This window comes from Tenrec ecaudatus, chromosome 1 (genome assembly GCF_050624435.1).
Source record: "Tenrec ecaudatus isolate mTenEca1 chromosome 1, mTenEca1.hap1, whole genome shotgun sequence".
Lineage (NCBI taxonomy): Eukaryota > Metazoa > Chordata > Mammalia > Afrosoricida > Tenrecidae > Tenrec > Tenrec ecaudatus.
The window spans coordinates 17,854,285-18,137,912 of record NC_134530.1 but is presented as its reverse complement, the minus strand read 5'-3'; the positions used below and the strand labels follow the sequence as shown (position 1 = coordinate 18,137,912).

General features: G+C 43.9%; 10 protein-coding genes and 1 pseudogene across 10 annotated transcripts; 6 read left to right on the top strand and 5 right to left on the bottom strand.

Moving 5' to 3' along the window:
- Window positions 1–14,222: 14,222 nt before the first annotated feature.
- LOC142431932 (olfactory receptor 7A17-like) lies at window positions 14,223–15,176 on the top strand. The gene has a single exon (XM_075536941.1). The coding sequence runs from the start codon at window positions 14,256–14,258 to the stop codon at window positions 15,174–15,176; it is 921 nt and encodes a 306-aa protein (XP_075393056.1). The 5' UTR covers window positions 14,223–14,255.
- A 10,872-nt stretch (window positions 15,177–26,048) lies between these two features.
- On the bottom strand, window positions 26,049–26,987 carry LOC142445921 (olfactory receptor 7A17-like). Its single transcript, XM_075547804.1, has one exon. The coding sequence runs from the start codon at window positions 26,967–26,969 to the stop codon at window positions 26,049–26,051; it is 921 nt and encodes a 306-aa protein (XP_075403919.1). The 5' UTR covers window positions 26,970–26,987.
- A 29,447-nt stretch (window positions 26,988–56,434) lies between these two features.
- LOC142445812 (olfactory receptor 7C1-like) lies at window positions 56,435–57,355 on the bottom strand. Its single transcript, XM_075547726.1, has one exon. The coding sequence runs from the start codon at window positions 57,353–57,355 to the stop codon at window positions 56,435–56,437; it is 921 nt and encodes a 306-aa protein (XP_075403841.1).
- Window positions 57,356–57,785: 430 nt separating this feature from the next.
- On the top strand, window positions 57,786–58,204 carry LOC142431924 (large ribosomal subunit protein eL27-like; annotated as a pseudogene).
- Window positions 58,205–78,273: 20,069 nt separating this feature from the next.
- LOC142445703 (adhesion G protein-coupled receptor E2-like) lies at window positions 78,274–113,795 on the top strand. The gene is made up of 18 exons (XM_075547664.1): window positions 78,274–78,304; window positions 79,252–79,302; window positions 79,579–79,701; window positions 85,130–85,276; window positions 85,430–85,476; window positions 85,600–85,677; window positions 86,031–86,208; window positions 86,566–86,673; window positions 86,881–87,074; window positions 87,290–87,469; window positions 88,761–88,958; window positions 89,212–89,447; window positions 90,953–91,019; window positions 91,406–91,497; window positions 97,410–97,578; window positions 97,663–97,814; window positions 113,136–113,409; window positions 113,556–113,795. Exons 1-18 carry the CDS (start codon window positions 78,274–78,276, stop codon window positions 113,793–113,795), a joined length of 2,565 nt encoding a protein of 854 aa, XP_075403779.1.
- Window positions 113,796–130,840: 17,045 nt separating this feature from the next.
- ZNF333 (zinc finger protein 333) lies at window positions 130,841–157,592 on the bottom strand. The gene is given in 8 exon segments (XM_075548268.1): window positions 130,841–134,263; window positions 135,283–135,359; window positions 135,762–135,872; window positions 136,294–136,420; window positions 136,995–137,083; window positions 144,090–144,171; window positions 146,758–146,799; window positions 157,427–157,592. Coding segments are annotated over 7 exon segments (1,587 nt in total). The 5' UTR covers window positions 146,761–146,799; window positions 157,427–157,592; the 3' UTR covers window positions 130,841–133,165.
- ADGRE3 (adhesion G protein-coupled receptor E3) lies at window positions 157,400–226,680 on the top strand. Its single transcript, XM_075547582.1, has 16 exons — window positions 157,400–157,778; window positions 171,419–171,565; window positions 173,146–173,268; window positions 182,921–183,076; window positions 190,056–190,099; window positions 201,001–201,184; window positions 202,105–202,224; window positions 208,574–208,758; window positions 210,167–210,334; window positions 212,285–212,482; window positions 212,764–212,999; window positions 214,099–214,165; window positions 215,480–215,571; window positions 216,333–216,501; window positions 220,503–220,610; window positions 225,052–226,680. The coding sequence occupies exons 1-16, from the start codon at window positions 157,400–157,402 to the stop codon at window positions 225,064–225,066; spliced, it is 2,391 nt and encodes a 796-aa protein (XP_075403697.1). The 3' UTR covers window positions 225,067–226,680.
- On the top strand, window positions 178,427–178,839 carry LOC142431915 (small ribosomal subunit protein eS17-like). Its single transcript, XM_075536918.1, has one exon. It carries the CDS (start codon window positions 178,432–178,434, stop codon window positions 178,837–178,839), a length of 408 nt encoding a protein of 135 aa, XP_075393033.1. The 5' UTR covers window positions 178,427–178,431.
- Window positions 226,681–230,558: 3,878 nt separating the features above from the next.
- Window positions 230,559–251,975, bottom strand: CLEC17A (C-type lectin domain containing 17A). Its single transcript, XM_075536908.1, is given in 13 exon segments — window positions 230,559–232,673; window positions 237,669–237,778; window positions 244,765–244,916; window positions 245,116–245,211; window positions 246,765–246,827; window positions 246,907–247,047; window positions 247,779–247,811; window positions 247,814–247,894; window positions 248,188–248,229; window positions 248,313–248,363; window positions 248,449–248,481; window positions 251,723–251,794; window positions 251,933–251,975. Coding segments are annotated over 13 exon segments (1,053 nt in total). The 3' UTR covers window positions 230,559–232,537.
- Window positions 251,976–253,880: 1,905 nt separating this feature from the next.
- NDUFB7 (NADH:ubiquinone oxidoreductase subunit B7) lies at window positions 253,881–257,364 on the top strand. Its single transcript, XM_075548257.1, has 3 exons — window positions 253,881–254,072; window positions 256,935–257,103; window positions 257,189–257,364. The coding sequence occupies exons 1-3, from the start codon at window positions 253,961–253,963 to the stop codon at window positions 257,319–257,321; spliced, it is 414 nt and encodes a 137-aa protein (XP_075404372.1). The 5' UTR covers window positions 253,881–253,960; the 3' UTR covers window positions 257,322–257,364.
- Window positions 257,365–257,462: 98 nt separating this feature from the next.
- TECR (trans-2,3-enoyl-CoA reductase) lies at window positions 257,463–281,500 on the bottom strand. The gene is made up of 13 exons (XM_075536895.1): window positions 281,365–281,500; window positions 260,135–260,185; window positions 259,547–259,598; window positions 259,156–259,200; window positions 258,973–259,076; window positions 258,768–258,883; window positions 258,578–258,683; window positions 258,416–258,488; window positions 258,287–258,330; window positions 258,138–258,195; window positions 257,976–258,064; window positions 257,799–257,844; window positions 257,463–257,711 (listed from the first exon to the last, which is right to left on the bottom strand). The coding sequence occupies exons 1-13, from the start codon at window positions 281,377–281,379 to the stop codon at window positions 257,584–257,586; spliced, it is 927 nt and encodes a 308-aa protein (XP_075393010.1). The 5' UTR covers window positions 281,380–281,500; the 3' UTR covers window positions 257,463–257,583.
- Between the last annotated feature and the right edge of the window lie 2,128 nt (window positions 281,501–283,628).

Sequence of the window (283,628 nt, the reverse complement as noted above, 5' to 3'; positions counted from 1 at the left end):
CTTTAATTTTTTAATAAATCATTTTATTGGGGCTCATACAACTCTTATCACAATCCATACATACATCAATTGAGTAAAGCACCCTTATACATTCGTTGCCCTCATCATTCTCAAAATCCGCCTTCCACTTGGGTTCATGGAATCAGCTCATTTTCATTTTTTAAAAATAAACAAATATCTAAGTGGAATCCTGATAGAAAAGATATTTCTCTTTGGGGTTTGAAATTTATCACAAGAGCTGTTTTAGAACAATTGAAGTTGAATTATAATCCCTGCACAGTCTATAAAAGGGACATGCACATATTTATAAATTCAATCATCAACCAATATGTGATGGTAGAATATTTTATTTCTGAAAACCAAGAATAAGAATTCAAATGTCCAGGCAAAGTCTCTGTTTCTCAGTGATAATGCTTCATGTCCTGTCATGAGTTTTGCAGATTGTGTTCATGACAAGTGTCTGAGAAGTTCAGGTTGTTTCAAGTTAAAGGAAGTAGTCGTCATCTGTGTCCTATTCTAGTTTGTGCTCACATTTCATTACTGAGATGACGCTTAATTCTAGGCTATATCAAATAGTGCGTTAAAGCTTATATCACACACCTACTAACTGTCTAGAAATATTTTTACAAACATTTTGTGATATTAAGAATCCTTGGTGGTGCAGTGTATTAAGTGTTAGGAACTTAGTCCTAAGGAAAGCAGTTCAAACCTTCCAGGAGAAAGATGAGGCAGTCTGCTCAGATAAACATTTACCATCTCAGCAGCCCTCAGAATTCACCCTATGACCGTGGATTTGGTCTCCCTTTTCTAGCACTTTAATCAACCACATAGAAAAAATAATTCAAAAACCCCACAGATGTCAGATTTTATCCTCATTGGCTCCCAGAGTGGGTTAGTCTGGATTAACTAGAGAAACAAATTCTTAAGACATTTATCTGTGTGTAAGAGAGAACTTTATATCAGGGAGCAATTGTACATTAAAAAAATCCCAGCCCAGTCCCAATCAAGTCCATCAGTGTAATATTACCCCTCCACACAAACACATGTTGATCCCAGTCCATAAATTCCTCTAAAGACAAAAGCATTCATGCAATGATGCTCAATGTAAGAAGATCACACACCCATGGATAGAAAGTCTTGTGCATCCTGTGGCAGTGGAAGCATCTTTGTGCTGGTGTGGGTCTCCACGCAGTTCCTCCAGCTCCAGGGCTCTGGTTCCATCAGAGTAGCTCCATGTGGCTAGTATTCACGAATATGAAGCAGAGAGAGTGTCCCACCTCCAGTAAACTATTTATCTTCTTCATGTCTCCAAACAAGGTTATCAAGCTGCGGCCTGATTGGCAGGCTAAAGTCCATCCCTTCATTGTTAATAGTCTCAAGTTGACATCAGAGTATGTAACTAGCACACAGAGGAACCCCTTTGAGGAACACTTTACTGTTCTTCTCTCTGTCTGGTCACCTTCACAGGGAATCTTTCATTGTCTTGTTCTTTATTACTGACTCCCACCTTCACATGCTCCTGCCCTTTGTTTTCCCATCTCTTTTATGCAGAATGCGGCACTTCCCTACCCTCCTAAGTTTCTGCTGAACATTCATAATAACGTAATTGTCTATGAAGAATATTTTACCTAGAAATGTATTTGTTCATGTTTTTTGAGGATTTAACCTACTTTCCTCTGATTGTTGTGGCCTCTTATTGATTTGTGGTCACTTGTGATCCTCTGCATTACCAGTATTAATTATCCTCAGCAAAATTGTACTTGTTTGTGATATGAATGACAATATTTGATCACTTCCAGATTGTGCTGGGTTCACTTTCCTTTTGACTTGGTACCAGTATCTGCAAGCCCTTTGGTCTGGTACCTGTCGTCCAATATTTTTTAAAATGAGTGAGAGTCATCAGGGCTGCACTGTTTTATTGAAACATTTTAATTAATATTCCATCAATTCTTGGAGTCTTATTTTTCACCAATTCCTTTCTTGGGAGCAGATTCAACTTCTTCCTTCAATCCCAGCGGTTCTTGATCATGTGTTATTCCTGAAATGGCTGAACATTGACTAATTCATTTGGTAATGTGACCCGTTTGTTTTTTATGTGTTTTTTACTGCGCCATGTATTGTTCAATATTTTATTCTTAGAATCCTTCAATAGTACCAGTTAAAGCTTATGATTTTAGTAAGAAATAAAGATCATTTCATACCTCTCCTAGTATTTCTTACTATTAAAGTCCTCTGAATCCCACCTATTCACCATGGATAACATTGCTAGTATTTGAAATTCCAGATGGTAAGCTGCCAGGCACTATAGCAACATGTGAGTAAATAGCTCAACAGCCTGTGTCCTCTGTGAAATATAGTAATTTCCAAAGCTTTCCCAAAGAAAGTTCCTTTTAAAGATGTGTTGTCATGAATAGTTGTAATAGATAGATAGATAGATACATACATACATACATACATAGATAATTACAAGACATATTACAACATAATAGATATATTCCATGTTGTAATATACATCTGTGTGATCACAAATTATAGATAGTATTAGGTATCACAGATCAAAGACCCTGAACAAAATCATATAGTGCCCATAATTAACCTGTTCTTTCCTTCCCTATAACCTGTCTCTTTTGATACCTTTCCTCTCAGAAAAATATCTAATCAAATCAAGTAATGACCAGACTTAACATTCACAGAAAGGACAGTCACAATCTTCAGGTCACCTTGAAATAAAAGTATTTTGGTCAAGGAATAAGGAGTCACCAGAAAGATGTGACCACACTGTTGATGGTGGTATTGGTGTCTCTGAACTAACAATTGCAGGAGAGCCCTTACTTTTTGCTGATCAAGAATGGCCAGGAGAGGTACAGGTGGGTCACTGGAAGTAGCAGTGGGTGGTGCCACTCCCGTTTCCACCCCTTGGTTCCTAGACCTGTGAGTCTTGGCTATTGGAGCATTGGAACCACGTATTGAACATTGGTTATAGCATATACAGCCTCCTGGAGAACTCTGTCCCAATCCTGCAAGGTATTGCCACCTAGCTGGCATTGTGAGTGAGGTTTCAGCAGGCCAGCCCACTGTTGCATAAAGCCAACTACTTCAGGATGTTGGAGAACCTGGTAAGAGCAGTGTATTCCAGGAGCATGTGCTCATCATACTACTTCACTTCCTGGAAAGGGAATATTTTTATTTGAGGCAATGCTCTGTGTGTAAGGCATTCTGTAAGTCTATGAATGACAGCTTTGGCAGAAGCACTGTGCACAGAGAAGGCAAATCAGTGTCAAGAACAAAACCAAATTCATTGTCATTAAACTAAATCTGATTGACAGTGACCCCATTGTACACGTTATATTTGCTTCTGTGGGTTTCTGAGACTGAAGAACAGAACAAATCCTAGGCTAGTGGGTCAGATGACAGGTGCCAATAGCTCTCAGTATTGGCAGGCAATATGGCAGGCCATTGGTTCAAGTCCAAAGAAAAAGAACTCAACAAGACAGATGCAATAACAAGACACATAAAAAGGGAAACAAATTTTCTCACAACAACCACTTGTATGAGAATTGTGCTAGAACTCAAAGAAATGTCCTTGCACATGCATCAGGGCTGTGACCTGAGTGAAGAGGTTACAATCCACCCTCATCTTCACACAGCTAATTGACTGTTAATAGCAGATCCCACGCTGCCATTGATGACACTGAGTTACAGAACATTGTGAGCGGTGACCAGGCCTTAACTACCAAATCACTGAGAATACTGACCATTCAGTTGAGACAAACCAACTCTCAAAGACATGCTTATATAGTTCCAAATCAAACTTCTCAATGAGATTTCAATTTAAAGAAAATAATGCAGGAGGTCAAATATTTCATACCAGAACTGATCATAAGAAACCGGCTATCATAACAGGAAATTGAAATTTTATATCTGAACATTTTCAGGTTTGGGAACAATAATTATACTGTTCCCATGGGATAATAGTATGCTGATATGTGATATGATTAAAAGTTGAGGATGTTTCATATTTCAATCTGCAGTTGCCCTAAAAGAAGGATTTTGAGACAAATTAACACCTTTGAAAGACATATACAAGAAACACTTGTGCATTACATAGAAAGAGAAAGCAGATGTAATTGGGATTATAAAGCAGATGTGCGCACGGAGGAAAGGAGGATTTAGATCTTCACGATTTTCAGCTCTCTGTCTCATCAGTAGCTCTCTAGTCTAGAGATTGTTTCTGCTGTGTAGAGAATAATTTTCAACTGCAAAGTTTCCCTAAGGCCTGCTTTATGTCCTTGTTTCTAAGAGTGTAGATAAAGGGGTTCAGCATGGGTGTGGCTACAGTGTACATCACTGAGGCGATTGCACTGGACCTGAAATTTTGAGTAGCAGTAGAACTGAGATAAACCCCCAGAGCTGTACCATAAAACAAGGAAACCACGGAGAGGTGGGACCCACTAGTATTTGCCCCCAGCTGATGAAATATTCAAAACGGAGGACACAAGCTTCATGTAACAGAAAAGGATCCCACTGAGTGGAATGACACCCAGAAGCCCAGCTGCAAAATAAATTACTAAAGTATTGAGGGATGGGTCAGAGCAAGCAAGTTGGACTACCTGGTTATGTTCACAGAAAAAATGGGAGATTTCCAACTCTGTACAAAAGGAGAAACGCAAAACCATTAACCCATGTAACAGAGCATCCAGTACACTCAATACCCAGGAGGCCAGAAGCAGGAGGCCACAGAATCTTGGGTTCATGATGACCGTGTAGTGCAGTGGGTGACATATAGCCACAAACTGGCCATAGGCCATCACTGTCAACAGGAAATTATCTACTTCTAAGAAAAACAGGAAAAAATACATCTGCATGATGCAATGCTCATATGTAATTAATCTGTTCTGCATCTGGACGTTCAGGAGCATCTTTGGGACAGTGGTGGAGGTGAAACAGATGTCTGCAAAGGAGAGGTTGGAGAGGAAGAAGTACATGGGTGTGTGGAGGTGGGAGTCTGTGGTGATGGCCAGGATGATGAGCAGGTTCCCAGTGAAGGTGACCAGGTACATGGAGAGGAACAGTCCAAAGAGGAGGGGCTGCAGCTCTGCCTCCTCAGAAAGCCCCAGAAGGATGAATTCTTGAATCTGAGTATGGTTTCCTTGTTCTATGTAGCTGAAGAAACTACTGGAAAAGAAAAGAGCAATGCAACTTAGTTATAAGAATTTAACCCCGGTCTAACAGATCTGCCGTATATTCTATTTTAGCTCTCTACTCCCGCAATGAGTTAAGCAATCAGAGGCTCATAGGGCTACTTCTACTCCATTTTGAGGGTCCCTCTGACTCAACTTCCACTCAATGTCAGTGAATCGGGGTTTTGGTTTCTAATACATCAATATAAACAAATAGTTACAAATATATGTTGCTAATTAAAGTCAGATTGGCATGCTGATCCCCAGATTTCTATGTTAGGAATGGAGATTACCGAGAATTGTGTATGCATGGTGCAAAGGACGCAGTCTACATGAAGGTATTAGGAGAGGTGAGCACTGTCCTTCTGGGAGGATCCATTGAAGCCAACTGCTAAAAGATGGGGAGTGCCTTGGGTCCAAAGAACAGGCAGGATGTTAGAAAGTAGGAAAAGTGGGAAAAATCTTCATTCCTGAATAAATATATTTTTCACTTTACAAAAAAACAACAAAAAGATTGAAAACCGTCAACATATGACTATATTACAAACTGATGTTAAGCAAATAAGAAGAAATAAGTGTTTATTTTTTCTGAGATAATTGGTTATTATTTGTCTGAGGATTCACATGCATTGACTAATCAATCTCACAAGAAAATGGCCTGTCTTTTTAGAAGCTACATGTATAAATAGTAACAATGATGAGATAATCCCTTCTTAATTTTTCATTTTGAATTATGTAAGGGTTTATGTTTCAGATCATCAGTTTTGTATTCAACACCTTCACTTATCAGACCTCTGAATAGCTGGTCTTGTCATCTTTTCCCTCGCCTAGTTTTTTGTTCTTCTTCCTCCTGTAGGATATTGTCTTCTCCTTCACCCAAGTGAGCATCAGTCTCCCTTACAGCAGCTTGCTTTCCCTTCCTACGTCTCCTTCCTACCCCTGGTGTGGTAGGTTTCTTGTGCCAACACGGCACCTGTAAGAAGACGTGATGGAGTACAGTCTGTCAATCAGGTCGTTTTGATGACCTGCCTTAGAGGCACTATGGAGATAAATAACTCTCTGAAGGCCTCTCTCTATATATCTATCTATCTATCTCTCTATCTCCCTCCTTCTGTTTCTCCCCTTCCCCTCCCCTGTTGGCCTTCCTGCTTGTTGGCCACCCTCAGAACTGCAGGTGACCTGCCATCTTTCATCCGATCTCAGATCCATGCAACTTTGCATCCAGTTTGTGATTGTCCTGCATTCTGCATCAGTGAACGTGGCCGCATGAGTCTGAAAAGGGACTTGTGGACTAGTATGGGACTAATGGATTGAGTTGGACTGGGCGGACGTGTCTCTTTTTTTCTTCTTAAATAATTTTATTGGGGGTTCTTAAATCTCTTATCACAATCCATGCATACACCCATTGTGTCAAGCACATTTGCACGTATATTGCCATGACCATTTTCAAAGCATTTCCTTTCTACTTGAGTCCTTAATATCAGCTCGTTATTTCCCCCTTCCCTACTCTCCCTCTCTCGTGGGCCCTTGATAATTTATAAATTGATATCCCACCCCCATCTTACACCAACGGCTGTGTCCCTTCACCCACTTTTGTGTTTCCATCCCCCGAGGATGGGATCTTATATAGATCATTGAGATCAATTCCCCATTTCTCCCTGCACCTTCCCCTTCCCCTCCTGGTATCTCTATTCTCCTTATTGGTCTGAGGGGGTTAACTGTCCTGGATTCCCTGTCTTGTGAGCTCTAATCTGTAGCAGTGTACATCCTCTGGTCTAGTCAGATTTGTAAGGTAAAAATAAGGTCATGAGGTGGGAGGAGGCAGCACTAAAGAACTAGAGGAAAGTTGTATGTTTCATAGTTGCTATACTGCACACGGAATTGTTCATCTCTTCCTTTTTATTCTTCTGTAAGGGAATGTCCAATTGTCTATAGATGGGCTTTTGGACTCCACTCTACGTGCCCCGCATTCACATTAATATAATTTTTTTTGTTCTGGGTCTTTGATGCCTGATACCAGATCCCATAGAATCCACGTGATCACACAGGCTGGTGTAATTCTTCCATGTGGACTTTGTTGTTCTCGGCTAGATGGCTGCTTGTTTATCTTCAAGCCTTTATGAACCCAGATGCTATATCTTTGGATGGCAGGCACCATCAGCTTTCTTCATCATATTTGCTTTTGCACCCATTTTGTCTTCAGCAATCATGAAGAGAAGGTGAGCATCACAGAATGCCAGATTATCAGAACAAAGTGTTCTTGCATTTAGGGAGTACTTGAGTTGAGGTCCAACGTCCATCTGCTACTTTAGTAAATCTATTTACCAATCATTCTATATAAATATATTTACATATGCACATCCCTATATTTGGGCCTCTATAAATGTCTTTGCCTTCTAGATCTTTCCTATATTTCCTTTTACTTTCCTCTTGTCCCACAATCATATTCAGCCTTCATTCAGTTTTCAGTTATTCCTTGCGATTACATTGCCCTTGTTTAAGCCCCACTAGGCATCCTACACCCTTCGCTCCATTAATTTTTGTTCGCTTGTTATTCCCTTGTACTTGGGTTGGTTGATACCCCCTTCCTATCTCCCACCCACCCCCCTCCTTTGTCCACACAGAACCATCGCTATATGGAAACACCTTTCTGAATGGTGGTGGGGTAGTTAGGTAAAGGTAGCATATTCTTGTTTCTTGTCAATGCTCAACAAACGGTTCCCTCTGGAGAGGAGGATTTTCATAAAACAGTGCATAAGATGACCCCTTCTGGGGAGATAGCCATCTGCTCTGCCCACTGACTCTTATCATTACACAATGGGTTCATGAAAAGGGTGGCTATGGTGATAGCTATGAAGGTTGTTTGGACACTGCCACTGATGCATGCCGAATCTCTCAGCGGCAGAGACTAACACTGAAGCTGAAATGTGAGCCCACACTTCTAGGCTGATTACATAGAACCATCTCCTTATGGAAAGGACACAATTTTGTTCTTACTGGAATATTCATTTATGAGCCCTGGTTATGTAGTGAGTTCCAAGATGGGCTGCTAATTAAAAGGTTAAACCTTTGAAGCCACAATTGACTCTGAAAGATGAAACTTTACTTGTGTAACATGTAACAGTCTCAGAAAGCCACAGAAGCAAAAATAACACCCTTAGTGTTCACCCCATTGCAGTGGGGTCGGATCAGGCATGTCTCCCACAGAATGATATAGTGTTATAGAAAAATCTATTCCTGTCCAGGTAGAAATCTAACTTGTGTTATCTTTTCTCTTCATGTTTTGTGACCTGTAGATGTGTAGAGATTTTTTTTGAGACAATTTGATAGTCCCCTCTACCAATACCTGACTGACAAGGATGACATTCTTTTGATTCAAGGATGATTGTTAATTAATCACAATGAACGATATGGTAAAAATACAGTGGTTAGACTGTGTGGAGTTGTATGTGGTTTGAAATATTTCATCAACCTCTGATGCCTCAGTGAATTAGGTCCCGCTGTGTTCTTTAGCCGTCCAGAGAAGGAAATGCCCCCATAGCACAGCCATTGCGGGTTACCCTGGATGCTAGAGACACCAAAACAGAAAGGACAACCTCTTGGGAAGAAGGAGTTCTATGGGATAAAAGTTGAACCTGGAGCTGCAAGTTGTCTCCCCAGGGTCAAATTGGCACAAGTTTTTCTCTGAGATCGAGAGAAATAAATTTCTGAAGGTGTGTTAGACAAAGGACTATTTCCTTAATGAGGCTCATGGGGATTTCTCTGCTCCAGCCACAGGACTGTAAATACTTCACCTCTCCACACTCATGGAATTGACAGTTTCGGGTGGTGAGGAAACTCAGTTTCATCTTCCAGAGGCCTCACAAGTAAATCCTCATGCCCTTTCTGCAGACACCACTTCTCACTTTAGCAGCAGCACGAGGAATACGCAGCGCTGTTGGACAGAGACTCTTCCACAAAAACACCTGGATGACCTGCAGCAGCCTCACAGGTGCTGGGACGGGGTGTGAGTGCGGGACATCACTATGCTAGCCATGGGGATTTCAACTGCACTAACATATAAAGCAATTTTAATAATACAAAGTCCCACTAAGTTAAAGTCCCAGGTTCTGGAGTACGATTCTCGATACACTCAATGTCTTCTTTCTCTATTCTTTCTTCTTGCTGTTGACACATTCTTACAACTTCTTTCTTTTTTTTAACTTTTTTAAATAGTTCAGTTAGCACTTCATCCACATGTTATACAATTCTATAATTCAATCATATCAAGAAAAGGTGTCAAAGTGTCGCCTTAATTCAATTCTAGAATGTTTTCTTCGTCCCTGTAGTCATTGTTGTTGATGTAACTTTTTCTAATTGTGGCAAAAATATGCACAACAGAAAATTCTCCAAGTCTAAAACTTCCTACAGTTGTGGGGAGTCAGTGCAGAGAATATGGGAGAGGGTGTGTGCAGTCAGGCTCGCCCTGTGGAGAAATCGTCCTGGTCAATGTAAGCAACCCAGTCCTGCTGCTGCCAAATCCATGCAGAGAGAAGAGGTGGAAATAGCACAGGAGAAGTGAGGGATGCATCATGTGTGATGGGTTGCAATATAATTCACCCTGGAACCCACTGAGTAATGGGAAGAATGCTCGACATTCTAAATTAGTTATTTGCTTAATTCCTTAATTCCTCTCTGAAACTGTCGTCACAAGTGTAACTTAAGGGATGATAGAGATGAGAGTTGCCACAGTGACTCTGCTTGTCCAACACGTGTAATGGCGTCTGGGTGAAGCCTGTTTCCAAGGGGTTTTCATTTAACTCATGTCTCTTATTGTACTGAATTTTATTGTTTGAACACATTCATAATTACAGAAAACATGCAACTACCTTAAGACAGTCTCTTTAGCCTCATATGTAGTACCCTATTATTAATATCTTCCATGAAAAGTCCCACATTGCATTTATTGTTCATGATCTGCTTAGACTCCTCTGGCTGACAAGCACTTCTTGATTTTGAGGATCATGTTAGTGTGGAGGCAAACTGCTCAAGCATTTTAGAGACTGTCCTTCAGTTGGCTTTTCCTAATGTTTGTCACATGCTTCAATTTATTACGGGTTTCATTTTTGGTTTTTTGAACCAGGAGTTATGTGTCTGCTCATCTATCTTTTTAGCAATAGCTATAAATTAACTTGTTTTTTTATTGTAATTGTGTTAAACGTGCAGATCAAGTTGAAAAGGATTTATATCTTCACAATAGTTATGATCCTTCCAATTCTTGAACAAAGAATGTCAATTTATTGAATTCTTCTTTTATAATTATTTTCTTCTTTTACAAGTATTTTATCAGTGCTTTGTCGGTTGTCAGACTAACTCCTATGTATTATAATTATTAATGAAATGCTCTCTTTGTTGATATGTGGAGAACAATTCACTATTGTACATTTTTATGGTTGTTTCTCTGGGATTTCTCTCTAGACAATGATGACTTCTGTGAACAGAGAGTGCTTTATTTCTACCTTCCCAATCTGTACACCTTCCTATTTTTAATTTTTTGCTGTTGTGCTTGTTAGGACACCCAGAGCTATATAAAAGTGGTGATCCTTAACTGTTTCCTGAGCTACAGGGAAAATGATCCCTATTTTCACATTTTAATAGATGTTCTTTATAAATGTAAGGTTGTTTGTGGAATAAATAAAAGTACAAATAATTATCCTAATCTTTACCAAATGCTTATTTTGCTTCAGTTGGTATGATATGATTATTTTTATGTAGCTGATGTAAGACATTACATAATCTTATTTTCAAATCTTGACAAAGAACCAGTCTTTAATTCCTGAAACAACCCCTACTAGTTGCACTACACAAATATTTTCATAAAGGGTTTGATTTGACTTGATAGCATTTTGCTGAGGATATTTGCATTTATGTTCATGAGATATTGATCTGTAGTTTTGCTACAATTTCTATATTTGGTTTTGATATGAGACTAATGCTGGTTTCACAGAATGAGTTAGGAAATGTTCCCTATACTTATTTTCTGGATCAGACTGTACGGGATTAATTTCATTATTTTCTTAAAAGTTTATAAAATCCATTAGTTTTTCTCTAATAGGTTAAACTATTATTGTCCTTATACCAAAAATGTTTCCCAAACGCACTGAATTTTGAGAAAAAATAGTTGAAATCTTCTGTTGTATTCTCTTGTATGTTTTCCTATACATATTGCAATCATTTACTGATTTTTAATAGTATCTTTATAATGTGAGTATAGGAATCCTTTTATGTCTTAATGTTTGGAATATTTATATTACTGTTCTGGGTGTTGTGGGATTTAGAAGTAAGGATTGAGATGCTGCTGTCTTCTTTACTGTGATCCTTTCATGTCTTTCAATAATCTCCTGTCTTCTCTTTCGGTCTACATCATTTTCCCTCTCAGGAGACTAGCTTTCTTTCTCTATTACATGGTAGAATATCAATACAAAGGATCTCTCTGATAGGGCTGACTGGTCCTTGATATTCCCACGACCATGACTGTCCCCTCAGAATCCCTGAATTATGCAATTCAGTTCTCAGAGGAGGGCAAAACGGATGGGCTCATTTATAAAGTGTTTTCCTGCTGTATGAGCTCAGACTGAGGTGCATAACTCAACATTAAGTTTGAAAGTGGAGGGGGTAGGAGAAGATATGACTGAAGAGACAACTGTTGATCAAATATCTTAAGCAAACATCATAAGTTGTGTTCTATAATCAGAACATACAAATGTCATGCCAAACAGGAGAGAGAGAGTTCATTTTATGGAAAGATGAATTATGTATCATGTAGGTATCTTTTATAAGTGTATACAAATAACATCAAAAAACATAATGTTGTTAGTTGGCATCAAGTCAGTTCCAGCTCCTGGCAGATGCATGCGTGCAGAGCAGAACTGTTATCTAAGGTTTCAGGGCAGGGACTTTTAGGAAGCTAGCCAGTAGGCTTTTCTCTGAGGCTCCTCTGATGTGGCTGCAACTGGCAACCTTTCTGGTACCAATCAAGTGCTTCACCGTTTGTCCCACCAGGACTCAGAATAATACAATAATGAAATATCAAGTAATCTTAATTTGAGTAGCATCCACTGTATTGTGATGTCATACAATATCCCATCTAAGAATACTCATTGAACTCTAAGGCCCTGTGTCATGGTGTCTTCCGTGGCATCATGATCATCAGACCCCTTGATTTTTCTCTACCCCTAACTGTACACTCAATCCTGCTTCCTTTTTGCATTCATTCATTTTGTCCTCCTTGTTATTATGGACACAACATGTTTGCGATATGTTTGTACCAAGGACTTTGCTCTACTTCTATCTGTGTATAAAATGTTTTCACATTTTTTGTTTGACTAGCATCCTAAATCCCTTCCGATTTTCTATTCAAAGTCTCTTTATTAAAGATGACTGTACAACGAAGCGGAGCCCAGGTGCAGTAGTGCTGATGCGTTGGCCTGACATCTGCAGGGTCAGCAGCTGGAAACCGCCAGCACCTCCGTGGGAGTAAGACAGGGCTTCCCATTCCCTTAAACAGTTTCAGTTTCAGGAACCGGCAGGAGGGGCGCTATGAGTCAGCATTGATTCAAGGCAGTGCGTTTTGTTCTATAACGAAGCATTTCCACTCTCGGTATAGCTTTTTGTTCTTGCTGTGACTCCTAGCTTCATGAATACAACAATAGGAAAGTCCACCCAATCCTGCTCCATGGTCACAATTGTTTTGTTGGAGGACATATTTTTGCAGCCACTGTGTCCATCCATCACATTGAGGGTCTTCAACTTTTGTTGCTACTGCTCTACTTTACTTTATTTTAAAAAGGCAATAATTACAAATCATTTACTTATCATTAATAATCTGCTAAACCCCTGGTGGCAAGGTGGTTACCCTTTGGGCTGCTGACAGCAAGGTCAAAACCACCAGTCTCTGATCAGGAGAAAGACTGGGCTTTCTACTCATGTAAACAGATAGAGTCTTTGAAACACGCAGGGGCAGTTGTACCTTGTCCTATAGGGTCAATATGAATGGGCATCAACTGGATGTGAGAGTGACAATGAGGGATTCACCCTCCACCTTCGATACATATATGTCCTAGAATAACATTTGAGGGCAGAGATATATCATTTTTTATGAATCAGATGAAGGTTTATAGAACAGATCATAGTTATACCTCCAGCAATTCATAAACATTCTGATTCAACTCATCTCTTATAATCCCACTTCCTCCCTATATTTCCTGTGTCCATTTCCTCTTTCCTATACCTCTGAACTTTGCTCTTGAGGAAATGCTGCCCTTTTGATCTTAAATATTTATTTACTATAGCTGGATTTGGGTTTAGTTCTAGACTAAAAAGGCACAGGCTATATAGTCTTTAACAGTCTCTCTTGGCCAGTAAGCCTGGTGCCTTGTGTGATTTTGAGTTTGATTCCACAATCTCTCCTCCTCACCCACCCATTCTATCTTGGACCTTCTGATGTGAACTTTTTCAGAGAAGGTGGTATTTATAGACCAGCACCATGTAGTTCTTTGGACCCAGAGTTGTGGTGACTGATGTCAGCAGGCTCCATCAGTCTCCAGGCTCATTCTTTTCCTGTGTCTTTCAGTGTTCATCATTCCTCTTTCTTCTGGATGAAGAGATGTCAATAGGTTCAACTTAGATGGCTTCTCATTAGCTTTGAAATACTACAGTTACTACTCATCAAATAAAGGCAACGGTTTAAAACTTTTATTACTGTTTGCAGTGACTTCGAGAATATTTGGTGTACAATAATTAGTCAAACATATTTTGAATGAACAAAACAATGTTTCATGGAAGTTGTAGAATTTATATTGCTTTCTATAAAAAGATGTGATTAAAAATAAGGGAGGCTAGTTAGTTGTGCTATAAAAAGATTGAGCAGTGAGGACTTATGAAATTCTCAACTAAAAGTGTATAGATCTAGAGATATTATATAGGAATTAATTTACATGTTAAAATAGAATATACAGCATATCTGTTAAACAGGTGTTAAATTCTTATACCTAAGTTAGCATTGCTCTTTTCTTTTCCAGTAGTTTCTTCAGCTACATGGAACCAAGAAACCACACACATTTTCAACATTTCATCCTTTTGGGGCTCTCTGAAGAAGCAGAGCTGCAGCCCCTCCTTTTTGGACTGTTCCTGTCTATGTACTTGGTCACCTTCACTGGGAACCTGCTCATCATCCTGGCCATCATCAAGGACAGCCACCTCCACACACCCATGTACTTCTTCCTCTCCAACCTCTCCTTTGCTGACATCTGTTTCACCTCCACCACTGTCCCAAAGATGCTGCTGAACATCCAGATGCAGAACAGATTCATTACATATGAGCATTGCATCACGCAGATGTATTTTTTCATGGTTTTTGGAGGATTAGATCATTTCCTCTTGATAGTCATGGCCTATGACCGGTTTGTGGCCATCTGTCACCCACTGCACTACACGGTCATCATGAATCCTAGGTTCTGTGGCCTCCTGCTTCTGGCCTCCTGGTTATTGACTGTACTGGATGCTCTGTTACATGGGTTAATGGTTTTGCCACTGTCATTTTGTGCAAAGTTGGAAATCTCCCATTTTTTCTGTGAACTTAACCAGGTAGTCCAACTTGCTTGTTCTGACACATTCCTCAATACCTTAGTAATTTATTTAGCAGCTGGGCTTCTGGGTGTTATTCCACTCAGTGGGATCCTTTACTCTTACATGAAGATTGTGTCCTCCATTTTGAAAATTTCCTCAGCTGGGGGCAAGTACAAAGCCTTTTCCACTTGTGGGTCCCACCTCTCCGTGGTTTCCTTGTTTTATGGTACCGCTCTGGGGGTTTATCTCAGTTCTGCTGCTACTCAAAACTCTAGGTCCAGTGCCATCGCCTCAGTAATGTACACTGTAGCCACACCCATGCTGAACCCCTTTATCTACACTCTTAGAAACAAGGACATAAAGCAGGCCCTAGGGAAACTTTGCAATTGACAGTTATTCTCTACAAACAGAACAATGTCTAGACTAGAGAGCTCCTGATGAGACAGAGAGCTGAAAATCGTGATGATCTAAATCCTACTTTCCTCAGCGCGCTCATCTGCTTTACAATCCCAATTCCATCTGCTTTCTTTTTTATGCATAATACATCAATGTTTCCTGTGTATTTCTTTCAAAAGTGTTCTTTTGTCTCAAATTCCTCTCATAAACAGAAAATTATTTTAGGTCGACTACAGATTGAAACATGAAACATCCTCCACTGCTAGTCACAGAATATACCTGTCTACAACTATCCCATGGAAACAGCATTATTATTGTTCTCAAACCTGAAGATGTTGAGATATAAATTTTCAAATTCCTATTTGGATGGCTTGTTTCTTATGATCAACCCTGGTATGAAATATTTGACCTTCTACATAATTTTCTTTAAAGTGAAGTGTTGTGGAGAATTTTGAGTGGGAACTACATAAGCATGTTTTTGAAAGTTGGTTTGTGTCAATTGAATGGTCAGTATTCTCAGTGAGTTTGGTAGTTAAGGTCTGGTCATCCCTCATGATGTTCTGTAGCTCAGTGTCATCAATGCCAGCGTGGGATTTGCTATTAACAGTCAATTAGCTTTAGGAAGCAACCTCTGCACTCAGGTCACAGCCCTGACACAGTAGCCAGGACCTTTCTTTGAGTGTGTAGCCCAATTCTCATGCAAGCGGATGCTGTGAGAAAATGCGTTCGCTTCTTGATCGGCCTTGTTATTGCATCTGTCTTGTTGAGTTCTTATTCTTTGGACTTGAACCAATGGTCTACCTTATTGCCTGCCATTACTGAGAGCTGTTTTCAGCCTGTCAGCTGACCCACTAGCCTGGGATTTGTTCTCTTCTTCAGTCTCAAACACCCACAGAAGCAAATATAACCTATACAATAGGGTCATTATGAGTCAGATTTAGTTTACTGACAATGAGTTTGGTTTTGTTCTTGATATTGACTTACCTTATCTGTACACAGTGTTTCTGCCAGAGCTGTCATTCATGGACTTACAGAATGCCTTGCACACAGACCATTGCTTCAAATCAATATATTCACTTTCCAGGAAGTGAAGTAGTATCATGAGCGCATGCTCCTGGAATACACTGGTCTTCCCAGGTTCTTCAACATCCTGAAGCAGTTGGCTTTATGAAACAGTTCTTTGGCCTTCTGAAAACTCAATCGCAATGCCAGCTAGGTAGTAATACTTGCAGGATTTGAACAGTGTTCTCAAGGATGCTGTATCTGCTATAACCAATATTCAATATGTGGTTCCAATGCTTCAGTAGCCAAGGTTCACAGGTGTAGGAACCAAGGGGTGGAAATGGGAGTGGCACCACTAACTCCTACTTCAAGTGACCCACCTGTACCTCTCCTGGCCGTTCCTGCTCTGTAAAACTGTAAGAACTCTGCTTATATGGCTATATCACAGACAATGGCACCATCATCAAGTATGTGGTTATATCTTTCTGGTGACTTTTGGATCCTTGGCCAAAATGTTTTTATTCTAATGTTATTTAAGGCTGTGACTGACCTTCCTGTGCATGTTTGATTTGGTCATAATTGATTTGATAAGATATTTTTCTGAGACGAAAGGCATAAAAAGAGACAGGTTAAGGAAGATGAAGTGGTGCAAAATCGGCAGTGAGGAGGGTTTAGGAGGTCTGGTAGGGCTTGAGCAAGGGTAATGTAACCAAGAGAAAATGCTGAAACCCAAAGGAAGACTAAGCATGATAGTGGGACAAGAGGAAAGTAAAAGGAAATAGAGGAAAGACCTAGGTGGTGAAGGGCATTTGTAGAGGTCTAAATACAGGTGGAAATAATGTGCATATGTAAATATATTTATTTATGAGGATGAGGAAACAAATTTATGTACATATATTTATAGGTTTAGTACTAAGGTACCAGATGGACATTGGGCCTCCACTCAAGTACTCCCTCAATGCAAGAACACTTTGTTCTAGTAAACTGGCATTCCATGATGCTCACCTTCCCAATACGATCGCTGAAGACAAATAGGTGCATAAGAAAATGTGGTGAAGAAAGCGGATGGTACCGAGCTATCAAAAGATATAATGTCTTGGGTATTAAAGGCTTGAAGATAGACTGGTGACCACCTTGCTGAGAAGCAACCATGCCCACACAGAAGAAGCACACCAGCCTGTGTAATCACAAGGCATTGAAGGCATCAGGTTTCAGTCATCAAAGAAGGAAAAATCATATCATTGTGAGCTCTCCTTCCTGATATGATTCCTGAGGACTAATGGGAGCATAAGCAAGTGTGAAGAAAGCTGATGGTGCCATCTGGGGTCTTAAAGGCTTGAAGATAAACAAGCTTCTATTTAGCTGAGAAGCAGCCAAGCCCACATGGAAGAAGCACACCAGCCTGTGTGATCACAAGGTGTTGAAGGGATCAGGTTTCGGGCACCAAAGAAGGAATATTCGTATCATTGTGTGCTCGCCTTCCCAATATAATCGCTGAGGACAAATGGTGGCATAGCAATTGTGGTGAAGAAAGCTGGTGCTGCCCAGCTATCAAAAGATACAGCATCTGGCGTCTTAAAAGCTTGAGGGTAAACAAGCAGCCATCTAGCACAGAAGAGAAAAGCCCACATGGAAGAAGCACACCAGCCTGTGTGATCACGAGGTGTCAAAGGGATCAGGTATCAAGCATCAAGGAACAAAAATCACATCATCATGAATGAGGAGTAACTCAAAATGGGGACCCAAAGGCTATGTGTGGGCAACTGGACATCCCCTGGCAGAAGGATCTCGGGGAGGAGACAAGCCTGTCAGGTGACAGTGTAGCAATGATGAAGCATATAACTTTCCACTAGTTCTTAAATGCTTCTTACCCCCAACTATCATGATCCCAATTCTATCTTTCAAATCCAGCTGGACTGGAGGATGTACACTGGTACAGATGGGAACTGGAAACACAGGGAATACAGGATGGATGAAACCTTCAGGTCCAGGGTGGAGGGAAGGTGGGTTAGAAGGTGGGTTAGGAAAGGGGAACTGATTACAAGGATCTACATATAATCTCCTCTCTGGAAGTCGGGCAACAGAAAAGTGGATGAAGCGAGATGTAGGACAGTGTAAAACATGACAAAATAATAATGACTTATAAATTATCAAGGGTTCATGAGGGAGGGGTAAATGGGGAAGGAGGAGAAAAAATGAGGAAGTGATTCCAGGGGCTCCAGTGTAGATGAGATATTTTGAGAATGATGATGGCAACAAATGCACAAAGGTGCATGACACAATGGATTAATGTATAGATTGTGATACTTGTATGAGCCCCCAGTGAAATGATATTTTTTAAAAAGAGACAGGTTATTAAGAAGTAAACTATGGGTTGATTGTGGACACTATATGATTTTATATACATATTTATAATATATTATATTTTGTTCTGGTTTTTGATGCCTGATACCTGAGCCCATATGCATCTTATGATCACATGGATGTATATTGCAACATACAATATATCTATTATGTTGTAATATATGTTGTAATTATATATATATATTACAACAACTCGTGACAACTCATCTCCTAAAGGGAGTTTGGGAAAGTTATGGAAATTACTTAATTTCACAAGGTAACAGGTTATGGAGTGATCTCACCCACATGTTGCTATAATGCTGGACAGTTTGCCAACTGGAATTTCAAATACTAGCAATGTCACTCATGGTGAATAGATAGGATTCAGAGGGCGACGAGGAAAAAGAATAAAATTATCTTTATTTCTGACTAAAAACATAAGCCTTAAGTGGAAATATTGAAAGATTCTAAGAATAAAATGTTGAACAATACAGGAAGCAACAAAAGAAGACAGAAAACAAGCAGGTCACATTACCAAATGAATTAGTCAATGTTCAGCCATTTCAGGGATAACACATGATCAAGAACAGCTGGGATTGAAGGAAGAAGTCAAAACTGCTCCAAAGAAAGGCATTGGTGAAAAATAAGACTCAAAAAAAATGAGACTCCAAGAATTAATGGAATATTAATTAAAATGTTTCAACATCCCAAAGGGATCAGGTAGCAGACACCAAAGAACAAAAACCATCATTGTGTGATCACCTTCCCCACATAAACGCTGAAGACAAATGTGTGTGTAGGTAAGTGTAGTGAAGAAGCCTGATTGTGCCCGACTATTGAGAGATGTAGCATCTGGGGACTTAAGGGCTTGAAAGTAAACAAGTGACCATCTAGCAAAAAGCAACAAAGCCCACATGGAAGCAGCACACCAACATGTGTGATCATGAAGGACTGAGGGGACCAGGTTTCAAGCAACAAAGCGGGGGGAAGGGGGAATCATATCATCATGAATGAGGGGAGTGCATGATGGGGACCCAATGCCCATCTGTAGACAGCTGGACATCCCTTGCGGAGAGGTAGTGGGGAGGAGATGAGTCACTCAGGGTTCAGTGTAGCAATAATGAAACTCACAACCTTCCTCTAGTTTTTAAATGCTTGCTCACCTCCATCTATCATGATCCAGCTATCATGATCCAGCTATCATGATACCAATTCTATCTTGCAAACCTGTTTAAACCAGAGGATGCACAGTGGTACAGTTGGGATCTGGAAAAACGGGGAATCGAGGACAGATGAGCCACTCAGGACCAACGGTGAGAGTGGCAATACTGGGAGAGAAGGGGGGGTGTCGAAAAGGGGAACCGATCTCAGGGATATATATATAACCTCCTCTCTGGGTGATAGGCAACAGGAAAGTGGGTGAGGGGAGACACCGGGCAGTGTAAGATAAGATAAATAATAATTCATGAATTATTAAGGGTTTGTGAAGGAGGGGGGAATGGGGAGGGAGGGGAAGGGAAAAAAGGAAAATGAGCTGATTCCAGGAACCCAAGCGGAAGGCGAATTTTGAGAATGATGAGGGCAACGAATGTATAAGGGTGCTTTACTCAATTGATGTATGGATGGATTGTGATAAGAGTTGTATGAGCCCCAATAAAATGATTTTGAAAACTGTTCAGCAAACCAATGCAGCCCTGCAGACCCTCACACATCTAAAACAAATTGGACGACAGGTACCAGAACAACTGCCTTGCAGCTACTGGTACCAAGTCAAAAGGAAAGTGAACCCAACACAATCTGGAAGTGATCAAATATTGTCATTCATATCACAAACAAGTAAAACTTTCCAGAAGATAATTAAAACGGGTAATGCAGAGGATGACAGGTGACCATAAGCCAATAAGAGGCCACAACAGTCAGAGGAGAGTAGTTCAAATCTTCAAAAAGCATGAACAATACATATCTGAGTAACAGAGTCTGCACAGATAATGACTTTACTGTGAATGTTCAGCAGAAACTTTAGAGAGTAGTGAGGTGAAGCGTTCTGCAAAAGAGAGGTTGGAGAAGATGAAGGACATGCAAATGTGAAGGTGGGAGTCAGTAATAAAGAACCGAATAATGAGAAGATTCCCTTTGAACGTGACCAGACATGGAAACAAACAGCCAAAGTGTTCTTTTGCACATAGAGTTACATAATCTAGTGTCAACGTGAGACTATTAAGAATGAAGGGGTGGAGTTTAGCCTGTCAATCAGGCTGCAGCTTGATGACCGCATTTGGAGGCATGATGAAGCTAAATAGTTCACTGGAGGTGGAACACCTTCTCTGCTTTCTACTCCTGATGGTAAGCCACATGTAGCTACTCTGATGGAGCCAGAGCCCTGGAGTTGGAGGAACTACCTGGAGACCCACACCAGCACTGAGATGCTTCCACTGTCACAGAATGCACAAGACTTTCCATCCATGGGCCCGTGATCTTCCTACATTGGGCATCATTGCATGACTGCATTAGTCTAAAGATGAAGTTATGGACTAGGATCAACATGTAGGGTAATATCATACTTATGGACTTGCTCAGAATTGGGCTGAGATGTTTTCTTAATGTACAATTGCTCTTTGATATAAAATGCTCTCTTACACACATATGAGTGTCTATGAATTTGTTTCCCTAGTCATCTCCGACTAACACTATAGTACCTTGGGAGTGGGGTACTGGAGAAACAAATCATAAAGATGGAGAGTGGATGCTTCTTTGACCTCTGCCTCATGGTAGATTTTCTTTGGCTAGCCAGAGGTCAGATATGGCTATAGTTTACTGGGTTGCTTTCTGGAAAGAATATGGGAATTTAAAGTTTTGCTTTCTAGAAATTGTCTTTGGTTAATCCTGTCTGAAATGGTGCAAATAATTGAGATAAATGCAAATTTTGAAGTCAAGTGGCAAAATCGCCTCTTGAATTTCTCTGAGATCCAGCTGTTTTGTGAAAATAGCTCAGGATGCCAGAAGGTCCTACCCTGGCATGAAGCAATGCAGATAGAGGTTTTAAGACCACATGGGATAAGGTAAGATAAGGACAGGATTTGATTGTTTTAAGATTGAATTTAGGATCTGGCTCTACTAGGTTTATGCTACTTTATTCTGCCTATTGTTATAATGATTGATAGAAATAACTTGGTGGCAGTAACAATAGAGGGTTTGTAAGACTACTTGCCTTCAGCCAGAAATTGAAATTCAAATGGGTTCAGGACAAAACTGCAAAAAAGGTTCTAAAAAGATAAGCTCCACCCAGTGTCTTGAGTGTTCAGAACATTCACAGGAGAAGAGTTTGGCCCAGGGGCCTGTTGAGAAATTGGGGGTGGGGGGCAGAGAGGAGGGAAAAAAGGATCTCTGCCTTTTTGTATTTCAAACTAGTGGTTTGTGTCTAAGGCTGGAATAATGTGGAACATGGAAGGAACTCGCCTCTATAGGACTTAACTGTTAAAGGGAAACTGCGAGCAGGAAGAAATGCTTGCTAGGTGACCAGCTGGATCCACATGCTGAGTGCAAGTGAGCAAAATGCAGCAATCAAGAGATGGGTTCAGCCTGGCCACTGACAACCTTGGACTGAGTTCACAGGGACTAGAGGAGGAAATGAAAGCAAGTTGACTGGTCTAAAGTTCATGTCCTAGCACAAGAAGGATAAGGTTGCTGAGGATTTGTGATGGGGCCCATGGTCTGAAGGCAAAGCAGCCAATGGAACATCCTGGTGAGAGGAAGTGAGGCAGCCCACATTGAGTTGACCAGAAACTCGCTAGATGATGAGAAGATGTTTGGGCCTGTGAACTGGTGCATATTGCGGCTCACTTTATGGATGGCCTGTTCAGATTTGACTTTGCTTATGGATGCAGAGGTCACAAGATTCCAACTTGAATGCAGAGTCTTCACATCAAACATTAGGGTTGTTTCCTCACATCACTGGGTAGATATAAGTGGGTAGTACAGAAATTGGAGAACCAACATGGGGGGATAAAGGTATGAAGTGGTTGGCTTAAAACTTTCTTAGGTGGGGAAGTATGTTCATAGGATTGTGATGTAGGTGACCACATAATTATAAAATATTTTATCTTGTTCACTTATAGAACGTTATGTTTAAGTGAGGGTGGCATGTGTTTTAATTGTATGCATTATAGTTTTATCCTGTTAGGTATAGATATAATTTTATTATTGTTTGAAAATTATATATGGCTAAAGAGTGTGTGAAAGTGTCCAGGTGACAATGGGTGGTCTGTGGTAGTTACATAATCTGGGGTCAACTTGAGACTATTAAGAGTTAGAGGTGGAGTTTAGCATATCAATCAGGTCACAGCTTGATGACCTCGTTTGAGGCATGATGAAGATAAATAATAACTAACTGGAGGTGAGACACTCTCTCCCTCTGCTTCGCCTTGCTTATGACAAACCACATGGAGCTACTCTGGTGCAGCCAGAGCCCTGGAGCTGGAGGAGTCATGTGCAGACCCACAGCAGCACTGAGATGCTTCTGCCGCCACTGGATCCACAAGACTTTCCATCATGGGTCTGTGATCTTCCTGCATTGAGCATCATTGCATGGTTGACTGAAACTAAAGAAGAATTTATGAACTGGGGTCAACATATAGGGTAATAATGGACTTATGGACTTGATAGGGACTGGGCTGGGATATTTTCTTAATGTACAATTGCTCTTTGATATAAAGCTCTCTCTTACACAAAGATGAGTGTCTTATTAATTTGTTTCTCTAGTTTACCCGGACTAGCACACTCTGCGAGCCCCATGAGGATAAATTCTGATATATGTATGGCTTTTTTTCTTCCTGTTATTATGTGGTTGATTAAAGTGCTAGAAAAGGGAGACTTAAATCCACTGTCATAGGGTGAATTCAGAGGGCAGCTGAGATGGTAAATCTTTACATGAGCAGACTGCCTCATCTTTCTCCTGGAAGGTTTGAACTGCTTACCTTGGGACTAATTTCCTAACACTTAACACACTGCACCACCAAGGTTTCTTAATATCACAAAATGTTTGTAAAAATATTTCTAGACATTTAGTGTGTGTGTGATATAAGGTATAATACACTATCTGATATAACCTAGAATCAAGTGTCATTTCTGTAATGAAATGTGAGCAGAAACTAGAATAGGACACAGATGACGACTACTTCCTTTAACTTGAAACAACCTGAACTTCTCAGAGACTTGTCAGGAACACAATCTGCAAAACTCATGACAGCACATGAAGCATTATCACTGGGAAACAGAGCCTTCTCGTGGACATTTGAATTCTTATTCTTGATTTTCAGAAATAAACTGTTCTACCATCACATATTGGTTGATGATTGAATTTGGAAATGTGTGCGTGTCCATTGTATAGACAGTGTAGGGATTATAATGCAACTTAAATTTTTCTAAACAGCTCTTGTTTTATATTTCAAACGCAATAGAAAACTCACTTTTCTAACATAATGCCACTTGGAAATTTGTTTTTAAAAAACTAAAGTAACTGAGAGGGAAAAAACAATGTTTCACATCTAATTCAAGAAATTCTTCTTTCTCAGAAGAGTTAGGATTAAATATAGTTATGAACATATGGAGGGGTAAATCAACAGCAATCTTCAGAAGGAAAACTAGGTATTTGGAATTAAAATTTTTTTCATTCAAATACTTTTGGAATGTGTTTGTATTCTTACTAAAGCTTTTTAAAGTACCATTTTTCTTTAATTTAGACGTGTGTGAGAAATTTTTTTCTAAATAGAGGAAATGACCCATTACACCTAAGCATCTGACTTCTGATAGACAAATATTTTAGATTTAGAAACCATTATTGTTCATCATACAGGCTATGTACAATAAAGTATATGTTCTTCTGATAACTTTTGATTGGACAATTTGATTTCTAATCCATAAAAACTCTTTCTTTCAGAAAAATAACTTTTCCTGACTGCTGATGTTTTGTTTTATGTTATACTATTCCTTGAAATAGGGATTTTTTTATTGTATTGTGACTAGGTCTTTCATGTTGCATTTGAGAAATGATTCCTAAGTCCTGAGCTCAACACTTTCAATTACCACTTTGTCTATTATAAGAAGTAGCAACCAATCAGCTTTCCTATACTTATCATCCTGACAAAATTGTTGAAAATGACCAAACACATGATCATCCAGCACTTCATTCCTCACCAAAAGTTAATCTGTTAGTGGTAATACTTAATAACACTGTCACTTCACTTAAGTTATAGCACCCTCGTTACTAATAATAGTGGCAGATTAATGAAGGCAGAGTTAGTAACACTTGGGGAACTAGTCAGATTTTATAAAAAATTTGGAAAATTCATCCATATGATTTTGTTTTTCTACAACCACTTCCAGACCAAAGGTGTTAGACTTCCTTATCTAGAGAAGCAAAAATCATGGTACTCATAAATATAATAAACAGAAACATTTATATCAAGAAAATAGCTCACACAGCTATAGACGTGAATACGTCTAGTCTGGTTCCAAACATAGAGTGTCCAATGTTAAGGAGTAGACTTCTCCTGACAGGTGTAGATTATTGGGCTCAGCAGTAACACCATGGATTCAAAGGTCGATGAAGTCAATGACATTAGGTCAGGCTTCACACTGGAGAGGAGAGCAAATCCAAGGCTAGCGGGTCAGATGACAGGCTGCCTACAGCTCTCAGTATTGGCATGCAACATGGCAGGCCATTGGTTCAAGTCCAAAGAATAAGAACTCAACAAGACAGACGCAATAACAAGGCCCATCAGGAAGGAAACATATTTTCTCACAGCATCCACTTGTCTGAGGATTGGACTACACACCTGAAGAAATGTCCTTTGCACTGGATCAGGGCTGTGACCTGAGGGAACAAGTTGCAATCTACCCTCGTCTTAGTACAGCTAATTGACTGTTAATAGCAGATCCCACGCTGGCATTGATGACATTGTATTACAGAACATCATGAGGGATGACCAGGACATACCTGCCAACTCACTGAGAATACTCACCATTCAATTGACACAAACCAACTATCAAAGGCATGCTTATAAAGTTACAAATCAAACTTCTCAACAAGACTTCACTTTAAAGAAAATAATGTAGAGGGTCAAACATTTCATACCAGAATTGATCATAGGAAACAAGTTATCCAAACTGGAATTTTAAATTTTATATCTCTACATTTTCAGGTTTGAGAGCAATAGAATGACATTCCCATGGGATTATTGTATGCAGGTATATTTTATGGCTAGCATTTAAAGATGCTTTGTAATTAAATCTGCAGCCACCCTAAAAGAATTGCCTTTTGAGAAGATGGTTTTGTTACAAATAAAACACCTTTGAATGAAATATACAAGAAATAATGGTGCATTATGGATAAAAAGAAAGTAGATTGAATTGGGATTATAATGCAGATGTGTACACTGAGGAAAGTGTGGTTTTGATTTTCATAATTTTTTCACGAGTAGCTCTCTAATCCAGAGATTATTTCTGCTATGTAGAGAATGATTTTCAACCGAAAAGTTTCCCTAGGGCCAGCTTTATGTCCTTGTTTCTCAGACTGTAGATAAAGGGGTTCAGCATGGGTGTGGCTACAGTGTACATCACGGAGGCAATTGCAGTAGCCCTGGAGTTTTCAATAGCAGCAGAACTGAGATAAACACCGAGACCTGTCCCATAGAACAAGGAGACCACAGAGAGGTGAGACCCACAAGTGGAAAAGGCTTTATACTTGCCCGCAACTGATGAAATTTTCATAATGGAGGACACAATCTTCATGTAAGAGAAAAGGATCCCAGTGAGTGGAACAACACCCAGAAGTCCAGTTGCACAATACATCACTAAGTCAATGAGGAAAGTGTCAGAACACGCAAGTTGGATGACCTGATTAAGCTCACAGAAAAAATGGGCGATTTTCAACTCTGTACAAAAGGACAGTTGTGAAACCATTAGCGCATGTAATAGAGCATTCAGCATAGTCAGTAACCAGGAGGCCAGAAGCAGGAGACCACAGAATCTTGGGTTCATGACGACCGTATAGTGCAGTGGGTGACAGATGGCCACAAACCGGTCATAGGCCATCACTGTCAAGATTAAAGTGTCTAATGCCACAAACACCATGAAAAAATACATCTGAGTGATGCAGTGTTCATATGTAATGAATCTGTTCTGCATCTGGATGTTCAGGAGCATCTTTGGGACAGTGGTGGAGGTGAAACAGATGTCAGCAAAGGAGAGGTTGGAGAGGAAGAAGTACATGGGTGTGTGGAGGTGGCTGTCCTTGATGATGGCCAGGATGATGAGCAGGTTCCCAGTGAAGGTGACCAAGTACATTGACAGGAACAGTCCAAAGAGGAGGGGCTGCAGCTCTGCCTCTTCTGAGAGCCCCAACAGGATGAATTCCAGAATGTGTGTTCTGTTTTGTCGTTCCATGTACCTGATAAAAATAGTGGAAAAGAGAAAAGAGCACTGAAAACTTAGCCATAAGAAGTTCACGAGGTGTATGTATGGTTTGTATTTTTAACATATTCTTTAAGTCCTATGTAATATCTGTAGATTGAATGTGCTTGAGTCGGAAATGCCACAGGATGCCAAATGCTCCGTCCTCGCCTTGATGCTTCCTTTGTATTTCATCGCGTCTTTGTTCTAAAGCAATATATTTCCTTACAACGTCTTTGAGATTTTGTTTTGTTCAATCAGCAAACATTCTGATCAATTATTTTATACCAAGTATTCTTGAGGGCAGTACAATTTTAAAGCCTTGACCTCATTCGATGAGTAACTGATGTCATAAGAACTCATCTTCATTGCAGCTATTGAACTTTCTCCAAAAGAGGGGGGAAAACGCAATGAAAATTAAAAGACACATGGAAACAATTATGAGCTAAAGGAGCATACAAAGCACAGTCTCCACATTTCTGGAGGCAAACAACCAGATGGCACCCGTCTATCCATACCAAATCCTCTGAAAAGAAGCCCTTTTGAAGATCCTGGATAGAGTGGGGGGGGGAATGTGAAACAGAAATCATAATCATAAAAGACACTAGGCTTGCTGGAAAAGAGAAACTAGGGGCACTCCAAGGACTATCATCTTTACCCTTACCATCTGGGACGGAGCCCACATCCAGTTAGAAAAATCAACCACTGCGTATAGCCACGGACAAAGTTCATAGGTATAGAAAATAAGGATAAATGGAAGTGGGGGGCATAGTATGAAATGGGGGAAACCATGCCATATTGCTTGGGTTGTAATGGAGGGGTTGGATCAGAATGTTTAAGAACGGTTGAATGTAAAACCATGATCTATTCTGCAAACCTTCCCTTAATTCACAATAGAAACAAAATTCAAAATCTTTGCCCTTGCATGTTATTTTGGGACAAATGTGTAGGAAAGGTGGGGCCAGTGACTTATAAATCAGGGAGATATTTAGAAGGGTTACCGTTATGAGGTAAAATAAAGTCAAAGGGCAGCGACACAAGATCAAGGCCCCCTGAACGAGATGGATTGAGAAGGTGGCTGCAACAATGGGTTCAACCAAAGCAATGACTGTGAGGATGGCAGAGGATGGGAAAATGTTTTGTTCTGTTATACATACAACTGACTCAACAGCACCAAACAGCAACAAGCTTTAAAGTGAACTACAAATGTTTCTTTGTACAATCACCTCTAGTAAGGTGGTTTGGAGTAGCAATGAACCAGAGAACCTGTACTCTTAGCAAACTCTAGTTTATTGCTGGTTTTCAGCTGTTTAAAATGAGAAGGACAGAAATGAGGTGTAACTTCAGAGAATGAGGAGAATGCTCATATTTAAAAGAAGTTGAGTCTGCCTGGTCTAGTAGCCTCTGGAGCGTCTCTCTGAGTATAGATAAATGTCTCAAGTATAAATTTGACCAGCTCGCTATCGGTCTCTGAAAAAGACTCTCTTCTTAGGATAAAAAGAATAATTATAGAAAAAGTAAGCTAAAGATATTTGGGATTCCAGACAAACAGAAATAAGTGAGAATATTTTAGGAAAAGCTATGAGCAGATCAAAATCCCCGAGAAAAGAATATTCCTCGTGTGTTCTCGCAACAGCAAGGAGGATGGTGTGAGCAAAGTGCAAGAAGGAAGCATGGAGGGAAAATAATGAGAGCTGTGATACTAGGAGGGGATAGGGAAGGTGGGAGGACACAGGGGGACCAAGCACAATGATCTACCTGTAGCCCCTCCCTGGGGGACAGACAACAGAAAAGTGGGTGAAGGGAGACATCGATCAGTGTAAGACATGAACAAATAATCATAATTTATAAATTATCAAGGGTTTGGGAGGGAGGGAGGATGGGAGAGGTAGCGGGGGAAAAGAGCAACCAATGTCCAGGGCTCAAGTAGAAAGAAAACGTTTTGAGAGCGATGATGGCAACAAATGTACAAATGTGCTTGACACAATGGATGGATGGATGGATGGATGGATGGATGGATGGATGGATGGATGGATGGATGGATGGATGGATGGTGATAAGAGCTGTACGAGCCCCCAATAAAACGATCTGTTTTTAAAAAGAAGAACAAGAGCTCCAACTATTACAATGCTATGAAAGACTTCATGACCCAGGAGCTTTAGATGTATTAGGAGCTCACACAGCACTGCATTATTATATTGTTCTATTTTATTACATTATATTATATTGTCCCTAGGTTGTGCAAAGGGTTAGTAGCAGAAATATTGCAAGTTGTAACCAACTCAAAGGAACCACTGAAAGTGCCTGGTAAAATGCTCCCTGAAACCATAAGCCTTGAAAACCTTAAGTCTGTACATATGGGTTCATCAGTAGTTTGAATTGACTTGATGACAACTAACCACAACGGGGTCTTTTTGTTCTGTCATGGCCTGGCACAGCATCGTATCTTGTGTTACGTTACATAGTTTGTAGATAATAACATGCATACATGATACATAATTCAGCAATGTACTATCTCCTCAATTTCCATGTGATATAATACTTGCATGGTTTCATTGTAGAAGACAGCTTAAGATCTGCCCAAACACTGTCTCATTCACTGATAGCTTCTCAAGCAAGATGTATTATGCGGGTAATGTTGAGCTGTCCCATAGCAAAAACCCACTACAAAAAAATCCATTTCACCCTCCTCTGAAAACTGAATTTTGTAATTCAGGGATTCCAGTGGGGTAGTCATTATTGTGGGTATTCAAGGACCAGTCAGCCCTGGGGCAGGGATATTTTTTTTCCATTGATCTACTTCCATGTGATAAAGAAGGAAAGAATGCCAGCTGACTGAGTGGGAGAAAGGAATGAAGCAAGCACAAATGGAAGAAAGGAGCTAATCAAGTGCTATGTAAGATTTAGAGAAAGGTAGGTAGATGGCAGGCTTCCCGTCTTTAATTCCAAACCCCACAATACCCAGAAATGTAAGGATAGTGGAATTACCCAAAGAGATAATTATTTTAAAATCTTTATTACATAAAGAATTCCTATACTCTTGGAAGAAGTACAGCCAAGGCTGGAGAATCTTCATCTCATGTCCTTTGGACATGTTATCAGGAGACAAGACCCTGGAAAAAAGACACAATTCTTGGTGAAGTAGGGGGGCAGGGAAAAATAGGGAGACTCTTGATGAGACCGATTGGCACAATGGCTGCAACAATGGACTCGATCATCACAGCAGTTGTGAGGATGACACAGGACCATATGGTGTCTCATTCTGTTGAGCATTGGGTCTTGGTGGGCAAGACTCACCGATAATTTTAGATAATAAAGGTAATTTTCAATAATTTGTAAATAACTGAAAAGCCTATAGAAGAAAACGAAGAGCATTCAAACAAAATTATTCCAACTAATTTTTTTTCCAAAATCCAGTGTGTTTGGTCGGTATTTTTGGTATGAGACAATAATTGTTTACCCTACTAGTGAAATGCTAGTGGATTCTGCCAATTGTTTACAAAGGAAATATCAGTTCTCTACAATCTCTTCCAGAAAATAAACAGGTGGAAATTTTCCTAAGTCATTCCCTGAGGTCAAAACCAGATACCATCAAAACCAGATACAGATATGGTAACACAAGAAAACTACAGATCAATATCATGCATAAACATAAATGCAACAATTCTCATAAAAATACTAGCAAATCTAATACAACACCATGAAAATAATTATACACTGCAACTTAGTTTTTTTTAAAGAATATAGGAAAGCTAAGTAGATTGTGTTAAAATTTTAGATACCTTGATCCTTATTTCTATTAAATTTGGCCTGATAACTTTTTAAAAATAATAAAACAAATTAAATAAATACATAAGGAATTTTTAAAAGCTTACAAACAGGGTCATGGTCATTGCTGAAAATTTAGACACATTCCCTTTTAGATTAAGAACAAGGAAGAGATGATCCCTTGTACTACCCTTATTTAAATTGTATTAAAATTCTGAGCTAGTACAACAACAACATCAACATTTCAAGTATAAAGGTTAGGAATGAAGAAATTAAATTGTCTTTGTTCACAGCACGCATAATTTTATATGAAGTAATGCCAAAGAAGCAACTGAATGGAGAAAAATGCAGGAACTAGTAAGAAGAGTGGAGTGACAACAGACAAAAGAAGTCTACAACAGTGAATAGGTTTCCACATACCAAAAATGAACAAAGAAAAGTGCCCAGGGATTTGTCTAACAAAATGCATACAAAATTAATTGATTGAAAACTACCAAAAATATTTTAAAATCTTAACTAAATAGATATTCTCTGCTCATTAATTGTAAAGATCAATGTTATTGTGATGGTATGCTATATGTTTAATGGAATTCCAATCAAAACCTATCAGTATATCGCTATTGATAAAATGATACATGAAAATGACAGTTAGCTCCTTGATCTTAAAATTAAAACACAAAAAAGGCCATAACTATAATTTAGTCAAAGACCAACATCAGACAAATACCAATTGAAGGACATACTACAAAATGGTTGAACATCAAAATCATCAAAATTATGGTCACCAAAAACAAGGAAAATACCAGAGTGGCTGTCACAGCCAAAGAAGTCTAAGGAGATATGGCGAGTGGCAAATGTCATGTGGCTTCTACTTGACAGATGACAATGACAGGTAGCTGTTTGTTGGGCAATGAAAACTGTACTCTATTGGCAAGTTTTCTATCATTAGAAAACTGTTCAACAAGAAAGTTCAGTAACACTTTTTTAAAACAAATCAACCAAACACAAACGCCTGGGGAAGAAGCTTCACCCAGATTCCCTACATGCTTTGGGCAAGGAAAATCACCGCTGTGATTCCCCGTCATCATCCTTTACATCAGAATCCCTCAAATTCACTCAGTGGATTTCGGCATGCCTTGTAATCAATCGCTCACAGATCCATCCCTCACTTTTATCTGGCTATTCCCACGCCCACGCGGCATCTCTCTATGGTTATGATAGCAGCAACAGTCTATTCTTAGAACAGACCGGAGCAGTCTCCTTATGTAACCAGCCTGACTGTAGCTGCCCTCTACCACGATTACTCTCCGGAATCAACTCTGCATGGACTCTCCGCTAATTCAGAATTATTAATCCTGCAGTAAATATAAGGCTCTCTGTTATCCTGAGGCTGCCTTCTGGGTCGCACTCATGTTTCCCTTTTCATTTGTCTTCTGTTGCTCATTTGATAGTAACTTTTGTTCCACTTTCTAGGCACACATGACAATTTTAATAATACCTACATTACTCCCCTGCTCCCCCCTCCTTCCGAGCTCAGTATGATCATAAGCTTCTCTGTAGTCTTCACTTTGTCCCTAGGTAGAGGACAAAGTAACCACGACTTCAGTGGCATCTCAGGCGATGTCATTTATTTATCTATCTGTCTTTTCCCTAGATAGACTGTAAGATTCTTGAGAGATGGGAAAGTGTCTACTCAGGTCTTTGTTTCCAGAGTATAATTTAGTGCTCAATAAATATTTCTGAGGTACTGGATGAGCAAATAGATGAGTGAAGTTAGGCAGATACTTCCCACAAAGGTGACGAAAGGAGATGTGATGAGTGCTGTTGAGAGAAGAGGGGTGAGTGCTATTGAGAGAAGGAGGCTGCATAAATGAGAGCTGACACCGGAGAAGACAGATTAGAGAAAGAAGAAATCTTCGTGTTCCACAATCACGCTCCAGAATCAAGAATTTTAAGTTACCAGGGTTTCTCATCACTAAACTTGTCTTTCTTTGTTATTCCTGTTGATAGCTCTATGGACAGTACCAATAAGAGAGGTACCTCACTCCTGCCCCAATCCCCAGCACCTGTGACGCTGCTGCAGCTCATGCAGATCCGATCAGGGAAGGGTCTGGCTTCATCAATGCTGTTTCTGCGTTGTGTCACCGCTAAAGTAAGAAGTTGTGCCCCCAGGAAGGGCGCGGAGACGGAACTACTCATGAGGCCTCTGGAAGATATCATTGAGTTTTCTCATCCCCTGAAATTGTCACGTACATTTGAGTGGGGGCAGGTATTTACAATCCTATGGCTTTAGGGGGTGAATTCCCACGTGCCTCATTAAGGAAGCAGACTTTTGTCTTACACTCCTTGAGAAATTTATTTCTCTGAATCTGTGAGAAACAAAAGGCAAAAGTGTGCCAGGTTGACCCCTGGGAGACAACTTCCAGCTCCATGGACAAGTTTATCCCACTGGACTCTTTCCCTGGAGGTGGTCACCGGTATTTTGGCCTGGCTCCAGCATGCAGGGTAACCCATAATGATTACTCTGTAAGTGCATATCCTTCTCTAATGGGCTAAGGAACACAGCTGGACAAAATTCATTGACGCATCCGAGTTTATGAAATAATTCTGACCTCACACAGCCCCACACAAGCGTACCACAGTATTTCTGCCATATCTCCCATTTTGATAAATTGACAGTCTCACTCAATGCCATTTAGTTGATGTCATCGCTCACTCACAGAGGTCCTATGGGAAGAGGTAGAACTTCCTCTGTGTGTTTCTGTAACTCTTTATGGGAGTAGAAATCTTTGTATTTTTCTCTTGGAGCATCTGGTGGTTTCAAACTGCTGACCTTGTGGTTAGCAGCCCAATGAGTAACTACTACTCGATCAGAGCTCCTAGGTAGTATAGAAGAGCCAAGAAATGGAATAATCGGGGTTCATGATGAAACGATACAGTGCTAACAGTTTAGGATTTGACCCAGACTCTCTGTCACTCTGTGCGAGTGATCAGCTCACTGAGGCTAAGCCAAGTGCTTCACCTTTCAATGTCTCAGTGCCACCAGGGTTCCTCAATCCAGAGTAGACCTTGACTGAAAAATAAAGCTAATCCTGTCAGTAGGATTTGGGGAGAAAGGACTTTGGAACGGTCTCAGAACGTCTCTACACATCCGCAGGTCACCGATTAGATGACGTCATTATAGATTTTTATCTACATGGGAATGATTCAGGCATAGTGCTCAAAGTATATGTCATAATATCATCACATAACAGAATGTGTCAGATAGGATAGTATGTGAATCGTATTACCTTTCCATTATCTTAATACATTAAGATATAAAATGATTCCATTTTTATTTATTAGGATATCTTGCTAATTCAAGTCAGTGATCATGTCACATGCTAAGTGTTTGCAGACAAGGAATATGTCCATTTCCAGCTTTCTACACCATGAATGGAAGGTACAAAGAACTGTGTATGCATCTTTCAGAAGGATTAGGAGAGGAGAAACTGTGTATGCATCTTGCAGAAGGATTGGGAGAGGATGCATCTAGTCGAAGAGATTAGGAGAGGAGAAATCCTTCTGAGGAAGAGCCACTTAAGCCAATAGATAAAGGATGGAAAGCTGCTAGTCAAAAGAACAGTGTGGGGGAAGATGTGAAAACTGAGCAAAATCCTCATTCCTGAATATATATATACTTTTTCCCTCAACCGAAACAAACAAAGTTGAAACCTGTTCATCTGTCCTTCTAAATTACAAAACTACCTCTAAACAAGTAAGAAGAAACTGAAGCTTATTTGGACAGAGAAAATTCATCATGATTAGCCTAGATGATTCAGATCCACTGACGAACCAGTCTGCTGGAAAAACGAGCAAGTCCTTTATAAAATTATGTATATGTAATAACGATGCTGAGATATTCTTTTTGAAACTTTTTACTGTGAATTAGGTAGGATTATACTTTTCAGATCATCATTTTTGTATTCAACAACTTAATAATTTATCAAAGCTCTGAATAGTTTCCCCAGTCACCTCACCCTTTTTTCTTCTTCCTGTTGTAGGATATTATTTCCCCTTCCCCCAGGTAAACACCTGTCTACATTCTCGCCCACTGCTTCCCCTTTCCTTGTAAAATAGATTATGGCAGATGTAGTTTGGGTTAAAATGACATACCTTATCCTTTGACCCATATGAAAGTTGTTTCAGTTTTTAATTTTTCCTATCGAGGTATTTTAATGTTTTATCTAGTTGCTGTTGTTGGTTTTTGTTTGTGTATGTTTTCACAACCATTTTATTAGGAGGTACTACAGATATGATACCATTCAATCACATCAAGCAGTACTGTACAATTTCTACCACAATCAATTTCAAAAATATTTTCTTCCTTCTTGAGCTCCTTGTATCAGCTTCTCTTTATGCCCCCCTCCTTCCACCACTGTGCCCCCCAGGAAGTCTTATTCTGCTTGTTATCTCTAGGTTCTCCAACCCTGGGTTTAGTGTATTAAAAAAAAAGAAATACATAACAAAAATTCAAGAGGGTTACCACCAAGGACAAAATACATCCTCTATAAACCCCAATATGAAATAAATAAATAGTCAGAGCATGTTGAAAGCTGGATGAGGCTCAATGTATATCAGAGGGGGGATCAAGTAACAAGGTTTTAATTGTTCCAGTCAGGTTTATCATTTGGATCTCCTAGAGTCACCTCTCCAGTACTTTCTGTTTGGTAACCAGTTTATTCCTAGCCCTCCAATATGGATAGAGGGAGATCACTGGCGGCTTATTTCCTGTGTAGATCTCACAAATCTATCTTGGACTTCCACTGTCATCTACAGCCTTCTGCAAACCAGAATCTCACAATTTAGGCTCTGATACTATTCCCTCCTTCAACTTTGATTAAATGATTTACAATCTTTGGGTCATGGATGTTGGTGTGCTTCTTCCATGTGGACTTGGTTGCCATCTCACAGATGGCTGCTTGTTTGGAAATAGGCCTTTAAGACCTCAGATTCTATTCTATCTGATAGCTAAGCACTATCTAGTTTCTTCACCACAATTTGCTATAGCACCCATATCTTCTGTGTTCCCTTCATGAGGTGAGTGTTGAGCAAGGCCATGATATAAAAACGAGTTGTTTTTAAATTGGAGCTAGGATTTAGTGAGAGCCCAAAATTCATTCCTGGATCTATGTTTTTTTCTGCCTTTGGCTGCCCTTATAGACCACATTGTTAATTTATGTCAGAGAGTCTTATCAATCATCTCCCTGAAGCATAAAGATCTTCTGTTAATATTGTCATTGATTAACACCTGGCACTAAATTTTAAAACACTGTTGAGAGTAGAATATTGGACCAGTATAGGTGAACTATCTATTGAAATACCTGGATGATTCCCTTGTACAGAATAAATCCTTAGGAGGCTGGACACTATTTACACAAACAATGGGAGTTGGTTGTCAGGAAAATTTTACAATAATACTCACTGAGTTTGTCAGTCACAAGTCTGCCAGAAAGGGGGAAAAAAATACACACACACACACACACACACACACACAAGTAAGGCATTGATGTATTTAGTCAATTTTGCCTGCCTACCAACAGTTCAATACTCTTGGTACAAGCTGTCTTTTGCTTCTTCAAACACGAAGGATTTTCAGTCTTAAATCCTCAGGTTATGGGTGTGTTTGAGGTAGAGCTCAGTTCACCTAGTGGAGTTTCCATATCTGATCCCTCTGGTGTAGTCTTTGGAGTGTGTTGTGGACTTTGAAGATCCGAGAGTCAACGTCCAGTGTTCTATGGCACTTGGCCTGGGTCTCCAAGGTGTATCCAGAAACTCAGGGCACTGTGGCTTATTACAGGGATACTCCCCTCTTGGGGTCTCCAAAGGCATTCTTAGCCATTTTTTCCTCCCCCTTCCCCACTTGGAGGTTTATCCTCCCCCTTTTTATTCCAACAGACATTCACTGATCTCTGAGACGTGTTTGCTCTCTTTCCCCTCTCCTGACTTGGCTTTCCCATCGATAACCCTCATCCCTCTTGTCATAACTTTGCATGGAAACTACTAATGGGTCAGGATCTCCTTCCTTCTCCTTAACAATTTGGTCCCAGCTGACATGAAGGACCCTATAGCAAAGTTTCCTTCAAAATATGCATCTAGAGAAGATAGTGCGTGGTTCATTGGCACCTTCCAGTATGTCTGGTTGCCCTGGTCAGCAGACTGAAAGCCCTGAAAGCCTGTGCCTGTGCCCATCTAGTTGCTTGTCCCTACAGCAGTGGACTCATAGTATTTGTCCTTTTATGAGTGACTAACTTAGCCTCGCATAATGTTTCCCAGGCCATGAGGTGTTTCATGATTTCATCTCTGTTGTTTAAGGTCCTGTTTATGTTTTGTATGATTTTCTGCATATGAAATCCAGAATGGGTAAATCTATAGAGACGGTCACTGGATTGATAGGAGCCTAGGTAAATGGCAAGGGAGGATGAAGGGGAAAGGGGAGCTAACAATGAATAAGGGATGAGAATGTTCTGAAATTGACTGTGGTGAGGACTGCACAAATCTTTTTTTTAATTGGGGGCTTTACAGCTCTCTTAACATTCCATACATCAATTGTATCAAGCATATTTGCACATAGGTTTTCATCAGCATTTCCAACACATTTTCTACTTGAGTCCTTGGTATAAGCTCCTCTTTTTCCCCCTCCCTCCCCACCCTCTTACCCTTGTGAATCCTTGATCAATTACATATTGCTAGTATTTCATATCTTTGTCTGTTGTCTCCCTTCACCCACATTTCTGTTATTTGTTCGCTTCAGGGGTGGGGGACTATATATCCAACCTTTTGATGGATTCTCCCTTTCTCCCCCTCCCCACTCCCCGGGCGTTCCTCTACCCTCATGATGTTGCTACTCCCACTACTGTTTATCTGTCCTGAATTCCATGTGTCAAGTGTTCTTATCTGTTACAATGTGTGTTCTCTGGTGTAGCCATATTTGTAAAGTAGAACTGGATCGTGTGCGGGGGAGGAGGGCAATCAGGAAACAGAGGAATGATGTGTGAGTCATTGATGCTATACTACACCTTGGTTGAATCATCCCTTCCTTATAACCCTTCTGTCAGGGGATATTCAATTGCCTACAGATGGGCTTTAGTTCTCCACCCCAACTCCACTCGTTTGCGTTGATATTGTTCTTTGTTTTGGATCTTTTGATACTTGATCTCATCAGTCAACACCTCATGATCACACAGATTGGTATGCTTCTCCCATGTGGGCTTATTTACTTCCCTGATGGATGGCTGCTAGTTTAACTCCAAGCCTTTATGACACCATGTGGTAGCTACATAATCTGGTGTAAACTTGAGACTATTAAGAGTGACTTCCTTTGCAAGTCAAATAGGTTGCAGCTCATTTGGAGGTGTTACAAAGATAAATAGCTCACTGGAGGCCAAACCCACACCCTCTCCCTATGAGACATTCCTGCTGACAAGCCACATGAAGCTATGCTGATGGCAGCCAAAGCCTTGGAGCTGGAGGACCCATGTACAGACCCACACCTGTGCTAAGATGCTTCTACCGCCACTAGATCCACAAGACTCTATCCAAAAAAGATGGATCCACAAAGGCTCTATCTTATACACAAGTGTCTCTGGATTTGTTTCTCTAGTCAAACCAGACTAGCACACTATATCTTTTGATAGCCAGGCACCATCCAATCTCTTCACCACATTTGTTTATGCACCCATTTTGTCTTCACGGATTGTGTCAGGAAGATGAGTTTCAAAGAGTGCCAGATTGTCAGAACAAAGGGAGGCCTTGAATAGAAGCCCAAAGTCTGTCTGCTATCTTAATACTTAACATATAAATATATTTACATTGGCCTCTATCCCTTTCATCATAAATTAATATATTTACATGGATACATGCCTATAGCCTAACCTCCATAAATAGCTTTGCCTCCTATTCTTTCCTCTTTTTCCTTTCACCTTCCTCCTATCCCACTATCTTGTTCACCCTCCATTCACCTCTCAGTAATTACTCTTGGTTACATTGCACTTGATTAAACCCCACCAGACATTATATGCCCTCCTTGCCATCAATTATAGATCTCTTGCTGTTCCCTTATTTCTGAGTTTATTGGCTCCCCTTTCCCACCCCCTACTCTCCCATATGCTTATAAATGAGGGATCAGTGACATTTTTAAAAATGAATTAAAATTTTTATTTACCATGCAAAATACTCATATATTTCTGTTTTGCAACACTGATTATGTTTCTAAATTCATCTCTCAAGAAAGCAACAAAGCTGTTTATCAGGACATTTAATTTACATTCTATTAGCATATTCACATATATTTACATAAAGAAATTAAACAATTATTTGAGGAAAAAAGCTAAATGAATATTTAGGCATTCAAAATGCGTTTTGTTTTAGATTGCCATCCAGACTGATTTTCTTGGAGCGAGTTGATTGATCTTGTGATGACTCACAAAAGAAACATGCTTGTGAAGGAGAAGGCTATTTCAACATCAATTCTGACACATCTAGGGATACATATGGCAGCCAGCTAAAAAGGAGAGGGAAAGAAAGAAAAAAAAGACATGGATAGTAGAGGAACAGGGCATAACCCACCCAAGGAGAGGGTATTGTTTATATCTCCACAGGAGAGGGAGTGAGGGAACAGACTTCAACCTGGTGCCCCAAGATGTGAATGGAGCATGCCAGCATGAAGCAGCAAGCCAATAGAGAGGTCTGTAGGGCTTTCCTCAATTCCAGCTATGTGGACACCCCCTCCCCCAGAAGAATTCACTATAGAAGACAGCAATGAAGCTACAACTCAGGGAGAGGGGTGCACCTGATCAGGGCACACAGGAGCAAACAAAGAGGGAAGGTGAGAGAGTAGAGCACATCCTGGCACACCAAGCCCTGAGGATGATATTCCTGCTCAGAGCAGCCAATGCACACAGAGGACCATAGGGCCAACCCCAACACGAAAGACAACATCCCTCACTGACCAATAGCACTATGGAGGATAACACTGGAGACACAGGGAGGAACCTGTGCCCAATGTGACCCCACTTCACCGGGATGGAACACTAAGGGCCTGCAACAGTGCAGCAAGGTGAGCAAAGCAATGAAGCCCCCGATGTCTACCAAAAATAGACTTTGGGGCCAGGTCATGGCACCCCATCAGCCTCAACCAGAAAACACTCATAAAAGTCAACAAACAGACCTCAAACTATCTATACGTTTTTATTTTTTGGTTGTTGTTTTGGTTTGGTTTGGGTTTGGTTTGGGTTCTGTGTTTATTATTGTTTTTGCGTATCTATCTAGATAAGATAAGCAGGATAAACAGTCAAGAGGAGTAAACAGGGCACTGATGGCTCTAGGGGGGACACAGGAGAGGGGGAGGCAGAGGGAAAGGAAAGGGGGACCCAAAAAACCCAGGGACAAGGGATCAACAAGTGACCTAAAATCAATGGAAAGGAGGGCATAGGATGCCTGGTAGGGCTTGATCAAGTGCAACGTAGCCAGTTACTGAAATCTGAATGAATGTCAAACATGATAGTGGGACAAGAGGAAAATAAAAGGAAATAGAAGAAATAACTAAGAGGCAAAGGACATTTATAGAGGCCTAAATACTGGCATGTACATATGTAAATATATTTATATTTAACCATAGGGAAATAGATCTATGTACATATATTTATATGGTAAATATTAAAGTAGCAGATGGGCATTGTGCCTCTACTCAAGCACTCCCTCAACATAAGAACAGTTTGTTCTAATAACCCAGCATTCTGTGATGCTCCATGTGTTAGTCTGGGATGACTAGAAAATCAAATTCATAGACACTCACATGTGTATAAGAAAGAACTTTATATACAAGAGCAGTTGAATATTGAGAAAACATCCCAGGCCAGTCCAGATCGAGTTAGCTCATATGGCTGATACCAATCTATGAGGTCCTCTTCAACTCACGAAACACATGCAATGACACTGAATGCAAGAAAATCATAGGCCAGTGGGTACAAGTCTTGTGGGTCCAGTGGTGGTAAAAGCATCTCAGCACTGGTGTGGGTCTCCACATGGCTCCTCCAAGTCCAAGTCTCTGACTGCCATCAGCATATCTCCATGTGGCTTATTGTCAGTAATGTGTCGCAGGAAGTGAGCATGAGTCCCCCCTCCAGCAAACTATTTATTTCCATAGCACTTCCAATTGAGGTCATCATGCTGCAACCTGATTGACAGGCGAAATTCCACCCCTTCACTTTTAAGTCTAAAATTGACAACAGATTATGTAACTACCACACTCAATTTCCTGACACAATCACTGAAGACAAAATGGGTGCATAGGAAAATGTGGTGAAGAAAGCTGATGGTGCCCGGCTATCAAAAGATATAGCATCTGTGGCCTTAAAAGTTTGAAGATAAACAAGCAGCCAACTAGTTAAGGAGCAACAAAGTCCACATGGATGAAGCACACCAGCCTGTGTGATCACGAGGTTTTGATGGGACCAGGTATCAGGCATCAAAGTCCCAGAACAAAAACTTATATCTATGTGAACCAGGGGGAGCGCGGAGTGGATACCCAAAGTCCATCTGTAGACAATCGGACATCCTTTACAGAAGGGTCATAAGAATGAGATGAGTCAGTCAGAGTACAGTATAGCACCCATGAACATAGAACTTTCCTCTAGTTCTTTAATGCTTCTTCCCCCCACTATGATGACCCCAATTCTACCTTACAAATCTGGCTAGGCCAGAGCATGTACACTGGTACAGATAAGAGCTCACATCACAGGGATTCCAGGACAGAGAAACCCCTCAGGACCAATAATGAGAGTAGCAATACCAGAAGGCTAAGGAGAAAGTGGGGGAAGAAAGAGGGAACCTATCACAGTGATCAGCATATAACTTCCTCCCAGGGGGACAAACAACAGAAAGGTGAGTGAAGGGAGACAGTGGTCGGTGTAAGACATAAAAAAGTAATAACAATTTATAAATTATCAAGGGTTCATGAAGGAGGGAGGGCGGGGGAGGAAGGGGTAAAATGAGGAGCTGACACCAAGGGCTCAAGTAGAAAGAAAATGTTCTGAAAATGATGATGGCAACATATGTACAGATGTGCTTGACAAATGGATGGATGGATGGATTGTGATAAGAGCTGTAAGAGCCCCCAATAAAATGATTTTTTAAATTGACACATTTCTGAATGTGGCAGTTGAACAATTCCAGGAAGAAATAGAATGTACATTTGAAAAATTGTATATATAACAGTGATTTTGTATATGTGAACAATTATATTTTTCTTTTTATTTTGGACTCATTGGCTATAGCCTCTCATTTAGTTGTTTCTGGAAGACAACATAAAAACTAAGCAAATGTTTATTATTATTTCAAGATGAAAAACACTCATGGAGATCTGCCGTGGCTCACTCTCATATGACAAACAAAGGGACTTATTTCTGCTGCCTTGTAAGCAGATAGTTTCCACCATCTCAGAGCACAAAATCAAAATGACATGCTCCAGATCAGTTTAGTTTTACTTCTTAATTTTCAAATATGCATCTTTTGCTAGTGTCAAAATTCTAATGTAAATTTTATGTTTAAATCTTTATGTATCTTATGAATTTTATGTATTTCCAATTATTCTAATTTTTTACTTTTTTACTTTACTTCTTTTTATTTTTTTACTATTATAATTTATTTTCTATGATAGAACCAAGTCTTAAAAGTGACTTAATTTTATATCCAAGGAAAATGAAACAGCAACAGGGAGCCATTTTGACCTCATGCTAATGGCCTCCCTCAGCCAGATGACGCATCTGTGTCTTTGTCTCTTAAGATGAAATGTTCTCCTTAAATTCTATTTGAGATGGGGTTGATTTTCTACCCTAAAACAAGTGGCACAATCAGAAACCAGAAATCCAAAGTTGTCCCTCTAAGCCTGACTGAAAGTAATCCTGTCCATAAACTCTGCGCTGACTCTCCACTAATTTCAGAATCGTCAGTCCTGCACTAAGTATAAGGCTCTCTGTAATCTGGCTGCCGTCTACATGACCATGTCTACGTGTCACCTTTCATTCCTCGCCTTCATTGTTCACCAACCATTAGCTATTGTGTGCAACTTCCAAGCTACATACTAGAGGTTTAAAAATCCCAACATTACCTCCTGTTGCCTCTCCTTCAAATCTCAGTGCAGTCATAAGCTTCTCTGCGAAGATTTCACAGAACTCCCCAGGAAGAGGTCAATTATATGATCGACTTCATCAGAATATGGCATTCATTAACTAACATGTCTTTGCTCCTTATAGGCTGTAGGATTCTTGAGAGAATTTAAAATGTCTATTTCTTTGGTTTTTGTTTTTATATATAAATAATTTTATTGGGGACACTTAAAAGCTCTTCTAACAATCCATACATCAATTGTATCAAGCACATATGTGGTCATCATCATTTTCAAAACATTTTCTTTCTACTTCTGTCCTTTCTATCAGCTCCTTTTCCCCCCACCCCACTCCCACCCTCATGACCCCTTAATAAATCATAAATTATTACTTTTATGTCTTACACCATCTGCTGTCTCCCTTGACCCATGTTTCTGTTATTCTTCCCTGGAGACAGTGGGCAGGGGAGGGGAGGGTCGATCATTGAGATTGATTCCTACTCCCATTATTGTTCCTGAGGGTTTATCTGTCTTGGATTCCATGCTCCAGTCTAGTCGGATTTGTAAGATAGAACTGGGGTCATGATATTAGGGGGGGAAAGCATTAAAGAACTAGAGGAATTTTGTGTGTTTTGCTGGTGCTTTACTGTACCCTGGCTGCCTCTTCCCTTCCTTGTGACCCTTCGTGAGGGCATGTCCTATTGTCTACAGATGGACTTTGGGGTTCCACTCCAAACCCCCTCATTCGCACTGATATGAGTGTTTGTTTTGGGTCTTCTGATGCCTAATAACTGATCACATCGAAACCTCATGATCCCACAGGCTGGTGTGCTTCTTCCATGTGGACATTGTTGCTTCCCCGCCAGATGTCCGCTTGTTTAGCTTCAAGTCTTTAAAACCCCAGATGCTATATTTTCTAGTAGCCTGGCACCATCAGCTTTCTTCACCACACTTGCTTATTCACCAATTTTGACTTCAGTGATCATGTCAGGAAGGTGAGCATCACAGAATTCCAGGTTATTAGAGCAAAGTGTTCTTGCATTGAGGGAGGGCTTGAGTAGAGGCCCAATATCCATCTGCTGCCTTGATGCTTAACATATAAATATATACATAGACCTATATCCCTATGATTACATATTAATATATTTATAAACATACATGCTTATGTTTATACCTCTATAAATGTCCTTTGACTCCTAGTTCTTTCCTCTATTTCCTTTTATATTCCTATGTCCCACTATCCTGTTCAACCATCATTTGGCTCTCAGTAATTCCTCTCAGCTACATTGCACTTGATCAAACCCCACCAGGCATTTTATACCCTCATTACCATTAATATTATATTTCTTGTTGTTCCCTTGTTCATTTCTTTGTTTCAAGAATATAAACTAGAGTTAAATGAATGTTTGACACTGTGGCTGCAACAATGGGCTCAAGCATGGGAACAGCTGTGAGGATTGGGCAGGACCAGGTAGTGTTTCATTCTGTTGTGCATAGGGTCACTATTGGTTGGAACCAACCCAATGTAGCAACAACCAACGTTTTATGAGTTACTGGATGAGCAGACATTTGAAAGAGGTTATGCACGTACTTCTAACAATGGTGTGGAAAGGAGATTCCAGAAAGCAAAGAGAAATGCTGTTATGAACACAAGGCTGAGTGAATGAGAACCCAAACCAGAGAAGACAGATAAAAGAAAGAAGACATTTTATATGTCCAGAATCATTCTCCAGAATCAGGGACTTTAATTTTGTTATTATGAGATGCCGTCCAGTTGATTTAGACTCATAACAACCCTAAGATAGCAGAAGGAAACACTGCATGGTCCTGTGGCATGCTCACAATTGTTCTTACGTGTCAGGCCATTGATGCAGTGCCTGTGTCCATCCATCTTGTCTATGGTCTTTCTCTGTTTCAGCTGTTCCACAATTTTATGAAGTATGATATCCTTCTCCAGAGACTAGTCTCTCCTAACATGTCCAAAGTATATGAGACAAATTCTTGCATGCTCTAAAGAGCATTCTAGCTGTACTTCTTCCAAGACAGATATGTTTGTTCTCCTGGCAGTCCATGATACTTTCAATATTCTTAGCCAGCACCATAAATCAAATGTACTGAATCTTCCTTGGTCTTTCTCATTCAATATACAGCTTTCAAATGCATATGAGACTATTGAAAATACCATGGCTAATGTCAGGCCCACTTTAGTTCTCAATATAGCATCGTTGTTTTTCAACACTTGAAAGAAATCTTGTGCAGCAGATTTACCCAATGAAGTGCCTTGTTTGATCTCTTGACTCCTGCTTTCATGGGCATTGATTGTGGATCCAACCAAGATAAAATCCTTGGCAACGTCAATATTTTCTCTGCTTAGCACAGTGTTACCTACTGGTTCAGTTACGAGAAATTGGGTGTTTGCTGCTTTTTCTTTTCTTTTTTTGGGGTGTGTGTGTGTGTTTAGTATTAATGTTTTAAAATAATTTTTGGCATATACTTCACATATTATACAATTTAATCATTCAATCATATAATATTTGTGCAATCATCTCCACAATCAATTTCAGAACATTTTCTCATACTCATTGTTATTAGCTCCCCATAACTCCTCATCTCCCACTACCGTTACCCAATTAACTTATTGTCTCAATAGATCTACATATCCTGGATTTCATATACATAAAATCATACAAAACAAAATACGATCATGCAAAATCATACAGAGCAAACAGGTTATGGAATTGGTGGTCATTGGATGTTGGTTCTGCAGCTATCTACTTTCCATCACACTCTTCATGATAACAAGACTATTCACATCCTTGGTCTATGGTCAGAGGTAATTCACCAAAGGCTTAATCCACATATATTTCCCATTTACATTTTTTAATCAAATGACTTTAAAATGGGTCAAAAGGAAAATTAAATGATAAAGTATTACATTTTAACCTAACTACATCTGCCCTAATCAACTTTACAATACTTTATGACACCAAGGACATGCACATCCCTCCCCTATAATCAGAGGAGATTCACGGGAGGCTTAACCCATGCCGGGACTCTGCAAATGTGGTTTTGGCTTCCATTTTCATCCATAGACTTCTGCACACTGGGTGTTCACAATTCAATCTCTGATATCATTCCCTCCTTTGGATTTGGGTTTTATTACTTATAATCCTTGGATCACACAGGCTGGTGTAATTGTTTCATGTGAACTTAGTTTATGTCCCACTTAGATGGTTTCTTGTTCTAAGACAAACCTTTTAGACCCCAGGCTATTATTTTGGGTGGTCAGGCACCATCTAGTTTCTTTGCCACACTTTGCTATAGCATCTGTATCTTCCATGATCTCTTCACAAGGGCAAGCATAGAGCAGGGTCATGTCATAAGAATTAATTGTTCTTAAGTTGGGACAAGAATTAAGTATCAGCTCAAAATTCATCCACACATCTATGGGTTATATATGTCTCTGGTTCACTTTAGAGGCCTCATTATCATTGACATAATAGAATTTTACAAGACCAACAACTTTGTAATGCAAATGTGTTTTTCAATAATTTAAATGGAGACTGTACACTAGATTTTATAATATAGAACACTCCAAGATCAAATTAACTGTGTGAGACCAGGAGAAGCAAGCATTGTCAGCCAAAACCAGGACAGAGGCCAAGAGTGGAACAGACCATATAATTTACTCAAATGTAAGTTCAAGGTAAAACTAAAGAAAATTCAAATAAGTGATTGAGAGCCAAAGCAGAACTTTGAGTATACCCTATGTGAATTTAGAGGCCAGCTCAAGAAGAGCACTAATGACAGAAGACTCCGTGAGTTGTGGGATGATATCAAGAACACCATACATGAGGAAATCAAAAGGTAATTAAAATGACAGGAAAGAGTTTTAAAGGCCCCCTAGTAAGGAGAAGAGTAGTAACTGGAGAGAAAGGCAGTTCAGGCAGTTCAGTGGTGGCTGAGTGCTCCAATTCTCCCTCTGTGCAGGCTTCCCCATGTCGAGCAAAAGGCAACGACCAAGATTACAAAGAAGTACGTGTGCAGCATCCGTGTGTTTGCCATGTTTGACCAATCAGAAACTCAGGAATTCAAAGAGGCCTTCAACATGATCAACCGGGATTGAGATGACTTCATCGACAAGGAAGATTTGCATGATATGCTTGCCTCCCTGGGGAAAAATTCCTACTGATAAATATCTGGGTGCCATGATGAATGAGGGTCCACAGACTTCCAGGAAGATGGGACCAATGTAGAATCACCTGCCTAGAGTTACTGTTGTGTGATAAGGAGATCAACAGCTGAGGAGGCCAACTTTAGCCAATCAGACTCGAGACCTACACTCTCAGCATCCCAGAGTATTTTTGTTGTTTTTTTTCAGACCTCCCTCCCCAATTTTCACCTACAGAGAGCTCAGCAGAACTCACAGCAATGTTCACTTCTCAACACACCCTCCCACAGTCTGTCCTCCCCCCACCATAGTAGGGTCAGTGGGGTGGCAACTTCCAGTCTCCTCCCCTCCCCTCTAGTTCTGAAACCCACCAGCGTGGTGAAATATCCCAAGACAGAGAGTTGTATGAGCCCCAATAAAATTATACATATATATAATTTATATATAAACCTATATATAAATTATATATAATGTGTGTATATATATATATATATATATATATATGTATATATATATATTTCCCAAGACAAACTGCTCCTCAAGTGCAGCCCACAGACCCATGTCATCACAGACCTATGGAAGCCCTGGATGCTAAAACCCAGAGCAGCCACCTGAATAGAGCTTCCATAACAGCAACCCCTTACCAGAGTCCTGCTGCCTCCTTGCAATGGCGCAACTCTCCAGATAGACACCCCCAGCTAACTTGAAGGGATCCAGCACCAGTAAGAAGGTAATACAATTTGAACCCACAACAGACTCAAAGAGATTTGTCCCTGTTTTAGTTTGAGAAAGAAAATCACAAAACTATTTTTCCTGCCAGAAGAATTGGAACCCACCATTCCTAGGTTTTTGATTGCTTCCCCTATCTAGGCAACTGGCAGACACTAGGACTCACTGTCCTTAGCATGACCACCCCCTGATTGGAAGTCCCTTCTCCCCCTCCACCTTAGACCCTCCACTGCAATAACCTATTTCCACTCTGTGATCACACACAAGGTGTGGATAGTACTGAGTTGTGCAGAAATCCACAATAAATGGGTTTTCTGTTATAAACCGCTGACCTACCCACCAGCATTACCTCAAGACCCTGCTTCCTCCACCTCATTAACACATACTCTCTTATAAACTACCAAGTAACATCACATCGCTTATAACCCTCTTCTTTAACTCATCAAAAATTACTATACTTAACAGGAAAGTTTCCTATCATTAAAACCACCACTTAAAATCTACTCCTGAGCACTCATATCTTATTCCTCCTACCCACCCAACTATCACTCCCTCCTCACATACCACACAATCCAATTTCCAGCGTCTATCTAATCCTCCTCTAGCATAAAGAACAAACCCCTCATTCCTACACAACTCAGAAGCCAGTGCATCATCTGCAGCTCAATCACTATTCAGCACAAACAACAGCCATCAGTAGCTACCACAAAAAAGTTGAGAGAAAAAAGTCAACAATTGCATATTATCCAAACAAAGTGGAATACACAGAACAAGAAACCCTTGAATTTCCAAATAGAAAATACAAGAAAATGATGCTTAGGACCTTAAAAGAGATTGGGGGATCAATTTTGAAAACATGAAAAAAAAAAAGTGGAGGTACTAGAAACATCACACCCACAAGAAATTCAGGAGCTAAGGAATGACATAGCAGAAATAAAAAGCAAAGTACAAGAAATGACCAATAAATGACCACTTTCAGGGGACATCGGTGCTCCGACCTCCTCATTCCAGTTCTAAGACCAGAATAGGTGGAGTCTCCATCCAGTGTGACTGATTTCTACGGTGAGGTCATTTCGGGCAGTTGGACTTCCAATGTCCTTCTTTGCAGTAAGCACATTGGTTTTGTCCGGTGGTTTGTGTATAATTTGTCTTTTCTGCCCGCCTGGCCCTGGTCTCTCCACACTTATGGGGAGGATTCTGGCCAGCTGAGGTAGTTAGTTTATTGTGTCAACCTGGCCGATGAACCCATATGGGTTAATTGAAGAAGGGCGAAGGGATAAATGACTCGGTGAGACTTACCTTTCAAGTTCTTGGGTCTCTTGCTGTCTGCTGGTTGAACCAGGGTACAGCTGCCTTAGCCAGTCCCCTGCTTCAGCTGGCAAGGCTCACTTCCTGCAAGACATCCCTGAGGAGAAGCCACATGGACCTACCCCGATGTAGCCCTGGATGCTGGAGCAGCTGTGTGGAGACCACTGCCAATGCTGACATGCTTACACATTCACTGACTCTGCTTTCCTTCTGCAGTCAGCATCATTGCATGTGGTTTGTGAGATGGAGGAGGTCTTTGTGGGTTGGTGTTGGACAAATGGGTTAATGTTGGACTTGTGGGTTTGGGCAGCACTGGATTGGGATTTTTTTTATGTGCACGTAACCTTTATATGAAACTCTCTCTTACACATGATTTTCTGTGGATTTGTTTCTCTAAAGTACCCAGACTAACACATCATCGCTTTGATTTGCTTCTCTTCTGGTGGGTTTCTATTATTATAAGTCCTTTCTACTATTTCTATAATTCGCTAATATTTTCCCTGAAAACCCTTCTAGTTTCTGTAACTTTTTCTTAATGTCTGGTGTGGCTTGGGACACAAAAGCCCATTAATGGTCTTGCAATTATCTGGTGCGTTCAGGTCTCTTGGAGTATACCCCGTAGGCATCCAACAACCTCTCTAAATAGCTGCTGGGCTCTCATCCTTGCCCCTGAATGATATGAGTTACTTTGGACACATTAAGGGGATGGCGTGTTGCCTCCAGGAGACCACTCTTCAGAGTCCAGCAGTAGGTGAAGTGTTCTCTGCCTGCAGGGCATTTTGGGTCCCAATCAAGGCGGTGCAACGGGAAAGCAGATACCAACTCCTTGAGGTCAGCCTCGGGTCGCCCGTCTGCTCCCAGGAGATGTTTCTGGCTCTCCCTGTGAATGCAGTCACACTTCTCTGCTATAAAGAGGGTATGAAGTAGGTGTTGACGAGCGTCCCACGTTGGCCAAGGGGGGAGGGGGGAGTTGACTCCACAGTATTAGAGCACAAGGTGATGTAGATGAGTGGGTCTGAATGTCAGGCTTTTCCATGTATTTGCCCTAAAATGAAAGCTCGGGTTGAGGAACAGAGAGAGAGATTAAAAGTTCCTTCAAAGGGCCATCCCAGGTGAAGAGGTTCTGGGAGGCCTGACTGGGCTTGGATATGGGTGATAAACAGAGGACAGTGACGCTGGCGCAATTAGCGTGAAAGATATGATAATAAACAGAAAATCGGCTTATCTGGGGACCCTTTCAATACAGTGGTACTAAGTCGAGGTACAGCACTAACAACATACAGAGAATCAGATACAATATTTAAAGCAAAAGGATTATTATTTAAAATGGCAATCATGACACATAACTCATTTTGTTGTGTAGAAGCATCCACAAGAATTGCCACCCATCAGCCTGCAATCTTTTTGCCTTTTGCATCGTTGTCTGTGGTTGCTTGAGTCTGAAGAGGGATCTGTGAACTAATATCAGACATAAGGACTTGATCTAGACTGGGCTGGGATGATGTCTTTATATATAATTACTTCTTGATAGGAAGATCTCTCGTACACATAATATGAGTGTCACTAGATTTGTCTCTCTACTCAACTTCTCAGATATATACAGAACATTCCATGCAACAACACAATGTGAATTCTTTGCCAACACTCATGGAACATTCTCCAGAGTAGATCATGTGTTAGGCTACACAGAAAGCATTAATAAAATTTTAAACATAGAGATATTACAAACCATTTTCTTTGGTGGTTTTCTTGAGAACTCAACAAGAGGATGATCAAGAGAAAAATAAAAGATATGGAAATTGAACAACATTCTGCTTAAAAACTACTCAATAATTCAAGAAATAATAAATGAAACATTTAAATTCCATTAGTGAAGATCTAAGGCCCAAGAATTGATGAAATGTCAATTGAAATGTTTCAACAAGCTAATCAAGCACTGGAAGCACTTACTCATCTATGCCAAGAAATTTGGAACACAGCTACTTGGCCAATTGATGGAATAGATCCAAACTTATACCTATTACAAAGAATAAAGACCCAAAAGAATGTGGAAAGTATAAGACAATATAAGTAAAATTATGTGCCAATAAAATATTGCTGAAGATAATTCAACAACTATGCAGCAGGACATTGACAAGGAACTGCCCAAACCTCAAGCCCGAGTCAGTAAAGTATCTGCAATGAAGTATCTCATTGCTGATATCTAGTGAATCTTGACTGAAAGCTTAGAATATCAGAAAAAAACATGTACTTGTGTTTTATTGATTATGTGAAGGTATTCAACTACACGGATCTTATCAAACAAGGGATGGTGTTGAGAGGAACTGGAATTCCAGAACACTTCTTTGTGCTTATGTAGAACCTCACTTGAATCAAGAGGCAGTTATTTTCATAGGACAAGGGAATAAGGCATGGTTCAAAATTAGGAAAGGTGTGCATCAAGGTTGTGCTCTCTCACAATACTTATTCAAACTGCATGCTAGGCAAATAAGCAGAGACACCGGATTATATGAAGAAGAATGCTGCATCGGAATTGGAGGAGAGCTCTTTAGCAATTTGTGATATACAGATGACAGGGCCTTGCTAGCTGCAACTGAAGAAGACTTGAAACATCTGTGATGAAGACCACAGCTTGCAGCCTTCAGTATGGATTACAACTCAAGGTAAAGGGAAAAAATCCTCATACTTTGACTATTAAGTAACATCATAATAAGTTGGAAAAGATTGAAGATGTCAAGGATTTTTTCCTTGCTTGGATCCTCAGTGCTTGTGGAAGCAGCAGTCCAGAGATTAAATGATGCATTGCATTGGGTAAATCTGCTGCACAAGACCTCTTTAAAATGTTGAAAATGAGGAGGTTCCTTTGAGGATTAGCTGTGTCTGCCCCAAACTCTGGCACTTTTAACCACTTCATAAGCATAAAAAGGCACTGAATTGGGAAAACTGAAGAAGAGTCCGTGCATTTGAATTATGGGGCTGGCACAGAATATTGAAAGTGCAATAGAGTGACAAAAGAACCAAAAATTTGTCCTGGAAGACATATAACTAGCATTTCTTGGAAGCAAGGATAATGAGACTTCATTTCACATTCTTTGGACATGTTATCAGGAGAGATCCCTGGAGAAGGACATCCTGCTTGGTAAATGAGATGAGCAGCCAAAAAGAGGAAGGCCCTCAAGTAGATAGACTGACACGGAGGCTGTAACAATGGGCTCAGACGTAGAATAATTGTGAGCATGGTGCAGGACCAGGCAGTGTTTCGTTCTGTTGTACATCGGATCATGATGAATTGGAACTGGCTTGGCAACACCTAACAACAACAACCATAATGATGCTTGTTCCACATGTCGGGGATGACTATAGGTTTCTACCAGCTGCTGAGTATGTCTATTCCAATTATGCATTATGAAATAGGAGAAATCACTACAGGGTAGATGTGAGGATCCATGGGATCCACTGAATCCACTGTCCCATGAACCAAAACTAATACTCTATTAATAATGTGACCTCCATATGATCCCATCCTGAACGGTTGGACTTCAAAATATCTGGAGTGTCTTGGGATTGGGGTCCATTTTCATTACTATTCAGTCAATTCTGGTGCATAGTGATTCCCTGTGGGTGTCTGAGACTATAACTGTTTACGAGCATAGAAAGCTCCCTCAGAGATGCTGATGGGTTTGAACTGCCAACTATGCAGTGTCCATTAGTCTCCCCTAAAAATCTATTTCCTTTTCCCCAATTAACAGTCACTTGTAAACTACCGCAGATCTCTTTGGAGCAGGCAGGGAGAAACCCTAACAGTATAAATCTATGTTGGTGTAAGGAGAGCAAAGGAACCAGGCTACACACACTTCATTCAAGGGGTTATGAGTCTATAAAGTAGCTTTCATCTGGGAATTGATTGAAGGGTCATGAATCTCTATTCTGGTGATTCAAGTTAAAGTAATGTACAGCTGACATAGAATCCTTCCACTTGTACAGACCAAGTAAATATTTAGTATATTTCCCATTTCTTTTCACTCCTAGAGACACTCTAAGTAGCCAGCACCATAAATCCACATGAGTCAAGCTATTCTGATTAGAATTTTTACTTTTCTGTCCATTAAGGCAACTATATCCACCTTTTGTCTGTTGATTTAGGGTTGCCACTTGGCCCTGACCACCATGGGGCCCAATCAGCCCCACTGTAGTTAGGTGTTTTCATTAACTAGGTATGTTCCAACTGTCAAACCTGATTTACATAAAATAGGAATTACAGTAGTCTTCAGAGATTCTGGGGCTACTTTCACAAAGTTGTTCCTCACTGTTGTGTCTAAAGATGTGCTGGTGGGATTCTCCATGTGTGGATCTGAATCTGTACTGATGAAATCACTCTTAGATGCAAATTTCTCTAAAGTTTTCGATACCTTCTTCTACAATATACCTACGTGTGGTAGCTCCATAATCTGGTGTCAATTTAAGAGGATTATGAGTGAAGGGGTGGAGTCTGGCCTGTCAATCAAGATATAACCAATGAGGCCTCTGTGTGATCCTGACCTTCCCCTAAGGAACTAGTTCTCAACCTTCCTAATGCCGCAACACTTTAATACAGTTCCTCATGTTGTGGTGACCCACTGAACCCCCTTTGGGGGTTGAACGACCCTTTCACAGGGGTTACTCAATTCATAACAATAGCAAAATGACACTTATGAAGTAGCAACGAAAATAATTTTATGGTCACTCTCTCAGTTCACTCCCTTAGAGACTCTACTGACAATGCTGATTCCCTGAGAGATATTCCTGAGGAGAAGCCACATGGGCCTACCCTGATGCAGCCCTGGGAGCTGGAGAAGCCACGTGGAGACCCCTGCCAACACTGAGATGCTTACAATGCCACTGGATCTCAAGACTTTCTGCCCACTGCCTGTGATCATCTGATATTCGGCATCATTGCATGTGTTTCATGAGTCTGAAGACTCATGGATTTGATCTGGACTGGGCGGGATGTTTTCTTAATGTTTAGTTGCTCTTGTATATAAACCTCTTTCTTTTACACATATGAGTTTCTATGGATTTATTTCTCTAGTCTGCCCAGACTAACACACTAAGTAAGTCTGGTACTTCATCCTGATTTACTGTCGACCATCATGCAATCCATGCTTCAACGAATCAACCAAATAAACAATTAGATCCTCTCCTAACTTCTAGAGCTGAAACAATGAAGAGTCTGTGTTTACTAAGCCAATATCAACAAATTCAGATATATCCAAGCGTATACTCCCTGAATCATTACCCCTCACCCTTAATAACCATTCCCACACATACTAGGAAATGGCAGCAGCTCTTTGAGAGTCTCGAACACTTCTTCTAGGTTACCAATTGTACTTTACCTTCTGGGACTCACTTGGATTTAATCCTTGTTATAGGTCTAGAAGCAATAAGGGGTGGTGATGATGTTTCCTGGGAAAACTCAGTATTGTCTTATAAGGCATCAGCCACAGGCATTGCTCAGAACTCATCCCCAGATGCCGTATCAGCATGCTCATTTAAGCCAATTTCCCCAATGTGGGTGGAGGAGATGATGGCTCTACTGGTTTTAGCATGCAAAGGTGGAGTAATCTTTTTAGATGGGAGCAGATGTGCAGTTGACTGAAGGGATTCAGTGGAATTTAGAGACCCACTGTTCCCTCTTCCTGATTACCTGCCTAGATGTGCCCATCCCAAGTTTCAGAGTCCAACAGTGTAACATCAGACACCATTTGAGTTTGAGAATTCAGTTGGCTTTGTTATTCAACCACTCTGAGGATAAGACCATAGCTGTGGATTTGTCATATCAGCTTGTTAATACAAGAAATAAGATTTCCTTTCCTGACACAAGTGGAAACTTTGACGTCTTTTATGTGATACTTGAGCTGTGACTCTGTAGCCCTGCACTCATCTCATTCTTTATCCATTTTAAGCATTAGCAACCAATCGGCTTCCCTTGTTCTGATTCTAATAAAATTGCTGAAAATGATCAAACACCTATGACTCAGGGTTTCATTTCTCGCCAAACACTTCATCTGTGTGTGGTGACATTTTGCATATTAAAACGGCCACTTCATGCCACGGATGAATAGCACCCTCTTTAATAACAGTGGCACGCCAAAAGAGGCAGAGTTCTCAGTGTCTGCACAACTATCAGATTTGAAAAACAATTTAGAAACTCATCGCTGAGGTTTTGTTTCACTAGAACCTGTCTTGGTATCAAATGGGTTGGCCTCAATATGCTAGGGAAGTATATACATGATGTAAGGCCAGTTTGGTGTCAAGTTCAAATAGTTGGATGTTAAGCTGAAGGCTCCTCTTCACTGGGGTAGCTCCAGGAGCTGATGAATCCAGTATTCCCAGGAACATCATGGACCAAACGTGTACAAATTCAAGGTCAGTAAGTCAGGCTGAAGGAATCCAAGGGCCGGAACTCAGATGCCGGGCTGCCGTTGGTTCCCAGGGTAAGCAGGCAATATGGTATACTGTTAGCACAAATCAGAATAACCAGAGATTGACAAACCAGATGCAAGCTTTACGTACAGCAAAGATGGAAACAAACTTCTCAGAGTATCCACTTCTATGGGCATTAAGCCATTCCCTCTCTCCCCTCACTGTCCCCACCCACTCCAAGAAAATGTCCTTACAATTGCACCAGGGATGTGCCCTGAGTAACAGTGTTACACTCCACTCTAAACTTCTTGGAAATGACTGGCTGTTCATATGAGATACCCATTATGGAACTGGTTATATTTGGGTACGGAGCATCATGAAGCATTATTAGGCCTAATAATAACTGCCAAAAGATTGAGAATCCTGAGCCAGCCAAGTTGGCACAAACCTAACTATCACATACAGGTTTACAAAGTTTCTGTTCAGATTACTTCAGTTTAAAGAAAACAACCCAGAGGGATCAGATATTTCACACTAGATCTGGTGACAAGAAACAGGCTTTCCAAAATAGGAAGGTGAACATTGAGAGCACAACATGTTCAGGTTTGAGGACAATATTGATGCTGGTCTCACTGGATAATCATATGCTGGTACTCTATAACTAGCAGTGGAAGACCTATTTCATAACAAAATCTACAGTCACCCAAAAGATTGCTAGCGGAAGGAAAAATTGTGGCTAATATAAAAATGCTTTTGAAAGAAATACACAAGAAACAACTTGTTATGTATAAAAATAAAGGCAATTGAATTCTGAAAATAATTCCTATTTATGAACTGGTGACAGCCTGGTTTAGGTGTCAATGATTTTGAGCACTATTTCTCACGAAGAGCTCTCTAATCTTAACGCTAAGTAGTCTGTTACATGGAGAATGTTTCTCAGCTGAAAAGTTTCCCTAGGGCCTGCTTTATATCCTTGTTTCTCAGACTGTAGATAAAGGGGTTCAGCATGGGTGTGGCTACAGTGTACATCACTGAGGCGATCGCACTGGCCCTGGAGTTTTCAATAGCAGCAGAACAGAGATAACTCCCAAGACCTGTGCCATAGAACATGGAAACCACGGAGAGGTGAGACCCACAGGTGGAAAAGGCTTTATATTTGCCCCCTGCTGATGACATTTTCAAAATGGAGGACACAATCTTCATGTAGGAGTAAAGGAGCCCAGTCATTGGAACAACACCCAGAAGTCCAGTTGCAAAATACAGTACCACATCATTGAGGAATGTGTCAGAACAAGCAAGTTCAATTACCAGATTCAATTCACAGAAAAAATGGGAAATTTCCAATCCTGTACAAAAGGACAGCCTCAAAAGCATTAAACTGTGTAACAGAGAGTCCACAAGGGTCAATAACCAAGATGCGAGAAGAAGGAGGCCACAGAATCTTGGGTTCATAATGACCGTGTAGTGCAGTGGGTGACAGATGGCCACATACCGGTCATAGGCCATCACTGTCAAGAGGAAATGATCTAATCCTCCAAAAAGCATGAAAAAAAATATCTGTGTGACGCAGGCTGCATGAGTAATAACTTTCTTCTGCATCTGAAGGTTCATCAGCATCTTGGGGACAGTGGTGGAGGTGAAACAGATGTCAGCAAAGGAGAGGTTGGAGAGGAAGAAGTACATGGGTGTGTGGAGGTGGGAGTCTGTGGTGATGGCCAGGATGATGAGCAGGTTCCCAGTGAAGGTGACCAGGTACATGGAGAGGAACAGTCCAAAGAGGAGGGGCTGAAGCTCTGGCGCTTCTGAAAATCCCAAAAGTATGAATTCTGGAATATGTGTTTGGTTTCCTGGTTCCATGTAGCTGATGAAAATACTGGGAAAGAGAAAAAAATGGCAAATTTAATTATAAGCAATTAACAACTATTTAACATTTATACTGTAGTTTATATTTTTAGTATATTAATGAATTAACTCCTATATACTATCTAGAGCTTTAGTAATGTTAGCTTGAGAACATCAGAGGTTACCAAATGCTCAATCTTCTCCTTGATCTAAAACAGACTGCCCTTTCCTGACTCCAATCCCATCTTTTTCTAAAGCAATGTATTTCTCTACAAATTCCTTTGTGGTGTTCATTCAGCAAATATTTTAACCCATAATTTTGTGACACGTGTCCTTCAAGTCACTGAGAGCATCAGTACAAATTTTTCCCCCATTGGATGAGTAGCAACTGGGTTCTAAAAATCTCCTGAGAGTTCTGTTGTTGGCTTGAGAGCCTGTTGTCAAAATGGGCAAGTTCATGAAATCTGGGAAGGTGGTGCTGGTCCTGGTGGGACGCTATTTGGGATGCAAAGCTGTCTTCATGAAGAACATTGAGACAGCACCTCTGACCGCCCGTACAGCCACGCCCTGGTGGCTGGAATCGACCCATATCCCCGCAAAGTGACAGCTGCCATGGGTATGAAGAAAATTGCCAAGAGGTCAGAGATCAAGTCTTTTGTGAAGGTGTACAACTATAATCACGTCATGCCCACGAGGTACTCCGTAGACATCCCCTTGGACAAAACTATCATCAACAAGGATGTCTTCAGAGATCCTGCTCTTAAACGCAAGGCCAGTAGGGAGACCAAGGTCATATTTGAGAAGAGGTACAAGACAGGCAAAAACAAGTGGTTCTTCCAGAAGCTGAGATTCTAGGTCTTGAGTCAAAATCATTAAAAACACCCCCAAAATTAACAATTTTTAAAAGCTCCTGAGAAGCCACCTAAGGTGCACCTCTTGTTCTCTCCTCATCCGGAGGAAAGAAGAGTGGCAAAAATGGAAAGACAGAAAGTGACCAATTAGTTCAATGGACTAATGGACTGTGCAAACCCCAGTCTCCAGAACTCTGACACCATGAGGGCTAGATGGTGCCAGGCTACCAATACCAGCAGCTCTGAAAAGGATCTCATTAGAAGTTCTTGGGTAGAGTGGGGGGGGGGGGGGGGAATATGGGACAGAACTCAAATCATTAAAAAAAAAAAAAAAAAAGACCAGATTAATTGCCTGAGAGACACTAGAAAAAAACCCAAGACTCAGAAGCAACAAAGCCCGCATGGAAGAACACACCAGGCTGCATGATCACAAGGTGCCAAAGGAATCAGTTATCAGGCATAAAAAAAAAATCATATCATTGTGTGCTCACCTCCCTCATATGATCACTGAAGACAAATGGGTGCATAAGCAAATGTGGAAAAGAAAGCTGATGGTGCCCGGCTATCAAAAGAGATAGTGTCTGGGGTCTTAAAGGCTTGACGGTAAACAAGCGACCATCTAGCTGAGAAGCAACAAAGCCCACATGGAAGAAGCACACCAGCCTGTGCGATCACGAGGTGTCAAAGGGATCAGGTATTAGGCATCATCAGAACAAAAAAATCATATCTTTGTGAATGAGGGAGGAGTGCGGAGTGGAGACTTAAAGCCCATTTGTAGGCCACTGGACACCCCCTTCCAGAAGGGTCTTGGGGAGGAGACGAGCCAGTCACGGTGCGATGTAAAAATGATGAAACATACAACTTTCCTCTAGTTCCTAAATGCTTCCTCCCCCCAACCCCTGCCTGCCCCCCGCCGCCTACTATCATCTGTTCACTGGTACAGATGGGAACTGGAAACATAAAACACAGGGAATCCAGGGGGGGTGGTCCCTCCAGGACCAATGGTGTGAGTGGCGATACTGGGAGGGTAGAGGGAGGGTGGGTTGGAAAGGGGGAACCGATTACAAGGATCTACATATATCATTCTCCCTGGGGGACAGACAACAAAAAAATGGGTGGAGGGAGACGTTGGACAGTTCAAGATATGACAAAATAATAATTTGTAAATGATCAAGGGTTCATGAGGGAAGGTGGAGAGGGGAGGGAGGGGGGGAAATGAGGAGCACATGCTAGAATCTTGAGTGGAGAGGGGATGTTTGAAGAATGATGAGGACAATGAATGATGAGGACAATGCGCTTTTCACAATTGATGCATGTATGGATTGGAATAAGAGTTGAATGAGCCCCTAATAAATCGATTAAAAAGAAGAAGAAGAAGAAGAAACCCCAAGACTATGGTCCTCGCCCTTCTGGTCTAGAACTGAACTCACAACCATTTAAGATCAAAATGGCAGAATTTTCTGAAGGCAAAAACTCAGATGGGATAGGAAAGAAGGAGAAATGGAAACAGGGAACGCAAGAAGAGGTGGTATATTGAGGACACTGTTGTGGATGAGATGAACCTAAACAAGTATGATTTGTTGAATGTAAAACCCTGGTCAGTTCTATCAAACTTCACCTAATTCACACATACCCCAAAAAGGGTTTTTAAAAAATATTTGCCCTTAAATATTATTAGAAGACATATATAGATTGAAGGCAGAGATTAACAGACTGTAAATTAATTAGTAAGTGAGTTATGGTCATTATCAGTATGAAGTAAAATAATGCAGGTAAGTAAGCTATAAAGTGAAATAGAAATGCTTCTTTAGAGAGTCACTCCTAATAAAGAGGCTTTGAGTAGAAAATGTAAGGTTTAGATACTAGCCAAGCAGAAAACCGTGAGAACATTTTAGACAAAGATATGGACAGTACAAAGTCTCTGAGACAATACTTCACACAACTTCAGGAAACAAGAAGGAAGATGGTGCAGGTGAAGTACAAAAACGAGTCTGGAGTGAGGCTGTCATCAAGAAGAGAAGGGAAACATGAGATCAGACTATTCTGAGGTTGTAGACGACTCCATGACATAGGATCCTACAGTTTACCTACTATTCTTTGTAGATGCATTACTATATATATCAAATCACAATTATATAGCATATTAGGTTTCATATGATAATATAAAATTACTTTAAAGTAGCCTGAGTCACTGGGTTGTACAAATGGTTAAGCACTTGACTGTTAGCCTAAAGGTTGGAAGTTGTGATTAACTCATGGAAGCCTCTGATAGCAAGCCTGGTGCTTGCTGCCTAAAGTCACATCGTTGAAAACTCAATAGAGGAGTTCTATTCTGCACATACAGGTTTAACAGGAGTTGGAATTGGCTTGATTGCAACTAACAATAACAACATTATGTTATGCTATGTAATGAAATGTAATGTAATTTTTATATACTACTATAAAGTGTATAGATGAGATGCAATTCAGCCTTCCATAATATGTACTCTCTCTCCTCAGTTTCCATTTGGTATATAAGAGTGCTATATTTTGATTGGACAAGTCAGCTTAAGATATCTGTTCAACCACTGTCTCATTCACTGATAACTTCTCCTACATCCTTCGCACTCAACCACGATGTTGTATTAGGCACCAGAGGCTGAGCCTACCCAACAGCAAAAGTCACCACAAATAAGCAAATTCTTGTTACCCTCTTGTCAGCACTGAGTTTTGTAACTCATGGATGTAGGGTTTCTCAAGGGCCATCCAAACCTGAAGCAAGAATTTTTTTTTTTTTGCATTGACCTGCCTTGTGTTAGAGACTGAAAGAAAGCCAATCTACTGAAAGGTGAAAAAATGAATGAAGTAGACAAAGGGGAAGGAAATAAGATTATTTAAAACTATGTAAGATTCAGAGAAGGGGCCATGACTTGCTTGAGTCCTTAGTTCTAAACCTAAAAATAAAAAACTTTTAAAACCTTACTACCATTAAGTTGATTCCGGCTCATAGCAATCCTACAGGACAGGGTAAAGCAGCCATTATGGGTTTCTGAAATTAAGTCTTCACGGGAGTGGAGAGTTTTCTCTTTTTGCCACTGAGCGTCTGGTGTTTACAAATTTCTAACCTTGTGGTTAGCAGGCCAACTCTTAACACACAATGCCCCCAGGATGCTACCTAAACCGTACAGTACCCAGAAAGGTAACAGTGGTGGAATTTATCAACTAGATAAATATTTTTAATCTTTATGACATCAAAGTATGTCTATACTCAATTTTAAAGATAACTTTCAAATAGCTATAAATAATTGAAAGGGGCATGATCAAGGGTAATGTAACCGAGAGGAATTACTGAAACCCAAATGAAGGCTGAACATGATAGTGGGACAAGAGGAAAGTAAAAGGAAATAGAGGAAATACCTAGGAGGCAAAGGGAATCTATAGAGGTATAAATAATGGCATGTATATATGTAAATACATTTACATATGAGGATAGGGAAATAGATCTATGTGCATATATTTATAGGTTTAGTATTAAGGTAGCAGATGGGCCTCCACTCAAGAACGCCCTCAATGCAAGAATACTTTGTTCTATTAAATTAGCATTCCATGATGCTCACCTTCCTGACACAATCACTGAAGACAAAGTGGGTGCATAAGCAAATGTGGTGAAGAAAGCTGATGGTGCCCGGCTATCAAAAGACATAGCATATGTGGTCTTAAAGGCTTGAAAGTAAACAAGTGGCCATCTAGCTCAGAAGCAACAAAGCCCACATGGAAGAAGCACACCAGTCTGTGTGATCACGAGGTATCAAAGGAATCAGTTATCAGGCACCAAAGAACAAAAATTCATATCATTGTGAATAAGGGGGAGTGCTGAGTGGGACTCAAAGCCCCTCTGTAGGCAACTGGACATCTCCTTATGGAAGGGTCGTGGGGAGGATAGGAGCCAGGCAGGGTACAGTGTAGCAGCGATGAAGCATACAACTTTCCTCTAGTTCCTAAATGCTTCCTCCTCTGCCCACCACTGTCCTGATCCCAATTCTACTTTACAAATCTGGCTAGATCAGAGGATGTACACTGGTACAGATAGGAACTGGAACACAAGGAATCCAAGGCGAATGATCCCTTCAGGACCAGTGGTAAGAGTGGCGATACCAGGAGGATGGAGGGAGGGTGGGGTAGAAAAGGGGAACCGGTTACAGGGATCTATATATAACATCCTCCCTGGGGAACAGACAACAGAAAAGTGGGTGAAGGGAGACATCGGACAGTGTCAGATATGACAAAATAATAATTTATAAATTATCAAAGGTTCATGAGGGAGGGGTAGCAGGAAGGGAGGAAGAAACCTGAGGAGCTGATGCTAGGGACTTAAATGGAGAGCAAATGTTTTGAGAATGATGAGGATAATGAAGGTACAAATGTGCTTTACACAATTGATGTATGTATGGATTGTATGAGCCCCTAATAAAATGATTTGTATGAGCCCCTAATAAAATGATTAAAAATTAAATTTTAAAATAGAAGAGAATTCAAACATAAAGATTCTATTTTTTTAAAAACGATGTGTTTAGATGATATTTTCGTGTAAGAGACAGTAATTGTTTAACTTATCAATGAAATGCTAATGGATTCAACCAACTTTATAAAAAGTAATGATAGCAATTCTCTACAATTTTTCCCAGAAATAAGAAAAGAGGAAACATTTCATATATCATTCTGCAAATTTATCATTACATTAATATCAAAACCAGATGCAAATATTATAGCTAAATAAAAACCCTGATCAAAAAAGGAAAGAAAAGCACTGATCATTAACATTCATGAGCATAAATGCAAAAATACCTAATAGAATATTAACAAATTGAATCCAACAATGTATGAAAGTAATTGTGCACTACAACTAAGTAGAATTTAATCCAAAAATAAAAGACTGGTTAAAAATTTTAAATCAGTTAATGACATTTTGTATATCAACTAACTAAAGAAAACAATTATACAAGCATGTCGATGAAAATACAATAAGCATTGAATAGAATAAAAAACTATTACTTAGATTTTAATTTCACCCAAACTTGCTTGCCTTGATAAATAACATCTATAAACGCTAACATCTGGAGCCATGCTCAATGGTGAAAACGTAAGGCAATTTCCCAACTAGATTAAGAGCAAGGCGAGAATGCTCTCTTTGGTTGATCTTGGTAGCATTGTACTGGAATTGCTAACTAACAGAGTGGCAAAATTTTAAAACTAAATAGGTTTACCTATTAGGAAGGAAGAAAAGAAGGTCTGAGTGGATTAGGAAGGAAAAGTAGAGACACAAAAGACACAAACATTTTTTAATTGTTTGAAGCTGCAATGAATAAAAAGAGAAAGGGGACAGCATGTAAAATAAATAGACTACAGTGAATAGTTTTTTATATATCCACAAGGAATATAAACACCCCCAAAGTAAATGCCTCAATATTAATCTAAGAAAATGCTTGCAAAATTGTTAGGCTGAAAGCTACACACTGATGAGAGGAAGAGAAGAATGAAATACATAGAGACATATTCTCTGCTCATGAGTAGAAATGATCGATAAGGAGAGAAAAATCCTCCCCAACTTGATCTAAACACTAGGGCATTAATTTCAGCATCTATTTTGAGATGATGTTTAAGAAAATTAACATCAAATCCAACTGTGAATCAGTTTAAAAATATTTGCCTTAAGGGCCTACTAAAAAATGTGCCACCAGACTTCAAATGATAGTTGCGATATTCTTGTTTAGAACAACTCAATGATGACTGAATCATTTCCTTGAACAGAGTTGTCTTTTTTTTAATCCCCTTTTCTCTTACTTTTTCTTTGTGAAGTCTTCTACCTTTCCTGTTCACTGAGAAGTATGGCTTCGTGGTACACATTCTAAAACATCTCGTATTTGACTAATTTTTGCATTTTTATCAATTATTAAACCTTCATCTTCTTTGAAAAATGGCACTTCTCTTCTCATTCTCCATTCCTCCATGCAAAAATGCCCATAATGTTAATCAGACACATATCTACGGAAACACATTTTATAAAACCCTGGCCAGGACTCCTCAACACTAACTATCACGTCCATCAAAACGCAGCATGGGAGTGCCTGTCACAACACGGAGATCCAAGGAGATAGGACAAGTAAAGGGATTCTGGGTGCAAGATGGTAATAATAGGGAACTACGTGTGGAGTTTATGAGAACTGTCTGAGTTATATTTACAAGTTTTCTATAACTATAAAAGTGTCCAAAAACTAAAGTGTATTACATTTTAAAATCGTAGGCAAATATAAACACCTTGGAGACCAGTTTCACCCAGACTCCACTACATACAAAACCACTGCTGTACTTCTTAGTCTTCGTCCTACAAATCAAAACTGTGATGTCAATTCCAAAGCGTTAAAGAATTAAATTGATGAACAAAAATGTCAAGCATGCCTTGCTTGTATGACTCAGTAGATTTTTAGATGCATTCCAATTCAACCCCTCCAAGATCCACAGATCCACCCCTTACTGTTACTTTGCTGTTTCCACACCTCCTCTCCCGATGCTTTGACCATGGCAATAGTCTGTTCCTTGGATTGATCTGGGCCATCTCTCCACAAGCAACCCCGGCCACAGATATCCTCTGCCACGAACTCTGGACTGATTCTCCACTCATTTTAGAATTGTCCCTCCTGCACTAAACAGAAGACTCTTGTCATCTGGCTGTTCCTACATGGCCATGCTTAGATTTCACCTTTCATTCCTTGCCTTCATTGTCCATCAGTCTCTTTTGTGCCATTTCCTAAGCACATATTACAGTCTGAACAATTTTGACATTGCCTCCTGCTACCTCTTCCTTCAAGGCTCAGTATGATCATAAATTACATGATACACGTCACGAGATTTTAGTGCCATCTCAGGATATGGCATTTCTTTATGTAGGTCTTCGCCCTATATCGATCGTAAGATTCTTGAGAGAAGAAACCATGTCTACCCATTCCTCTGCTTTCAGAACATAACTTAGAGCTAAATAAGTGTTTTGTAAGTACTGGATGAGCACATATGTGAAAGAGGTAATACACATGCTTCCAACAAGTATCGGAGGGGGAGGGGGCAATGCCAGGAAGCAATACTGTTGTGAACTGGAGACTGCATAAACAAGAGGCAACACCAGAGAAGACAGATTAGAGGAAGAAAATAGGGTGGTGTGTCCCTAATCCAGGGCTTTGATACGTGAAACTTCCTTTATTGGTTATTCCTGTTGATAGAGCCCTCATTCCTGCCCCATCCCCCGCACCTGTGAGGCGGCTGCAGCTCACCCAGATCTGATCAGGGAAGGGTCTGGCTTCATCAGTGCTCTGTCTTCCGTGTGCCACTGCTAAAGCTAGAAGTCGTGCCCCCAGGAAGGGCATAGCGATGGGACTACATATGAGGCCACCGGAAAATAGAAGTGCATCTTCCCATCACGTGAGATTAGTCAAGTAGCCGTGAGTTGGTCTGGGGGAAGTCTATAAAATGGTGTGGCCTTAGTGGATGAATTCCCATGTGCCTCATTAGTGAATAATTCTTTTGTCTGACACTCCTTGAGAAAAGAATCTCTGGATCTAAAAGAGAAATTGATGCAAACTTGTACTCATTTGACCCCTGGGAGACCACTTGCACCTCCAATTACAGCTTTTATCCCATTGGACCACCCAGGAGGTGGTCATCTCTCTTTGGGTGTGTCTCCAGCACACAGGGTAACCCATACTGATTGCCCTAGGGATGCATGTCCTTCTCCAAGAGCTAAAGAACATAGTTGGATATAATTCACTGAGGAACCAACCTTTTATGAAATACCTCTGGTCACACACAACTCTACACAGGATCAATCGTGCATTGTTACATTGCCTTCCATTTCAATCAGTTGACTTAAGGCCCGATTAAAAGGAAATCCATTCATGTCCGTAGGATGTTGGCAGAAAGGATTATAGGGCAGCCTCAACAAGTGTCGACACATCTACAGGTCGCAATTGATGAGGAGTCTAGAAATCACAAGCTCATTTCATAATGACATCATCTACCGTAATAGAGCATGATATGACACATTTCATATACCGTAACATCTCAGTTGTGTTGGGAAAAAGTAAGGCCAGAGTGCTCCCTAGAGGCAAGGATGGCAAGACTTCATCTCACAGTCTTTGGACAGATTGTGAGGAGGAGCCAGCCTCTGGAGAAGGACCCCGTGTTTGGTAAAGTGGAGGGGAAGCAAAAACAGAGGAAAGCCCTCTGCAAGCTGGATGGACACAGTGGCTGCGTCGATGGGCTCAGGCCCAGACCGTGCACGGTCTCCTTCTATTGTGCATAGCATCGCTATGGGTCAGAGCTAACTCTATGATACCTAACAAGGACATGTAAATATATCCAAATGATTATATTGTTCATTATAAGCATGTCTTCGAATGCAAATCAGTGACATGTGTGACATGCGAAAGGTTTGCAGAGAGGCGGTATGCCCACTTGGCAGCTTTCTATATTATGAATGAAGAATACAAAAGCATCCAATTTAAATGAAGATATTGGGAGAAGAGAGGGAAGATCTTTCCGAAGAGGCCACTTTTAGGCAGTAACTAAAGGAGGGGAAGATGCTAGACAACAGAATAAGGGGTGAGAAGTAGAAAACTTCAGCGGGGGCTGGGGAGGGAATCCTCATTTCTAAACATATTTTCTTCCCTTTACCCAAACAGGCAAGGTTGAAACTTGTCCATCTGAGATATAAAGTTATAAAATTTGCTTGAAATAATTTTTTTAACTAAGCTCATTTGGACAGAGATAAGTGGTTATTATTGACATCAGGGATTCGAATCCATTATTTAAAACTGTGTAATATTCTGAGAAATGGAGTTGGCAGCCTTATTTAGAAACAGTCCCTGTGTCTAAAGTGCTCATTACTCAAAACAAATACCCAATTATCTATATATTTTTTTAATATTTATGATCTAAAAGGATTTCTCTACTCAAATTATAAAGATAACTTTTAAAAATCATTAAATAATTGAAACACATTGGGAAAAAATGGAAGAAACTTCAAACAAAAATTCCAACTATTTTTTTGTTGTTGTTTTTCAAAATCCAGTGAGAGGTGAGAGGTATTAGAGGGATAAAAGCAAATAATTGTTTGACATTAGTGAAGTACTACCAAAAATATTTAAATAATTATTTCAATTTTCTACAATCCCTTCCTAATTCACTCTGAAAAGTCAGCATTATCCTAATTTCAAAATAAGGTAGAAATATTGTAGCCAAAGAAAACTAGAGCTAATATCACTCATGAATGTCCATCAAAAAATCCTCAACAAAATATTACTAAATCAAATCGAGCAATGTAGGAAAATAGTTGTGCCCTGCAACTCAGACCGGTGCCGCATAGCAACCCATATTGAACAGTGTCGAACTGGAACTGCAGATCAATGGGATTTAATTCAGGAATGAGAGACCGGTTCGAAATTTGAAGTCAGTTCATGAAATGTCCTACATCAACCAATAAGAGTAAAATAACCATACAATCACATCAACTGAAACACAATAAGCATTTGATAAAATTCGAACCACTACTTACCTTTTAATTTTATCCCCCAACCTTCCTTGCCTTGGTAAAGAACATCTATGAAATCCTACAGCCAGGCTCATGCTCCATAGTGAAATCTTAAGGCCATTTCCCTTTTAGATCATGAACAAGGCACGATTGCTTCCTCTTGCCATTCTTAGTTAACACTGTACTGGAATGTATAATTAGCACAACAGCAGAATCTTTTAAATAAACATCATCTCAAATACCAAAAATATATTGAAAATATAAAATTTGTTTTTTATTGTGTGAGGCAAGCGTGAAAATCACTACACTACGGAAACCATGTTGTTCTTTATTGTTTGCTATGTAAGGCACGGTACTTGAAGTTTCCCTCTATATGCTAATAAGCAAGGTATTGGACACATTCTGAGAATACAAAGTTCATTATTTACTTTGAAAAATATTCCTTTTCGCTTTTGCAATGAGTGTGTTTCTAAATTCATCTCTTAAGAAAGCAATCGAAGGCATTTATCAGGACATTACATTTCTATTTTATTAGTATATTGACCTTATCGCTATGTAAGAAAATGTAACAATTCTTTGAGGAAATAAATGAAACTAATATTTAGATAAAATTATAAACATGTATTTTGCTTTCCATGTCCCTTCAGACTGACTTAAGAATTTAATTGCTCTTGTTATGACTTAGAAACAAACATGATTGTAAGGATAGAGTTGTTAAATCAATAACCGGTGTGTACATATTGCCCAATACAGAAGCTGAGAAGTTCCACAGAGAAATAAAATGTACATTTTTAAAATCATTTTATTGGGGGCTCGTACAACTCTTATCACAATCCATACATACATCCACTGTGTCAAGCACTTTTGTACATTGTTTCCCTCATCATTCTCAAAAAATTTACTTTCTACTTGAGCTGTGGTATCAGCTCATTTTTCCCTCCCTTCCCGCTCCTCCCTCCCCATGAACCCTTGATAATTTATAAATTATTATTATTTTGTCATATCTTTAACCATCCGAAGTCTCCCTTCACCCACTTCTCCGCTGTTCGCCCCCTCTCGCCCCCCAAGGGAGGAGGTTATATCTAGATAAATTTTGTATTTCTTGCTTTTCTTTTTTAATTTTGTATTTCTCCTCACTGTGATAGAGTTGATTCTGACTCATCATGACCTTACAGGACGGGGTAGTGCTGCCCCTGTGGGTTTCTGAGACTGCACCTCTTATGGGAGTAGAAAGCCTTGTCTTTCTACAGCAGAGGGTCTGGTGGTTTCAAACTGCTCACATTCTGGTTAGCAGCCCAATGCATAACCATTGTGCCAACAGGACTTCTCCAAATTTTATAAATGATAATAAAATTGTGTAAACAACAATGACTTTTTCATTTTCTTTTGGATTCGTTGTATCCAACCTCACTCACAGTCAGTTCGCAGCTCTCAGTTGGAGACCACCTAAGAACTATAGTCACAGGACTGATGACTTATCTGGTCGTGTCCAACACAAAGCAAAGTAAAACACGTCTTCAGAGTGAGCATACAAATCCTGGAATTTTTTAAATCATTTTATTGGGTGCTCATACAACTCTTATCACAATCCATACATACATCAACTGTATAAAGCACATTAGTATATTTGTCACCCTCATAATTCTCAAAACATTTGCTCTCCATGACGATGTTCTTTTTTTAAAAAAATCTATTCTGCTACTCTGTGGCTTTTGATTTTTTTAGCACATTTGTACAGTCATTGCCCTCATCATTCTCAAAACATTTGCTCTCCACTTAAGCCCCTGGCATCAGCTCCTCATTTTTCCCCTCCCTCCCCACTCCTTCCTCCCTCATGAACCCTGGATAATTTATAAATTATTATTTTGTCATATCTTTCCCTGTCCGACGTCTCCTTTGTCCCACCTACATACCCTGGAATTTTATCATGCTCTGTATGACACTTGTCCCCCATCAGTTATCAGCAGGCGTCCAGTAGACTTTGAAGACAGCACCAAAGGACAGAAAGTGAATGCAAACGTTTGTAAGCATTATTTCAAGAAGAAAAACTCCCAATTAATTTTTTTTAAGATGAAAAAAACTCATGGGGATCAGCTGAGGGCCCTCCATCACAGAGCAAACAGAAAATTTTATTTCCAACGGTCTTGTGAATACTATTCCTTTGGATTGTTTCAGTCCTGAAAAACAAAATTACACATTCCAAATCAATTTTTTTACTTCTTCATTTTCAAGTATTATTTTTGTTCATGTGCAAATTCTCATGTAAATTTTATTTTAAAATCATTACTTGTCTTATGAATTTTATTTTTAAGAACATTCATACTTATTTGACATGACAGAGCCAAAATTTTTAAGTAACAGAATTTTATATTAAGCAACAACTAACTGTAGAGCAAAAATGAAAACTTGCAAAAAATAAAGCGACAAGCATTTGTAAATCCTTAAAAACAATTCCAAAATTAATTTTACATTTAAAGCATAATAAATCGGAAAAGACTTCTTCTATTCAATGTTAGGGTTTAAATGAATGCAAACCATTGTATATACAGAAATTACTAATAACTATATAGAAATATAACAGAGTTTGTCCCAAATTTTCCTCCACTCCTTGCTGTAGTAAAAAATTAGTAATAATAATACTGTACAAAGTAAAGCTATTTTAGAATTCTGAATTGTTGTGTCTTCAGAATATGACAATGTACAAGTAACATAATATGCATCTTCCTTCATGGAATGCTATGATTTATTGGATTGAAAAAGGACCTGGTTAATTTTTTACACCACAGCGGATCATTTGAAAATCTGTCCAAAATTTCTTCATGTTGAGCAAGCAAGGTCTGTACCCAGATATATTTCTAGAGTGCCAAGATAATGGTGAAAATTATGAGGGAATGGCTACTACATTATCCACCAGTTTACTCTCTCTATGGCTTTGTTTGTAAACTATTCAGTCCTATATAAGTTAATACTAGATTTGCTGTAGATGGGTTTACCAATAAGCACAAATCAGATATAATTAATAGCTATGTAAAGGGTTCAATTTGCAAAGATTGCACGTTGTATAATTTAAACCAAATAATGATTTTGATTTAACTCATGAGCTAGAAACACAAGATATGAAGATCATCACTCTTGAAAGACCACTTCTCAGCACAGTTGCTATTATTACAATAGCTCAAGGTGGACCATCTTTTGTTTTTTATTTTACAAAATTGTATAAACCTTTATTTATTTTGTTTTAATGTTTTTATTGGGGGCTCTTACATCTCTTATCACAATCCATACATTCCTCCAATGTGTCAAGCACATTTTCACATATGCCGCCATCATAATCTTCAAAGTCTTCTCTTCCCACTTGAATCCCTGATATCAACTCCCCATTTCTTCCCCCTCACTTCCCCGCCCGTCCTCCCTCACAACCCCTTGATAAGTTACAGATTATTTTTCCCATATCTTACATTGTCCTCCATCGCCCTTCACCCACTTTTCCATTATTCATCCCCCTGGGATGGGGTTCTAGGTTGATACTTGCGATGGATTCCTCCTTTCTCCCCCGACCCTCCCTTAATCCTCCTGGTAACCCCACTGTCCTTGTAGGCCCTAAGGGATTTATCTATCCTGTATTCCCTGTGTTGTGGGCTCTTATCTGTAGCAGTGTGCATGCTCTGGTCTAATCTGATTTGTAAGGTAGAATTGAGGTCATGATCGTGGGGTGCAGGAAGCACCAAAGAGCTAGAGGAAAGTTTTGTGTTTCATTGGTGCTATACTGCACCCTGACCGGCTCATCTTTTCCCTGTGACCCCTTTGTGAGGACATATCCAATTGTCTACAGATGGGCATTGGGTCTACACTCTATGCCCCCCCTCATTAACATTGGTTATGGTTGTATTCTGGGTCTTAGATGCCTGATACCTGATCCCACTGACACCTCATGATCATACAGGCTGGTGTGCTTCTTCCATGTGGGCTTTGTTGCTTCTGAGCTAGATGGCCACTTGTTTATCTTCAAAATTTTAAGACCCCAGATGCTATATCTTTTGATACCGGGCACCATCAGTTTTCTTCACCACATTTGCTTATGCACCTGCTTTGTCTTCAGCAATTGTGTTGGGAAGGTGAGCATCATGGAATGCCAGATTATTAGAACAAGTGTTCTTGTGTTACGGGAGTACTTGAGCTGAGGCCCAATGTCTATTTGCAACCTTAATTCTTAACATATAGATATGAGTACATAGTTCTATTCCCCTCTTCTTATATATATTTACATATGTACATGCCTGTATTTAGGCCTCTATAAATGTCCTTTGCCTCCTGGTTCTTTCCTCTATTTCCTTTTTACTTCCCTCTTGTCCCACCAATATGTTCAGCCTTCATTCAGGTTTAGTAATTCCTAGCTGCTACATTGCGCTTGATTGAGCCTTACTAGACACCTTACAAGCTTCCTTCCATTGAATTTAGTTCACTTGTTGTTCCTTTGTCCCTGGGTTGGTCCACTCCTCCCCCATTTCCTTTCTCCCACCTCCCCTTCTCCTGTATCTCCCCAGAACCATTGGTCCTGTTTTTTTTCATCTCTGAATTATTTATCACACCTATCTTATCTAGATAGACATTCAGATATATTAATAAGTGCAAAACACAGGCAAAGCCAAATAAAACAAAAAAGGAAGTCAAAACTAAGAAAACAACAAGCAAAAACAAAATAACAATAACAGCCACTGACAAAAATGGAAAAGCCTATAAATAGTTCAAAGTCTGTTGGCCTTTATGAATATTTTCCAGTCAAGTCTGATGGGGAGCCACACTCTGTCTCCCAAGTCTATTTTTGGTATTCCCCTGGGGTTTCATCAGTCTGCTCCCCCTGCTGCTCTGCTGCATGCCTCAGTGCCTCGCCCGAGCATGATGTGGCTGACAGTGCACTATTCCCACACTGTGTCTCCAGTGTTGTCCCCCGCAGTGCCATGGTTCAGTGAGAGACACCATGTCGCATGGTGGGGCCAGCCCTGTAGTTCCCCCCGTTTGTTGTCTGCTCTGAGCAGGAACATCGCCCTCAGGGTTTGGTGGGTTAGTATGTCCTCTCTTCCCTCTTCATCCCTTTGGGTTTCTCCCGTATGCTCTAATCCGATGCGCCCTTCTTCCCAAGCTGTAGCCCCATTGCTGTCCTCTGAAGTGCATTCTTCTGAGGGGGGTGGGGCGGTTTCCACTTAGTCAGGATTGAGGCCAGTCCAAGGACTTATCTATTGGTTCCCTGGTGCATGTCGGTATGTTGTATTCACGTCTTGGTGCATTGGGTTGAAGCCTGGTCTTTCCTTCTCCTATGGAGATATAAACAATACTTTCCCCTTGGGCGGATTAGTGCCCTGCTCCCCCCATTACTGGAACTCACCCAAGGGATGTATGTATATAACAGCTTTTCCCCTATGCCCTGGTTTTCGTTTGTTTTTTTAAGCTTACATCAGTGGACTCATGTTGTACTTGCCCTTTTGTGCTTGACTTACTTCACTTAGCATGATTTCCTCCAGTTCTTCCCATGTGGTAATGTGCTTCATGCGTTCATCACTGCATTTTAGGCACACGTAGTACTCCACTGTATGTATGTACCACAGGTTTTTAATCCACTCATCAGTTGATGGAAATGTGGGTTGTTTCCAACTGCTTGCAATTGTGAACTGTGCTGCGATGAACATTGGAGCACAGATGTCTAGCGGTGGTTTGTTTCTTGCCTCTTCTAAGTAGATGCCAAGTAGGGGGATTGCTGGGTCATATGGTAGGTAGTTCAATCTCCATTTGTTTTAGGTGTTGCCAAATTGATTTCCATAGTGACTGTACATACCTACAGGTCCACCAGCAGTAGATGAGAGTCCCTATCTCACCACAGCCCTCCAACACTTGTTACTTTCTGATGTTTTGAATTGGGCTACCTTTGAGGGTGTTAGGTGGTATCTCATAGTTGTTTTGATTTGCATTTCTCTTACGGCTAATGATCAGGAACATTTTCTCATATGTTTATTGGCCATTCGGATTTCTCCCCTTGTGAAACTTCTGTTCAGAGGTGGGCCATCTTTTCAAGAAAGAAATGAAGGGATCCAGTCCCCACAAAGTGGAAACTCAGAGAATTGACTTGAACCTGTTGCTTTCTTTGATCCACTTGTAGCAGGTAACATAGTATAAATTTTGTAACACATAAAAGAGCAACTCGTCATTTATGGGTGAGGCCTTCAAAAAGTTCATGGAAAATGTGGTTAAATTATGTGTATTTCTTCTACACAATTTTAAAGATCCAATGAATAAATGAAACAAATGAAGATTAATAAACCAGTTTATTTTTAAGTGATTCTTAAAAATCCTCACACCTGGACCAATAGACAACATTATGATCAACAGAGAAAAGACTGACATTGCCAAGGGACTTCATCGTGCTTGGATCCACAATGTTCATGGAAGCAGGAGACATCAACCAGTGTAAGACATGGGGGGAAAAACTATAAATTATCAAGGGTTCATGAGGGAGGGAAGGTGGTGGGGGGGGGGGGAAATGAACTGATACCAAGGGCTCAAGTAGAAAGAAAATGTTTTGAGAATGATGATGGCAAAATATGCACACATGTGCTTGACATGATGGATGGATGGATGGATGGTGAAAAAAAGCTGTATAAGCCCCCAGTAAAATAATTTTTATAAAGAAAGAAAGCAAACGATACATTGTAGTGGGTAAATCTGCTACCAAGACCTCGTTAGAGGATTAAAAATCAAGGAAGTTACTTTGAGGATTACAGTGCACCTGACCAAAGCCAGGGTATTTTCCATTTTCTCATGCATGTGAAAGCTGGACAATGAATCAGGAAGACTGGAGAACAATTGATGGCAATTGATTGTGGTTCTGGTAAAGTCGACTGAAAGACCCATGGAGTGCCAAAAGAACAAATAGGTCTGTCTTAGAAGAAATCCAGCCAGAATGCTTCTTAGAGGCAAGGATGGCGAGACTTTGTCTCATGTATTTTGGACATGTTATCAGGAGAGACGAGTCCCTGGAGAAGGACATCATGCTTGGTAAAGAATCAAGGCAGTGAAATAGGGGAAGACCTTCAACAAGATGGATTGGCAATGATGGGTTCAACATAGGAGTCTCAGGTATAGGCAGTGATTCATTCTCTTGTACATACGGTTACTATGAGTCAGACCTGACTGGACGGCACCTAACAAGAACAGCAAATGTTTGGTTACTTATTTTCAGCGAAGTATGCATAGCTTGGTACTTCATTTTCTGTGCAGATTCCACTCTGACCTTTCTCATACAGATCAGCTCAATATTCTTTGAAAAATATTTTCAAAATATGGGAAATGAGTCAAGCAATTTATCACTTCTCCTAGCTTCAAAAGTGAAGAACTTGTCAAACAGTAGTTCAGTGCTCTGACACTACTGCCAATATATCAGGACATTATAAAGCCATGCAACAGAAAGGTATAGAATGCAATGAATATGCCATTTTCATATCATGTGCTGTGCTTTCACATAATCTTGTAGGATGTAGTGCACTAGGTTATTGTTTGGAAGCAGATGATTTTTTTTTCAACTCTTTAGTTACCATACACATTTTTGGCATCATGATGTACTGATGGGTAGTTCTTGACCATCTTTAAATAAGATGGTTTGGCAAGTTCTTCACTTTTGAAGCTAGTAGAAGCGAAAAATTGTTTGACTCGTTTTCCTTATGTTGAAAATATGTTTAAAAGAATAATGATTTAAAAAGAATAGTGATTAACTGTAGTTTTACTATTAAATTTTATTAACTGTATATACTTGAGTACAAGCTGAGTTTGTGGTAAAACTAGGTGCCTCAGCTGATATTCAGGTCGGCTTATACTGAAGGATATACGGTATCTATTCTTGATATTAAAATTTGGCTAATCACATAAAATACAAACATTCTCTCAGTTCTTGGCTTGCATTTTCATTTTCTACATAGTGTCTGGAGGAAGAAATCACGTAGACTTGATCGTCACTTTTCCTTAAATTATTGATAGAATTTGTCAGTGAAAGCCTCTAGACCTTTTTCATTATTTTATAGATATAAGACTACTAATGTTTTCCAGATCTTCATGAGTAAATTTTGATATTAATTTCGTGCCAGACCTGCATTCCTCTGCCAGTTTGCCATGCTATGGTGGCCTGCCTGTGGCTGTGATGTTGGAAATTAAATCATACAGAATTTCAAATATCAACAGGGCCATTTATGGTAACTAGATCTCAGCAGATATTCCAGACTAAGATAGATTAGGTAGAAGTAATCTTCTTTATTTATGATGAATAATTTAATCCTTGAGATGCAATATTGAAATATTCTATCAGCAAATTATTGAACAATCCAGGAAACATCAAAAGAAGATGGAAATGAAATCTGAAGTTAAAATAATTGGTCAATGTTCATCCATTTCAGGATCAAGAACTGGTGGTATTGAAGGAAGAGGTGTCAACTTCACTGGCAGCACTGATAAAACACAAGGCTCCAGGAGTTGAAGGAATAGTTAAAATATTTCAATCAATGCAGCACTGGAGACTCTCAATCATCTATGCCCAGAAATTTGGAAGACAGGCACCTGGCCAAATGACTTGAAGATATCTATATTTATGCCTTTTCCAAAGGAAGGTGGCCCAAGTAGTATGTAAATTATCAAACAATATCATTAAAATCACATACAAGTAAAATTGTGTTGATGATTATTCAAAAATAGTTGCAGACTACAGAGACCGGTAACTTACAGAAATTTAAGCTGGATTCAGAATAGGACATGACATGAGAGATAAGATGTATGTAGTTTTGCTATTACATTGTATTAACTTTACTGGATGGCTCTTGACTGAAATCCTATAATAAAAGTGATGTTTACTTGTGTTTAATTGACTACCCAAAGATATTTGATTTGTGAATCATAGCAAATTATAGATAGCATTGCAAAGAATTAAAATTTCAGAATATTTCATAGCAGTCATGAAACACCTGTATGTAAACCAACGTACAATGATTTTCACGGAACAAAGGGATACTGAGTGGTTTAAAATTAGGTAAGGTATGCATCAGGGTTGCATCATTCACCCTGGTTATTTAATCTATGTACTGAGCAAATAGACAAGAATCTAAGCTATGTGAGTAAAAGGGGGTCAAAGTTGGAGGATGACTCAATAACAACCCGTCACAAGCAGATGAGAGGACCTTGCTTGCTAAAAACAAAGATTTGAAACACCGATGAAGATCCACTACTGCAGTCTTTCATATGAATTACACCTCCACGTGAGCAAAACTTCCTTGAGCATGGAATGTACCAAGTGTGAACCTAAGAAAACTAACCTAACCTAACTAACTCACTGCCATCTAGTTGAGTCCAATTCATAGTGACCCTATAGGACAAGGTAGAACTGTCCCTGTGGGCTTCCTAGACTGTAACTCTTGATGAGAAATGAGAAAGCCTCATCTTCTTCCCAAGGAGTGGCTGGTGGTTTCAAACTGCTGGCCTTCTGGTTTTGAGCCTAACTCATAACCCACCATTCTTCCTAGGCATTAGTGAACTGAAATGGACTGATCCAGGCCCATTTTAAAAAATCATCTGGTCTACTACACTGATTAATGGAGGAGAGGCTGAAATTATCAAGTATTTCATACCATGGAAGCATTAGGCAAATCTGCTGCAAAAGACCTCTTTAAAGAAAAAAAAGATAGAATTTTAACCAAATCATGGTATAAATTGCCTCACACATATGTGAAATGTGGACTACCAATAAGGAGGTCCAAAAAGAGAATGGATGTCGCTCAATTATGGTTTGGTTGAAGAATATTGAATATACTATGTATTGCCCAAAGAAATACACCAATCTCAGAAGTACAACTGGAATGCACTTTGGAAGTCAGGATGGCGACACTTTGTCACATGTACTTTAGACATGGTATCGGGAGGGACATAATGATTGGTAAAGGAGAGGGTCCGTGTACAAGGGGAAGACCCTCAATGAGATAAACTGACATGGTGGCTACACGTGGTAAAGTTTGTGGAAAACTATGCAGGGCTAGGCAGTGTTTCTGTTGTACACAGACTCAAGGATCCTTAGTGGCGTAGTGGCTACATGTTGGGTTTCTAACCGGAGGGTCAGCAGTTTGAAACCGCCAGTCAGTGAGAAAGATGAGGCTTTCTACCCCCCGCAAAGAGTTGTAGTCTCTGAAGCCCACGGGGTTTGAGGAAGATGCTTTAAGCAAACTCAGCATCATTTACTCTTACATCATTCTTGTTATCGCTATCTTTTGCAATTAAGGAACACCAGCAAAGAAGCTGGCAGCTATTGCCAAACAGATAATAAAAAGCAGAACAGAGAGCTCTGATATATATCAAATGGATGGTTGTGGGGCAGGGGAGAAAACACCCAGGTCAGCTGTTTCCTTAGTTAGTTTTCTCAAGCACACGTGATTAACTTGAGCAAGAAATATCAGCCCACAGTCCAAGCTCGTACAGCATACTGCTTGGGTTCAGATCTCTGCACCATGAGGAGCAGATATATTGCATTTCTCCTAGGTAAGTGGAATTGTGAGGGTAGTCCACTAAAACCATTCAGAACTCAGTTATCCCTTTTCAGAAGCTTCTCTGTCCTCCACTTGACTCTTGCCTTCCTCTTGTGCTCTTCCTCATATGGGTAATAATAAATAAAGGACCTTGTGGCAGTTCTGTTAACCTTTCAAAGAAGGACTGCTTAGAACTTGCAGCCAGGAAAAAATGTGGGCTTTATATTGGGACTTATCAATTTTTCACCTGCAAAAATTTTGGTCTTAGATTATGTCTTGTGAAATTTGCCTGTAATTTGAATCCAAATAATCCACTGGGAGAGAAGAGAGTGAATAGAAGTATACATAAAACAAGAGTAGCCATGAATTTATGATTATTACTGAGTAACTGGCACTCAAGAGTTCAGTTGACTGTTCTTTCTACTTCTTGGAATGTCTGTGATTTTTGGGGAGATTAGAAACTAAATAAATGAAGTTTGATTGCACCATGTCACAGCACCCATGAGTGGTAGGCATAAGCTCCATCTCAGTTGCCTTCAACTCTACCCATGGAATAATACCAGCTCAGTATGGAAGGAAAAATGGATATTAGTCATTACAAAGAGGAAAGATCCTGAGGTTTCTGAACAAAAATCATCCAGATATCGTGAGTTATATCATAAAATACACCTTCTAAAATGAATGGGAATAGACATTTTTATAAGTGTGTCTGGTTTTTTTATCTGACTAAAAACCTATTTCTATCTATTATATTAGAGACTTCTAAAACAGAAAAGGGGAGGCTGTGCACCCTAGGTCCTGTGGGAAGGAATAGAAGCTTGTCCAGAAGGAAATGCTGGGATAAACCTAAAATCCATGTGGGCTATAGAGGAGAGACCATTTAACCAGGTGGCAGTTATTCCTATGTGTACCTTCTATCTCATTTTGCACCTGTCATCACCTCCCCAATTTCTGTTCTAGGGCTCTGTACTCTGCCGTTATCACTAGGAAGTATTGCCCAGAAGTCTCGAGGTATGTTCAAATAACATCATCCCATCCAGAAGCTGGGGAAAGGAGCATGACATGAAAAAGGGCTTCTGCCTGGGGATGTGTACCAGATAGAGTCTCTTCTTCAGCTGGGAGAAAGTGACACAGCTTCCTCTTCAAGCTCTCGGTCCATTATCAAGGGCTCTTTCTTAAATGAAAACAGAAATCGCTTCCTCCTCTCCCCTTCCCACTATTTCCTAGTTTTCAGTTGGCAGCTGACATCTTCAGAGGGTCTCTTAGCCACATCTTAATTCTTCACAGCTCCCTGTGCTCGGTGCCCACGGCATGCCCACTGCATCAATGCCACTGCCTGCATCTGTGACCTCGGATTCGCCACTCTGTCAGGGAAGAACATCTTTAGCAGCTCCTCGGAGGTCTGCTCAGGTAAAGAGACTGAGGGATGACTAGGGGATGGGAGTCATCAGAGATTATGAAACATCAGGTGTTCGGTCAACTCCAATTCCAATGGTATAATGCCAGTCGCAGAAGGAAGTGAAAATGGATATCAGCCACTATAAAGGGGAAATTTCTTGACTATCTTCAGCCTTTGGAGAAGACCGCTATGCCACAAGGGTTCCTAGGCAGGAGAGAGGAGCCAAGAAATGAAATAGTCAGATTTCATGATCATGGAGTATAGTGTTAAGAGTTTAGGACCGTGTAAGATATGACAAAATAATAATAATTTATGAATTATCAAGGGTTCATGAGGAAGGGGAGAGCAGAGAGGGAGAGGGAAAATGGGTAGCTTCTACCAAGAGCTCAAGTAGAAAGCAAATGTTTTTAAAATGATGATGGCAACAAATGCGCAAATGTGCTTGACACAGTGGATGGATGGATGGATGGATGGATGGATGGATGGATGGATGGATGGATGGATGGATGGGTGGGTGGGTGGGTGGGTGGATGGATTGTGCTAAGAGCTGTACGAGTCCCCAATAAAATGATTTTTAAAGCGTTTAGGATTGGACGCAGAGTCTCAAATGCCAGCTGTGTGAGTGACAGGCTGTGTGAGGCTAAGCAAACACTTCACCTTTCAGTGTCTCGATGCTTTAATCTGTAAAACAGGAATATTAACAGTATCTGCTCATCTGGCTGTGACGTGGTTTCATAAATTATACTACATATGCATGGAATCTGTAAAATCAAAAAGAAAACTAACCAGGTGCTACAGGAAGGGGAGGATGGGGGTAATGACTTGTGGATATGGGGTTTTCTTCGGGGTTGTTGAAATCGCTTTGGAACTAGATAAAGATGGTGACTGTATAATATTTTAAATATTCTAAACACCACTGATTTGTATACTTCAAACTAGTTCATCTTTTTCAAACAGCTTTCTTGTCATGTACCTCATATATTATACAATTTAATCATTCAATCACAGTAAGAAGACTGTGCACTCATCGCCACCATCAATTTCAGAACATTTTCTTCTCTTACTCATTGCTGTTAGCTCTCCATTTCCCCCCATCGCTCCCTGCTGTGCCCTTCTCCAGTTACTGTCTCTATAGATCGATCTAGCTTCTATTTCATACATTAAAAAAATCATACAAAACACAAACAGGAGGCAAACAAACAAGCAAAAGAAGCAACAATGGCATAGAAAAAATCAGTCAAAGATAAAGAAGAAAATATTAAAATCTGAAACAATTTAAAAATGGGTCAAAAAGGAGATCAACTGATAAGGTACTACACTTTACCCTAACTACATCTGCCGTAGTTGACTTTACAATGTTTCTGTCTGACAGCAAGACTATTCACATCCCTTAACTATGGTCAGAGGGTTAACACTGGAGACCTAGTTAATTTTATGTTGTGCGACTTTCACCTTGATGAAATATATATATGCATACAATAAATTAATACATGTAAAAACTCATAGAACAGAGGCTTCAGCTTGGTAAGAATTCAATACATTGGTGTTGTTTTGACTGTTATTGTTGTTAATGAGAAAAAGACAAAGGCTCTATAGGAGAAGGAAGAGGATGGAAGAAAATGGATCAATGGTCCACAGGCCCAGAGTATGCTACCCACTCTAGCACATCTTAGAAGAAACTGTCTCTCAAGGCAGGCTCCATATCACCATCTGAAAGTAACAGCAGGTAATCTCCTGCCAAGCTATTTTCCATATGTGGGTGCTTGTCCAATATTTATACAGTGAATTATGTTTATAAATGTTGTAATGTCAAGTCCTCTTTGCCTATCTGCTATGAATCCCACTGGGTCATGGTGTATTGTGGTTTCTAATATGTTGTTGAAGTGTACAGTGTAGTGAATTACTTGATATCTCTCTTTTAGCCACAGTCTTTGTTACTTCCAACAATGACTAGGCAGAGTTATACAAATGTAGGGCATTTGAGGCACACCAAAGGGATTGGATAGCTGACAAATAATGTAAATAAGGTACCTAGTACCTTTGGGAGGGGCTATATAAATAAGGTATCTGAAACTTAACATGGGAATTGGTCAAATTTGCCATCCTGACAGCTTTAAAAATGAGTCATCCCAGAGGTAGAGAGGGGGATTTCATAACCATAAAAGAAGACCTAAGAGCAGAAAGTGCCATTTTCACCCAAAACCCCTGCACTAAACCTCCTTGAGCCAAGAGACGATGAGTTGTGACTATTAAGACCTGGCAAAGAAATAGCCAAGAAGTAGCTGAGAAGTGATGCCCACAGGGGCAGTAGAACCAGGACACCAGCAGGAGTCAGTGTGGTAGACTTCCCAGTCGAGAGAGTAAAAAGTTGAATGCCTTTAGGAAGAAAATGGATGGAGATCCCCTTGCAGAGGGGACTAGGGGAGGAGATGAGCCACTCAAGGTGCGATGTAGCAACGATGAAAAATACAACTTTCCTCTAGTTCCTAAATGCTTCCTCCCCGCCCCCACCTCTCCACTATCATGATCCGAATTCTACCTTGAAAGCCTGGCTAGACCAGAGGATGTACACTGGTACAGACAGGAAATGGAAACACAGGGAATCGAAGGCAGATGATCCCTCCAGGATCAGTGGTGTGAGTGGCGATACAGGGAGGGTAGAGCGAGAGTGGGTTGGAAAGAGGGAACCGATTACAAGGATCTACATGTGACCTCCTCCCTAGGGGACAGACAACAGAAAAGTGGGTGAAGGGAGACGTTAGCCAGGGAAAGATATGACAAAATAATAATTCAATAATTTTCAAGGATTTATGAGGGAGGGGGGAAGGTACAGGGAGAGGGAGGGGGGAAAATTAGGACCGGATGCCAGGGGCTTAAGTGGAGAGCAAATGTTTTGAGAATGATGAGGGCAATGAATGTACAAATGTGCTTTACACAATTGATGTATGTATGGATTGTGATAAGAGTTGGATGAGCCCCTAATAAAATGGTTTTAAAAAATTAAGGAAGTGGAGCCTGGTGGCAAAGTGGCTATTCCTTGGGCTGGTAACAGCAAGGTCAGCAGTTCCAAATCCACCAGTAGCTCTATGGGAAAAGACAAAGGCTTTCTACTTCTGTGAAGATTTAACATCTTGGAAACTCATAGGGGCAGTTCTAGCCTGTCCAACTATAAGTTGGCATCAACTTCATGGAAGTGAGTTTGAATTTTGAGTTTCAAAGTGGAGGGGGTTTGAAACTACTCAGAAGTTGATTTCTAATAGGTTACTAAATTCGGCCTTGGGTCTTCTACATATTTCTTCCTAATGTATCTCTGGCTGTAATTCTATGTCAGGATGTCTTGAGTCTTATCTGAGGCTATACATCTGATATGGAAGCATCAAACTGTCCCCAGGCTATACCTCTGGGTAAGATGTCTCCGGATATCCACTCAGGCCGACCTCGGTGCTGAGACATTCTCCAGGCGTGTTGGTTATTTTCCTGTACTGCAGAATGTTCACTCCCTTAACCAACAGAATGTTTGTTCCTAGAAAGCAGAGTGCTCGTTCCTGAACAAACAGTGCCTGTTGCTGTGCCAGCTCGACAATGACTGTCATTGTGGTCAATGTTACCTAAAAGCCATGCTCAAGGCCATCAAGTGATGCTGACTCATAGTGACCCTATAGGACAGGGTAGAATGGTCCCTGTGAGTTCCCAAGACTGTCACTGTTTACCGGAATAGAAAGGCCCGGCTTTATCCCCGCAGAGTGGCCAGTGGTTTTGAACTTTGAACTTTGGGGATCATAGCCCAAATACATAAGCACTACACCATCAGAGCTTCTGTTGTAAGAGTTAGTGATAAAATAAAAACTCGGTCTTCAAGTCAATTCTGACTCATGGTAACCCTGTGGGACGGAGTAGAACTGTCCCATAGGGTTGCTAAGACTGCAATCTTTACAGAAGCACACTGCCGCAGCTTTCTACCAGGGAATGGCTGAGTTTGAACTCCTGACCATTTGGGGGTCAGATCACCACAAGGGCTCTTTTAGAGACATACATAATAATAAACTGTAGCAAATACTGTCTGATCTTCATGCACCTGGAGTTACCAAAAGCAGGCCAAATTAATTTTCATCTTTCCTTTCCTACTTGGAAAAGAAGGGAAGATAAGTTTGGAACCAAATCAACTCAAAGACACCCTAACTCAAAGTTGAAGTCACAGTCCTGGGGCTTCCTCATTTTCATCCACAAACTGCACTCAGGGGAGGGAAAAAAGGAACTTCCTTTGGGTGGGGAGGCAGCAGGCATACTTAAGATATGCTGGGGGGGAAACTAGTTCCTCTGGGTGTGTCATTTAGAAAAGGTCTACCACCCACTCACCCCACAGACTGCAGACTACACTGAGCACTATGTAAACTTGGAGTCTTGGAGGCAGACCTGTGCTGAAGCCCCCAGAAGTCAAGAAGCCAGGCCTTTGCAGTTTGGAAGAGTGGGACCTGGGGTTCCTCATTTTCATGGATTGAATTGTGTTGTAAATCCTGATTCCTAAACTTGTGTAGGAAGGTGGTGGTGCCGTGATTAGGCAATTGGCCGTTAACCAAAAGGTTGGTGGTTTGAACCCAACCACTGCTTCTCAGGAGAATGATGTGACAGGATCTTCTACCCATGAAGATTGCAGCCTTGGAAATTCTATGGGGACAGTTCTGCTTGGTCCTGTCTGGTTACTGAGTCAAAAGGGACTCAATAGCAAAAGGTGTACATGTGGATGTACTCCCACCAAACGAATCTGCCCTGAGACCACACACACCAATACAAGTCCATGTGCAGTAAATAGTTCTGGTTTTGCGGGTTCGATGGCTCTATAAGAACTGCTCAGTGATGCCATTATATTGCAATGCTCGCTCTCACTGCCGCTGCCTGAGTGCTATCTCATAGCGACCTCCTGTGGGTTTCCAAGATCGAAACTAGTTATGAGAGTAGAAAGCCCAGTCTTTCTTCCTAGGAGCTGCTGGTGGTTTGGAATTGCCGCTCATGTGGATCGCAGCCCAACTTGTAACCATGATGCCACCAGGGCACCTATTCTGCCAAACAGTCTTACACAATTCATACATGAATCTATATGGCTACGTTCCAATAAAACTTTATTTATAAACACTGGCATTTGAATTTTAACTTTCCTGTGTCATGCAATAGTGCATTCCATCTATTTTAACCATTCAAAAATATAAAAATTCTTAGTTTAAAGGCTGTACAGAAACGGGAAGTTTTGGATGAGTGGCTAGAGTTTGCCTACCCTGTTTTAATGTGGTTGGAGAGTAGAAAAGGCTGTGACCAGATGGCGTCCATTTCAGCTCAACAGGACTCTCAGGGCCTGGGGGGTGGGGGGGGCAATAGACCCAGGGCAGGGAGTAGAGAGGAGTCCAGGATGCAGTAGGGAACTGATCATCCCCCTTATGTCCCTAGATGTGGATGAGTGCACTTCCGGACAACACCGATGCCACAGGTCCACCCACTGCCTTAACAAGAGGGGCAGCTATGAGTGCCACTGTCTGAATGGCTGGGTGGCCAAGGCTGGACATGAGAATGGTCTAATCACTACCATCTGTGAAGGTATATGGCCCTTACACATACACATACATGCACATACATGTGCATGCACACATATACATATACATGACTGTGCACATACATATGCACTCACACAAGTTCTTACAGAACATGCACACACACATGCTAGTCATCACCTACTTTTCTTTTCTGCAGAGAACTTCTTTCCCTCATGGGCACCACCTTCTGAAATCAAGAGTCAGGTGAGTAATACCTGGGCAAGGCCAGAAAGCATGAAGACCCTTCCCAACACCATCTTCATGTCTATCCTGGCACCAAGCTTCCCCCTCTCAGACGTGCCCTTCATCTTTATCTTCTCCCCACAGAGTCTCTCCCACTTCTTTGACAAAGTCCATAAATTATCCCAAGACTTCAAGCCAGCCCTAGTTCAGAACACTATCCAGGTAAATTCATCGTCATGAGAAAGGCAAGATGGTCACCTTGGTCTGGGTAGAGACTACTCCCCAGGTGCTGGGAACTGCAATTGGCCTCTCACGGTGGAGACACTCAGACATCTGGAAACACTCTTAGACAATCAGGTGCATGGATTCATGGCTCTTTCTATGTTCCTTCTGGATTGGTCTTAAGTTATGCATGGCATTCCTGATCCAAGTTGACCTCTGAGGAAACCAGTGTCGTCGTTATCCCAGCATTTAACAGACGGTCTTAAGGACATAGTTCTCTGGGATGGAGCAGTCAGGGCATGTGGGTTGCCACTCTGACCCATAACCCACTAGCTCTGTTCCCTATGTCCCAGGACCTCATACAAGGGGTGGATGAGCTTCTGGAGGCTCCTGGGGATTTGGAGAACCTGACCCACCCAGAGAAGCACTGTGTGGCCACTGAGCTGCTTAGTGGGCTAGAGAATGTCTTGAGAGGCTTGAGCAAGATCCTGCCCACCAAGTCATTGACCTTGAATGCTCCTGGAGGCACAGGTGAGTCTCTGGATTTTTTTCACTTTGTAAAATCGTTGAAATACAGTTACAAATGCCCTAGGCAAATGTCCTTGCAAGGTAGACCTCACCCATTAGCAGTTGCTTCTGCTGCTTCTTTTTCTTCTTTTTTTCTTTTTGAGATCACACAATGCCAGTCAAATGCTTTCTATGTAAGTATAACCTTTGGGGATAACTTGATTTTCAAATCGTAAAAACAATCAACAGTATTACACAAGTTAAGTATTTAGTTCAATACGGGAAATGTATGTGGTTTATCAGCATAGATAAAAAGCTATTCCTAGTTTCGAAAGCAATGTCTTACTTCTGCCATCCCACGTGCCCCTCCCGTCATGGCAGAACTGTCTCTGAAGGTACAGGAGCGAGGAGTCGGGAATGTTACCCTGAGCCAGGATAACACGGAGATGCTGCTGGACTGGAACACAATACAGGAATCTAGTGACTCCGGTAATGCTGGGGAGGGGAGGGGAAGGACACGAAGACCTGTTGATAGGGTGGACAGGAGAACCAGAGATGTAATACACAAAGAATTCAAGATTAAAGGGAAGTATGGAGTGGATGGGAGCCAAAAGAGAAGAGGATATGATAAGGAAGTACTTTGAGGAAGAGGTCCTATTAGGACCCCAGGAAGTCAACCTTCGTCTTTTCTTCCAGGGCCTTCCGTGGTGGGCCTGGTCTCCACTCCAGGAATGGGCAAGTTAATGGCTGGGGCAGCTCTTCAAGAGACACATGAGGGCTTGCTGTGGGGAGTCTCTCCTAGCTTGCTCTCAGACATCATCTCTGCTTTCCTGAGCAAGAATGACACTCATGACCTCAGCTCCCCGGTCACCTTCACATTCTCCCACCATGTGGGTCTTGGTGGGACAGGGAGGGGGTATAAAAGGAAGAGGTATGGAGGGGATGTGGGCACCATCTGGCTTGTCCAATTCAGTCATGGGACTCAGGAATGCCCCTATGGCTGCATCACCTCCAAACAACAATAGCAACTCTTCCCAAGTCAGCTTTGGGTCAACACCTATGAAAACCAGGATTGCCAGATCACATCCATGCCCTGTTTCCACAGCCAGTGACCCCTGGCCTGGGGCAAGAGATCGTCTGTGCCTTCCTGGAACATGAAAAAGGCCACTGTGGTCACTGGGCCACCACAGGCTGCAGGACGGTGATCACCAGAGACGACAGCACCACCTGCAGCTGCACCCACCTCAGCAGCTTTGCCGTCCTCATGGCCCACTACGAAACGCAGGTGAGACGATGGAATCAGGGATGCTTGGAGCTATGGGGCCAGAAAGAAAGAGGTATAGATGGGTATGAAATGGACAGCAGACACCCAAATCAGAACAAAAAAGGCTATTTGTTCACAGCTTGACAGTCAGCAAGGTCGTCTGCCACAGTCCGTGTATTTGGCAGACACTCAAAGGCAAGGCAGGAGAGTGGGAAACTGGCAGGAAGGGAAGGCTTCAGGTGTGCCCTGATTGGAAGCTGAGGGCCTGAGAGAAGAGTAGAGGTGGGATAATGCGGAGTCAGGCATCTTCTGTGCTGGGTTAAGGAAACAGTTCATATTTGGTGTTCTCCAATTGGACCTGAGTTGGAAAGAGTGATAAGTAATTAAGGAAGCTGTCAGTTGTTCATCAAACCCTCTCCGTGTGGGACTCGGCATTGCAAGGGTGGTTGTTTGCCTTCCTGGGCTTGAAGCAACAGAAAAGTCTCACTACCCGGACTTGTTGTTGAAGGATGTATGTGGGTCAGAGTTCTGGTGTTATATATGGTGTCACCATGTGCATATGTTCCATTGGTGTCTCATGAGAGAGGTCTGAAGGGTCAGGGAGCCAATGAGAGTAGGAGGATCAGGTGACATACATTATCTTTGAATCACTAGGAATTAAGATACACGCAAGTGCTTTCAGGTGATGAAAATCCACCTGGAAATAAAGTTTCAGTGGTTGTAACTACGTGGGTCGACCTCATAGGAACCTGGAGACACGAAAACCCCACTTCAAGATATTTTCTCCCATCCGTTTTCTGCAGAACACTTTGTGCAAGTTTGCCATTTAGTTTTGTTAAAAACAAGATACTCACTTGCCTTATTATTTATCAGTGTCATTCATACTGATTACAATCAGGATCCCTGGTGATGGTTCCAGTTAGGTGTTGAGCTGTTACCTGAAGGGTTGGCGGTTCAAATTCACCAGTGGGGAAGGATTAAATTGAAGACCTCCCTCCCAATCAAATTTTCCAGGGAAAAGTTTCATTCTGAGGAGTAAAAAGAAAATAAAATTTCTTCAGAGTCATTTTAAAGATAATTGAAACATAAAGCACCAGTTGACATATAGTTTGGGGCTTCCTTTCAATTTATATGGCTCGTGCATATTTAACATCGTATTACCAAACTCCTTCCCAAAAGGTTATCGTTCACAACCTCACCAGCAGCATATGTGAGCGCCATACTTTTAACCTGTTCTGTTCTAATCGGCATGTTCTGAAAAGGCAATTTTATCCACTGTAGGAGCATTATGACCACGCACACCTCTTTGCAGGAGGAGGATCCCGTGCTGACTGTGATCACCTACGTGGGGCTGGGCCTCTCCCTGCTGTGCCTGCTCCTGGCAGCCCTCACCTTCCTCCTGTGCAAAGCCATCCAGAACACCAGCACCTCCATCCACCTGCAGCTCTCACTCTGCCTCTTCCTGGCCCACCTCCTCTTCCTCATTGGAATTAACCGAACTGAACCCAAGGTACGGCAGTGTCTCTACAGTCTCTGGCTCTGCATAAGGAAGGCTGGGTTCAAGGCTCCATGCTGTACTTGACCCCTTAGTCAATGGCCTTGAGTCCCAGAAAGGCTAGAGGGGTAAGTAGTCCTCAGTCAACTAGAAAATCAACTTCTTCTCCACATAGACCAGAATTCTGCCCACTGGTAGGCACATGGGAAGCTGCAGGGACACCCAACACCCTGGCACCTACTCTGGGTGACTCCCCTGCCTCTCCTAGATGCTGTGCTCCATCATCGCTGGCGCCTTACACTACCTCTACCTGGCCGCCTTCACCTGGATGTTTCTGGAAGGCCTGAACCTCTTCCTCACTGCGAGAAACCTGATGGTGGTCAACTACTCCAGTATAAACAGATTCATGAGGAAGCTCATGTTCCCTGTCGGTTATGGAATTCCAGCCGTGATTGTGGCCATTTCTGCAGTAGCCAGACCTCGGCTTTATGGAACATCTGCTCGGTAAATGCAAAGCCCACCTGTGTTTATTCTTTCCAGCTCAACCATAGCCACCACCAGGATCAATGTATCATTTTGATTTCACCAGACTATATAGGCAAAAACTAAGTAGCCACTCCACAGACATCAATGGTGACTACTTTTGAATCTTTTAGATTTAATTATTCTAAGCATAAATTATATCAGATATGTGTGATTACATACATATCCTCCTAGCCATATGTTATGTTCCTAATTCTATACTGATATTATGTTGGGCCCCTAATGAAGCAAATGGTTTGTGCTCAGCTGTCAAGATCAAGATTGATGATTGAAACCCATTCAGTCCTCTGTCTACAAAGGTGCCTCCAGATGACTTCACACCATTCATCTTTCAGTGAGCTGCTGAATGCTTAACCGTTTGTGCCACCCTGGAACTATTGCCTAATTGTCCGTCTTCCTTACCTGGCTGTGTTGTGCTGGGTTGTCTAAAGAAACAAATCCAGTGGCCCTCCCATATGTATAAGAAAGAGCTTTGTATCCAGAAGTAATTTTATAACAAGAAAGCATCCCAGCCCAATCTAACTTAAGTCTATGAGCCCTCTTCAGACTCATTTAGCTGTGGGCCAACGATGCAGAAAAGTGAATTGGGATGCAGGCAGATCATAGGTGCAGAGTCGAATGGATCCAAGGTCAACGGAAACATGGCAGGGTACCAACAGCTCTCTGGGTCAGTGGCCCACATGGGGCTTCCCCTGAAGGCCGACAGAGTCCCAGCAAGCAGGAAGTGAGGAGCAGAGAGAGAGAGAAGCTCCCAGTTTCTCCCTTATTAAAAAAAAGTGCATTCACTTAAGGAGGCATCATCAGGCTGAAACCTGATTGACAGGTTAGAATCCACTCCCACACTTTCATACAAAGTCAAATGTACCTAAAATCTAACTGCCACATTATCTGACGTCTACTTGAGCACAGAGAGCAGTTTATCTTAAACACCATCGGGATTTCCAAGCAAGCAGCCTGTGGTGGCTTGTGTGTTGGTGTGATGCTGAAGGCTGTGCCAATCCTGCTTTAAATACTAGCAGGATCGCCCATGAGAAACCAGGTCAGAGAGCTTCCGGACTAAAGGCAGAATAGGAAGAAGGAAAGGGAGGTCCACTTCCGAGGGGTTTGCCCCTGAAGCATCATGAAGAGCAGGGGAACACTGTCTCATCTAATGCCAGAAGATAAGCTCATTAGCTTGGTAGGCGCTCAATGTATGGACAAGACTGACTGGCACGGTAGCTCAACACAGGCTCAAGCTTAACAATACTTTTGAGAGCCAGGCAGTGTTCCCACTGTTGTCCATGTGGTCACTATGAGTGGAAACCAATCTGATGACAGCTAACAACACCAAAAAGCAAAGCCAAACGCAGATCCTGGACACAGGAGACACTTAACGTTTGGCAAATGAATCAGCATAGTCAAATTTATTTAATTCTTTATCCACAAGGGTCGATGAATTCTTGAATCTCTTCCCATCTCCCTCTCAGCTGCTGGCTTCACACAGACAAAGGATTTCTGTGGACCTTCCTTGGACCGGTCTGCGCCTTCATCTCTGTGAGTGACGACGTTCATACTGTCCAGCTGAGGGTCATTCCAAAGATAAGTGTGTAAAGGCAGTTATAGATACAATGATAAATCCTTCCAGTTTTCTTAAGACTGGAAAGAAGATCTTTTAGGGATTTCCTAGATGAGAGACTTCCAGGCAAACTGAAATCTAGGAACCTCGGATGACTTGGTCATTCTAGCTACTGTACAGTTATTTCCTTCAGTAACTGTGTGTTTGGTTTGGTTCCCAATGACTGCTGCATCGTACAAGATTTTCCTATATTCTGGTACTGAATGAGCTACCAGAGAGACTGAGCAGGTGGGTAATCTATTGTGATATCTGATATTGTGTAATCTACTGTGATAACCTGGTATCTATTGTGGGGTTTCTGCAGATAAATTTGGTTTTCTTCCTGATGACCATCTGGATTGTGGGAAACAAACTCACCTCCCTCAACAAGGATGTATCCACCCTGAAGAACACAAGGTAAGATGGAGCAGAGGGTGCACACCCAGACATGTGTTCCAGGGAGCAAGGCCATGTAGCTCTAAGCTACGGACATCCATGCTCAGTGCTTCGGAGAACCCCAGAGGAGAGAGATGTGGAGACCTGCCTTTGACTGCCAGCTTAGACTTCTGTGGTTTTCCACTGACACCCAAGCCAAAAACATTTTATCCGTTCATAACCCCAGGACATGACTCTTAAAACTAGAGAGACATGACTCTGTTCTGACTAGCAGGAACTATTGTGTGGTACAACGGCAAAGATCTAAAGAACAGTCATATCCTTATAAATCTCATAAAAATACATAACTGTTCCCAGAGTCCAGCATGCCCTTTATGCCTTCACCTCCAACCAGGTCCATGGTCTTCCCTCAGCCTATCTACTCTTCCACTAATGGAATCAAGTCCAATAGCCTTGCATCACATCCTCCAGAAAGAGTTGACTGTCCTATGTTTTCTTCAACTTTCCTCTGAATTAATGGATTCTATTGGGAAAGACCACCTCTTGACTGTCAGTGGTAGCTTGTGTGTTGCTATGATACCGGAAATTATGTCACTAGTATTTCAACCAAAGTGAACAGGTTTCAGCAAAGATTCCAGGCTAAGGACAGGTTGTGAAAATGAACAGACTGTTTGCTTCAGAGGAATTAGCCACTGAAAAGCTTATGTCTAGCATGGAAACATTGTCAGATACTGAAAACCTCAGGAATAAGAAGCATAATGGCATCGTGGTTACATGTTGGGTTGCTAACTGCAAGGGCTGCAGTTCAAAACCACCAGCCAGTCCTCAGGAGAAAACCGAAGCTTTCTACTCCTGTAAAGAATTAGTCTCAGAAACCCACAGGGGCGGCTCTACCCTGTCTTATAGGGTCATTGTAAGTCACAATTGACCCGGTGGCAGTGAGATTGGCTTTGGTTCTTATTGTCAGAGATTGTCCCAGATAATGAGCCCCTCATGTCAGAAAGCACGCAAAACATGATTGAGGAAGAGTTGCCCTCTCAAAGTAGAGTCGACCATCATTACATAAGAGTAAAGTCTGTGGGAGTAAAGCCTTTGGGACTTTCATTTGCTTATGGGGCAATATTCAAATTGTGGGGGAACAGCTGCAAACATCAACTAATAATCAGAACTTGGAATGTATTATGCATTAACCTAAGAAAATTGGAAGTTGTAAAAAGTTAAATAGGATGCATGCAGATCAATATCCTAGGTGTTGGTGAGCTGAAATGGACTGGTATTAGCCACTTTGAATCAGAAAACCATCGGGCTTACTATGGCAGAAATGGCAGAATCAAGAGGAATGGTATCAGGATCATCGTGAGAAAGGACATTTCAACGCCTATCTTGAAGTACAATGCAGTCAGTGATAGGACAATATCTATCTGCATCGCATACCAAGAAATCCAATTAATGCAAAAATTATTCAACTTTATGCACCAAGCACTAAAGCTAGTGATGAAGAAACTGAAGGATTCTAGCAACATTGCCAGTCTGAAATTGATCAAACATGTAATCAAGATGCACTGATACTTACTGGTGATTAGAATGCAAAAATTGGAAGCAGTGAAACACTCGTTAGAAAATGTGGCCTTGGTGACAGAAATGAAGCTGGAGATTGCATGACAGGATTTTGCAAGACTAGTGACTTGTTCATAGGAAATATCATTTTTCAACAATATAATAGATGACTATACACATGGATGTCTCCTGATGGAATATGTTGTTGTTGTTGTTAGGTGTCATTGAGTTGACTCCAACCTATAGAGACCCTACACACAACAGAATGACATGCTTCACGGTCCTGCTCCATCCTCACAATTATTCCTATGCCTGAGCCTATTGATGCAGCCACTGTGTCCATCCATCTCGAGGGCCTTCCTCTTCATCACTGCCCCTCCACTTTACCAAACATGATGTCAAGGAAGCCTGACAATATATCCAAAGTACATAAGACCAGGTCTTGCCATCCTTGCTTCTAAAGCACACTCTGGCTGTACTTCTTCCAACACAGATCAGTTTGTCCTCTAAGCAGTCCATGGTACTTTCAATATTCTTCTCCAGCACCACAATTCAAATGCATCAATTCTTCTATGGTCTGCCTTATTCAATGTCTAACTTTCAAGTGCATATGAGGCAATGGAGAATACCACAGCTTGGGTCAGGAGCACCTCAGTCCTTGAAGAAATACCCTTGCTCTTCAATACTCTAAAGAGATCTTGTGCTGTGGACACAGCAGTCAAGAGATCAGACAACTCATTGCATTGGGTAAATCTGCTGCACAAGACCTCTTTAAGGTGCTGAAAAGCGAGGATGTTACTTTGAGAACTGGGTTCTACTGGCATAAGCCATGGTATTTTCAATTGCCCTCTGTGCGTGTGAACGTTGGGCATTGGATAAGGAAGACTGAAGAATTGGTGTGTTTAAACTGTGGCACTGGGGAAGGATGTTGAAATCACCATGGACTGCCCAAATAATGAACAAATCTGTCTTCAGAGAAGTACAGCCAGAACCTCCTTAGAAAGCAGAATGGTGAATGCTCATCTGACTGCTTGGACCTGTTGTCAAAAGAGACCGGTCCCTGGAGAAGGGCTCATGCTTGACAAAGGAGAGCGCAGAACAGGAAGGCCCTGAACTAGAGGAATGAGCATAACGGCTGCAGCATCGGACTTGAACATGAGGATAACTGTGACGATGTGCAGGGTCGTGTTCAGCTCCACACAGAGTCGCTGTGAGTCGGAACTGACTCCTTGGCACCTAACAACATGGGAGAAAGAAGGAGTCCTGGTGAAGCGATGCTTACGTACTTGGCTGCCAGGCTAAAGTTCGGTGGTTCAAACCCGCCGTACGCTCCACAGGAGAAAGGAGTGGCAGTCTGCTTCCATAAAGATGATAACTTGGGAATACCTGTGGGGGAGGTCTACTCTGTCCTAGATGGCCACTGGTTTGGGGTTTTTTATATTGGGAAAGAGTCCCTGGATGATGCAAACAGTTAAGCCCTTGATCATGTGATCTGCTTCAATCAAAAATGCCACCAAGAAAATCCTATAGAACATGCTATTCTTTAACACATGAAATTGCCATCCGTCAGAATTTATTCCACAGGAATAGGTTTGGGGAGATAGTTTTTGTTTTGTTTTCCTGGGAAAAGCATGCTCTGGGTCACTTTACTCATAAAGACAGAAAGAGTCTTGGATGGGAGCCAGGATATGCTAACTGCAATTCACAAAACATTTTAAATTATTTGTTTCTGCCTTTTTTAAATTTTGCAGAGGGCCTTATTGTTTACAGAGTACTTTTCACATAGATTAAACACAAAAACAAAACCTTGAGTCTATTTCAATTTATAGCAGTCCTATGGGACAGAAAACTGTACTGTATGGTTTCCAAACTTTTTCTTTCCAGAACCATTTTATTGGGAGCTAAGACAGATATCATATCATTCCATACTTAAATCACATCAAGCAGTATTATACAACTGCTACCACAACCCGTTTCAAACATTCTCTTTCTTCTTGAACTCCTTGACATCAGCTCCTTTTTACACACCGCCACCACCACTGTACTGCCCAGAAACAATTATCCTACTTGCTGTCTCTACAGTTTCGTCAATCCCGGGTTTCATAGACTGAAAAACAGAAAAACATAGAACAAAAATTCAAGAGGGTTAGCCCCAATGACAAAATACATCTGAGATAAAACAACAATATGAAAAAACAGCAATAGAATAGAGAAAATGTTGAAAATCAGATCCAACCCAATGTCCCCCAGGGGAGGGATCAACTGACAAGGTTTAAACCACTTAAGGAAGGTTTATCACTTTGATCGCCTGTACTCATCTCTCCAATGCACTCGGTTTGGTAGCCAGTTTCTTTCCATCCCTCTATTATGGATGGAGGGAATTCACTGGAGGCTCATTTCCTGTGTATGTAGATCTCACAAATGTACCCTGGGCTCCCACTGTCAACTACAGCCTTCTGCAAGCTGGCATCTCACAATTTAGGCTCTAATACTATTCCTTCTGTGTTAGACAGGGTTCTCTGGGGAAACAAAACCAGAATGCTAATAATTTTACATACATTTATACAGATAGAAAGATATATAACATAAGAAATAAACAGTTAATTAAATTACAATGGCTCAGTGCAACTCACTCCCGAGAGACAGTTGTGAGACACTGGCAGTCCTTCAAGTCTTGAGGGCCGTCAGGTCGTCCTTGTAGATCAATTCAGGCTCTCCAGACACAGGCAGCAAACAGCAAGGCAGGTCACCAACAGTCAGCCAGATGACAGCGTCTGACAGTCCCCAGCTCAAGAGATGTAAATTCCAATGGTGTGGCGAAGCAGGTCTTGAAGGAACCTCAAATTACAGAGATACAGTCCATGAGTTAGGTGTCCCACAGGTAATGTAGCTTACAAACTGAGGCACAGAACAAGCAAGGCAGCGGCACTGTGATGATCAAAGAGCAAGAGGCCAGAAAGGCGAGGCTCACTGAGCCATTTCTCTCTCTGCCCTTCTATTAATCCCACATGTGTTTATCGGCCAGGTTGGCACAATAAACTGACTACCTCACCTTCCTCCAGTTTTGATTATATAATTCATAATTCTTCAGTCACTGATGTTGGCGTGCTTCTTTCATGTGGACTTACTTGACATCTCACTTAGATGGCTGCTTGTTTAGAGACAAGCCTTTAAGACCCAAGACACTATTATATCTGAAAGCCAGGCACCATCTGATTTCTTCCCCACACTTTGCCATAACACTCTGTGTTCCCTTCCTGATAGCAAGTATTGAGCAGGGCCATGGATGTAAGAACTGATTGTTTTTCATTTGGAGCTAGGATCTAGTGCAAGCCCAAAACCAATTTCTGGATCTCTCGCTTTTATCTTCCTTTGGCTCACTTTAGACACCTCCTTGTTAATTTATGGTACAGCCTTGTCAATCATCCCCCTGGGAAATACATATCTTCTGTTAATATTGCCATTGATGAGCCCCTGGTACTTCTTTTTTAAAGCACTATTGAGAGAGGAATATTGGGTCGATGTAAGTTAACTCTAGATCGCAATGCCTGAAATATTCACTTACATAGAATCACTCCTTTCGGGCTGGATGCTATTTACACAAACAATGGGAGTTGGTTGTCTGGGAAATTTTATAACAATATTCGCTGTCACAGGTTTGCTGGAATAAGATATATCTTAATGTAACATATAGGGCACTGGTTTACTAAGTGTTCCACCTACCTACAGTTCAGTAATCTTGGTATGATTATTTTCTGCTCCTTCAAACACCGTGCATTTTCAGTCCTAAATCCTCAGGTTACCAGTTTTTAACTCGACTATAGGCTTTAAATAAAGAGAGGTGTTAACTTTTCATGCTTGTGGCACCGAGCCAAATGAGATTTTTTAAAAGAATCCATTTGCATAGCGATTCAGATAACCTGATATGTATCAGAGGACAACTGTCATTCATATGGCTTCTAGCAACTCATTTTTCAGAAGATCAAAAGGCCTTTATTCTGAGGCACTTGGAGATTAACTCCAATTTCCGGTGGTAGCATGTTAACTGTTTGCACCACACAGGGATTCCTGGGGCACAGTACATCCTCAGTAATGTCAGTTGACTAAATTTAGCAGGTCCATGAAAAACCTTAATTCTTTGGAAACCCATATTATGAAGTATCATTATCCCACTAAATCCACAGCAAAATGCCATTGTGGAACCAAGTGGACTTTCCTTTAGGGAAATCACTCACAATGAAGGCCAAGGTTGATCACAACTCAGTCTAACTCATCACCAGAGGAGGAAGGCTAGGGCATCCCCGGGGTAAACATAAAAATGCCATTGATTTGGATGCTGTTGGAGCCTCACAGGTATTCTTTCTCATCCTTGCCAGGATGCTGACATTTAAAGCAATGTCTCAGCTCTTCATCCTGGGCTGCACCTGGTGTCTGGGCATCCTACAGGTGGGCCCAGCTGCCCAGGTCATGACCTACCTCTTCACCATCCTCAGCAGCCTGCAGGGTGTCTTCATCTTCCTGGTGTACTGTGTCCTCAGTCAGCAGGTACTACTGTCCTACTCCTATGTATAGCTATTCTTGTTTTCAACCTATCAGTGAGCTGTCCCTGAGCATGCTTTGTCACTGCAGGTCCGGGAGCAATACAGGAAATGGTTCCGAGGGATCAGAACATTGAGAGCAGAATCTGAGACGTACACTCTCTCCAGCAGAGTCTTGTCTGATGCCTCCAAGCCTAACCTGGTAAGATCTTCACAGAGCACGTTACTGACTGCCCCCCTTGAGTAGCATGTGCCTGTCACACCGGGAAACCCGAATCTACCACACGTGAGACTCCACTGCTGTTCCCACTCATTGTCTCCCTCAGAGGAATTTCTAATTCACAAACATCTTCCACTACTTTCACTCAGACAGGGCTGTGCTTACTGGACACACGATCATGTTTGCATCGTTGCACGTATTTGGCATCCACTTGGACCCCAAATGGTGCTTATACGTTTTAGTTTTATTGGGTCAAAAGATGCAAAACACATACAAGTTTTGAACGATGTCATATTAAACTGAATAGTCAGGGACTAGGAATCTGACGTGGTGATGCACAGACCCTCAGAGTCACAGCATCACCCTTTATGTCACAGTCACTTCATGCCATCCCCTAACTGAAGAGCAAGCCATGCAGTGTATGTATATAGTCATTAATGGAAAGAAACGTATCACTGTGGGACTTTCTTTTGAAATCTACTGTAGTTCCTGGTATTTTCAGCTGGTATGTGTCCTTCAGAACCAGAGAGGAGACACAGAGAGCAGAAGATAACACACTTGTGGGTTCAGATTTACAAAGCCTTTCTTCACATTTTTGCTCACGGGCTCATCACATAAGCTTTTGGAGATGAGTGCTATCCCTACACGTTCCTAGTTGGAAGGAAAGCAAGGTTCATGGGAGTGAATTGTGCAGTCTGCTCATTCTCCCGACCAGCTTCAGTTAGCCCTGTCATACCGTCTGGATCATCTGCTAGTTCATCCACGACACAGTGCGCCTTCCCACATTCTTCACTCATCTTTCTAGTTCCTCTCTCCCAGAAAGTGTTCTCACCAACTTTTCACAGAAAAAATACCAGTCAGTACGGTGACACGACATTGACCATGGACTCTTGTCACACTCTTGTCTAATTAGCAACCCTGCCCTTCTAGTTACATTCCATTGTTGTTACCATAAAGATACAACCGCAAATAAGAAAATACAGCTACAAATAGCCATTAACAATTAGAGTATGGAATGTTCACAATATGAATCTTAAATATTGAAATTCACTAAAAATGCAATGTATAAAGATTGCTATCCTATACAACAGTGAGTTGAAATGGACTGGTATTGGCCATTTTGAATCATATACTCATATGGACTATTACGCCAGGAATAACAAACTGAAGAAGTAGATCAGGACATTTATCATCCAAAATAACCTCTCAAGATCTATCATGAATTATAACACTATCAGTGATAAGTTAATATTCATATACCTACAAGGAACAGCAGTTCATATAATTATTACCCAAATTTATGAACTAATGCCAAAGATGGTGTGCCAGTCAGGTGGACTAGAGAAAAAAATTCACAGACACTCACATGTGTATAAGAAAGAGTTTTATATACAAGAACAATTGAATATTGAGAAAACATACTAGCTCAAGTCCATAAGTCTGATATTAGCCCATATGCCCAATACCGAGTTATAAATTACTCTTCAGACTCATGAAACACATGTCATGATGCCAAACGCAGGAAGACCACAGGCCAGTGGGTGAAAAGTCTTGTGGATCCAGTGGAGGTGTAAACATCTCAGCACTGGCATGGGTCTCCACGTAGCTCCTCCAACTCTAGGGCTCTGGCTGCCATCAGCATAGGTCCATGTGACTTGTCAGTGGAGAGTCTCTCAGGGAGTGAGCCTGTGTCCCACCTTCAAAGAGTTATTTATCAACTTAGTGTCTCCAAATGAGGTCATCAAGCTGGAACCTGATTGACAGGTTAAACTCCACCCTTTCACTCATAAGTCTCAAATTAACAGCAGATTATGTAACTACCACAGATGAAGAAACTTAAAATTTTTCCAACTTCTGAAGATTCAGATTGATCAACCATGCAGTCAAGATGCATTATTAATAATTACTCAGTGATAGGACTGCAAAAGTCAGAAACAAAGAAGGATCTGTGTCGGAAAACCTGCCCTTGACAGTATAAATGATGCAGCAGATCGCATGATAGATTTTTGCAAAACCAATAGCTCAGTCATTGCAAACACATTTTTCATCAACATAAATGGTAACTCTACAGGTAGACCTTGCCAGATTACATACACAGGGATCAAATCTATTACATTCGTAGAGACCATGGAGAACTCAATATCATTCATCAGAACAAGTCCAGGAGCCAACTGTGAAACAAACTATCAAATGCCCATATGCAAGTTCAAGTTTAAGTTGGAGAAAAATTTTTAAAGTTCACAAAAGTCAAAGTATGACCTTGACTATGTCCCACCTGAATTTAGAGAACATCTCAAAAGAAATGGATGCATTGAACACTAATGACAGAAGACCAGATGAGTTGTGCGATGTCATCAAGGACAAGATCTGTACACATGAAGAAAGCAAATTGTCACTTAAAAGACAGGAAAGAGAGAAAAGATAAAAGTGGATGTCAGAAAAGACTCCAAAACTTGCTCTTGATCACAGAGTGGCTGAAGCAAACAAAAGAAATGAAATTAAAAAGTTGAACAGAAAATTTCAAAGGTGACTCAAGATGGTGAAGTATTAGAATGATGTATGCAAAGACCGGAAGCTAGAAAACTAAACACACCTGGCATTGCTCAAGATAAAATAATTGAAGAAAAAGATCATGCCTTGGGTTTCAATATTGAAGAATACTGTGAGCAAAATATTGAACATCACAGAACGCATCAAAAGAAAATGGAATCAATACACAGAGTCACACACAAAAATTGGTTGACATTCAACCAGCTCAGGAGGTCAGATGTAACCAAGAATTGATGGTAGTGAACGAGGAAGTCCAAGCTGCATTGAAAGTATTGACAAAAGCCAAGGTTCCAGGAACTGATGGAATATGAATTCAGATGTCTCAACCAAATGGATGTAATGCTGGAAGTTCTCACAAGTCTGTGCTAGGAAATTTAGAAGATAGTTACCTGAGCAACTGACTGGAAGAGATCCATGTTTATGTCCACTCCAAAGAAAGGTGATCCAACAGAATGCAGAATTATTCAACAATATCATTAGTATCATCAAGAAAAATTTGTTTTTTAATTTTTTTATTGGGAGCAGCCAGCTAGGGTGTAGACATTGGTATTTCCCCATCCAGAGGGAAAAGAGTGATGAGAGTCAAAAGACATGTGGAAACAGTTAGTTTAATGGACTAATGAACCACGGAAACATCAGTATCCACAATTCTGAGACCAGAACTAGACGGCACCTGACTACCACTGCCAGCTGCTGTGAAAGGATCGCCTTAGAAGGTCATGGACAGAAACAGAGCAGAACTGAAAATCAAAAGAGACCAGGCTTATTGGTTGGATAGTGACACTTTGAACCCTGACTATATAGCGGGCTTTTAGTCACCTTCAAGACTGGAACTGAACGTATCCCTGTGAAAATGAGCTGAGCAGGAGGGTAGCGTTTACGAAAGAACAAAGGGTTAGAAAAGGAGGAATGGAAATTGAACACAGAGAAGAGAAATAAATTTTGGTACATGGAAAGGATTGAAATAGAAGGAACAAAATGTATATGAGCTGCTAAATATAGAACTAATGATCTGTTCTATAAACCTTCTCCTAAATAGCACGTAAAGCACTGTTGAAAATAATACATAAGCAGTACATCTACAGGATACTGCCCTAAGTTCAAACTGGATTGAGAATATGACATTGAATAAGGAATGTTATTGCCTCCATGTTCCCAAACAGTACCTATGTGCCCACCTTTCTAGATGGCCAGAAAGTTCATATTGTAACATCTCCATATGCAGAACACACTCGTTTATCTACAGTGCCACTGATCACAATTTGTCTTGCCTTGTTTTAAGTATTTAAATACATTTTATGCACTCATAGATAGATAGATAGATAGATAGATAGATAGATAGATAGATAGATAAAAGGCAAACAAAAAATCCCTATATTCCATAAGAAAAAAATTAAGGTTTTTGACAGGTCAGCAAAAACCTTAAATATCAGAGTTTGAATTTTATCCTCTAGGAAGTATAGGTCAAAAACTCTTAATTTGGAGCGATCTGGCTCGCTATCATTACTACCTATACTGGATGACTCTGATAGTTCATGACATACCAGGTCTGCTGGAATTCACTAACTTCTGACTTTTGATTGTCCTTTGATGAACAAAATTTTAATTTTGCTTAACTTGAATTATCTATTTGTCCTTTTTCTTTTGTTTTTTTAGCAATATGTGTCTTATCTAAGATTTAATTACCTGGCCCAAGTTCACAAGTTCCATCTTATTTGTGTTCTATGAGTTGTACAGTTTTAGCACTGACATTTAAATCTATGATCCATTTGGGGTTGTTTTTTTTTATATGGTGGAATCAGGGGGTGGTATCTTTTTATTCTGGTGCATGTGGGTGTGAAGTTACCCCAGCACTGTGTGTCAAAAAAAAGTGTCTTCCTCCCAGCCCCTACCCCATTGAATTATCTTTTTACAAGTTACTCTTTGTGGCAATGTTGTGGGAGAAAATGTGAAGGAAGTATATGGAACTGAGTTACTGAAGATTTGGGGTTTTTGCATCATAGAGCATGGTCGGCTGACTCCAGCACAGCCTAGGAAGCCTGAACTAATACCAGGGATTAAGTCTTATGCTTGATCTCCTTACAAAGACACTTCCTCAAGCTGAATTTATGTAACCCCCAAATCACCCTCACAGGACCTTCATAACACAACGTAAGAGAGGAATGAAGTACCCAATACAATACCCGCATGTACAGTGGATAACTCATCGTGGTTTGCCCAGCACTGTATTGGATTTAGTACAGAAGGCTCTACATCCCAGGAAACGTCTCACTTCTAGGCAAACATGGAGTAGTTTTTTTATCTGAATGCCTCAACTTTTCTCTCGATTTATAAAAATTTACTCATTTATTCATGTAATATTTTTATTATTCATCATGTGCCATATCCAGAAAGAAAGAATTCCTTCTTTCACAATAAGAAATAGTCCTCCAACTACAGTTAAATCTGAGTCTTGTATATATAGCTTCTAAAACCTTACATTTTATAAGATGATCTAATAGGGTATGTATATTTTGTTCATGTACAATTTGTTAAGATGTATCCATGTGTACTATCTTCTTTTATCCTAAACATCACATCTGTATAATAACTAAATGAAGATCATTTTCTCCTAAAAGAAGTTACCTGAACGTGTGTGTGGGGACGAGTAGAGAATGGGGAGGAAGCTACTCTCAAAATATGCAAATGATTATACCATACTAAAAAATTTTTTAAATCCATGAGTCTCTGTAGTGATACTGAATAGGCCACACTATTCACAGAGAGAGCATCTGGGGTCTTCAAGGCTGGGCGTTGCACAAGCCGCCATCCAGCAGAGAAGCGACAGCCCACATGGAGGCCGCACACTGGCTGTGCGGTCACAGGGGCCATCGGACCGGGCAAGAAGCATCAAAATACACATAACAAACAAGCAAAAGCGTATCATTGAGGACGAGGGGCTGGAGCAGAGATACATCTGTAGACAGTGGAACAATCCCCCCACAGAGAGGGCACAGGGGAGGGGTGAGTCAACGAGGTTGCAGTAAAGCATCAATGAAACAAACTACAATCCTCTGGTTCCTTGAGGCTTCCTCAGCCCCCCCCCACTACCGTGACCCCAGTGCTGCTTCTCAATTCAGACTAGACCAGAACATGTACACAGGTATAGATAAGAGATGGGTGCTCACCGCATGCAAAACCCAGGAACAGGAGTGGGAATAATGATAAGAGAAGGATAAGGGGGGAAAGGGGAGAGGAAGGAAGAAAGAGGGAACTGATCGTAATGATTGATACATAACTATACACACCTCTCCAGGGGGAAGAACAACAGAAAACATGGGGGAAGGGAGACAGTGACCTGTGTGAGATATGAACATAATAGCGATCTAAAATCTATCAAGGGGCTATAAGGGTGGGGGAGGAAAATGGGAAAAATAATTTATAATTTATCAAGGGTTCATGAGGGAAGGAAGGTAGAGGAGGGAGGGGGGAAATGGGGAGCTGAAATCAAGGGCTCAAGTAGAAAGAAAATACTTTGAAAATGATGATGGCAATATTTGTACAATGTGCTTGACACAATGGAAGAATGTATGGATTGTGATGAGAGCTGTAAGAGCCCCCAATAAAAGCATGTAATAAAAATATTAAAAAGAAAATGCCACATAATAAAAAAGATGTGATACAAATTGCTGCTGCTATTGTTGTTAGGTGAGTCAGGCCGGTTTCTCCTCAAAGTGACCCTGTGTACAACAGAATGAAACACTACAAGGTCCTCCGCCATGTATCCTCACAATTGTTCTTATGTGTAAACTCATTGTTGAAGTCACTGCAGCAATTCATCCTATGGAGGACCTTCCCCTGAAGCTGATGCAAATAGGGAACTATTCATTTCAATGTCCATAAGATGGCTACGAAAACCACCAGGCAAAAAGCTGATGGAGAACAAGTTAGTCCCAGGTGTCAAAGAATCATTTCAGAGACACTGGTTAATTCTACAGGGTAAAGTGACATTTACAATGTGAGGTCTGACAGTAACTATTTGGATTTAATGCTTACATTTAACATACTCACTACTGGGTCAAAACAATTTCTCCTATTAAGACAAGAAATCACAACAACATCTTTGTGGTATAAAATTTCTTGACAAATAGGTTTAAGCTGAAGCTTATCCAGCCTCTATGCCAGTGATTGGCAAAGTTCAGCCTGCAAACCAAATCCTGGCCACTGTCTTATGTGTATGTAAAGTTTTATTGGAAGACAACCACACATGTTAGATGATGCATTTCCAATGTATGCTTTCGCACTACAACAGCTAACTTAATAGCTGTTGACCCACAAAGACAAAAGGTTTTACTAGCTGGAAAATGTTGTTTGATCTCTGATCGTAGGGACATTAACTTTTAGTCTGTGTGAAATACAGAGAAATGGAATCATGAAAAAACACATCGAGGAGCAATGAGATAAGCTCATTTATTTAACAAGACAATCTGCCTAATCTCTACACAAGCCAATAACGTGACCAAGCTTTGCTCTAAATTAAAGAGACAAAAACTTCACAACAATCAAATTCAGTAAGACAAGCTTGATTGGACTCTGGTTCTGATTTACAGATGTAAAAGATGTTTTGAAGATAATTAGGATAATTTGAATGTATGTTGGATTGAAATATTATTAGGGGATAGTTTTTTCATCTTTTGGAGTCTAATAATAGTACTGTGACTTGATAGAAAACATTCTTATTCTGAGAATTTATTGATGAAATATTTAGAAATCAAGGGTCACAATGTCCACCTATCGAGGAAACGTATACATAGTGTATAAGGATGGTAGAGGTGTTTCTAATATAACCTCTGTGGCACTATCAGGATAATCATTGAACTACAAGGTCAGCGGCATAAACCCACCAGCTCCTCTATCTGCTCCTATAAAGACTGACAGCCTCAGGAACCCAGACAGGGTCACGATGAGCTGGAATCGATTCAGTGGCAGTGGGCTTGGCTTTTGGTTTGGGGTATGTTAATGACTACTCAATCCAAGTGGGGGCTATATGCGATGGCTAATTTCACGTGTCAGTTGGTAGGACAGAAGGCCCAGTTGTTTGATCAAACCCTCGTCAACATGCTGTTATGACTCCGTTACATGTGACCTAATCCATTGCCCTAAGTAAGAGGAATGCCCTCTGTACTGTCCGTGAACCTCGTTCAAGCAGCAGAAAATCTGAAGAACATAGCGCTTTCCTTGGGGGTATCCTGCCTGTCTCCTGACCTGTAGGAATCTCCAGTCACTTGACCTACACACTTTGGACTTGGCAGACCCCCACACCCTTAAAATTAATCCCTCTTGCTTATGTACTCCGTCATTCCCTCACTCTTGTTCTCTGTCCTCCTCTTTCATGTATTCTAACTTCCCTCTATACTTGTAAGTTATAAACAAAAGGTGATGGGAAAATAAAATAAGTACATTAATTAGTGAATGATTCATTAAATAAAAACCCTCTAAAGCTCCTCGTTGTCTAGGTCAGTATCTTTTTGTTTGAGCCAAACTAGTGATTTTGCTGTTGTTATTCAGCGCCATTGAGTCAATTCTGACTCGCAACAACCCTGTGTGCAACAGAAGGAAGCCCTGACTGTCCTGCTCTAGCCTCACAAGGGTGATGATATTGGAGTCCATTGTTGCAGCCACTGTGTCAGTCCATCTAGTCAGAGGTCGCCCCCTTGTTTGCTGCCCTTCCAGTTTACCAAGCATGATGTCCTTTTCCAGGAACTGGTCTCTCCTGATCACAAGCTCAAAGTCTGTGAGATGAAGTCTCACCATCCAGCTAAAAGGACAAACAGAACTGTCTTGGAAGAAGTAAGACCAGAGTGCTTCTTAGAGGCAAGGATGGCGAGACTTGGTCTTACATATTTTGAGTATACGCTCAGGTGAGACCAGTACGTGGAGAAGGCCCCATGGTTGGTAGAGTAGAGAGTGGTGGATTGACCACAGTGGCTGCATCAATGGGCCCGGGCCTGGGAACAATTGTGACGATGGCGCGGGACCTGGCAGTGTTTCGTTCTGCTGTGCAGAGGGTAGCTAAGAGTCGGCGTCAACTCAATGACACCTAACAATAACATGTGTGCGTGTGAAAGTTGGACATTGAAAAAGGAGGACTGGAGAAGAATCTGTCCATTTGATTATGGTGCTGGCAATGAATACTGGAAGTACCATGGACTGGCAGCAGAACAAACAAATCTGGCTTGGAAGAAACACAGCCAGATGCTCCAAGACTTCATCTCCCATATTTTGGACATGTGGTCAGGAAATGCCAGTCCCTGGAGAAGGACTTCATGCTTGGCAAAGTGAACGGGGCGACACAAAAAGAGAAGACACTGTAAGAGATGGGTTGGCGCAATGGCTACAGCACTGGGCTCAAACATATGAACCATGTGAGGATGGTGCAGGACCAGGCCGTGTTTCACACGGTAGCACACAGGGTCACTGGAGTCAGGACGGACTCCCGAGCACCTTACCACAGACGCCATGAGCACCGACTGTGGAGCCAAGCAAGATGAAATCCTGCACACCTTTCATCTTGGCTCCATTCTCATGATATGGTCGATTGGTTCAGTAGTGAGAATTCTGGTTCCTTTCCATTGAGTTGTAACCCATCCTAAAGGCTGAAATCTTAAACGCTCACCAGTCAGTGCTTTAAGTCCTCCTTACTCTCGGCAAGCAAAGCTGTGCCACAAGTACACTGCAGGCTGTTCACAAGCCTTCCTCCAACCCCGATGTTTTGTTTTTCAACATATAGTCCAGCTTTCCTAGATTCTCTGCTCAGGATACCACTTGAATGATTAAAGTGAAAAGATACGACCCTGAAACACACATTTCCCAGCTTTAAGCCACACGGGATCTCTTCCTTCGATACTATCAGTTCTCAATCTCATGCTATCTCTTGAAGTAGTTGTTGATCGAAAGATAAGGCTTTCAACATGAATATTTATACTCTTAGAAACCCAGAGGCAGTACTACAAGTCCAAATTCAGTAAGTTAGCGTTTTGAGTTTTGTTTTTGTATTTATTTTCGTGTGCAGTGATGCATCCTGAAAGTGCAGATGATAGGCTTTTTTGAGTATACAGGGGGACAGCAAAATGTTCACGGAAAATTTCCATTCTCTTTCAATGCAATTTCACCATGAGATTTTTAATCCTCGTTATTCCTGGGTTCTTATGTATTAGGTGGCAGTTACTTCTCCCACAATAGATCCATATTTACACCGATCTCACATTTTCAGGTTCACATAATTGAATGCACCCATCAAAGCATCTGGACAGCAGTTCAGAGTCCAGAAGGACCAATATGCCCCACATAATTTTACTCAGTCCAGAATAATAAATGTGTCCCACATAGTTCTATCCTAGAGTTAAGAGGGACATATGTATTATACATAGTATATACCAAATTCCTTATTTCATAACAACTGCTCAGAAATGTTTATTTTAGCATGTCTTTCGGTAATGAAAATACAGGATACCAACAAAACTGAAAAAAAAAATTCAAATCAGAAAATATTTGCATCAAGAATTAGCCAAGGATGCCTTTTCAAACCAGTGATAATTAGTAGTCAACAAGGAATAGTCAGTGCTGGGACAAGTGGGTGGTCTAAGGTGGGGAGCTGGATGCCTGGATCGGGTCTCCAGGACCAGACTCTGTCACGGCACATTGCATAGCAGGAATAGAGGACCCAACATGGAGGACACGATACGCACCTGCATGCTGTGTGAGACTCGGTACACTTAGGCCCAAAAGTCTGGAGGAAAACAGCCCCTGGTGAGTTCCCAGGGCTTGATCTGGACTAAAGACTCTCCTTTTCTGCCATACTTCCAGTTGCTGCATTAGTCATACCAAGGAACTGCGAAAGCCCGTACACGTATTTCTACATTTCTTCACTTACTGCCCAAGTGAACCAGAGTAGTTCATAACTTGTGGACAAGTAAGTGGATTCTGAGCTCCCACGGTAACTCGAGCCCATATCTGTCCTATAACACGGCCCTGCTTGATACTTGCCTTCCTGAGATCACTGAAGATAAGGGTGCTACAGCAGATGGTGCCCGGCTATCAACTGGAAGTATCTGGGGTCTTAAGGCTTATATTCAAACAAGTAAACATCTAAATGAGATATCAGTAACGAAGTCCAAATGGAAGAAGTACACCAGCCTGTGTGATCCAAAGATGGAGATTCAAAATCCAAATGCAATGCAGGGAAAGTGTCAGAGCTTAAACTGTGAATGCCCAATTAGTAGAAGGTATGGAGGGCAGTGGGAACCCAAAATCCATCTGCAGACTATCTGATCAGATTACGCCTCTGGCAGATCCCCTCTAGCCAAAGGTGAGGGGCACAGACAGTTTTACTATCAGACAGAGATTATGGTAACCTTGGCTGTCGTGGATCAAACCACGGTATAATGTGAAACTTGGCCAGTTGACCTCCCTCTTGACCCAATCTGGCTTTACTCTGCTTTCAAATATTTCTCACTTGTTCCATGACAGAAATTTCTCCTCTGGCTTTTTAAATACTGCTGGTCTTTTCTTTCTTAATCTTTATTTTTATATTATTATTGTCTTCTTCCTGTTTCATTTGAGTTTTATTTTTTATTGTTTCTGTTAGGTTTCCCATTTTGTGAAGCAAATGCGTGGATGCACAGAGACAATAACTGATGCGCTGGTTTATCAGGAAGGAGGGTGGCGTAGGGAGGCTGAGGGGCATTGGGAAGCAATCAATGAATATGGGAATGGGGAGGGAGCATTAGAAATGATTCTGATGATATATATACAACTCTGCTTAAAAGCAATTTAAATATGGAAGTGTATGATATGTGAATATTTTATCAAGAAAACTACCTTTCAAAAAAGAGAAAGAAAGACACCAATGTTAACCAATGGTTACCATGGGTGAAGGAGAAAGAGTTTCTGCTTAGGGGCATTGAGTTTATTTAATGGTGGTGGAACTATTTAGAGAGGGATATCAATAATGGTTGCCCAAGAGTGGGAGGGCTTGCTCTACCTGAATTCAGTGCCTGTTATAAAGCCAGTGGTCAAAGCAGTGTGGTACTGGTTTAACGACAGATATTCAGACCAACGGAAAAGGGCTGAAACCCCAGAAATAAAAACATCAGCATACAGACAACTGATTTTTGATAAGGGCCCGAAAAATATCAAATGGGAAGTGGATGCCCTCTTCAATAAATGGTGCTGGAAAAAATGGATATCTACCTGCAGAAAAATGAAGCAAGACCCTTACCTCACCCCGGCACAAGAATAAACGCAAGGTGGATCACAGACCTTGAAGTTAAAATCCCCAAACTATTAGGGCCATTAATGAGGGAATTGAGACAAACCTGAGAACCTTGGCACAGGGAACACATAAGCTATTGGAAATAGGAAAGGATTCAAATATAGAGGAGTCACAAATTGACATGTGGGATATACTGAAGATAAACACCTGTGTACATCAAAAGAATTCACCAAGAGAGTAATAAGAGAGGCCACCGACTGGGAAAACATCTTTAACAATGACACATCAGACAAAGGCTTTATTACTAAACTCTACAATTCTTTGCAAGCTTACAATAAGAAGGTGGGCAAAAGACCTGAACAGAAGTTTCACAGGGGCAGAAAACCAAATGGCCAATAAATATATGAAAAAATGTTCCTGATCATTAGCCATTAGAGAAATGCACATGAAGCCACCTAACACTCTCAAAGGTAGCCCAATTCAAAACATCAGAAAGTAACAAGTGTTGGAAGGGCTGTGGTGAGATAGGGACTCTCATCCACTGCTGGTGGACCTGTAAGTACGTACAGCCATTATAGAAATAGATTTGGCGATATCTAAAACAGATGAAAATCGAGCTAACATATGACCCAGCAATCCCCCTACTGGGCATCTACTTAGAAGAGGCAAGAAACAAACCACGGCCAGACATCTGTGCCCCAATGTTCATCGCAGTACAGTTCACAATCGCAAGGAGTTGGAAACAATCCAAATTTCCATCAATGGATGAATGGATTGAAAAACTGTGGTACATACATACAGTGGAGTACTACGCATCCCTAAAAAGCAGCGATGAACGCATGAAGCACATTGCCACATGGGAAGAACTAGAGGAAATCATGCTAAGCGAAGTAAGTCAAGCACAAAAGGACATGAGTCCACTGAAGTAAGCGTAAAAACTGGGGCGTAAGGGAAAAGCTTCTCTATACGTACATTCCTGGGATGAGCTCCAGGTACCATGGCAGGGGCCAAACCCAAACCAGGGATACATACAGCAGCCAGCTGAATAGGATGGGGAAAAGGCATGGGACAGCGGGGAGCAGAGCACTAACCCATCCAAGGTGAGGATATTGTTTATATCTCCACAGGTGAGGGAGAGAGAGATGAGGCTTGAACCCGATGTGCCAAGACGTGACTACAACGTACCAGCATGTATCAGGGAGCCAATAGAGAGGTCTGCAAGGCCCACTCCAATCCAAACTATGTGAACACCCCCACCCCAAAAGAATGCACTTCAGAGGACAATACTGAAGCTACAGCTTGGGACGAGGGGCATGTAAGATTAAAGCACACAGGAGAAACCAAGAGGAATGGAGAGAGAGGGGAACACATCCTGGCCCACCAAGCCCCAAGGATGATATTCCTGCTCTGAGCAGACAGTGCACAGAAAGGACCATAGGGATGGGCCCTCCACAAGACACAACATCTCTCACTGAACCATAGCACTACAGGGGACAATACTGGAAACACAGTGGGGGGAACTGTGTCCAATCTGACCCCATCATACTGGGGCAACACTAAGGGCATGTAACCATGCAGCAAGGGGAGCAAAGTGATGAAATCCCCAGGGAATACCAAAAATAGACTTTGGAGACAGAGTGTGGCACCCCATCAAACTTGACTAGAAAACACTCATAAAGGGTAACAAACAGACCTTGAACTATTTATAGGCTTTTCCATTTTTGTCAATGACTTTCTTTTTGTTGTTATTTTGTTTGGGGTTTGTTGTTGTTGTTTTGTTGGGGTTTTTTTGGCCTGGGTTTTGTGCTTACTAATGTCTCTACATGTCTACCTAGATAACATAAGAGGGATAAACAATTCAGAGACGAAAAGAACCGGATTGATAGTTCCGGTGGGATACAGGAGAAGGGGAAGTGGGAGAAAGGAAGGGGTGGCGAACCAACTCAGGGACAAGGGAACAACGAGTGAACTAACATCAATGGAGAGAAGGGCATAAGATGCTTAGTGGGGCTTAATCAAGGGCAATGTAGCAGCAAGGAATTACTAAACCTGAATGAGGGCTGAACATGATGATGGGACAAGAGGAAAGTAAAAGGAAACAGAGGAAAGAACCAAAAGGCAAAGGGCATTTACAGAGGTCTACATACAGGCGTGTACATATGTAAACACATTTATATATAACAAGAGGGGGACACAGCTATATAACTATATCTATATGTTAAGAATTAAGGTAGCAGATGGACATTGGGCCTCAACTCAAGTATTCCCTCAACGCAAGAACACTTTGTTCTAATAATCTGGAATTCTGTGATGCTCACCTTCCCGACACAATTGCTGAGGTGAAGAAAGCTGATGGTGCCCGTCTATCAAAAGATATAACATCTGGGGTCTTAAAGGCTTGAAGATACACAAGCAACCATCTAGCTGAGAAGCAACAATGGCCACATGGAAGAAGCACACCAGCAAGTGTGATCATGAGGTGTTCAGGTATCAGGCATCTAAGACCCAGAACAAAATCATACCCAATGTGAATGAGGGGGGTGGGGTGGGGCAGAGGGGGCATGTAGTGGAGACCCAAAGCCCATCTGTAGACATTTGGACATCCCCTCACAGAAGGGCCACCGGAAAAGATGAGCCAGTCAGGGTGCAGTAGAGCACCAATGAAACACACAGCTTTCCTCTAGTTCTTTAATGCTTCCTTCTCCGCACTATGATGACCTCAATTCTACCTTACAAATCAGATTAGACCAGAACATGCACACTGCTACAGATAAGAGCCCAAAACACAAGGAATCCAGGATAGACAAACCCCTCAGGGCCAATAATGAGAATAGAGATATCAGGAGGATAAGGGGAAGGTGGTGGGGGGGGGGGGAGAAAGAGGGAATCGATCACAAGTATCAACATATAACCCCCCTCACAGAGGGATGAACAACAGAAAGGTGGGTGTAGGGCAACAGAGAATGATATAAGATTTGAAAATAATAATCTATAACTTATCAAGGGTTCATGAGGGAGGGTGGGTGGTAGACGGAGGGGGAAAATGAGGAGCTGCTATCAAGGGCTCAAGTAGAAAGAAAATGCTTTGGAAACAATGGCAGCATATGTACAAATGTGCATGTCACAATGGAAGAATGTATGAATTATGATGGAAGATGGAAGAATCTCCAATAAAAGTATTTAATAAAAATTTTTTAAATAAAATTAAGTCAACATATTCTCAAAAAATAAAGGTTGTACAACACAATAAGAAAAATCAACAGCACTAAATTATTATATATACTAAGTTGCTAATTGGAGAATGCTTTGTTGTGTATATGTATATCACAAACGAAAAAAATAAGTACATAAATTACAATGAGTATAAGAAGAAAATGCTCTAAAGCTGATTGTGATCATAAGTATGCAATTCTTCTTGATATGAATGTACTACTGAATTGTATGATATATGAATGAACTGTTTAAAATAAACCTAAGGTCACTTACCTATATGCAGCACAAATTTACCTGACTCCTCCATTCCTAAATTTGTCCCTATTAGGAAAAAAAAAAGTCAAAGTGGTAATTACCTCACAGCAGGGAAGCACGACTGTGAAACTATCTTTACTGGGTCACGGGAGGAGGATCCCGTGCTGACTGTGATCACCTACGTGGGGCTGGGCCTCTCCCTGCTGTGCCTGCTCCTGGCAGCCGTCACCTTCCTCCTGGGCAAAGCCATCCAGAACACCAGCACCTCCATCCACCTGCAGCTCTCACTCTGCCTCTTCCTGGCCCACCTCCTCTTCCTCACTGGGATCCACCGAACTGAGCCCAAGGTACGGCAGTGTCCCAAAGGCCTCCCTGCCCTGTCTAAGAGAGGCAGTACTTGAATCCTTAGTCAAATGGCCTTAAGTTCTAGGAAAGTTGGAGAGGGAGGTAGTCCTCTCTCAACCAGAAAACTTCACCCATGAGTCTCTCCCAGGTGCTGTGCTCCATCATCGCTGGTGCCTTACACTACCTCTACCTGGCTGCCTTCACCTGGATGCTACTGGAGGGCCTGAACCTCTTCCTCACTGTGAGAAACCTGACGGTGGTCAACTGCTCAAATGTGAGCAGACTCATGAGGAAGCTCACGTTCCCTGTGGGCTACGGAGTCCCGGCCGTGATTGTGGCCATTTCTGCAGCGTCCAGGCCTCACCTTTACGGAACTTCTGCCCGGTAAATGCAATTCCACCTGCGTTTAAGTCTCTCTAGTTCAACCACCAGAACATATTAGAAAAGAAACTAATAACTCCTAGGACATGTCTCTAGTGGAAGAGTATCATGATGAAGGAGTCTGACTTTAAGGTTAAGAGCTGAGGAACGAGAATCCGCCTGGAGAGAAAGATCGTGTCAAGGCAGAGTTGAAAACTGATGCGTGAGGACAGTGTGCGGTTGCCAGGCTCAGCTGACAGTACAGGGAGAGAAGAGTCTGCAAGGCCAGGTTGCCAGTGCCCCTCTCATCCTAGCTCATCCTCGAGACAGCAAAGATAAAATCAGAAGAAGCACCTACATGGCATCACTGATTTATCTTACCTGCTTCTTTACTCAAATCTTGAGGATACTCCAATGTTTCATTTGGAAAAGCAGAGTTGATTTCAAGAGTCAAAATAATCTCAAATCCCATGGCTGATATTTACAAGGTGTTTCCTCTATGCGAGGCACTATTCTAAGCATTTTGGCATTTATTGACGTGTCGAAACCTCAGACAAATACTACAAAGCAGATGCTGCCACTCCCACCTCCCTTCAGTAGTCTGTGTTTCTGTGGGAATTTGTGTGCTTCATCTAAATTACATAAATTGGTGGCATACAGTTGTTGATAATGATCTCTAAAGTCAGCAGGGATGCCTCCTCTTTCATTCTTTATTTCATAATTTAGCTAAATTGACCAAGAAAGTCTTTCTTCTTAACTAGTTTATCAATTTTGTTGATCAGTTTATCAAATTTAGGAACAAGAATTTTCCCCATCCCTCTTTGTCCACCTTTCTCTTATCGCTTTTCTTATTCTCTATTTCATTCCTCCATTCTAATCCTTATGAAATAAGGCCTGGTGGCCCAAGTGAGTTACACATTGGGCTGATCATTTCAAGATCCATGGTCCAAACTCATCAGTTGTTCTGTACAAGAAAGATGAGGCTGTCTGCTCCCGTCAAGATTTACGTCTTGGACACCCACAGAGGCACTTCTGCTCTGCCCTACAGGGTCATTAGAAAGCGCAAGAGTAACTCTTACTATTGCCTTTCTTCTGCTTGCTTCAGGCTGTTTGCTCTTCTTCTCCTAATTTATTTACAACAAAAGGTGAGATTATTACTTTAAAATCGCACTTCTTTTTTTTTTTTTACATAGGCTTCTACACCTATAAAGTTCTTCCTAAACACTGCTTTAACTGTGAGTTTTGGTCAACTGTTTTCATTTCTTTTGTGGCAAAGTATTTTCTAATTTCCCATGTGATTTTTCACTTGCCCATGGCTTGCTTGGGAAATGATGAAATTCACAAGGTTTCTTTTGTTGTTGATTTCTAGTTTGATTCCACTGTGGTCATGAAAATACTTTTGCGTGACCCCAATGCTTTTCAGTGTCCTCAGGCTTCCTTTCAGGCCTGTGGTGTGGTCGACCTGAAGAACACTTTCTGTGGGCTTTAGGAGAGTGTGTGCCTGGTACGCTGAGGTTGGGGACCGGGACGCTCCAGCGACGTCTGCTGGAGTCAGTTGGTTTATAAAGTTGGTCAAGTTGGTCGGTCTAGTTGTTCGACTCATTATTCAAAGAGGGCTATCAAAGTCTTCAACTGTTATTGTTGAATTTTCCTTTTCTCCTTTCCAATGTCAGGTTCCCTTCATGTATTTGGATTCAGTGGCTGGCTTGCATATATGTTTATAGTCATTCTATCTTCCTTAGGGATAAACCCTCTTATTATTATAATAAATGGTCTTCATCTTAGTAACCATTTTTGTCTGAAAGTCTTTTTATCTGGTGTTAATATATACACTCCAGCTCTCTGAAGCTACAGTGCCTCTCTTCTAGATAGCACATAGTGAGATCATTTTTGTTACATCCATATAGCCATTCTCTGATTTCTGACATAAATTTAATTTAGTTTCCTTACTGATAAGGTTGGAGGCCGAGTGGCTCAGTGGTTAGGTGCTCAGCGGTTCACTGGAAGATTGGCAGTTTATACTCACCAGACACTCCACAGAATAAAATTGTGGTAGTCTGCTCCCCCCAAATTGGGCCAAACCCACAGCTGTCAAGTTGATTCTGACCCATAGTGATCCAAAGGTGAGACTAAAACTCCCCCCTCGGGGTTTCCAAGGCTGCTGGCAGCTGAGTCTTTAACAAGTGTCACCAGGGCTTGTTCCATAAATTATGGAATAATTCTACTCTTCACACTCACTCAAGTCCATTCTAGATGACGTATAGGGCAGAGTAGACCTGCCCCTTTGGGTTTCTAAAGCTGCCTTATAGGATAGGATCACTATGCGTCAGAATTGACTTGACCGCTATGGCTTTTAGGGATACAGTTATATTTACAGAGATAAGGTAGTGGCAAGATAGTATTTACATCTTCACTTTGCTGTTTGCATTCTATGTCATATCTTTTTAATTCCTCTATGCCTTATTTTTTGCCTTTAGGTTAAATTTATATTATTTAATGAACCTATTTCATTACCTGTTGTTTCATTTATATTTTCAGTTGCCCTAACCATTGCAATTAACAACTTAAAGCAATCTACTTAGGAGTGAGATCAACACTGTCAATAGTATACAAAAACTTGACTCCAATATTCCTTCATTTCCTTGCCCCTCCTTTATACTAGTTTGGCATACAAATTACATCTTTATATACTGGAAGCAAATTGGCACAGTTTTATAATTATTGCTTCACGCGGTTGACTTTCTTATTACCTGTTAGGAGAAGCAAAAGTTACAACAGAAAGATAAGAACTGTCCTTTACCTCTATAGCTGCCTTTACCGGCACTCTGTATTTCCATCTCTCTCATGGCCACTGAGTCGATTCTGACTCATGGCGACCCTACAGGACAGAGTAGAACTATCCGTATGGTTTTCCAAGACTAACTCTTCATGTGAGTAGAAAGCCTCATTTTTCTCCTTCAGAGCAGCCAGTGTTTTCAAACTGCTGACCTTGTGATTAACAGCCTAACACATAACTCACCACATCACTAGGGCTCCTGCTATTTCCACATAGATACATGTTATGCTGATAAGTTCTTCCAAAGAAGGGGGGAAATTAAGACATGATACATTTTTAAAAATGAATTCTTGCTAGCCTGCTCTACAAGAAATCCTAAAAGGACTATTTCAGACTAAAATGAAAGAAAACTAGACAATACCATGTATCTCATTACTTATCTTATTCATAATATAATCATGTTACTGTCTACTTTTCTTAAATTTGGGGGGGGCTATATATGGAATTCGTGGCTGTAAGTCTTTTTCTGCCAACCCTTTGAAGGTATTAGCTCACTGCCCTTTAAACTCTATTATTTCAGAGAAGCCATCTGTTAAGCTTCTTGAGGCTCTCTTGCATATACATTATTTTCCTCTTACTGTTGACAAATTTCTGTCTTTGACTTTAGTCATTTTGACTATATTTGTCAATGCGACTGTGATGTCTCTTTATCCAGTTTAAGTGGAGTTCCGTTGCTATTCATAAGGTTTTCAATGCCTCATCCCTCAAAAGTTGGCAGTCTTTAGAACAGTGGTCCTCAACCTGGGGGCTGCAACCCCTTTAAGGGTCAACTGTCCCTTTCACAGGGGCCACCCAACTCATAACAGTAGCAAAATCACAGTTATGAAGTAGCAACGAAACTAATGTTATGGTTGGGAGGTCACCACACATGAACTGCATTGAAGGGTCGCGGCATGAGGAAGGTTAGAGCCACGGCTTTAGAAGCTCCATGGAAACCAGTTCTCCTTTTATTTGAAATATCCTGACATAGCTTCCAGCATCACCGTAACATGGGAGTCACCGCAGTACCACCAACTGACAGACAAGTAGTGGCACGATTGTCATACAAAATTGTTTTTTTAACTCACTGCTAACTGAGTCGATTATGACCCATGGGGACCCTATACCTTCCTTTCTTTAAAAATGCTTTACTATACAACTTTTAACAAACTTATAATGGCTAATCTTAAAACTTTGCTTATTAAGTCTAAACCTGGATTCCCCCAGGGACATTTCCTGTTGGCTGATTTTTTTCCTCGTGTTATGTTTCATATTTTCCCTTTTTGTTGCTCATTTTTGTTAAAATTGGACATTTTACATCCTAGCACCTCTAGTATCATCCAATGGTTGTTTTTTGTTGTTGTTTTGGTTTGGTCTTTTGCTCTTGTTTCTGGTTGCTAGTTATCTACTTAACAACTTTCCTGGACTAATTCAGGACGCAGTATTCCCTGAAGTGTGCGTCCTCTGAGTTTTCTGCTAAGTTTTCTTTTTTTAATTAAGCCTTGTTTGTACTTATAATCCTGGCTTCCTAGGGGTCACACAGGGTAATTTAATTTAGCGGTCACCCAACAACTGATCAGAAAATTTCCTTAAGTGAATGATTGTATGTTTTCCACCTTTTTCAAGGAAGAATACGTGAGAAGGAACACAAGTAGCCTTCAAAGAGTTCATGGGAAAAAACTATTTTATCTTTCAATTCTATTTCCTCGCAGAGCCCCTGCCCACTTCAAAGATAAGGCAGCCTTATCTTTCCTTCCTCGTGCAGTCTCAAGGTCAGCTAAAGGTGAGAGGCGGGTGCTTTTTCCCCCAGCATGCTTTCCTGAGCTTGGGCACTGCCTTTTGCCAAGTGCAGCCTTCAGGTCCCTAAGGATGTCAGAACTTTTCTCAGTTCCCTGCGGTCTCTTACTTCGCCAGGTATCTTTTCAAATTCTTGGCCAAGTCTTGCTTGGTCTCGTTGGGCATTTGTTGGTCTCAACTGAAATCACCGCCTTTGACAGCCTGGTGGTGCTGCCAGCAATACCAGCGATATCCTGGGTATAGACTTTTTTTGGTCCCTTGCTGGGATAAACACAAATCATGACCAAAGTCTGAGAGTAAAGAATTCCCTGAGAGCTGAAAAGTTTGGGGAAAATATTGACTGGCCTTAGAAAAATGATAATGATGTTTATAACATCTCCAAAAGTGGTCAGCTCTCTTTGTTATCAACTTTTGGCTACTCTACCCCTGAGCTAGCAGGGGAAAAGGCACAGAGCCCCAAGCAAGGCCGTCACAGACCGCCCCTCATCATCTGGAGGCACATTACTTTCTCTTGGGCTATTTTCCATTCATTTGTGGCTTTGGTTAATTACTTGTTTGGGCCAAAGTTTTTATTGCTTAAAAGAAGAGTAAGTTCACTAAGGTGCTGCTCACTATTCCGCTCAATACCCAAGAGCTTCAACTCTCAACTACAGCCTTTCGCTAAAAGGTATGTTCACCTGCTTCAACTGAGTCCTTCCCCAATATTGAGTATCTTTCTTGGAAACTTCAGCTCGTTCTCTTACATTATCCTCAGTGGGTACTTTTCAAGCATTCTGTGGTCCTGAAGTATCCTACCACATTCACCACAGTATCCGAATAGAGGGTCAGGACTTAATTGCATTACTGTCTTTCAGTATAGCCTTGAGCAATAAGTCAAAACTCTCAGTTACCATGTGTAATCATTTTAAAAAGCAATTATGTTTGAGGATGGTTTTAACATAAAGCTGAATGACTCACCAACAAAAGCCAGCCCAATTTAAAAGTAGGCGGCAGAAGATTTGAATATGAATAGACATTTATTCAAAGAAAAAATACCAAGAAGCATAAGAAAAGATGCTGAACTTCAATTATTAGAAAATGAAATCACACTTCACACTTTAATAACCAAAACCCATGGCCATCCAGTCAATTCTAACTCATAGTCACCCTATGCACAACTGTGAGAATATTTTTATTTAAAAAAAAAACACTGAAATGGACAAATTTATGGTCTGTGATATAGCTATCTCAAAATGATTTTTTTAATTCAGTGGATGGGTTTATAACAAACTAAAATATTTAATTAAATAGTGGGTGGGTGGGGGAGCCCTTAAAACCATGTTAGGGGAAAAAACAACCATGTTAGGTTCACAGGACTCTCATTAATTCATTCCCTATTCATGTGCACATCCTCTTCCCGACGTGAGCATATTTAGCTCAGCAGTGGCCATTCAAACATCACTGTTGTTGTTAGGTGCCGCTGAGTCACTTGGACCCATAACAACCGTCAGCACAACAGAAGGAAACACTGCCTGGTCCTGTGTCATCCTCACAATTGTTCCTTTCTAGCTCAGCTAAAGAATCATTTCCCTGGAGGATCTTACTTCATCTATCCCATAGACCCAACACAGCATGGCGCCTAAGGCTACATTTGCAGGGGCTCTTGCCTTATTGTGAAGGTGTGTCTAACTGTGTGATATGGAGGTGTAGAGTCTAACACCACGTGCACTTTCTTCACCATTGTATCTTCAGAACAAACCCCAGAGTCTGTCACACGAAAGGTACTCAGAATTTGGTGAAGAATGAGTGAATAAATTTGCTTAAGTGCTCCAGATTCTCTAAGATCGATGACTTTTTAATCTTTGCGCTTAGCTGCTGACTCAACCCAGAAAAAGGATTTACATGGGGCATTCTTAGACCAGTCTGTGCCATCTTTTCTGTGAGGAACTGCCTAGCTGAGGCTTAGTAAAAGAGCAAGATGCATGATGAAGGTGGCAGAAGGAAGAATGTCCCTAGGTTGTCATGGGTTTCGTCTGTTTCCCTAAGGCTTCTCCTAAATCTGTGAACTCCAAAACTTACCATTGCCATCCAGTTGACTCCCACTCGCGGCAACCCTATAGGATGAAGCGGAACTGTCCCACAGGGTTTCCAAGACGCTAAGTTTTTTGAGAACCAAGCACACTGTTACATCTTTCTCCCATGGAGCCAGAGGTGGGTTTGAAACACTGGTTAGTAGTGGGGCACTTCAACCACGGCACCAATAGGGCTCCTATCGATAGCTGTTTCCAAATACAAATGCTACTGAAGTATGGCTTTGGTGTTGTGCAGCTTAGGGTGAAGACGCATCTAGTTTGAAATGCTATTCAATAAACCTGTGATTTCCCAACAGCCAACTTAGTTTTCTTTCTGATGACCTTCTGGATTTTGAAAAGCAAACTCTCCTCCCTCAACCATGATGTGTCTCCAAAATACAAGGGAAGATAGAGAAGAAGACACACAACTGCATAAATGTGTGTAGCCCAACGGGCAAAGTCAGGTGCCTCCTGAGCTCCCAATGTCCTTCTCAGAGCAAGCAGCTGCAAAAGACTCCTTCTACGGTGGCCAACTCGGATTCAGTGTTCTGCTGCCTGCATTCCACCCAAAATGTTATGTCCACCTGACTCCCCCAGCAACAAGGACTTGAATAAGAATTGGCATGGGTTGGTAAACACCTTTTGGATTTTTGGTCAGCTGTCCTATGACCCAATTCGAAGCACAGTTATTTATTCATGAAGCACTTAGAACAACCACAACCCAGCTTGCATTTTCCTGCCTCACTCTCAATTCAGACTCCCCATTGCTCTAGCTGGAAAAATTCTAAAACCAAACCAAACTGATTGCCATCAACAGATTGTGACTCACAGAGAGTCCATACCTTACAGGTTAGAGCTATGCTACCTAAGACACCCCTGGCTTGAGTCCCTGTGAATCAGAAGCAAAGCAATGGACTGCAACAAGCTTGACAGAGCAGCTTGCCTACCTTTTCTCCCATGCTTCCCCGGGAAGGACTCAAACCACCATCTTTCACTTAGTAGTCAAGTGCAAACTGCTTGCCCCGCCCAGTGGAAAATCCTACCCAATACCAAATCCTGCAGGAGGCTTGAAACTCCTTTTGCTTTGCTCCAGACCCCTCATTTGTTAAATGAATCCTCTTGCCTTCTAGGTTCGTATGACGATCCTTCTCAAATATGATGCGCCACTGTTTGGTTGGATAAGGCATCTGACCAGGACTCTGTGAAAACAGAAATCCTACCCTTCTCCTTTTTCAGTCCTAGGACCTAGCTCAGAGCCATGTCCCCAGTTAAATAATTTAAGGATCTTCATGGATCATAACTCTTTTGAAACCCACATGATGAAGTGTCACTGCCCTCCTCAGTCCAAGTCAAGTGGTGTCCTGGGAACAAGGGGGCTTTTGCTTTGGGGGAATCACTGGCGGTGAAGACCAAGACTAATCACAACTCCCTCTCTGAGAATTCGCTACTCAGAAAGAGAGGGTGCTGGTGGAAGTAAGCACAGGGTAGAGATGAGGATGGCCTTGATTTGGGCATGTGGATACATCCTAGATATCCTGTCTCTTCTGCACCTGGTGTCTGGGCATTCTACAAGTGGGTTCAGCCGCCCAGATCATGGCCTACCCCTTCACCATCATCCACAGTCTGCAAGGTGTCTTTATCTTCCTGGTGTACTGTCTCCTCAGTCAGCAGGTACACTGCCCAGCTCCTACCCAGGATTATTCTTTTCTCTTCAATCTCAGTGAGTTACCTCTGAGCACGCTTTGTCTCTGCAGGTATGGGAGCAATACAGGGATGGTTCAAAGGGACTAGGACATTTAGTACAGAGTCTGGGACGTACACCCTCTCCACAGGATCATGTCTGGCACCTCTAACCCAGTGATGGTAAGACTATACACTGTTCTTCCCCAAAACACCTCATTAAGTCACCTATTTAAGTACTAAATACCAATCACATTGGGTAAGCTAGATCTGCAGCAGGTGATGTCCCAGGATGGCCCATACCGGGTTTACTCCTTGACTTGCTAATAGAGTTTTGTCCATTGACAAGGGTGTCCTTTAAAAAGTTTGCCTTGAAAAATATATATATATATATATAGAAACACTTGTTGCTCTTACTCCTTAGAGAACAGTGTTCCTCCTAACTCCTGCACAACAACACACATAGCCAACACCTACTACAGCCATGCGTGGTGCAGTGGACTGCTCAGTTCTGTTTGTAAGAGAAAATCCTTACTTTCAGAGGTTCTGGTGAACTAAGTCCACAGCAATCAGTGATGTGAAGCACTGATGCTCAATAGTCTCACAGCCATATTAGCCTCTCCTTTTCCTCTACAGTATTTCTATTTCTAGTCACTTGGCACCATCACACACACACACACACACACACACACACACACCCTACATACACAAAGGCCCCAAAAATGAGGATGGTGTACCTATTTATGAAGTACGTAGAAATACATGTCGACTGGGAATTTAAACATTCTCAACAAGTCTGCCTGGCATGTTCAACACCCTCTATCCAGTGCAAAACAGGAAGGAAAAAGTGCAACAGCATGGGATCATTCGTGGCAATGATTACTAGTAACCAACACTTTGGAATGTTGAGTTACAAAGTTCTTTTGCTTACTATATATACTTGAGTATAAGCCAACCCGAATATCAGCCAAGGTACCTAATTTTACCACAAAAACTGCATTAAAAATGTGCCTTATACCTAAGTATATATGGTATGTCTTCCCACCTCTTCTTTAATCTTCCCTACTGGGTGATTAAGATCCCATCTGACAGCAGAAGAAAGTAAAACTACCTGGATTTATGCGCATTGCTCAGGGCCTCTTCATTCCGTAATATCTAAGCCCATCTGAGCCTTCCTTCCCATTTCAAGGAGCTCCCCAAGTACACCGTCAGGCTATCCTTCTCTGTTTCTTATCAACGTGTTCTCAAGTTAGCAAGAGGACACTTCGAGAACTTCATGCTCTCAATTACACCAAGCATCGGTATCCTTCCTTTCCACCATCCAGAGTACCACAGGCCAGTAGAACGACATGGAACAGTGTCCTTCTCCTACCTAAAGCAATGTTTCCACCTACAGGTTGACCTTCATACTTCATGACTTGTAAATGCCCTTGTAGAGTGGTTCAGACATTCACTCTCATATAGATATTTATACTCTGCCTTAGGCTGAGCTCTTGAGAAGCAAATCCAGTGACCTTATATATGTAAACATAGAGACATTTTTAACCAAGAAAATGGCTCACATAGTTGTAGAAGCAAGAAAGTCCAAATCTAGGCAGATTCCAAGTCCATGTGTAAGATGTCAGGCTCTAAGAGCTGATGAAAATGGTGAGCTTGCGGCCGGAGAGGACAGCAGTACAGACAGCCTGCTACAACCCCCAGGATCAGTGGGCAATATGACAGAGCACTCAATCACAGAAAAGGTCAATCAAGCCGATGCAGATTCCATACCCAGCAAAGGGCAAGCAAGCTTTTCCACAGCATCCACTTATGCTGGAACCATAAGCCATCCTCAAGAAAACAATCTTTCTTTCAATTGACTGCCATCAGACATGTGACCGGAATCAGGGTTTTACATCTCACCCTAATCTTCTTACAACTGATTTGTTGGTCACAGCGATCAACCCCATTCATGGAGTTGACTATATTATGTTGGTCAACATCATAATATAGAGGTCACATCATAGGGGATTACTGGGTCATAGCTACCAAACTACTTAGAATCCTGGCTCAGCCAAGTGAACATAAAACTTATCGCGTCCTATCTCCTTGTTTATGCTTGATTATTTTCCATCTGACCAACAGGTATTAATTGGTATTAAATCCTCTTCTAGGCACCAGTCAAGGGTTGGCTTTGCTCACTGTCTCAATTCCCTCAGCCCATGCAAATGTGACCTCTTTTCCCTACCATTCCACTGAAGCAATCTTTCTTAGGCCTACAATAAGTTTTGTGTCCCTAAATATCTTGTAAATTTCTAATATTATTAATCACGTCTTCCTCCTGAAAAATCCCATCCTTGTTCCATCTACATTCTTCTAACACACCCTTCCTGTCTTTTCTTCCATTATCCTATCGCCTTCCCATTCTCTTACTCATCTGCCTCCCTCTGTACTTTATAAGAACCTGTGACTGCACTGGGTCACCTGAATAATGCAATGCATAATTTTCCACCGCAACATGCTTAATCTAATCAATCTGCAAAGTTTCTTCATGTTCTTACATACATTCAAAGGTTTAGGAGTTAGAATAGACCTCATGAATAGAACACTATTCTGTTTACCACACTTATATTACTTTGGCTTCCAAAGTAGAACACCATCAAAATCTGCCCCATACTCCACAACACTCCACACGGAGATAAAATATACATTGAGAAAAAGAAACAATATTTTCTATTTAGAGAAATAGAATAATGGCATTAAATAGTTAATAAAAACATAAAATTCAAATGGTCAGCTCTGATATTTCTGTTATCTTTGCTACAGAGGGCTAAACAGATCTACTGTGTAATCTTATCCTATACGATCTAAAAATTGGTGTCTCTGGTGTTCAAAGACGTGGGGGGTACCTTCCTTTTCTTCCTGGCATCTCTTTCGGGGCCTCCTGAAATGCTGCTTATGAAAAACAAAGTGTTTGTATCATAGTCAGCTCTGAAGAACTTCCTGAAGTCCAATATCTACTTCCTCAATAGAGAGACAGGCTTGTGGAGCTGCCTGTCTCGGGCACTGATGTCACACTAAGCTCTCTATGGAGTTAGGAATAAATAACTCACCCTGGAATGAAAAGAATATGGGAAAAATATAATTCCTTCCTTTGCATCTTAGGTGATGCCATAGTTTATTGTGCCAGCCTGGCCGATAAACACAAGTAGGATTAACTGAAGGGCGGAGGGATAAATGGCTTGCTTGTTCTGTGCCTCAATTTAAATGGGTACACTACCTGTGGGATGCCTAGCCTGTGGACTGTGTCGCTGCAAGTTGAGGTCCCTTTAATCCCACACGATTGGAATGTTCATCTCTGGATCTGGGGACTGACAGTTGGTGACAGTTGGTGACTTGCCTTGCTGTTTGCTGCCTGGATATATATAGCCCAGCTCTCTCTACAGAAAGGGACTGGCAACTGGTGGCTCTCAAGCCTTAAAGGACTGCTAGTGTCTCACTGCTTTATAATTTAACTGTTAATTTCTTGTATTATCTATCTGTATATAATTTAATGGTTCATTTCTTATATTATATATCTATCTTTATAAATATATTTATAGATAATTACTAGCAATCTGGTTTGTCTCTCTAGAGAACCCTGTCCAACACAGGTGATTAACAATAAATATCATTTGTAACCTTTCGTTAATTTCTCACCTGCACTCTTTGATGGCTCCATACAGAAAAAAATGGTCTTTGAGGAGCGCAAATTACTTACACTCACCTACTGTGGTAGATATAAACTTCTTTGTCAATTTGAGGATTAAGAGTGTAGGGGTGGAGTCTAGCCTATCAATCAGACCATAGTCAATGAGGCCTCTGTGTGGGCATGGCCTTCTCCTGAGAATTCTGGGAAATCTGGCAATTCCTCCTTGGAGGTGGGAGACTCTCTGCTCACACCCTGGGAGACAGAGCACCTGACCAGACACATGGACCCACCCTGATGCAGCCCTGGGTGCTGGAGAAGCCATGCAGAGACCCCCGCCAGCGCTGAGATGTTTCCAATGCCACTGGATCCAAAGACTTTCTACCCACTGGCCTGTGATTGTCTATATTCAGCACATTGCATGTGTTTCATGCGTCTGAAGTGGACTTTATAGATTGGTATTAGACGTATGAGCTAATATCGGACTTACGGACTTGATCTGGACTGGGATGCTTTCTCAATGTTCAATTGCTCGTATATATAAATCTCTTTCTTATACGCATATGTGTGTCCATGAATTTGTTTCTCTGGGCTACCCAGACTAACAAACCTACTAACCAAGAGGTTGAGGGTTCAAAATGACCCAGTCATGCCACAGAAGGCCTAGCGATCTGCTTCTGTAAAAATGTAGAGCCAAGAAAACCCCATGGAGCCATTCTGTTCTGTAACACATGACATGGCCATGAGTTGAAACTGCATGGGATTTTTGATACATAAAGCAATGTTTGGCAAGCACTGAATCAGAAGTGTCAGGATATTCACATACATTTTGAAACCGATCAATTTTGTTCCCCATATCATTATTCTCATCATGTGTAGTTTAAAGGTTAGAAAATGTTGGGGAGATGAACTTTCTAAGAAAGACTAGCAAAATACAATCTGATGGAGCCCCTTGATCTTAGCCTGACAAATTCAGCTGGCAAAGGAAATATGTAAAAACTTCTTAAATTTCATAATTCCTTTTTGAAAGGTGACAACATTTATTTTCTACAGTTGTATATCAATGCTAAAACTTATCTTTCAGATTAATTAGAAAGCTATTCAACTGTAACTCTTGTTCCATGGAAAATTGGAAACATCATTCTTTGGGCTATGAAGTAGGAAATAAAAGACTTTGTTGCATGTTTTTCAAGAAATGTATTTTAAATAAAGCAATGCACAGGAAGTCGTGGAGTACATGTCTAACACTCAGTTCCTACAAATCTCGACCTTCCTGTGCCCTACACTGTGCTCAGCACACTCGGCACATAGAGGGAAAGCTCAGGCTCAATTTCTTGCTTACCTTGGCTTATGGATCAAACTGTGTTGCCTAAACTATGCGCTATAAATCCTAATGTCTATGTCTATAGTCACAATAGCATTTGGGAACGGGTTGAATTTTTATGTAAATGAGACAGAATTAGTGTCACTCTCTTTTGAGATATAAGAGAGTAAGATACAAACTAGCAAGAAACAATAGGAGAAGAGAGTTGAAGACTGCTCAAGAGCAGATGTTCAAGAACAGTCAAGGATCTTCCTCAAGAGTGCACAGACGATAAAGCCTTCCCTTGCAACTGATGCCTGAAATTTAGAATTCTGGCCTCCAAGACTGTGAGCAAATAAATGTTTGGTAAACCCACCTACATGTGGTATTTCGGTATAATTAGTGCATCTTGGGTTAAGCTGGATTCTCTAGCTTCCCCCAACCTCTACAAAGACTCGTCAAGCCGCTGAAACTCATTAAGCAGAGAAAACAGTCTCAAAGGTCTCTTAACACAAATGTCCAGGAGGACTAGATGCTATCTGAATTTCTTCATCTCTCTGCTCTCTTTCTAAGGATTTCCTTTTCATTCACTCAAATGCTGATGACTTGTCAGAGGTCATAGCTCTGGCCTCCACAGACAAAATAAAATGATACTTACACCTAAAGTTGATTGATAAGCCAAAATATTCTTATAAATTGTGTCTCTACCACTGGGTAACTGAAGTATAAATCACTTCACATGCCATGTTAGGGTGGGTTCTCTGGAAAAGCAAAACCATTGATGCTTGTATATTTTTTATATAGAATAATACTAATAATACTCACTGTCACCAAGTTGTTTCCGACTCATAGCAGCCCTAGAACTGCTCCTGCGGGTCTTCAAACTGTAATTCTTTAAAAAATAGAAAGTCTCATCTTTCTCCCTCAGAACAGGTGATGGTTTTAACTGCTGACCTTTGGTTAACAGCCCAACTCAACCATGACACCACCAAAGGACCTGTGTTGAATAGAGAAAAAGATTCATGTCAAGAAATGGTTACACAGTTGCAGAAATAAGTCAGTTCAATCTGGTTCAAGTCTGGCTCTCCTGACTCAAGGAAGTATAGTGGTAAAACCAGGCAGGAATCAACAAAAGAAAGAAAAAATCTCAAACTAGATAAACAGTCCACAGCAGTTTTACGTGTCTTTTGCTGGGGTCATACTTCACCTTCCTGAACACTACACTAGATCCCCACTGCTTGTGGTGCAGGAACTTTTGATCTTGATCTTTGGAAGTCAAGACAACTTCTTGTTCCCTAGATGAACTGATTTAGGGGAGTGCTGAGTGTGACACTCTCTTCCCCAGAAGTTACTACAGACTTTGCCCACTGTGTTGAACTGCTGAACTAAGGTCCGGGATCATCACCAAAAACAAGACTTGTATACAGGCACTGGGAAGAGCAAGGTTGGCATTCACTATGGACACTAGTCTCTCATGTAGCCAGCAGGTCATGCTCTGCAGCCAACACAATGCAGAAGACCTTAACAATCATTTCACCAAAGAGGATATTCAAATGGTCATCAAGCACATGAAAAGATGGTCAGTGTCATGAGTCATTAAGAAGATGCGCCCAACTTAAGAAAAATCAGTTCTTACATCATGGCCCCATTTGATACTCACCTTCATGAAATGACCACTGAAGATACTGGGGTTGCAGCAAAGTATGGTGAAGAGAGCAGATGGTGCTGGCTATCAATCAGAACGAGGTCTGGGGTCTTAAAGACTTGTATTCAAACAAGCAGTCATCTAAGCGAGGAGACAACCAAGTCCAATTTGTAACTATTTACCACACCATGACTACTCATCAGGAGAATGCAAATTCAAACAAATGAAACCACTACACACACACTAGTACAGTAAAAATTAAACTGGCTGAAAATACTGTGTTGTCAAAGATGAGGAGCATATGAAAATTTCCTTCACCGATCATAGAAGCATAAGTTGTTTCGATTATTGCGGAAAACTGCTCAGCAACATCTACTGAAGCTAAAGATGTACCTACCCAAAGATGCAGCGATTCTACTCCTAGGTTTATAAACAAGAGGAATGAGTACTTGGTCCATAATGAGACCGTTCACAGCAGCTTTGCCCATAATAGCAACGTGTTAAGAACCTAATTGTCCATACACATAAGAATAGATTGTTTTAGTTGTGGTATCTTCAGATAACTAAATATTGCATAGCAAAAATAATAAACTACCAATAGATGCAATAGATATAACTCTCAACCCTATATTAAGTGGGAAAAAAGACAAAGAGTCACGAGAAGCCATACTGTACAGCTTCAGCTCTATAAAAACAAAAGTAATTTGATAGAAGTTGAAACAGTGGTTACCTCTGGGAGAGCGTTCTTGGGTGACAGGGGAAAGTCAAAACCTGAAATAAAAACAATATTTTACATCTTGATCTAGGTGGTGGTTCAACAGCTATCTCAAACTCCCTTAAGTTTAGTCCAACTAACACTAACCCTACAGGGGAGTCGAACAGTCCCTGTGGGTTCCCAAGGTCACAAATCTGTATGGGAGTAGAAAACGTCAGCTTTCTCCCAAGAGCAGCTGGTAGTTTTGAACTGCTGACCCTGACATCAAGAGTTCAATTTATAACCCATTATGCTACCAGGACAAATGTATAAACCCTGTCTGAGTATACCACGTGTTAGCAAAGGAGCACATGAAAATTTCCTTTATGTCCTGTTAAGTTACATTACCTATCAATTTTTTTTTAATTCAAAGGGGACCCTGGCAGAAGAGGTTAAGAAAGGAAAGTAGCCCAAGGGGATGAAGCGGGGTAGGGGTGGGGGGCAGAAACCAGAGACCTTGCAGCCCGAGCAGCTGGCTTCATATCACGACCCTACCATTTACTACCTGGGTGACCATGAGAAACTCACCTCAACTTGTCAGGTCTCAGCCCGTCTCTCTGTTGAGGCTAGCACTACAGCAACGACTTCAAGGACTAACTCACTGAGGACTAAAAGCTCAGGACAGAGGCTACTCTTAAAGCTGTTAGCTACTACTGAGACTCTCATTCACACTGACAAAAACACTACCCAGTCTGGCACCGTCTTCATGACAGTTGGTATGTTTCGAGAGCACTGTTGTGGCTATCATTTCAATCAGCCTCTTGAGTTTTCCTTGTTTCAGCTGATCCTCCACTTACCCACACACACGTTCTTCTCTAGTGATGGGTCTTCCCTAATGACATGTGCAAAATAAACAAGATCCATCTCACCACACTCACTTAAGGCGCATTCTGGTTGTAGGTCTTCTAAGCCCATTTTGTTATTCTTACGACAGTCCACAGCATGTGGAATATGCTTTGCCAACACCACAATTCAAAGCCTACTATCCAGTAATAAGCCAGAAACAAAACTGTCACTGAATTAATTCTGACTCACAGTGAAACTACAGGACAGAGGACAACCGCCCCCAATGAAGTGTAAATCTTCACAGAAGCAAGGTATCATATCTTTCTCCTGTAGAAAAGTTGGTGGATTCAAACTGCCAACCTTATACTTAGCAGTTGAACACTTTACCCACTATGTCATGAGGTATCCTTCTCTATTAATAATAAGCTCTAAATACATATTTTATTATGATGATGAATAGTTGAATATTAATTTCTAGGAAGAAAGAATAAAAGTAATTTACTGAAAATTTAAAGCAAGACATCCATTTAATTACATTACCCCAAAATATATAAATTTTAAAACTGACATAATTACAAATATTCTTCAACAACTCATAATCATGGTAGGAGATCATAACATAACCTCGTTCAGCAAATGCTATATCAACAGATCAATATTACAAACTTGCAGATTGTAAAACATGAAGCTTGATATAGTGTGTATATGAAGAAAAATAAGAATACTTTAATTTCAACCATACATGAAGTATTTTTATAAACTGACAATATACTAAATAAATCCATTAGGAACAGAATGTAGCTGTAATAACATTGCCCCTGCCTTGCTGTTATCACCCACTCCCCTGTCCCCCAAAATGTTGTCATCCACCAGTAAGTAATTTGTTTTCACTTCTCCACATTAACAAGGCAAGCAGATGTAGAATGGGGTTTCAAAAAGCTCATGTGGAAATGCCGTTATCTTTCAATTCCATTATTCCACAAATTTTGTGAAATCCCATAAACTGCTCAGGGCTGGTATACTGGGAAATCAGGATCTGTGACTTTGGGCCACTCTGTCATTAGCCTGTGGCTTTCATCCTTTCATGGTCACACAATAGCTCCTCTAGCTCTGGCTTTGTGCCTGTTGTTATGAAAGACAAGAGTGAAGGGCCAAGCGATAGAAAACCACTCTTGTCCAGTGGCCTCTCATACTCATGCTGCCAGCACTGAGGGACATGGCTCCTCTTGGTTGTAAGAAAGGCTGGGAAAGGAAGGATTTTTAATACTGCACATCACCAACATGAGCCAAAAAAAAATACATATATTTTTGTAAAGAAGGGGTAATTTTGGAGGCAAGCAGTAGTATATGTCATACTAAGAAAAGAAATGTCAACAAATATCTAAGATTTGACAGTCCCAAGACACACACAGACACACACATACACACACAAACACACAAGCTATACACTATTGCTTTACATTTCATTGTATGTTAGTTGTAACAATAAAAATATGCCCATAGGCCTCTCACTCCCTGATTTCAGACTTATTATAGTCACGGTAATCAAAAGATAGATATGTAGACCCAGAACAGAAAATCCAGAAATAAAACCAAGCACCTACAGACACCTGGTCTTTGATAAAGGATTAAAATACATTAAATAGGTAAGAGATAATCTTTTTAATAAATGGTGCAAAGGAATGAAACAGGACCTATACCTCACATCATATACAAAAATGAACTCAAGTTGGATTAAAGACTTAAACCCTTGGACTAAAAAGACCAATGAAAACAGAGGGACAAATTTAAAGGCCCTAATACAAAGCATAAAAACACTCCTAAACATAAAGAAAAATGCCCCACTACAGAAGACAAAATAGACAACTGAGACCTCCTAAAAATATAACATTCACGTACATCAAGGGACTTCATCAAAAAAGAGAACCAACGGACAAGGAAAAAAATCTTTGGCAATGACATACCAGATAAAGGGATATGTTAAAAGATCTACAGAAAACTATACCTATTAAAAACCCAAATTATCCAATAAAAATGGGCAGAAGACATAGACAATTTACTAAAGATAACATCCAGGTGGCCAACAATTATATAAAGAAATTCTCACAATAATTAGCTACAAGAGAAATACCTGTTAAGAGAAAAATGAGACACCACTTTACACTAGCTCCAACGGCAATTTTTTAAAAAAACAGAAAATAAAATTCTGGAAAGGATATGAGATATTGGAACATTCATACATTGGCAGTGGGATTATAGAACTGCACAGCCATTCTAGAAAAGACTAAAACACTCCCTTAAATAAATACAAATAGAAATACTACATTACCTTGCAATCTCTCCACTCAGTATACGCCAAAAAACAAAATACAAGCAGATGTATGTACACCATATTTATTGCAGTGTTATCTTCAATAACAGATGGAAACAACCAAAAACCCAGTCTGTAGGGGAACAGTCTGATGCATATATATAATTAAATATTATGCTCCTCTAAAAAAAATTTTAACTATCAAAAATGTCATGATATGGAGACATTATGCTCAGTAAAATTAGTCAATCTCATAAAGACAAATACTGCCTGGCACCAGGGTTATTTTTTTTTAAGCTAAGAAAAAAATCATTTTCACACCAAAAGAAGCAGACTTTGATGGCTACAACAAGGCCAGGGGTAGGGGAAAAGAGAGGAAGGGAGGGTAGAAGGAGAGGGTAAAATATAGACATACATACATCATCATTCAAAATTCTAATTCCAAACACTTCATGAGTCAAAGAACAAATAACCATGGAAATTAAGCCATTTAGAAGTAAACTAAAATATAAATATACTAAAACAAGATATCGCTAAACTAATTTAAGGATATTTATAGCCTAAATATTTATCATTTTTAAACTAGGACTTAATTAGCAAAGGGTCCACCATATGGATGTGCCGCTGATAAAGGCAAGTCAATATTCCTCATGCTTTCTCTCCCATTGTGAGTCCTTTTGTGCACAGTAAGTGAAGAATTATGCCGAAAAGCTTTCTCACACTGATTACATGCATAAGGTTTCCCTGCAGTGTGGGTTCTCACATGTACAATAAGGTGTGAAGACTGGCCAAAGGCCCGCCCACATTCTTGACATGTGTAGGGTTTCTTGCCAGAGTGAGTCCTCATGTGTTTCCTAAGGGATGAGAGTTCACTAAAGGCTCGCCTACATTCCTGGCATGCATAGGGCTTCTCTCCTGTGTGAGTACGCATGTGGCTCTTAAGAGTTGAGGGACGACTCAAAACCTGACCACAAGTACCACATTCACAGAGTTTCTCCCCAGAGTGTATCCTCTTGTGGACATGGAGATGAGTGCTTGTCCGAAAGGGTTTCCCGCACTGGTTGCATTCATACGGCTTCTCTCTGGTGTGGGTCCGCATGTGTGTCTTTAGTGATGAATGCTCCCTGAAGGCTTTCCCACACTGACTACAGTCAAAGGGTTTTTCTCCAGTATGTGTTCACACGTGACTCCTAAGAGACGATGGTTGATTGTAAGCTTTCCCACAAGCCTTACATCCATATGGTTTCTCTCCTGTATGATTTCTCTGGTGCAAAATCAGGTTAGAGTTCCTCGTGAAGGTCTTCCCACACTGACTGCATTCAAAGGGCTTCTCTCCAGTATGAACTCTCATGTGTCGTCGAAGATTTGAGGAATACTTGAAAGCTTTCCTACACTCTTCACATTCAGAGAACTTCTCTGATGTGTGAGTTTTTCCATGTCTAGTGAGGTCCGAGCAATATCTGAACGATTTCTCACATTTGTTACATGCATAGCTTTTATCTACACTACAAATTTTCTCAGGTATGAACAGGTGAGAGCTCTGGAAAAGAGACGGTCCATTTTCTTTATATTCATAGGGGTCATCTCCAGTATAGATTCTCTGACATTGAAAAAGTATTTGGAAACTGTTAAAGGGTTTCTCAAATTCATTACATTTACAGAGTTTTCTTCCAGGTTGAGGCTTTTCCTGTAGGATAAAAAGATAATTTGTGAAGAATAAAGGCTTTATTACATTTATATTCTCCCCTATGTGAATTCTTCATGAGAAACATTTATGCAAATGATGACTTAGAGAAGCTCTGTGAATACACAAGTCTTTGTCTAGTTATTTATAGTTTCCCCCCAGTCCATGCTGTTCTACGTATGTACATGGACCAGAGAGGATCCCTGTGTATTAGTCTACCACAATCTCCACGTTTTTATTTACAACATACTGGGACCATGACCCAAAAACCACTGATGCCAAACTCAAAAATTTTACATTCAATTGTCTTAAATATAACTCAAACCATCATAATTTTAGCCAATTCAAGTGTACCTATGGGACATTTAAAAAACCACTGCCTCCAACTAAATTTTGGCTCAGAGAGACAGATATAAGACAGAGTTAAACTGCCCCCACAGAACTGTCAAAGTAGTAACGTTTTATGGAAACAAAATGCCCTTTCTCCCAAAGAGCAGTTAGTGAGTTCAAACCACCAACCTTTAGTGTGCCATCAGTATTTAGCCAATGTACCCACTTGACAGATTCTGAAAAATTGCTCCCAACATCTGCTCACCATATATGACGCTAACACTGTTGTTATAAAAGACCTCAAAACTGCTGCAGCCCTCTGACCCAGATACTCATCACCTTGATAGTCAGGGATGTCAGCTAGACACATGAGTTCCTCTCCACTAGAAGTTCTATTCTCATCCCCGTCTAGGTGATCCGGGAGTCGCCGTACATCACTGTGTCCAGGTTTCTTGCTAAAAGGAATTTCCTCTCTCATGAAACCTTAGCCAATGTCAGCCAGTAAAACTTCTGTGTGCCACTGCCTCTCATGTCTGCTCAACTTACCGCACAGTCACAGAGAACGCTCCCAAGCAACCCTGTTCTATTGAGCAAGCCTCGCTTGCTTTAAGTGTTCTTGTGTAACTTTTCTGACAGCAGCCTCAGATTTCCCCTATAACTATGCAATAAAAAATAATTCCTGTGAACCTTACCCTTTTCATGCCAATATATGGAATCTCCAAATAAATCTCTTGGTTAGGAACTGACTCTTGGCTTTGAAGCTGAGGTTCTGAAACAAATTATGATGAAAAAATTAGGAACACAGAGAAGGGATCTATAGAATCTAGGTAACAAAAGATGTAAGCAATGCATGCGTGGGTTTCTGTTGTTGTTGTTGTTGTTTTCAAATACCCTAATTATGGAAAGAAATTTCAAATGCATTAGAGAATTCTACAGTGATTAGAAATGAAACTGAGAGAGAATATTAACAAAGTAGATAAAACACATACATGGAAATAGGAATAGACCTGTGTACCTATTAATGAAAGAGAAAAGATATCAGAATTTTCTAGGGGAACTCACACCAAGCAGTCCAGTTTTATAAGTGAAAGGCATTGGAATATTTTTTGGAGTAACAATTTCCACATGTTCCCCTCTATCAACCAGATCACCTCTCTAAAATGATTCTTACCTGCCTGGTGCTTAACTGGACACATTTCTTGAAAGCGTCTTTTCTCAGTGATCCACAGCTCTTCTCTTTGTCCCCAAGAGGAAAATAAACTGGGGTGGCAGATTTGGTATCCTGCTCATGGGATGAGACATATGTGTGAGAAGTCTGTGCCTTTGCATAAAACTAGAGCTAACGTTTCTAGGCATTCTGAGGAGGACAGTAGAAAAATAAATATGCCTGAACTGACAGGAACTCTGTAAAACTTGCTCACCATACAGTCAAATTCTTGAAATAGCTCCCTCACTGGGTCCAGAGGATAATGAGGATCTCTAATCCCAGAAACTCAGGGACATACTTGAGAAGCCAAGAAGCATTTAACCATGAAGAAATAGAGATCAGTTAACGGATGAATCTTCATTCCCATGGGAACACCGCTGGCTCATAAGCTCTGCAAGGGCAAGCTGTTCAAAAGATGTCTCTTTCCCCTATTTCCCAAACTAGCACAGTTCAAGGATTCGTGTGTGTGCAGATGAGGCAACAGGGATAGTCTTACCCACTGCAGCCATGCTCCTGAGGTTCTCCAGCATTACTTCTCTGTACAGGCTTCGCTGGGCAGAGTCCAGAAAAAACCATTCTTCTTGGGTAAACACCACAGTCACATCCTCCAAAGTTACTGGCTCCTAAAACACCACACCCAACGCAGCTCAATCACAAATCAATATCACCAATAGTCGCAGAGGGCAGTAGACTGAAGATGGGAGACACCGTGCAGAGGATGTTCAGACTGAGTTTTGTGGTGCTCCAGAACCTACCCCTTGGCCCAGTCTCAGAACCAAAGCTCTCTGCTATCTAGTTGTCCCTGTCTGCATAATGACGTGACTTCTAAAGACCTCTGCGTCATGAAGGAACTTGTCCATCTACAACTAGCCACAAGTGCCTTGCAGTTGTATTCCTCTAGCTCTAGGATCTAGTAGACCCGGCCATGCTAAAAGAGAAGAACTATTTGGTAAGTGAGAGAAGTGTTTGCTCAGAAAGACTTTGAAACACAGACAGCTCACATCCCACCCATTTTTGCTTCCCCACCCAACAATCAGCAGAACACAGTACTCAACAGTCTGGGGAGGGTCTGAGTGAGGGAGTGGGAACATTTTCTGGCCTGCCACACACCTCCTACAAGAGACCCAACATCCAGAAACCTGGACACTAGTCTTGGACATATCATTATCTTTTTGGTGCAAAAGATTTCTTACTTACGTGTGAGTAGGTGGTCAGCAACCCAGTAGCCATCACTTCTTCTCCTCTGCTCTCCTCCTGGAGCCAGTGTGGGTCCTGAGCAGGTAGAACTAAAGAGGGGAGGAGCTGTGAGAGCCCATGCCTAGCCCAATGCACATACACATGGCCTGAAGGCATATGTAAGCAGCCATATGTCTATTTATACAGACACACACACAAGAAACACAGATACACACATGTACAAACAGCGCACACAGAACATACACAAAGATACACACATACATGCAGACACACACACACATATATAATGCATGCACATATGTATTCACCTACAAACACACAGGTGCACACACAATATGCACACACAGTCACATATACACACAAAGACACACTTACACACACACACATTTGTCAGGAGGGTTAGAGTACTCTACCTTACCCAAAGCCAGAACAAAATTTACAGATAAGGAAAACACACGTGTACGCGTGCACACACAACAAATAGCAGGAGCCACTGTCTCAATTCACTAACAGACTCTTCAGATACTGAAGCTGTTCAACCTCCTTTATTTGATTTAGTTTCTTGGACGGCTTGTCCTACCTGACTACTCAGCCATCCCTGTCCTCCTCTACAGGGCTAGTACTGACCCACCGTCTTATACCAAGCAGGGAGTCGATAATCCACTATACCACTAGCAATCGTTGTGAGAGAGGGTCCTTACCTCCTGCCTTCAAATCACTAGCATCAGGGATCCACCCTCTCGCCTACTGCAGGCTTATCAACAACTCTCTGACCATCGTGGCTTCCTTGTCTTCACTTTTCCCTCGTGATCAGACCTCTTCCCTTGGCATTTAAACCTGAGCAGAGTTAAGCCCTGACCCCATCTTTCCTTCTAGCTGCTGTTCTATCTTTCTGTTCCTCTGTGCCCATCCCATCACAACCGACTCACTTCTTACCCCCTGAAGGCCAACACCTCAATCGAACTACCAGAGACCCCGTCCATTGTGTGGAGTCCAATTCATGTGACTGGTCATACAACACCTCCTCTTGACCCCCACCCTCCCTGGGTGTCAATGACCGCATCCCACGCCATCCTCCTTGGTCTCCTCCATCATGAGATGCTGGCAACCTCACCCTGCAGACCTTTCCCTTTCCTCTCCCTCTACTGGAAGCACTGTCAGGCAACCTCACACGACCTCAAGCACTGAGTCTCAATTCTTCCTTGACAAGGCCATAATTTCCAGGCTGACTCTCACTTCTCAACTCCGGACCCATATGCCCAAAAGTTATGGGTTGATATGTGTCCTCTAAAAAAATACATGTTCAAGTTCTAACCCGTTTTACTTCTGTAGGTGGCCTTGTTTGGAGAGAAGGTCTGTGAAAATGTTATCAATTAGCATGAGGTCATTCTACAGTACAGTGAACCTAAATCCAATATTACTGATATCTTTGTAAAAGAGACGGGAAGTACAGTAACAAGATGGCCAGAGTGGAGTGAAAGGTCTACAAGTCCAGGAACTAAGAATGGTCAGCAATCACCAGAAGCTAGGAGAGAGGTATAGTATAAAAATTCTCTCAGAACTTCCAGAAGCAACTCATTCTACTGACACTTTGATGTTGAAATCCTGGCTTCGAGAACTACGAAACGTTGAAGACAAAGCGGGTGAACATGCAAATGTGGTGAAGAAAGCTGATGGTGCCCGGCTATCAAAAGATATAGTGTTTGGGGTCTTAAAGACTTGACAGTAAACTAGCAGCCATCTAGCTCAGAAGTAACAAAGCCCACATGGAAGAAGCACACCGGCCTGTGTGATCACGAGGTGCTGAAGGGATCATTTATCAGGCATCAAAGAATAAAATCATACCATTGTAAGCTCACCTCCATGATATGATCGCTGAAGACAAATGGGTGCATAAGCAAATGTGGCGAAGAAAGCTGATGGTGCCTGGCTATCAAAAGATATAGTGTCTGAGGTCTTAAAGGCTTGAAGGGAAACAAGCAGCCATCTAGCTCAGAAGCAACAAAGCTCACATGGAAGAAGCACACCAGCCTGTGTGATCACAAGGTATCGAAGGGATCCAATATCAGGCATCATCAGAACAAAAAATTTTATCATAGTGAATGAGTGGGGAGTACGAACCCAAAGCCACTGGACACCCCCTGACAGAAGGGTCTTGGGGGGGAGACGAGCCAGTCAGGGTGCGATGTAGCAACAATGAAACATACAACTTTCCTCTAGTTCCTAAATGCTTCCTCCTCCCCCACTATCATGATCCCAATCCTAACTTACAAATATGGCTAGACCAGAGGATGGACACTGATACAGATAGGAACTGGAAACACAGAGAATCCAGGGCAGATGATCCCTTAAGGACCAGTGGTGTGAGTGGCGATACTGGGAGGGTAGAGGGAGGGTGGGTTGGAAAGGGAGAACCGATTACAAGGATCTACATGTGACCTCCTCCCTGGGGGATGGACAACAGAAAAGTGTGTGAAGGGAGGCGTCAGACAGGTAAAGATAATGCAAAATAATAATTTATAAATTATCAAGGGTTCATGAGGGAGAGGAGAGCAGGGAGGGAGGGGGGAAATGACGAGCTGATGCCAGGGGCTTAGGTGGAGAGCAAATGTTTTGAGAATGATGAGGGTAGTCAATGTACAAATGTGCTTTACACAATTGATGTATGTATGGATTTTGATAAGAGTTGTATGAGCCCCTAATAAAAATGATTTTAAAAAGAACTAAGAAAGGATACATTTCTGGAGGATTTTGTTTCTGTGTTTTACTTTCTGTCATTTTAAGTTGCTTGAAGAAGTACTTTGTTACAGTAGCCCTGGAAAATTAATATACCACTATCAGCTCAAATACCTCCATTTGCCTATCTGAGGAAACTTGGTGGAATTTAGTCCCATTAAGCTTACTACCTTCTTCCCAAAGTCTGCTCCTACCAAGCTGTTCCCGATCTCAGGAAGTGACAACCTGCATACAGCTGATTGGATCAGAAATCTCACCTTAAGCAATCCTGTAGACAGCAACAATTTTTAAAATCACTGATGGCATCTCTATACTTAGTATTCACTCCTACCCCTTCTCCTTGCTCCCCACTACTGCAGTGACTAATACCTACATTACATCTTCTGTTATGGATAGAACTGCGCACCCCAAAAATGTATGGTCTAAATTCTAATCCCTGTACACCATCAAAAAAATTCAAGATCTATTCTGAAGTATAATGATGTCTGTATAGTATCTATATGCCCACAAGGAAAACAGTTAATACAACTACACTACACTCAAATGTATGTACCAACCACTGAAAGCACTAAACCACGAAATCCACTGGTGAATAATTCTACCCACATCTGCATGTGGAATTGATCAAATATGCAATCAAGATGTATGGATAATTACTGGTAACAAGCATGTGAAAGTTGGAAACAAAGAGGAAGTATCAACAGTTGGAAATGTTGGCCTTGGTAATAGAAATGACATTGGAGATAACGTGATAGTTTTGTAAGACTAACTACATCTACATTGCAAACAACTTTTCTTTTTTTTTTAAGTCATTTTATTGGGGGCTCGTACAATTCTGATCACAATCCATATATACATCCATCGTGTCAAGCACATTTGTACATTTGTTTCCAGCATCATTCTCAAACATTTTATTTCTACGTGAGCCCTTGGTATCAGCTGTTTTTACTCTCCTTCCCCCACCCTCCCTCTCAGGAACCCTTGATAATTTATAAATTATTATTGTTTTTTCATGTCTTACACGGTCCGATGTCTTTTCAAGAACATACATAGTAACTATACATGTGGATGTTACCTAACAGAACACACAGAAATAAACTGACTATATCTGTGAGGAGAAACCATGTAGGAGTCAACCTGTAGAACAGCCCTCAATGGCTCATATACTCATTCCAGTGGAAGCTGAGGAAATTTCCACAGTCCACAAGAGTGAAAAGATGACCTTGAGTTTATCCTACCAGAATTTAGAAGACATCACAAGAACCGATTTAAGGCACTGAACACAAAAAAAGAAAGATGAATTGTAAGGAAACACTGAAAACATGAGATAGAAAGAAAACAAAAGGTTTAAAAAGACAAGAAAGAAAGAAAACAACCAAACGGATATCAGAAGGGACTCTGAAACTAGCTCTGGCCCATCGACAAGCTACAGCACATGGAAGAAATCAGCAAGTAAAGGAGCTGAACAAAAAATTTCAAAGAGCGGCTCGAGAAGACAAAAGTGTTCAAATGAAATGTCTGAAGACCTGGAGTTAAAACGTAAAAATGATCCTAACAAAGCCAGGTTCCCATGGCTGCACTCCATACAGGAAAGAGCAAGGAGCCACATGGGGCTGCTCTGCGGGGTCACTGGGAACCCGTGAGAAGCTGAGACAAGGAACTTCCCTAAAGTGGACAGAAAGCCTTCCCAGGGAGTCAGCACCCTGAATCCCGACTTCCAGCCTCCTGAACTGTGAGAAAATTTCTGGGTTTTTTTATTTAACATTCACTTTTTTAAATTGTTTTATTAGAGGCTCATACAACTCTTATTGCAATCCATACACACATCAATTGTGTAAAGCACATTTGTATATTCATTGGCCTTATCGTTCTCAAAATATATGCTCTCCATACAGGGGACTGCACCGGAGACACAGTGTGGGAATTGCACCTGACCTGATCCCACCACACCAAGGCAAATCACTGGGGGAGTGCAGCGGAACAGCAAGGGAATGGAGTGGCAAGGTCCCCAGGGAATGCTGAAAGTGGACTTTGGGGCCAGGGCGTGGTGCCCCAACAGACTGGACTGGAAAACGCTCCTAAGGGCCAGCAAACAATCCCTGAACTAACTACAAGCTTTTCTCTGGTGAACTGTTTTGTTCTGTTCTTTGTCAGTGGTTTGTTTTTGTTGTTTTGTTATCTGGTTGTATACTGTTGCTTTGTTTTCCTCTGTCTTGTTTTCGTGCATGTTAGTGTCTCCACAGGTCTGTCTGAACAGGACAGGCTGGATGAACTATCTGGAGGAAAAACAACGGACCGACAGCTCCGGGGGGACTTGGGGTGGGGGGTACAGGGGGTAAGGAAGTGGTGTTAACTAACACAGGGACAAGGGAAAAACATGGGACCCCAAATGGTAGAGAGGGGGGAGTGGTAGGCCTGGTGGGAAATGATCAAGGGTAAGGTTGCTTAGAGAAGAGGTATACTCTAGCCCAGGTGGCGACGAAGCATGGTAGTAGGGCAGGAGGAAAGTCAAGGGAGATGGAGGAAAGAGCTAGGAGTCAAAGGGCATTTATGGAGGTCTAGACAAAGACATGTACATGCAAATATATATAGGAGGATGGGGAAATAGATCTATGTGTCTATATTTATAGGTTAAGTATTAAGGTGGCGGAAGAACCTTGGGCCTCTACTAAAACACTCCCTCAATGCATGAATACCTTCTTTTATTAAATTGGAACTCTATGATGCTCACTCTCCCGACACAACAGCTGGAGCCAAAGTGGGTAAACAAGTAAATGTGGTGAAGAAAGCTGATGGTGCCCGGCTATCAAAAGAGATAGTGACTGGGGTCTTAAAGGCTTGAAGATAAACAAGCGGCCATCTAGCTCAGAAGCAACAAAGTCCACATGGAAGAACACACCAGCCTGTGTGATCGAGTGGTCCCGAAGGGATCAGTTACCAGGCATCAAAGAACAAAAAAATCATATCATTGACTGCACACCTCCATGATAGGATCGCTGAAGACAAATGGGTGCATAAGCAAATGTGGTGAAGAAAGCTGATGGTGCCCGGCTATCAAAAGAGATAGTGTCTGGGGTCCTAAAGGCTTGAAGGTGAACAAGCGGCCATCTAGCTCAGAAGCAAAAAAGCCCGCATGGAAGAAGCACACCGGCCAGTGTGATCACGAGGTGCCAAGGGACCAGGTATAAGGCATCATGCAAAAAAAAAAAAAAAGATGTAAGTGTGTGTATGTATATATATGTGCGTGTGTATGTATGTGTATATGTGTGTATATGTATACATATATATATATACCATATTAAATGAAGGGGGAAGTACAGAGTGGAGACCCAAGGCCCAAGTGTCGGCCAATGGAGATCCCCTCATAGAGGGGTTAGGAGAGGAGATGGGTTAATTAGGGTGCGAGTTAGTACCAATGAAGAACACAGCTTTCCCCCAGATCCTGGATGCTTCCTCCCCCCAACTACCATGATCCGAATTCTACCTTGCAGGGCTGGATAGGGCAGAGGCTGTACACTGGTGCATATGGGGGCTGGAGGTACAGGGAATCCAGGGTGGATGATAGCTTCAGGACCAAGGGTGTGAGGGTCGATGATGGGAGAGTAGAGGGTGAGTGGGTTGGAAAGGGGGAACTGATTACAAGGATCCACATGTGACCTCTTCCCTGGGAGAGGGACAGCAGAGAAGGGGGGGAAGTGAGACTCCGGATAGGGCAAGATATGACAAAATAACGATGTATAAATTACCAAGGGCACATGAGGGAGGGGGGAAAGGGGAGGGAGGGGGAAAAAAAAGAGGACCTGATGCAAGGGGCTTAAGTGGAGAGCAAATGCTTTGAGAATGATTGGGGCAGGGAATGTATGGATGTGCTTTATACAATTGATGTATGTATATGTATGGATTGTGATAAGAGTTGTATGAGTCCCTAATAAAATGTAAAAAAAGAAAAGAGGAGAAAAAATGATTAGGGCAAAGAATGTACAGATGTGCTTTATACAATTGATGTATGTATATGTATGGACTGTGATAAGAGTTGTATGAGCCCCTAATAAATTGTTAAAAACAAAAATAAAAACAAAACAAAACAAAATATATATATATATATATGCTCTCCACTTAACCCCCTGGCACCAGCTCCTCAATTTCTTTTTGTTTCTTAAAGTTACCCACTTGTGATCTATCTGTAATAGCAGTACCAGAAAACAGAGGTAACCCCAGATACGTAAACAACAAGGGATTTCTTTATGTGTATCACCTGATGATGCCACACAATGCCTACAGTCACGGCAAATGGAAGGGGAGCATGTGTTTGGTGCTCAACAGGAAGACGGCAGCCCACATTCAAGAGCACTCACTCACCAGCGGAACTGGACAGCCCTGGATTGGACAGGCCCAGCACAGGCACTGCCCACCTCTGGGTGGGCACTGGCACCTTTGGAACCTAGACAGAATGACAGAGGTTCTGTTTAGAGGCATAGAGTGATGGGATTCCGCTCACACCCATATACCCTGACTGACTTTGCACAATGATTCTGCTCTGGGGAATGTACCCATAAAGGGGGCATCCCATTTACCCTGATGAGACCTACCTACTGCTTGACTATATTAAGCAAACCACTGTGATAGAGTCTCAATCTAAATTGAGATGGTGAGGGTGTCTGGGATAAAGTGGCTGCCAGCAGCAGGGGAGCCCCCGGGGAGAAAAAGCTGGAGTAACGACGCAGGGATGAACAGTTAGGCCAGCTGCCAGGCAGCAGGAAAAGTTCAGGGAATGGAGTGAGGGCGGCTGGCTGAAGAGTTCCCAGAAGGAAGCGCTACATCCAGAGACTAACTTGAATTTCCCTGGAATGGCACTGCTTTCTCTAAGGCAGCAGTTCTCAATCTGTGGGTCACGACCCCCTTGGGGGCCGAATGACCCTTTCACAGGGGTCACCCAATTCATAACAGTAGCAAAATGACAGTTATGAAGTAGCAACAAAAATAATTTTATGGTTGGGGGTCACAACACAAGGAGCTGTATTAAAGGGACGCAGCATTAGGAAGGTTGAGAACCGCTGATCTAAGGGTTGCACCTGACTTGAATGTCTCAGGGACCCTTTGGCATTGAGTGAAAGCAAGAATTGGGCAAGGCATTCCTTGCAGAGCAAGAAAGAGTTGAACAGGGATCCTGGACACACTGGGAGCATCAGGGACTGAGAGGACTGTCATTGGTAGGCGATATGTTACATACAAAGCTGGCAGAGTTTGCTGGTAGACAGGAGGGGCGAGATCATGGAAGCAATTGCCCCTTCAGCACAACTGCCAGGGGGTGAGGGAACTCAGTGTCCAGCTTTCACAGGTGCTTAATAGTGGGGGAGGGGGGCTGATAATAGGAGCCTGGTGGTGAAGTAGTTACACATTGGGCTGCTAACCACAACATCAAAAGTTCAAAGCCACCAGTGACAACTTGGGAGAAAGATGAGGCTTTCTACTCCTATAAAGAGTTAGTCTTGGAAACCTAAAGGGGCAGTTCTATCCTGTCCTATAAGGCCATGATGAGTCAGCATCAAGTCAATGGCAGTGAATTTGTTTCGATTTTTGGAAAGTTGATAGAAGGAGACATGATGGCGTAAAATAGTTGAACGGGAGATTTCAAAAAAGGAGGCTTGAGAAAACAAAATAAAGTATTATAATGAAAAGTGCCAAGACTTGGAGTTACAAATCAAAAGGGAAGCACACAATTAGCATTTCTCAAGTTGAAGGAACTAAAGAAAAAGTTCAGGCCTGTAGTTAACAATATTGAAGGACTCTTTGGGCAAAATATTGTACAATACAGAAAGCAAAAAAAGATGATGGAATACAATCACTGTACCCCCAGGTAGAGATTAGTATTCTAACACATAAGGTCTTGTGGCTCTAAGGGGTAGGTGTTGGGCTGCTAACCAAAAGATCAGCAGTTCAAACCTACTAGCTGCTCTTTGGCACAATGGTGAAGCTGACACTTCCATCAAGATTTACAGTCTAGGGAACCCTATATAGGGTCACTATGAGTCAGAAATGACTCAATGGCAGTGGATTTTAGGGGTTTTAATACATATTTGGCAGCGGGGCATCTTATCCAAAACACAGGTTCAGCAATAAATTGTTGTTATTGTTGTTGTTGCAGCTGCTGCTGCTGTTGTTAGGTGCCATCAAGTGGGTTCCGACCCATAAAGACCTTAGGCACAACAGAACAAAACATTGCTCTGTCCTGCTCCATCCTCGCAATTGTGCCTGTGCTGGAGCCCACTGTTGCAGCCACTGTGTCCATCCATCTCATGGAGGGCCTTCCTCTGTTTCACTGCCCCTCCACTTTACCAAGCCTGATGTCCTTCTCCAGGGACTGGCCTCTCCTAACAATAGGTCCAAAGTATAGGTTAAGAAATCTGGCATGTCTTGCTTCTGAAGAATATGTGGAAAGTGAGATCTGGGATGAGGACTTCTCTACAATGATAGAAACATAAGTAGTTTAGTAACTAACCCTTTAAAGTGGCTGCTTTTGTAAATCCAAATATGGAAAGCTTGTTTTGATCACTAATCAAAACTATACAATGCATTTTTCTGACAACTGAGACAGACGATCATGAATTGAGTATCAGATGATACCAATAAATGATTATTTATTTAGGGGAGGGAGAGGTGATAATGTCCTGATAGTCCTATAAGATCATTTTTTTCCTCATGAAATTAAATGGATACAGCGATTAAATGGATACAATGATGACATCAATAGATGTCACAAAAGATGGCTAGGGATTTTCCCTAGAGGAACTCTGTCGCAGCCTCTCTCAGTACAGATTCCAGAATTAAATACAAAGCCTAGGATCTGCCTTCAGGGTACCATTCCTGCTCCTTCCAGGCCCTTCTAGAAGATATTCTGGGGCAGGCCTGAGGAAACGCCATATTCCCCCTTCCTCTTTTTTCTTCTGTTGGGGACACAGACAGAGAAGAGGGGGACAGTCAGAGTAGCGCATTATTCCCAACCATCTGATCCTCCCAACACACTCACCATGACACACACCAGGGCTGAGAGGTCTCGGCAGGTGTCTGCCTGCAACAAAAGAGAGGCAATGGTAAAACAAGGGGCAAGACTGGAAGCAAAGGCAGACGGGTTAAAAATCTATATTGTTATCCACCACTGAGTATGCCCCTAACTCACGGTGATCTTATACACAGTAAAACAAAATTTACTATGTGGTCCGGCACCATCCCCATGCTCAGTTACAGAATGAGCCACTACAATCCACAGAGCTCTCATTGGCTAATTCTTGGAAGCAGGTCCTCCAGGTTTTTCTTCATAGTCCATCCTAGCCTGGAAGCGCCACTGAAACCTGTTCAGCATCATAGTCACAAGCAAGCGCCCACTGACAGATGGGTGGTGGTTGCACATGAAGTGCACTGGCCAAGAACCAAAGTTGTGTCTCCCTTATTTCAGACGAACGTAAAATCCCACTGCCATTTTTTTATCTTTGTATTGAAAAAGTTTATATTTGGCATTAGCCAGCTGGACTCAGTTTAGATGATTCCAATTTTGTTGGCAATGTCTAAAGCAGTGGTTCTCAACTTTCCTAATGCCCAAGCCCTTTAATACAGTTCCTCATGTTGAGGTGACCGCCCCCAACTATAAAATTATTTTTGTTGCTACTTCTTAACTGCAATTTTGCTACTATTATGAATTGGGCAACCCCTGTGAAAGGGTTGTTTGACCCCCACAGGGGTCGTGACCCACAGTTTGAGAACTACGGGTCTAAGGCACCATATTCAGGAGTCAGGTGAACATGTGCCTTCTTCTCCTTGGCCTAGCCAAAGTGTTGACCGTGACTATGTCAGTGTCATAGATTTGCTTCACAGCCTGTTTGATCTGATGCTTATTGCCCTTGACATCTACAATGAGCACATGTGTGTCACTGTCCGTCTTCTTCATGTTGACTCAGTGGTCAGGAGGAACTTGATGATGACATAGTGGTGGGGCCTATTTCTCCTGGGGGTGCTCTTCTGAAGGTATTTGGGCTGCCTTCTTAGGCTCAGTGTCTTGGGCTGTTGGATGGTGGGTGACGTGCAGATTTTCAGGTTTGTGTGTGACCTTTCAGTGTAGCCTTCTTGGCCTTTTTGCTTTGGTTACAGTTTGGGGAGGAAAGCCTATTACTATTAAGCCAATTATGACTCAGCAATATTATAGGACAGAACAGAACTGCCCCATGGGGTTTCCAAGGCTATACCCTTTATAAACACTATGAAGTAGTAGTCTGCTCTAGAGGGTTCCCGAGTTGAAACCAACTCAAGAATGTGTTCAGAATCTTCATGGAAGCTGCTATAGTTTATTGTTTAATTTTCCAACCCCTTGTATGCAGATAGTGTACCAATGAATCTAGTCTTTGATACATCCTCCTTAGTGGGTCCAATCAGCATAATGTCATCAATATAATGGACCAGTGTGACATTTTGTGGAATAGACAGGTGGTCAAGGTCCCTTTGGACTAAATTATGGCACAGGGAAGGTGTCAGCACTGTATCAACAGAGACAGAGTGGGCGTGGTTATAATAAACAACAAGTTTTCAATAATAATCAAAGCAACCTGTCTCGTGTGGAATTATGGCATTGGCAACTTAGCCACGGTGTCCCTAGGAATGAAATAGATGGGAAGCCTACTAAATATTTACATGGTCTGTACAGGCAAAAGAATGGTAGATCAGGTGAACAGCAGAATAGACAGTCACGATCGCTCAATCAATTCCCAGACCTGAGCCAGTTTACAGACCCACAACCCCTTGAATGAAGGGGAGGCCGGGTCCCTTGTAAGGAGGATCCTGCTACATCACTGAAGGTTTATACTGTTAGTCTTTCTTCTAGCCTTCCCCAAAGGGACCTGCGGCCTTTCACAAGAGTGACTGTTCATTGGGGGAAAGGAAATAATCAAACTTTTCGGGGACTAGACACCGGCTCAGAACTGACACTAATTCCAGGAGACCCAAAATGTTTCGAAGGCCCACCAATCAGAGTGGGGGCTTATGGAGGTCAAGTTATCAATGGAGTTTTAGCTCAAGTATGCCTCACTGTGGGTCCTGTGGGGCCCGGACTCATCCTGTGGTTATTTCCCCAGTTCCAGAATGCATCATTGGAATAGACATACTTAGTAACTGGCAGAACCCCCATATCAGATCCCTAAAATGTGGAATAAGGGCTATCATGGTAGGAAAGGCCAAGTGGACACCATTAGAATTGCCATTACCTAGGAAAATAGTAAACCAAAAGCAATACCGCATTCCTGGAGGGATTGCAGAGATCAGTGCCACCATCAAAGACTTGAAAGATGCAGGGGTGGTGATTCCTACTACATCCCCATTTAATTCACCAATTTGGCCTATAAAGAAGACAGATGGATCCTGGAGAATGACAGTGGATTATCGTAAACTTAACCAGGTGGTGACTCCAATTGCAGCTGCTGTCCCAGATGTGATTACATTGCTTGAGCAAATTAATACTTCTCCTGGTACTTGGTATGCAGCTATTGATCTGGCTAATGCCTTCTTCTCCATACCAGTCTCAAAGGACCACCAGAAGCAGTTTGCCTTCACCTGGCAGGGGCAACAATATACTTTCACAACTCTCCCCCAGTGGTACATCAACACTTCTGCCCTGTGCCATAATTTAGTCCGCAGGGACCTTGACCACCTGTCTTTTCCACAAAATGTCACACTGGTCCATTATATTGATGGCATTATGCTGATTGGACCCACTAAGGAGGATGTATCAAAGACTCTAGATTCATTGGTACAATATCTGCATACAAGGGGTTGGGAAATTAACCCAAAAAAGATTCAGGTACCCTCCACATCAGTAAAATTTCTAGGGGTCCAGTGGTGTGGGGCATGTCGAGATATTCCTACTAAAGTAAAGGATAAGCTATTACATTTAGCTCCCCCAGCGACTAAAAAAGAGGCACAACACCTAGTGGGCCTCTTTGGATTTTGGAGGCAACATATTCCTCACTTGGGTGTTCTACTTCGACCTATTTATCAAGTGACACAAAAAGCCTCCATCTTTGAGTGGGGCCCAGAACAAGAAAAGGCTCTTCAACAAGTTCAGGCTGCCGTGCAAGCTGCTTTGCCACTGGGACCATATGATCCAGCTGACCCAATGGTGCTAGAGGTGTCAGTTGTAGATAAAGATGCAGTGTGGAGTCTTTGGCAGACCCCTATTGGTGAATCACAGCGTAGACCATTGGGATTTTGGAGTAAAGTCTTGCCATCCTCTGCAAACAACTACTCCCCCTTTGAAAAACAGCTGTTGGCCTGTTACTGGGCCTTGGTGGAGACTGAACGCCTCACCATGGGCCACCAAGTCACTATGAGGCCTGAATTACCTATCATGAAGTGGGTATTGTCTGACCCACGTAATCATAAAGTTGGACGTGCTCAGCAACACTCCATTATTAAATGGAAGTGGTATATACGAGATCGGGCCAAAGCAGGACCTGAAGGAACAAGTAAGCTGCATGAAGAAGTGGCCCAAATGCCAACAGTCTCCACTCCTGTCACACTGTCTCCTTTCTCCCAGTCTGCACCTATGGCCTCCTGGGGAGTTCCTTACCATACTTTAAGTGAAGACCAAAAAAGGCATGCTTGGTTTACGGATGGCTCTGCATGATATGCAGGTGCCACTCGTAAGTGGACAGCAGCAGCACTACAGCCCCTTTCTGGGATCTCCCTAAAGGACGGTGGTGAAGGGAAATCTTCCCAATGGGCAGAACTTCGAGCAGTGCACCTGGCCGTTCAGTTTGCATATAAGGAAAAATGGCCAGATGTGAGATTATATACTGATTCATAGGCTGTGGCTAATGGCTTGGCTGGATGGTCAGGGAACTGGAAGGACCATGACTGGAAAATTGGTGACAAGGAGATGTTGGGAAGAGGTATGTGGATAGACCTCTCTGAATGGGCCAAGAAAGTAAAGTTAATTGTATCTCACGCGAACACTCACCAAAGGATTACCTCTGAAGAGGAGGACTTTAATAATCAAGTGGATAAGATGACACGCACTGTGGAGACAGGTCCTCCTCTTTCCTCTGCCACCCCTGTTATCGCCCGATGGGCACATGAACAAAGTGGACATGGCAGCAGGGATGGAGGTTATGCATGGGCACAGCAACCTGGACTTCCACTCACCAAGGCTGACTTGGCCACTGCCACTGCTGAGTGCCCCATTTGCCAGCAACAGAAACCAACATTAAGTCCAAGATATGGGACAATTCCTCGGGGAGATCAACCAGCAACTTGGTGGCAGGTTGATTACATAGGACCACTTCCATCATGGAGGGGACAGCGTTTTGTTCTTACTGGAATAGACACCTACTCTGGATATGGATTTGCCTTCCCTGCACATGATGCTTCTGCCAAAACTACTATTCGTGGGCTTACAGAATGCCTCATCCACCGGCATGGCATCCCACATAGCATTGCTTCAGATCAAGGAACTCACTTCACAGCAAATACAGTGCGGCAATGGGCCCGTTCCCATGGAATCCACTGGTCGTATCATGTTCCTCATCATCCTGAAGCTGCCGGCTTGATAGAACGATGGAATGGGCTCCTAAAGACACAATTAAGGCGCCAACTAGGTGGCAACAACTTGCGGGGCTGGGGCAATGTTCTCCAGGAAGCTGTACACGCTCTAAACCAGCGGCCAATATATGGTGCTGTGTCTCCAATAGCCAGAATTCATGGGTCCAGGAACCAAGGGGTGGAAGCTGGAGTGGCACCACTCACTATTACTCCTAGTGATCCCCTTGTAGCATTTTTGCTTCCTCTCCCAGCAACCCTGTGTTCCTCAGGCCTGGAGGTCCTGGTCCCGAGGAAAGGAACTCTCCCACCTGGAAACACAGCACGGATTCCACTGAACTGGCAGCTGAGAATGCCCCCTGGGCACTTTGGACTTCTCATGCCTTTGGATCAACAAGTCAGGAAAAGTGTCACTGTACTAAGTGGTGTGATTGATCCTGATTACCAAGGAGAAATTGGACTGGTACTACATAATGGAGGTAAAGAAGAATATGTCTGGAATCCAGGAGATCCCATAGGCCGACTCTTAGTGTTACCATGCCCTGTTATTAAAGTAAATGGTAAGTTGCAGCAACCCAATCATAACAGGACTTATAATGACCCAGACCCCTCAGGAAATGAAGGTCTGGGTCACCCCGCCAGGCCAAAAACCACAGTCAGCTGAGGTGCTTGCTGAGGGCAAAGGTAATACAGAATGGGTAGCAGTAGAAGGTAGTTCTACCTATCAATTATGACCACGTGATCAATTGTAAAAGCGAGGCTTGTCATTGTCAATGTATTTTCTTTGTATGTGATTATTGCGTATATTTCCTTTGTTCAAGTATGTTATATCAGATATAATTTGACTTAGTGTGTTTTCATTTATATGTATGATAGATGATTGATAAGTATAAGTGTGATTTCATTAATATCTGGAAATTAGATAAGTATGTATGGGTAAAGAATTGTGTACAGGTGCCAGGCTGGCAAGGGGTGGATTGCTATAGTTTATTGTGCCAGCCTGGCTGATAAACACAAGTAGGATTAACTGAAGGGCAGAGGGATAAATGGCTCGGTGATCCTCACCTTGGTTGTTCTGTGCCTCAGTTTAAAGGCGTACACTACCTGTGGGATGCCTAGCCTGTGGACTGTGTCGTTGTAAGTTGAGGTCCCCTTAAGCCCACACGATTGGAATGTTCATCTCTGGAGCTGGGGACTGACAGTTGATGACAGTTGGGGATCTGTCTTGCTGTTTGCTGCCTGGATATATATAGCCCAGCTCTGTCTACAGAAGGGGACTGGCACCTACCTGGCAGCTCTCAAAACTTTAAGGACTGCTAGTGTCTCACCGCTTTATAATTTAACTGTTAATTTCTTGTATTGTCTATCTGTATATTATTTAATGGTTTATATCTTGAATTATATCTCTATCTTTATAAATATGTTTATATATAATTACAGGCAATCTGGTTTGTCTCTCTAGAGAACCCTGTCCAATACAGAAGCCAACTGCCATGCCTTTCTCCCAAGGAGTGCCTAGTGGATTCAAACCACTGACCTTTCAGTTGAGTACTTCCCTACCACAGCTCCTTTTCAGACTTTAACGGAAAACCGAACCCCCTGCCATCGAATCAATTCCAATGCACTAGATCGTCCTACAGAACAGAGGAAAGCTGCCCCTTTGGGATTCAAAAGAAACAAAACAAAACAAAGCTCACTTTTGAAGAGTCAGTTCCAACTGACAGCAACCCCACAAGACAAGACAAAATCGCCCTACGGGCTGCAGAGACTGAAGCTCTTCATGGGAGTAGAAAGCCTCATCTTCCTCGTGAGGAGCAGCAGATGGTTTCCAACCGCTGGTCTCGGGGTTGGCATCCCACACATACCCACTACACTACCAGGGCTCCAGAGACTGTTTTCACAGGGCGAGAAAGCCGCATCTCTCGCTCAGGGAGCAACTGGTGGTTTCAAGTACCAACCTTTGGGCTAGCAATGTGTAACACACTACGCCACCATGACTCTTTTTCAGACCATAGACTAATTCCCATTGGTTCCTCTCACTTAAAAAAACAAAATCTCTTTCTCCTCTTACATTTCCTCAGATCTCTAAGACCTGCCATTGTCCCCTTCCATCCCCATCAAGCTGTCATTTTATATCTATTTATCTAGGTGTTTTTAACCTCTCTCCTCTATCATCCAGACCTGTGTCCATTTTTCCAGGACTTCATTCCCAGCCACAGAACAGTGTCTGACACATGTAAAATGCTTTACATATCAGAGATCAGCTTTTTTTTTCCCTTTAAAGGGCCAGAAAGGAAGCTATCAGGATTTGTGGGTCATACGGTACCTGCTGCAACTACTTTGTAGTGACAAAGTGAAAGCAGCCATAGACCATAGGAAGAAGCATGTTCCAATAAGACTTAGGGGAGGTGCGTGTATTTTATTTACGGAGCTGGATTTGGCCTGCAGGTCATCATTTGCTGACCCTTGTCTATATTTCATGGTAGACAGAAAACATCACTCACCACATTTTCTCAGCTCTATACCCCACACGAGTCACAAATGTTTCCAATGCCAGTCACCAGGCCTCAACTACCATCATCTGAATAAGGAATTTATTCACACTCTTATATTGACTCTGCATTCATTCTTTCCCTTCCTAAACGCTACCACCCAGGAGCGATTGCTGTGTTTTCATTGAAAATTTAATCATGCCAGTCCCCAACTTAAAAAATGATTCTTTGGCTCCTGGTGGCCTGAGATCAAGGTCAACGCTTGACTATGACCTTCAAGACCTGGTCTTCCTCTGCAGCCTAACTAACCCACTCTGTACTTGGTTTCCTCCCATTAGCTTCTCAGGTTTGCTAGGCTCCAGAGAACACCTGCTTTGGACGGCATCTGTGTTAGAAGTTGAAGTGTGCCTCCCAGATATATGTGCTGGGAATCCTAATCTCTGTGCCTGTGATTATAATCCCATCTGGGAATGAATCGTCTTTGTCATGTGAGAAGCAGGATGTGTAGGGTGTTTCTTTTTTGAGCTATAAAAGAGATTAAACAGAGATGGTGAAACAGAACCATCAAACCACCAAAGCTTTCAAGAAACAAGGAAATCGCACTGAAGATACAGGAGCTCCCCCTAGAGAAGGGATCCTCAAACTTTTTAAACAGGGGACCAGTTCACTGTCCCTCAGATCCGTTGGAAGGCCAAACTATAGTTTAAAAAAGAAAACTATGAACAAATTCCTATGCACACTGCACATATCTTAATTTGAAGTAAAAAAACAAATGGGGTAAAAACACCCGGCAGACCAGATAAATGTCCTCTGCAGGCCGCATGTGGCCCCTGGGCTGTAGTTTGGGGACGCCTGCCCTTGAGCTAACAGAGAGAACCTTCCCCTAGAGCCTGGCCCTTCATTCGGACTTACAGCCTTCTAAAGGGCGAGAATAAATGTGCTTGTGACAGCTATGCACCTGTAGGATTTCTGTTGCAGCAGCACTAAAAAGCTAAGACAATTTGGAATTTTCTCTCAACCCTCCCCATTTACACCCAATTCAAAGACCGTCTGTTTAGATATAGGGCATGCACCTTTTAGGTTCACACATCTTTCCCTTATCAAATGTTTCCCTTACCAAACCTATACCACGTATAAATTGTCCTGTTCTATTATTCTTTGTCACTACATGTTTCCATAACATTTCCAAGTTTCCACATCACTCAACATGATTTGTTTAAAACAGTGGTTCTCAACTTTCCTAAAGCTGAGACCCTTTAATATAGTTCCTCCTCTTGTGGTGACCCCAACCATAAAATTATATTTGCTGCTACTTCATGACTGTAATTTTGCTACTGTTATGAATTGGGCGACCACTGTGAAAGGGTCCTTCGACCCCCAAATGCATCACAACCCACAGGTTGAGAACCGCTGGTTTAAAGTCTGTCTTCCCAGCTAAAATAGACCCTCCACACTGTGTGTGTGTGGGGAGGGGGGTGTAAGAGTGCAAATACTATTATCTATTTGGGTCAAATGTATTCCTGGTTCACGATGGGCACCCTAATGAAAAGTTGTCAAACAACAAATACCCACAATAACAATTTAGTATGACTGACCCAAGTCACATATTCATGTGAGAGACAGATAGTGGATAAGAAAGACCAAACAGGAATTACTGTAACTAAATCGTGATGCTGGAGAATATGGAAAGTAGCAGGGACTGCCAAAAGAACAAGGACATGTGTCTTGGAACAATAGCGAGAATGCTCCTTAGAGGCAAGTAGGCCAAGACTTCGTCTCACATATTTTGTATGTACTGTATGGACAGACTTGTTCCTGGAAAAGGACATTGTGCTTGATAAAGCAGAGGGGAAGGGAAAAGGGGGAAGGACCTCAACAAAATGGACTGACCCAGTGGCTATAACAACAGGCTCAAACATAACAAAGACCGTGAGGATGGCACAGGAGTGGGCAGTATTGAATTCGGTTGTACATAAGGCCCTAAGGTCAGAAGGGTCCTGACGGCATGTACCCACAATGTATGAAGCACACAGATGCACAAGGACACACATGCACACAGACCCATTACAACATAGATATAGCACATAAATTAAATGTAAAAACAACTTACAGTGCCAATCAGGTAACAAAAACCATAGCACTAGATTCGGATGTCTTTAGGAACCAAAGCTAATTCGTTCTAAAAGGCACAGCAGAACAAAGACTCTTACTGATAACAAATGTTTTATTCTTCAAGTTAAAAATCTGGAGCTTAATTTTCCTCCAGAATTAAGCTTTTCCTCATAACAGTAGAAGTGACCTTTTAACTCCACAATAAAAAAGAAAGCAGTCAAAAGATACTCTATTGGTGGTCAACTCAACTTCAGTTTTTGGCATTACAACAAAGCTTATGTCATCTGTGTGCTGGAGTCTCCTATATTTTGAAGACTTACGAGTCTTTCTAGGGTAACAGGTGAGCCATTTGATAAGAATTAAGTAGTTGTCCTTTTCCTTGTGACTACATATGCCCAATTGGGAAATGGCCAAAGATCATCTTACATCACAGTAAAAGATACTAATGCCCACAAAATCCAAGTCACAAATTAAAAGTTGTCTGGAAAGTAAAACAGTGGGGATGGGGGAACTAAGCTAAGCTACAGTGAGCTAAACTAAAAAACAACATAAGAAAAAAAAACATAGCCTGGAGTGTATTCTGACTCAGAAAAACCCTACATAGTTAATGAGATTGTATAGGTGGGGGTTGGGGGGCGAGAACGGGAACCTTATTTTTCTCCCACAGAGTAGTTCGTGGGTTTACACCACCGACCTTTGGTTAGGCCAACACTGAACCTCTTACATCTCCAGAGTTCCTGTAACTAAGGTAAGATCAAACCTAACTCACGGACATCAACTTCATTCTGGTTCACGTTGACTCTCTAAGATACAGTAGAATTGCTCCTGAGGGTTTCCTAAGCTGTAAATCTTTACAGAACGCCTCATCTTCCACCCACTGAGTAGGGCGAGTGGAGAGTTGAACAGCAGATCTTGTAGTTCGCAGTCCAACATAGCACCCAGTACAATGTCAAGTCTATGACGACTCCTAACAACCCTATAGGACAAGGCAGACTTGCCCCTGTGAGTTTCGGAGACTGTAGCTCATTATGGGAGTAGGAAGCCCCATCTTTCTCCAACCCAGAACTGCTAAGGGTGTTCAAATTCTCTGTCTCCAAAAATGCCATGCCTTTGACACATAGACCCTGACCTAACTTTCCATTTATAACACCGGATCATAACAAATCTCACAATTAAAATGTGGATTACTAATAAAAGGTTATGTTGCATAAGGGAGGGGAGGGCCTCTGGCTGCAGTTTCCCTATCCATACCAGAGATGAGGAGGGCCTGAGAGGGCTGGGCTAAGTATCCCCAGGGCCAGAGCTTCGGAGATGCTTTATGCGTCTTGGGGAGGCCCAGGTGATCGGGAAGGCAGACCTTGACCGCCTTATGCGGCCGTTTCCTCCCTTCCACACTTAGGATTAGCCCCAGGTGAGTTACAGGGAGCCCATTCGTGTTATCCTGCTGAACAGCCCTGGACTGTATCCCTGCGACTTCCCAATCGAAAGATGACAGTCCCGGAAAGGAAGAGGTACCTGAGGGCGAGGGAGGGCGCGGGGTCGTCTCGGCCGCGAAGTCCGAGTGGGGCGAGCCCCGCCCCGACCAGCGACAACCGAGGGGAAGCCTCTAGGTGGCCGCCCGCTGGCCCCGCCTCTCTCTCCCGCGGAGCCGGCCCACACGTGCACGCGGACCGGAAACAGTCCCCCTCGCCACCGCCGCCGGCGTCTGCCGTGCACTTCCGTTTCCGGTTCGGACCGCCGGGAGCGGAAGTGACCGGCCACAGCGCTCGGGCTCGCAGCGCTCTGAACCGCCAAGGCGGCAGAAACGTCCGGAGGCGACGGCCCCTATTACTCCAGTCTCGGCGGGAATCTAGGTTCCATCCCAGAGGCCAGGCGTGGAAATCGAGGCTTGTGCCCGAAGGGGGGGCGGGGTAATCTGGGCCTGAGAGGCGGGGCCTGAGATGAGGGAGGGAGGGCACTGGGCGGCGACTCGCTGACACCTCCCGAGTTCTTTTTTTTTTTCCTCTTGGCTTTCTCCCTGCTAAGCTAATTCCCTACAAAAACATACCCGAACTTAAGTTTGGAATGGGGGAGGAGTGGGTATGAAAAAGGAATTTTTCATTTATATTAAAAATAGGATAAAGACTAGATATACTACAATTTACCTTGATCGCTAAGAGTAAGATGTGGAAATCCTCCCAAGACGATAGATCTGACTCCTTTCAGTTGTTAAAAAAATTTTAATTACCGCGTACAGCACCTACATGCACATAGGGAGCGTTCAAACACAGTCTCATTCTAACTTTAAGTTGTCTTCACTAGAAACAACCGCTGTAACAAGTTCCTTCATATTCTTTATAAAGTAAAAACTGAAAGCTGGACTGTGTAAGACAAATCTGTCAGAGAAGGAACACTTCTATGCTTTCCTAAGTAGACAGTGAAGTGCTAACACTGCACTCTGACAAAGGCAGCAATCCTGCAAGACCCAGAAAAAAAAGCAGTGTTGACACTAAACAACCACCTAATACATATAATAATTTTTATTATTATTATTCAGCTAAGAGCAGAAGAGATGATTTATTGTGCACATTACATCTAGCCACAACTGAGGACAGAACTAGTCCAGAATGTCTTAGGCCTTGGACAAAGGATCAAAGCCAGACTGGTTAGGTTGAGCAAGGTGATGAGTTTCTTGGAGATGGAATGGCGACGGAAGTTCCAGATGCAGAGATGGTGGGTAGCACGCAGTCAACAGCTGGTAGCAGCGTCCACACCTCGGGCACTCCATATTCCTGCAGCTGTGGCTTCTGAGGGGGGTACCTGGTTGCTTTACTTGAACCTCTGCCTCATCTTCTCTTGTGCTTCAGTCTGCATATTCTCTTCTTCCTCCACTTGGCTCTCATGGTTAGGAGGTTTCTAACAAGATGGCGATAAAACCCAGAAACATAATAAATTTACAATGAGATGGGGGATCTGAGTTATACAATTGTAATTGCCAATAACATAAAAATAAAATGGAGAGGATTGATATAAATAAGAGAACTTTCAGATATTAAAGGGAATTTAAGTGATTTGGAACTAAAGGTTATCCAGTAATAATAATAACGGGAAAAAGCTGCTAACCATGCGGTCAGCAGTTTGTACCCACCAGTCCTCTAGAGCAGAAACATGAGGCTGCCTGCTCTCATGCGGAGGTGAAGGCCTCAAATGGGCAGCTCTTAGTTTGTGTCAGAATCAACTAGATGGTAACAAGGTTGTTTGTTGTTGTTGTTGTTAACAGACTACAATACTAGCACTGAATTTTATACAAGGATTTGATCTTTACAGGTACATTCTGATTGACCTGGAAATATATATATGTTCCTTAGGACATGAAATCTAAATAGAAGTTAAGGGGGGGGGATATATTGCTAGCATTTCTTTAGGTATACTGTTCAATATCCTTAGTTCTAAACCCGTGGTACATGGTTGGTTTAAAAACTGTTACCTGAGATGTTCATAAGAGTTGTAGTACAATTAAGCAATGATGTGGTTGAGGACAATTTTTCAGGACTCCCTTTAGACCGGGTGATCAGAAAAGGCTTATCTGAAAAAATGAGTTGGTTTGAGAGCTGAAAGATAAGGAAGAGTCAGGCAAGTGAAAATTAAGAAAGAAGACATGCTGAGCAGAAGGGAGGGCATGTGCAAACAGGTAAGAAAGAGCGTGTGCTCAAAGAACAAAGAGAAGACGAGTATGACTGATGCATAGAGTAAAGGCGAGTCATGGCAAATGAGCTGAACATGTTGGTGAGGACAAATCATGAAGAGACTTGTGTCATTATGTGCTGTCATGTTAGTTCTCGCTCATAAGGACCCTATGCACACTGTCAGATTGCCCCCAAAGCAAAGTAGGCTTTGTACTTACTAATCTACAGTTACTTTCAGAAGGGTGTCAGATGCCTTGAAATCCATGTGAAAATTGCTTACTACAGATCAGTAAGTATCTAAAACACTTCTGAGAATTCTAACGACAGATTTGTAAGTAGGCACAAATAAGCTTGTGCTTACCTTGCTTTCTGGGCTACCCAACTCAAAACCACAAGTGTTGTTGTTGTTAAGCACCACAGAGTCCTTTTTGACCCATAGCGATCCTATGCACAATAGTATGAAACTGTCCAGTCCTGCGCCATCCTCACAATGGCTCCTATGCTTGCGCTCATTCTTTCAGCCGCTGTCGTTGGTAGGTACCCTCACATTGCTCTGACCCACAGCAACCCTACCTATGTACAAGACAAAACACTGCCCGGTCCTACACCATCCTCACAATTGCTGTCATGTTTGACCATCTTGTTGGCAACCCCTATGTCCATTCATTTTGTCGAAGCTCTTCCTCACTGATGCTCTGTTTTACCAAGCTCAATGTTCTCCCTCCTGATAACGCATCCAAATGATGTGAAACAAAGTTCGTCATGCTCACTTCTAAGGAGCCTTCTGGTTTTACTTCTTTCAAAGCAGATGTGTTCATTCTTTGCTAGATGGTCAATATTCCTCACAGCATAAATTGATTTTCTTTGTAGCATAATTCAAATGCATTGATCTTCTGTAGTCTTCTTTATTCGTTGTCCAGGTTTCCCATGCATATGAGGTGATGAAAGTATCATGCTTGCGTCAGGGACATTTTAGTCCTTAAAGGGAAGTATTTGCTTTCAAACAGTTGAAAAAGTCTTTTGCAGTAGATTTGCCTAGTTCAATAGGCCATTTGATTTCTTGACTGATGCTCCCATGGGTTATTTAAGATTTGTTTTCACTCTGAAGGCACTTCTTGGTCCTCAGGCAATACAAGTTAATTAAAGGGCATTCCTGTCTTAGTTATCCAGTAAGTGGGTGGCCTTCACAAACAAATTTATTTTTCTCCTTGTTTAGGAGGTAAGAAGTTTGTACTGGCCCTAGGAGACTTTCTCTCTGTGTTAGCTCTAAGCAGCAGTTCTCAACTTGAGGGTGGTGACCCTTACACAGGTGTCACCTAAGGTCATCGGAAAACACATAAATATTTCACAATATATAATTACATACATGTAAAGGTGAAACTGCGGTACAGGGAGACAGACAGACATAACTGACAGGACAAGGGAGAACAGAAACAGAAATAGCTTTATTAGGGGGGAAGCTCCCTTGACCTAGGCCAATAGGTCAGGGAAGTCCTGCACAGCCATGCTCTGGTTTTTAAAGGGGTGGTGAGGAATGCATGGCTCTTATGGCAATTAGCATATGGGGTCTGGAAACTCCTAGAATTCCTTGTCCACTCCTTGAGGCTTTCTTCAAACCCGGAACATCTGATTTCACCGGTCTGCTGCTTATCTTGGGGACATGCAGGGAAGCAAGTGCAGGGCCCTGACCTGCTTCAGCTTAGTCCAAACAATATTGTTTTGTGATTATTCACTATGATTTAATTATGTTTAATTTGTAACAATGAAAATACATCCTGTATATCAGATATTTACACTACGATTCATAACAGTAGTAAAATGACAGTGATGAAGTAGCAACGAAAATAATGTGATGGCTGGGGGGTCACCACCACATGAGGAACTGTATGGAAGGGTTGAGGACCACTGCTCTAGAGGAAGGCACCTGTCTCTTTGAATGTCTGCTCCTGGGCAATCTCCACATGGCTTAGTGTGTGCCTTTCCCTGTCTCTGCTTGCCCCCTTCCTTGTCTAAGCGATTTTACATCCCAAAAGAGATCAACAGAAACACAACCTACAGTAATCCTGTCTCCTTAGCATACCAAGACAATCCATTATCAAGTGGAATGAGAACCACGGTTTAGAGGTTAGGGTTGTGTTAGAATTGACATCCTGAGTACCCCATTTGCGGGAGGCTATGAATGACCATGAAAACACAAAAGTCATTTTCAGAGACCCTATGTGGATTAAGCCTCTGTTGAATTCCTAATGACCGTTAACTAGGGACGGGAATAGCCTTCCCCTCAGGCAGACAGCATTGGGAATGAATGACTCATCCCTCCCAGCCAGTCAGGGTGAGGCATTCTTCCTTAGGTACTTGTTTGGGTGTGGCCTTGGTGCGCATCACTTGCCCGTCGCTTCAGCAACCGCATCAGTGTGGCCCTTGAGGGCCTTGGTACGAGGCTAGTCTTGTAAGATTTCATTTAGCTACCATCCTGACTGTGAATCCTAGAATGCCATTTTGGTCTCATATTACTACTCTCCCTCAACCAAATTATGTGTGTCTTTCTCCTGTTCACGGCACAATAAATGTTCTCCTAAAACTATACTTGAGATGTGGGATCTCTTTGGCACCCTACAACAGGATTGGCAACACCAGTTCTTGGGGGGCACTGTTCAAACCATAACAATTTCTATCCTAGGCTTAACTGGTTCTGACACTCAAAGACATCAACTATAGCTGGAAAAAAAAACCCATGAAGGAGGTAAGTGAAAACAAGTTCACAAAAGCAGAGCAAACAAATAAAAAGCAGAAGCGTTCATCCGATGGTGAAAGACAGGAGAAGTTCACGTCACTTTTCAGAAGAAAATTTCTTAAGTCAACTGACCCAAGGGCAAATAGGTCAAACGTCTGGAGATTTCCTTGAGACTGGGAAGGTAGTTAGCTTAAAGAAGAGCAGAGAGACTCCAGAGCAGGTTCGCATGTGTTATTACCTGAACCACGAGGATGCCAAGGTCATCACTTCTTCCAGGTATGTACAGTGATGACAGTGGCTATGGCCAACCAGCCACCAAGCTGGAGCTACAGGATTCCAAACGTTTCTGGCTTGTTCTCTCCTCTTTCCTCGTGCTCTGCTCGCAATGCTCTCTTCTTTGTCCCAAGGACAACAGTTTCCTTTGTCTCAAGGAGATTAAAACTATGCTCTCGATACTCCTGAAATTTTCATGATGATCCAATCCGCTCTGTTAGTCACCTTCCTCTTCAGAGGTTTGATTGTTGTTGTTGTTGTTCTGATTGTTATCCTCTACTCCTTGATAACTTCTGTATCTTAAGATCATTCCATTTTTCAAAATTCTGATTCATCATGAAGTTTTTTAAACACACCCTTCCCCACCCCACCCCCGTGTGTATGTGTGTTGCAGGTTTAAATAAATGATAGCCACTAGAATGTCTTGATAATTTAGAAGAGTCTTTATTTGGTTATAACCAGACTATTAGAATCTAAAAGCAATTCTTTGATTGTGATGACGAGTGGACATTTTAATTCATCTTTAAAGGCAAAAACTCATCTATCATTTGTCTAGGTCTTAAGCAAGCATGGACAGAAGCAGAAAGCAAAATTACTGTTATTATGCTTTAGAGTAAGTGAGCATTACAGGGTACCACATTGATTATAACATCCTGGTTAATAAAATAAAATTGTAATATTCTGCTTACCATATTAAAAGGAACAATATTATTAATTACAATGTTCTGGTTTTGAGAACAAAAGGGCACATTCTATAATCAATCACTAGTGGGACTTTCAGAGATGAGAGGGGAAAGGAGGCGGGTCATTCAGCAGTCAACAAAGTGGTGTTGCAGTGGCTAGTTCTAGCCTGTCTCACTCCCTGTTGTTTTTCTTTGGGAATCAAATTACTGATTCATCAGCAGTTTTTTTTCTGGATTTAGGGCTGTATATTGAGTTTTTAATATCATAAGCTTAACAGTACCTATATAGTTTGGGATGAGCTCTACTAATGCATTAATAATGCATGGTCCGATTAAAAGTTTCAGTAGTAATAATAATAGGAGCTGGTAAGACCAGTAATTAAGGTAGTGACTCAAGGAGACCAAATTTGCAGTTTTTGATACCAGTTGCCTGTAAATTCTATTTTCATCATACTTTTTTTTACACTTTTGTAGACCAAAGCAAGATTTCTCATGCAACCCCAGTTTTGTTTGCATACAAACAATATTTTTCTTTAAAGGCAGTGCATACTTTACCTTGTTTAAGAAATAACAAATTCAAATCTTGTTGATTCTGCAAGGCTACTTCAGCTAAGGACTTATTTTCTTCTGACAATTTTTAAATGGTGGCTTTTACTCCATTAATATTTACATGAATTGTACTGTAGAAGCCTTTCAAGCCATGACTCTGAGTGGCGAGTGCAGAGATACCTGTGGCTGTAGAACCTGCAATAGCTAGTTGTTAAACCTATACGTAGACAGGTGGTAAGCCCAAAAGAGCAAGAAAGCCACCTGTCTGGAAAGCCTTAAAATACCCTTGTGACCCTGTGTAACACATTTTAATAGTTTGATTACAATATGCAGAAAACCTAGACTAAGATAACAATGCTAAGAAACCCGAGATAATCTTACTTTAAGGGGTCTTTTGCGGAAGAACGAATCTTTCATTCTGTCTCGGGCAGGGCAGCCTTGTGATGCCAGTGGAGAGCTCAGGCAGCAATTCTGTTTACCTTGACCGTAGTCGGAGTTGTGAGCATGATGATAAAGGGCTTTTTGCAACGTGGTGTCAGTCCAATGGGCGTGAAGTGCTTCACTAGGGCACCGTCACTGGGTAGGAAAGGGTGCACAGGTAGGCTGCTTGCTCGTGACTGGGGTACTGCCCTCCTCAAGAATTTGCATAGCTGGTGCTGGACAGTCTGTCATATTTGCAGGGACTTAACCAAATTATGATTATGAATCCTTGCCTGCAGGTCTCCTTGGAACAATCAAGTGGTCAGCGTTAAATTAACATGACACCTTTATACTTTTTAGCCACAGACAATTTTTAAAACAAGGGCAATCGTTCTAACAAGATAAAATGAAAATGCATACGGTTTGAAATGTACCAGCCTTATTTTAAACGTAATATTTTATAAGTAAGAAAAACAAAAAATATTTTATATTTTCATGTATGAAAATTTGTAAGCCGGTTACCTTATGCCTTGATCCCCGCAATTTTCGGGTATCCAATTTTCATACTACCCACTTATATTAACCTAGTGCTCTGAAGAGACAAGCATGTTCTTTGATGTGAAGAATCTTCATTCCAAAGGGAACCCTGTGAGTCTTCATCCATAAGCAAAGTCAAATCAGGAAAGGCTGTCCATAGAGTCAGAGGAATGTGCACCAATTCACAGGCTCAAAAATTTACTCTCCATCTGGTGGGGTTCTGGTCAACTTAATGTGGGCTGCATCATTTGACCCCACTAAGGTGCCCATTGGTTGCCTTGCCTTTGACCATGGGCCCCACCACAAATTTTTAGCAACTTTAGCCCCCTTGGGCTAGGCTATGAGCTTCAGAGCAGCCAGTCGGCCTTCATCGTCTTCTTTAGATCCTGTGAACCAGGTTCACAGGTGTTACTGACCAGACTGAACAATTTTTTTTATTGTTGCATGTTTTCACACTTCCATGCAACTAGTGGACCCAGGTGGTCGCCCAGCACGCATTTCAGGCTGCTCACAGGCTCCCTTTAACGTCCAGTCCTAGAGAGGAGAGTTTCTTCATAGCTTTAACATTTTTTCAGCCACTAGTTTAAAGTATAAAAAAACCAAAAGGTTTCCTTTTTCTTTTGCCAACAGCAATCTTCACCAGTGTCTGCAAATGTCCAGAGCACTCACATCAGTGGGTGGGGCTTACTTTTTCAGAGCCTTCCTTGCAGGTGTGTCCTACACCCATTTTAAAGATCCAAAATGATGACTGACAGCAAGTAGGCTTACAAACTTTATATTTTTTAAATTTTCAATCATTATTTTCATTAATTATTAATAACAATAGAAGAAAACAGTATGAACCTAGTAAAGCCAGATCCTAAATTTAATTTTTAAACAATGAAACTTAACTTTTATTTATTTTGATGCTTATTCAAATTATTTTGTTGATACAAAATAGGGCCTCAGGCCTCTGACTACATTAAGCCAGGCAGGGCCTTCTGTTCGACATCTTGACTAAGCAGCATAGTCTCTGTTAGAGAGAGGATTAAGGGGCCCATTTGGCCCCTGAGCCTAAAATTTACATTTATTAAATTTATTTTTTGCCATCTTAGACAGAATTAACCAAAGATAACTTTTAGGAATTAAAATTTTAACTTTTCATGTTCTTTCCAGAAAACAATTGAGTTAACAGCGTGGTCTTATCTGACCTCTGGCTGTATAGCTGCAAGCAAATTTTTTTTCATTAATCATTTTTTTGGGGCTCATACAACTCTTATCACAACCCACACATACATCAATTGTGTAAAGCACACTTATATATTCGTTGCCCTCATCATTCTCAAAACACTGACATTCCGCTTGGGCTCCTGGAATCAGGTCCTCGTTTTTCTTTTTTTTTTTTTCCCCTTCCCCGCTCCCCCCTTCCTCATGAGCCCTTGATAATTTATAAATTATTATTTTATCATCTTTTACACTGCCTGATGTCTCCCTTCACCCACTTTTCTGTTGTCCATCCCCCAGAGAGGAGGTTATATGTAGATCCTTATAATCAGTTCCCCCTTTCTACCCGCCTATGCTCCTCTCTCCCTGTATTACCACTCTCACCACTGGTCCTGAGGTGTTCATCTGTTCTGGATTCCTGTGTTTCCAATTCCTAGCTGCATCACTGCATACTCTGGCTTAACCAGGTTTGTAAAGTAGAATTAGGATTGTGATAGTGGGGGGGGGGAGTGTTTAAAAACTAGAAGCAAGTTGTGTGTTTCATCAATGCTACACTGCACCCTGAGTGACTCATCTCCTCCCCACTACCCCTCTCTAAGGGATGTTCAGTTGTGCACAGATGGGCATTGGATCTCCCTCGCGCACTCCTCCCTCATTCATGATGACATGATTTCCCCCCCTTTGGTGCTTGACACCTGGTCCCTTTGACCCTTCGTGATCACACAGGCTGGTGTGCTTCTTCCCTGTGGGCTATGTTGCTTCTGAGCTAGATGGCCACTTTTTTACCTTCAAGCCTTTAAGACCCCAGATGCTATATCTTTTGATAGCCGGGCACCATCAGCTTTCTTCACCACATTTGCTTATGCACACGTTTGTCTTCAGCGATCGTGTTGGGAAGGTGGGTATCATGGAATGACCATTTAGTTGAGAGTTGAGCAAAGTGTTCTTGTATTAAGGGAGTGGATTAATGTCCATCTGCTACCCTACTACTAAACCTGTAAATGTATGCACATAGATCTATTTCCCCCATAATCATAAATATATTTACATATATACATACCTGTATTTAGACCTCTATGTATCCCCTACTTCTTTCCTGTATTTTCTTTTGCTTTCCTCTTGTCCCACTACCATGCTCAGCCTTCATTTGGGTTTCAATGGTTACATTGCCCTTGATCACTTCCTACCAGTCCTCCCAACCCCTCCCTGCCACTGGTTTTGAACCACTCATTGTTCCCTTGTCCCTGGGTTGGCCAACACCTCTTCCCTTCCCCCACCTCCCACTCTCCCATGTCCCCCTGGGACTGTTGGTTCCATTGTTTTCTTCTCCACATTGGTTATCCAGCCTATCTTATCTAGGTTTACAAGCAATTTTTGTGAGTTCCACTGTTGAGGGGAACAAAAGATGGAAATAAAAGAAGAGGTTGAGGAGGGGCTATCCCACCTTTCCATATTCTGTATAATTCCAAATAGCATAATTTACATAATCACAAATAGGTGCACTGATACCTTTAGAACAATTTTTATGGGGATCCAAATTAACAATAGTGACAATTATTAACAATATATTTTAATGTGGCCTTTGACAGTATAATTAATGACACTCCTTTTGTACAATTTTACAATAAATGAAAACTTAACAAAATTTATTATTTTCTTTGTCAAGCTACGCAATGTTATTTTTATATTTAGTAAAAGTTACTTCGGCAAAGGAGAAAAATCTGTAATTAGTCCGATTAACAGATAACCAAGGCATTTGCACTTTTATGTTAGCTTTAAGACAGCTTTTGCAGCTTTTACACACAATGCATGAGTTATAGCCCGAGTAAAGCTTAAGGTGTGCCCTTTCTTGTTGAGAAAGTAACTTTATACAAACCCCCCCCCCGCCCCCCGCATGGTTCTGGAATCCATTGAGCGTTATTGGTAAAAGCCACAGGTCCTGGGAAATGCTATTTATCAATTTGTGTGAGGAAGATAAGCCCGGTAAGAGTGACCTGCACTTACTGTAGATGACATAACAAGCACTGTCAGATTGGCCAGAAACATGCGTTCAGGAGTCTTAGGAGAAATGATCAGGTCTCTGACTGGGATGGTCCTTGTAGGAATCTCTGTAAACAACTTGCTTAAAGGTAGACACACCCAAAAATAATTGTACATTTTTATGATTATTGTCTGTTGAAATATAAACACTTTTTTCTTGATTGAGCAAAGGTTTTCGTATTTAATTCTTTTTCATGCTTTTTCTCCATAATGTGTGCATTAGCTCCTTTCTAAGGGTCGCCTGTTTTGAATCTGACCTCTACCTGTCTGGTTTTACAGGCTTCTGAGGGGTTTGACCTGCTTCGTTTAACGCTGATACTTTCCAGGCATTGTAAATCCTTTGAGCAACTTTTATTAATTCTGATTTTTAAAATGTTTTCATTTGTTTTTATTTCCTTTCATGTACTCCCACCCCCACCGCCCCACCCCCTGCTGAGGCTCAACAAGGCTTTTTGGACCCTGTGTCCAATAAGTCTGTGCTATTTTGACATCAAAAGCACAACCATTATTTGCCGGCAGTCATTTCAAGTGGGGCGATGAGTTTGTTTGTTTGTTTGTTTTTAAAGCAGGGACTTGGCCAGAGAACAGGGAGCCAGCATCTGCTGATGCTTTCTGCTCTTTACAGGTGAGAGCAGGCAGTCAGCACTTGTGACTGCCTTTGCTTTCCAGGGGTGAGAGGTGAGGGTCAGAGGCAGGGAGGTGGGGGGGGGGGGGCGGGTGACCGTTGCCTGTGGGGGAAGCAGTGGCCACAGCAGCCAGGCTTAAGCAAGGCAGGAAGAAACTTTGCCCAAGAGGCTGCAGTAGACAGGAGGGGCTTAGAGCCGCCACAGAGAACTTTTTTATTTGACGATCCTGCAGTACAGGCGGAACCAGGGGTGTTACAGAGAACACCCTGAGCAACCAAGCACGGAGAGAGTGTTTTGCAGCAGCAGAAAGTCAGAGACCCTGAGCAGCCAAAAAGTGTGACCCAAAAGATAACCCGAGAATAAGCCAAAGATGAATGCGATCGCATTCCACGGGGAAGGAAGACACAGACACTTTAAAGGGTGGTTATTTGAACTGATTTTTCACCCTCTCAGTAAGATGCAGACGTATAAAAGGGGAGTTCCTCTTAAAGTGAAACCAGCCAGGTGCTCCCCGGACCTGAAGATTCCAGCTTTAATTAGATGCAAACACACACCTACATCCTTTTATCTTTTTGGAAGTAAAGCCATTAATTCCCTTCTGGAGAAGAGAAAATATAAACGGACAGTTACCAGGGGAGAAAAATAATAAACAAAAGGAAAGAAAAACTCCTTTTACGGGCTGAACTTACAAAGTGTTTCTTGGAAGTAAAGATAATTGTCCATTTGAAAACATATTCTTGTTCCCAAATCTCTGGGTGAAACTACTTAAAGCCCTTCAATAAAGACACAGAGCATGACAGATTATATAGTTTAAACAACACTGAAAAGCCGATAAAACAAAAATTTGGAAAGGAAAAAGATCTTCGGAGGCAACATGACAAGGGTAGTACAAATAATTAAACCAGGAGAACTGAAAAACAGATTTTTTTCTGCATAGGCTGTTTAAAATTTTTTATTTTTCTCTGGGAGACGGGCAGTGGGAGGGTGGGTGAGGGGAGACGCCAGGCAGTGTAGGATAAGATAAAATAGTTATTTATAAACTATTAGGAGTTCAGGGGGAGGGGGGCGTGGGGACGGAGGGGGAGGGGAAAAAAGAAAACGAGCTGACTCCAAGAACCCAAGTGGAAGGCGAATTTTGAGAATGACAAGGGCAATGAATATATAGGGGTGCTTTGCTCAATTGATGTATGTATGGATTGTGATAAGAGTTGTTTGAGCCCCAATAAAAAGATTGATTAAATTAAAAAATAAATAAAATAAAATTATTTATTTTTACAGTAAAAACGAAAGCACAAACTGAAATTCACCTCCAAAGACTTAAGCTTTTGCCAAGTGCCCTGGCAAGTTAAATTAATAATCCATTCACTCATCTGTCCAAATCTCAGTTTGTGGATACAACCACTCAATATTCTTTTTAAAATACCACACAAAGGTTTGAAATTTATAAAATTTTGTAACATTGCAATATTGCACCACCAGGGCTCCTAAAGTCTCTTAAAACTCAAATTATGATATGCCAATGACTCTTCTTCAGAAACCTTAACTTAAGCACGTGGCCATATTAGGGTCTACACTCTGAGAACAAGTTCCTAATCCAGAACCTCTCGGTTGGGCCCTTCCTAGATTCCTAACCCATAGAAACCTGAGACAGAGTAAAATAAAATGTAGTCATGTTATGCCACTGTGTTTTGTTGTGAATCACTGCACTTTGATTATGTCAATTCGTGACTGACATTGTTTGCTGTCTTGGTATGCATTCATTCCTCTTGGTTATTCCTTCAGCCAGTTTCTGACAAATCCATTACTATCTTGTCACAGAGTCTCTCTGTTTGACCTCTACTGAGTTCTCCCAGCCATAACCCTTATGGTTTCTCATGAGAGAGATTTTGTTTCCATCATGTAAGCCATCCTCTCAGTAACCAATTACTTCTTGGACCTTCCAGCCACATACCATATGATTCCCTGTGATGAAACTGCCTAATGCACTACAAACTTTCTAAGTGACCTGAGGTAGTTTATTGTGCCAACCTAGCACCTGGTCCATAAACACATGTGGGGTTAATTGAAGGGCGGAGAGATAAATGGCTCAGTGAGCCTCGCCTTTCGAGTTCTTGGGTCTCTTGTTTTCTGATGGTCGGACCAGGGTGCAGCTGCCTTAGCCAGTTCCCTGCTTTAGCTGACAAGGTTCACTTCCTGCAAGACATCCCTGAGAAGAAGCCACATGGACCTACTCTGATGCAGCCCTGGGTGCTGGAGCACCCGTGTGGGGACCCCTACCAGCGCTGAGATGCTTATACATTCACTGGCTCGCCTTTCCTCCTGCAGTTGGCATCATTGTGAGATGGAGGAGGACTTTGTCGATTGGTGTTGGACATATGGGTTAATGGGTTAATGTTGGACTTGTGGGATTGGGCAGCACTGGGTTGGGATGTTTTCTTGATGCAAACTTAACCTTTATATAAAACTCTCTCATACATTAGTTTCTGTCGATTTGTTTCTTTAAAGTACCCAGAATAATACATGACCATCAGACTTGCTCACACCTAAAGACTCTACCTGTCAAACATAAGCCCTCTCCTACAGTTAGTTCCAACCTGCTGTTGCCTTGTCTGGGGGTTCAAACCCTTGAGTGACCCTACATTGAGGCATGTAGTAGTTTCCACTGTAGCACCTAAATTCTATTCATTTCCTGGCTTTCCTGAGTGACTCTCACTTCCTTGGACTGTACCTGGAAGACGATCCATGACACCCTTAGGCCTCTTTGGGTCAAAATTAAGACATACAGAAGAAATCACTGAAACCTACCCCTTTGGGGATCGCCTGGAATCTTTCTTCAATTGTCTCATGTCTTTATCTTCTGTTTCTCATTCCAGAACTCTGTTTCCTGCTGAGTTTGTCAGGAACTGTGGCTCAGAAGGCCCCCAGTGAGTACTCACAACTTGCCCTTTCCACAACTAAAGAGCAGGGAAGGTAGAGGGACCAAGGACGCACAAAAGACCATCCTGTTTGCCAACAGCTAGAAAAATCAAAACAAAACAAAAATGATTTGTTCTGGGAGAAAAACTTGGCTTGCTCCTGTTTTTTGTTTGTTTCTTTCTAAATAATCTCATCAAATTTTATTAGTCACCTGTTTATGAGTTTTTAGTAATCACAATATGCATGCTGTAAGGTTAGAGCAGTGAGTGAAACACAAAATCTTGAGAAGTAGACATTCTGGTGGGGGGAGAGAGAGAGAATGTGATAAGAATCATTAGCATTACAATAATAAAGAAGTCAACGTATAATGAACAAGATCATTTCCGTTTCATCCCCTGAGAATCTCAATAAAATGCAGATTGGGGGTGATTTCCAAGATTCTGTAAGCAAGCTAGCTCCCAAGGTGTGTCTTGAGGTACCCTGTGCATCACCTCATCTGCCCTAGCCCCTGCTCCTCGTGGGCCTGCTGCACTCTGTACCATTCCCAGGGGTGCCCGCTCCCCCAGACTCCACAGTTGAGATGTTTCATCCCATTTCTTGCATTCATTCACACTAGTTCCCATCACACTGATTCCAACTCATGGTGGCCCCATGCCTGCCAGAGTAGAATTGTGCTCCACAGACTTTGGATTCCTCATGTTTAGAAGTAAATCTCCAGGCCTTTCTTCCAAGGTGGATTTGAATCAGCAACCTTTCAGTTACAAGTTGAATGCGTTGATCATTTGCACCATCCACGAATTCCATTTATTTCCAAAACTAAAAGCAAAACCCTCCTTGCCATTAAATCAATTCTAACTCTAGCAACCCTATAGGACAGGGTGGAACTGCCCCTGGGGGTTTCTGAGACTGGCCCTTTGTGGGAGTAAAAAGCCTCATCTTTCTCCTTCAGAGTGATTGATAGTTTCAAACTTGTGACCCTGCATTTCACAAATTTATGTAAATTAAGAGATACCTTAACATTTTCCTTATCAGAATGTAACTCTTGTGGTACCCTCCAAATTCAAAATTTTATAAACGTAACTTATCTCCTTCCATGCCAGACGCGACCCCAAGTATTATATTAATTTGCTTGAAAATATATACATTAATTTACTCTTTTTAAAAAAAAAAAAAAAAAAGACCATTTCACAGATGAGGGGAATAAGGCATAGAGAAACTAAGACATTTGCCCTAGGACTGATGGTCAGTAAGCTATGGAGTCAGAATTGAAACTGGGGTCACAGTCTTAACCAACTCACACCATTTTAACTTTTAAATTCTGCAAGAACCTCGAGAGGAACACAAGAGTGAATTAAATTTTTGCATTAACCTAACTTAACACCAACCCTCTGGTCCTTTATCATGAACAGTATCCCCTGGTTTTCTCTGCCTTTGCTTTGACATCTTTCATCTTTTAATAAACAGGAGCCTCAGGAGGGAAACAAATGGGCCTGCTGTCTCAGGAGGTCCTTCTCTGAAGTAAGATCAGGTGATGACAAGAGACTTTCTGGCCCAAATGACAATTAACTTGCTTCTCTGCCCACTGCAGCTTCCTGTCCTCCTTGTCCCGTGAAAGCCTCTTGCGTCAATTATACTTCCTGTACTTGTGACCCTGGATATGCTTCCAGCTCTGGGCAAAAGTTCTTCACGTTCCCCTTGGTGGAATGTAATGGTAAGTGGGTAATTTTTTACTGTCATCATTTTTTATTTTTTTATTGTAACTTTTAGTATTTGTATTGTCATCACAATTTCTACATATACAGTTGAGGGACATTCTTCAAGACGGACAACCACATTTGCTACTCTTTCCCAAATCAATCCACCACCATTAACATAAATTCAATGCCTCCTAAGCAAAAGTTGCCCCTTTCATTTCATCCCATCCCTAGTAACCACTAATAATCCTATGCATTTTTTCAGGTCGTATTAGTAAGGTCATATAATATTTGTCCTTTTGCAACTGACTTATCTCAAGCAGCATGATATCTTCAAGGTTCATTCATGTTGTAGCATTTATCAAGGCTTTATGTATTTTCATGACTCGATAGTGTTCCATTGAGAATATCTGAAGGATGCTTACTTGATTTTTTATTGGCAATCCAAAGACATTCAACTCTGTGGACCGTAATAAACTATGGATAGTCTTCAGAAGAATGGGGGTTCCAGAACACTTCACTGTGCTCATGTGGAATCTGTACCTGGGTCAAGAGCGAGTTGTACAATTAAAACAAGGGAATGCTTCATGGTTGTAAATCAGGAAAGGTGTGTGTCACGGTTGTGTGTCCCACCATACTTAGTTGATCATTATGCTGAGCGAATAGCCAGAGCTATGGAGAAGAATGTGGCATCAGGATTGAAGGAAGGCTTATTAACAACCAGTGATAATGCAAATGATACAGCCTTCCTTGCCGAAAGCGAAACATTTGTTGATGATCATCAAGGACTGCAGCCTTCAACATGGATTACAACTTAATGTAAAGAAAAACAAGAATTAAAAATGAAAGAAACAAAACAAGAGTCCTTGCAACTTAACCAGTAAGTAACATCCTGATAAATGGAGAAAGGATTGAAGTTGTCGAGGATTTTGTCTTGCTTGGATCCACAATGAATGCTCATGGAAACAGCAGGTAAGAGATCAAAAGACAAGTTGCATTAGGTAAATCAACTTTCCTGGCATAGACGAGTTAGTGCGTCCGGTGCTTCATCCGCTTGTTGAAACATTTGATTGATATTCCATCAACTCCTGGAGCCTTGTTTGGTTAATGCTTTCAGAGCAGCTTGAACTTCTTTCTTCAGTACCATTGATTCTTGCTCATAGACTGTCTCCTGAAATAGTGGACTGTTGATTAGTTCTTTTTGATTCTGTGACTGTATTCTTTCCATCTTCTTTTGATGTTTCCTGCATCATTCAATATTTTGCCCATAGAATCTTTTAAGATTGAAACTCAAAGCTCAAGTCTTTTTATCACATTATTTTCAATTTTAAGTTATGGTGGGCGTGTTCTCCCTTTTTATTTTCTAACTCTAAGTCTTTACACATTTCATTATAAGATTTGACTTAGTCTTCTCAAATTGTCCTTTAAATTTTTCTAGTCAACTCTTTGACTTCTTTGTTTCTTCCATTTGTCTTAGCTCCTCTACATTCAAGAACAAGTTTCAGAGACCCTTCTGACATCCACTTTGATCTTTTCTTTCTTTCCTGTCTTTTTAATGAGCTTTGGTTCCCTCATGAATGGTGTTCTTGATGTCCTCCCACAGCTCCTCAGGTCTTCTGTCATTAGTGTTCAATGCAGCAAATCTGTTCTTGGGATGTTCGTGAAAGTCAGGTGGGATAGACTCGAGATCTTATTTTGACTGTGCTGGACTTGTTTTCAGATTCTTTGACTTCAACCTGAACTTACATATGAACAATTGATGACCTGTTTCACAGTCAGCTCCTTGTCACAGGAAACCAGCCTCCAATAACCGAAGGGCCAGTAGGTAAAATTGCATGGCGACAATGTATAAAGATAATAGTAGTCATAGAGGATAAGAAAGATAGGAGAGAGAGTAAAATAAAGGAGTCAGACACATTTTATGGTAGCATATTCACCTCAACACCTCTTGATGGTCCATGTGGAACTGGAAGAAGTGAGAACAAAACTTTACTATCTTGGGACATTTATAAGTAGTCATAAGACAATGGTTCTCAGCCTTCCTAATGTCGCGACCCTTTAATATAGTTCCTCATGTTGTGGTGACCCCCCAACCATAAAATTATTTCCATTGCTACTTCATAACTGAAATTTTGCTACTGTTATGAATGGGGCAACCCCTGTGAAAGGGTCATTCAACCCCAGTTACATGTGTCACAAGGTGGGTGGAATCTACATTAATGTCCCTGGGCTCATGGGTGAGGAAATCTAGTGCCTGCATTGGGGGAAGCTCTGAGAGGGGAGACAGAGCAAAAGGATAATGTCTGCTCCTATAGGGAGATAGAATCAAACGTGTGCTCCCTTTAAGGCAGCATTGCTGTTAAAGGGAGAATCTGTGGGAACATTTCGAGCAGGATAATGTACTTGGGCTTTACCTCTAATTTACCAAGTGGAGGCTTTCCTACCATGGAATACCAGCTTTCCAGATCCCCTCTGTTATAAGTTAGGGAATATAGTCCTTGTCATATTTCCCTCAGTGTTAGTTCCCCCCAGCTCTTGGCCTGGTTTTAGCTGTTGATATTGAGCTTTTCTGCTGTCTTTCCCATAGATGTAATCAATTGAATTTCGGTATATTCCATCTGGAGAAGTTCATGTGTATATTACCTTTTGTGTTGTTGTAAAGTTATTTGCCATGAAGAAGTCATTGGTCTTTCAAAATTCTATCATGCAATCTCCAACTGTCTCGAATGAAGAAATGAGGACTTGGTTATTCTACCAAGTCCATATTTTCCAACAACTGTTCCTTCCTCTTTGTTTCCAACTTCTGCATTTCAATCACCAGCAATCATCAATACATCTTGATTGCATGTGTAATAAAATTCTGACTGAATTCATTGGTAGAATTCTCTAATTTCTTCATCACTAACTTTTGAGGTTGGTGTGTAAATTTGAATAAAAGTTATATTGATTTTATTTCCTCGAGGGCAGATAGATATAATCCTATTGCACCCCAAGACTGATTTTCCAATTTCCTTTTTTGGCAGTGAATGCAACTATTCCTTTCGATTGTGTTATTCCTAACAAAACAAATCAAATTCTTTTCGGCTTCAAAAAGGTCAATACCGGTTCATTTCAGTTTGGTTATGTCTGGGATCTAGATCTTTCTGTGTTTCATTTCTGACAACTTCCAATTTTTCTAGATTGCACATTCCTTCTAATGATCATTAGCAGATGCTTGTAGCTGTTTCTTTTTACCTTGAGTCATGCTCCATCAGCAAAGGGAAGTCCAGAAGGATCCACTCCCACAGGACTTACTCCATTCATGTCCTCTGGTTGACTCCACTCCAAGAAAACAGGTCTTCCTCGGTCACATTTCAAGTGCTCTCTAATCCAAGGTGCCCATCTTCAGGCACTATTCCAACAATGTTCTGCTTCCATTTATTATGCCTTCGGTATCAGACAGTGTTTCAAATAAGATTTTCAGTGGCTGCTCTCTGAAGCAGGCAACCCAGTCCTTCTTCGTTGTCTATTCCTACTCTAGAAGCCTCACTGAAACTTGTTCTCTTTCAGTGACCCTGCTGGCATTTGAAATATCAGTAACATAGCTTCCAGCATGACAGCAAAACTCAAGCCGCCACATAATGAGAAACTAACTAAGCGGTAGAAGTTGAACTTACATATGAGCAATTGATCGTCTGTTCTACAGACAGACTCGTTTTCCATTCTGATCTTGAGCTTCTCCGTTGCCTCTTCCCACACATGTAGTCAGTTTTATTTCTGTGTGTTTGATCTGGAGAAGTCCACATGTATGGATACCTTTTGTGTTGCTGGGAGAATTTGTTGGTCTTTCAAAATTCTGCCACGTGATGTGTAGCTTTGTTTGTTGTTAGGTCTCATCAAATTAGTTTGTCACAATCGTTCCTATGTTTAAACCCTTTGTTGAGGTCACTGTATCCATAGTAAGGCTCTTCTTCTCTTTTTCTGTCTCTATTTTGCCAACAATATGGATTGACACGGTGGCTAAAATGTTGGGCTCCAGCAAAGGAGCAATTGTGAGGATGGCACAGAGCAGGACAATGTTTAGTTCTGTTGTGCATGAGGTCTCTGTAGATCAGTGCCCACTTGATGGGACCCAACAACAATAACGACTTTACCAAGCATTATTCCTCAGTGACTGGTTCCTCCTGCTAAAGTATTCAAATTACATGAGGAAACGTCTTGCCTTTCTCATTTCTAAGAAACATTCTAACTGCACTTTTTCCTGAACAAATGTCTTCCTTTTTTTGGCAGTCTATGGTGCATTCAGTATTTTTCACCAACACCATAACTCAAACACATTAATTTTTCTGTCTTCCTTATACACTGTCCAGCTTTTACATGTGTGTAAAACAACTGAAAATACCATGGCTTTGGTGAGGTGCACCTTGCTTCTACAGGTGACATGTTTTCTTTTAAACCAGCATTTCCACCAATTCATTATAGTTTGAATACCTGTTGATGGTTTATATTTTCACCCTACATATACTCAACCAGAATTTGTAGGCAAATCATCATCGGGAATCACTCTAGGATGACGTGATTGAAAGTCCAACTTATAACACTTTAAAGAAGTCTTTTGCAGCAAAATTTCCCAAGGCAATAGGTAGTTTAATATCATGATTCATGCCTCCATGGACGTTGATTATGGATCTAAATAAAATAAAAACCTTCAATTCAATGTCCTTCCCATTTCTTAATGTTGTTTACTGGTCCAGTTGTGAGGATTTTTGTTTCCTTTATGTTGAACTATGATAAGTACTGAAGGTTGTGCACTTTGATCTTCATAAGTAAGTGCTTCAAATCCTCTTCATATTCAGTAAGCAAAGTTGTGTCATATGTATACCTCAGGTTGTTAATGAGGATTCTTCTAATCCTAATTCTATGTTCTTCATATAGCCTAGCTCCTTGTATTATTTTATCAGAATATATATTGAACTTTGGATATCCACATGCACAAAAATTGTGTATACATTATACACAAAAACAAAATTAATGGTGGGTTAAAGACCTAAACATTACATTGTTATACTAAAATGTAGGGACAACTCAGTCATGCCTACCTTTTAACCAAGGTTCATCTAAGGCAGTAACAAAACATAAACAGCGGGTTATGGAGTGTCGTCAAAATGCTTACTGCGCTCTTTTATCACGGACCCACCAACATGGGCCGCGTTCGCAACAAAACCGTGAAGAAGGCGGCCCGGGTCATCATTGAGAAATACTACACACGCCTGGGTAACGACTTCCACACCAACAAGCACGTGTGCGAGGAGATCGCCATTACTCCCAGCAAGAAGCTCCGCAACAAGATAGCGGGCTATGTCACACACTTGATGGAGAGGATTCAGAGGGGCCCTGTGAGAGGGATCTCCATCAAGCTGCAGGAAGAGGAGAGAGAAGGGAGAGATCATTACGTTCCTCAGGTCTCAGCCTTGGACCAGGAGATTACTGAAGTGGATCCAGACACTGAAGAAATGCTGAAGCTTTTGGACTTTGGCAGTCTGTCCAACCTGCAGGTCACTCAGCCCACAGTTGGAATAAATTTCAAAACACCACATGGAGCCGTTTGAATCTTACCCACAATGCTGTAATATTTTCAATAAACCTGGGACACACCAAAAAAAATGCTTACTGCATAGCACGCATGGGAATTACCTTACATGCCCTTCAAATGACTAAAAGACGACAAATTAAAAGCACCAGGCATTGAACATTTTGTTGCGTCAGCAGGATGGTGTACCCCCTCCATGAATAGGTTTGCCCTAATGTTTGCGGCAATGAACAAAGATTTCACAGAAGTTGCCAAACGACCTTGATGAAAAAGTGATATCATTCCATCCATTCACCGTAAAACAAAGAAAGATCCATAACTATGACTTGGGACATATTGGGAATATGGATGAAACACCTATGACCTTTGATCTTCCAGCCAACAGAAGTGTGGCAAGTTTGGGGGACAAAACTACTATTTTACTCAGAAGCACGGGAAATGAAAGAAACCATTTCACAGTCATTCTGTCATGTTTGGTTAATGGAACTAAGCTGTGGCCTGTCATTATTTTTAAAAGAAAGACCTTGCCTAAAAAGGTCAAATTCCCACCATGAATTACAGTGCATACACATATTAAAAGTTGGATGGATAAAGACAGAACCAAAAAAATGGCTGGAAGAAATTTAGAAGAGATGACCAGGAGCAGCCTTAAAGAAACAACCATCAAAAAAAGAAAAAAAGAAAGAAACAACCATCATCATTAGTTTGGGATATGTTCAGAACCCATACATCTGATGACATAAAAAAAAATTGGTGAAGTCTTCTCAAGTTACTTTGGCCGTTATTCCAGGTGAGCTTACATCTGTATTGCAGCCCCTAGGTGTGTGTTTAAATGAACCTTGTGCGAAAGATATGGCATGAATGGATGTCATCTGGTCAAGCCTGACTGCTGAAAGTTGGAAATCTGATGAAGCCTGACATAGAACTGATAGCAAAGTGGGTTCGTGATGCATGGGAAGAGATTCCAGAGGACATGGTGCAACGCGCCTTCAAGACATGTGGCATTAGTAATGCTATGGATGGCAGTGAAGACAGCGCTCTGTATGAGAACGACAGCAGTGATGGTCATGACTGTGAACGCAGTGATGAGGACAATGTCTATGCTGATGACCTCACACCAGCTAAAGCTGAAGCTCTGATTGGACAATCATATGAGGAGAAGGAATCCAGTTTGGAAGGATTTTTTAAATTTTTTTTTAGTTTTGAAGGATTTTGACTCTTGTATTTTAACTTGGTTGCTGATTGAGCTAAGGTTTTCGTACCTTTAAAGTTATTGTCGATACCATATTGTTTTGTTGACCCTCTCTTCCATTTGCAGAGCTAAGTTACTGGTTTTTTTTGAAACCAATATTCAAAAGCAGTGAACCTAGTGATGCCTCAATTAATGTAATTTTATTGGTATCTATTTTTATTTTCAACTTTAACAGAAACTGAGATATTTCCCACCCTAGGCTTATATGTGAGTCAATAAGCCCTCCCCCAGGTTTGGTGGTAAAATGAAGTGCCTTGAATTATATATATTCAGGTCGGCTTATACTCAGGCATATACTATGGATGCATATATAGCATTTGAAGTCCTGTGAGGCAATGTCACTCTTTTAGCATCACAATGCATCTGAATTGAAATGAAAGCAGTGGGTTTGGATATTTGTTTGCTTGTTTGTTTGGGAGTATGCTTCAACCAACAAATGATGAGAGTTGATGAGCTCCCTCCTCATTCAAGTACAGTCACACTGAATGAAGTATGTGTTCTACCCCTCCCAGGTCTCTCAAGGGATTGCACCTCAGTTTCTCATAATGGAAATTCAGTGAATAGCACTCCTTTTATATCTGCCATTCCCTCTCTGGTCCACTTTACCTGTTACAGTCTACAGTTTTCTGGGACCACCTTCCAAATAACGTACTTACTCTTGGATCTTGGTTTCAATGAAAACACAACCAAAGTCAATGAGCAAAGGAAAGAAAGATGGTAACCATTACCTGGGCTGCGCGTTCATGGAACATCAGGACATAGCCATCAAAAGGGTCACAGATTCTGACACATAGTGGATTCACAATAAATTGTTGACTGAATAACCAAATGTATCCTTTGTTTTCAAATATTAATGAGTGTAAACCACCTGTCAGTGTACAGTGTGGATTAAATGCCGAATGCCAGAATGTCAAAGGAAGCTTCCACTGTCAGTGTGTCTCTGGATACAGACTCCTTTCTGGGAATGCAACATTCAAGAATTCCAGTGAGAACACGTGTCAGGGTTAAAAAAAAAACTTTGTCTTCGTAATTTTCTCCCTGTTTTGTTGAGTTAAACATCAGAAAAGATAATCTTGTTGTGGAACAAGAACAGGTTCCTATTATCTGGAGGGAAATGGATGATGGATGCAGAAAAAGAGCAAATGAAAGAAGAAAGTTCAAGGAAATGATGATGTGAGGGATGCAACTCATCTTAGGAGGCGGAGACTGTGATGAGGCAGCAATTGAAGCACGGTTTCTCTGGGTTTCAAGAAAGGAACACCCATGCAGACCAAAGAAAACAGAAATAGGAGCTTGTGGTGAGAACGCATGGCTCTGTCTTGGAACTCAGGCACAAAACTCAGCAGGGTTTCTGGAAAGAACTAGAGAGAAAGAACTTTTTAAGAGCAGGAATAGAATGCTTGCACACCTTGAAGGATGTATGGAACTATCAGTCCAATGTGTGTCAGTTAGCAAGTGTGTGGTCAGTATTTTACTTATGGCCCCTTACTATGCTCCATTTCCATTTCACATGACTCCTGCCAATGCTTAAAACTATTTCTGACTTCTGGAGTCCACTCAAACCAAGCTCAGGGCAGGATAGAGCTAGTGCGATGTTCATGTTCCCTGGGAACTTTGTGCTAGGAGATGTGTTGACACAGTGGTCAAAGCACTTATCTGTTAACCAAAAGATGGTTGGGTTCCACCCACGGGAGAAAGCCATGGGAGAAAAGATGTGGCAGTTGGCTTCTGTAAAGTTTTATACATCAAATGACCATAATTATACAAATGAACATACAAGGAACTGTCCAATTATATTACAGGTGGGTTTGGATAAACCCTGCAGAATTAATAATGGTAGTAATGATTCCCTGAGGTTACAAGTAGGGGGTGGTGGGGAGGGACTAAAGCAATCATGACTATATAACCCCACTTGAGTGGAATGAATGACAGAATGAAAGACAAACAGATACTTTGGATGGTGTAAGATATGGCAAAAATAAAGAACAATAATACGATTTAAAGATTTAGTTATATATGAATTTCATAGGGAAAGTTTCCATGTTATGAAAACAGTCATTTTCTTTAAGTTAAACTCATATACAAATTAAGGTACATCTAATATTAGATAATCAGCACCTTAGTATACCTTAGTATATTTTAATTGAATTGAAATTAACACAACCTCATTGCTTTCCACATCTAGCACCATCAAAATCAATTATTTTAACTGAAGTATAAATATTGTTTGCCTGTGAAGTCCTTATTACTATTCAAGTATTAAAGGACTTAATATATTATATATATTAATATATATATATATATTGAAATCCTATGAGGCAATTTTAATTTTTTATAACATCTCTATGCATCTGAATTGAATTGAAAGCAGTGGGTTTGGGTTTTTTGTTTGTTTGCTTCTTTGTTTGGGAGTATGCTTCAACCAACAAATGGTGAGAGTTGATGAGCTCCCTCTTCATTCAAGTACAGTCACACTGAAATATGTGTTCTACCCCTCCTCTCAGAGGTCTCTCAAGGGATTGCACCTCAGTTTCTCATAATGCTAATTCAGTTAATAGCACTCCTTTTATTTTCTGCCATTCCCTCTTGGGTCTACTTTACCTGTTACCGTCTACTGTTTTCTTGAACTACCTTCCAGGTAAAGTACTTGCACTTGGCTCTTTGTCTCAATGAAGAACACAACCAAAGTCAATGAGCAAAGGAAAGAAACAAGGTAACCATTACCTAAGCCGAGTAGCCTTGGAACATCAGGACACAACCACCAAAAGTGACACAACTTCTGACACATGGTAGATTCACAATAAATTATTTGTTGACTGAATAACTAAATGTATCCTTTGTGTTCCAGATATTAATGAATGTGAATCACCTGTCAGTGTATACTGTGGATTAAATGCTGAATGCCAGAATGTCCAAGGAGGCTTCCACTGTCAATGTGTCTCTGGATACAGGCTCCTTTCTGGGGATACACAATTCAAGGATTCCAATGAGAACACTTGTCAGAGTAAGAACAACTTTGTCTTATTGATTTTCTCCTTTTTTGTTGTTGTTGAGTCAAACATCAGAAAAGATTATCTTGTTGTGGAACAATAATTTCCCTCCTTTTATCTGGAGAGAAAAGGATGATGGATGCCGAAAAAGCATAAAGTTCAAGGAAATAGGTATGTGAGGAATGCCAAGTCCTATTAGGAAGTGGAGAATGTGATGAGGTGGCAATTGAAACAGGATTCGTTGGATTACAAGGGAAAAAACCTCACACAAAGTGTGTTAGTCTGGGTACACTAGAGAAACAAATTCATAGACACACTCATGTGTATAAGAAAGAGGTTTATATACAAGAACAATTGAATAATCAGAAATCATCCCAGCCCAGTCCAGATCCAGTCTGTAAATCCGATATTAGCTGATATGTCCGATAACAATCTATAAAGTCTTCTTCTGACTCACAAAACACATGCAATGACACCAAATACAGGAAGACCACAGGACAGTGGGTGGGAAGTCTTATTGACCTAGTGACATTGTAAGCATCTCAGCACTGGTGGGGGGGTGGCAGGAGCGGGCTCCACATAGCTTCACCAGCTCCAGAGTACTGACTCCATCAGCCTCTCTCTACGTGTCTTCTCCACAGGAATGGCTCACAGGGAGTGAGCCAAGAGTGAGTCTCCCACTTCCAGGGAGGAATACAGGAGTTCCCAGAATCCTCAGGGGAAGGTCATTCCCACACAGAGGCCTCATTGGCTATACAATGATTGATGAGGTAGACTCCACCCCTCTTCACTCGTATTCCTCAAGTTGACACCAGATTATGTGACTACCATAACAAGTTAACCAGAAAGTAAGAGTTTGTGGTGAAAATGCATGAGTATGTCTTGGATCTCGAGCACAACACTGCAGCAGGGTTTCTGGAGTGAACTAGACCTAGCAACTCAACCCCATCTATGTTCACCCTCTTCCCCCAGTCACCCCTCCTCTTTGAGTCTGCTCCTTTCCCCTCTTTTTCTGTGGGCTGGCTTCCTCTGCTTTCTCATCCCACAGGACAGAAAATAAAAAATAGTGGCCACCAACAGCTCCAGATCTCATGTTTATTACTGATCCAGCCACCCGAGTTTGATTAATCAACTCTCTCTTCAGCTTTGGAAATGGACCAAGTGACTCAGTTTGAGTTCTATACAAAGCTTTGCAGTTGTATCTGGTGGGGGAAGGGTGGTTCTATGATGTTTAAACATGACCACTCTCACAGAAACGATAGGAATGAAGAAAGTCCATAGACAAAAAAATATATAGCATGTGGCAGAAACCCACTAGGCGCTGACTACAGTCAGAATCACAAGAAAGAAACGTTAAAGCTAAATTCTAGGAAGCTCGTTAGATGATACGTTGATTATACTAGTTGTCAGTTGCTGCACTAAATGCTGTTCATGAATTATTTCATTTATAATAGTCCTTTAAAGTAATTGCTTTTATTCTATACACACAAAGAAACTAATTTATCAACTAAGTAACTGGGACAGCTTAACTGGCAAAATATAGTTCATAACATGTATGCCCTATGTCCCAACATGGTGAATATTGCCTGGGGTTGTAAAAGCTTACAAGTGGCCCTCTAACATACAACTATTGGTGTCTACTTGTCTGTAACAAACCAGAATAAGGAAGCCAACGACTTAAAGAAGAAAGCGTTGTACAGGACTCATAGTCTGCAGAGACCATAACCTTGTCTAACTTGAGACCAACAGAGCTGGACGATGTGTGGCTACCAGTACCACCCATTTCTATCGGGGATTCTAAATGCATAAAACTGCCTCACAGGGTTTCCCAGGCTGTTCATCTTTGTGGAAATAGACCGATAGATCTTCTCCCGATGGCTTTTCCCATGGGTGTGACCCACCTGTCTTCTGGTGAACACATAAATGGTTTAACCACTGTGTCAACAGGTCTCATCGAGTAATGTCCCTATGGAACATGAGCTGCCCACTACTTCTGTCTTGTCCTGAGTGTCATTTGAGTGGGTTTCAGCAGCCAGAGAGGCTTCTAGGTATTGGCAGGAATCATGTGATAAGGGGCATATCAAGGGGATATAGCAGGACACTGATCATACATCTGCTAATTGGCACACACTAGATAGATACGTGCGGACACAAGATAGCTACGCTTGCCTGAGTTAGACTGGCTTTGTTAAATCAAAAATGCCCTCAGTCCTGAGAGTCTCTGCAGCTTCGTTACCAGGTGGTGGTCTGTCTGAGACTTTTGCTGTTGTCAGGTACTGTGGAGCTGGTTCTGACCTCATGGACCTTATACGAGCAACCTCATTATGCACAACAGAACCAAACACGGTCCAGTCCTGCAGCATCCTCACAAATTTTCATATGCTGGAGCGCATTGCTACAGTCACTGGGTCAATCCATCTTCTCGAAGGCCTTCCTCGTTTTTGCTGCCCCTCTATTTCTGAGCAGCTCAAGAAGACAAATCTCCTATTTGACTTTGTCTTCTCAAGTTTCCCTTTAAGTTTTCTACACAGCTCTCTGACTTCATCATTGTTTCCACTTGCCAAAGCTACTCTACGTTCAGAACAAGTTGCAGAGTCCCTTCTGGCATCCATTATGATACTTCCCATGTCATATGTTGGCTCTTGTTGACTTGTTTTTAAATTTCTTCACCCTCAACCTGAACTTACACATGAGCAATTGGTGGCCTTCTCCATAGTCAGCCCTGGCCAGGTTTTAGCTGCTGATATTAGACTTCTTCATAGATTTGAATAATAATTGTATTGATTGGAGTTACTTGAAGACAGATAGATATAATCCTATTACAAACAGCATTGAACTTCAAGATTGATTTTGCAATATTCTCAGGTTTTGGGGGGGATGTTTAAAAATTTTTATTGGGGTTCATGCAACTCATCACAATCCATGCATACATCCATTGTGTCAAGCACATTTGTACTTATGCTGCCATCATCATTATTAATGTATTTTCTTTCTACTTGAGCCCTTGGTATCAGCTCATTTTCACCCTCCCTCGTGAGGCCTTGATAATTTATAAATTATTTCTTTCATGTCTTGCCCCAATTACTGTCTCCCTTCACCAACTTTTCTGTAGTCCATCCCCCTGAGAGGGGGTTATATGTAGATCATTGTTATTGGTTTCCTCCCTTTCTGCCCCCGACCTTCATTTTACTCTCCTGGTATCGTTACTCTCGTTACTGGTCCTGAGGGGCTTATCTGTCCTGGATTCCTGTGTTGCTGAAAGTTCTTATCTGTACCAGTGTACATGCGCTGATCTAGCCAGATTTGTAAGGTAGAACTAAGTAGAACTAGGGTCATAAGAGTTGTGGTGGGCATGGCGAGCATTAAAAACTAGAGGAAAGTTGTGTGTTTCATCGGTGCTATACTGCATTCTGACTGGCTCGTCTCTTCCTTGTGGCCCTTTTGTGAAGTGATATCCAATTGTCTACAGACGGGCTTTGGTTCTCCACTCCACCCTCCCCCTCATTCACATCAATATGACTTTTTGTTTTGGATATTGGATGCCTGATACCTGATCCCATCGATACCTCATGATTACACACAGGCTGGTGTTCTTCCTCCATGTAGACTTTGTTGCTTCTGAGCTAGATGGCCGCTGGTTTATCTTCAAGCCTTTAACGACCTCAGTGCTATATATTTTGATAGCTGGGCACTATCAGCTTTCTTCACATTTGTTTTTGCACTCATTTTGTCTTCAATGACCATGTGAGGGAAGGTGAGCATCACAGAATGCTGGGTTAGTAGAACAAAGCATTCTTGCATTGAGGGAGTACTTGAGTGAAGGCCCAATGTCTGTCTGCTGCCTTAATACTTAACAAATAAATACATATAGATGGATATATTTCCATGTCATTATATATAAATATATATACATATTTACATGCCTATATTTAGACCTCTATAAATGCCCTTTGCCTCCTAGTTCTTTCCTCTATTTCCTTTTACTTTCCTCTTGTCCCACTATCATGTCCACCCTTCATTTGAGTTTCAATACTTCCTCCTGGCTACATTGCCCTTCATCAAGCCCTACCAGGAATCCTATGCCCTCCTTGCCATCAATTTTAGATCACTTGTTGTTCCCTTGTCTCTGGGTTTGATGGCACCCTCCTTCCTTTCCCTCCCTCCCCTTCTTCCATGTCCCCCAGGAACTGTCAGTCCAGTTGTTTTCTCTTCCAGATTGTTTATCCTGCCTAACTTATCTAGAAAGATATGCAGAGACAACAATAAGCACAAGACAAGACAAAGGAAAACATAATAACAAAACAACAACAACAGCAAAAAAGTCTATAGATTGTTCCAGGCCTGTCTCTCGACCTCTATGAGAGTTTTCCAGTCGAGTCTGATGGGGTGCCACGCCTTGGTCCCAAAGTCTATTTTTGGTATTCCTCGGAGACTTCATTGCTTTGCTCCCCTTGCTGCTCTGTTGCACGCCCTTAGTGTTTTTCCGCACTGTGTCTCCAGTGTTGTCTGCTATAGCGCTATGGATCAGTGAGGGATGTCATGTCTCATGGTGGGGCTGGCCCGATAGTCCTCTCTGTGAATTGGCTGTTCTGAGCCAGAATATCGTCCTTGGGGCTTGGTGGGCCATGATGTGTTCCACTCTCTCTTCTTCCCTCTTCATTTGCTCCTGATCAGATCAACCCTCTCTCTGAGCTACAGCTTCACTGCTTTGCTCTGAAGTAAATTATTCCTGGCAGGGAGTGCTCATAGTTGGGATTGGGTCCAGTCCCCGAAGACCTCTCCGTTAGTTCACTACTTCATGCCGGTATGTTGCATTCACATCTTGGGGCACTGAGTTGAAGTCTGGTCCCTCTCTCCCTCTCCTGTGGAGATGTAAACAATACCCTACTCTTGGGTGTGTTAGTGCCCTTTTCCCCACTACTAAATGTCTTTCTTTCTTTTCCACTCCCTTTTAGTTGGCCGCCATATATATATCCTTGGATTGAGTCAGAACCCTGTCAAGTACCTGGATCTCACCCCAGGAATGGATGTATATAGTAGCTTTTCCCATATGCCCCTTTTACATTTTTAAGCTAAACTCAGCAGACTCATGTTGTACTTGTCCTTTTGTGCTTGGCTTACTTCGCTTAACATGATATACTCCAATTCTTCCCATGCAACGATGTGCTTCATGCGTTCACAACTGCTTTATAGGGATGTGTAGTACTCTATCGTATGTATGTATCACAAGGTTGCTGTTTTCTTATCATTTTATTGGGGGCTCGTAAAACTCTTATCACAATACATACACACATTCATTGTGTCAAGCACCTTTGTACATTGTTGCCATCATCATTTTCAAAAGCAATGATCTTTCGTATGTTGAACCAACCCTGCATCCCTTGTATGAATCCCACTTGGTCATGGTGAATTATTTGTTTTATATACTTTTGTATTCTATTGACCAGTATTTTGTTAATGATTTTTTGCATTGGTGTTCATTAGGGATATTAGTCTGTAGTTCCAGATTCTTGTGGGATTTTTGCCTGCTTTAGGCACCAAAGCCCTGCATTCACTCTTTGGGATGTTGGTATTAATGCTTCTGCAGACTGCCTATAGCCAACTGCCCTGTGGGGTTGAATTTCACATTTGTCCCATTGGGGTTTCGCTCTCACCCTAGCCTATCCGGAAGCTATTGTTTGGAGGGCAGGTTGGATGGCCCTCTCAGTTGTCAGTCTCTGAGGTCAGTCTGTGTTGCTCTCCAGAAATCCTTAGGCCTCTGTAAGGGTCGTTTGCAGCTGTGCAGGCTGCCATCTGAAGGATAATGCTGACCTGGGTGTGGGAGCACACAGCTCAGGGTGAGGGGTCAGGGTGGGGGTGGCCCCTGCTCCCAGCTAGAGGCACTACAGACAGACAGATGGGTGGGAAATAAGGCCCACCTATGTCTTTTAGAGAGGCAAGGAACACTGCACAGCACAAGAAAAATGCAGGAAAGAAAGTGCTGGCCTTGAAGGAGGGATCTTTCAAGAGGCAGCGGGAATGCCTGTTGCCATTTGAGGTATAAAACTGTGGCTGCTGAGTGGCTGGCACCCAGGACATTGCAGCCCACCAAGGCGCAGCAGTCAACCTGATGGCAGCTGGGACCAGACCTGTTCCTGTGGGTGCAGGAGAAAGATCTCCCCACTCACCAATCCCCACGGAGTTCCCAATATGAACTGCCTACCTGATAGCCAGCTTGCCCAACCCCACAATGTCCTTTTTGAAAATGACTGTAACATCATTTCTCCTGATTGTGCTATTCCTGGCATAATAAATCATGTGATTTTCTAAATCAAAATGGTCAAAACCAGTTCATTCAACTCACTAATGCCTAGGAGATCTATTTTTATGTGTTCTATTTCCTTTTTGATTGCTTCCAATTTTCCTACACTCAATATCTGCACATTCCGAGTTCCAGGCACTCACAGAGTTTCGCAGTTATTTCTTCTGATGCTGAGCTGTGCCATCAACAAATGAAGATCCCAAAGGCTTGACTTCCATAAATTTTACTCCATTCACAGCCTTGGTCGACTCTACTGCAACAAAGAAGCTCCTCTTTAGTCACATTTCAAGTCCCCTTCAATCTGGGGGACCCATCGTCTAGCACGATCTCAGATAATGTTCTGTTTCCATTCATTAGACCCTCAGTCACTTACAATGTTTTGAAGCTATGCATAAGGTTTTCAAGGATGCTTCTGAAAGGGCATCCACTTCCTTGTTCATAAGCTGTTCTTAATTTAGGAACTCCACTGAAACTGGTTCCCTTCCAGTGACCCTGATGGCATTTGAAATATCAGCGATATTGCTTCCACCATCTCAGCATCACACAAGCCACCACAGTATGACAAAATGACAGACAAATGAGGTCACATGAAATCAATTCTGTCTGGATGCAAAATTGACCCAACTTACTTGCCCACCACTCTACCCTTAACTCTCTGTTCCAGCAGTAACCACCTTCAATGTCTTTTACAGACAGCACCTCCTCAAAGACACCACCAACCAAAGCCAAGAAAAAGGTAAGTGGAGCATAGCCAGGTAACAAACACTAAAATGTAGGGCAGAGTGTACATATCCTGGGATACCAACTCTTTAAAGACGGGGCTACAATAGAAAGGCAGAGAAAAGTCAATTAACAATTGCATTAGTCAAGCCACTGAATAGCTTCCCAGATTGTTCTCATTCTTCTTTCTAACACCAGCCCAAGAAAGGTAAACTAAGAAAAGGTGTATTGGGATTATGTGAAGCTACAGCTGCAAAGAGACTTAAATAGTCGATGATTTTTCAAAAATGAACATTTAGTCTCTTCTCTAGTAACAGTTTAGAAGTTAACTGTCTGGATTGGTAGAGGGATTTGGTTCTGAGCACCGTGAAGGGACACAAATTCTTTCCATGCTGTTGTTCCACTATCCCCTGGGTTATTGTTCTCAAGTGATCAGAGCGTGGTTGCTATTGGGAGATGAAGTCCATTGGCAGAGTGAACGCTGAGCATAGAAGAGTGGAGAGAAGGGATGTATCTAGTCACTGTACGAGATTCTAGGTGGTACAGGTTGTGCTCAGTTTCTAATCCACCCAAAAGTACCACAGGAGAAAAATGCCTGATGATTTACTTTTGTTAAGATTACAGCCAAGAAACCCCTATGGAATGGCTGTGCTCCAAGAACACATGGTTCGTATGTGAGTAGGAATCTGCTGTACAGCAACTAACAAGAACAATTTTATGATCATTTTCTTAGAGGCAGGTCATGAAGCAACCCTGGATTTTGATAAACAGATTGATCCAAGCTTCCAAGAACCTACAGCCTAATAGACTGAGCTTGTCCCCTCCTCTCTCTACCCTCTACCCTCACACTGCACTTGTTGTTGTTGTTGTTTTCAGGTGCCATTGAATTGATTCGGATCCATAGTGACCCTATGCACACAGAACTAAGTACTGCTAGGACCTGTACCATTCTCGCAATTGTTCCTATGCTTGACCCCATTACTTCAGCCACTCTATCAATCCATCTCTTTGAAGGCTTTCCCCCCTTTCTGCTGCCACTCTACTTTACCAACCATGATGTCCTTCTCCACGGACTTGTCTCTCCAGACAGCATGTCCAAAGTATGTAACGTGAAGTCTGGCCGTCTTTTCCACTAAGGAATGCTCTAGCTGTACTTCTTCCAAGACATATTTATTTGTCCTTTTGACAGTATATGATACTTTCAATGTATTTCTCCAACACCACAATCCAAACACATTGATTCTTCTTCAGTCTTTCTTATTCATTTTCCAACTTTCACATGCATAAGAGACTAGTGAAAATACCAAAACTTGGGCCAAGCACACCTTATTCCTCAAAGTAATCTCCCTGCTTTGCACCATTCTAAAGAGTAAAGAAACAGAATTATTCAATGTAATGCATCATTTGAGCTGCACATTTCCAGTGAAATTCTTCCTGCCTTGCCCTCCCCAACTTCCAGGCCTTTGTACATATGGTTCCCTATGCCTAAAGCTCCCTTTCCCAGTTCCTCACTTGACTACCTACCTTCTGCTCTTCTTTGTTCACACTTCAGTTCACACTCCCCTCATCTGGGTCAACACCCCGTCTATCGTGTCCCTAAGATGGGGCAACATGGAGGTTAGAAGTGAGGAACTTGGAGTCCTTCTTGCTGGGAGACAAATCCCTGCACCACATGAGCCAGTGGCATTTAGGCAAAATGACTTAACTTCTCTAGAATTATAACGTGGGGATGACAATGGTGTCCCCTTCCTTGAGTGGGTTGGAAATAATGTAAGGCTTCAGCACAGTGCCTGGTCCAGAGTAAAGGTTCCACCCACATTATCTTTTACTATTTGCTGCAGACTGAAGACACTGACAAGATGCAAGCCCCTTGAGGGCAAGGGCAACACTCAGCCCACACTAGGAGATCAACAAATGTTCATGGAAGTAATGAGTAATAAACAACCATGTGGTCAATGTGAGTCTTTCATTATAAAAATGCTTTGCCAAGAAAACACTCCAAAGTCATTGTGCTGAGTCAGCTACTACAGTAGTGATTCTGAATGGCAATTCTTTCAGCACTTACTCTGTAACAAATGAATCTAAGTCAAGAATACATCAGTAGCCACTTTGAAGAGAGATGTTTTACATATCAGCTAAAGGGGGAGAGAATACTTTTAAAATAGAAAACTCAAGGCAAAATTTCCAGGAAGCCTTGATGAATTTAAAGAGTAGAACATTCAAAAGGTATACTTGAAGTCTGGTAAAGAAAGCAGATGGTGCCTGGCTATCAAAAAGAATAACATCAGGAGGCCCATCTGTAGATGATTAGACATCCCCACAGAGGGGTTACAAAGAATGGACAATTCAACCGGGGTGTAGTGTAGTTCTGATGAAACACACATCATTCCTCTAGTTCTTCCTCCCTGCCACCATCATGACTCAGTTCTACCTTACAAATCTGGATAAAACAAAGTAATATTCACATTGATACAGATAAGAGCTCTCAACACATGAAATTTCAGGACTCCCACTATTCAGGAACAAAAATGAGAGTAGTGACATCGTGAGAGTGAGGGGAGAGGGGTGCAGGGGGAAGAAGGGGGAGAAAAAGGGAACCCTTCACAAAGTTGGATATATAACCCCCAGGGGGGACAAAAAACAGAAAAGTGAATGAAAGGAGATAATGGACAGTGTAAGACAAGAAATAATAATAATATATAATTGATCAAGGATTCACAAGGATGGGAGAGTAGGGAAGGGAGTCCGGGATCGGGGAGAGAAACTGATACCAAAAGCTCAAATAGAAATAAATTGTTTTGGAAACGTTGATGGCAACATATGTACAAGTGTGCTTTATACTATGGAATGATGGATTGTTATAAGATTTGTAAGAGGCCTCAATAAAATGACTAATTTTTCTTTAAAGTATATCATCTGGGATCTTAAAGTCTTGTCCTCAAACAAGCAGCCATTTGCGCAAGGCATTAACTAAGTCCACATGAAAGAAGCACACCAGCCTGTGTGATCCAATGCTTATAAATAATAAAATTTAGGTTCATAGAAGGAAATGGTATCAGAGCTTAAATTATGAGTATCGGTTTTCAGAAGACTATGGATGACAATGGAAGGCTCAAATCCATTTGCAGTGTCCCTGCCTGGATTAATCCTCTGTGACTCCCGTCTGACCACCGTCAGGGATGTGAATAACCTTACTAGCAGACGGAGAGCACTGTGAACTTGGTAATAGAAGATGTTGTTGGGTTAAAATGTCATGCCTCATCATTTGATCTCCCTTTTGACTCATTTTGAAGTTAGTCCACTTTTGTTTGTAAGCGAAGGGGAAATCCTTGTAAGTGGGGATCCCGTCTAGCCGTGGTCCAGGGATGGGAATGACCTGGCTCTCGTGCAGAGTGCAATGGAAAGCGGATTGCTGCAGGATCAGTGAGGTTAAAACCTAACACCTTATTATGTGTTCTCCTTTTGACCCATTTTTAATTTGTTCTGATTTTGAATATTTCCTCATTTCCTTCCAGTTGAAGTTGTTCTCTGGTTATTTTGTTATTGTTGGGTTTGTTTGTTTGTTTGTTTGCATTTGGTTATTTGGGGGGAGGGGTGCTGGGATTTTGTATGCTTTCCAGGGTGTTAAATTTAGGATAGGCAAATCTATAGAGACAAAAACTAGATTAATGGCTTGTTAGGAGTGTGGGAGGGGTGGTTGGAGGGTCAGGGGAGCTAGTCGTAATGAGTACAAGAAGAAAGAAAATGGTCTGGATCTGATTGTGATGATGATTGAACAATTATTTTTGATATGGCTGAATGAATGAAGTGTATAATATGTGAATTGCATGTTACTCAAACTATTTTAAGGTATACTTGAACCTCAGTTCCAGAAGTTCCTCCAACCTCTTCAAAATGTTATTCACTTGATAACTCTTTGGTGTGGTAGCATATTCTCTTAAATGTGTTCATTCAATTGATGAATATTTATTGAGCACCTACTATTTGCCAAGGACATCCCTGTGCTTGTTGGATACCATCAAGTCCACTCCAACTGACGGCAACCCTATGGGACCGAGTTGGACTTCCTGTAGGGTTTCCATGGCTGTTACCTTTACAGAGGAGTCTGGTTACTCAGTGCCTAAGAACTTGGCTGCCAACTGAAAGGCTAGTGATTCCAACCCATCACCTACTCCAGCGGAGAAAGATGCTGCAGCTTTGGAAATCCTGGAGAGCAGTTCTACTCTGTCCCAGAGGGTCACTATGAGTTGCCTATGAGTCTGAATTAACTCATCAGCAGTGGGTTTTCATCTTTCCGGGAGCAAATTGAGCACTTAATCATTGCACCACCAGGGCTTCTTCAGGCTAATGTAAGTGCTAAGAAACAGCTGAGAAGTAAACATGGTTCCCACATTCATGGGACTTACTTGTCTAGCATCTCAGTGTGCACACAAATTCCCAGGAGACCTTGCTACAGTGCAGAGTTCGAATCAGTCCACCTGGGCAGGGGCTAAGTTCCTGGTCGTCTATAGGCTACCACGCGATGCTGACTGTGCTGGTTCCAGGACACGTTCTGAATACAAGGACATGAGAACCTGCATAAAAAGTCTTTCGATTTTCCTGTATCACAGTGATATAAACTTCCCTTTAGCCCTTCATCCTTCTCCTGCTACTGGCTTGCCTTTTCTTTTCTTTCACAGACTAATTTCTGGGTTGAAAATGGGCAGGCAAATATTTCCCCAAATTAAGAGGAAATCTATATAGACTTTCTTCATTACTATAGCTCTGTTTCAGAGTTTCTCAATCTAAATATAAGCATTACTCATGCTCAGACTCGATAGTTCTCTGTGGCCATCGTGTGCATGGAAGAGCATGGAGCAGCTCCCCTGGCCTTTACCCCTAGGTGTCAGGAGCACTCCCACCCCAGTTGTTACATCTAAAATTGTGTCTAGCCATGGTCCTTATGAGGACCACTGGTTTATTTTTTACCAGCCTTGCCCCTTCACTCTTGGTAAAAGACATCGTTAACATTTAACCTTTACATAATGTTGACCACGCACAGACATTGTCCTAGTGTTGTTGTTAACTGCTGTAGACTCACCCCTAACTCACCGTGTCCTCGTGCAGAATGGAACGAAGCACTGCCCAGTCATGTGCTATCCCCATGGCTGGATACAGATGGGACTGCTGTGATCCAAAGGGTTCCATTGGCTGGTTTGGGGAAGTAGATTAACATTTTTTCCTGGTCTGTCTTAGTCTGAAAGCTCCCCTGGAATGCTGTTAGCATCATAGCAACACGCACGCCTCCACTGGCAGACAGGTGGTGGCGGTCCTTGCGGTGCACTGTCCAGGATTGAACCCGGGTCTCCCGCATGAAGAGCAAAACTGTTACAACTGAACCATGACTGCTCCCTCTAGAAGTATCATTTTATTAGGGGCTCATGCAACTCTTATCACAATCCATACATACGTCAATTGTGTCCAGCACATTTGTATATATGCTGCCATCATCATTCTCAAAACACCTGCTTTCTACTTGAGCCCTTGGTATCAGTTCCTCATTTTTCCCCTCCCTCCCCACTCCCTCTCACCCTGAACCCTTCATAATTTATAAATTATTATTGTTTTGTCATGTCTTACACTGTCCTATGTCTCCCTCACCCACTTCTCAGCTATCCGTCCCCCAGGAAGGAGGCTATATGTAGACCTTGCAATCTGTTCCCTCTTTCTCCCTCACCTTCCCTCCACCCTCCCGATATCGCCACTCTCACCACTGGTCCTGAGGGGTTCATCTGTCCTGGACTCCCGGTATTTCCAGTTCCTATCTCTGCCAGTGTACATCCTCTGGTCCAGCTGGATATGTAAGGTAGAATTGGGATCATGACAGTGGGGGGGAGGAAGCATTCAAGAACTAGAGGAAAATTTTTAATTTCATCATTGCTACACTGCACCCTGACTGGCTAGTTTTTTCCCCCGCAGCCCTTGTGCAAGGGGATGTCCTATTTCCCACAGATGGGTCCTGGATCCCCACTCCACACTCCCCCTTATTCACAATGCTATGATTTTTAGGTGGGTCTTTGATGCCTCATACCTGATCCCTTCGATGCCTTGTGATAGCACATGCTGGTGTACTTCTTCCATGTGGACTTTGTTGTTTCTCAGTTAGATGGCCCCTTGTTTATCTCCCAGCCTATAGGACACCTATATTTTATAGGACAGCCTATATTTTGGCAGCCAGGCACCATCCACTTTCTTCACCACATTTACTTATGCACCCACTTTATCCTCAGCAATCGAGTCCGGAGAGGCTGGTATGCTTCTTCCATGTGGGCTTTGCTGTCTCTCAGCTAGATGACTGCTTGTTTATTTTCAGGTCTTTAAGACTTCAGGTGCTATATCTTTTGGTAGCCGGGCACCATGAGCTTTCTTCACCACATTTGTTTGTGCATCCATTGTCTTCAGCAATTGTGCCAGGAAGGTGAGCATCTTAGACTGCCGAATTGTTAGAACAAAGTGTTCTTGTGTTGAGGGAGTACTTGTGCAGGGGCTCACTGTTCATCCGTTTTCTTAATATTCAACCTATAAATATATGTACATCGATCCATTTCCCCCTCATTGTATATAAATATATTTACATCTTTATATGCCTGTATTTAAATCTCTATGACTACCCTTTGCCTCCTAGTTCTTTCCTCTATTTCTTTGTACTTTCCTCTTGTCCCACTATAATGTTCTGCCTTCATTTGGGTTTTAGGAATTCCTCTCAGTTACATTGCCCTTGATCCAGCCCTGCCAGACTTCCCACACCCTCATCGACACTGATCTTGGATCACTTGTTGTTCCCTTGTCCCTAGGCTTGTTAACACCCACTTCCTTTCCCCCGCCTCCCCTATTCCCATGTACGCCTGGAACTGTCATCCCGTTGTTCTCTCTTCGGGCTTGTTTATTCTGCCTATCTCTTCCAGGTAGACATGCTATGTACCATCACAAGACTGAGTACAATGAAGCAACAACAGAAAGTAAAACAATAGCTACTACAACAACACACAAAAAAAAACCATAAATAGTTCAGGGTCTATTTGTTGTCCTTTACAAGTGTTTTCCAGTGGAGTCTGATGGAGTGCCATGCCCTGGTGCCACCTCTATCCCTGAGGACTTCACTGCTCTGCTCCCCCAGCTGCTCTGCTGCACGCCCCCAGTGGCTGGCTTCAGTGTAGTGAGCTCAGGCGGGCACAGTTCCCGCCGTGTGTCTCTAGTGTTGTCCCCAATGGTGCTATGGGTCAATGAGGAATGCTGTGTCCCGGGGTGAGGCTGGCCATGTGGTCATCTCTGTGCAGGAACATTGTCCTCAGGGCTTGGTGAGCCAGGTTGTGCTTCACTTCCTCCCCCCCCCCATCCTCCTTCATTGGCTTCTGTGTGCTCTGACCAGACCAGTCCCTCATCTTGAGCTGTAGCTTCAGTGCTGTCCTCTGAAGTGAATTCTTCTTGTGGGGAGGGTGGTGCTGTCCACTTAGTTGGCAATGGGGCCAGCCCCTCAGGCTTCTCTAAGTGTTCCTTGCTTCATGTCAGTGTGTTGCGTTCTTGTCTTGGAGCTCCGGGTTTTAGTCTGGTCCCTCTTTCCCTGTGGAGACAATCAACACCCTCCCCCTGTGTGGGTTAGTGCCCTGTTCCCCAGGCATCAAACATCTTTCTTCCCCCTCACTTTTAATGGGCTGCCATATGTATCCCTGAGTTTAGTCTGGCCTCTGCCATATTACCTGGACCCCACCCCAGGGATGTATGTATACAGCATCATCTTCCCTATGCCCCTTTTTAATTTTTTTAGCTTACCTCAGCGGACTCATGTAGTACTTGTCCTTTTGTGCTTGGCTTACTTCACTTAGCGTAATTTCCTCCAGTTCTTCCCATGCGGCGATGTGCTTCATGCGTTCATCACTGCTTTTTAGGGATGCGTAATACTCCACTGTATGTATGTACCAGAGTGTTTTAATCCACTTGTCTTTTGATAGGAATCTGGGCTATTTCCAACTCCTTGCAATTGTGAACTGTGCCGCGACGAACATTGGGGCACAAATGTCTGGTCATGGTTTATTTTTTGTCTCTTCTGGATATATGCCCAATAGGGGGATTGCTGGATCATATGGTAGCTCAATTTCCAACTGTTTTAGATATCGCCAAATCGATTTCCATAATAGCTGTACATACCTACAGGTCCACCAGCAGTGGACAAGAGTTCCTATCTCTCTGCATCCCCTCCAACACTTGTTACTTTCTGATTTCTTGAATTGGGCTATCTTTGAAGGTGTTAGGTGGTATCTCATAGTTGTTTAAATTTGCATTTCTCTTATGGCTAATGATCAGGAACATTTTCTCATATATTTATTGGCCATATGGATTTCTGCCCTTGAGGAACTCCTGCTCACGTCCTTTGCCCACCTCCTGAGTGGACAATTGGTTTTTTTCTTGTTGTAGGTTTGCAGAGTATTGTAGATTTTAGTAATAAGGCCTTTGTCTGATGTGTCATTGCTAAAGATGGTTTCCCATTCTGTGGTGTCTCATTCTCTTGGTGAATTATTTCAATGTACATAAGTGTTTTATTTTTAGTATGTCCCACTGGTCAATTTGTGCCTCCTCCGTGTTGGTGTCCTTCCAGATTTCTGATAACCTGTGTAATCCCTGTGTCAAGGTTCTCAGGTTAGTCCCAATTTCCTCATTGATGGCCCTAATAGTTTGGGGTTTTACCTCAAGGTCTGTGATCCACCTTGAGTTTATTCTTGTGTATAGAGTGAGGGAAGGGTCTTGTTTCATTTTTCTGCAGCTACGTATCCATTTTTTTCAGCACCTTGAATTGAAGAGGGCATCCGCTTCCCATTTGATATTGGGCCCCTTATCAAAGATCAGTTGTCTGTATGCTGATGATTTTTATTTCTGTGTTTTCAATCCTCTTCCATTGGTCTGAATATCTGTTGTTATACCAGTACCACACTGTTTTGACCACTGTGGCTGTGTAGTAGGTGCTGAAGTCGGGTAAAGCAAGCCCTCCGACTTGGTCCTTCTTCTTGAGGAGTTCTCTGCTAATTCCCGGTTTCTTCCCTCTCCATATGAAGTTGGTTATCTGTTTTTCCAACTCTTTGAAGAAAGATGCTGGAATATGGATTGGGATAGCATTGAACTTATATAGTGCCTTGGATAGAATTGACATCTTTACAATATTGAGTCTGCTGATCCACAAGCATGGGATCTCCTTCCATTTGTTGAGGTCATCCTTGGTTTCTTTTAATAGTGTTTTGTAGGTTTCCTCATACAGATCTTTTGTTTTTTGAGTCAGGTATATCCCTAGATATTTCAATTTGTGTTTGGTTCTGTGCCCTTGGCCGATGTGTATAGTAGTGCAATAGACTTCTGTTTGTTGATGTTGTAATCTGCTATTCTGCCATATTCCTCTATTGTTTCCAGTACTCCTCTTGTGGAACTTTTAGGATTTTACATGTATAATATCATATCATCTGGGAGTAATGATAGTTTTTCTTCTTCCTTCACCAGACGAATACCTTTGATGTCCTTTCTTTGCCTTATATTGTTAGCCAGGACCTCCAGCACAATGTTAAATAGGAGTGGGGACAAGAGGCATCCTTGTCTAGTCCGCTTTTTCAGAAGACTTGATCTCATCTTTTCTACATGTCTACCACATTGGTGTTGGTTTTTCATATATAGCTTATGTTATATTGAGGAATTTTCCTTCCATTCCTATCTTCTTGAGTGTCTTAAACATGAATTGGTGTTGGATGTTGTTGAGTGCTTTTTCTGCATCTATTGATATTATCATGTGGTTCTTATATTTTTTCATTTTAATGTAACAAATAATATTAATGATCTTTCATATGTTGAACCATCCCTGCATCCCTGGAATGAATCTCACTTGGTCGTGGTGAATTATATACTATTGTATTTGGTTGGCTAGTATTTTGTTAAGGATTTTTGCATCAATATTCCTTAGGGAAATTGGTCTGTAGTTCTCAATTCTTGCCCAGTTTAGGTATCAGATTTACACTGACTTCATAGAAGGAATTTGGGAGTTTGCCATCTTTTTCTATGTTCTGGAAGAGTTTGTGTAGGATTGGTGTCAGTTCTTCCCTGAATGTTTGATAGAATCCACCAGTATATCTATCTGGTCCCGGTGACTTTTTGGTTGGTAATTCTTTGATAGCCTTGTCTATTTCTTCTATTGATATGGGTCTGTTGAGGTTCTCGATGTCCACTGGGGAGGGATTTAGGGAGGGATTGTCTTTCTAAGAATTCATCCATGTCCTCCAAGTTTTTAAATTAATTGGAGTACAGTGCTTCATAGTACTGTTAATTATCCTTTTGATTTCACTATGGTCCATTGTAATATTCCCTCTTTCATCCCTCATCCTTGCTATTGAAATATGTTCCTTCCTTTCTTTGATCAAATTCACGAGAGGTTTGTCAATGCGATTTATCCATTCGAAGAATCAACTTTTAACAGCATTGATTTTTTTCCATAGTTTTCTTATTTTCTCTCTCCTGAATCTCGGATCTAGTTCTTATTATTTCTTTTCTTTTTCTGTTAGTTGGATTTTCTTGCTGACTCCACTCTAGTTGGTGTAAATTTTGTGCCAGTGTATCAATCATAAGCCTCTCCTCCTTTTTATGTGTACATGTAATGCTGTGTAGCATCTCTTAACTCACTGAATTCTCCCCCAAACCCCACAAGGTAGGATTACTGCCCCTATGTCAAAATAAGGAAACTGAGACCCAGAGTGACTGAATGGCTTGCCTAAGATCACACACTGGTGAAGGGTAGACCCAGAAATTAAGTCCAGGTCAGCTTCCCAGAGCCTGCTTTCTTATTTTCTGTTGTCCCTCAGCATGGGGATCATAGCAGAGTGGATTTATTTTATTCTTTTGTCTTCAAAGCTACAACGGGTAATTAACCAAGCCGAAGTACTTGTCACTAATAACACTCTGTGGGACAAAAGAGAGAAGACAGAAGTTGCATCCATGGCCACATCCATTCTCCAAAATGTGGAATTACGTGCTCTGGAAACTGCTCTGAACTCCCCAGATCAAAAAGTACAGAACATCCACAGCAGTTCAATAGGTAAGATAACAATCGAGCCTGGTGCACATTGAGCACTGGTCACTAGAAGGACTCTGGATAAGCAATTACCACAATAAACACACACAAATACACTGGATGGGTCCTTTTATATAAACTCCTCGATAGTACAGATTAATTTATAGTGACAGAAAGCAGATCAGTAGCTGTCAGGTATAGGAAAGGGTAGAAGGATGACAAAGGGACAGGAGAAATATTTGAGAAACTGATGAGGGAAATGTTTATATCTTGACTGTGTGGGAGTTGTTGGGTGAATACACATCACAGAACTTATCGTACTCTGTACTTTAATTAAGTGCACATTGTTACGTTTAAATTACAGCTTACTAGTGATGTCTTCTTTAATTTAAAAAAATGTATTTTTAAGGCCACCAATACGTCCCATTTGTGGTCTCTGATTTTGGCTTGAAGGTAGGATTTTGAAACTCTGGTGCCTATCCTTGCCGGGGTGTGCCTTGGGTGGAAGAATGCTAGAAACATGATTCTCAGGATTGAGATACAGCATTGTTTGCTTAATCAATTCCTTCTTATCCTACATCAAGGTAATTTCCCATGTTTCACCATTGTCTACACAGCCATGACCCTTCTTGTAGCGATGTCTGTCCTCTTGTCTTTAATTGCTTTCTGAAGTAAGGCCCTAGAAATGAAGGCATTGCTTCAAAGGTGCTATGTAGAAAACAATGGGCGATTCCTGGAAGTAAAGTCTTTCTGAAGTTCTGGACCACACTTTCCCCATCTGTGAAATGGAATTGTAGAAGTATTATAAGATTGACACATATACGGCCCTTCACTAAGAACCTGGCCTGTCCCAGATGTTCAGTAGATGTGGGCTGTTCATGTTGGTGATGCAGTTTTAAGGCTCTTTGTGGCATCAGTAACTGGCCTGTTGCTCGTCTTACCAGCCATTGAAACTCGAGTTGTTGGGAATAACTGCTCTGAAGAAAGAAAGACCCTCAGCTTGCAGACCCAGATGAACACACTGGACATCCTGTGCGATGACGTGGTCCAGGGAAACGTGCAAGGTACATGTGACAGATGCTTTTTCTTCACACAGGGCAATAGCATCGTTTGGTTTTTTCTTTATTTTTGTTGTTCTTCTTCTTGGTCTGGATATTGGTTTTGGTTTTTGTCATAATATGACCACCAAAGTAAACCAGTCATTCATAACCCAGGGACAAGCAGAAAGAGACTCAGTAATTTCATATCAGACAGAAATTACTATAAATTTGATTATGGTGAATCAAACCATGGTAAAATATGATCCTTGGTCAGTTGACCTCCCTCTTGACCCAACCTGAATTTGCTCTAGGCTTAAATATTTCTTGCTTGTTCCCTGAAAGAAATTTCTTCTCTAGATTTTAAAATGTTGTTGGTGGTCTTTTTGCTCTTAGTCTTTATTTTATCTTTATATTATTATTATTTCTGCTTCAATTTGCTTTTGCTTTGTTATTGTTTCTGTTAGGTTTCCCGGTTTGTGAAGGAGTGGCTGCAAAGAGACAGTAACTGATGCGATGGTTTATCGGGAGTGAGGTGGGGTCAGGGAATGAGGGGAATTGGGGAGCAAACCATGAATGCAGGAGGGGATAGGGGTCATTAGAACTGATTCTGATGATGGATCTACAACTCTTTTTAAAAGCAATTTAACTATGGACATGTATGATGAGAATATTCTATCAAGAAATGTACTACATAAGAAGCCAGACAACACGTGGTTATTAACATGGGTGAAGGAGGAAGAGTCCTTGCTTAAGGGTCATGAGTTTATGTTAATGGTGGTGGAAAGGATATCAATAATGTTTGTACAATATGAAGAGTATAATCACTGACACTGACTTATACATGCAGTAGTTTTGGATTGGAGACTGCTTTGTTGTGTATATTTTGGCCACAGTTTTAAAAAATATTACCCAACTAACAATGAGTACATGGAAGAAGAAAATGTTCTAAAATTAAATGTGGTCATGATTGTACACCTCTTCTTGTTATAGTTGAACTATTGAACTGCATGCTGTGTGGATGAAGTTCCAAACAACTGTTTTTCTTAGGAAAAGAAAATTACGTAGTAGTATATGATTTAAAATGTCATGTACATAAATATTGTATGCTATTAAAATAAATCAAAATAGGGCAGTCCTCTGCTTGAAATCCCTCAATAGCTTCCCTCTGAGCTTAAATTAGAAGCCCTTGAGACCTTTGCCTCAGCTGCCCCATCTCCTCACTGCCCTCGTCTCCTTCCACTCTCCCCCTGGTTTGCTCTGCTTTGACCACACAGGCTTCCTTGCTGCTCCCCGATTCTCCCCTGGCCATGGGCAGCTCTGTTGCATCCTCCGTGGTTTCTAGGGGTCAATATTGATTCCATGACACACAACATCTGATAACCCTCTGAAACCGCAGCCTCCCGCCTAGCTCTGTCCCCATCCCCAGCTTACTTTTCTCAATAGAAATAAACACTCACTGATATACAGTATATGCCTTTATTTATTTATACCTGTCTTAGTATTTTTATCTGCATCAGAGCGGAATATCCATAAGAGGAGACACTCAATTTGTTTTGCCCCCCCCCACAATGTATCCCTAGAATAGTGCCTATAACATTAACGACCTTAGATTGTAAACAGTGTTGAATAAATGATGTCTATATTTGTTATTTCCAAATAGATTATTTCTTTTCAGTTTGGATTTATATAAGTGTGTATAGAACAGAAATTATTAGATAAATAGATCATAGAAAGATACATGTAAGCCAATATTAATAGATTTTTCCTCGTGTCCAGACTCAGCATTATATTTAATCCAAATGAAATGCAAAACCATCTCTATGAGTCTCAAAAAACAAGTCTGTCTTTATTGAAGTCTCTTCAAGAGGCAGCATAGGAGAAGGACGGGAGAGCATCGCACAAGACTTAACCCATCTTCCTACAAGCCCCCTTTACAGCTGACGCATCTCGCCTCTTTTCCTCCCTCAAAATTCCATCTGCTTCTCTCTTGCCCCTCCTCTCAACACTTTGCCATTTCCTTGGAAGGAGCTCTGGCTGCAGAATGGTTAGGATTTGGGCTACTAACTGCAAAGTCTGCAATTTGAAACCAGTGCCTTTGCAGGAGAAAGCTGGGCTTTCTACTCCCATAAAGAGTTACAATCTCAGAAACTCACCGAGGCAGTTCTACCCCGCACTGTAGCGTCTCAACAAGTCAGAATTGACTCAATGGCATTGAATTTTGTTTGGTTGGGGGGTGGGGTGTTGTTTGTTTTCATAAGGTTAGATCTGTGGCCTTTCTTCTGTAAATCAAATTAGTCTCGCTTCAATTTTTCCACTTCTCATTCAGGGTCAAAACACATTCAGGGCTACACAACGTCTGACTCAGAATCTGGGAGAAGGAGAGACTCTATGATTACCTCTACATATGTTGACCAATACACTGTGTGTCTGTTATGTACATCTACAGATAAACAAATCTCCCTATAGAAGTGTGTGTGTAAGAGAGAGAGAGAAAGAGAGAGAGTGTGTGAATATCTATTATACACATGTTACAAATAGTTAAGCCAAAAGTTGGGCAGTTCAAACCCACTGACACGTGTCCCAAACAACAGGCCCGGTGATCTGCTTCCAAAGAGTCATAATCTTCAAAACTTTGTAAAGAAGTTCTACTCTACACACATAGGATTGTCCTGAGTTAGCATTGACTCAAAGGCAGCAAATATCGGCAATGTACATACATACATAGAGATGAGGAAAGTATGTGACAAAATTACATTTTCTTTTCATTCAATTTTTCCATGAAGTGCTTTGACATATATCACACGGTGACCCAACATAATGCAGAAATTATTGGACACTATCATTAATATCACAATATCACCGGCAAGTAAAATTTTGTTGAAGATAATTTTAAAACAGTCACAGCAGTCCAAGGACATGGAGCTGTCAGAAATTTTCAGAAGGAACGAGGGAGATTATTGCTGACCTCCAAAGGAATTTGGCTTAAGACAGAGAATACCAGAAAAAAATTTTTATTTGTGGTTCACTGACTGAGGAGAGAGGGATTTGACTTTATGGATCATAACAAATTATAGATAAAATTGAAGAGAATGGAAATTCCAGAACACTTCATTATGTTCATGCAGAACTCATATATAGACCAAGAGGCAGTCATTCAAACAGAACCAAGGGGGTACTGCATGGCTTAAAATCAGGAATGGTGTGTGTCAGGGTTGTATCCTTTCACTGTCCTTATTCAATCTGTATGCTAAGCAAATAAGATGGAAACTGAACCATATGAAGAAAACAGCATCAGGATTGGAGGGCGCCCCATTGACAATGTGCAGATGACACATCCTTGCTTGCTGAAAGCAAAAAGATCTTGAAGCACTTACTGATGAAGATCAAAGACTACATCTTTCGGTATGGACCGCACCTCAACATAAAGAAAACACAAGCTTTCACAACTGGACCAATAAGTAATATGATCGTGAGGTCATGATCATGAGATAAAATTAAGGTTGCTTGGGATTTCATTTCACTTGGATCCACGATGATCAACACTTGTAAATGTAGTCAATAAATTAATCAATCATCCCCTTGGGAAAATCTGCTGCACAAGATCTCTTTAAGGTGTTGAAGAGCAAAGATGTTACTTTGAGGACTAGGGTTCATCTGAACCAAGACGTGGTATCTTCAATGACGTCATGTTCACGTGAAAGATGAGCAAGAAATAAAGAATTGACGTATTTGAATGATGGTATTGGTGCAGAATATTGACTATGGAATGCCAGAAGAATAGACATGTCTTAAAGGAAGCGTAGCCAGAATACTCTTTAGGAGCGAGATGGAAAACCTTCATGTCCCATACTTTTAACATGGTATCCAGAGGGATCAGTCCCTGGTGAAGGACATCATGCTTGGCAACATAGAGAAGGTCAATAGGAAGGCTCTCGACCGGAGGGATTGACACAGTAGCTGCAACGATGAACATAAAAACAAATGTGAGGATGGTGCCAGACTGGACTATTGTTTGCTTTGTTGTCTACAGAGTAGCTGTGAGTTGGAACCAATTCAATGGCATCTCACAACAGCAACATGTTACACTTCAATATCCTTCTACAACAAGATAAAACCATGAATCTCAAGAAAATGTAAATAACTGCATGTCAAAATTCATGGTCAACTCACCGATTAATGAGGCAACCAGTAAAATGTTAAGAACAATTTTGAGTAGCGATACCAGGAGGGTAAGAGGAAGGTGGGAGGAGAAAGGGGGAACCAATGACAGTGACCTACATATAACCTCCTCCCAGGGGGGTGGGCAACAGAAAAGTGGGTAAAGGGAGACATTGGTCAGTGTAAGACATTAAAAAGTAATAATAATTTACAAATTATCAAGGGTTCATGAGGGAGGGAAGGAGGGGAAAAATTAGGAGCCCATTCCAAGGGCTCCAGTAGAAAGAAAATGTTTTGGAAATGATGATGGCAACAAGTGTACAAATGTGCTTGACTCAATGGATGGATGGATGGATGGATGGATTTTGATAAGAGCTGTACGAGCCCCCAGTAAAATGTTTTTTAAAAGAATAATTCACTAGCATTTTGAAGAACAGATGAAATACCTATTCATATATATACATAGAGAGACAATGAGGACTGTTGAGATACTTCGCTAACTGATGCAACACTGATTAATATTCTGTAGGACAATGGAATATTTGGTGTTACCTTTTCTCTGGAACAGAAAGAAACCATATACATATCTACCAAGCAAATGCATTTGCACCTCCAGAGAGAACTGTTCACACTTCTATTAGTTTCCTACACACTCGCCTCCGTGCCTACGGAGTTATAACCTGGCAATAGAAAATCAAGGGTGAAAACTCCGACAGAATCTGATCCTCCCAGGAGGCCTACTGGACAGTGCTCTGTTCTCTATCGAAGACACCCAGTGACATCGTCTCCCCATTTTCAGATCTCGGATGACTTCCCTATATGTAATGTATAATGTATATTTGGAGATGTATATTGATTTATATAGCGTTTTACATCCAGAAGTTCAACACCGATTGTCTCACAGTAGCTGAATTATATAAGACTTGTGGAATTTCATTTTGTTCTTTCTCTCACACAAATTTTCTAATTTAATTTGATAATAAATGGCAGTGTAGCAAGCCATGTGCGACTCCACAGGAGTTGAAAAAATGGACCACATTTGCTTGTGGCAGTGGGGCCAAATCCTGATGACATTGTCAGTTAACGTGACAAAGGCAAGTTGCAAAAGGATACACAAAATTATGGGCATGTTTGAAACACATAAAGCATTATGTGTCATTTTGTAAACACACATAGTAAAATTATGAAAGCATTCATGCACAGGCTAAATTCCTATTTGAATTCTATGCTTACCTCTGGAGAAGGAAGAAAGAGAAACGAAGTAATAGGAGCCATATCTAAATATTTCACTTCTATACATTTCATATCTAAATCAATTCTTTTGAAAAGAATTCTGAAGACAAGACATCAAAATGTTAACATCATTGCATCTCAGTATAGAATGTCTAAATTTGTTTGGTATGATTTTCTGCATGCTTGAAGCGTCATTTAAACTGAAGAAGCAAAATGGTGTTTGTTTAAAATTAACCTTTTACTGTATGGCTGGCACTATGCTGGCATCCCTGTCCTCCCAAAATGAAGTCTCCTCTCCAGTCACGGCCCTGAGGAAGGGATAGTCTGTGGGAAAATCGGGTTAAGTTTACATGAGGCAGTCAGTTGGCACAGCTATACAGGCATTCAGAGAAAGTGATATAGGTGTTCAGTGATATAGGAGTTCAGTGATATAGGTATTCACTGATACAGGCATTCAGTGATATAGGCGTTCTGTGATATAGGCGTTCAGTGATATAGGAGTTCAGTGATATGGGCATTCAGTGATATGGGCATTCAGTGATATGGGCGTTCAGTGATATAGGCATTCAGTGACATAGGAGTTCAGTGATATAGGCGTTCAGTGATATAGGCATTCAGTGATATAGGTATTCACTGATACAGGCATTCAGTGATATAGGCGTTCAGTGATATAGGAGTTCAGTGATATAGGAGTTCAGTTATATAGGCGGTCAGTGATATAGGCGTTCAGTGATATAGGCGTTCAGTGATGTGGGCATTCAGAGACGGGAGCAGCAGAGCTGATGAACTGGTTTGACCCCGTCTTGTAGGAGGAGGTAGACTTGAGTACGAAGAGCATGCACGAAAGCTTGAACTTCATGGGCAGCCCCTAAGCACAGGAGGAGATCGGGGAGGCTTGGCAAGTGTAGAGTATCCAGGTCCTGTTTAAGGGGTGGTGGACAGGAAGGACAGATGAAAAGGTGACCACTGTTTCTTTCCTCAGGTCTCAATGCAGTTGCCTTTATTTCATATGCTTCTCTGGGGGACGTCATCAATGCAACGTTTTCAAAAGAGATGAATGAGAGCAGTCGAGTCTCCCTGAACTCCCAGGTAGTGAGTGCTGCCATTGGACCCCAAAGAAACACCTCTTCCTCCAAGTCTGTCACTCTGAGTTTCCGGCACACGAAGGTGGGTCAGAACTTCAGTGTGGTCTTTCTGGGGTTTCAGGGAGGTCGACTGAAAACATGTACGTGTCTCAGAGAGTGCTTCCAGAACTACACCACCCAGTATGGCAACCACAAATTCTCTGTGGCTCTGGAGCACTGGAACATAGCTATTCAAACTGAGATAGGCTCTGAGTGTAAGACACACCCCGGATTTGAAAACCCAAATGTATTTTTAAAAGAATGTAAAATAACTCATTAATAATTTAAATGTTGTTTTCACATTAGAAAGAATACTTTGAACATTGCAGATTAAGCAAAAGGTACTCTGAAAATTAATCTCACTAGTTTCATTTTACCTTTTTTAATGTGGCTAGTGTACATTTTAAATTATATAGGTGGCTCACATAATGCTTTGTTTGAAAAACATAGTAGATTCAATTATTCTGTCTACAGGTACTTCATAAATGTGTGTGATTTAACTTGAGATTCATGGAAGCCTGATGGTAGCATAGCAGCCTACATGTTGGGCTGGAAACCACAACGTCAGCAGTTCAACACCAGCAGCCACTGTGTAGAGAAAGATGAGACTTTCTACACCCATCAACAATTATGGTCTCAGCAGTTCTCATCTGTCTTGTAGGGTTGCTGAGTCACGATTTATTCGATGGCAGTGGGTTTTGAGTCGAAACTCAATGACCAAAAAAACTTTCTTTTAATCCATTTCCCTTTTTCCTTCTCTGTCTGATCTCGTAGAACAGCCAGACACATACACGATAGAATTGGTCGGCTTCGTTTCCCTTGAGCTCTGTTAAAAACAGTTCCCTGGAGACATGTAGGTTTCCTCTCCCTAGAACATAAAGTCTAGGTTTGGGATCTTTCTTGTGTGTCATCAGACTTGCTGACTGATAAGTAATCTGGGAACGGCCCAGTGGGTGATCAAAGGAAATCAGGCCCCAAACAAGAGAGCATCGATCGTAGTCTGGGCCCTCTGGACTGATGCTCTGGAAGGCCAGGGAACAAAGACATCGGATGGAAGCTTATTCTACTCTCTTTCCTCAGGACCTTTCTTCCCTATACCACCTTGTCCTTGTGTCCTTGAATATTGTGTTGTGGGTGTCGGGATCACAGTAGGTGTAGAGAGACCAGGGAAATCGGGCTGGCTGAGAGAGTCTTTGCTGGAGAAGATGCTACGATCAATGAAACCTAAAATCCTGGCTCCCAGAAAGTTGTAGCCGTGTTTCCAGTTATGCAGACCCCAACAGAGCTGCCCCTACAATGGCGAGCGTCTGAGCCAAAACAGCAGGCTCACTTGAAATCAAAATCACCCGGGTGACACCTCGCCCACGATGTCCAACGGGGCAAACAGGGAGACGTGGACTTGGAGAATCATCCCTCCTACGGAAGAAGATGCTATTTCACTTTATTTTCAGATAAAGCCCAATAGCAAGAAGGTTTTCTGTGTCTACTGGGAAAGCTCAGGAGAAGGTGGCCACTGGACCACGGATGGCTGTTTCCTGATAGCCGTGAACGAGAGCCACACTGTATGTAACTCCACCCACCTGTCCAGCTTCGCTGTCCTCATTGCCATCACAAGCCAGGTAAAGTGTAAATGCTTAATTCTTCTGTTACATACTTTGTGAGCAACTCTGAGAAAACAGTAAGTACTATAAAGGAAATAATAATAAATTTTAAAAGCAAGTGACTAGAGTGACGGGGTAAATATATAACTTTTTATCATGTAACCAGAGTAGGGCTCTCTAAGAACTAAATATTTGAGATCTTTTTTAAAAATTATTTTGAAATATTTGAATTTTTAAGTCAGTACTCACACATAAGAACCATTGTGAAGAACAGTGCTTTCTTCTGTTCTACATAGGGTTGGTGTGTCATTCTGGGTAGATTAGGAAAAAAATTCGCAAGCATGCATATGTGTATAAGAAAGAGCTTTATATATAAGAGCAGTTGAACATTGAGAAACACATCCCAGCCCAGTCCAGATCAAGTCCATATGTCTGGAATTAGGCCACATGTCCAATACCAATCTATAAAGTCCTCTTCAGACTCACAAAACACAGTCAATGAAGCCAAATACACGAAGATCACAGGCCAGTGGGAGGAAGGTCTTGTGGATCCATTGGCAGTATTAGCATCTCAGCGCTGGTGTGGGTCTTCGTGGCTCCTCCAGCTCCACGGCGCTAGCATAGCTCCATGTGTCATGGCAGCAGGAATATCAAGCAAAGAGTCTGTGTGCCCAGCCTCCAGCAAGTTATTTATCTCTGTAGTGTGACCTGATTGACAGGCTAGATTCCACCCATTTGCCCTTAATAGTCTCACATTGGCACCAGATTATGCAACTACCACAGGAAGTGAGTTGGTTTTAGAGTTTCATGAGTCAAAATTGACTCAAAAGCAACAAACTTCCATTTTTTTGTAAGTTTGAGGGCAAGTAGTCTGTCTGGGAAATGATCCCAGGCCCTATCAGCCAAAGAGAAGGGAAGAGATGGAGCCGAAGGAAGTGGAGAGTGTGTGAAAGAGCAAGTCACCACCGTCAAAGAAAAGCTTTGACCAGTAAGTCTGCTGGGGTTACCAGGATGTATTGTATGAGAGCTGTTCCTAAACAGAGGGCACCCCCAAAATGAAGGTTACACTGTTTGGCTCATTAATGGAATTTTGTTTGCCTTTTGTTTGGGGGAATTTGGTAACTGAAATCTAAGCTCAATTGGATGAATGTTGCCAAGTCTTACTGATAAGTATTGCTGACAAGTGCTGCTTGGTGCTGATAAGGAAAACTTGCTAGAGTTTTGATTCTGCTTACCCCTATTGTTTCTTGTACACAACCTTATGACGGATTGTTGTTTGGATCTTAGCTTAGCAAAGCCATTTTAACTCTTGATCCCCATGTATATATATGTACACTTAACATCATCCTACGAAACTGGGGCTCATCCCATTGAATCACTCCGGCCATAGAACAGACCATGCACCACAGTGTCATCTCACCTGAGAGCAAGGGTGCTGGAGTACTTTTCTACCAGTTTCTCAAATGTTATTACTTGAGTGTAGTTTTCAGGGACACTTCTGGCTTGCTCTGGCAAGTCCAAGTCTAGGTGCCTGAAAAATGGGTGGAACTTGGAGAGGATCATGGAATGGCCCTACTACACAGGGCTTTCTTTCGACATCTCTTTGGGAGCAAAATTTAGTCCAAAAGACTTTTCTCACACGATCAAGCTTCCCTGCTGTATTGGGGATACATCGTTCTGAGACTAAGAGCCCTGGTGGCATACATAGTGGGTTACACATTGGGCTGTTAACCCAAATATCACCAGTTCAAAACTACCAGCAACTCCCAGGGAGAAAGACGTGGCTTTCTGCTGCTATAGCTATTTAGAGCCTTCAAAACTCACAAGGGCCGTTCTACTCTGTCCTATAAGGATGATATGTGTCAGAATGCACTTGATGGGGTGCGGGTTTTTTGAGTGAGTTATTCTTCGAGGGGAACCATCATTTCAGAGCAAGGAGGCTACACGCGAATGCCTTTTTGCTCCCAGGAGGAGGATCCCGTGTTGACTGTGATCACCTATGTGGGGCTGTGCCTCTCCCTGCTGTGCCTGCTCCTGGCAGCCCTCACCTTCCTCCTGTGCAAAGCCATCCAGAACACCAGCACCTCCATCCACCTGCAGCTCTCACTCTGCCTCTTCCTGGCCCACCTCCTCTTCCTCACTGGGATCGATCGAACTGAGCCCAAGGTACGGCAGTGTCCCAAAGGCCTCCCTGTCCTGTCCAAGAGATGCAGGGCCCATGGAGTTGTGCTGTTCTTGATGCCCTGGTAAGCGTTCCTCAGTCCAGGGAGAGTTGGAAAGGTTCATGCCAAGGTGGGAAATGTTTGCTTTAACTCTCAACAACCTTTACTTTTGAAGACCTTGGTCTAATGTCAAGGGCTCTAAGGTCAATGTCAAGGTGAAAGAGAGGCTCTTGGGCTGCATCCCACCATGATAGACCACCCTGACGACTCTCCCTCCTCCCCTAGGTGCTGTGCGCCATCATCGCTGGTGCCTTACATTACCTCTACCTGGCTGCCTTCACCTGGATGCTACTAGAGGGCCTGAACCTCTTCCTCACTGCGAGAAACCTGACGGTGGTCAACTACTCCAGTGTGAGCAGATTCATGAGGAAGCTCATGTTCCCTGTGGGCTACGGAGTCCCGGCCGTGATTGTGGCCATTTCTGCAGCGTCCAAGCCTCATCTTTATGGAACTTCTGCCCGGTAAAAGCAATTCCACCCTGGGCTATGGACAGTTGTACATTTCCTTATATTGCCTGAAGCTTTTGGGGAGTGGTGTTAATGATGGTCACTGGACTGTATGTGTATTTCCAATGTACATTCTCCTTTATAAAAGCCCTAAGCCCTTTCCCAGAGGGAGCAGCTCAGTTGATGGGCATCATTGGGGTCCTCAAGGAAGAGTTTGATGTACGTCTCAGCTCTGTCCTTCCCAGGCTCTGAAGCCCTGAGTTCTCAATCCCAGCCCCCTCAGGTGAGAGAGAGGGATAATAATTACCCGCACTGACCCAGCCTCACGTGGCTGCTGTGAGAATTCACATGACTCTATTAGTTTTCTAAAGTTGCTGTTGCAAATAAGCGAGCAACTTTTAATAAGAGAAATGCATTGTCTCGCAGTTCTGAATGCCCGAAGTCCAAAATCAGGGTATTGGCCGCACTCTCCCCAAAGGTCCTAGAAAAGGATCCTTTCTTGCTTTTCCCAGCTTCCGGTGGTTCCTGACCATGCTTGGAATATCTTGTAGCTACATCAATATATCTGTCTCTTTTGTCACATGGCGCATCGGTGTCTTCTCTCCTCATTTATAAGGACACCGCTCACAGTGGATTAGGACCCATGCTTCTCTAGAAAGGCTTCGTGCTAACTGGTGACATCTTCAAAGTCCGTGTTTCCAAACAAAGACACATTCACACTTACAGGAATGAGGGACATCAATCTATAAAGTGAAGGGACACAAGCCAATCCATCATGAGGACTTCACCACAAAACACTTGGCACAGTACAGATACTGAGTCCCCGCATGGTGCAAACTGTTAGCAGGCTCGGCTGCTGACAGGAAAGTCGGTACCTGGTGGCATTTTGGAAGAAAGGCCTGCTGATGTACCTCTGAAAAGTCAGCTGTTGAAAACCCTGTGGAGCAGCATCCCGCCCTGACACCATGGGTCTCCATGAGCTGCATGCCTGGATAACAGCTGACTTTGTCACGTGGGAGTGTGAACCACTGTCTTCAGTGGGAAGGTTGTCGCTTTAGGTTCAGTTCATGCAAAGTCTCTGATTTCTCCTTGGTCACTTTCTCGTTTTTCCCAGCTGCTGGCTACACCTGGACCAAGGATTCATCTGGGGTTTCCTTGGCCCTGTCTTGGCCATTATCTGTGTGAGTGAGTATGTGGCTTCCACACGTTCTGGGTGCAGAATCATATCAGGGATGCAAATGTCCTCAAGTATATGGTTTGATTTTCCACCTACTACCATTCAAACCCATGTGCAAGGAGGTAGAGGGTGTGTGAATTCACTGTAGACATGGTACTGTCAAAAGGTACTTTAGTTGAAAGGTACTTTAGTTATTGAGAATATACACCGCACTTCAGTGTGTACCCTATGTACATACCAATTCAATGATTTCTACATGAACAATTCAGTGATGTTGACTGTATTTTTCAAATTATGTAACTATTCTCTGTCCCCCCTGGTTTTCTGAGATGTTTCTCCCCCACTAACTTAAACTCACTGACCCCCAAGTTTCCCACCTAATCTCCCAATCCACTCTTGCCATTTGGACCCCACATAGATAATTCTTAAAAGAGCACAATACTCTAGGTAGACACTCTTCAAGAGTTCAAATTAACTGTTACTTGGCTTTAAGAAGACCCCAGAGGATAAGTTTGATTTAAAGATGATCTCTGGGGAATCGTTTCAGTTCATTCACTCTGTGGCTCCAGAAAGCGTGGATTCCATTTCAAATGTGAAATTCTGTTCTACTTTCCCCCCACAAGCACCTCCCTTCGATCAAGATTATTCGGTAATGATAGCGTTGATCAAAATGTTCGGCAATGATAACTGGGCACCATCCAGTCTGGCCTCTTGGCGAAGGAGCTGGTCGCTCACGAAGGCAATTAGATCTGCAGTCCAGTTCCATCTCCAACCCCTAGTTCACCTTCATCTGCTGCTGCTCCAGGTGGCTCAGTCAGAACTCACTGCAACAGAGTCACTGATGACTCAAAACACCCCCATAGGATAGGATCAAACACCCCAGTGGGTTTCTGAAGCTGTAGTTCTTTCCAGGAGTAGAAAGCCCTTCTCCCTCAGAGCGCCTGTTGCTTTCGAATGGCTTAACCTTGTGGTGAGCAGCTCAAGCATTAACCTCTACGCCACCAGGGAGAGCACTATAGCTTCGATGGCCTCTTTTGAGCTTTTAAGGCCACAGGTACCACGAAGCGACTGAGATGTAGAACATGATCATTAAACACAACATTAGACCAGTTAACTAAGTGGCCCCCGGGGAACTGCGATATGACCCTAGGCTGCTAAATCAAGAAGCCAAATCCCATGAGGTGATTGGTTGTACATAAGCAGTCTTCGTACTGCTTTGTTGTTTGCGTATTTGTTTTTATAAATGCATCTGAGAACGTTTGCCAATTGGCCTGGTGCAGATCTAACTTGCCTTCTGCGCTCTTTATCGCCCGTGCAGGTGAATTTCATACTGTTCCTCTTGGTCCTGTGGATTTTACACAGGAAGCTTTCCTCTCTCAACAGTGAAGTCTCAACCGTCCAGAACACAAAGTAAGATGAGACAGATCTTCCCCCCGCACCCCTTTTCTGATCTAGCCTCATCGATGCTTCTCCCTCCTCCATTTCCGGACACACATGCCCCCCACAGCCAGGCCAGAGGCAAGCAAGGTCACTATAGTCTCCCACGGTCGCAGTTAATGAGAAGCTGTACAAGCGAGAATACAGGTTAAGCAACTATGACAGAGACCCCAAAAGAGTGAGATGGGAGCTTCTTCGCTCTCATGGTACAAATCTGTACGTGAGTATTCCAAACTGGTAGGGACATGGCTCCACAGAGGGTGCCAGGGACTTACTCAGGGGTTCTTTCCAACTGTTGCTCTGCTACACCCCAGAACATTGTTTTTGTCTGCATCTCATCCATGGCAAAGATGACATGGACGTTGCACAGGTCACGTTAGTTAACGTTAGTCTCATGGTGACACCTAACTACAAAGGAGTCTGGGAAAAGTCGTCTCTCACGTGGAAACTATGTGTCCTGATAAAACTAAGAGGGACTTAACACTGGAAAGAAGGTGGGGAGTGTGGAGGGAATGTCAAAATCCGAGTTTCTGCCACCCAACAAGAGCGCTCTTTCTTTGTAAAAGATAGTCAACTCAGGTCTGTTAATACACCAATTATGACCCCTTAAATTCTATAAGAATCCCAAAAATTGAGCTTCTGAAGAATATCTTAATTCAGCCAATAATTAGCTAATCGTAGCTAATGTTTAAGTGTATTAGGTTTTTTACGTCATCATTTCTGACTCCACTCAGGATGCTGACACTCAAAGCGACAGCTCAGCTCTTCATCCTGGGCTGCACCTGGTTTCTGGGCATCCTGCAAGTGGGCCCAGCTGCCCGGGTCATGGCCTACGTCTTCACCATCATCAACAGCCTACAAGGAGTCTTCATCTTCCTGGTCTACTGCCTCCTCAGCCAGCAAGTAAATATTGACCTCTATTTCTTTAAAGTTAATAAAAGTTTGGAGTTACAGATATCAATGAAACACTTAAAGCTGTGTTCTCTAAATTTTAATATGGGCTTGAAAAAAAGTATGCAAGCACTATTTTCTATAAGATGCTACTGTTTTCCTTCTAATTTAAGATGCTGCTGATGGTAAGATGTGTTCAGAAAGTAACTAATTGCTGTATCAAGAAATGTCGTGTTTTTCTTCAGCTTTTCTATGTGTAATAATCACTCTTGCTGTGTAGCAAGAATCTTCGAAATGTCAATGGCTTAAATGACAGGTATTTTACTGTTCTCATTCTTGGGTGTACAGGTTGGCTGGGGCTCAATCTTGATCTTGGCTGAGCTTGGCCTGGCTTAGCTTACAAGGAGACAGGCCCTCCTGGGGACAGCCATTTCAATATTTTGCTTACATCCCCTCTGCTCATATCTTGTTGGCCAAAGCAAGTCACATGATCAAGCCCAAATCAACCAACCCCAAAACTCACTGCTACAGAGTCAATACTGACACACAGCCATCACCGATGGGTTTCTGAGACTGTCACTGTCTCAGAACCTTTCTTTCTCCCATGGAGCTCCTGGTGCTTTCCCACTGCTGACCATGCAGACTGCAGCCCAATGGGTAACCTGTCTGCCACCAGGGGTCTTCCAGTACCCAAAAGACAAGAACATTCCGCACACCATGCGGCTAGGACACGGGTACCACCACTGCTACAGAGATGTGAAGGAATGAGATCGATAAGGCAGTTTACCACAGCACTAAACATGAATTATATTTTTACTTTCAGACAACTAGTTTTTGAGACATTTCATTATGAATTGGTTCAGGTTGACGGAGCAGGTCAGCTTTCCATTCGATAAGTCATATACCATTTGTTTCATGTCATTGATTGCAGTCCCCGTGATGTAACATCACTTACTCCATTTCCTCCCCGTGTTTTCTGCTTCCATTACTATTTCTTTTCTGAACTTTGCCCTTGGGCAAATGCTGCCTTTTCGATCTCAAGAGGTTGATATTTCTAAGGTGTACATACTTCCCTAGGATTATTGTTCCCTTCAGAAACTTATCTACTTTTTGCTGAAAATTCAGCCAGGACGATGAGTTCACATCTGAAGAATGACTAAAGGTGTGTTTTATCATTTTAATGGTTGTAGTGATATATAATTCAATTTCAACAGTTGTACTAACATTTAACTCACGTATCATACAATTTAATCGTGCGGGCATAAACTTTTGAACATTTCAGTAACATGAGTTCTTAAACAAATTTTCAAGTGTTGGTATCATCTTCTTACTAATACGTTCTACTTGTTCTATAGTGAAATCATATAATAAGCTATTTTCCAGAATTTTATTATCAGCATTTTCAAATATAAAAAAAAGGCAACAAAGTTGTGTCATAATCTCCAAGATGCTATAATTCACAAGGTGCCATATTTGTGTGACTTTCTGCATCTGTAAAGATTTAGCGCAGGACTCCTCAAACTCTTTCAACAGGGGCCAGTTCACTGTCCCTCAGAGTCATTAGAGGGCCAGGCTATGGTTAAAAAAAACCAAATTCCTATGCATGCTGCACATATCTTATTTTGAAGTAAAAAAACAAAAGGGGGAAAAACACCCGGTGGACCGGATAAATGTCCTCAGTGAGCCACATGTGGCCCGCAGGCCGTAGTTTGAGGACCCCTGATTTAGAGCCTCGGAACCCCCTACGGGGTCATTGTGAGTCAAAATTGACCTGAAGCGATGGTGGTTTTCCAAAATATTTACATTATTACATACCTATCCATTTATCCATGCCTCCTTCTATCCACTCATGCATGTCTTTACAAGCAGCAATACCTGACATGTGCAGCCAAAGAAACGTGCAAGCAGCTCTTCTCCATCAGTGTACACACCTGAGGGAGCACTGTGCAAAAGACTTACTCCTTCTCTTCCCTCAGTTTCTTCCACTTTCTAAGGCAATCACATCACGGAAGCAGCTAGGTTTTAAAGATGTGTATTTTTATTTCCGGTTCTCTGTGGCTAACGGGTGGCCTATTCATTTGTCTGCAGCAAATAACAGAAAGCAACGATAAGTTCCAACACTCATGAAATACTTACTGTTTGGACTCATTGGGATCAGGCTCCTAAAAACATAGTTCCTTCCTGAGGGGCATGCCCAGATCAACTGGGCAACATGCTGGCTCTGAAATTTAACCCCTAAGGAAAATGGAACTCCAATGTATACTACTGATTTCCTAGGCACACCTCAACTTAAATTTCGTTAAATTACGCAACTTCTGCAGAATGAGAACAGAACGCTGGGGATGCAGGGGTTAAATGGTGATTGGAACGCACCAACTTCTCCATGGAGGAAACATGTGATAGTCTGCTTCCATGAAGATTACAGTCTTGAAAAACTACAAACTCATAGCAACACTAAAGGACAGTTTGACTCTGTCTTCAGTGTTGCTATGAGCTTGTTGTACAGAACCTGGTACAACGCAACTATTAAAAATCATGTTATAAAGACTGAAACCTTATGAAGCTGGGATTCACACAGGAGGTCCAGGGGCCAAATAAACATCATCCAGCAACCAAAAGAAACATAAAAGCACTCAAGTTCCTTTTTTCTGTTTAATGTTTTATACAACTTTATTCAAGGTCCTTACATGCACTTCACAGACAGCCTGAAAGGACAGACACATCATTGGAGTAGGTACACCTTTCTTTTCCCAGACATTTTCTTCTCCCTCGTAGCCCCAGCACCACCTTGTTCCAAGTGTCCCCTAAAATCTACCTCTCGGCACTCAAAAATGCTCACCGTCATCAAGTCCATTCCAACTCATCACAACCCTACAGCACTGGAAGCACTTGCTGATGAAGCTCCAGGATTGTAGCCTCAATGTGAAATCCACAGTATGGATAACAACTCCATGCAAAACAGGCCAACAACCTCACCACTGGACCATTGTGGTCACTAGTGAAAGGTTTGACGTTGTCATGGATTGTGTCACGATCATTGTTCATAAGAAGCAACACTCAGGAGATCAAAAGATGTGTGACATTGTGTAAATCTGTTACACAGGACCTCTCTGGAGTATTGAAAAGCAAGCATTTTACTTTGAGGACTGAAGTGTGCCTGGCCCAAGCCATGGTATTTTCCATCGCCTCATATACATGTGAAAGTTGAACACTGGATACAGGAGACTGAAGAAGAATCGGTGCGTTTGAACTGTGGTGCTGGAGGTGAATATAGAAAGTCCCATGGACTGCTAAAAGGACAAACCGATCTGTCTTGGAAGAAATATGGCCAGAGGGCTCCTTAGAGGCAAGGATGGCAAGCCTTCGCCTTACATACTTTGGACATATTGTCAGGAGGGAGCGGTCCCTGGAGAAGGAGATCACGTAGGGTCGGGGAGAGGGGCAGCGAAGAGGAGAAAGGCCCTCAGGGAGATGGATGGACACCGCGGCTGCAGCAGCGGGCTCGGGAAGAGGAACAATTGTGAGGATGGAGCATGGCCGCACGGTGTGCTGTTCTGTTGTGTAGAAGTTCACTGTGGGTTGGAGCCAACCCAATGGCGTCTACGACATATGGCTTCTGCTTTCCTACTTTTCATCTGCATGTTCTGCAGATTGTTTGGTAGCAAAGATGTATTACATAATATGAAACCAATAAAAACTATTGCTGCGGAGCCCACTCGGACTCCTGAAAAGCCCATGCGTGGATGGGTAGAATCGAGCTCCATGGGGTTTTCTTGGCTATAATCTTTCTGGAAGCAAACTTGTCTTTTCTCAGAAGAAATTCTGGGGGGTCAAACCCCCAGTTTTTCAGGGAGCAGCCAGCCCAAACAGTTTGCACCACCCAGGGGTCTTTCTGTAATATCATAAAAGTGGGGTTTTTAAATAATAAGTCTCTTCTCTTTCTGACTCGCTGGCTTCTCTCCTCTTCACCACTGTTAATGGACACCCTGTGGGTGTTTCCCTTGATGCTCTAGGTCTGGAAACAGTACCGAGGGTGGTTTAGCAGGATCGTGGAATCCAAGTCTGAGATGGAGATCAACACGCTTTCCAGCAGAGCTGGCCCTGACTCCAAACCCAGCAAGGTAAGAGGACTTGTGACTTAGCTTAGTGTTTCACCCCTTCGGTGCCTCTGATGTTCTCTTCTTGTCTCTCTGTAGAGAGCCCTTCTCACGAAGGGGAGAGGGAAGAGTTATATTCCTGTCCTGAACACCTCCCCATCGGTCACGCTCCATGTTACCATGGAGATGCTCAGTTATTCTACCGGAACTTCCCTTGTGTCTATGCTAACAGTATTCTGACTTGTGTCTGCGTTGGCATGATGCAGAGACAGAGGTAAAAGATGACCAACACTGTGCGGTGTCCATTTAAAGTAGACCCCCCACAGGGTGGGGGTTTTAAGCCTAGAAGTAGCAGAGCATAGAAACACTCTTCTCCAGACCCCCAGTATCCTGTGGAAAGGCGGGTGTGAGCCCAAGGGAGTCAGTGGATATCATGGAAAGGGATCCCATCCCAGATGTTCTACTTACATAGAGGGGAAACATGCAGCAAACAGTGAGGCTTCCCTGAGAAGAAATAGCCCTCTTAGAAAGGGGACCCCACTGGAACTGTTGTTGGTATTTGTCCACTCGGCCATTGAGCTAACTCAAACTCCATGTACTAAGGGACGACTTTTCAGCCTGCTCTGAAAGAGACATCTCCCCACAGTTCTTTCTTATTTTCCCTTTTGGAGAGAAACATTAAAGAACCTCAAACAAGGTATGTGCGAATGAGCAAAACGAGCTCCAAATGTCCAAATCCAGAACATCTCCACATGAAATTTCATAATATTTCCAAAATTTAAAACAGCTTGTGTTCTAAGTAGATACCCACCATATTTGCTCACCGGAGAATACTTTGTGTGCATGGAGAAGTCTAATCAACCACGTTAAATATTTCTTAAAATACTTGGTGATTAAAAAAAAAAATACTTGGTGATTTGATTTTACTCAGCAGTGAAAAGCTACATTTTTGTGGCAACATTTTTTTCCTTCTTTAGAAAGTGGTTGTTTTATATGTAAATCTATTAATGCACAAAAATAGAGGTATTGGCCTTGATACATATATGTATATGACAATACACTGAGGTAGTGGGCAGACTTCGGACCTCTGCTCATACCCTCCCTCAATGCAAGAACACTTTGTTCTAACAAATTGGCATTCTGAGATGCTCACCCTGCTGGCAAAATCGCTGAAGACAAAATGGGCACATAAGCAAATGTGGTGAAGAAGGCAGATGGTGCCCGGCTATTAAAAGATATAGCATCTGGGGTCTTAAAGGCTTGAAGTTAAACAAGCAGCCATCCAGCCGAGAAGCAACAAGCCTACATGGAAGAAGCACAACAGCCAGTACAATCATGAGGAGGCATGGGGACCAGGTAACAGGCGTCAGAAGACACATAACAAGCAAACAAACAAAAATATATTGTTGAGAAAGAGAGAGGTCAGAGCAGAGACCCAAAGCCCATTTGTACACAGTGGAACTTTCCCCCACAGAGGGGCCAAGGGAAGGGATGAGTCAACCAGGGCACAGTAAAGCATTGATGAAACACACACTATTCCTCTGGTTCCTTAAGGCTTCCTCATCCCTCCTCCCCCCGCCCCACACAGACACACAGTGTCATGACCCCAGGGCTGTTTCTCAATTCAGACTAGACCAGAACATGTACACAGGTACAGATAAGAGACGGGAGGTCACGACACACGGAATCCAGGAACAGGAGTGGGAATTGCAATACCAGAAGGGTAGGAGGAAGTGGGGGAGAGAAGGGGAGAAAAGGGGAGCTGATTGAAATGATTAGCACATAATCATACACCCCCCTCCAGGGGTAGAACAACAGGAAACATGGGAGAAGGGAGACAGAGGTCAGTGTGATATATGAAAATAATAATTTATAATCTATCAAGGGGTCATGAGGGTGGGGGGGAAGAGGGGGAGATTAAAGGAGGAGCTGATTCCAAGGACTCAACAGAAAGTAAATGTCTGGAAAGGAATGATGGCGACATAGGTACAAACATGCCTGATGCAATCGATGTGTGGATGGTAATAAGACTTGTAAGAGCGCCCAGTAAAACGATCGTTTAATAAATGAAAAAGAAAGTCATTGTTTTGTGCAGCATCCAGCTGTTTTAACTCACAGTGTCTGTAGGACAGACACTCTGGGCGCTCTGGATGGTTTTCCAGGCTTTGGTGTTGACGGCAACAGCTCACCGGCTCCTTTCTGACACTGTCACTGCTGACTCAACCGCTGGCTTCTCAGCTAGGAGCCAGCACTGGACTGCTGTAGCAGAGGGGCCATGCATCATTATGAGTCTTTCCACGAGGACCATGGGGAAGAGGTGCCAGGAGAAAAGGCTGAGATCCTGTCAGGTCTTCAGACAATTTCATTTATGACTATCGGACTTAGTGCTTCTCAATTAGGGTGAAATTGTCAGAGATGCTAACAAGTGACTGGAGCTGATAAAAATCCCCCCGATAATCCACCATCACTCCCCAAACTGCCCACTCTCCACTGACACGCTGGTTCTCCACTAAGAAATAAGGAAGTTTCTTTTTTAGGTTTGCTTCACCTTGGGAAACTCAGAGATGAGTATATCTTTGAAAGGGGGAGATATTAAAAAGCTATGAGTCTCCCTAAAATAGATACATGAGCTTTAATTAAAAGAATCTCTTAAGGGTTTTGGTTTTTGTTTGTCTAGGCACAGTCTGTGAATAAAGAGTTAGCGGAATCCTTTCTCCTTCTCTATAGGCAAACTTGACCTTTGTCTAATTTCCTGGCTCTGTTCCTCTGGAAACTTGATATAGAAGGAAAGTCAGCTGTGTAAACAGGCAACACGTAAGGTAAAAATTATGCTTTTCTGGGAAAGGGCCAGACAGTGAGTCATAAACTCCTGGAGGGAAGTCCTAAATTGGAGCTATGAAGAATGAATGAGAGGTGAGGGAATTCACTATACATATCACGCATGATGGAAATAGTCGATCTTTACCTCCATAGAAGTTTGTTCTCCGCTGCAGGCTCCCACTGCAGGTTGTGCTCAGGCAATGCTGAACCTGGATCATCGTGAATACTTCATCTTTTTGTAGATTAGGAAGCCCACCGCTCAGGCTTTCTTTGCGCTCTGATATTCCTCCTAAATGTGTTCTGCAGGCTCATCCAGCCCCTTGAACTATCAATTTCACCCAAATTATGAGCTTCCTCTTGCCTTCACCTCCTCTCTTACTCACCCTAGATCGCATGATCCACCACTGCAAGGAACTCACTGCTATCTGTCCACCTTCTTTGCTCCCTTTTCTGATTCCGTTTCCTACCTTCGGACCACGCTACATCTTCAGCATCACTTACAGCCATTCAGTTCAATCCTACAATGGCAAGCACTGCAGATTGTCGCCTCGGCAGCCACCCTGATTAGTCTCCTAGGTGGGACAGGAAAGTGCCTGGGCCAAAAGGGTCCACTGAGATTGGTCTAAGCCAGCAGTTCTCAAACTGTGCATCACAACTCCTTTGGGGGCCTAACGACCCTTTCACAGGGGTCCCCAATTCATAACAGTAGCAAAATTACAGTTATGAAGTAGCAATGAAAATAATGTTATGGTTGGGGGGTCGCCACAACATGAGAAACTGTATTAAAGGGCCACGGCATTAGGAAGGTTGAGAATCACTGGTCTACGCCATCAGTTCCCAATGGGACGTGATTTGCCCACAGGGAAAATACACAAGGACATTTGGCATTGAACTGTTTTGTTGCCATGACTGGGAATGGTGGCCTGACTGGCATCGAGTTGATCAATGTTCCATCCAGTGGGACAGCCAGGGGTGCTGTTATGCATTCTACAATGTGGACCATCTCCCAGCCACAAGCAAGTATTTATCGCCAAACACCAACAGTGTTGAGGTTGAGTAATCCCGGTTTAAGCTGTTGCTGTGAGTCATCCCATTGACTCTCTTATAGCGAATGTCCAGCAGAATGGAACCCTTGTCCGTAGTGCGCTGTCCTCACAATGGCTGCGCGAGCACACTGCTGCACCTACTGTGTCCATCACTCCTAGTCGTCCTCTTGCTCACTAATCCTCTCCTTTACCAGCACGGTGTCCTCTTCCAGACGCTGCTTCCCTCTGATCATGTGTCCAAAATATATGCCCTAAAGGCTCGCTGTCCTCACTTCCAAGGCTACCCCCACTTCTGGCTGTACTTCTTCTTTGGAATTAGATTTGTTTGCTCTTCTGACAGTCCAGGATACTTTCCATGTTCTTCACCCAACTGTAATTCAAGTGCATTCACTTTTCTCTGGTCTTCCTTAGTCATTGTCTAACGTTCACATGCCTACGAGGAGATTGAAAACACCCAGGCCTGGGGCAGGCACAGCTTAGTCCTCACAGGGGCATCTTTGCTCTTGAACATTTCCAGTAGGTTTTGTGCAGCAGATTTATCATATGTCATAGGTGGCTTTGGTTTAAGCTAACCGTGGTGATTTTCCATTTTGTTGTAGATGTCTTTAAGGTGAACATCTGGACAAGCTCTAGCCAATGAGATACGAGATACATCTGTTGAAAAATAGTTCTTCAGTTGAGAAAGACAAAGAAATCCAAGGAGCGGTCCAGGATTTCCTACTTTGGGATGCTGTCATACAACAACAGGATACTTGGAAGGAAGACATACTGGGAAAACAGAAAGATGAGAATAATCTGGGGCTTTAGGACATTGCTGTGTTGTTGAACTAACCCTTGGATTTTGCGCTACGCAAGACGACCATTATTAAGTCATTCTGAATTCAGAGATCTGGTGCTTGAAGCCCAAAGCATCCTTTCTTATGAGCAAACCAACCCTGTCTCTTCTCCATTCTTCCTTTCCTCCAGGTGAATGAGACCCCAAGATCCTTCAGCTTGGAATCAACACAAAGTCCTGCTCTAACAAAACCTTCCGAGCTCCCTGGGGATCTCGGGTCCTATCCCTAGTCAACTTCCCACACAAGGACTTCCAAATGGCCCCTCCTTCCTCAGTTCTCATCACCGTTCCCTTGATGTAAGGCAAAAGACTTCTACTTCAAAGAGAAAAATGACCACCAGCAATCAGAAATTCAGCTCCCTGATTTCCCTTATAAATGCATTCGCACTCATAGCCATCCTTGCTTACTTCTCCCACCCGTCCACATGGCCTCCTGCCCTGCTCTCCACAAGGGCCAAGGGCTCCTCCCTTCCTAAGGCCCTCTCCCTGCATCCGTGCTCAGATCCACCCTGTCCGATGTCTTTGGAGGCCTTTTACCAGTGATTGTTCCCCCTCTCTCCTGAGCTTCTGCCCCGTCCATGCCCTTGTTCCAGTGCCATTTATCTATCCTAAAAGTAGCCCACAATTTTTTCTGTAAAAGATCATATAGTAAATATTTTTCAGACCATGTACACTCTTTGTACACACACACACACATGCATGGACACACATGATAGTTACATGACAGATAGATTGATTGACAAATTGACAGATAGATACATACAAGCTATAGATATAAAATCAGGTAGTATATGATAAATACAGTAAACATATAAATGTAGATTTAGATATATGTGGGACACATGAAAAATATCAGGACTAACCAGTTGCACAACCTCACCCTCCATAAGCCTGAGGCCTGAAGAACTAGATGGGGCCCAGCTCCCCCTGCAGACTGTCTGAATAGGATCACAAGAGGAGGTCCTGGATAAAGTAAGGGACAAAGGTGGAAGGAAATTCATAATTAGTTTCTTAAAAATCTAGGCTTACTGATCTGATAGAGACTTTGGGAACTGTATCCTCTAGACACTCGTCACTCCTGAGACTGAGCTATTCCCATGGCGCTACTTTCAGTCACATAGTAGGAATACATAAATGAATAAATAAATAGATAGGTAAACAAATAATAGGGCATTAGTTTTCAGTTTTACATGTTTTAATTTTATTCATTCAGCCCCCTCATGGGTGTGTGGGGAGGGGGTGGTGTGAAAGGGAGAGAGAGAGAGAGAAGCATCGAACTGGCTTGCTAACCAACTGCTCCTCTGGAGAAAGATGGTGCTCTCTGCTCCTGTAAGATGGACTCACAGAGCCAGAGTCAGATGGCTTCACAGGGTCAGGACGAGTCCAAGTAGACTTGAGGGCCACCAAACCAATGCCACTGTGAACAGCAGCTACTGCAGTCGTGGAAGCCGTGCCTCGATGGGAGGGAACGGAACGGGGATGGGAGGGGTGTCTAGCATGTCCAGTAGGAGTGGTGGGTGGGAATTGTAATCCTGATCGCTGACTCTTGGTCAGTTTAATAGTTTCGCAATACAAGCTCATGATTCGTGCTTACTCTGCGTGGAAATCAGGATTGTTTTTGAACGCAAAACATGCACCGAGGCGTTACAACAACGTTTGAATAAACTAACTGTTAAGCAAGTTTCAGCTTTTTGTAAGTTGTAAAATGAGCCTAAGCAGTGGCGTATGTAGGTGAAAGCAGTTCAGGTGTGTTAGATGTCGCTCCGAGACCACATGCCATTGAACACTGAGTGCGCATTGAAAGGCATGCCTTCTTTTGAAAACAAACTCAAGCATAGGAGCTGTGTCTACAATTAAAAAGTGAAGCAGGTGGCATGTTTTAATTCTAGTACATTTAATAACCTGCAAGGCATGTAAGTTTAAGGTGTTTGGGTTTGGTTTTTTTTAAGTTAACATTGGATGCAATATCAAAACTTTTCGGATTTTTAGTCTTGGTGTTTATAAGACATTCTGAGGCCTTGATTGAAATCTCAGTATACTGTGGTTTACTTTTTAGGTGTATTGCGCTAAGTGAAACTTGTCAAATAAATCTTTCTTAATAAATAAATAAATCTTTCTTTAAAAAGAAAGCAAAAAAAATCACTGCCATTGAGTTGATTCTTTCTCATGGAGACCCTATCTAGGACTTCTTTACAGGTTGATATATATATATATATATATATATGTATATATATATATATATATATATTCATGTATAGTTTTTCTATATGGATCTATTCATTTTTAGCCCACTGGTCATCCAAAAATAGGCTATGCTCATAATTTGATCTCTAATGCTGTAGTTTTCCAGCCCGTTTTAGAGAAAGAAACGGAGGATTCTAGGGAAATGGTCACCTGAACATACCTTGCTTCCCCTCCCCATCCTAATCTATCTGGACCTTTGGGACAAAAAACTTCTGGCTTGAGACTCCTGGCAGCTGAGTGGGATTACAATTTCTGGGAGAATCTCTAAAAGGATGCCTGGGGTTGGAATTTCTCCCCAATAAATCAGATGAGAGCCTGCGATAGGCCAAAGAGAGTTCTGACACAATGTAACCTAGTTCATAACACAATGTAACCTAGGAAGCATCTAGGCCACAAAAGTGTATGGCCTTCCTGCGTAAGGTCAACATTAGCGTGTGTGTGTGTGTGTGTGTGTGTGTGTGTGTGTGTGTGTGTGTGTGTTTTCTGTCCCCAAGAACCTCGAGAGGAACCCTACTGGCATATCTGGACGGAAGGAGTCTGGGAAGGAGGGAAGCACTTCTGAACATCTGCCTGGACCCATGGGGCTGGGAACCCATCTCCTTACATCACTTGAGAAATTGCTACGACTAAGAGTCCTCCATCCTTTACCTGTGCCCCAGAGAAAAATGACATGTGAAAGATCCGTATCTCACAAGAGAATGATGTAACTGAATTGACAGCCAACAAAGTAGAGCTGATGGAGTAGACAAGAATAGTAAAGGTAAGAACTTAGGGAGACTCAAGTATAGCACCTCACAGGCTCTCTAGGGGGGTGGAAAGGCATTAACTAAAGAATTGATGGTTGCTGTCAAAAGCTAAATTAGTGGTTTAAGAGACCAGGTGGACTAGGAATCTCAAAGCATAGTGCAAACTGCAAAGGGATGAAAATCATGAAGGGGAAAAATCAGACTAGGAGATGTAATACGGGAAGAATATAACTTTTAATGAGTAATAGGAAGGGGCATGTTCAGGTCCCTACACACACACACACACACACACACACACACAAAACCGCCCCTGAACTTCCTCTTTTGCTTCAATAGCCACTGTACATCGCTCTTTCCCTTCACAGTCAAATTCTGGAAAGCTTGTTTACACTCTGTGGTCTCCACTTCCTCCCAACCACCACTGCTCAACACACTTCTTATTCTAATACTTCAAAGACTGACTCAGTGCACCAAAGGCTTCCTCGATGTTAAGTGCACTCACTGGTTTCTTCTCCCTGTTATGTAACTTGGGTCACATTTAACTCTGTTGATCTGCTTTCCTTGATGCCATAATCTCCTCCTATTAGAGTGGCCAACTTACCCTGCTTTGCCCAACCCTTCCCAGGTTTAGGAGCCCTAGTGGTATAGTGGCCAAGTGTTGGGCTGCTAACCACAAGGTCAGCAGTTTGAAACCTGCAGGTTCTCAGCAGGAGAAAGAGGAGGCTTTCTACTTCCATAAAGAGTTACATTCCCTTTTTTAAAAGGGGGGAGGGGTGTTACATTCCCGTAAAGAATTACCCTAACCAAAGAACAAAAATTCATAACATTGTGAATGAGGGGGGGGGGGGTGCCGAGTGGGGACCCAAAGCCCATCTGTATCCAACTGGACTCCCCCTTATGGAAGGGTCACAGGGAGGAGACAAGCCAGTCAGGGTGCAGTGTAGCAACGATGAAACATACAATTTTCCTCTAGTTCCTAAATGTTTCCGCCCTACCTACTATCATGATCCCATTTCTACCTTACAAATGTGGCTAGACCAGAGGATGTACCCTGGTACAGATAGAAACTGGAAACACGGGAATCCAGGATGGATGATCCCTTCAGGACCAGTGGTGAGAGTGGCAATTCTGGGAGGATGGATACAAGGTGGTAGGAAGGGGGAACTGATTACAAGGATCTACATATAACCTCCTCCCTGGGGGACAGACAACAGAAAAGTGGGTGAAGGGAGATGTCGGCCAGTGTAGGATACAACAAGATAATTTATAAATTATCAAGCATTCCTGAGGGAGGGGGGAATGGGGAGGGAGGGGGGAAATGAGGAGCTGATGCCAGGGGCTTATGTGGAAAGCAAATGTTTTGAGAATGATGAGGGTAATGAATGTACAGATGTGCTTTATACAATGGCTAGATGTATGGATTGTGATAAGAGTTGTATGAGCCCCTAATAAAATGATTTTTAAAAGTAAAACTTACCCTAACAGTTAGGGCTGGGCTGCAGATGGAAACCTCCAGCTTCTCTGTGGAAGAAAAACAATACTTTCTACTCTTGGAAAGAGTTATAGTCCTGTAAAGATTTACCTAGCCCTACAGAGTGGTAATGAGTCAGAACGGACTCAATGGCAGGGAGTTTGGTCCTTGGTCCCCTCCCCGTCCTCCCCCCACCCCTCAGTCATTGCACTGAGAGTCCTATATCCAAGGAGTCCCATGATCCCAAGCTAACTGGTCCCCAAAGCAAACACTGAACAAGGATTCAAATTCAAGTAGTTTATTTTTTAGGTGATTTGAACAGACACCAGGAGGTAATTGAAGAAGTGAGTCAGAGAAAGAAAGAGCCAATAAAAATGGTATGAAATGTGTGTAGCTGAGCAGCCGACCACTGTAAGCAACTGGAGCTTAATCCCACTGAGGACTTGGGAGTGGAGGGGGTGACGCCATGAAACCCACAGCTCCAAATCACCCCACTGAAGGCGTGAGCGAGCTAGGGTACACCTGCACCAAGTCCAGGTGTCATAGTCTTCTCTTTTCTTCTTACTCCACAGCCAACCCATCAGCAAATCCTATTGGCTGTGCCTTCAGATAGACCAGCAGTTCTCAGCCTGTGGGTCGAGACCCCTCTGGGGGTCAAATGACCCTTTCACAGGGGTCATCTAAGACCACTGGAAAACATACATATTTCACAATATACAATTACATATTGTTGTGTGATTAATCACTATGCTTGAATTATGTTTCGCTATGTTCAATTTGTAACAATGTAAATACATCCTGCAGATCAGATGTAGCAAAATCACAGTTACAAAGTAGCAACGAAAATAATTTCATGGTTGGGGGTCACCACAACAAGAGGAAGTGTATTAAAGAGTCTAGGCATTAGGAAGGTTGAGAACCACTGAACTAGACGCAGGATTATTCTTACCTCCACAGCCCTAACCCAAGCCTGCGTCTTTACTCTCTTGGATTATCATAATAGCCCCAAGGGAACCACACAATTAGCAATTCAGCTCATTGTCTCTTCTCTTAACCTGATGGAAACACGGCAAACTTCTTGTGGAAAGAGAGAGGGAGCAATACACGGTTGTTTTCCATCACAATCACCACACTGCACCTTTCCCAGAATAAGTAGATGAGAGCAGAGGTGCAAGGTCAGTCCTGAAGAAAAACTGAAGTTTACAAATCACCTCTTGGAGGCCATGCCATTGGAGGGACGGGTAGGGCCCAATCCCAGCTCTGCCACTTTCCCACTGACTAACGCGGACAAGCCGTGCGATCCCAGCTGTACGAAGGGGTTTATGATCATTCCAACGTCACAAAGTGGTAGCAACTGTGAAGTGAGAACCACTGCAGGCTTCTAGCAGTACAAGGTCGATAAACTAGGGGTATTCTCTTTCTTAGCAAGAGCATCCAACATTTGGTACCCTGAACCCAAAGTGGTTAAAAGGGGCTTCTTTCATGTTTACCTCCCTATCTTCAAGCAGGCGATCATAAGACATGTGCAAGTAAGGTAGGTGGGAGCCGGCTCCATCATGGGCGCCCTGGGTGACTCATACATGTGACCGCCAGGCCCTGCTTCCTCATTTCACACCACACCTATTGCAGGAAAGTGAAGTTTCCTCTTCTGAGTTGTGAAAACTTCCCCTGACCCCGAAGAAGCAGTCACTCAAGCCGAAGCTCTCCTGGGTGCAGGGCACAGAGCAAGATTCCCACCCGCTCTGCAGGTTGTGGACAGACTGGGTCTATTGGGGTTGGGTGGTTCATGAAGAGGTCGATGCAGAAGTGGGGGAGTGGGAAGCGACCAAAAGAGAGAAAGCAAAGGGGAAGTGGTCCTCCAACTTCCCCCACAACCTCCTTTTCCCAGAGCCACCTCCCCACAATCATCTTTCCTTCCAAACAAGAAGGGCTCTCTTCTTGGTCAAGGATGCCTGGTAAATACTGAACTGTTTGGAGCACGTACACTTGAGTTGTGCTCAGCTAGGGGCCCTACTAGCCCTCTAGGGTGCATGTGTCGGTTGTCATGATGGGAGGGGTGCGGGATTTCTGGCACTGAGTGAGCAAGGGCCAAGGACTCTAGGCATCCTGCCAGGACCAGAACTGTTCCATACGATGAAGCGGCATATGAGGTGCGCACGCATGGCAAGGGCTAACAGTCCAAGAGCGTCCACAGAGAAGTCAAATGGACAATCCTATCAAGGCTCTTTACCACCCACAGACAACGTGAGAGCGCCAACGTGCAGAGACCACACTCGTCCGACAGACCTGACCATGAACTTCTCTTTGATCTGGGCTGCCTTTCGTGACTTTCTAAAGATCGGATCTCAGCAGAAGCTAGCTAGCTTTCATCACTTGGCTTCAGTAAACCTCTCCAAGAAAATTGCCTTCACGAACTTGGTCCCAACTCACTTCCCAGAAGCTGGTTCACACTGGTCAGCAACCCAGTCCCAGTTCATCCTGGTTCAGAGGACTCCAAGCCTCTCCGTATAGAGTGCAATCTCAGACCTGGAGCCCCCAGGCCACCAGTTCCTCAGGACCATGATAAGACACATGGTGGATGCCCACCAGACCCCAGACTGGGAGACCATCAAGTCCTGGGTGTCTGCCTTCCATCTGGGGGAGCTCAAATGGTCCAACTTGCATCTCAGACTTGCTTTATCCACCCTCTAGATCAATTGGGTCACATCCATGTCTGTGAAGAGGCGGGACCTCTGCGGAAGAGCAGAGTTGAGGGGTGCTGAGTACCGTCCCAGGCTCCGCCTCGAGTCTCAGCAGGAACATTTCCGTTCGCAGACCCAGTAGGCCGTCTGCTCACAAGGAAGGTCATTCCACGTGCGATCTGTGTTCATGCTGCCGCAGTCCTCTTTGTGCTGGTTGTTGTTGGGTTCGTTGCGGTCCCAGAAACTGGATGGGGGGTGGGGGGGGGGGCAGGGAAGGGGAAAGACAGAGGAAATAAATATGTGAAGCCCAAGACATTTTTAGGGCAGTGAAACTGTTCTGTGTGATACCCTAATGGTGGTACCTTGACAGTACGCATTTTCAAAATCCACAGAACTGTTAGACAGGGATCCGAATGTTCGTGTAAACATGGACTTTAGCTCATAATAATGTATCAGTCATATCAATCCAGGGAGTCCTGGGGGCCTAGGGGTGACACATTGAGCTGCGATCTGAAAGGTCAGCAGTTTGAAACCGCCAGCCACTCCACGAGAGAAAGATGGACCTTTCTCTTTCCATAAAGCGTGACAGTCTCAGAAGCTCTCCGGGCAGTTCTACCCTGTCCTGGAGGGTCGCTGTGAGTTAGCATCGACTCAAGGGCAGGGCGTTTGGTTTTGGAGCTTTAAGATCAGTCGACTGTGACAAAGGAACTACACCAATGCACCATGAAGGAACCTGGTGCCACAGAGTCAATTAATGCCAACTCAGGCCAACCTTGTACGGCTGAGGGTTAGAACTGCCCCCATAACACTTCCATACCTTTTCCCCGGGGAGGGCTGGTGGGTCTGAACCACTAAACCATTAGACCTCCCAATGCTACTGCAAGCTGTTTGCAACAGAACACAATTGGTTTGTGGGAACTCTCCTGGCGATCTGCTCCGTCTGTCTATGAACCTGAAACGGTTTAAATGAAGACATGAGAAAGTCTATGCTAGATGATGCCCAGCTATGACTAGTCATTAGAAGGTCCTGGCTAGCGTGGAAGAAGAATCATAAGTAACATTTTTAAAAAACAAGCTTACTGGTTGGATAGAGACTGGTGAAACACCTAAGACTGATGCTTATTCATCCCTCATGTCTGGAAGTGACCTCCCCCGCAGGACTCCATTTCCAACCAAACAACAGGCAGGTCTCCAAGCGGAACAAAAACACAAGGGGGGCACACCCACCTTAGGATGATCAACCACAAGGATCCCAAGGGCAGCATTTACCCCAGGACAACATTCGGAAGGGTTAGGAAAGAAAGTGGAACAGAAGCATTCAAACATGGAAGGAAACATTAAAAATAAATAAATTTTACAAAACAGGAAGGAAATGGAGTATATGATGCCGGGATTGCAGGGATTACAAAGAAAATGCATACAGATGGTTGAATGGCAAACCAATCTGCTCTGGAAACCTTCATCTAGTTCATAGTTCGTTTTTTTTTTAAATTAATGATTAAAAGTCTACTTGTTGATATATAGACTTTTTCTTGAATAATTTTATTTATATGTAATTATATATCATTTGTACTATATAATTTCTTGGTGTATCATCATACAATCATGTAGAATAATCATATTTATATAATCACATAGAATTCATTGATATATAATTTTATATATATATATATGTATTCAGGAGCGAGAAAGAGTCTTAAAACGTATATATGAAAGGCTTTCACGGTTTAGGACCCTTTCACCTGAATCTCTTTACTCTTTCAGAATTTGCTAAAGTTGTCTCAGCATCTCCTTGACACTACGTCGCCTGTCTCGGGGAGCCCTGGTGGCATAATGGTGACCCATTGGGCTGCTGCTAACCACAAAATCGGCCGTTCGAAACCACCAGCCACTGCAGGAGAGAGAGGCAAACCTTTATGCTCCCACAGAGAGTTACAGTCGCATCTCCCTGTTCCCCAAGACAGACCCACCACCGTCAGTCACCCTCCTGAATCTGACCCGTTCTCCACTTTTTCTTTTAAGGCAGCGGTTCTCAAGCTGTGGGTCGCGACCCCTTTTTGGGTTGAACGACTCTTTCACAGGGGTCTCCCGATTCATCACAGTAGCAAAATGACAGTGATGAAGTAGCAATGAAAACAGTGTGATGGTCAGGGTCACCACCACAAGAGGCACTGTATGGAGGGTCATGGCATGAAGAAGGCGGAGAATCACTGGTTTAAGGAGCCCTTCCTTTACATCCAGGTCCTCCCAACCCCCAGATGCGGCAATGCCTGGATGGGGTTCCCGAAGAGCAGGGGGATCCAGGCAGTGGTGGGATTCAGCTGGTTTGCACGGGTTTGGCAGAACTGACACCTACTTCCTGAGTCTCTCACATCACTTAGTAAAATGGCCCTGGTAATCAGGGTTCTATAAGGAATTTACATTCCTGACTTTTTGTGTGTGTACTATTGATTTGTTTTCCTTACTCTCTTTTAAAATTCCTCTGTGCAATGGAGTTTTCTAAGCACCCATGATGCTCATTCCAGCCATAAAAAAAATTAGACCAAAAAGAGGAGCTGATAGCAAGGGCTCAAGTAGAAAGAAAATGTTTCAGAAATGTGGATGGCAACGTATGTGCAAGTGTGCTACAATTGAATGACGGACTGTTTTAAGATTTGTAAGAGCCCCCCAATAAAATGATTAATACTTTTTTAATTAGACCAAAGTATGCTTGTAATGTTTATTCATTTCATTAAACTCATTATACTTTTGATAAAATATTGCACTTTGATCCTCTGTATTGGTTATTTCAGTAAACAAAGTGCCAAACCACCGGAGGGTGGAACACTGTCATTCATTTCAGCCTGTGATACTCCCCAAGTCCCACGAGATACGGTGAGTGAATTATGCAATTCCAGAAAATGTTGAAAGAGCTAAAAATATCCCGAACATCTGCTCTTTGTTCAGCAGAAGCGGAAAGGGGTTTTTCAAAGATGAACATAGTATGTTCAGAGCAGAGAAGCCGCCTAAGTGTTTCTGCTCTATCAGACACACTGACCATTGTGTAATTGGCCACCTCTAAAGGAAAAGGACCTTCCCTACAGTGAAAATGTGGTGAAGGAAAAAGGAGAAGTCGATGATGCTCAGATAAAAACAACGAATATTGCAAGTAAGGATGCCCATCAAGAAGCAATATGTAAATATCTTAATAGTTTGATTGTTTTCTGTCAGATATTATTTCACATTGTCATTAATATTTCGCCTCTTTATTATAGCAATCTGGTTTATGTACCTCTTATTGGTCTTACTTTAGTACTAACTGTACGAAATAAACTACTTTTCAGTGTATCTTTTTTAAGACTTAAAACACTCATTGGGACAACAAACTGGTTGTTAAATCATTTGAATCCCACTGAGGGATCCAGATAGACGGAACTTATTTAGGGGTGCTGTGCAGCAGGGAGCCCTGGGAGTACGGTGGTTATGAGGTGGGCTGTGATCCACATGGTGGGCAGTGCAAACCCACCAGGCACTCCAAGGGAGAAAGACGGGGCTTTCTCTTCCTGTAAAGAGTGATGGCCTCACAAGCCCACAGTGGGTCGCTAGGAGTCTGCATTGTCTCCAGGGCAGTGAGGATGTGTGAGTGTGCGGGAAGCAGTATCCCTGGGCCGTGTAAACAGTCACATGCCCATATACTACCCAAAAGGTTGGCAGTTTGAACCATTGGGTTACCCAATGGTTACCCAAAAGGTTACCCAATGTAGTGCGATTGTATGACGGGGTACCCCAAAACACCGGCATGTCCCTCTGCAGAAGCACCCATTCTGTAAGCCCTCAGCAGCCATTGTTCACACAGCTGCAGGATGGACACACCAGCCCCGATGGGATCGGGGCTGAGCTCTGGCAATGCCACTCCGCAGGGTGCCATGGCCTGCCACGCCACTCCACCAAGAGAGCCACCTGCCTTCTTGGAATCTTTGGTGGAAGAGAAGATGCTGCTCATCACGGGACAAATCAAAGTCTTTTTCTTCCATAAAAGGCATTGTTTCTCACAAGGGCACGTTGAGATACCATTACCTCAACATAAAAAGTCTAATGACAGATGAACCCCTCCGGACCAGTGCTGAGAGTGACGATATCGGGAGGGTGGAGGGAGGGTAGGGGGGAAAGGGGAACATATTACAAGGTCTACATATTACCTCCTCCCTGCGGGATGCACAGCAGAGAAGTGGGTGAGGGGAGACGTCGGATAATGTACGATATGACAAAATAATAATAATTTATAAATTGTCAAGGGTTCAGGAGGGAGGGGGGAAAATGAGGATCTGATACCAAGGGTTCAAGTAGAAAGCAGGTGTTTTGAGAATGATGATGGCAACATATGTACAGATGTGCTTGACACAATTGATGGATGGATGGATTGTGGTAAGAGTTGTATGCGCCCCTAATAAAGTGATTTTAAATAATAAATATATAAATAAAAAGTCTAATGAAAATGTTGTTATTGATGTATGCCATCAGTGGCACTGAACAATGCATGTAGAAATCGTTGTCCTAGCATATGTTTTATTGTATGTATTTCACCCCAATATATATAAATATTATATATATTAATCTTCCTCTTCTTCCCACCCTGTGACTGCTCCTCGTTTCCGTCATTTTTCCAACCACTGGCCTGAGGCGCTGGGCAGCTTTACTAAAGGTTGAGCTACGTGCAATGGAGGGACATTTTAAAGTACAAGGACCAGCGACCTTGTCACCAGAGAGCACCCACTTGAGCTGACCCTATTCTGCCCAGCAAGGGGTTACCGTCTTCTGGCTTAGACTGCAAAGGTGACAAGGACACCAGGAAGAAAGAAAGCCCAGTGGGGATCACCAGTGCTGTCCACCCCCACCTCAACCAGAGTTCTTCACCCCTTCTTTTGAGATGTTAGGGGTGGTACAAAGGGGACCAGGGGGCTAAGAGTGATGGCCGTTTACCAACCAGGAGGGAAAGTGTTCTCTCATCAATAGCCAGTATGCCTGTACTAAGGAGTCCTGGTGGTTCAAGCAGAAAGGTCAGGAGTTCAAGCCCACCAGCAGCTCCACGGGAGACAGAGCTGACTCCTCTCCTCTCGTGAAGATGACAGTTGAGGATGCCCTAAAGAGACGGTCTGCTTTGTCCTAAGAGGGCAGACAACAGACCTGCTCAGCACTGCCCCCACTTGGCCCCTCCTCCAGTCCCTGGAGCCCATGTCAAAGAAGAGCCCTGTGTGGTTACCTTAAGGTGACAGGTGACCCATCCAGCCACCTCCAGTCCCCTTCTCGGGTCCTGTCCGTCAGCCCCAGCCAGTACACCCGTGGAGAGCCGTGAGCCGTAGCCACAAAGTTCTGCAAAGACAAACTGCACTCAGCCACTGATTCCTCTCTGTGACACCCCCCCCCCCTGCACCAGGGGAGCAGCCCACCTCCACTCTGCTCCAGACATTTAGAGCTTCTGAATGCCGCCCCCCCAAGCCCATTCCATGCCCAGGACGTGCATGTAGAACAAGATCATGTCCCAAGGACCTCCCCTCCCCCCCACACACACACACAGTACCACCCGTGGCAGGATAATCTCCCCTCTGTGCAGTTCCCTCCCAGGACCAATCACTCTGCCCGAGCTGCTTCCCCTGCCACGCGGGACAGCAATAATCGCTACCCCCTCGTGTGGTTACTGTGAGGATGACACGAGTTAACATTTATGAAGCAGTCAGAACAGCATCCAGGCACATCGTAAGAACTGTAACATTGGTGTAGAAAGGGAGAACCGATCTTGGGGATCTATGTGTAACCTCCTCTCTGGGAGATGGGCAATGAGGAGGTGGGTGAGGGGAGACACCGGGCAGTGTAAGATAAGATATAATAATTATTTATAAACTATTAAGGGACCAGGGGGAAGGGAGGAGCGGGGAGGGAGGGGAAAGGGGGATTGGGGAGGGAGGGGGAGGGGGAAAAAAGGGAAACCGAGCTGATTTCAGGAACCCAAGTAGAAGGTGAATTATGAGAATGACGAGTGCAACGAATGTATAAGGGTGCTTTGTTCAATTGATGTATGTATAGATTGTGATAAGAGTTGTATGAGCCCCAATAAAAAGATTTATTAATTAAAAAATTAGACCAAAAAAAAAAGAACTGTAACATTAACATTTCACACTGTAACACTGAAGCAATGTTTTAACGACAACCACTGATGTTCCATGAGGTGGTTCCGTGGGAATTCCATGCGGGACACCCAAGGAATGCACCTCATGTGCAGCCACCCCATTTGTCAGTGGGAGCCGGTGTGTTGCTATCATGTTGAAAGGTTTCAGCAGAACTTCCAGATGAAGTCAGACTAGAAATAACGGGCTCACAAGCTACTTCCAAAAGTCAGCCGATGGAAAGGCACCCAGTGGGTCACAGGGATCCAACCTGCAACCCGTCGTGGGGATGGCCCAGGCCCAGGCCTGAGGCGTGAGTTGGTGAAGACCAGGAAACAGCTCAAACAACGACTTCTGTCTCCCTGGAGCTTTGGGCCCACCTGCATCCATTAACCTGCATCCATTAATCAAGCAAGCTCATTGCCTCCAGAGCAGAAAGTGACGGGCGACGAGAAAGGGGACAAAGGGACTTTTCCTGGCATTTACCACTCAGATGTCCGAGCCTTTGGGAGACAGGGAAGGATATGCATCCAAGACAACAGATGGGGATGAGAATTCCATGATGAAAAGCAGCCCCTAATCGGTGGAGATGGAAATCAGATCAGCGAGCCCCTGGGGGGGCGGGGTTGGAGGAGGCTGAGTTAGTTTATTGTGCCAACCTGGCTGATAAACACAAGCGGGTTAGTTGGAGGGTGGCGGGATAAATGGCTTGGTGAGCCTCGCCTTGCTTGTTCTCAGGTCTCTTGCTTTCTGATGGTCGGACCAGGGTGCAGCTGCCTTAGTCAGTTCCCTGCTTCAGCTGGCAAGGCTCACTTCCTGCAAGACATCCCCAAGGAGAAGCCACATGAACCTACCCGATGCAGCCCTGGGTGCTGGAGCAGCCGTGTGGAGACCCCTGCCAGGGCTGAGATGCTTACACATTCACTGACTCGGCTTTCCTCCTGCAGTCGGCATTATTGTGTCTGTTTTGTGAGATGGAGGACTTTGTGGATTGGTGTTGGACATATGGGTTAATGGGTTAATGATGGACTTGTGAGCTTGGGCAGCACCGGGTTGGGATATTTTCTTGCTGCGCACTTACCCTTTATATAAAACTCTCTCTTGTGCACATGAGTTTCTGTGGATTTGCTTCTCTAAAGTCCCCAGACTGACACAGGGGCCCTCACTGGAAAGGGGGCGTGAGGGCACTTCCTGGGGTGGTGAAATAGTCCAGGTCATGATTGGGTTGATGATCGTACAAGCGTGTTCATCTGTGTCACCAACCGCCCCACGGCAGGGATGGCTCTGGGGGACACTATGGTGAGTGGCATTAGTCAAGCACAAGAGGACACACGGTGTAGGAAAGAAAAGTGCGGAAAAACAAGGCAATGACCTTCACCCCAAAAGAAACCGACTTGGGAGGCTATTAGGAGAAGGGGAGGGAGGGAAGATGAAGCAACGGCCGGGGGCTGACAGCTATCAACTGGGGTGAAGCAGAAGGCAGGAATCCACAAAGAAAATGTAAAGGGAGAGGACAAGGGAGATGAAAGGAGGGTGGTCGGTAAGATAAGGCAGGGGGTGCTGCGGAGTTAACCTGCACTGAATACACATTTGCCGATCTGAAAGGTTAATTCCCAACGTTTAAATTACATTTTTAAAAGGTATTCGTCTGTCAACGCGCACTGAACGTAGCCTTGGGATCGGTGACGTTTCTTCTACGCAAATTCAATCTCACCCACCCAATAGCCACGCCAAAAATAGGTCCCCCAAAAGGTGGGCAGGAGCTGTCTCAGCAGGAAGGAAGTTGTAAAGCTGCGGGAGGGGGCCGACACCTCAACTGCACTGAATGGTTTGAGGACTCCAAAATCAGAGGGCACGTCAGATGGAACCTTAGGGGATCTCACAGGCTCTGCCACGCCAGCGAACGGGGAAGAATCAGAAAAGTCCCTGGTGCCCAAGAGCAGCAGGCAAGATGGGAGGAGAGCACAAAACCCAAAAGACATTGCTGACAGGTGAGTGGGCCGTTTCAAGGACAGACCGGCTGATCAAACTTTGAATCCTTGCACATCAAGAGGAGGGAGCCCGCCTGGCTTGGCCATGGTTGGATCCCTGGTGTTTGGAATAGGACCCAGCACCTGTTAGGTGTCCCGGGGATTTATGTGAGTTAATGCGCAAGCTATCCACTGTACACAGTGGTCGCATTTGAGTCTCATTATGACGCACTGAATGAGTAGGTGCAGTATTTCCATTTCATAGCGGAGAAAACAGAGGGAAAGAGAGAAACACCTGACCCACGGGCACTCAGACAGTGGACATCCCAATGAATGCAAATGTGAAGACTTGTAGACACCTTCCCTTCACCTTGACCCCACATGAGTTGGCCCCATTCAAGGAAGGAAAAAAAAGAGGGGGGGACCCCAAATGACTCAAACGAAATGCCCTCTGTCTTCAAATGAGGAACTAACAAATTATTTAAAGAAAACAAAGTTCTATTTGGGAGGCACCTGAGTTTAGGGAGTATGATTTGTATCTTCCCCACCTACGTGATTTCATTTAATCCACCCCAAAATTCTGTGGTAATTATTCATGCAAGTGATGCTACGGAAACAGAAGAAGTGGGGGAGGGACAACATAGGGTACATACAAGAAAGGGGGGGATGAGATTAATTCAACCATATCAATAATTACATTGAATGTAAATTATTTAAGTGCATCTATTAAAATTCAGAGATTGTCAAGTTGGATGAAAAAGGCAACAAAAGACAAGATCCAACGATGAGCTGTCTACAGAAATCTTCTTTAAAACAGGATACATATGACCCGTCAACATGTTCAACCTCTCAGGTTTCTTGGGAAACTGCTAAGCCAGCTGCAATATGTACTGCCACCTGACAGAGTCCACTTGGATGGCATACACAAGGCACATCATAAATTGTTGCTACTAGAATGGAGAAGCTCAATATCAGCAACTAAAACCAGATCAGGGCAGACTGTGGAACAGGCCAAGTTCAGATTAAAGCTGAAAAAAAATGAAAACAAATCAGCAAGCGCCAAAATACAACCTTGAGTCTATCCCTCCTGAATTTCAAGGGCATCTTAAGAACAGATTTGAAGCCTCGAACACTTCTTACGACAGAAAGGCTAGTGAGCTGTGCGAGGACACCCAGAACTTCATCCTTTGCCAAAGCAAAGGTCATTCAAAACAGAGGAATGAAATAAAACATCAAAGTGGAGTCAGAAGATACTTGCTCTTCAATGTAGACTAGCAAAGGCAAACTGCCTTTGAATGTAGACTAGCTCTTGAATGTAGACTAGCTCTTGAATGTAGACTAGCTCTTGAATGTAGACTAGCTCTTGAATGTAGACTAGCTCTTGAATGTAGACTAGCTCTTGAATGTAGACTAGCTCTTGAATGTAGACTAGCTCTTGAATGTAGACTAGCTCTTGAATGTAGACTAGCTCTTGAATGTAGACTAGCTCTTGAATGTAGACTAGCTCTTGAATGTAGACTAGCTCTTGAATGTAGACTAGCAAAGGCAAATGGAAGAAAGAATGAAATCAAAGAGCTGAATAGAAATTTCCAAAGGACAGCTCGAGAAGACAAGCACAAATATCCTAATGAAATGTGCAAGGACTTAGAACTAGAAAGCCAAAGGGAGGTGCATGCTCAGTATAGTTTAAACTGAAAGGGTTCGAGAACATTGGCCTCCAGTTGCAATACTGAGAGATTCTATGGCAAAGATGGAATGCTGCAGGAAGCATCCAAAGAACATGGGAAGAGTGAGCAGTCACGGTACCAAGAAGATCCGGTCGGCAGTCAACATTAGAAGAGGTCGCATATGATCAAGAACCGACGGTGCTGAAGGAAGAAGTCCAAGCTGCACCTGCAAGACTCCAGGAACTCATGGACTACCCACTGAGACGTTTCAACTGGTTGATGAAACACTGGAAGCACTCACTTGTATATGCCAAGAAATTTGGAAGACAGTTACCTGACCAATCAACTGACAGAGACACCTTCCCTCCTTTCATATTCGTACCCAGGCCAAAGAAGGGCGGCCCTATAGAATGAGTAAATTAGAGAAAAACATCAATGACCACTCAAAAGTCCCTGCCTCAAGTCAATTCTGACACATAGCGATCCTGTGGGACAGAGTAGCACCGCCCCTGTGGGCTTCCAACACGGTAGCGATTTTTCTTTACTGTTTTATTGGCACATAATCCACATATCATACAGTTCATTAGCTCGATCATAACAAGAAGAATTACACCATCATTACCCCGTTCAATGTTAGAACACTTTCCTTTTCTTCATGGTTCAATTGCTTTTCAAATGAGTTGCGTAATCACAATCCGCCCTAGTGCTCCCTCCTCCTCCCACATGCATTGTCGACTCCCCCAACCCTGACTGTAATTCTTGATGAGAGTAGAAAATCTCGTCTTTCTCCTGCAAAGAGGCTGGTGGTTTCAAACTGCCAGCCTCGCAATTAGCAGCAGCCCAATGCATAACCACTCTGCCACCAGGGCGGACTCGAAGAACTTGCTCATGAAGATCAAGGATTGCAGCCTTCAGAATGGACCACAATTCAATGTAAGGAAGACCCAAATCCTCACAACTGGACTACTGTGTAACACACATCACGAGAAATGGAGAAAACAATGACGTTGTCAAGGATGTTATCGTTCTTGGATCCACCAACAATGCTCGTAGAAGCAGCAGTCAAGAGAGCAAAACACACATTGCATTGGATAACTCTGCTGCACCAGACCTCTTTAGCATGTTGAAAAGCAAGGAGGCTCCTTTGAGGCCTAAGGTGCACCAGACCCAAGCCATGGTGTTCCCAATGGCCTCCTAGGCATGTGGAAGTTGGACACGTATTAGCAAGACCAAAGAAGAAACGATGCATTTCAACTGCTGTGCTGGCAAAGAAGCCTGAACGCGCCGTGGCCTGCTAAAGGGACACACAAAGCTATTTTGGAAGCAGTACAACCAGAATGCCCCTTAGAGCCAAGGATGGCGAGACTTCGCCTCACACCCTTTGGGCATGGTATCAGGAGAGACCAGTCCCTGGAAAAGGACCTCATGTTTGATGAACTGGAGGGGCATTGAAAAGGACGAAGGCCTCCAGGGGAAGGTCAAGACGAATGGACACATTGGTGCAGCCAATGGGCTCAGAGAGAAACGTACTGGTGAGAAAACACACAACCCGGGCGCTGTTGTCTTGTTATACTTAGGGCCCGTGTGAGTCGAACGCTACAGGACAGCCCCTAACAACAATTCATTTCACTCCAAATGAAACCCGTGGGAACACTTCACTGGAGTCAGTGGGTGTCTTCGGATACGTTCTCTTCGCAATGCCCTTGTCTGAGCCTTGTGAGGGCGTCTTCAGAAAAGGCCCAGTCGAACCAGTGCCACCCAAGGCATCTTCCTATGGCAACTGTTCAGAGTGGGGGTCTGGGGAGGGCATTCCCAAGGGGTCATCTTGATATATTTTCTCAAAGGACACGGGACAATCACAGGATCTTATTATGAAGAAATGTTAAGAAAATGGAAGATTGCAAGGCCAAGAAAAAGGCTGAATATCCCCCCCTCCCCGGTCAGGACAATGCACCTGATTATTCTTCAAGGGTAGCAAGAGTTATACTAACATTTCATTGAAAACCTTACCCCGTCCACCCTACAGCCCTAATCTTGTCCTTCCAAAGCATACGTTCTTAAGGTTAAGGCCAGGGAGGGGTCAGAGAAATGGGGAGCTAACAAAAGGGGGAACAAGAAGGAAAAATAAAATGTGCTAAAAATTGATTGTGGTGATGACTGGCCAACTTTTTAACATATTTAAACTGTTGAATTATATGTTACGTGATTACATGTCCATAAATTTGTTTTTAAAGGGAAGAAAGTCAGAAGGCACCGACTAAGAGATAGGCCTAATTATGCCCGCATTAGAAATGGAGCCAGGGCTTGGAGAATATAAGTCACTTCCCAAGGTCACAACACAATGCGGACTTGAACTCCAGTCGGGAGGCAGTGAGGGGCGGGGCACAATCCACTTAGAGTCCGCACGATGCTATCACACATTAAGAGCTTACTATTAACATTCTTAGTGACTCAAAAGCAATTCCATTTCCTTTCCACCCAGGGCGGGATGTGTGACTATCGTAGCAGAGGGCAAAACTGGCCTTGCTCAGTCACAGGGCACAACGCAGACAGCTTACCTGCTCCGCATAGCTACTGATGATGACCAGGTGAGAATAGTTCTCCAGGCAGAACTTCCGGGCTCCGTCCCATGGCTTGGTGCTTAGTGAGAAGTAGTAACACTTGTCCTCAAAGGAGAGCCAGCCTTTTGGGCAGGTGATCTTGGCACAATCTAGGGATAGGATCAGATTTTTGTCACGTTGGGCTCGGAGTCAGGGCCGTGGCCATGGCATGCCCTGTACAGCCGTCCGCAATGTGCAGAGTTCAACTCCAGAGTGCACGATGCTCAGAGAGGACATTGAAAATGGCCCTCATGGAGTTTATGCAGTCTCCTGTCTCCCTTCCTATGCAATTACCTGAGTTTCACTCACCTAATAAGCCCCGGAGTTCCACCAGGGACTGGTCAGTGTCAGCTTTGATGCGCTCGATGTCCTTCTTCAGGCCAGCTAGCCCTGCCATGCCAGTCACTGTCACCAGAGATGGGCTTGAAGATTAGAGACCCAGAGCCCTCACCTGCCCACCCACCTACGGCTGATGTCACATACATCAGAGCGAAGCAAGAGCTCCTGCCCCACCTGTGTCTGACAGGGTGGCATTAAAACTCCAAAAAAAAAAAAAAACCAAGCCAATAAGAACCCATGCTCAGTGCCCAGAGGGGACTCTGGGGGAGCTCAGAAGACAGCCCAATCCATGGGACTTGGAAGACTGAGTGTAGTGGCTTCCTGGAAGACGTGGGCTGTGAAGAACAGTGATTCGGTAACTGTGAGAAGAAAAGTCAAGGACTACCGACAGAATCCACTTCAGGAGCAGGGTGCAGAGACAAGAGGCTCGGGGGGGCGAATGCAGCAGAGATGGAGGGGAAGGCCAGGCAAGCTTGAGCTCAAAGGAAGGCGGGGTCAGATGGCTGGGTCCTTGAAAGCCAAGCCATATGTTTCTCACTGGACTCTGGGCACTGAGGAGTCCTGGATGGGTTTGCACGAGAGAATGGCTTTATGTGAGGTATGGGTTGGGGCATGTGGAAGCTTCGCTAGTCAGAGTGAAGCCCAGTCCAACTGAGAAGACAACGGATGTGTGGCCTTCCCTCACACCCTTGACCCTCTTCCAGCATTCCCTAGCCCCATGGGGGAGGGGGGAAGGGTGTCCCTCCATCATCCAGTACAGGAGCAAAAGTTACCCTTGTTGCCCCTCCCTCTCACACCATACCACTCCCAGGCCACTCTCAAAGCCTGTCGAATCTACCCCCTAAATTTTTCTCTCTTCCACCCACTTCTCTCCATTCCCTGGCCACCCCTCCCTTATCCCACTCCCTTGTATTTGTCATGCTGCCTCCTGCCACAGGGCCTTTGCACATGCCTGAGCCCCTCCGTCACTCACATGGTTAAGTCTTCCCTCAGCTGCATCGCTTCACTAAGGAAACGCTCTATGGGCCCTCAAGAGAAGGGGGAGAACTTGGGCTAGACCTTTGCATAGGACCGAATTTGGAAGGATTAATCATCTCTCTTTGGACCAGTCATCAAAATTTGGAATTTCATACCCATTGGAGTGATGATTTGATGAATGGTTACAGATCCATACCAGCACTGTCTAATATAAGAATTATGTGAACTCTATATACATAATTTTATAACCACATTTTTTATGTAAAAAAAGGTGAAATTTGAAAGCTATTTTGTACTTAACCACTGTATTCAAATAGCATCTTTTCACTCTGTAAATAAATGCGAGACATGAGAATTGTACACACTTTGTCAGAGTCCATCTTTGGACATCCAAGTGCATGTTCTACTTACGATACATCTCTGCTCAGACTAGCCACCTACCAAATGCTCAGTAGCCACACGTGGCTCGTGGTCATCATGTTACACAAAGCGCACACACGCACACACACACACACACACTGCACATGTGCACAAGGAAGAAGGTCGTTTCTCCGTGTTCCCCGTCCTACCCCCAGCACCTAACACGGCACGCAGTAAGTGCTCCACATGGACGGCAGGACAGAATGACTGGAACCACTCACCGTTTGCTTGCCAGCTCATCTGCTGAAAGGTTAGCATCCTCAGTTCTTCTACCACTGCCTGGTCTACGAGAGTCCAACGTTTACCGGGGTCATCTCTCATCCCATGCCCATCTCCCACACACCCCATCCTGGCCCCACTCACACTTAACCAGAGTCACGGCCAGGCCGATACACGCCAGGAGCAGGGAAATCACCACCAGCAGCGAGAGGCACGCCACGAGTCTGTCCTCCAAGCCGCGCGCCAGGGCGCCCGGCTTCTGGTTGATCCAGGACACTGAAGTGACTGTGGAGGGGCCGAGAGCAGAGCTTTGAAGAGTCAGGACGAGACCCTTGACCTTTTCTCCAAGAGGAGGCCCCGGAGCTGTGTGGTCATGACTGTGTCACCTAGTGGAGTCTGTCTGAGCAGCTCAGGGAGCACAAACGTCAAAAGGCCCTGGACGCTTGTGGAATTTTACTGTGCACAAAGCACGGCGACAGCCTTGTCATCTCATTGGGTGATGGTACTCAGGACACTGGTGAATGTATTGTTACCGTTTGTCACACCTAAGACACACGATTGGCTAACAAATGGTACCATGAAAGGGAAGAAGAGAAGTCGAAGTGACACAAGGGGAGAAAGATGTAGACATAAATCCAATTTTCAATGATTACATTATATAAAAATGATCTCGTTCATTAGAATCCAAGAGGCGGGCTGATTGGTTTTGTTTGTTTGTTTGTTTGTTTGTTTGTTTGTTTTAAGACCGTGACACCAAGAGCGGGGCAAGAGAAACCATCAGTCCCCTCCCACGCTATTCCCTGTCCACAGAAATCAGTGGCTCTTGCATCTGGGCATCCAATGTTATCCATATCTTCTTCAGGCGGGAGGTGGGGCCTGAAGTGTACCAGACAGAGCTTACTGTTGTAGATGCCTCCTCTCTTCCAAGCCCTGAGTCCTTGGGGTTCTCTGCCCTAGACTCGGTGGGGAGCAGCTTTTGAAAGGGGGAAAAAATCCCTGCTGGCCCCATGCCTCACCCTGGGAGCTACGGGTCTGAATCAAATGCTCTAATGAGAGAAGAGATGAGGTACACCAAGAGAAGAGAACTTACTGACAGGGAGTGGCTGCGATGGAGAAGATTCCACTTCGGTCCCTGCAGAAAAGAAAGTAGAGAGGTTTATGTAAATTTTGCAAAAGGCTCTATCATCCAAAGGCCTCTCTCTCTCTCTCTCTCTCTCTCTTTCTCTCTCTCTCTCTCTCTCTCTCTCTCTCTCTCTCTCTCTCTCTCTCTCTCTCTCTCTCTCTCTCTCCTCTCTCCTCTCTCCTCTCTCCTCTCTCTTATCTTTGCTTTCTGGTCAGAATTGGGCAATGGAGGAGGGATGGAAACGGACTGTGACCCCTTCCAGGTGGCCCCTCAGGCTCCTCAGGAGTCTTTCCACTACTCACCCAGCTGAGGAGCTGTGCAGGAGACAGGCCTGAGGTCTAGCCCTAGAAGGAGGTAGAAATATAATGGCCATGAAGAGCAGGTCTGCAGCCAGGTGAGCCAGAAAGCCCTGACCCTAAACTCTCACCTGCCATCTCCCGGGGGTTGCAGGAAAGTGAGGAGTGCTTCATTCTCTTTCCTGGAGAGGGAGGAACGGTTGCTCAGCCGCAGCCGAAGCCGAGCAAAGTCGGCACTGAGCTGCCTGTGCCCCAGCCCCAGCTCACCTGCCCGTGGAGGTCGTGGTGGAGCCACTGAACCTGAAGAAGAGAAGCTCAATATTAAAACAGATCTGAAGACGGGTGGGGACGTGAGGAAATCAGGTTGAGATTGCAATGGAGCGAGTGGCTGAGTTTGGAGATGGAGTTTGGCATAAGATTGAAATTGGGCTAGGCGTGAATACAGGGTCAGGGGAGCGTGACTAGCTGTCCTGGGACTTTGCCGGTTTCCCTACTTTCCGAGAGGTAAACAGAAGAAGAATGGAGTCTGGGGTGAGAGAAAAGGTCTGTTGGAATGTTTTGGGTTTTTTAAATTTGTTTCTCTACATGAAGGGATATGGCCTTCATTACCTGGACTTTCCAGTGTTGCTCTAATGAGCTTTGCTCTCTGTACCATTGGCCATTTTAAAGATACCACGTATTAAAATAAATAAATATCCCACTTGTTTGTTAAAGCATTTCTTTTAGAAGGGTTGTGGTACTATACGGACGTGGAGAGGTTCACAAGCAATACAGGATTAGCTCCTGCAAACGGCTCTCGATGAGAAGAGGGAGGCGGGGAAAGCGATGCTGATACCAAGCGCTTGAGTAGAAAGAAAATGTTTGGGAAGTGATGATGGCAACATATGCACAAACCTGCCTGATACAATGGATGTGTGGATTGTTGTAAGAGCTCCCAATAAAATGATTTAGTAAAAATTTTTTTTAAAAGACCCAGTGACTCTAAACTGAGCAGTGACCTGAGCTTCTGGCCTCGAGGTAACATCCATTAGAGTCCATGAACTAGGACAAAAGCAGCCCCCGCGACACTTTTTCCCAGGTCCCTCGTGTGCATCCTTGCATGTAAGCATTAAACATCTAAAACTCCACCCCACACATGTGTGCTGACCTCTACCTGGGTGACTTAGTGCATCCCTGCCGTCATGGGAATCTTAGCACCAGCCTCTGTCCATAAAATCCCTAATAAAAGCTGGAATGGATCCAACTGGCTATTTTCACCTCTTTTGAGGGCAGAAAGGAGGATCCTACCCCTTCAGAACCACGCCAGCCACTGTCCCAATGGGTTACCACAGACATGCCCACCTCTGCAGAATTTTCATTGTGTTGCTAATAATATTGGGTAGACCATTCCTGCTAATGCCCCCAAATTTTACTTTTGAGGTCTTGAAAAGTGTTGTCCTTGTAGAATTTTCATGTCTAGAACACAGACATAGCATTTTGCTTTTCTTCTTAATCAATCAGTAAGTGATTTTTTCCCTTCTCAATCAAAGATTTATTTTTTTAAGCTATCTCCTCAATATCTCAATATTGAGTAAAATGTAGTATAAAATTGAGCTGGTAATTTGAACTCTCAAATATAGTTATTCCTACGCCAATATCTTTGTCATCGTCAAAGGCATGAGCCTGTAAACTAATAAGTGATTTTATATATATATAAAGTTCTGTATCCAAGGAAACCCTTCAGTTCTGAGGACACTGGGAGAGCTGGTCACTCTAAGTTAAAGACAGTTGAATTTGGGGACGGAATTGAAATGGGGATGGGAATAACAATGGGGTTCAGAATGGAGTTGAAGTTGGGGTTGGGATAGGAATCGGGAGGGGTGGAAGGTATGATGGAGATGTGGGTAGGGCGTGATACAGAATGTAGTCGGGATGAAGAATGGAATCATAGCTGAGTTTTGGAAGGAAAAAAATGGAGTTTGGTTGTAGTTGAGATGGGGGTAGTAATGGAGTTGGATTTGGGAATGGAGATGGGGATATGGCTGCATTTGGGAATGGAGAGGGCCCTGAATGTGGGAAGGTGGCCCTGACATTGGAGATGAGGTTGGTCTTGGAATTAAGTTTGAGGATGATGTTGGGGATAGGGTTGGAGTTAGAAACAAAGCAAACAGCAGAAGGCAGTTCATCTCTTACTTCATGATAAACCCCTAACCCAGTGGTTCTCAATCAGGGTTTCCTAATGCCGTGAAACCCTTTAATACAGTTCCTCCTGTTGTGGTGACCCTCCCGCCCTACCATAAAGTTATTTTCACTGCTACTTCATCACTGTCATTTTGCTACTGTTATGAATCGGGCAATCCCTGTGGAAGGGGCCGCGACCCACAGGTTGAGAACCACTGCCCTAACAGCTGTGGAATCTCTCAGACGGCCCCACTCTGGACTCAGAGATGGGAGACACCACATAGGACAGACACTCTCCAGGGGAACTGCCTGAATGGCTGTGCCCCAGGCATCTCATGGCCTCAGGAGCCCTGGTGAGAGCTGATGCAGAGCATGCTTCCCAACTTATGTTCAGTTTTATTGGTGCTTCACCCACAATGTCATAGAACTCAGGAACAGCGGTACAATCATGACCAGTCAATTCTAGAACATTTTCTTCTTCCTTGTACTCCTTGTTATGCATGTATTTTTTTAATAGTGGCAAAAATAGACACAAAACATTCTCCAATGCAACTACTTCTACATGCATAGTTCAGTGCCATTAGTGATAGTCTTCGTGTTGTGCAAACATTATTGATATCCCTCTCCAGATTGTTCCACCGTCATTACCATAAACTCAATGCACCCTAAGCAAAACTCTTCCTCCTTCACGCACCGTTATCACAGGTCAAGTTTGGTTTCTTTTTAAGTACTTGCCTTGATATAATCCTCGCATGAAATATACTTCCATAGTTAAATCACTTTTTTAAAAAAAGAAGTTGTAGAAAGAAAAAGTTGTAGATACGGCGTCACCATCGGTTCTAATGCTCCCTGGAAAGTTCACTTTTCTGTCTGCTTGGCAGACTTCATGAGTCGTGGGCCAGGCCTTTCATGTGAGTGCACGGAGCAAAGAGCACACTCACACTTCCTCAAACACGTCAACTTTTCATGCCTCGGGGCCTTCACAACAGGTTTCCTCCTTGGCTTGTCTTTCTAACTCACCCTTCCTGTTTCTGCTCCTCCTTCCAGTTCCACTCCAATGCCCCCCCTCACCGAAGCCTTGCCTGGCCCCCAAACCTCTAACACTACAGGCAAAGTCCTGATTGTCCCTTTGACATTCCCCTAGCCCTTGATCCCTTCCATCTTGACCCTTTTCATCCAAGGCTGTGCCCAGAACCATCTCCGCAATCAGACTAAGTGAAGGATACAGACGAGGATGCTTTTGACCCTGAGGGGTCTAGCATGGGCTGGAAACACAGAAAACTAGCTATGGGCACAACCCCCAGCCATGGCCCCTGAAGATCCTATTCTCCAAGCCTCCAGCCCAACTTCCTTCAGCCTGGCTGCACGGAAGCCCTCTTACCTGGCTTTGGAGGAAGGTCTTTGTAGGGTGGTGTCATGTTCTCATAGTCATCCTCCTCCTCCTCTCTCGATCCTTCCAGGAAAGAAGTAAGTCAGGGTATAGCCCATTCCCTGAGGTTCTGACCTGCCACGCAGCTATACCCCAGTGAGGATGCTGTAGCCTGGATCCTGACCACTGCCCAGCAGCCCACCCGTCTGATCCAGATTATACCTGACAGGCCTGAGAATCCAGCGTTAGTGTACACAGTACACATGGCTGGAGGCAATAAAGGGAGCCTGAGAAGAGACTGCAAGAGTTTGACAGCGTCTACGCCGACCCCTCCTAGCAGTGTCTGGAGCCTCTCTCAATTCCCTTTTCTTATAAAAGACAAGCAAGTACATGCAAATCCAACCTGAAGGGAAACTCCCACCAGTCTCACCCACCTACACACGCTTGTCTTTTTCCCCCGAGTTGTATTTATATCGCCAACCAAGTGCCAAGTGGAAAAGATGGATAAACCCCTTTACCCATGAAAGTCTCGATGTAAAAAAGAGAGATGCAAAGGGCTTAAGTAGAGAGCAAATGCTTTGAGAATGATTGGGGCAGGGAATGTGCAGATGTGCTTTATACAATTGATGTATGGATATGTATGGATGGTGATAAGAGTTGTATGAGTCCCTAATAAAATGTAAAAAAAGAAAAGAGGAGAAAAAAATGATTAGGGCAAAGACTGTACAGATGCGCTTTATACAATTGATGTATGTATATGTATGAACGGTGATAAGAATTGTATGAGCCCCTAATAAATTGTTAAAAAAAAGAGAGAGACAATAAGCAAAGTAAAGAAACACACAAGGAATGAAATAGCTTCTGATAATCACAGAGCATTATAAAAAATAACGCAGGGCAATGACATAGGATGACAGCTAGTGTCGAAAGATGACCAGTAGGGCCTCCTGAGAGCAGTGATGTTTGTAATAAGATGATAAGTGCCAAGCACACCTACATTCCAGAGAGAAGTCTAGATATCGGATCAGTTATCTATCTAGTAGTGACCTGAAACTGGGTGTACATCCTTCACAGGTCACAGCAGGACTCCATGTGGAAACCCCACTAAGTGAACTGAACTCTACCTCAAACTCACCTGTTTGGACTTAAGGTGGAAACTTCATAGTGTGCGAAGAGGCAGATGTGTGCTATCCCAAAGGCATACAATTGGCAGCCATTCGACTTTGGTTCAGATCTCTTGCCTTGAGGTTACCTGTGTTAGTCTGGGTTGACTAGAGAAACAAAGCCAAAGATACTCATATGTGCGTAAGAGAGACCTTTATATCCATGAGCAATTGTACATTAAGAAAACATCCCAGATCAGGTGGTTAAGTCTGATATTAGCCCATCTGTCAATATTAGTCCATAAATTCCTCTTTAGACTGACAAAGCCATGCAATGACGGTGAATGCAGGAAGATCACGGGCCAGTGGGTGGAAAGTCTTGTGGATCCAGTGGTGGTGGAAGCATCTCAGCACTGGCAGGGGTCTCTATGTGGCTCCTCCAGCTCCAGAGCTCTGGCTGCATCAGTGTAGCTCCATGTGGCTTGTCAACAAGAAGACAAAGCAGCGAGGGTCTCCCGCCTCCAGGGAGGAAGACAGGAGTTCCCAGAATTCCCAGAAGGTCATCCCACACATAGCCTCATTGGCTACGACCTGATTGACAGGCTAGACTCCACCCCTTCACAAATTGACAATGGATTATGTAACCGCCACAGTACCCAATGAATTATGGCCCAGGAATACCATATACTTATTCTTTTAATGCCCTCCCCCTCACGTTACTATAACATATACTAATCTGGCAGGTGTGGTTTTGACGCTGTCAGTAAATATTATTCTAAGTCCAGCAAATAGTGTCCAGTCACTTAAGAACTTTCGCTTGGACTCCAGCTCCGGGATACCAGGACACCCCATCCAGGTGGAGTGCAAGTCATCCTGAGCCCCCATAAGGCCCAGACTCTGCGCTGCTGCTTCCTGCCCCAACCAACAAGTATCTGGACAGGGACCTCCGCACCTGTCCTGCCTTCATCCGGCCGCCAGGGGGCGAACGCCAGACAGAAAGCCCTTTAAAGCCGTTCGTCGTTAATAGCGTCTCTATGATTACCTCTGGCAGCCTGCGCAACCCGGAAGCCGTGCTGGCGGAGGACGAGTGCTTCCGGGTTGGAGCGAGGTGACCTACTCTGCTGGGGGAGCCGCGGCGGCAGTGACCATGGGGGCCCACCTGGTCCGGCGGTACCTGGGCGATGCCTCGGTGGAGCCTGACCCCCTGCAGATGCCCACCTTCCCGCCCGACTACGGCTTCCCGGGGCGCAAGGAGCGCGGTGAGGCCCAGTGCGCAGGCGCGGCCAGCGGACGCGGGACCCCCGAGCCGTAGGGTCAGTCGGGCTGGGCTCAAGCCTCGTGCGCTTGTCTCCGGGCTCCGCCGGAGCCTTGGCCCGAAAGAGCCCAGAGGAGGCACTGTCCCTGCCTGGGTGGGGGTTGCCAGGCAGAGGGCACGGCCAAGGGGACCCAACCGCGCTTACTGCTCTGCAGTTGCTTTTTATTTATCTGATAAAACCCCCCACATCGGATCGCATCCCAAGCTGGCATACAGCTGCTCTCTCTTCAGAGCCTCGTGGTGCGAACTGTGGACCAGCCAGGTCTGGGGGCGAGAGCGTGAGGGGTCTCAAGGAAGGCTTCCAGGAGGTGGAGACCGGAAGGGGGTCGCATAAGAGTTAACCAGGCCGAGAGGGCCGGACCTGCTAAGCAGGGCAGGGGCGGGGTCAGGAGAGCGTTGTCAAAGAGACGCGCTGAGTGGGTAGTGTACGGAGGCGGAGACTAAGGGATGGGTGGGCAGAGAAGGCAGACGGTTGGAGGGAGCCTTGGGATGGGGTGTCATAATCACTCTCCGCCCCCCCCCCCCCGTCACCCACTGCCCATCACACGTCACTTTCCTTTCCCCACAGCTAGTTCTGCAAACACCTACAACCCGTGTTGCCCTTTCGTGGTTGGCTGACCCATAACCCTGGTGAAGCCCTGCTCTCCTCAAGGGGACAGGAGAAAGACATCCCACCTGGTCACTCTTCCTGGGGCCCAGCCTTCCTGTTATACTGGCTAGTCCTTCACACTCCTTGCCCAGATCCCACCACCTTCTTCCTGCCCCTCTTGGCATCCTTTTTATTTACTTAATTCTTAATGCAGCCAGAAAGTAGCTGTTACATGTATTTGGCACCCCCTCTTCCTACTCATTCCCAGGCCCTGCCTGCCCTCCTGTTACTCTAAACCTCTGTGCCCCTGCCCCGGTGGCCCTCCTCTCATCCACCCAAGGGCGCTGCTGCATTCACCTCTCTTCTTGCAGCTTCAATGGTCCCCAGGCATGTGCAAGGAGAACTTTCTACCGTTTCAAAAATGCCCTCCTGGCTCCACTCCTGGGACTATGCCTGTCTCACCTGCTTTTAAGGTATACACAAGGTCAACCACTCCGACTGTTCTCGGCAAGCTGCTTTTGTATGTAATTAATTGATCACAATGAGCGCCAGCCCTGGGCCAAGCCCAAGCTGGGCACTGCGGATTCACCAAGCTACCTTCGGGGAGCTTGTAGTGGAACAGCAGGGTGCCGGCAGTAGGGGAGGAACTTGGTTTCTGGTGATGGCCCGTTGCTCCCTTCCTTGGGCACTGTGCCTCTGCCCTGCACACACACACACACACCCCACCTCACCAGCAGCTCCTTCACTAATCCCCTCCCCTTACATGTTGGGGTACCTCAGGCCACAGACCTATCCACTCTCTACACACCTACTGTCAAGGGAACCTGCTAGGCTGCCCAATTACATGCCTGCCAGCTGCCAAGTGACTCCAATTTGCAGCCAGGCCCTCACCCCCCCACACACACACACACCTCACAACTCAACTGGATTCATGGTCCCCCTGCAGCCTGCCTGCTGTGCACCCCCAGTGTTAACACGCATCCGACACCCGTCAGCTCTAAGCCGTTCCTGAGATACGTGTATAAATACATATCTCACATGAAAGGCACTCTACACACGATGGGTTCTGTGCCGACCCACTACCACAAGGTTGGCTGTTCAAACTCAACAACCCTCCGAGGGAGAGCGATGACACGTTCCACTTCTGTGAAGATCTACAGCCCTGGAAACGCACGGGAGCATTTCTATCCTGTCCTGCAGGGGCACTGAGAGAATGAGCTCAATTGCACTAGGTGTGATTTGGTGCTTGTACACGTGTGCGCGTGCACACACTGGCAACCGGCACGCCGTCCCCTCCTGCCTGGTAGCTCAGCTCTGCTCTGCTCTGCTCAAGGTGTTCCTTGCAGTAACATTCTCCTGGGGGTGCACTGCAGGGTCTCTTCAGTGGGGCCTGCTGCATCATTTCACACCCGTGTCCTCGGCTGGTGGCTTCCTTCCCCCAGTAATTAACGCCGTCAGGTCCCATGTTCCCTGTGACCCCTCTGTCAACACTCCGAGTCACTCTCCCTCGCTTACTTTCCTCCCAAGATGCAGTTGGGAAGCTGCCCCACGCCATACCCCTATACCCTGCACACAGTAGGGGTGTGACTGTCTGGCACAGGAGCGAGTGGACCGGGGCAGGTGGTGGGTGAAGGCACCAAGCCAGGGCCCTCAAAACCAGGTCTGGTGGGAAGAGCCAAGGGGAGGCACACACTTGCAGTGGCCGGCAGGTGGTGCGGTCCTGACGTGGAGGGCGGCAAATGAGAAGTGTGTTTGGCAGTGGGAGGGGGGGCCGTGGCTTTTGGAGAGGAACTGGGTCCCAGGAAGAAGTGAGAAAGAGATTTGGGGGTGAGAGGCCAGAGGCTTAGTGGGGGTCTCAGGCCAGACCGCTGTCCCTGGGCTTCCAGCGGTTGTCCTGGGCGGGGCTTACTGGGCTCTTGCTGTAGCAGGCCTGTGGAGCTGGCCCCATTACACAGGTGAGGAAGGCATGGCCTCAAAGTGATGTGCCAGGCCCACGCTGCCACCCCGTGCCTGGTGCCCCCAGAGAAGCCATGGGGATCATGCAGAGCCCAGTTCTCCGAGGCGACCTGGAAGGTGGGCCCCTGGGGAAGAGAGGCGAGGCCAAGTGTGACCCAAGACAAGGACGGCTCCTTAAAGCAGCACACAACCCAGATTCACTCCCAGAAGTCGCTAGGGAGGCACCCAGCTGAGCCCCCCACTCCTTGCCTGCTCCCGCAGAGATGGTGGCCACACAGCAGCAGATGAACGACGCGCAGCTGTTGCTGCACCAGCGGGACTACTGCGCCCACCACCTCATACGGCTGCTCAAGTGTAAGCGCGACAGCTTCCCCAACATCCTGGGCTGCAAGCACGAGCAGCACGCCTGGGACTACTGCGAGCACCTCGAGTGAGTGCCGCCCGCGCCCCGCCCCGCCCCCTGCCCGCGCCCTGCCCCCCTCTCCGCAAGCCTGACCCCCCTTCCTCACCCCTAGCTATGTAAGCCGCATGAAGGAGTTTGAGCGTGAGCGTCGCCTGCTGAAGCGGAAGCAGCGACGGGCAAAGAAGGAGGCGGCTGCAGCCAGAGGACAAGGGGAGGGGGAAGTGGCCCCCGAAGTGGCCCTGTAGGGACCTGTGGACCAGCCAAATAAATAAACATCTCCTGACCTTACCCCCTAGTGCTGCCTGGCTGTGTGGTACAGTGCCCAGAACAGGAAGGGCAGTATGGTAGTGCCCACTCTGCCCCAAAGAAAACACGCCGCGCCCATGTCCAGCTGGCAGGTGGGTTTTATTCCATGTGCTGGAAAGCTGTGACCGCCCCAGTCCTTCGGCAGAATAACAGTGAGTGGGGGGACAAGGGCCTGGCTGGAACCAAGGCTGGGGCCCTGGCTTAGAGCAGGAAGGGGACGATTGGCGAGCGCAGGGGCGGGTAGTCGTGGAACTCCTTCAGGTAGCTTCTGTGCTTGCCCTTTGCCCAGATGGTCATCTGGGTGAAGCCCACCAGGGAGAAGAGAGCCACTGTGGGAAGAGCAAAGCTGTCAGGTTGGGAGGGTGGGGGGCGGGGACAGTGAGGGGGCGGGTGCTGTAAGGCAGGGGCTGGCTCACCTGGGAGACACTGGGTCATGATGGTGAAGCCGATCCAGGAGCCAACCTATGGTGGGGCAATCAGGGAGGGTGAGTGTGGTGGGGTAGGGACATGGGTACAAGCAGGGAATGTCCCTGCCCCAGCCTGCTGCTGGGGCTAGACCTGGACCCTCCATATGAGAGCCGGAAAACCCTCACCTCGTAAGTGTAGTTGGGGCAAGACACCAGCAGGAAGAGCCACGTGAATGGATTCTTGGTGGGGAAGGGGATCTTCCTGGCCTTGGACCCTGGTGGGAAGGAGCAGATGAGTGAGGACCAGTCTGGCCCCCACCCCAACCTGTCCTCCCGATGACTACCCACCTGCTGGCCGCAGGTTCCGCAGGGCCATGTGGATGGAGAAGTTGCCGAGTTGGCAGATCTGTGGGCAAAGCAGGCACAGGCTCAGAGCCCCGCGCCCCAGTCCAGCCCGGGCCCTCCCAGCCTTCGCACCTGGGCCCCAGCTGTCTTACCACAAAGATGGCAAGCGCCAGCTTCACCTGCTGTGCTCCGTAGGCTACAGAGGAAGCAGAAGGGGACCATGAGAGGGGGCTGGGCCCAGGCGAGGGCAAGGCTGGTTGGGACAGCCTAAGGCCACTTACTGGGCGGCGTGTAGAGAGGGTGGTTAATGTAATAGGCCATCCAGGCCGCAAAGCCCCAGTAGTACGTGCAGTTCTGAAAGACAGCGGACATGGCACAGGTGGGCCCAGGCCTACAGGGCCAGGGCCCCAGGGACAAGGCACGGGGCCCAGAGTGGTGCTCACCTTGAAGATGTTGCGGAGGGGCATGGTGCCGTGCGAGAAGCGGTGCACAAAGATCGTCTCCAGCAGACGTTTCACATAGTGGAATGAGTGGCAGATACAGGCGAGGCTGCGTGGGGCGCAGCAGGCTCAGCAGAGCCCATCAGGCCACCCCACCGCACCTCCCACCATGGGCCCACAGCACCCCACTCACTGCACCACTGTGTGCCGGCTGGACGTGAAGTCATATTTGTGGCCATAGATGAAGGGCACCCGGAAGTAGAAGAGCAGGTAGATGAAGAGGGGCCCTGCATACTCTGTCAGGAACACCTGTGGTGGGCAGACCAGGTGAGTTGCCCCAAAAGCACAAAGGCAGGGGGGCAGTGCAGGAAGGTGGGAGGGGCCCCCACCGGACTCACCGTCACCCAGCTAATCTGGGCCCCAAGGTCCCGGAAGTAGAGTGTGGCCGTGGTGCCCACAGGCAGCTTCTGTAGAACATCCTCATCCTTCAGGGACTTACCCTCTGCAGAGAAGGAGGTGGCTCAGGTCTGCTCAAATCCCCACCCCCGGAGCCCCCAGGCCAGGTGGGCAGCTGTACTCACTGGGGTCCAGGCGGAGGGACTGGCGGGCAGGATACCACTGCGGATCTGCAGGGAGAGCCAGTTGCCAGTCAGTGTCTGCCTGGCCACAGCCCCGCTGCCCTTGCCCACCCCACAAGCCCTGCTACTGTGCCACCCTAGCTGCTCATGGGTCTTGGCTCCCAGCACCCCCACCTGCCCACTCTGGGCAAGGTCTGAGGTCTGTGTGGGCCCAGGACACAAGTCCGTGAAGTGTGGAGAGCAGGATCTCATCCTTTGGGGAGCCCAGCAGGGTGTTCCTGCTGGTGGCCACACAGGATGCCTGCCTGGTGAGCCCTACAAAGCCTGTGATGTTGGGGCAGCAAAAGCCTGGCCCGGAGGGCAAGCCTGGGGCAGCACGGCCACGGTGACTTACGGCTTTTGGTGAAAAGGTTCTTGATCTCTGCGATGGTGGCATGGGGTTCCACCTGGGGGAGCACAAGCACAGGGCCTCAGCCAGGGCCCCTCCTGGCCAGGGCTGAAGGCCTAGGCAGCCAAGAGTTCAGGGGGAGGTCACTGCGGTGAGGGCATGGGATATGACAAGCAGCTGAAGGCCCTGCCAGGAAGTGAGCAAACAAGGGGTCTGGGGGCTCCATTCCCACCCAGGCGGTGACATTCTGGCTCGGCCAGCTGGTTTAGTAGTGCTCAACCTTGCCTGTCCCCTCCTCTCCACCACACCTAAAATGCCCCTAAGGAAGCCCACAGTCCAGTCCAGCCTTCCCCCCAGAACTCCTTGGGAGGATCCAGGCCCCATCCCAGGCCTGCCGGAGGCAGCTCCTTCCCAGGCCCCAAAGCTCTGTAGGGTCCCTGCCCCTCACTGCTGTGACCACCAGACCACCTGGGTGAGGGGCTGCCACAGGTGTCCTGCAGACGTCAGGGGACATGGAAGGGTTCCCCTGAGCCAGGTGGCTGCTCCCCAGTTCTGGCCAAAGCCACAGGAATGGAGTGGGGGTCCGGGCCCTACCTTGTCCAGGAAGCACAGCTTCTCCCGTGTCTTCCCATCCAGAATCTCCACCTCGAAAAAGAGAACAGCCTTTTTAGGTCTCTTGGCTGCCTTGGGGGGTGCAGGCCAGGGGAAACAATTGAGGCCTGGGGGGAGCCCCTGACTGGCCTCTCGGGGCACCAAATTCATGTCCATGCCCCCTCAGCACTGGCACCAGCCCTGCCTGGTCCACTCTACACCCGCCGCAACCAGTGACCTAGCTGCCACCCGTCAGCCCCCTCCACAGACCTCCCCACTGGACGCAGTGCGGGGCCAGCGGCCGATCAAATTCTGCCTCCGTGCTGGAGGGGAGCCCACGCCACCCTGCACAGCCAGCCTCCCTGCCAGCTGTAACCTGAGCGGCACCAGCACCTCAGCCTGGCTAAATATAAAACCAGCCCAGACTGAGCCCCGGGGGGTTGTGCCACTGGCCTCCGCTGGGGGCGCCCAGGTGCCAGGCCACCCACAGAGCTGCTGCTAGGCGGGTTCGCCCTTGCCACCAACCAGGGTCCAGAGCCCACACCAGGTCCGAGGGGCTGCCCAGGCCAAGGGGAGGGGACAGGGAGGCAGCCACTGGGCCTGGAGAAACCCCAGCTATTTTGAGAATCCGTGAGATACATCATCCGTTTCCCCTCCTGAGCTCTAAGAGCCACTCCGGATTATTCTGCCGGTGCATCTGTGTTCCCAGGGAGGTGACAGATTCCTGTGTCATTGGTGCAGAGCTCCCGTGAAGCAGAAGGAGCCGGACAGGCACCCAGCAGAGCTGAGGTCTCAATCCCTGTGCAGCCACCACCCCACAGCCCACTCAGCCCGTTCCTCCCCAGGTCCCCCCTCAAGCCAGTTCAAGGGTAGGTTTCCAGATGGGTCGGCCCAGCATCACACCCAGCTCCAGGCCTGAGGGTCAGGTTCCAAAGGCCTGAGGACCACAGCAGGCACATGGTAGGGATAGGCTATGCAGGCAGGCCCAGATTTGCTGCTCCCCACCGGCCACTGTCCAGCAGTAGCTGGTGACCATTCTCACTCATGGGACTCTCAGTGGACCCTTGGGCAGACTGCCCACCCTGAAAGAAGGGACTGGGACGGACACACACACACACACATACACACACACACACACACACACACACACAGTCAGCGTGCATACATGGGCTGGGCAGTGGAAGGTGCCGCTTCCCTGTGAGTGGGTTGAGGTGGCAGCAGAGACCTGGCGGGGTACTCAGTAGCTGCCAGCTGTCAAGACAGGTGCAGGGAGGCCCCATGGGCACCACGGCCCCTGCCACAAGGCAAGCATGGCTGAGATCAGATCTCAGCTCCCCTGTGGGTCACCAGGTCCCTGCCTGGGTATGGTGTGTCTACCCATGGGCAGCTTGGCAGCCATGAGAAAAGCAAGTCAGTGCCAGGAACAGGCTCTGCCAGCCAAGAAGCCCTCAGGACACCACCTACCAACCCCCATTTGAGAGCCCACTGCCACCTGACTGCCAGGTCAGGGGCCCTGGGTGCACAGCCCCTCGGAGCCGCAGGGTAACGGGGCTGGGCAGAGTGGGCCCATGAAGGGAACCTGCAGGCCCCAGCAATGGGGCTTGTGGGTGAGGTCAGGAATGCAGTTGAAGGAGCTGGGAGGGACTGGAACAGCCGCCCTGGGCACCTGGGGCTGCGGGTCTAATAATAGCCCCTGGGCCCGGTGGGCAGTACCCACACTTTCAGAGCCCATGTGGCCCACAGATCGGCACCACCAGCTCTACTGCTGGGAGTGGAGCCTTAAGTTCCTGCTGAACCACTCAACAGCTTAAAATACAACGGCCCTGCCTGCCAGCTGCTGGGGGGGGGGGGGGTGAAACTCTATCGTCCCCCCTCTCCCCCAGCCCAGACACAGCCCAGGGTCCACCGGGGGCCAGGCTGCTGGGAAAGGGAGCTGCAAGGGCCGGGAGGGGCCGGAATCAGACAGCACCCAGCCTGCGGAGGAGCCGCCCGGGGGGCCCCAGGAGGTAAGGTGGGCCACAGAGCCAGCACCCAGGGACCCAGTCTGCTCCTTCCCCTTTTCTGCCCCCGAGCCCCTGGAGCCACAGATTAGCTAGCTGGGGGCTCATGATGCACAGGGCCTCAGTCTGCTCTTTTTACAAGCTCCTAAGTGCAGGGCATTAATTCCAAATAAACGATTAAGAAAAATGGTTCTGGAGCAGAGAACAGCGGGTCTCCATCGGGCCCACCACTGGAGACCCTGAGGTGGTTGTGGGAGACAGGGTGCTCCCAGGCCTGGGGTCAGAGGGTGCCAATGGCAGGGCAGGCAGTGGGCTCAGGCCCTGGACCTGGGGAGTGGGTGGGCTGTGGGCAGGCAGCAGTGGTAAGCCTTCCTGGGGGCGGGGGTGGTCCCCACAGAAGGGAGGAGGAACAAGGGGCAGGTGCTATGCTCCCACGACTGGGGGAAAGGGGGTCCCCGAGCATTTTTCATCGGCAGTGAGGGCAGGCAGGGGATTGGTCATCTACCCAAGGTGTGTCCCAGTGGCCTCAGAGGGGCACAATGGGCAGGCAGAGGACAAGGACATAGGGCGTCCTGGGCTGGGGCATGGGCGGGTGGCCTGTGATGACAGTTCCACTAGCAGGGAAGGAATTCTCGCCCCAAGGCCTGAGATTCCAAGGGCCAGCCAACAGCAACTCGTGGTAGCATGAGGTCAGGCCAGGGCTTGGGGCCAGCGGGTAGGTGGTGCCCCAGCCCACCCACAGGAGGGGTTCGGGGCCAGTGACGGTGACCCCTCCCTGCAGGCAGGCTCCCAGCCCAGCAGGAGTAGCTGATAGAGCAAGAGGAGCAGGAGCCCCCACTGACCCCACAAGGGGGCTCCCGAGTCCCTGGGGCCCCCGGATGTTCTCTCAGGGAGGCCTCTCTGACCATCTATTCAAAAGAGCGGCCCCGAAGGTAGAGGTCTGCGTTCTCCCAGCCCCTGTGCTGTGCTCTGGAAACATCTGGGAGGGCACGTGGGCTTGTCTGGCGTCCAAGGGGTTCCACTCCCCCCATCACTATACACACCAGGAGTCTGCCGGTCACACCCATCCCCCTCACCCATGTCCATGCCCCAGGCACCTCCCTCTGCGCAGCCTGTGCGAGCCAGACCCTCCAAACTCCTTCCTGGCAAACTGGGCCCCAGGGGGCTCTAGCTGGGCTCCCCTCCTTCACTGGTAACCCCATCCCCCCTGGAGGGGGCCCATACTGATGGGCTAAGGCTGCTGGGCCCTCCGAAGCAGCACCCCAGAGCAAGGGTGGGGGGAGGGCCAGTGGCAGACTCACCTCCTGAGCTGCGCTCCCATACCCCCGCAGCTGAGGCCAAGCCAAAAAGACAGTGCAGCCCTAGGCAAGTAACCCAACCTCTCTGGGCCTGCTAACCTCTCCCGAGTCATGGGCGCCCCCCCCCCACCCCCAGTTGACAGGATCATTCTACGTGGAGACGATGGCAACAAAACTGAGAAGGCCTCCTCCTCCTTACCCACCGCCTAGTCACCCCTCGTTCTGCATTTACAACAGCGAAAGCTCTACCGTTTTGCACATGACATTCTGTCTGGCAGCCCGGGCGACCCTGGCTGTAATGGCTAGGCAGCTGTGCAAGGAAGCAGTTTTGGCAGCTATGTATGTAACGGTAGTCATGCTACGCTTGGTGCTCTGATGTGGTGCTCTGATGTGGCCATCCTCTGTAGGCATGGTCACGCGGGTTTTTACATAACCAGCTGGTCTGTGTAGGGTACTCGCTGCCATCAAGCGGATTCCAACGCACAGCAACCCCATGGGTGGAGGAGGTGAGGACCCTGGGTACCCTGGCAGAAACCAACACTGTTAAGAATAAGGGTTATCTTGCAAACAATAGCCGAACGGCATGGGGGCAGGGGGGCAGTGGCTGCGCACTCATGTCCTCCCATGAATCCTGACTATGGCCAGGAAGAGGTGCCCATCCACAAGGCACTAGGTCAGAGAGCAGGAGGGACTGTGCAGCCCTTTCCCCACCTGCCCCAGGGCACTGCTCAGGAGCTACAGTCTAGCTCTGCTGCCCCAATCACTCCACTTGTGCTCCGGGAGAGGTCAACCTCCATCCAGGCCTGCAAAGCTCTCTGCTGCCACCTTGTGGCCGTAGCTGCCCTCCGTGGTTGGAAGAGAGCCTGTAGCCAGCCGCCTGGCTCCCAGGGAAGGGAAGGCCAGATTCCAAAGGCTGCTGGAGCGCGGGCTCAGGTGCAGGGTGGGATGGAGAAGAGGGACAGTCTGTCAAGGTCAGTCCTTCAGGTATTGTTCCAGGTGTGGGGACACAGCAGGGACCAAAAGAACCCACTGGCAAAGTCGAGGTTACAAGCCACATGCAGACCTTGGGGAAGCCAATTTCGGAGTAAAAAGGCCCTGAGGCTGGACTGGGTCTGGCGAGACCCTGTGGCATTGTCATTAAGCACTGGGCTGCTGACCAGAGTTGGTGGTTCAACCCCACCCGCCAACCCGCAGGAGAAAGCTGAGGCTTATGTTCCCGTAACGATCCGCAAGAGACTCGGTCGATGGCAGTGGGAGTCGGTGAGTCAAAGGGCAGGTTGTGCAGGGCACATGAGCCACAGGGGGCTTAAGCTTTTTACCCCAAATGACATGAGGAATGGGGGCCAGTTGTGAGCAGGAAGGTGCCCTGACAAAGGTGCACCCAGGTGCCCTCTACATCAGGGAGCTGGCTGCACTGGTGCAGAGGCGGGCAACAGGGCTGGACTAGGTGGGGTCAGTGGAGGGGTGAGATTGAGCAGACTGGGAAGGTGGCAGTGCCATGACCCTGCTAATGGTTCACAGTGAACGGGGTGCTCTGGAGGGAGAGGGCTGAGGCCAGCAGGAGGGTGTGTCTAGTAGGCTCCGGGCGGGAGGAGCTGATACCTGGGGAATGGACGGGCAGCCACTGCACACAGGTCCAGCACAGTGGCCAGGAGCCTGGTGAGGGCAGGGACAATCACTGCCCCTTCCTGCTCTGGCCCAACTCACAGAGGAGGAGGTGGTGGTACCTGGCAAGACGCAGGCTCTGGTCAGTTACAAATGTGAAGGCAAGGCCCTCTTCCTTCTCTCTCTCCCTCCCTCCTGCTCCAGCAGGCGCCTGGCACAACGCAGAGGGTGCCTGCTCAACCTACAGGGAACATGCATGCACCCCGTGGGTACAAGTCCTGAGGGGCAACCAAAGAGCCCAAGCAAAATGCAAACGACCCAACAAGCCCCCAGCCGGCCAGCCTTTGGCCAACTACCTGCCAGCACTCCCCCCACTCCTGTCAATCTGCCCCAGCCAGCCTGGCCTGGCGGGCAGTATAGCTCCCCCGGACCAAGCACAGCTTGACCACATCCTCCCTTCCACTTTCCAGAAATACCCAGTCACATTGCCAAAGCCAGGGTAGCTGAAAAAACCTTGGATTCAGCTGCCAGGACGCCAGCACAGGCTGCACCTGCTCAGCCAGCAACCCCTCCCTCCCGCCAGTGGCAGCTTCACTCTGACCTCCTTTCTCTGAGAGGTCCAGAGATTAGCTGCAGCCTCCCTCCTTGGAGCCAGACTAGGGAGGGTCAGGATCCTTCGGAGTGCCCACACCAAGCTGCTCCGCCTGCTGGTAGGAGGCAGATAGGGTGCGGGGTTCAGAGGCAGTGAGACAGGGACCAGGAGTGCCTGGTACCGCTGGTCCCTGCTTGGCGGAGCCCTGTGCTCAGTGGGCCCAGACCATCAGGCAGCTGTGTGTTATGACCACAGAAGACTGAAGATGGCAGGGGGTGCTGGGCAAACCCAGAGGGACTGGGGGCAAGTCCCTACACTGCCTGGGCCCGCCCTGTGTCCTCTGCTTCTCTCTCCACTCCCCACAACCCACTTCCAAGGAGGGACCTCCAGGGGGCGCCGATGTGCCCAGAGCAGCTAGGCAAAGCCGGTTCCTGGGCGAAGTTTCTATCTACCTTGAGCACCACGCCAGGGGTGCTGATATGATAGTACCATCTCCCCAGAGCTTCCCTCATGCAAAGACCGCACTTCCTCCTGCCCCCTGCCCCGGGAGCTCAAAAAGCCTGGGCAGGGCCAATCCTGACCCCAGGGTCCACAGCCAGAAGTGCTAGAGCTGGTGCTAACCTGGTCAGCTTGGGCCCAAAGGTCAGTCGGTCTGTCTCTTCCTCTCTCTAACACACACACACACACACACACACACACACACACGGATTCAGCACCCCCAGCTGGCACTCAGTTCTGAAGGGTTCTTTCAAGCTGGTACTGATTCTAGCAAACACTGCAACACTGTGTCACCTTTGTGTCTGGAGGCTGGCCCTGGGTCTGGACACGGTGCCACAGAAGGAGGGAACGTCCAGCGTCGGCACAAACCAAACTGCCAGGTCTTGTGAGCCCTAGCCTGTCCTCCAAGAGAGCCACACCCCAGCCAAGGGCTCTCAGCTCCCTCATGAGGTCAGTCACTGGCCGCCCTCCCCAGCAACCACAGCCCACAGTCTGACTTCCACTGGCTCAGGCGACACTTCGGCAAAGCCTGTTAGATGGCAGTCCCACCACCACCACCCCAGCTCACAGGGGAGTCAGCGCAGCCTCCAGGACGCTGGGGCAGAACCCTCAGGAATGCATGGTGGAGACCGGAGGGAGGGGGCAGAGCTTTCCCTGACACTTGCTTTTACCTCCCCCGGCCCAGGACCCCTGGAGGACAGTCAAGACCTACCCCTGCCCTTCAAGGCCCCGTGTTGGGTCCAAGCTGACCAGCAGAACAAGAGAGCGTGTGCAGCCACTGCCCCAAGTGAGGAGGCCCAAGCCCTGGAGGAAGGTGAGTCCCACCCAGGAGCTCGCCCTGGATCACCCAGGAGCAGATACCGAGGCCCATCCTCGACAGGAGTTATCTCCTGTATGACCACAAGGCCCCTTTTATGGATGAGGAAGCTAAGGCTCGCTCACTCACCCCTTGAGATGCTGGCTGATCACACTTAAGGCAGCACTATCTATGAAGGGCCCCGGGGACCCAGGTGTGGAAGGATGCAGATATCCCTGCCTGTGTGGAGACGATTCAGTAACACCAGAGTGTACTACTGGTAAGTGCCACGTGCCACAAAGAAAAGCCAGCAGGAAAGGGAACTGGCAGTGGCCAGGGCCCAGTGGGCCTTCCGCCAGGCCCCGCAGGGAGTGAAGCAAAGAGCAAGGGACCAGGTAAGTGGCTGGGGAGAGAATTCCAGGCAGGCCCTGGGGTGAGGACAAGCTTGCGCTTAAGCAACAGTGAGGAGAAGGCTTGAGGCGAGTGAGCAAGAGGCTACAGGGGGGTGCATGCACGGTACTGGGAGCACTTTCCTTTCCACTCTGGATGCACTGGGAGCCAAGGAAACTCCTCAACTGTGCAGGGTGGTGGGCCACCTGGGCTTGTGAAAGGGTCCCTCTGGACTGTGAATAAGGTGGAACCAGGAAGGAGCCTGGTGGCACAACGGTTACACATTGGGGTGCTAACCTCCAGGTCAGCAGTTCTAAACTTCCAGCTGCTCCGAGGAAGAAAGCAGGGGCTTTCTACTCCCATAAAGAGTTACTGTCTGGGAAACCCACAGGGGCAGTTCTATGCTGTCCTACAAGTCACTATGAGTCGGCATCGACTCGATGGCAGTGAGGTTGGTTTTCCAGTTTTGGAAGGAGCCCAGGAAATGGCTGTGGCAGTAACTCTTTTGGCAGAAGGGTGGCTTAGACCAGGCCCCACAGGCCCACTGCACTCCTCCGTCTCCCACTGTTACACTCCTGGCAAGCTAAGAAGGGGCTCTTATAAATTAAAAAAGGAAGAAGTCAAAAGGAGACTAACACCAGGGGGCTTCAAGAAACTCATGGGAAAACGCTATTCTTCCTTCATCCCATTTTTCTACCAGCTTTTTGAAGTCCTCTCGTTATGGAGTGCGGTGAAAAGTGGACGCCATGCCAGTGTGGGTGTTGGTAGTCAGGTCGTCCTGGTGCACAGCCACGCTTCCTGACCGACAGAGTGAACGTCCACGGCTGCCTTCCAGCTTGATTGGCAGAGCTGAGCCGTTGCCACAGACCCATGTGGCCTGTCTTTTCTCAGGACAGAACTGCGATAAATCCTGAAGACAACATTACTGCCAGCCTGTCCTCCTTAGCCTTCCTTGGGCGGCTGTCCAGTTGGCTCTGATCCCCAGCGGCCCCACGTGTGGAAGCGACAAATGCGCTCCACTGGGTTTGCAAGGCTGCGAGCTTGTGGGAGCCGCTTGCAAGACCTTACCTCCGAGGGAAGCTGGACATGTTGGCTGTCGGGCCCTGTGCCCCTCGTTTGCCAAGCCCTGGCTGGCCACAAGGGGTGGCAGTGAAGGTGTTAAGTCCAGAGGACTTGAAAGCTGAGCTCAGGATTTGCTGACTCTGGACACGAGGTGTGAGAAGAAGGGCCCTGAATAGTTTGGGGCCCATTGGCTGGGAGGCTGCAGCAGCCACCACTAACTGGGGACAGGAAACCTCAGGTTTGGGGAGAAAGAGCCCACCGTTAGTTTTATTAAACCACCCAAAAGGGAGACCCACTCCCTCACCCTGCCCTCACTCCTGTAGTGGGCTGAACACACAAATGAGCACATGGATTTTGATTCCAATTCCTCTAAAGCAGGGTGGGGACACGTCTGGCCCTTGGGCGCTGGCCCCGGGACCGGTAATCAGTCCCAGCTAACATCCTGCGCCCCATCAGAGAGAAGCAATTCTAGCCATCACATTCTCAAACCTGCCATGTCGAGTCCATGAAGAGAACCGCCCCCACGGGCTTCTGAGCCTGTAAACCTTTACAGGAGTGGAAAGTCTCATCTGTCTCCCAAGGAACAGCTGGTGGTTTCAAACTGCTGACCTTGTGGTTAGCAGGCCAAGGCACAACCCATTCCACCACCAGGGCCCCATCACATTAGGGGTGAGTTCATCAAAGGTTTGATCAGTACAGTCCGAGAAGGATGTCAGGAACATCCAAGTGGCCCTTGACAGAAAAAAAAGGCCCCCACCCCTGCTCTCAAGGAATTTTGGAAATCCTGTCCTTCCCTCCTACGTCTCGGACTTATTTTTCGCACCTGAGCTTAAATCGTTGCCAGAGACTTTCTGGCCCCTGCAAACTGAGTGAATATCAACATGCATTCCCATTAGACATTGTGCCAAGCCACAGTTCCTACTCACAGCGCTCCTCTAGGACAGAGAAGAACTACCCCATGGGGTTTCCAGGGGAGATACTCTTTGTGGAAGCAGCCTGCCACATCTTCCTGCCATGAAGTGGCTGGTGCATTCAAATCACTGACCTCTCCGTGTGACGTGGAGCATGCGATTAACCATTCTTGCGACCAGGGCGCCTTCAAGTATTCAGCATCATGGTTAGGTGCCATCCAGTCGGCTCTGACTCACAGCAAGAGACCCTCCGTCCCAACAGAACACAGCACTGCCTGGGCCGGCAGCTATCCTCCGTGGTGGCTAGGCTTGCGTCCACTGCTGCCACTCCTGTCAGTTCATCTCAGTGAGGGTCTCTCTTGTGCTGCCCGTCTGCTTCACCCAGCAGGATGGCCTTCCCTAGGACCTGCTCTCTCCGGACCATGTGTTCACGGTACGCGGCAGCCTCACCATCTTTGCTTTGAAGGATCGTTCTGGCTGCACTTTTTCCAAGGTAGATTTGTTCATTTTGTGGCCAAACAAAAAAACGCCATCAAGTCAATAGCTACTTATAGCAACCCCAGAGGACAGGGCAGCCCTGCCCCCTGTGAGTTTCCAAGACTATAACTCTTCATGGGAGCAGAAAACCCCGTTTTTGGTTGGGTTTTTTTCCCCCATCTGGTGGTTTTGAATCACTACACCTTCGGGGCGCCTATTCTGGCAATCTTGGCATCTTCCATATCCTCTGCCAACCCCTAGTTCATCCATGTCTCCTCCGTTTTCCTCACCCACCATCCGGTCAGGAGCACCTTCGCCCTCAAAGCGGCATCTCTGCTCTTGAACACATTAAGGAGGCCTGGCGCAAATCTGCCCAACGCCGTCATGAGCACATCCTTTGAGGGCACTGATTGCTGACTGCGGATCCAGGTACAGTGAGACCCCTGGCAACGTCCGTGTTTTCTGTTGATCGTGGCGTGGCTTCTTGGGCCAGGTGTAAAAGGACTTCTGGTTTTCTTTACGTTGCGGTATAAGACATACTAAAGGCTTGTACGCTTTGATTTTCATCATGGTGATACATGATACAATTACAAGTATTATTAATAATAGAGTGACAACACTGTTTAGATGTGTGTCACAAAGTGGCACCCATTTGCTGCTATGAACCTTGTGACGTACCTCGAATCTGTAAAAGAATAGGCTTTACAAGGGTTAGAGGGCTTGGTTTGTAACGACGCATGACCAAAGTTCCTAACCTAGGGACCGTCAGCGACATACCAATGTCAAGTGTAGGGCAAGCCGAGGCATTTCAGATTCAACTTCTCACAAGACGATCGCCAGGCCTTTCTTCCAAGGTGCCTCTAGGTGTGTTCAATCTGCCAACCTTTGGGTTAGTAGTTGACTACTTATCCATTTGTGCCAATTCACAGCGACCCGTAAGACAGGGTAGAGTGGCCCCTGTGGTCCTTCGCAGGGGCAGAAAGCTTCCTCTTTCTCCAGGGGAGCGATTGCTGATTGCAAACGGCCGACCTTGCAGTTAGCAATAGCAGCCCAGAAGGAGGGGGGGGGGCGGGGTTTCTCACTTTTTATAATTAAGCTTACCACCAAAACCCACCCCTAGGAGTTTAAGTTTAAACCCACTGCCATCGAGTCCACTCGGATGAACAGCCACCCTACAGGACAGGGTAGAAGGGGTCTCAGAGACTGTCACTCTTTATGGACACAGGGAGCTTCAGCTTTTTCCCCAGGAGCCGCTGGTGGCTGCAAACTGCTGACCTCACTGACTCACTAGACCTCCAGGGCTCCAACCACCAGACCACCAACCATGGCGATGACATCCCTCCCCACCCCCCGCCCCCGTGTGTGTCACAGCAGAGCTGTGCTCTACTGGATTTGAAATCAGTGGCTTTTCAGGAGATCTACAAAACCTGGCTAGGTAGACTTGAACCTCCAACCTTGTATCTCCCAGGGACGCACAGCTTAAACCATAAGAAAAAAAAAACACCAAAATCATTGACCTCCAGTCATTTCTGACTCACGGCAACCCTATAAGACAGGGAAGAACTGCCCCTGTGGGTTGCTGAGACTGTGACTCTTTACAAGACTAGAAAATTTTCATTTTTCTCCCTCGGAGCAACTGGTGGTTTCAAGCTTCAGAGAGTTAAAATGAAAGATGGGGTGAGGGAGGGCCTACTTAGCACTGTGACAAGTGGAAAAAAGAGTCCAGCTGAGAACTTCTAGAACACCATGGGGGTGGGCCCACCTCATCTGTAAGGGCCCAGAGATGTGCCCTCCATGGTCACCTTCCCCCTGCAGCTGTTAGCACAAACCTCGTCTCGGTGGACTCAGCACTGCCCTCTGCTGACAGGAGTGCAGAGCAGACGTGCAGAGGACAGTCTTAGGGCCGTCCTTTCCCAGGCTTTCATCCAGCCCCAATCAGAAGCCAGGGAACAACCTCACCCCAGTATGCCATCTGGGACCGCAGATGAGCAGGAATGAGGAGGTACTGTACCCCAAGGTGCCCATGAGGAAACGGTGTCTTAACGGCTCTGCTGATCTTGGCTTATCTCAGTCCACAAAATCCCCATCCTACCCTTAGAACTCAGGTGACCCAGGGTCAAAAAGGGAGAAGGGAAGAAAAAAAACAAAAAAGAACAGCCAACCTCAAAAACACCAGTGAACAAGCCATGCCCAGCCTCAAAAAGGGCAGGTGCCACTTGAAGGCCATAGCCGGGGCTTTGAACCCAGGGAACGGCATGCACCCATGGTGGGTACCCACTGATCCAGTCCCCATCCTGGTCGGGAGGCAACAGAGCCCATAACGTCTGGCATCGACATCTGCCAGCCTGGGACCTTCCGGGCAACCCTGTGCCCAACTCTGCACCACGTGGTCTCCAGCTGACCCTCTCCCCTCACATGTTCACTGAATGTCCCACAACATCCGAGGGACCCGGCTGGGAGCCAGCGAGCAGAAAGCAGCAGAGGGCTGCCCGTCTCTAAGGCAGAGGGGGCCGAAGTGTGCAAACATTCTGGAAGGTACACTGCAGAACTTCCTGAGGGGCTGGAGGCTGCGTGGGGCTCTGGAGAGGTGACATGTGAACATACACCTGAAAGACAGGACTCCAGGAGTGAAGGGCAGGGCGGCCTCTCCTGCCGCTCTCAGAACCCGGGTTCTCACTGGGTACCCAGCCAGGAAGAGCCAGCTTCTTGTCTAGAGCGAGTATCACTCAAACTCTGCATTTCTCTCCCCAAGAATTCTGATAGGATCTTTATACCCTCAAGCCCTACCACCCTGAAAACATGGGCTCACCCTGCCCACCAACTCCTCCAGAGTCAGAGACCCGTGGGGGGTCCTGGGAAACAGTGTCTCCCAAGACAAGGATCCCTTGGGCAGCCCCGTGATCCCGAATGCTTCATGCCAGCACCGCCCACTCAGTAGACCCAGCCCACCAACAGGCTCAGTTCCAGCGGGGCCCCACCACCCAGCAGGCATGGCTGAAGGGGGAATCGGGTGCAGGAGGTCCTACAAGGCAGCCCAGTCCCCTGCAGTCTATGCCTTTGTTACATCAAAGCTGAGTTCAGGCAGGGACAAAGGCAGGCCTAGTGCCAGCCTGCCCATCACCCAGGAGCTGCTGAAAAAGCCTTTATCACTCGGAGTGCTGGGGTGGCCTGGGCCCTTCACACTAACCCAGTGATGGAGGCTGATGGAGGCAGGGCGATTCTCATGGCACAAAGCCCAAACTAATGAGCTGAGACACTGGCTGCTGCAAACACTAGAAAGTAAGAGCCTGCAAGGAACTACAAACACACTCCCCTCCAAAGGTCACACATTTCGGCAACAACAAAACAGGCTTTCTTTGCCCTTGGGATAAAGTCCTGGGGGGGGGGGGCCTTTGTCATTCACTCGGTGTCTCCCAGTCCAGACACCCTGCTGCCACAGCGTACAGCATGCCCCAAGCCTGGACCACAGCCTGTCCACCAAGACCTGGCCCTTCAGGCCCAAGTGAAGAGACAGGCAGAGGCTGCGGTGTGCTCATCCCGTGAACCTGGCCTACAACCGGTAGAGGGAAACAGGAGCAGATGGAGGAGTGATGGGTGAGAGCGCGCCTAGGGGAGGCTCCAGGCAGAACTGCTGGATGTGTGACAAAGGTGGACGCAGTGCAGAGTTGGCAGTTCCATCTCAGCTGAAGAATCCAGGGTGGTCCCAGGGCTCGTGGTCAAAGGACAGAGCCCTCAGGTAAGGGGGGGGTGGGGGAGTGAAGGAAGCCAATTCTTCAGGAGGAAGTGATGAGGCAGCAGGGGACAGATGAGGACCAGAAGTTTCTGGGGGAAAAGTGAGGCAGGGAAACGCTCATTGCGGTTGTAATTTGCCATCCAGTTGGCTGTGACTCCTGGTGGCCTTGTGTTTGAGAGAACCAGGCAGCCCGAGTGCTGCGCCTTTCTCCTCCTAATCCCCCATCCCTCTGACCCCGCTGTTGCAGCCACCACGGAGCAGCCCCGTTTCCGGAGGGCTCCCAGCCATGCTCTTCCCCAGATGCACGCCCTTTGCTAGTGATGCGCCTTGTCCTGACGACGTGTCCTAGGCAAGAGCAAGTGTCACCCCATGCTCGCCACAAGGAGGAGAGCAAATGAAGCTATCACGCACTCCATGGGCTGGGATCCCCAACCACCCAGAGCCAATGCCACACCGCACTGGGCAAATCTGCGGCAAAGGGAAAACGCTAAGACCTTGCAGTTGACACTGAAAAAGAGCCTCTGGCGGCTGCAGAGGAAGGGGGGCTGTCAGGAGGCGGGGTGGGGAGTTGGGGGTTCTGAGTGAGGTGGCTGTGACATGCAACAGGTGATGCTTAGGGCTTCAAAATACCACTCCTGGGATGGGTCTTCAGCTCAGTGAAAAAGAGTGGGCCCTGAGAGCCCCTTGTCCAGAACAGTCACACCACAAAGCAACTTCCAAGCCGGCTGACACTTGATCACTTGGACTAGCAGGAGTCCCCTCGGGGAGCCTGCTGGGCCCTGCTCAGTGACGAGAACACGCTGGAAGCCTTCACAGTGGGCCCCTGGCAGCCAGCTCAGGCAGTCCCGACCCACAGAAGAGTCTCTCCTCCTCCTCCTCCGCTTCTCTTCTCAGGCAAGGAGTGCCCAGAGGTCTCCCGTGACAGTGCAGGCTCAGTCCCTCAAGAGGGTGACCCACAGCCTCCCGGGCCCCATCCTCCAGCCCCCACTATTCAACTGCTTCTTGTCACTAGGCCACGTGGGGACACCCACGGAGGGCCCCTAGGAATCCGGGCTCTGCTGTGTGGCCCTGGCACGGGGCTCAGCTTTTTTGAGGGTCTTCGACGGCAGATGCTATATCAATCCCTATATTTATAATGAGGAACAGAGGATTAACAGATAAGACCCGCTGAGGACATAGTCAGGGCCTTAGTCTCTTTATATGCTCTGCTGCTCAGCCAAGGATCTCCAAGTTCTCATTTGGCACCAGCACTATCAGCAAGGTTTGTAAGGCCCAGCCTGAACTTGACCAACCAGCCCCAGGTCCCAGCCTCTCTTACACTGCCAGGCCTGTCTGGGAAGTGCAGGGGCCTCAGCCCAACCCCATGTCCTGCCCCACTCAGGACTGCCAAACCCCGCTCCATTTGCCTCAGGAACCACGAAGGCTCTGCCGGGCAGCTCCCCACCCTGTGCATACCCACAACCACCACAGGCCGGGGCAGGCACTTGGCTCCCCGCTACCTCACCCCACCCAGCCCCATTGCATCCAGAGGCTAGTCCGGCAGCACGGGCAACTGAGAGGTCCGCCGCAGTGCTGAGCCTGGCTCTGACCCGAGCACTGTCCAATCGTTTGTTCCTGTAACGCTCAGCGGAATAACCTTCCTGGAGGAACCCTGCGAGGTGGGGGTTCCGCCCAGTCAATGTGCCAGAGGCTGGGGAGCGGGAAGGACCTGATTTGCAGTGTGTGTAAATACCCCCACCGTGGCCAAGGTCAGGTTCCTGGAGAAGGAGTGCAGAGGATGTGCACTCTGGCCCTCCTTATTGTATGGAAGAGAACACTGGCTCCGAGATTAAGACACTTGCCCGTGAGCGGCACAGCTCAGAGCAGGGCGCTAGAATCCAAAGCCCACAGGGTGGTTGTTCGGTGCCTTCAGGCTGGTTCTGACTCACTGCAGCCCCACATGCAAGGACACACCACCACCCCCACTATCGCTGCCATGTCTGAGCCCACGGCTGCAGCCACTGTGTCCACACATCCTGTTGAAGGTCTTCTTAGGCAGGAGTATCAGTTAATTACAAATGTCACCCAACGCAAGGGGTCCGGCTGTGTGGCCCTGGGACAGCCCCACCACTCTGGGGAGGCTGTAGTGCCCAGCTACCAAGTGCAGACTGGGTTGTGTTTTTCTCTAATTGTAGTTCGGATGGGAATTTCCAGAGCAGATTAGCTTCCCACTCAACCATTCCACAGTTCATGCCACGGCACTGGGTGCGATCCCCTCAGCATGACAGCACTCTTCCCACGTCCCTTCCCAGGCTCCCCATTTCCATTCACCATTCCTTCCTGCCCCTCCTGCCTCCTGTGCTTCATTTTGTGCCAAAGTTAAGCCAGAGGATTCGGGGCTCTGAGACTGAGGGTCCACGGGGGGAGTGGCTGCAGTGCAAGGCTGCAAAGCCACAGGAGGAACACCTGGAAGGCTGGAGGAGTGACCAGCGCCCCTCACAGAAAGAAGCCTGTGGGGTGTGAAAAGCCTGCCATCCTTCCCACCACCACCCCAGACTCGGTCTGAGCGCCCAACACAGGATGACCGGTCTGCACAGTTCACCCTTTTGGGTGGCTCCCCATTAAGTTCTCACCTCCCAAAGCTCCGCAGGCAGCCCAGCTCATCTGAGCAGGGGGAACCCCCCTTAGCCAGTAGCCCCACTGACCCACACACCTGCCCAGCCCTACTCTCAGAGATGCTAATGGTGGGGGGGTGGACAGAACAGCACTATGGGCAGGGACTACTGAAACCCAGAGCTAGGCACACCCAAGCCAAGGCCCAGCCCAGCAGGGGCCAAGCTCGGTGACCTCAGGCAACTTCTCTGAGCCTGTTTGCTCATCTGTACAGTCAAAGCAACAAGGGCTCAAGCAGGCACTCACACCACTCACAGGTCACTGCCTTGGCTCGGGGGCGTCCTGGTCTAGAGCTCACCTCACAGGATGTGTGGAAGGATCCTCAAAGGCAAAACCAAACCCTGTGCCATCCAGCCGAGGCCGGCTCACGGGGACCCTTTAGGACAGGGCAGGCTGCTCCTATGGGTTTCTAAGACTACACAGCTTTATGGGAGCAGAGAGCCTCATGATTCGCTCCCAGAGCGGCTGGTGGTTTCCAACTCCTGCCTTTGTGGTTGGCAGCCCAACGCCTAATCCACTGTGCACCAGGGCTCCTGGCACTGTTACGGTGGAGCCTGAAGGCACAGGGGTGAAGCACTCCTCTGCTAACTGCAAGGTGGCCAGTCCAGACCCACTGGCCCCTCTGCAGCAGTGGAAGTCTGCTTCCCTAACAATGACAGCCTTGGAGACCCTGTGGGCAGTCCTGCTCTGTCCAACAGGGTCGCTATGAGACAGGAGCGGCTGGCGAGCAGTGGCCTGGTTATTCATCACGGATATTACCATTCAGCAAGAGTAGCAAAAGCGGATTAAGAAAGAGTGTCCCTTCCTGTCTGTAAGGCAAACTCACGAGCCCCACATTTGGGGGAGGCCTGCCGAAGGCATGGGCAGAAGAGAGCAGGAGGAAGCGCACTGGCAGGCCCCCCACCTTGAACACAGCACTGGCAAACAACCCCAATTTACCCTGCGGAACTGGCCTCAGTGCCCAAGGAGCCCTAGCTACCCCTCACCGCTTACCAACTACCAACAGACACATGACTTCAGCCGAAAGAACGGCAAACAGGAGTACACACTGATGATCCCCCGTCCCAGATTTTCCTAATCTACTTCTCTCTCTCTCTCTCTCTCTCTCTCTCTCTCTCTCTCTCTCTCTCTCTCACACACACACACACACACACACACACACAAACACACACACACACATATACACACACGTTTTGAAAATGAAACAGATGTAGCTTCTCTCTTCCCCTCCCCCTCAGGGCAAGGGCTTCTCTGACCTCTTGTTACAATTGATTCGTTTACTGTGCGTGTATCCATCCAGAAACAGGTCTTAGAAGTCTCACTTGATACACTAATTCACTGTTCTTTGTTTGCTTCTTGCCAACCGGACAAGACCGGATAAGATCGAAGGTGCCCTGTTGGTACAAAAAAGTCCACTGTCCTCAATTCTATTCTGACTCATGGCAACCCTACAGGACAGAGACCTGGTCCCAATGGGTTTCTGAGGCTGTAAATCTTCATAGTAGAGAGTCTCTCACTGCTAACCACAAGGTCAGAGGTTCCCACCTACCTGCTCTGCTCAAGAAAGATGAGACTGTCTGCTCCTGCACAGGTTTACAAGCTCAGAGACCCTGAATAGGTTCCCTAGGTGTTGGAATCAACTACTTGGCAGTGGGTTGGTTTGGAGACAAATCAAACTGTCTTCCCCCAATGGTGGAATTATAGCTAAGGGTTCCAACGGGTAGCACCGCCCCTTTTCCCTAGCAACTTCAAAACCACGAACCCACCCCCATGCCATGGAGGCCACACCCTGCATTAGCTTGGCTGAAATCTTTACAGACTGCCAGGTCTTTCCTCCGCAGTGCCAATGGGTGGCTTTCAAACTTCCACAACCCAAATGCGCCACTCAGGGACCTAGCCACCTCACAGGTGGGCTTCAATACTGATCTTTGCTTTCCCAAGTAGATAGGCTAGCCGTCAAGGAGCACCCACAGGGTGGTCAGCAACTTTGCACTGGGCGGCACCACTGTTTGGCCTCAGAGGTAACGCACCTCTGCTGGCCCTACTTTCTCATTAAAGTGCCCCTGCCTGCCCCGTTTTGTGGCCGCCGGCGACAGCCTCCTGACTAGAGCTCTAGCTGCAGAACTTGCACACGTGAGGACTATGAAGACCTGCACCAGGCAGGAGCTAGGGCCTAGGGCCAGGTATTACACTGGTCTAGGGCAGTGGTTCTCAACCTTCCTAACGCCGTGACCCTCTAATATCTAATACAGTTCATGTTGTGGTGACCCCCCCCCCCACCAATCGTAAGATTGTTTCCATTGCTACTTCATAACTGGTCTAGGACAACTGACCAGCTAGGCACTCATAGGACTATCCTGGTCTCGCCTTACGGTCCCGGGCTGGGGGCAGGCAAGGAGAACGGGCAGTGAGCTGAGGGCTCAGGAAGGTGCCCCCAGTTACGGTACTTCTCTGAGTTTACAAGGTGGCAGCAGCTGTTTTTCCAGTTGCCACTGGGATCTTGAGTCTCATCTGTGGTGGCAAAAAAAACAGCAATTAAAACAAAAACCAAAAATCTTCCTGCTTGAATCGGTACAGAATACTAAGCAGTTCTCTGACTGACCTTGCTCTAACCCGGGACCATCTTAAAGCCTGCTCTGGCCTTCCAAGGCGCCAGCTTCGGGCAAGGCCCCAGGGTGACTGCTCTAGCTGCTTCCGCCTGGGCGCAGGGCACCTTTTCCTTGCGGATCACAGAGCTGAAGCTGGCTGTGATGTGAAACTGTTATTGCGGCAGCGGCCAATCTGCCCACCTGCTAGAGGGCATCAGCGCGCAGCCTGACACTCATTGGTCGCCGCCCCTGCCAGAGCATCACTTGCAAACTGGACTTTCTAATGGCCAACGGCTCTCCCCAAGGTCAAAAGAAGTCTTCTGAGGGATCAGCCACTGAAAGGCCTAGGGATTAGAGTTGAACTCTGACCCACATGAGGGAGCCCTGGGCAGGACTCAGCCCAGCTGGCTTTACCTCTCAGTGGGGTGAGCTAGGGGCCTGGCAGGAGGTGGAAACTGATGCAGTCTCCAAAAGGAATGTGTCCCTGGATGTGGCTCGGACACCTTTGCTGAAAGGTGAATTACAGGAGATCAAGAGCACCTTGGCCGTTTTCGTCAACTGCAGTGAACTCTCTGCAGCTGGCTGTGGGGCCAGAGCTCCACTCCTACAAAAAGTCTGTGTGCCTCGGTGGGGCAGGGTCCTCCCCCTCCTCCCCTTCCAGCCATTGCTGGTAGAAAATGAGAACAATGAAAAACCCAGCAAAAATGACCTTTTTTTTTTGTTCTCTAAGATCACTCTGACCAGAGGATTTGAAAGCCCTCTTCTTTGGGGGGTGGGAAGGACTTTGAATAAGATAGAGCATGTTCCTCAATTCACGTCACTGGCACCGGGTTGTCCCCAACATCTGAGAACTGTGTCATCCATGCACACACCCTTCCCCCAAAGTGTCTTCAGGGACTCCTGAATTTGTCTGACTGCCAGAGCCAAGCTAACATCATTTTACAACATCTATCCTGCATCTTTCAAGCTAAGCTTGGCTGTTCTTCAGCAGATTGTGACACAGAGGGTTTGAGAAAGAAAACTACGTTCCAAAAACTTTAAAATCATACAGCTGAGTCAGGCATGGGAGGGTTTTTTATTTCATCTTACCCCCTCATCGTGGATCAATGCCACTAAGTCGATTCAAACTCATCAAGACCCTCTGGGACAGGATAGAACTGCACCATGGATTCCCAAGGCTGTTAACTCTTTAAGGGAGTAGAAAGCCTCATCTTTCTCCCTCAGAGAAGCTGGTGGTTTCAAACTGCTGACCTGGGGGTTCGCAGCCCCCACGTGCATAACCACTATGCCACCAGGGCTCCTTCATTCCTGACAGCATCTCAAAAATCAAGATTGGCGGGTTTAAGTATACTTAGTAAACATCAATAGTAGTGATAAAGGGGGCATGAAAGAGAGCAGTATTCAACTTGTGAATAAAACCAAGAAACCGCTCCACCCATCCCCATTTTCTTTTGAGGGTAGGCAAGGTGCAGTGGCCAGGAACTTGGGACTCTCAGCTAAAACTCTCTGCCGAGGAGTCGATTCTGACTCACGGCGACCCTATAGGACGGAGTAGAACTAGCTCTGTGGGGTTTCGAGACTAATTCTGTAAGGGAATGGAAAGCCTCCTCTCTCTCCAACTTGGCCTCTCCATTCCGTAATTCCTCTGTTCTAAGGGGCCTATGGGCAAGTGACTTGCCATACGTCTAGGGCTATTTCTTCTTGAACTAACTGTAAAAAATGGGTATCTCAATGATGATGAAAGGGCAAGAGAGGTAACAGAACCTCCACAAGTCCTTGATCGGTTATTCTTATGAAGTATTCTGACTAATAATAAATTCCCTTGAAAGTCTCTAATAGTCAAGTGATCCCTAAATTGTTGACATTATATTATCGAGCTCATCAAGGGCATATTGCAGTTTCCGTTTAAAAGGGGGCAGGGGGATCCAATTTGGAGTCCAAAGACACTAGCTTCAGGAGTGTCTGTGGGCGTGAGATTTCTCAGTGGCTCGCAGGGCTTGGCTAAGAACGCAGGGCTTGGCTAAGATGATCGCTTAGATTAGCCAGCACTCGGAGATCGACTTTGCTGTACCTCACCTCCCTCGCCGCCTCGGTTGCCCCAGGAAGGGCTCCAAAGATCGCACAAGGGACAGCCGAATTGCAAAGTCCCTAGTGAAGTTACGACTCGACCCGGGGAGATAGCCCGGTGCAGGGTTTGTGGCAAGACTGCCTCGAATCAAGAGCAAAGGTCCACCTCCTCCGCCAAAGCCCGCGGGAACTGCACGGAATCCACACGCTCCCCAGGCCCCAAACTCACTGCCATCGAGTCAATACTGACTCCGAGCGACCCGACAGGGCAGGGGAGAACTGCCCTTGTGAGCTTGCGAGACTGTTTCCGTTTACGCGAGCTCCATGCTTCTCCCCACTAGGCCCTTCAGACCCAATAAACCCAAACCCCCAAAACAGCCTGGGTTGCAGAATTATAAATACCTCTCCCGCACACGCGCACTGGGATTCACGGGTGGCCCTCGGAGCCGAGCGCGCCCGTGGCGCCTGCGCCGTCCGGCACCACCTGGCCGACGAAAGGGGACCCCGTAGTTGGGCGGAGAGACTAGTCTAAGTGGCGCAGCCCCCGTGGCCTAGTTCACTTACCTCATAATGCTTCATGGTTCCTTCACACGGCGGCTGCTACTGCGGCCTCTTCCTTATGCGCCACACAGGACTGAAAACCTCACGCGCCCGCGACCGCGGGGCGACACTAACTACGGCTCCTGTCCGCCCCGCCCCTCCTTGCCGCGCGCTCCCCACCGGCCAATCAGAGAGCGGGTCTCCCACCTACGTCCCCGCCCCGGAAGCCAGACCAACCTAAGACTAACCGCTGGTCCGAGGGAGCTGGCCAATCATCGTGTGGGACCCACCGAGGGGGTGGAGCATCGGCACTCGTGGGCGGAAACAGGGGGCTTGGTCACCCACCAATCAAAACAACGGGCCCCCACCCGCGCCGAGCGCCCCCCCTTAACCCCGCCTCTTGGTGGCATCGCTGTGGAAACAAGGGAAGCGGCGGTTACTGCAGGGCAGGGGGCGGGAGCAAGAAGTTGAGTGACAGGGAAGGCAGCAATCACCAGGCGAGATGCGCGGCCCCTTGAATTCCGGCCCCGGGGTTCCAGGGAGCAGCGACTAGAAGAGGACAGTGGGCTCGGGGAGCAGGCTGAGGTAGCTAAACCTCTCCCCATTCGAAGGGACCCCATTTGACATGAATGGAGTGGAAGGAAAGGAGAAACGGGAAACGTGTGAAACCCTCCTGGGGCCCCCTAACCAACAACCTGGTCCCTGCCCTCTCTTTCCCGCCCTTGTCAATACAAGCCCCCTACCCCCTTTGCTCGACGCTATGGGCAGGGGACCCACCTTTGTACCCACCTGTCCCTCCAGTATGGTCCCACTGGGCACCGGTGGGTATTAAGCCCTTGAAATGCGCATAGCCAACCTGAATTAGCTCTGTGCTAAAATATTTCTCGGTGATTCCAAGAAAGAAATTCCTTCTCTGGCTTTTAAATTATTGTTGATGGTTTCCCTTCCTTGCTCTTTAATCTTTGTATTATTATTTTCTTCTTTCGGTTTCATTTTGTTTTCATTGTTTATTGTGTTAGATCTCCCAGTTGAGGAAGCAGGAGGAATGGATGAACAGGGACAATAACTGATGCAATGGTGTATTGGAGGGGAGCAATCAGTGGGTGCGGGATGGGGGAGGGAGCATTAGAGCTGATTGTGATGTGTTACAACTCTTTTTAGAAGAGGTTTGAATATTGAAGTGTATGATATGTGAATATCAAGAAACCAAACTTGACCTATGGCTGCCATGGGTGAAGAAGGAAGAGTACTTGCTTAAGGGGCATTGGGTTCTTTTTAATGGTTGTGGAACCGTTTGGAGAGGGTCATTAAGAATAGTTGCCAAAAAAAATAGTTGCACAACATAAAAAGTATAATCAATGGCCCTGAGTTATACATGTTGAAGTTGTGGAATTGGTGAATGTTTTATTGCGTATCTTTTTGCCAAAATAAAAAAATACATGTATTACAGCGACTTTGGGGGGGGGGGATGTTCTAAAATTAATTGTGGTAAAGATTGCACAACTCTTCTTGATATGGCTGAACTATGGAATTGTATGATGTGCTGACGAATTGCCAATAAAACTGTTGAAAAATAAAAAAGAAAGGTGGGTAGCCTGATCTGAGATCTTTAACCCACATCAGTAAAGACTGGGTATGAATAGAAGGTAAAACATCGTATAACTTTCTATGCTGATTACACTTGGAAATGATAAACTATTTTGGATAGACTGGCCTAACTCACAGCCATCAAGTTGATGCTGACTCATTGTGACCCTATAGGACTGCATAGAACTGCCCCTGTGAGTGTCTAAGGCTGTAACCATTGACAAGAGTAGAAAGCCCCATCTTTCTCCTGAGGAGCCACTGGTGGTTTTGAACGGCTGATCTTGTGGATCAAAGTCCAACACATAACCACTATGCCTACCAGGGCTCCTCAGATCGGCCTAGAATCTATTTTTAAAACCCATTTGCTCTTTTCTTTGACTTTTTTAATGTGTCTATTAGAATTGAAAATCGCAGCCACGGTTCACATTTGTGACTGGCATTTGGGCCTTGCATGCTCTTCTTAATGGACAGGGCTGGTCTAGAGTCTCAAATAGGAAAGTATTCACCCCTTAATTGTGCCATCACGAGTGAGTGGGGAGGTCTGGGGCCCACACACACACCCAGGGCCAGTGAGGTGGAGGACTAGGCAGCTGCTAACATACCCCTTCACCATCTCTCCTCTCCTCATTCCAGATCCTGCCCCTGGGCCTCAGGACAGCCACCTTCCACTCCCAGGGACAGCCGCTACTGGACTATCTCCT

Excerpts from the sequence above, each read along its gene's own strand:
- LOC142431932 (XM_075536941.1), top strand. The coding sequence starts at position 14,256 with ATGGAACCAAGAAACCACACACATTTTCAACATTTCATCCTTTTGGGG.
- LOC142445921 (XM_075547804.1), bottom strand. The coding sequence starts at position 26,969 with ATGGAACGACAAAACAGAACACACATTCTGGAATTCATCCTGTTGGGG.
- LOC142445812 (XM_075547726.1), bottom strand. The coding sequence starts at position 57,355 with ATGGAACCAGGAAACCAAACACATATTCCAGAATTCATACTTTTGGGA.
- LOC142445703 (XM_075547664.1), top strand. The coding sequence starts at position 78,274 with ATGAGGAGCAGATATATTGCATTTCTCCTAG. Across the intron at positions 78,305-79,251 it reads ATATATTGCATTTCTCCTAG|GGCTCTGTACTCTGCCGTTA; the intron begins GTAAGTGGAATT and ends TTTCTGTTCTAG. Across the intron at positions 97,579-97,662 it reads ACTGTGTCCTCAGTCAGCAG|GTCCGGGAGCAATACAGGAA; the intron begins GTACTACTGTCC and ends TTGTCACTGCAG.
- ADGRE3 (XM_075547582.1), top strand. The coding sequence starts at position 157,400 with ATGACAGTCCCGGAAAGGAAGAGGTACCTGAGGGCGAGGGAGGGCGCG. Across the intron at positions 173,269-182,920 it reads CCCCTTGGTGGAATGTAATG|ATATTAATGAATGTGAATCA; the intron begins GTAAGTGGGTAA and ends TTTGTGTTCCAG. Across the intron at positions 190,100-201,000 it reads CAACCAAAGCCAAGAAAAAG|CTACAACGGGTAATTAACCA; the intron begins GTAAGTGGAGCA and ends TTGTCTTCAAAG.
- LOC142431915 (XM_075536918.1), top strand. The coding sequence starts at position 178,432 with ATGGGCCGCGTTCGCAACAAAACCGTGAAGAAGGCGGCCCGGGTCATC.
- NDUFB7 (XM_075548257.1), top strand. The coding sequence starts at position 253,961 with ATGGGGGCCCACCTGGTCCGGCGGTACCTGGGCGATGCCTCGGTGGAG. Across the intron at positions 254,073-256,934 it reads CCCGGGGCGCAAGGAGCGCG|AGATGGTGGCCACACAGCAG; the intron begins GTGAGGCCCAGT and ends CTGCTCCCGCAG. Across the intron at positions 257,104-257,188 it reads GACTACTGCGAGCACCTCGA|CTATGTAAGCCGCATGAAGG; the intron begins GTGAGTGCCGCC and ends CCTCACCCCTAG.
- TECR (XM_075536895.1), bottom strand. Across the intron at positions 259,077-259,155 it reads GTCCCTCCGCCTGGACCCCA|AGGGTAAGTCCCTGAAGGAT; the intron begins GTGAGTACAGCT and ends CCTTCTCTGCAG. Across the intron at positions 258,065-258,137 it reads GCGGAACCTGCGGCCAGCAG|GGTCCAAGGCCAGGAAGATC; the intron begins GTGGGTAGTCAT and ends CCTTCCCACCAG.